The sequence below is a fragment of the Ambystoma mexicanum genome, chromosome 6q (genome assembly GCF_040938575.1).
Source record: "Ambystoma mexicanum isolate Mex_15411 chromosome 6q, UKY_AmexF1_1, whole genome shotgun sequence".
NCBI lineage: Eukaryota > Metazoa > Chordata > Amphibia > Caudata > Ambystomatidae > Ambystoma > Ambystoma mexicanum.
The window spans coordinates 939,111,221-939,355,013 of NC_090937.1; the positions used below are offsets into that span (position 1 = coordinate 939,111,221).

A 243,793-nucleotide genomic window follows, 5' to 3' on the forward strand; every position below is an offset into this window, starting at 1 on the left:
ATGAGCCTGGCGCCTAAGGCGCCAGGACTGAACCCAGATAGCCCCTAGCTGTCGCTGCTGAGGTTTTACTAAATGTCTAGATGCCTGCTCCCGGGGATGATGCGCTTGGTCCGGATGCCTTGGCGTAGGCATCATGACAGGGGGCGAGTGTTAGGGAGAATTCTCTTATAAGGCTAATTTCCCAAACCTATCGAGTCCCCCAGCAGCTTTGCTGGATGTTTGGGGTTTGGTTTTTTTATCCTGCTAAGAGTGAGACTCTTTCCTTCCCACTCTTAGACATGATTTCAGGTATGTCTGTGACTTGGTATGTGCTTATGGGTTATGGGGTCTTTTACTCCTGTAACTAAGACATCTTGCAACAGCGCCTCGATGCCCTTGGGCTGCAGTGCGCTATACAAATACAAATAAATAAAATAAATAAATATGGTCTGGCTATCATCTCCTCAGGTGGGAGGAACTGATTTGTAGTGTTAACACCCAGTGGGCGTACATCTGCTAGGACTCCTATGCACCCTCATGGATTTGGCCTCAGCATAGGAGGTACGTGCAGAGACAAGTGGAGATTATCAAGTTACTTACCAGTATTCAGACATCACTGTCACCTAAGGGTGCAGCGGCATCTGAGCCTTGTGTATACTTAGTTGATTTTGTATCCACGTTGGGGATCTGTGTTGGGACATATGTCATTGTGAAGTATACCGACAAGTCAACATAAAGAGAACCATGGGCCTCTTTAACTGTGTTTAAACATAACTTTATTCGGCTGTAAAAACCATAAAAGCAGTTCATTGTCATACACATGCATACAAACATTATAATAAAAAATACAATACAATACATACTCAGTCAGAAAGTGCGTCAGGGAGAAATAGAAAGGCATTAAAACATTATAGTAGCTGGGGGCTTCAGGGTTGAGTTCATTCTGCAGCCATTAGTTGGGTTCTGCATAGCCAGGCCCTAAAAACATACTTAATAATTAAGTGGGCTGCGTTAAGATCCGCAGATAGTTTGCATAGTTCAACAGCCAATGCAGAGAATTCGACAGCGCTGCTTCTAAACAATGGCAGTAAATAGTTAATGCCTTAGGTCCGTATATACCGGGCAGAAAACGAGGAAATGGGTCAGTGATTCCCTCTGAGCCCCACATAAATTACATCTGTAATCATCAGAACTTGACCATTTTGCAGTGTGTGTTGCTAATTGTACAAAGTTGTTCCGCAATTGGATGAATAATGCCCAGGTATAGCCGGGGCTTATCCAATCAAGGTATGGCTCGAACCCTTCCCCTGGTTTCGAAACCAAGAATAACCAAGAATAAAGTGTCCGGGCGTGCTTAGCTTTTCACATGCAATTTTCATACTATTATTTAACATTGTGCGCCATTTGAGTTTAACCAATGTTTTCCCATCAGATGGCATACTTTCTGGGGCGAGCCAGAGGCCTGTCAAAACCAGCCCTTCGAGTCCACTGCAAACGAATCGCAGCCAAGGCAAGGAACATGAGCCGGGGACATCTAGCAAACCTCTAAGTGCATTTCTATAAGGTTAAAGTTCCAGGGTACTCCATGGTCTGCATCAATACATTAATGGTCTTGTCGCCAGTACCTCAGATATTGGTTTTAAATCACATTCCCAGCAGAGACTAGCCATAGGGGCGCTTTTGGGCTGCTGCAGGAGTGTTCTAAGGAAATTATCATCTGCTCTTTTGAGTGCTGGGGTTTTAATCACTGGCCACAGCTCTGCGCCATACAGTGTAGCTGATAGTCCTTGAGTTTTGTAAAGCTGGATTGCCGGGGAGATTGATCCTCCGCCATGACTATGATAAAAACGTTGAACCCCCCACTGTATTTTTCAAGTGTAGCCACTGCCTTTGTGGCTTGCGCCCCCCCAACCCAGGTCTTCCAAAAACCTTATCCACAAATAGTCACATGTACTCACTTGTTGCAGCACTTTCCCCTTGATTTCTATTGAGAATTTGCACTTTTTTGAGGACCTAGGGGCAAACACCATAACTTTGGTTTTCTCAGTGTTGAGCTCCATAGAGAGTTCCTTACATTTCTCTAAAAAGAGCTTCAAGTTGTGCTTCAGACCCATAGGGGAGATTGATATGATCACGGCATCATCGGCATAGAGTAATGCCGGGAACCTATCAGTGCCTAATTTGGGGACATCATGACAGTCGGCCACAAGTCCCTCAATAATCTCATTTATGTACAGGCAGAACAATAGGGGGGCCAGGACACAACCCTGGCGGGCCCCCCGCTCAACCTTGAACAATTCGGTAATCTCCCCATCCAAGCCGCACCAGACAGCAGCCAAGTTATCACAATATAACACCTGTATGTTATACAGTAGGTGCCCTGGTACCCCCTCGTTCTTTATTATCCACCAAAGCTTGGGTCGTGAAACACAATCAAACGCAGTACGTAAATCAATGAAAATTGAGTATATTTTCTGGTGTTTTGATTGTGACATATTTGGCCAGGATTGCGCTTAACCTAAAGCACTGATCCACAGCCTCTTTAACTGTAGGCTTCTGTTTTCAATTTTATATTGCTAAGAAGCAACCAGGGGTTGAACAGGCATTAGCAAGTAAACATGTTGAGTTGCAGACAACATATTTTGGATTTTGGCATTTCACCCTCATCCACGCAATGGTAGGAGATTGATTAATTACGGTCGGATTAGCCTGAGCCCCTAGGAGGTATGTACTCAGGCCTGACTTATATGTCCTGGGGCTCAGGATCTATCTCATGGCATCATTTGCATGGTGGTGATACTCAGATCCCAAAGATAAAATACTCATAGAAAGAATAATTTCCACCTCACTAGCGGCTGTTCTACTAAGGCTCTGGAACAGCACCAGGTGAGCGTGGCCAGGTTTCCGGTGGGCAAACATATGGAGGAAATCTATGCAGATGAATGCAGGAGTCTTGCGATAGTCATGCAGGTTCAAGGGTGGAACATTACTATATATGTTTGGTCATCAGGATGGTTGTGAACCACAGGTGGGATCCCTCTCCACTGAGTGGATCTATTGAGGGTAATTTACAGGGACCTCTAAGGGTTTTAGGATCAGTCCAATAAAAATGAGAGGATACCCATATACATCTAATTGCTGTGCCTTACTTGGAGAAGCATTGCTGTACTTTCTTTTCCCTAGTAGATTTGGTTCCCATGGAGTTTTATAATCTATACTTAAACGGACTCTGCGTTAATGCAGTTCATGCAACTGTGTCCTCCAAATCTGGGCTGCTTTGGAGACATGGCATTTTATGCTTCAAATGTAGGTTCTACCTCAGGTTCTCGCTCTCTCGCTCTTTCTCTCTCTCTCTCCTAATGGGGAAGGGACTATTGTGTTTCACCCAGGCTCCTACTCATATTCCCATCCAAAGGCTCTCCTGGCAGGATACCATCTAGAATGGTATTGGAAGGGTACCGTTGGCATTCCTGAATCTCAAGGATACGCTCAGGTTTTGTCATGTAGAGCCAACAGTGCACAAGTCCATTCAGGATCCAGTCTGGGCACCAGTTTGCGCTCCAGGCGATTCTGGCTTACGGGGGGAGTCTGCATCCAAGGGGAAGCAATCTGCATGGCATTTCTCCATGACAGATCTTCTCCTTCTCCGGTCTAGTTCTTCTTCTAAATCTCTTCTTGAATATCTGTTCAAGACCCAGGACTTCCTTCCTGATCCGTGTGGTGTCCCATGAACAAGCATGCTGCCTACGTTCTGGGCCATTGCAAAGGCTGGAGGGGGGTTATCTGTACTCCATGCTCGATATATGGCAGAGTAGAGGCACAGAGCACCCCAGCCAAGGTTCTCTATATTGGTATCGTGGTTGAGCAACCAAGGCTTAAGCTCTCAGGAGGTAATACGGGCTGGTTCTTAAGTACAGTGTAGTCCCCAAGCACTCGCAAAGGAATGTCCACACACTACAAGGCATAAAATAAGCAGTGTTGTGGAGCAATTTGCTATGCAATTCTGTAGGTTTGCAAATTAAATTGGCAAATGTGTAGCAAAGTTAGCTATTTAAGTTCTCTTTTCAATGAAAGCACAGCTCACCCTGCATTCCTCTCTTGCCTTCAGAGCTCTCTCCATCCTCTTTTCTCTGTTCACTACAAGTTCAAAGGGGCCAATGGAGAGAGAGCAGCAGTAATCATCTCCTTCACTCACGTGCCAAATGGCCTGTGTGGGAGTGCTACGCACATTTTATTTTCCAAATAATTGCAAACCAGAAATAATCGGGATAATACTGTTACTAAGCTAACTGTATCCTGTCTGCCAAAGACCACTATGTATTATTTATTTATTTTAATTTTTTTTTACAAAAGGCGATCAATTCCTTTTCTAAAAATGCAATAGATTACATAATGCATAATTACAGTATTGCTACTGTAAAACACTGCACTGTCTCCATGCTTTACAGTGAAGTGTATATAAATCTCATTGTCGACTAGATTTAATTTTGTTGGAAAAGATGCATCATATCGACAAGTGAACTCTTGAAAATGTACATGACCATGCGGCCAAATGCTTTGATGGCAAACCTAGACCTGCGGCTTGCTGGTTACATACAGCTTGCAACTGGTGCTCAACTCATGAGCTGATCCCATACTCCTTGACATTCTACCCGCTACCCTGAAAGTGAGATGGCCGCAAACTACAATATTCTGCCTAGTTTGCCCAGTTCTCTGCCTGCTACGCCACCCACTCTAAGTAGTCTTTTACATAATGAATACACAAAGCTAAGTTGATATTTACTTAAAGTAGCGATCAATAGTTCCATCCAGTCTGTACATCTACAGACCTACTGCAAAACTGTACACTGTAGTGGGCCTCCAGAGCACACTTTGCTCTATGATTGTGATTGCATTATATATTTGCTCCTGCAGTAGAGTGAGCTGGTCAAACTGTTGTCAGAGCCTTTTTTTATCATATCTATTTATTTATGTCCATTCATGCAGCTAACCTTTTTACAGACACTCATCCAGGGCTCGCAAAGCAGTTTGCCCACTTGCATAGTAGAGTAAATTTTGAGAAGGGACAGTACTATTTGCACAGGATGTTGGAAACTTTTATCTAAACTTTACTTTATTTGCTGTAAATGTCAAATACAGGTTTCACTGTGCATGACTGGCCTCTGGATGGCAGCAGTGTGCCAAATTAAAGTGGGTTTGTGGTGACATGCAACATTTTACAGAAAGAATTTGCAAGGCCTGACTTATCTCACTAATGTCTTACTTCAGCGGTATACAAACATGCTTTACTGTTGGTAATTTTATATCTTCGGTTCAAGTATCTTCTGGTGGCATTAAAAACATTAGTACAAAATTGCTAATCAAATGGGTTTGTTTGCTAATCAAGAAAAATTTCATTAGCAAACTCTGCTAATCAATTTTTGAAAACTCATTTATGTCTTGCACTATGTTAGTGAAAACACAGTCTTTATATAAATAAGGATCACGTTATATACACAGTCAAAATAACACACTTTCTACTCTGGCAATACTATAATGGCAAATATAAACAGGTCTACTTGGTACCACTCTTAACTATCGATTCCTTAGAATTGCATCAACTGCTAACAGTTCAAAAATGGCATACAAATCAGATTATAAGATGAATCAATGATAGACACAGAAAGGAAGCAAGTTAAACCAAGCAATGGCAGAACAGCCTTCCCACTACCATGAGACGGTTCTGTGCGAGGACCCCCCCGTGCAACCTGTAAATAAAGCGTATTTGACAAGCCCAGTCCAATTATGCTTGATATAGTCTTGAGTCCTTCTAAAAGGTTCTACGATCCCAAAGTACCTGATTTTGTAGAGTTCTTCAGTGAGTTGTCGATGGGCCCTTCTTGAGTGTACTGCCTTTAAGGCAGGAGCAACAGGTTGTCGAGAGTCATTGAAGAAAAGGGTAACACTGTCGTGGCAGCAGCAGCTTCAGTTCTTGCGGAGCTCGTTGACGATCGGTCAAAAACGTCCTGCAAGCTGAGGTGTGCAGTGGACCTTAACGACGAGTGTTTGTTGCCGCAAAGAGTGAATGAAGAACTTTGGCCCAGCAAGGGTGTTGGGCCGTCAGCGTCTCTGTGGTCTTCGGGTGGTGGGAAACCCACCAGCAGATTCTCCTCGGTCGTCTGCGGCCTTGACTTTCTCCGGCAGGACAAAAGCAGTCGACGGTGATGAGCAAGGGAGTCCTTGGATCAAATGTCTTAGGCAAAGGAGCACTGCGGCTTGTGATTCCACGGCGGTCCCCTTCTCGGGTCGGCAGCCTTTCGAGGGTCTGAATTCCAGGGACCTTTGGCAAAGATCATCTGGTGCACAATGGTCCCTCGTAGCTCGGGAAGACGTCTATTAGCCAGGTCCTCTCTTGGATCAGTTCCTTGAAGGCACCACAGCATTCAGATTGGCAAAGGAAAGCAGCAGCAATTCTTCTTCTTCCAGTGGACTTCAAGGTTAAGCATCAGTTTCGACTTCAGCTTCTGAACAATTTCCATCAGTGAGAGGTCCCCAGATATACTGTTTGGTCTCTCCTTCACTCTGCTGGGTCACACTCAGGCAACCAATCATTCAGAAGGACATTCATGCAGGCAGACAGCCAATCAGGCTCACAGTGCATTCAGGCCATTCTCCTCCCTCCAGACGGTCACAACAAGGAATGTGCATTGTGACAAGTACCCAGCCATTCAGCACTCCACACTGCATTCATACCAGTTTCGGGCAGGGCTGTCTCAGTCTTTGTGTCACATACCAGAAACCAGACACCCATAACATGAGGTGCATATTGGTCACACACTCCATTTATACCCAGGTCCCACCCCAAGGGTGTACCCACAACATGACTAGTCACCAGCCAGTCTGGCCTGGACTTCCCCACAATACCATATATGGAACTTCCACCCAACAGCCAGTCAGGGGGAATGGACAGGGTCAGGGCTTCCCAGGACTTTGGGAAAAACAAGGTAACAGGCAATAGAAAGCAGGAGGCCACAGGGGCCATCTTGTCTCCTATCAAGAATCAACTGATTCCAATGGCAGGGTCCGGGTATCCCAAAATGGAGAATACTCGGAGCACCTGTCAAATTTAGCATGGAGCTGCCACCAGCCCATTCCCTGCTCTGTGGGCCACACACAGGTGGCCAAAAACATACACTAGGGGTACAGGGTTGTACCCCCACCCATGGGTGCCATAAGGGTATCCCAAGGGTTTTTACACCAAACCAAAAAGAGGAAGAGCTGCACTGCCAGGAGTCCCACATGGACTCCTGTGCGGAACACAACACAGAACATACACGAAAAAGAACTACAGAACAAGGACAGGGAGGCCCTGTCCTTATAATGCATTGCCAGCATCACAGCCATTTCCTACGTGAGGTAGCTGGCGGGGATGACTACACAGGCTCAAACATGGCTGAGGAATTCCTAATGGCCTGTCCCTTGATTTCTCTAAAGGGTTCTCACGTGATTTTAGTCAAAGGGGTGAAATTACTGGGAGCTGTTTAACTTCGGTTGCATCCTAGTAGAGCATGGTTGGAGTCACACTAGCAGCACCCAGGAACTATTTTATTATCTGGTGCCAACTGCAAACGTATAGGAAGGAGTGACCAGAGCAACAGCACAAGGGAGTAGGAGCAAAGGTGCAAAGGGACACAGTGACAGAGCAAGGGGTGAGGAGGGACTATTCAAGGGAGGAGGAGGGACAGTGCAAGTGAGGGAGGAGGGACTGCACAACAGAGGGGAGGGACAGCACATGGGGGAAAGGGGCAACAGCAACAGTGAAGAGTACATCTTTTGGTCTTATGTAATAACATTTCTGCATTTGGTCGTAGTTGTCCTAGATTCTAGTTTTGATTTGAATGTGGCTCATTTTCAGCCTGTCATAGCGTAAGCAAAATGCATAAAAGCCTTGCATAATGGCTTTTATGCATTTTGCATATGCTACACCCCATTTCCATTCATTTGTATGGTGGAGAGGAGGGATAGAGCACAACTTGTGGCTATACTCCACGCTCCATTCTCTCTCTCATACAAATGATCCAGCATTTGCGCTGGCATGCATTTTCATGCCGGCGCAAATGCTGGAGATCCCTAATCTTCTGTCGGCTTAAGCAGGCAGACCCTATAGGGATCCATTGTAAATGCTGCCTGACATGCTCGCATGACAGACAGCATTTACAATTACAATTAAACACTGTCTGTCATGCATGCATGACAGGCAGCATGGCAGCGATTACTCACTTTGCACGGCGGAGTGCAGAAGTACAGGGCAAAAGCAAGTGTGTACATGTGTACGCCACATTTTGCCCTGCACATTTGTTAACATTCAGACGACCAAAATTTGGCGGCGGGGATCCGCCTCCACATGTCTTCATGTAACGTCTCCACGACGCTAATTTATAGGAATCTGAAAAAGAGCCTGAATGTGATTTCTTACAAGAACAACAATATTTTGTTAGTGGCACTGCACCTCTCCAATGAACTACAATCTGCAGATGTCCTCACAACGTATTTTGTTGTAGAGGTGCAGTACCATTGACAACATACAGAGGGGTCCTCGTAAAAAATCACATTGAGAACGGAGAAGTGCAGTACCACTGACAACATACAGAGGTCATTGTGAGATTTCTTGCGAGGAACTCTGCATGTTGTCAGTAGTACTGTAACACTTCAATAATTCATGGCTTTTATGGAAACAATATCCAGAAAGAAAGCTCAGCCCTCCTCTTTCAAAGTGACACGGACACATGACATATTACAGTACTCCTGATTGGGAGAAAATTAGTTAACAAGTGCCTATTGGATTACAGCAGTATTTAGAACAAGAAATAACATTTAGTGTGTTGGCCGATTATGCCACAGCATTTCCAGTTGTCATGCCAACCATAAAGTCAGCTTTCTAGTACTGGTTTACCATCTCACTTCTCTGTAGCAATGGTGTTGGCGAGAGTTTGGTGGATGTGCCACCAGAATACACCAAAACCAAAAACTGCTATTGAACCGGGGCTCTCCAGAGCTCCCCTCGAACCCCACTAATGATTTCTGCAATAGATAACGTTATGTGAAGCTTGCCATCATGTGGCTAAAATGTGAAGGACGCCTTGGTAGTGCATGTAGCTCACATTAGCTGGGGATGACCATGTTGCCTGTTTTAGCCCACTCACAACCAAAGACTGCCACATGCATTGATGGATAATAGGGGCTGGGCTGCTTTTTTGTTTCTCCTGGCCCAAGCCCATAGTTATCAACTTCTGCTAGCAGCAGACAAGGCAGGGCGCAATAGGACATTTCGGCGCCTCCAGTTCGACGTGGCCCGATTTGGTGCAGAAGTTTCGACGCAGGAGTCGGATTGGCACGGCCTGTTGAATGTGGCAACTTTGTTGCAATTTTAATAAATATTGCACTTTTAACAGTGCACTTTTAATAAAATAAAAAGTAAGTATACAATTAGGGCCGCTGCGAAGCCTGGTCTGCAGTGAAGGCTGACTGAAGAGTTAACCGCAAGGCCATACAGCTTTTATCGATGTTATCTGCACCAGTTACTTATTCGTTTTACGAGCACTCTTCATGACCCACGTTAATATAAGTAACTGGTGCAGCTTAAAATGCTAAGATCTCGATAGTCCAGTGATTGTGGTGGCCTGCCTCTGGTCACTGGGGCAGGCCACACCAGGTGTCGGGACAGTCCGACACGAGTCCCTGAGGGGCTGCGCTCATGCAGCTCACCTACTGCAGGGGTCACCCTGCCTCGTCCGGATCACTGGACTGATGCTTCCGCTGGGGGCTCCCAGCACTCTGCGGCCACGGCCGTGGGGTCATCCAGGCCAGGGCAGCACACACAGGCCACGATCACGTGGTATACCCAGTCTCACACAAAGACACAGACATGAGTTGCCGCTTTATGGGGCTCTGCTGCACTGCCTTGGGCGTGCCAGCAGAGCCCCTTTTTATTTGAGAGACATCATGACGATGTCATGACGCTCTCTCGTAGCAAACACTAGACCCCCACATATAACATCCCTCCTTTATTATAACCAACAAAAATCATGCCCCACTGCAAAACCGCGACCCAATCCTGGGTCTGACTTGGTGCATTCTAGTCCACGCACCCATTGTGATCCTACATCATCACTGCAAACACCAGGTGCATTCCAGTCCAAGCACCACCTACTAACTACTCAAAACCTTGAACTTTCAACACTGCAACCAAACAGGTGTGTTCTAGTCCGCACACCACGGGGCCCGACAGCGAGCTGTCCCAACTCAGAAGATTCCAGGATTGAACTGGCCAGTGGCGCTGCTGCAGGACAAGAAGTACACATTTTCTTCCTCTTCCTACTCTCCCACATCATATTGCGCTCTCCTTTCGTCTTCCGCCACTTGGATCGCAGCCACTCTGGGGGTCCTTCTCCCCTTCGACTTACTCCCCCCTGATAACCCTGCCATGCTGGCTGGAGTCAGGGCTAGGCACACCCGTGCGAAGTGATCCACCTTCCTACACCTCCCACAGATGTGTCCTTTTGCAGGGCAGTCCTGGGGGTGTGGAAGATCCCACCCGCACTGATGGCATATTGTGGCACTGGGGTCTCTCCTTGGCCAGTCTCCCCTCCTCATCAGCTTTCCTCCTTGCCACTTGCCGACAGATGCCACCTCCTCGAGCTTGACCCGCTGCATGGGGGCCTCCAGCTTGAGGTGGTGTCTGGATGAGTCCATGACTGAGGTCCGCACCTCTGCCAGTTCCTGGGCACGGTCAAGGTCTAGTATCCAGTCGAGGGTCAGCGCTGGGTCCCTCAGGACTTGCCTGTGTAGATTCTAAGAGCTGCAGCCATATATGATCTGCTCCCTGATCTCATCCTCCTCGAAATTTCCTAGGTCACAGGACAGTGCAATGCCGTGCAGCTTCCCGTGAAAAGGCTCTCCCCTTCCTCCTGCCTTGCACACCTCATCCTGAACCGTTCATAATCCTTGTTGACCATGGGTCGGAAATTTTCGTTCAGGGCTGCGATGGCTGCGGCATATGTCTGATTTGTGGGCCTTAGTGTCTTGAATAGCCTCTGAAGGGCCAGTCCGGCGGAGTACAGGAGGGTTGGCCGTTTGGCCTTGTCCTTCATTTCCACCGCCTCAAAGTATAATTCCAGGTTTTCCACCCAGGTTGTCCACCGGGGTCCCAGACTGGCAGGCACACCCACCACATCGAGGTAGTCGAGCGAGTTGTCCTCAACATGCCCCCTTGTCGTCCGACATGATGGACCCTGGGCTGGACAAGATGTAACTCTGGCTGTTGGGTCTTAGGGTGCCTGCCCCGTTATGGACGTCTTTGAGGGCGCACAAGTACTCCTTGGTGAGCCGCTACCCCATGGGAAGGCTGGGGTGAGAGTGAGCAAACCTGGAAGGGCTATTGACACTCTGTGCCCACCCAGAACACTGGGCACTCAAACCCTGTAGCACTGTCCAGGGGAGGACCTTCCTCCTCCTTATTGCCACCCAATTGCCAAACTGAGACCATAAAAGAAAGACGAAGCGAACCAACACGCTCTCTTCATTCCTTTCCTGATAGCCTGTTGTTCTTGGGCTTCTTGAGACCCACACTGCCAGAGCCAGCTGCCTCGTAGGAGTCACCACCGTGGCCCGGTTCCGTGGGCCACGCCCCTTTTTCAGCCGTGCTCCGGGTGAGATGCTACTTCCCTTGCGTTGTCCAGCTGCTTTTAAAGTTTCACCCTTTTGCGGGCCCGGGTGCCAGGAAGACTGTCCGCCCCTTCCAGGGATGATTTCTGGTGTCCCCCTCACTCGGGATCCCTGCAGAGGGTTAGTCCCGCCCCTTTCCTTTGTCCAGGGGGCGAGCAGTGATGAGGCCACACCCCCCATTTCAGGCTGTGCTCCGGGCGAGAGGGGATGTCCATGAACGTTTTCTTCCAATATGTTTTTTTTCCACACGTCCAATTTAAGCACAATTTTCACCCTTGTGCGGCCCGGGGCTAGATGGGATGTGCTCAGCCCCCGTTCCGGGCGGATGCCACAGCTGTTCACCGCCGCGAGCCGATCAATTGGGCTCTGCCTCTCTTCTTTGTTGGAGTGGTCTGTGATGCTCTGGCCACGCCCCTTGCAGGCCGGACTTCCCTCGCTGCTCCCCAGCCACCGCAGGCCACAATTGGATTTTATTTACTGCGGCCCCTCGGGACCGGAAGAACAGCCAGCTTCCAGCTTCTACTTAGCGCACCACGGGCACCAGGCGGCCCGCACACAGACTTGTGCAGGGCCCTGAGCCATCCGCGCCTCTGCCACCACGCGGCCGCCTCTTTATCCACACGGCCATCACCGCAGGAAACTGGGCGCAACGGGCCTTTGGCCATAGCTCTCAACCATTTTTCTTGCAAAGGCGGGTGAAATCACCCGATTTTGTTTCTGGCGGGTGAGACGCCCATTGGAATGAATGGGCGTGCAGGAGGCATGGCGGGTGAGTCAGCCCTTTGCAAGGCGGGTGACACCCGCCAAAAGCGGGTGAGTTGAGAGCTATGCCTTTGGCACCCACACACACACCGGTGCACAGGGCCCTACCGTCCTCGTCGCCAAAGTGGTGCCCCGCCTCCAGTCACTGGGGCGGGCCACACCAGGTGTCGAGACCGTCCGACACAAGTCTGTGAGGGGCTGCGGGCACGCAGCTCGCCTACTGCAGGGGTCGCCCTGCCTCATCCAGATCACCAGACTGATGCTTCAGCTGGGGGCTCCCAGCACTCTGCAGCCTCTGCCTTGGGGTCACTCAGGCCGGGGCAGCACACACAGGCCACGATCACGTGGTATACCCAGTCTCACACACAGACACAAGTTGCTGCTTCCTGGGGCTCTGCTAATGCTAAACTGCCTTGGGCGTGCCAGCAGAGCCACTTTTATTGGAGAGGCGTCATGACGATGTCATGACGATCTCTCGTAGCAAACACTAGACCCCCACACATAATAGTGACATATGATATGATTGGTTATTTATAATGCGCTTAATACCCAGAGGTTTCCAAATGCAGACTCGGGGATCGAACCTGTGTTGCTCTGTGTCATCTTGCTTTGGTTAGCTCTTCGATCTCACATACAAGCAGGCCAGGGTTAGAGACAGCATCAATTTTTCCTTTTTTTATTTTATTAAAAATGGTGCTGCTGCACCGAAACATGCTGGCGCCAAAAGATACCAGCGCTGGACCGGTCGCACCTAACAGATCGTGCCAAAATGGGGTGTAGTGAAGCAGGGTCATCAGCACCAGTTTGTCCCCATTCATTTGGCTGGGGCACCTTTTCTTCAGATGTCATGTTCCCCCACCCCCAACATTTTCAGCAAAGTTACTCCACTGGTCATCAGTGGCGTGATAAGAGGCCATTAACATGTGTACAATGAAATACCAACCAGCTGTGACATGCTCTTAGGCCCTATCACACCACTGAGGGCGCACCTATTCAACACTATTCAGCGTGATTATCACTTTAAGAAAAGTTTTACTTGGTAACTTCATTTAATCCATGTTTTTTAGAGGTTCGAATACCTTGTTTTGAAGACGAACAGTGCAGATTGTTCTTAAGACTACTTTTTATACAGTTATGTATAGAAAGTATTAATTCTAAAGATCTCGTGTTGTTCTTCTTTTACTTTAAAAAACCCTGCAGTGTTAACCTTGATAACACGATATTCCAATTTCTCTACAAAAAATGTTTCCACAATTTAACCCACGTCGCTTGTGAGAGCCCCCATCGATGTCTCATCCCACTTAAATCTCTGGCACAACTATTGGCTTTGTCAATGCTTGTTATAATAGAGCAGTATTTGGGTACTAGAAACAACACTGTAATGTTGGACTGTAAGCGGGTAAATTGTATGTCCGCGAAGCCAATCCAGGTGCTTGACTTATTTTATTTCTTGAGTGCTGATGGCCCTGCCCCCTATGGGAGGAGCTGGGATCCAGCAGACCGCCACATTTCAAAACACTAAATGAGAGCCGCCTACAGTTGCAGCTTCAGTGTTGAGCGATCGGTAACCGAGGGCTGGGAAATCCCAGGAGGTACAGTTTCTGTGTCTCCCTCCTCGCTATTCACCCGACCTTCCCAATGCTAACCAACCTGCTCTGTCCCTACAGTATTAACGACCCTCTCTTTGTGTATTTCCAGGGACACAGCCATGGTGGAGGGTCCAGGCTGCACGCTTAACGGGGAGAAGATCCGGACGCGGGTGCAGAAGGGGCAGGCGGTGCGAGACGTCCGGGGAAGCGCGGTCTCTGCTCCTCCGGTAAGCTATCTTTACCCACCCTTGTTTTTTTTTTTTTTTTGCGGAGGGCGCGGGTGGTGGTTGGGCGTTCTTAGTTTGTTTGGCCCCTCCCCACGTTATGAAAAGACAGTCATTGAAAGAGAAGCATGTCCGGGCAACGCGCCTGTATTTCTCCCCCACAGCGTTACACAACTCGTCCGCTTTGTTTACAAGCTGAAATACCAAAACTCTGGGCCATTTTCAGCCATACGTTGCTGAAGTTAGTTTCTTATTTAACACCTTATTCGGCCAGGCGAGTTCTTGTATGTGCTGTGTGCACGAGCGTTCATGGTGTCTTCGTGGGAGTCCCCCAGGTTATATTATTCACTGCAGCAAGTAGCACATTGTGATATTGGGCAAGGCAATATACGTCACTGCTTTTTCCATTGTGCTTAATTTTACAGTGTATGCTTGCAGTGTATTACAAAACCATACAAAATAAATTCATGTTTGAAGAAGAACGGCAAGGAACCAGCATTGTAAGGCGCAGGGATTATTTATTTATTAAAAATGTATTACATTTGTTAAACGCACAGACCCTGGGGTATCACAGCGTTGTTACAGACAGCTTGAATACATGATTGCAGATACATAAAGGGACACTGGTACAAATAGTTACAACAAATACATACATGTATACATTATTTACAGTTATTGGTGTTGGTCTACCCTAAAGAGGCATGTAAGTGAGCCTACGATGGGTAGGTATTTCAGCTTGTGTGTGGTGCAGCCTTCTGATCTTACACAAGAAATTAAAGCAATCCTTGGAAATGCAGGGATTCATTGCGGTTGTGATTGTGGGCAAACAATATTGGCGTTGAGCACTTGTGTTCAATTAGTTGGAAAGAAAAAGCACTGGCCGATGGATGCCACAATTGCATATAGTAATCTTCATTACACCTATTCCCTGTAGCCATTTGGAAAGCTACTCTCGTTTGATGAGGTTATACAGTCAAAACTGGCAAAGCATTTGTACTGCAGAACCAGTCCACTTTGAGGGAGACTGACCCAGAAGGAACACACAATGCCTTCCAAGGTACATAAGCCTGGAAGTGTTTTTGTGCGGGGGAGTGGCATGCAGGTGACAGGTGTCATGGATGACAAGTATGACATGACAGAAAAGACAGTAATGACAGTAACAGTATTGAGGAGCCTGAAACTAGGATGTGAGGTGGAAAAACTTTGGCCACAAGCTTTATTTTAGTACCAGCCACGGTGCAAAAGAAAAACCAACCATAACATCATCATAAAGAGAATAACAATAATATATTTTGGGGACAGAGGGATCAGGTGAGCGGGGGGGGGGCCTACTCCCAATTAGGCCCCGCTCAAGGCTCATCCCCGCCGCCCTTCATATGAATGCTTGTGACATTTTTTGGACCCATCGTGTGAGCTTTGACTTGTTCATAATTTGCTTGTCTTTTGGAGCAGGTTCTGCCTGCTTTCGCTTGTCCTTTCCATGTGAGGTAGGGAGGTGTGTGCTTATGTGCCTTTTCATTGATGTCCAACGTGACCAGGTTTAGCACTTGCACCCTCGCCTGCTCACAGGGGGACTTTCACTGATCTTAATGGCTCTCTATCTGTTTTTCTCTGAAAAAACAACCCCCTTCTGTGATTCCTTGCACTTGATACTCCTCGGGGTGGGATCTTTGAGCCATTTGAGTTTTTTGGTCATGTGTTTTGTAGTTTCCATGGAGGCGTTTTAACCTTTTGGTTGTAGCCTTTGGAGATGAATTTGACATTTTCTACTCACATGATCCACTCGAGTCTTTGAAGCCCCCACGCTCTGTTGTCGGATGGGGTGGGTTCTAGGAGCGTTACTAGGGTCTTCCCAGCTCCTGATCCACATGTGCTATGAGACCCCTTCTGCGCTCTTGATTGGTTATTTTCCAGCGGGGCAGGGGCACGGTTCAAAAGCCTTACTAGGATTTTTCCCTGATCCGCTTCTGTTGTGGGACCCCCTCAGTGCTTGTGTTGTACTATTTCGCCGCTGGGGGTGGGTTCTAAGAGCCTTACCGGGAACTTCCCTAGCCCATGATCCGCTAGTGTTTGGCCCCCCCCTAGTGCGCTTGTCTTTGATAGTAAAATGCAAGGGGGATGGGTTCCAGAGCCTTGCTAGGAACCTATCCTGCTCCTGATCCACTTGGGGTAAGACCCCCCTGTGCATGCGTGGAGGTGGGTTCTTGGGGCTTACTAGTAGATTCTTTTGCTCAGGATCCTCACTCCATTTGTGTTTTGTAAGACCCCTAGAGCGCGACTTTGTATTGATTTTTATCTTGAGTGGGCTCCTGGAGCCTTACTAAGGATCCTTCCGGCTCGTGATCCACTTAAGTTTTGAATGAAGAAACCCCCGAAGGCGATTTTACTTGGTTAATTTCCCTCTAGGGAAGGTTCTTGGAGCCTAGCTGATTTACTCTCTGCTCCCGACCCACTCTTTTCCGGTCCTCTCTGAGGTTTAATTGCTCTGTTATCCTAGGCGGTGGCTTTTGTGCGCCTGGGTCTTACATGACTGTATATTTTTAAAGAGAAATTAACTTAACAACCCCTGGTGTGTTTTAAAGCCCTTCCTGGCGTTGAGTTTTTTGTTTTTAGCGAGGCGTTTTAGCCTCCTCTTGTGTTTGTGTACGTTCTAGGCTGTCTACCTGGCCCCCGCTAGTGTGTTTTTGTTTTTGGTGCAGCTATTTGGAGTGTTGGAGGGAGGTATTTTTTCTTCTTGCAGCCGACCTTGCTGCTGTCGCCGTCAGATCAGGGGCTACCTTGCCCCTGCAAGATAAAGGCATAATTTTGCCTGGGGGCAAGGCTGCCCCTCTTTGAACTTCAAAGGTCCCCGCTCCGCATCCGCCTGGATGGGAAGGGGGACCTTTGATGCGAGGTGACAGAGGGCAGGGACTACCTGTTGTCACCCGCCCCCTTCACCTCGCTTTCCTGTGGTGGCATCCAGCAGTCTGGATCCCCTTTGTCTTGGGGACCCAGCTGCTCGGCCCCACCATGTGCATGCTAAGCAGGTGCTGCCCCACCGGACTTGGCACAAACCTCCCACCTCCCAGCTTATGGCCTCGGGCCTCATATCCGCGATGGCCCGGGTGTATAAACCTGGAAGTGTTTTTGTGTGGGGGAGTGGCATGCAGGGGACAGGTGTCATAGATGACAAGTATGACATGACAGAAAAGACCGTTTTTTTTAATATGCGAAATTTTGAGCGAATACTGAGTGAAGCAAAGGTCACCTGCTAGGGATTAGGGCCGTTACCTGGAAAGCCTGCTCCAGAACGCATGGCATAAATCTATTAGTAACCAGATCATTTTTATGATATTGCTTTTGATGACTAGGCACTCGCGGCTATGCACGCATCCATCAAAAGGAAGATGAGTCGACGCAAGACGAGCTCTCCATGGCAAGCTCTTGTGTACCCCCTCAAATGCAGAATTTACTATGGGACCCGGAGACCTAGCTTTGAGGCACACCCGCTCCATGTTTGGAGTTATTGGTGCCCACAGGACAAAGCTGGCTGTGAGAGTGGCAGTCCCGGTAGAAGGAACAGAGCTGTGCAGGGTCAGAGCCCAGTCAACAATCCAGTGACAGTGTGGTCTCGGGCCCGCACTGGGATGAGGACTCCGCTTTGACCGGCAATCGAGGGGGTTGCCACTGCAGACTGAGAAAGGCAGAGCAAAGTGCTCTTTTCAAAGGAGCTGAGGTGGGTGCGAGGCCCTGTCGGAGATCATCAGAGGAGCGCAAGGGTTGCGGGTACAGCGAGGCAGCAGGAGAAGCAAGCCACATTCTAGGACCGGTACTGTGTCTGGGGAGCAAAGTCTGTGAAGTGAGCCTCAGGCGGCGAAGGCAAGCACCGCAAGTGGAAGCTGCTGGGCTACCTGAGTAAATCTCTGTGGGGTTTTTTTTAAGGAGGGGAGAAAGAGTATATAATAGCGAGATGCTCTCACTGCAACACGGGTGAGTACACCCGTCTAGGAGGAGGCGTGATCCCGAATCCTTGGACTAGGGGAATTGCAGAGTACATCATCCCCCATATTGCCATACCGTGCCTGAGCCCGCCCTATTTCTTACGCTTTCGGAGGGACCCGTCCTTCAAAGGGGCTCAGAGGGGCACAGTGGTTGTCCTTGATCATAGTCCCAGAAGAGTTTGTCCCTGGGATTTGGTGTGCCTTGCGGGGGGGGGGTACTGTTTGGTGATGCCTAGGACCCTGAAGCCAGTAACGTACCCCGTGGTAAAGGGGAGTGCGTGGTGTGGCAGAGAATACTGGCGGTGAGAGACAGTGGTGTATTGCATTCCCCTCTGATGACCTGTAGAGCGTCTTTGCAGAAATACCACTCCAGAAAGCTCCAGACACCCCCCCTCTGATACCAGAAAGTGCCCCAGTGGCGTGCATGACACACGTTCCAGCGTCTACGAAAAAGGACATAGCTGCACTCCTCGCAGAGATCAGGAGCATAAGGGCTGATATTGGACAACAACTAGACAAACTTGATTGCAGGTTTGTTGAAATGGACGACAGGATCCAAGGGTTGGAGTCCATCAGTCGTCACTCGATATGGAAACCTAGATCGATATGTGGCTCTCGGAGAGAAGCTGAAATTACCCTCAAAATTGATGATTTTGAGAACCGAGAGCAGCGAAATTACCTTTTTGTTTTTTGTCTTTCCTGAAAGAGGAGGAGAGAGATATTTAAGAAGGCCGTCATCTTAGTTGTTAAAAACCTTGTTTGGAATGGACTCCACAGATGAACCCATGATTGACAGGGCACATCGAGGGGGAGGGAGCTCCATGGGCCCCAGATCAATCCTGGCCCAATTTCATTATTACCCTGAGACGGCCAAGATCCTCAACGCGGCAATGAGAGGGGGCCTAATTGGATACAGCGACACTCAGATCACTATATTTCAGGACCTCTCTACCTTTACGCCTTCCTGAAGATGGTTGTGTCCTCCTTTCGCTTTGTGGCTTAAAGAAAAGAGAGTGAAATTTGGCTGGAGGTACCTGTTCTCAATTTCATTTTGAATATGGAAGCAACAAGTATAAACTGGTAACGGAAGATGACATACAAATGGTGAAGAAAAGTGAACTATTTGGAATCCAGGAGCAACCTGGTCAAGGTTCTGATGATGTCAACAGGGACACCATGAGGAAAGATAAAAACGGGCGACAGAACATGGGTCCTGAGTTAAAAAACCTCAATACTCTTCCCGCCCCAGTCGCCACAGGGCATAAGTGACTTAGTTGAACTCCTGCGATGCAGGGTGCGGTAATGCTTTAGCACTCCTTGTTTTGCATTTTGTTATCAGTATGGTGGGTCTCAGGTTGGCTCCTACATATTGGGGTGGAGATGTTCATGTGTACGGGCTCTGCGGGATTGGAGTGGTGGGATGGGGGCTCAGAAGAGGTTGCATTTTGAAATGTTGGGTCTGCTGTTTCTGGGACCACTGATGGTCCGGTCTTTTGCAGTAGATTTTGTTTATTGTGTAACTTAGTTTAAAATCAAACTTTACAGACATGTAATTAACAAGAAACACAGAATAGAACATAATTAAAACAGTTAAAGAAATGTCATAATGGGACGAAAGCAGCTTCACTAAATTCAACACATTAATCAGCAATTTATCATTTGGATTAATTAGCAAATTCCTCCACGTCACCCCAAGCTAAAAGCGGGCAAATGATAAAATAACATTTAAAAGTCTCTTCATGTTCAGCACTTAAAACCAAACAATCCATAATTAGTTAGGCATCTTTAACTTAAGCCCAATAAGTCGTTTCGGGACAATCATCTGTTGATAGAGTTTTAAGACAGGAGTCATTGAAAAGCAACCATGTTTTCTATCTAGTGCGCAAAGCTGAGCTGCTGCGGCAATAGAACCTAATCTTAATTTGTTCGCCACCTGTAGCCTTGAACGGTTGCAATTAATAGTAACTCCCAGATATTTGAAGTCTGACACCGTCTGTAGCCCTTCACCATCAATATGCCGTACAAAATTTGCTCTACCTGACAGTCCTTTTTACGGTTGAAGATCAGAGTCTTTGATTTCAGAACACTGTTCTCCAGGTCCAAGTACCTAGTTATGTGCCCGTACAAGAGACTTCTGCAGTCTGGTCAATTAACACAAGGTCCTCTGCGTAAAGAAGAAATTGAATTTTGACATGACCCAGCCTCTGGGATTAATTCCTAGGCCTTCGAATGCAGAGCGAATTCCCAAAATATACAAATTAAAAATGAAAGGTGCAAGGATGCAGCCTTGTCGTAAACCGCGGTCAAGCGAGATAAACTCTGAATAAGCACCTCGCTTATCCAGCCTGACCTTAATCCTCAAATCTTTGTGTAAACATTACAATCAAGGCCTCTGGGCAGCCCCACAGCCTAAGCATGTCCCATAATTTGTTACGATCCACGCAATCAAAAGCTTTGGCTATGTCAAGGAAAACAAGATTAATAGTTAATTGGAAGGCCTGGTCTTTCAAAAGCTGGAGAATCAAACAATTTAGGGCCGTACTCGTACCCTTGCAAAAGCTGGACTGATTACAATCCAACTTATTCGCAAGTGTCGCCCATCACTCCAAAGCGTGCAAAAGGAGTGGCGAAAAGATTTTATACAATGCGTCCAAAAGAGAAATGGGGCGATAATTTCCCGTTTTTTTTTTAAAGTACTTTTTATATATTACAACACATGTTCTGGACTTTACTGATACCACTCCTCTTGCACCCAGGGTCCTCCACCCTCGTTATGATCTATAATTTATCCCTCCCTGTACCTCGCAGTACAAAAGGATGTATTTATTTGAAGAGGTGAAACAGTTGTGCATGCTTAGATCTTTAATGGTCAGTGGTTTATGGCTGGGATTGGGGTCGTTCTTTATCTTAGAATGCAGCAGTGTGGGGGATCAGGTGAGTGGTGTGGGCCATGGCTCTGGGTAGGCTTGGTGGGGGTTAGAGGCCTGCTGGCAACTTAGCTGTGGTGAATGGGTACTGTGAGGAGCTTGCCGTTGTCTCACGGTCTGTCCGGACACGTTCCTCCGAATGTTACCATGTAATTGCAACAGTGAAGGCACAAGAAGAAGCTTTCTGTGAGAACTGGCCATGCAGGCACGTCCTGTATTTACTGCTCTGGACCTGTTCAAGGTTTTCCATTGAGCTAAAAGTTGTACCGCAATGCTATGCAAACTGTGCGCCTGTCATAACTACAAAATGGCGTTCGTGTTCTATCCACTCTATAGGTCTATGCATCTTATTATTTCTGTTCCATGATGGTCATGCCGAGTTTCTTAGCACAGGTCTTCTCTCCCCTCTTATAAACTACACTACCTCATACGGAATTTGCCTTACCTTAATGTGTTTAGCGGGGTGTGATAGACTAATTTGCATCCCAACACTACTCGGGTTTGAAAATAAACCTAGATAAGTCCTGTATAATGCTAATAAGGGATGGTCTATCCACTCTAGAAGCATGGGAAAGAGTATAAAATACCTGGCAGTAAAATTGACTACGGACCGAACAGCGCTAGTTACAGCGAACTACGACCCTTTGACAAAAAAAACTAAGGCAGATCTCAAACGCTGGGAGCTACTAGTACTATCCTGGTATGGTCATAGGACCTCAATAAAGATGAATGTACTCCCCAGTCTTCTTCATTTATTCACTGCACTCTCCAATGACTCTCCCTGAAATGTATTTTAGTGACTTAAACAGCATACTGAGTCCATTTATCCGGCAGATTAAGAACAGAGGGTGAAAAAGCCCCCCTCACGCTTCCAAGAGACCTGAGGGGATTTGGCGTGCCCAATTTCTATTTGTATTTCAAAGCCTCCCAACCGTGGGATATGTTGGAGCACATGAGGGAGGATATGAGGACCCAATGGTATTATCTTGAGGATATAGAAACTCATCCACTGATAGTAAGAGATCTCATTTGGGCCCCATTGAAAGCAGTTCCACGAGGCTTGGGGAGCACTCCACACTAGGTGGCATTTGGGCTTATTGGGAAAATATTAATGAGAATAGGATGTTATCCTTGTGGACCTCTCCGGTGTCATCGTTTTGGGGACCTCATCTGTCCCACCAAGGGTTGAGGTACTCCCAACAATGGTCTGACATGTCTTGAAAGGGTGGACAGCTGTTTTTGGTAGGAACATTTCTGGAATTTGAAGAGATAAAGGAAACCCTGGGCAGGTAGACAATTACCATTTTTGATTAGCTTCGGATCAAGGGGATATTCACAGACCAGAAATCTTATTATTCCGTGTCTACAGACCTGGCCCTGTTTGAGAAGGCACCCGATTCCTCGGTTTCTCAGAAGGGTATTTTGTCAAGAATATACAAAGTCCTTGTGACAACGAGCATGACCGGGAGACAGACATTTAAGAGACTTTGGTTTGACCTTTGCGGAGGGGATATATTGTAATCTATTGAAATCTGTTTAGCTCCATGATGAAACATAGCTATAAAGTGCTATAGGGTTGCCAATGAGACCCCTTGAGGATCTCAAAAATGTATCTGGGTACCTCCCCACACTGCCCGAGAGGATATGGGCAAGTGGGCTCACTATGTGGTTGCGGTGCCCCAAGATAAGCATTTTTTGGGATGAACTTCGGAGATGGATTAGAGAAATCCACAGGGGTACAGCTTAGTTTGGACCCTCTCCCGATGACCCTCCGTATCCCGGCAAGGGAAAGTGAGGAATATAGATTTCCCAGGATGTGGGTGGCAATGATGAGAACTGGGAGACTGGCAATAGCCCAAAATTGGAAGTCTGGAAGGATGCTAATGGAAAAGAGTGGCAGATGAAGTTACCAGACATCATGGTTATGGAAAAGTTGACAGCAGTGGTTAATGACTATTTGGGGTCCTTCCGAGAGAAATGGGAGCCTTTGCTAAACTAATGGGATAAAGATTGTCATGATCCTTCGCTTATAAGTAATTGATAGTTGGCAGCGGAGGAAACCTGAAGTGGGGGCAGCGTATCGATGATGTTTGCTATGGTTTCTTACTGACATCCCTGGGCCTCTGTAAGTTGCTGTCTGTGACAATGCTTGATCCAGAATCATTTGGAAAGTTATGGGGGTGGAGGGAGGGAAACCAATTTCTTGGAGATTTGTATTGCAATGTTGGTGGTTGTGTTTATATAAATGCAAATAAAAAAAACAAAAAAAAAGTAATTGTCTTTCCTATCTAAATGGCAATTTGACAGTTATCTGGAACAGACATCCCAAAGAAGTTAACTGAAATCCAGCGCTTCAATAAGCCCAATGGGGAAACTAGTGTAGACATAGAAAATAAGGAGAATCCAAGGGTAAGATGTGAACCTAATGGGAGCTTTCCTCTGGATTCTCCCACTAAGTGGAACTCGGATGAAGGTAACACCTGATAGCAAAGGCATAGTGCTCAGAGGTAGACACAGACACAAGGATACAAGTTTCGAAAACCTTTATAAAGATGGGGTTTGAAAAATGCTTAACTTGCCCTACTTCTAAATGAGAGTAGTCTTGGCCATTAAAATAAAGAAGAAAGAATAGTCTAAAAGTCTATCAAAATTAAATGATCGGTCTGTGTGAAACCTACTTGCCCTCATGTTCTAATTTAACAATGTGTAGGGTATTGGATAAAATACCAATATCCGGATGGTCATGGAGTTTCTTCTCAACTCCCTTGGCCAAGCTTAAGTCACTCGGGATCTCCAAAAGTTCAGTTTGTTCCAAACCGTTCACAAAAAGGCAGTTCAATAGTTTTCTTATTCTGCATAGTTCATGTGGTTCTTTCAGGCTTCCCTCACCTGATTCAATGCTCTCTAGTATAACACAGTTCTACTTAACAATGTTCCGGGTGGAGCTTTCTGGCTTTCCTCGCCGGAGTTTAGTACTTTCAACTCTTTTGTATTTTACATTGCATCATCTTGATACACGGGTTCCATTTGCGATTTATGTCGAAGACTTTTCCCATGTCTGACCACTCTGACACTGTTGCATTCTGGTTATCGCATTCCTTATACTCTGTTAGTCTTTCCCTAAATGTGCTTTTGCCTACACGTGCCTTCTAGCACCACAACAGGTTCTCTTTCATTGTCTCCTTCCCAAACATACCCCTTGGCACCCACTTTCTTGTCAATTCATTTAATCACTCGGTTCCATTTCATCAGATTCCCATTAGGATCTTGCTTCACTCCATACTCTTCCGTAGCCTTTACCCTCGGGTTTCACTTCAATTAACTTTATTCAACTTGCTTTTAACCTCTGCAATACTTTGTTTAACTCTCGCTGTTTACAGAGAATTTCGACAATGGTATTCCACAGGACCACTCTGTTACTTTGTTTCATCAGAGTTCAAAACAAACGATGCTTTTTTTCAACACGTCTCGCTTCTTACCTATAAGCTTGCTTGCTGTCAGGGTGTCTCCAATCTTGTCTGGCGCAGAGGCAGAACTAACACCTGCCTCCCCGTGAGGTCTTGGCACCTGGACCCGACGGGAAACACAGGTTACCGCAACCCGCCGGGGAAAGAGGGTTAGGATACGTAGAGTGGATGGGTAAGGGGTTGTAGGATCACCGGGGAGAGGATTAGGGTGAAGTTATGGATGGGAAGGGGGGAGATTAGGGAAAGCTGCTCCTCAGCTCCTGCCGCCCCATCCACTGGTTATTCTTATGGTGAGTTCTCTGCCCACTTATGCTATGCTCATTTACTCTGTTGACCAGTAGTTGGGGGGGCCTTTGTTGTGGAGCCTGAAACCACTACAAGAGCTTTTGCTTGGAGCTCTCAACCACGATATGCTGCACCAAAAACAGCATTGGCATGAGCCTTATTTTTTCCCCCACTGCATTTGCTTCATGCAGTTTTAAAGACTTGTGCTAACGTGCAGTATTACACAACATCCTTTGTCATTACATAGCACCTTGTGACATTACAGAGCACATTAGCAAAGACCAGAAATGTACTTAGTTGCAGATCGTAGTCTTGTTCTCCTTTTAACAAGACACAGGATTTTCCCAAGTGTTCCGTAGTGGGGTCTGCTGGAAAATACCAAAAGAACAGTAAGCGTGTGCTGGGTCTGACTATACGTTCTTAAACTATGTTTGTACCCCCAGAACAATGGGCCATCATGACCCGCTAGTGTGCTTGAGTCGGGTTGTCTTCACCCGTGGCACCGCACCCGCGCCTCCTGCCCTGCCCCGCTGGAGGATCAGAATTGTACGATCCAGGTTGCCTCATCCGGAATGTAGCTACCCCTATATATGCACTCTGCATGCGGGTTAATGTTCATTCATGCGTTGCGGACTGCGCCGCCAAAATATGTCTGCCAGATCCGCGACCTCAATCGCTTTGTTAGTCTTTCTCTCCGCACACAATATTAGTCAAGTAGCACTTATCTGCAAGCTGGTGCGGGGCCTGTGATGAGTTCAGGCGGGCGGAGTGCCCCGCGTAGGCTGGCCCTGGGTGGAGCGCTGGGAAACACGTCCGATCTCCTCGGAAGCCGGAATAGCAAGCGGAGAAGCATGGGCGCGGTTCGCGCAGTTCGTTGGGCGCGGCTCGCGTGTGGTTCTTCTTCTCCCGGCAGGCTTGTGAAGCACACGGCCTGCTGGGAAATGTAGTCTCTTAAGGATTCTGAGTCCCTGCATATTTTGCCTGCAACATGGATGGAAAATCCTGCTTATATACTGCATATAAGGTTTAGCCAAGGGGTTCACAGGGTTTTGATGACTCTGGTACACTTGTTTTCTACAAATAGTGCTGCCAACCTGCCCAGCCCTGACACTTGCAACTTGGTAATCATTTGCGTTGTTACAAACCAAGCTCTCTCATCACTTTGAACTCACCGGCTGTACTTTAACAACGTTTCCTTGATGATTCTTTTATCCAAGGTCAGGGTCTCTCCCCTCCTGCCCCTCAAACCTTCCTGGGTGACTTCACTTTCCCTGGGAAACCAGCAATCTCTTGGCACAACCTTTTTGGAGAGATTAACCAGCTTCTCAGCTTCTTTTGACGAACCCTTTTTGCTTCTGGGAGACTCTGCTCCCTCATCACACTTTCTCCTGCTTCAATCTGCAGCCTTGTAGTGTCTCAACATCCCGTTCTCTCAAGCCTGGTTCTCACTAGCCTCTGCTCAGCTGCTTTCCATCTCGCCTGCTCTCCTTCTCGAATTTGCCTTTGCCTTTCTGGCTTTCCGTGCTCTTTGTGAATCTGGGATCCACATTTTGTAGTTGGTTCATTTCTCAATTTTATTCAGGTGGTTGTGATCGTAGCCAAGGGCCTGACTTCACCTATTCTCATTAGAGGGACATTCATAGAAAGAGAAGAGTCCTTTTGAGTGTAGGTGTTACGCCGTAATGTTATTAAGTCGGTCGAAGCATTGAGGGCTCTGGGGAAACCAGGTATCTGGCTGACAGTAGACTGAGGGAATGTCGAGTAGGGAGTTATTTGAAAGGGGGAGGGGTGTACTATGTCTCTCCTCAGGTAATCCCTCCCCAATCCCAACGGACCCTACACCTAGGTGATCCTCGCATGACTAGTCTGCCCCCAGGGTCGGGATCCAAAAGCGATGGCCCTGCACTGGCCACCTGTTTGGAAGATTCCCTGGGAGTGGGAAGGGGGGAAAACCCTTAGGTTCTTCACACCCCCCCCCCACACAGACCCCAAAAACCCTAATGGGCGATCTTTGAATCCACGCATTCTAAAGCCATACAGCCAGTGGGAAGCCCTTCAGTGGGATTTTAAGACCCAGGAGTTAGAATCCTGGGTCTAGAACCTGAGGAAAATATCCAAGATGTGGGCACGTTATGCTTCAAATGAGCTGTACGGCCATGGAAATACCATACTTCTTTATAGGAATGACCAACTCAACTTGCACACAAACCTATTTAGGAAAGCTGAAGAGTTGGACAACCTTCCCAACACAACTGATATGTGAAAGGGGGGGGGGGGAGAAACTCTTATCACCGCTAACCAGCCAACGGAGGGAACCAAGGCCATTCTGCGAATAACACTTCAATAGTACTATGACATGGCCTACCCCAAAAAAAGGGGAAAGGTATAACCTAGTTGGCAGAACTGACTTCTTCCATGCTGGTGCATCCAGGTCCTGCCTCCCCCTGCCCCCAAGGTCCAAAGGTCAACTGGTGTGGAACATTGGGACAATACCCAGAAATAGGGCAACCTACTCTGACCTCCATTTTCACAAACATGGGCATCTTCATCCCATACTATCTTTCATAGTGAAGTGAAAGTCGTACTGTAGGGATCAGTACACAATTTGTATTTAACGGACATTCTATGCCTTGAAACCAAAAATAATCATTGATTGGGTACCCTCCACCATTGCCAGGAGTACCAGGATTCTAGATCCAGTACCCCCTTGTTGGTTTGAGAAAGGCAAAGCCAACCGGTTATTGTAGAACCGAGCGTTGATGGGCATTTGAAATAACTGCCTTGTACCCACGCAATTCATGTTTGACCCTTTGTCTTGGGTCTACTGACTCCTCAACCCCTGTTACCCTACGTTTACCCCTATTCCATGGCAAGTAAGGTATCTCAGTGTGTTCAAGAGACGCCTGCTTATCCAGGGCAAGATCTAAGAAGCTAGATCTGAGGCCTTTCACATTGTAAATCCCTGTGGTGCCAAGATCCTCTGACCAAGGTCTTTTGCCAGCTGCCTCCCCTCTCTGCCATATAGAAAATCATTATTTAGCATTCGTTGCTTTCGCACTGCCCAAAAACTGCCATTCCCAAATAAAGCAGTACTCTTGGGGTTTTGGGCATTGAAAGTGCTCCAAGCTGTCGCTGTAATGTTTTCTTAGGCTAGGGAACTGGTACTCCAAAATGTGCTCCGCCAAACTGAAAACCAATCTGAATAATAAGTGCTTCACCACCAAGTCACATGTTGAAATTGGAAGAGGGGTGTTCAGAGGCAGGCAGGTCATGGGTGACCTCAAGATGATGCATGTTGGTCAGCTACCTATAAAGAACATTCTGAAACCTTTGTTTAAGAAACGCCCACAGAAATTAAAGCCAGCATCACAACCGTCTGGGATGTCTTATCACAAATGACAGATATACAAAAAGATGAATACTGCCCTTGAAAAAAACAATACATGACTCTGAGAAAAGACTTGACAAATTCTAATGAACTGCAGGAATTAAAATTCTGCATGCTTGAGTTGGAACACCTGGGAACTCGGAGACAACAAAGAGGCTGCTGAGAATCACCAAGAGGCAATAATGTGTGCATTGAGGCCAGTAATACTCAACTTTTGTTGAATGGGCTAGGACTTCCTTGGTGGGTATAAGAGCAAATCCCGTTCTAGGTGAGATTACCTCTTCCAGGTGAAGGACCCAAATCTCTTTAGCAGCTCTACCCTGATCACTTGTGTGACGTTGGGCTTTGGAACCTTTTCTTTCTGCAGAAAGGGCCAGGGTAAACGGGGCCTCTAATTGAGCCAGCTTCTTTAGTTTGTCTGAATGCACCACCTTGCTGTAAAGATGGGGGGCCAAGAGCCATTTCTTTTTATACTGGCAGATCGTCTCCCTCTTTGTACTGAGCATATTGCTACTTGCTTGGTATGGTGCAAATATTTCATATAGAACCCTGTAACAAAGGAATAATATTCCTCTAACCTCTTGAGGAGATCTCACAGCTGTCGGGGAGATGCTGTGCCACCTCTGGGATTATATCCTTCAACTGCATTCTCCATTTCTGGTATTTCCTACATCTTTATTTATAATCTATTCATACATTTGAGTTTGTTTTGCTTCAGTTATTGTGGGTGTTGGGGAAATGTCTCTTTTGGTAACTTTCTCTCCATAGTTTCTAACCCCCCCAAACTTTTTGATTTGTTTTTTTTTTAACTTTTTGTAGCCTTCAGCTTCACTTTCCTTACCTTTTTGGCTAAATTGTTATGGGAGAAACTGATCAGTCCTTCAGTCCTTCAGACTATCAGTATCGGGAAACTATGTTCCCCTTTTTATCTTTTTAATTTGTGTAACTTTTTAACCTTGCACACAGCCTCTTAAAATGAAGTGCAATGGGGATAGATCACCCTAACCTTTTACCCTTTTTTTGGTTACTTTTATACGTGCCCAAAGACAAACTTGTCGCAGTAGATATCTTGTTTACTATGTTTGCATTAATTCTAGTGTGCACATTTCCGTTTAGCGCATATGGCTATTAAACGTGGCTAGTGCTCCAAAATGGAGTGGCACGAGATTTTTGTTTGTTCTTTGGCCATATTGTAGTTTGGCCTTCTTCCTGCCTTGCCAGGTCAGGAAATCCCATGTAAGGTCATGCACTTGCCCGGGAAAGCTGCTGCTTTTGCATGCTAGTGCTGTGTTTGTGTGCCCCAGGAAGTGGGTGGAACTGCCTAGTCCCATTCCACATCTGTGGAGCCAAAGAGTCTAGATGTACAGGGCATGAGTGACACCAATAGCGGTCCCTGATTGGACAACTACTGGCTGTTTGAATGGTGCAGATCCTTACCATTGGTGGGCTTGGACATGCTTCCAGGCAGTATTTTGGATAAAGGACTCTTGCAGTAGTTTCTTCAGATAAGCGTTGGATCCAAGAATACCTTGTAGAAGAACAGCTGTTTGAAGATCCGAAGAAGACTCCTAATGTCGCCTGGCATCCCTTCCTGGGCCTGGCCAAGTGAAGCCCCCCAAAGACCCTGAGCAGTGCTTCAGCCCTTGGACTAGTGGGACCAACTAGTCTCCACACCTTCTCTATGATCCAGCAGTCCTGAGCCTTCGGAGGTGTCCTGGAAATCCAACCTCCAGTGACCCCCCCCACCCTCTCAGTTGAGGCATGGGAAGATCAGAGTCTGGATGCTAAGTAAACGCAAAATATTTGTCTCCCCGGTCCTCAGTACGATAACATTGGGAAGCAGTGCCTTTTGTATGCTAACATTCTAATCCACTACCTTTTGGTCATCTAACCTGGGTAGTACCAGCTGAATGATAAGAACTTAAGAACTCAACTTACTTACCTGGTAATCTTGTTCTTTGAACTCACCAACATAATTACAATTATAACTTGCCTACAGAAACTACATTCTGGGAGAAGAATTGTGGCTTCTGTGACGTTTGGGCACAAGGCCCCATTCTTCCTAGTTATTGGACTGCTTCAGTAATGGAAATTTGCATGTGACTTGTGTAAGAAATGCATGGTATCAATAGTAAGACAGACAGAAGTGACCAAAGTTCAGGGGTGTTTATTGAACTTTTAGGAAGGGTGTGATAAATGCCTATCTAGTCCTAAATCTACAGATGGGAGCAAGCTGTGACCATCAAATAATAATGCAGACCTAGTGGAGTCTCTTCAAAATAAAAGGGGGTATACTAAAAAAAAAAAAAAAGATTGCCAATCCTTACCTCTAAATACAAATAGGGTAGGGTAGTGTTAATGAAAAAGAAGTGTTCACAAAAATTATGTGTCGGGATGTTCAGGCTGTTGACCTCCCTTCCCCATGCTTTCTGCACCGGACAAGGCCGGTCACTCGAGCATAGCACACTGTTGCACTTCTTTGGCACGAGGACACTGTTCCATTACCAGCATCAGGGCCTTCTGTACCCGAGTCTCTTAAGTTATCAAGTTGCTTGATTCAGAGGGCCCAAAGTACCAAAACAAACAAAGTTCCTTTCCTCTTACAAGTACTCAAGTCAGGTGATCACTCTTCACCCTGGAACCCCCTCTTGCAGGCTCAGATCCCCTTCTCCAATGTATAGAGAATATCCTTTTTCAGATGACTCGCGGTTCATCCCGGATCCCCCACAGCTGGGCTCAGATCCTTCTCCTACACAAGACGGGCTTGGACCAATTGCAGTTCGTATTAGCTATCAAAGACTTTCAAATTTGAACAGGTTTTAGCTTGACCTGTTGCAGGACCACTTCAATTTCACAGTTCACATTTGCCACCTCTCAGTTGGATACCTAACAGAGACCTTCGAATGAGAACCCACGTGGTGCCAGACTACTTTGTATATAGTATCTATCTTGGCTTCAAAAGTTCAATCACTCCTTGGATGTTCAATTATATTCGTGTTGCTCATCACAGACACTTCACACACTGTTTCTTCAGATTGCTTAATACAAAGTTGCTGCTTGCAATCTTTTCTAACACAGACCGGTCTGCTATCAGTCTCTCTGACTCACCGGCTGTGCTGACTTTACAGGTGCTGCTTTGTTGTACGAGCCAAGAACAGTACCACAGTGGCAATTGCTCCCCGTTGCCCCCGGCTGGATTACAACAGGGTAGAGCCCCGGGTAGCTCCGACACACAATGCACCTTTCTTCAGATTTAATTCCAAGTCTTATGTATCTTATTCTCGAGGGCTCTTGAAAGTAGCGTTTTTTTCTCTGAAAAGGTCGAGGGCACCTGCCTTCTTGCAACCCTCTTTGGTCTTGCCGTCTTTCTCCTCGTATTAAAGTGCCATCTCGGAACTGCTGCTTTCTCGTGTGCTTTCGTGCCTCGCCTTTTATCCATGTGGGAAAGTGTGATGGAAGTCCGGGGTGTGTGTTTGTGTAATGATCAGTAAATTGCCTGACTCTGCCTGACCCTTGTGTTGGGAAATTTCAGGTCTACGGCTCGGGTGTTAGTCTGTTTTCTCTTACAGTGAGCTGTCCGAGAGAAAGTGTTTGTGTCGAGAAAGGGGGCGGGGGCTGAGTCCCTGGATGGGTAAAAGGTGTCACAGGGAAGGGATACTGCGTCTCACCATCCGGCGTCCCACTCCCTGAAGACCCCTCATCCAGGTGATCCTCCCGCACTGGTTCACCCCCAGGAACTGGATCCAAATGTGATGGCTGTGTCCTGGCCACCTGGATGACAGATTCCTTGGGGACAAGCGGGTGAGTCACTGTCTGGTTTCTCACACGGATCGGGGTTGAAAGCCTGAGATGTAAATGTTCGAGTGAGAAAAGACCGAAGATTATTTTTTCCGAAATAACCTTCAGTCTTTTCTCCCCTGAACATTTCTGGCTTGGGCCCCCACTTACCTTACTGCTGACTCGCTTTGTCCCTGCAACGCCTGTTCCCCCTTCACCGTGATGGTGAACCGGCACCGAAGGGACCTTTCCCCTTTTTATTCGGGACCAGCTGTGGCGGATACCCCCGCAATCCCCGCCACCGAATGGGAGATTTGTTTGCACTTTTTGGCCATTCGGTATTTTCGAATGGCCGAAATTCAGCCAAATCTCCAATCTGTCATTTAATCTCGGTCTTTTTGTCCGATTTCCTCTCACGCTTGATTCCAACTTTACTGTATTCATTTACTTACCTCTCATTAAGTAATTTGAATGCATTTTAAGAACATATGGTGAAAGTATATATGTTTATTAGCAAAACGTACCTATACTACACATGGCTACTGTTGTTTCTGCATCCCTTGATTTAGACATCCTTATTCGTTGTTGTTCAAGTCGGTCTGCTCAGTTGTCTTTGCAGCCCTTGACTCAGCCTGCCTTATTCATGGTTGTTCACATCACCCTTCACACTGTGAGGTCTCGCAGCTGCTCATAATAATTTCACTTTATTTGATTTTGGATTCATTTGTCCAATAGATTTTCGCTTTTTGGGAGGCATCTGCAAAGGGAAAAGCATAGAAGTGACACAATATTAAAATGTGTGCAGCGCACTGTGGAACAAATATCTGAAACTGTGCCTTTTAGGGCCTTGATTTCGATATCCCATAGGGACCTTCGAACTTTATTCCTTGGGTCAAGACGCTTAAAATGAGCTTTATTCAGTACTTCTACGACCACATTGATGTTTCTGCAATTTCAGGAAACCGTCATGTGTGAAGGTGCTGAAATATTTATCTGGTGCAGCACATTGCAGTGCAAATAATTTGGAAACTGTGCATCCTGGGGCTTTGAGATGTCTTCCATTGTTGTTCCTAGCATTGAGATGCTTCAAATTAGCTTTATCCGGTCCTTCTACGTTGATTGCATTGAAGTTTTGCCGATTTCAGGCAAGCATGTCATGTGTGAATGGGCTGAAATCTGGGGAAATACGTGGTGTCCAAATGTCATGTAGCCAGTAATATCCCGAGGGTCCTAACGGGTAACTGTGCCAAATTTGGTGTAGATTGGTGGAACGGTGTGGAATTGTATGGGAAACAAACTTAGCAGATTGTCTGCTTGAGATTATTGTTGAGAATTGTGTGAAAATATCACCTGCTAGTTTTATTTTTAAGTCTGTGCAAAGACCCATAATACATATTTGTATTGTTCTATATCTAAATTGTATTATTGCGTGCTTCACTGTGTGGGCTCGTTATTGACCCTTGACCCCACTTGCACACTTCTGAGAAAAGCCTTGACTGCTGTTCATGTTTACTTTGATTGGGGTTTGGCTAACCTCTCAAAGTTCCCTGTTCACTATAACTAGGTTGGCCTCCTAAAATCTGTCCACCAGGCCAGATTCTAGAAATCCATCTTAACCGTGGGCTAGCACAGAACACGGTGAGCGAGCAGTGGGTTTAGGCAAACACACCTGCTCCAGAGTTGGTCCTGTGCCAGCAATCTCTTGATTGCTACCTCACATGGAGGCCATTGGTGGGGGGGGATCTGGAACTTGCCTCTCTGTGGTCCTGTCTGAGGTTCCCTGCGGGCCTGCCACTGTCACCGTAATTGAGAAGAAAGAAACACAAACTGACCCCGCTCTGCATGTCCTCAGCAGGCAGGAGACCAAAGGACTGTGCAGATAACGCGGGCAGAAAAAAGCGTGTGCAGAGAAGCAACAGGAAGTAGGGGATCGGGACAGGTGTATGCGACCCAGATAAGTTGTCCTGCCCTCCAAATAGCTCTCCACCTCCGGACATTAACTGAAATGGGTGTGATGAATGCCCCTTCATTACTTTGGGTATTTCAGGGAAGGTGCCCAAGGGGCCAGGATGGCTCCCTAAGCCCTCCCTAGGTGTTAGGAAGATGCACATCTCCTGACATAGGTCCCGTTAGTGATTTCCTAAAGCTCTCCTGGCTCTCTAAGTGATAGTGCTACAGAGCAGTGCAGGCCTAACTAAAGGAGATGATAGGCAGTAGTTAACGGGTACAGTACATGCTTTTCAGTAATAACAAATGAGAGAATTTCCACACATTATATCATTATGAAACATATTCTTTATATAAGCAAAGGCAAGAGATAAAGCACCCTTTGGAACCATTTCACGCAGGCGAAAAAGCCACCACCAACCTGGCCACATGCCTAATTGAGAATGGATATGATGCTCCTGGGGGGCATAACACACATGCACTTGGATAGGTGCCTTTTGGGGACGGGAAATAATATCATAGGTCATAGTTGAGACCCGTACAATATGGGCAAAGGCCAGGTCATAGGATTGGACCTAGATATGAGTGGCCTGGCGCTGCATCTAACTTACAGATGTGGTTCCACTCAAAGTATTGCACCTACAAAGTTTCCGTCCTTGCTTGACACTTGCTAGAAACCCCTTTGCACCTATAACTGCTCAGACTAGCCGCAGAAAACGCACAGTGGTTACATGCAAGTATCCCCTGCCATTGCGCTTATTAGATTACCTGGTTAATCTTCTTAATACATGGAAGATGTGTAATAGCTATGTCTATTTAATTTACTTGCCTATTGCACTCAAATAATCCCACTAGCCAGGTCCTTCCCACTGGTAGCATTCTACCCCCACTAGAAGACTCTCTCGGATGACCAGCCTATCGCCTTGGCAGACTTGGAGTAACCGGAACACAGTGCCAGAAGAAATCATACAAAGCAACAACGAAAAAAAACTGTCTGAGTTTAAGGTATGTATAAAGGCACCATGTCTGTGGACACCTGCCACAGACACGGCTCCCCATCCATGCACTCTAGGATGCAGCTACGGTTATGTCGAATTTGGTCTAGCTGCTCACATAACTTCTTACACTGAAACCCCAGACGTGCCTCAACACCTCTGCCATTAGTATACAGCGACAACATACGATAAATGTGGTCTACCTGGGCACGCTTTGAGTCTCCTGCACTAATGCTCTGTCTTGCCGCCGACTGCACCCGCCCAGATACCTGACCTCTTGGGTTGCTTACCGGAGGCTAGCCAGCCCTCCTTAGTCCTAGTGTTGTCAAAATGTACTCATGCACTTTAAAGTCTACTCTTATAATGTTTTTCCATACTTGGACTTTGGTCCCGAAGGCGTGCCAACCACAAAACTCATTGAGGCCATAGAAATGGGAAAATGGCGCTATATAAATGATGACTACAATACATACCTTCTCTGGGACACTATGGGGTACTTTTGGGTTACCCCTGCCTTGGGAGCTGTTAAGCAAGATTGTATGCAGTACCCTTTGGGTGCACTACAATAACCCTGACCTCCAACAGTTGGTATAAGGCTGAACTACACAGGTTGGTAGTGTGACTAAGCAGCCAGGCCTATCTCAAGAGGGGTCAATGTGAGCAGTAAGGTTGTGACAGTTTCACCACACAGTTATTCAAATAAACACTTATACACAAGGTTTCTTGATAAAAACTATGATAAATTTATTTCACAGTCAGTTACATAAGCCTTCTTCAGCAAGGGAGCAAAACATGTAAATATACTATAAAGCATACTCTTAGTTTCTCTAAATAAGATGATACCCATTGGGGATGGCACACAGACACTTCCTACACCCTCAGGTGACTTAAATAGCTAAGACACTGTGGACATTGATTTATCACTGGCACATTTAGAGCAATACTGAGGTTCGAGAAAAAGAGAGAACAGAGGAATAAAACAAAAGTTACAAATCATTCATAAACGGGTAAGTACTATTAAAACCCTCCAATGTTCAGTAAATTAACCCTTTCCTGGCGAAAAGATAAAGCACAGAGTCAGAGGTAAGAAGAGTCACTCGGGGAGCCAGGACAGCCAATGTTAATTGCACAATGTATAGGGGAGCTGAATATCTTCTTTGCAGGTAGGTAAAAAGTCTTGCACAATGTTTTTAGAAATCTTTGTAGAAAAGTAGAACACTTGAAGGGCCACAAGATGAGAGGCTTGTGAGGGGTAAAGCTTTGGCAACTCTGCACAGTAACCAAGACAGGTCTGCACTGAGAGCAAGTAAGGCTACACAACGAGAGGTAAGTTCTCATAGACTTTACAGTACCCCTGGTTAGAAGAAATGGTTCCAGCTGGCTTGTGTTCCTGTGCAGCTCTGCAGATCCTTTTGTTCCTGGTCCTCAGTCGTGGGGAAAAGAGGGTGGACTTCTGGGGACTCCTGCTCTGCAATGGGACGGACAGCGGCAGCAATAGGCAAACTTCAATTCGGCGTTCCTTCGTTGTTTCAGCTCCTCGTGTCTGACAGCATATAGCAACACTGCGGCTCTCAGATGCCACTTCAGACTTTCCTTGCTTCTGGGGACCAGCACTCTGTTGAGGTGGCTCAGGCTTGGTCAGTCCTGTATCAGGGAAGTCCGGAGGATCTTCCTAGCGCTCGGGTCTGACTTAAAAGCAACACACACAATCTGCTGTTCCTCCTCCCTGGCTGTTCGGTTCCAGCAGCAGTGGAAATACAACCAGCTTCGAGAGGATGTCCAGTCGGGCTTACTTTGGAGTTGATTGGTCCCACCAACTCAAAGGGAGAAGTCGTCCTTGCAGGGCTTCTCTAGTCAAGGCGAATTTGGAGCTTCAGCACAGCAGCAGGGCTTCACCGGGCAAACCAACGGTCCAGGAGTTGCAGCAGGCATCTCTTCTAAGTTCTTCTTCCGATTCCTTCGTCCAGTGGTCAACTCTGCATTCCAAGCCAAAAAGCCTCACCTTTTATGCAGGTTTCTCCCATTCAATACAGCCTAGCTGTCGATCACATAGCAGGGTGGCTGTCCTTACCGGACAGCCTGCCGGCCTATCACCTTTGGGTGCATACCTGTAACCAAGGGGATTAAGCACAGGGAGTTTCGGGCAACTCCATCACTTCCTTTCCCTGCCAGACATACTGGAGCCAGAGGTGGGCTTCACTCGTGAATCCTGCCAAAGACAAAACAAACAAAGGTACCAAACGTGTTTTGGCGCACAGAGTAAATCTCAAGAAGGACCTTTCCAACAAGAAATGTTGAAAAAAGAAGACCGGGCCTTTTTGACAAAATGGGCATCCATGGGGTGCCTTATGTGGCTGCGAACGCAGCCCGCAGTAAAAACACCCAATGGTAGTAAAAAGTAAACCACTGCCACCAGCCATTAATTGTAGAAAGGGTAGCATAAAAATGTTACATGAGAAACTAGACAAAGGGGATACTAAGTAACTCCTCCAGCATCCTATGGTAAAATAATATATGCTGGGTCTAGAAAGTTGCAAAATGTAAGTAAAGTCAATTTCACTTTACTGCTCTTGGAAACAGTAGTTTCACCAGGAGAAGGTATTTAAACCTTTGGGAAATCTAAGAGACTTCCCTGTGCCACTGCACTGAAGGTGCTGTGTGACACCATGTAAAGATGATGCCTATGGAGTTTGACAGACTCCAAAGTCAAAAGAAACACAGAGAATAAATCACATTAAAATGACATGAGAGACCTAAAGGCCAGCAAAAAGAGCTGGGGCTCTCTAAGGTAGAGGGGGAATTAACATGATAATTCTCCCTAACCAGAGCCATCGGGACTCTTCAGGAAGAGCATATAAAAACAGCCACACTCTCATTTGGATTAAGCCTGGCAAGGAGGAATAATTGAGTCCTAAACCAAGAAACCTGGCAAAAAAGAGAAGACGACCCTTAGAGTTTGACTAAAGATCTTCTAAAAGCGGTATTCTGCCTTAACATTTGGCCCCATTGTGTCTCAGGGGACAGTCACATGAGGCACCTGAGCGGGCCCCCTCCCCAAATCATAAAGCAGGAATCTCTTAATAACTGGACCCAACATTTCTGAAAAGGGGGAAACGGCTCAATGTATAATGAACACTCTGTTATGCACCCAGACGCTTGTAAGAACCCTACTGTTGCTAGGAATCTAGTGCTATGGTCGGCACATCTGCAAGATTCTGTTAGCCAGATGCAACGCTGCTAATTTGTGTGCCACCTACATTTTCGTACATGGGTAAATTTAACTCACCAAACACGTTTCCTGTGCCATGGGAGAACCACAAATTGCGGTTGCGCCATTTCTAAGCATGCCCTGAACATGAGTTTCTGTTGAGACATTTATTGACACTGAGCATACGTGGTCTGAAAGCAAGTGAATGAGATTCTCCCTAAGCAGCACTCTTTAGAAACTGTGCAAAGAAGGTGAATTGCAGTTTGATGGACCGGCCAGATACATTTTTGGTCTGCCCAATAATCATCCAGTTAAACCAATGTGGTGGATAGCCAATTCCATCCCCTAACTAATCTCCAAACAGGTGCAGAACATCACTAAAGATCCAACATGAGGGTAGAGGAGGATTGGGGGGGATCAGTGAGTCTAGGTTTAGATGAAGAAGGTTGGAGAACCGAGTTGCAAGAGTGAGAAGGCTTGAGATTGGTTAGTACAGATAAGACAGAGGAGGTTGGTGGAGAAAGAGGAGGTCCGGCAGAAAGGTATAAAGATCAGGAGATTGTTGGCGAAGAACTAGAGGTTGGTGGGAGTTTTTGAAGGTGGTGTTAGGATAAAGTAAGAAGAGATACCAAAGTGACTGGTACCTTGAGGCCTGTGACGAATCCAGGGAATTCATCCCCTCTCCACAAGGGGGAGCTACTCCCTTTGGGACTAGGGAGGTGAGCCCGCATAACAACCCCTAGTGGACAAGGCAAGTGGGATGACAAGTGGGATCTCACTGTGGGTGATCCTACCCTTAGAGGACAGGATATCCTGAGAGATCACTATCTCTGTTAGCTATATGGTAATTACAAAAGACAACTGTGTGAGTACCCTTTAGAAGTGGCTAGTGTAGTTTCTGACACTTAAGTGCTGCCATCCCTGTATGAAGCGCTGGACAATCCATTGTGCTTATCTTGTTGCATGGTGGAACATAACTGACACGCGAGATCGGCACAGGAGAGAGGAAAGCCTGCAGAGTAGAACACAGGACATGTCCCCTTTTGGAGGCAGAACTGGACAGCAAATGTAGGTGGCCCACAAATTAGCAGCACCATGCACACTGCGTGGAAAGCGGAGGAGCCCCAGAGCCTGTGGAGCACAGCTGCCTCCTACAAGGCCAAGAGACAGGGAGGCTTGGTCCTGCAGAATGACGAAGAATCCAGTCCACACAGTAAGTGGCCAACTTGAACTTGCTGAAACCAACGCAAGTCTCGTCGAGCCCTGATGGGAAGAACCCATGCAGCTGAAGAGACGCAGAAGACCGAAGGGAGACCAGAATCGCGTTCCGCACCGGCCAAGGAGACGGCATCCCCCCCCCCCAAGGAACGTTGCTGCAACAAACTAGGTACTTGATGGTTCGAAGGAACCACGAGCAGGTCGGAGAGGCCCGACCAAACCCCGAGGCATTGTGAGAAACGAGATACACCAAGACGGGGTGAGACACCGGAGATCCCAAGGCGGGATGTGAGAAACAGAAAACCAAGACTGACCACAAGGTGAGGTTGAAGAAGCAAGACCCCCCCAAGGTGGGGTGTGAGAAACAAGACCCCAACATGGGGAGAGAGACGCACAACCCAAGGCGAGGTGAGAAACGCCACATTCCCAACTGAGTTAACAGTGCTCCAGATAAGATTTGAAAGTGGAAGTATTTTACTCTCTATTTATTTTAAACTAGGGAGTAAAATGATTTTTTAGGGCATAAAAATGTAAGTCCAATTCCCAATGGGGGTATTTTGTTTTTAAATGGAACACGGGAATATTTTTGTAATAATTTTCTTTGCACCTAATTAAAAGTACCTGTTTCTTCCTTTGGTACTACTTGCACTACTGTCCAAACAAATCCTTTGAGCTGTGTGGGTGAAAGCAGGGGCACAATGTTCTACATGTCTGTTTCCTTTTTTTGTTGGAGTATTTTTACTCCCTATTTTTATTTTTTGGGAGCATTTGCGTGAAAGTGGCCAATACAGAAGTGTAGGACTGTTAGTAACTAAGGTCTGACTGCAAATGTCAGAGACTATTCTACACGCAGGAGAAGAAGAATAAAGAGACATTTCGGTGGGGGTCAGAAACCACACTTAAAAGACATTTCTTGGTTGACTTTATGTTTGATCCTTTTGTTTGTGGTAGGGACAGAACTCACAGTAGATAAAGCTTTGGACAGAGGACATTCTGACGACCACCCTTTAATATTTTATTTGAAGACTAGGAGGAAACCTCCTTACAGATAGGACTTACTCTCTTTTGTTTAATAAAACACTGTATGAACAAATGACCTTTTGTCTGTCTCCTTAGTGACTTACCAGACCTGCTAGACAAATGGAGCAGGAAGGGACAAGGAGGAACGGTTGTCACAAGGCAGGCATTAGCGGTGGAAGCAGAAACACGCATCTGACCGGTGCCTTAGTAAGGGATCAGAGATGTGGGAGGGGAACCCCTGACTGAAACCTAATAAAGGCAGTGGAGAGTCTGTCGCTCCTCTCCTGCAAGTCTGGGACTATTTCATGAGAGCAACAGAGAGTGATAGAAAGCATGACGGTGAACAAGAACACACATTAAGGAAGAAAAGGGACCAGGAGCTCTGAAAACCTGCAATTAATGGTGACTTGGATACTCTGAGGAGAAGTGTGAGAGACTGGAACCCAGGTGGAGGTTGATCCCGGAGACATAAACGCTCGGAGTTTGAATTTTTTTTTTCTAATTTGTTATTACTTTTGGCCATCCTATATAGATATTGTAAAACAAAAATATCGAATCACATTTCTGCTCTTGACGGACTTCTTGGTCCATTGTCACTGTCTGACGGGTAGAACGTTCACAAACTGCGTTAAATTTCCTATACAATGACAGCAGAAAACATGAATACCCCTTATATGCTCTGCAAGCAGCAAAGAAGTAGGAGCCATCTCAAAAAGAACACCTTTAGGACTAAGAGGGTTGACTGTTGAAAGTCAGAGGTCGAGTGGCAATTCTTGTTTATGCGGTTCCAATTTCTTTGAGGGTTTCATTGGCAATGTAGTCCTGCAATCAAGACTTAAAGGTGCTGCTCCAAGCTTTAATAGGTTAAAGCATGATATAAAGCCTCTGTTTTTGCAATAGACTCGTAAATTATATTCCTACTCTGTTTTGTGATGTGATTACATGCTTACGTACCACAATGCTATGCCTTCATTAATTTTCAATTTCTTTGTTAGAAAGCTCAGCAGCAAAGGCACAGCATTCCGGATTCTCTTCGGCTACTTAATGGATGCATTTACAGTGGTGTGGATACTTTGGGAAAGGAACTTTTTATCTACTTTGGTCTGAAAGCATTACGGTAAGGCATGTACATACTTCTGTCAGTTTCCTTTAACTGGTGCTGCATTTTGGCAAAAATTGTGGTCACTGTTTTGCTTTATGGTTATTTAGTATAGTGGTCCAATTAGTGCAAATCTGTCCACTGAGCTGCAGTGCCACCACTTAAACTTGAATTAGGCTTTCCATGATATGACCTGATTAACTATTGTCAACAGCTTGAATTTCTTCTGGTGCCAGACTAGGCTTATAAAATGTTTTATGGAAATTGTTGAAAAGACATTTATCATTGAAATGGCAGTTTTAATGTCTGTGTACTTTCATGGTCGCAGGTTCAAGACCTGCTATGAGATAAAGCATGGCCACGGGTTAGGTGCACTGGTTCTATGTCCTTTCATCGTCGGGCATTCCAAAGCCTGCACTTTAAACGTGTATGATCAAATTTGTTTCTTTTTTGGGGGGGGGCAACCCCCCCATCATGCACCTATTTTTAACTAAACCTGACACCCCCAACCACTTATCTGCCCTTTCAAAAAAATTCAATGAACTTTTGTACACTGTTCAATTGCAGGCTTTGCAATGCCTGGTGATGAAAGAACATCGTACCAGGTGCGCTATACAAATGACAAAATAAATAAATACATTGTAATTCTTGAAGCTAACGAGACAAGCTAACGAGACAGCTGCCTATCTGCTTTATTTCTACATCTCTAAAACACCTGTATAATTTTGATGTGTTATTGGGTGTACAGTTTCAAGATGGGGTGCTATATTTGGCCCCAGCAATCCTCAAGTCCTTCCTTGCCCTCATTGAATCCCTTTGTTTATTAACCTCTTTCCTGTCCTTTACTTCCACCTTGGATTGAATTCTCAGCACCTCCCTTTCACTTGACATATGCCGTAGCTGAGCCGATAAATTCACCACTCAACACTCTTTTCAACAAGGTCCCTAAGCAACAGGTCTTTCTGCCAAAGTGATCTCTGGGTTCAGTAAGCCATATAATTCTGAGCCAGAGGAAGATTGGGGAGTTGTCGGAGACCTCTCTGCTCTATTTCAAATTCAGACACATACTATATTGACATGATAGAAAGCGCCATGATGCCTTTAGTGAAAGTGCGCTCTATAAATGCGCTGATTGACTGATTGATGGATGAGTCATAATGTCGTAGCCTACTGCACTAGATGTATTGTTCATACGGTAAGTTCGTATTCAAGAGGGCATTGACATAACGGGAATGCCACAGCTCATCCATCTTAATCTCTCCTTTATCTCTCGCCACATGCCTGGCATTCTCTACGATTCTTTGTATTCTCCTCTCTCCTTCTGGAAATACACTTGACCTCACCGGCAGTGACTGCTGATGCTGCATGTTAAGATGGATTTCTGAACTCTGTCCTGGAGGGGCAGAGGTTCAGAAGGCCAGCCTAGATTCTTGGAACAGGGTAACCTCTGGATAAGCCAGACCAATCAGGGTAGCGATCGCGGCGGTCAAGACGGCAATGAGCACACAAAGCAAGGACACTTACTCCAAGCAGGTGTTATATTAAAAATATAGACACATTTATTACAAGGCCTTTGTAACATTGACCGTAGTGAGAAATCACAATAAAACTCAAGTAAACCAACACATCTCGATCAAATACAATATATATACAATTACCAACGAGTCTAACGAGTTAGACGCACGAAATGTGAAGACCACCTAGATGGGGAGGAAAACGGGCAGTGCGAATAATAGTTAGACCCAGTCCGCCTTCAGAGGCACCTAACTAAAAGGAAGACCGAGCCCTACGAAAAGTGGAGCCTTGTGCTCAAAAGTACCTGCACACGCTGGTGCCAACGGGCAAAGGGGAGTCTCTTCGAGGGAATCAGGCAGATTAGTTCGATGAAAATGAACAGAGCTCCGCGACTCAAGCACAGCCTCCACTGTGGGCAGAAGCAGAGCGCGAGTACGGAAAGGCGTGCTGTTTGACAGAGCGGGGGAAAGCTATGGGCTACTGCAGGAGGGCGACCAGTTCCTAGCGATGCTACTCACCAGTCCCCGATGCAGGCAGACCCAGGCTTCTCCGCATCAGTTTCAGTGCTGGCAGGTTCAGATACGAGCAGGGGACGTCTCGGCGTCGTGTAGATTCCGCGGCATCAGAAGTTAGAGTTGAGGATGTCCCAAACGCAGTGAACCCGCACAGTTTGTTACCACAGCAGGGCAACGGAGCGGCCGTGTGTATTTCAGCCCAATGTACATTACTCACTTCAGACCTGGGAATGCCAAGTGTACGAATCGTGTGAGAGTGACGAGGACTCGTAATACAACACAACCTGACGGCGGTTACAGAGCAAGACTCCTGGGTAGGCTGGTCAGTCTGCTGGATGGCCCAGAGACACTTCCGAAGGCTTACGTGCAGGAGATGGTGAAGATGCCGAGAATAGTTGTTCCCACTATTCCAAGGGGTTGAAGTACCAGTACAGGCCTTCTCGTTCGATCAGAGGTAGAAAGGATTTCACCAAGCGACAGCAGTGCAGAGGAGCAGTCCTTCAGCGGGTCACCAGCGATTCCTCGGTTCAGCCCCGTAGTTGCAGGATACTTGGCTCCTGTATTCCTTCGTTCGTGAGAACTCAGGAGATCGACATGGTAGTGATGTTTCCAGCCTCCTCTTATCCATGGTTCCCTTCGTGCCAAAACGGAGGGGACCCAATGGGAGATCTGCTCAAAAAACACTTAAACCATACGTGGACCTATCACGGACCACGGTGGTCCCAGGCATTCACGACACACTAGATTCTCTGGCACCCAGAATGTGTATTGGGACCAGACATCCCAGCCCACATCCTGGAGGCACACACAAGACCTGTAGAAGCCCGCAAAAGCCTGTGTTTCGCGGGAAAGTACATGCCCAAATAAGGAAGGACCCGGGTCGGCTCGACCTGGGGAAGGCGAAGGGGGCAAGACGGTCAGCGGGCAGGACAAAGAGCCTCATGGTCTGGCTATTTTGGGAGCCAGACCACCATTTTGGGCTAAGCGCGAGAAACGCGCTTAAACGCCAAAAGGAGCTCAAAAACACAAAGAAACGATCGCTGCCACCAGTCCCGTCCGGGATTCACTTGCACCATTCATTAACAATCCAAAGAGAGTATCTAGGGCCTGTAGAAGACTAGAGACCCAAGAGAGCAGTAACTTAGCTTACAGTGCCCTCTTGTGCCATGTTGCGCGAAAGCTGCAACATGATAAAAGAACTATTGAAAACGTTTCCTGGTACTGACTGTCTTAAGGGCATGTCAGTTTCCCTGGAAGAATGGAGCAAAAGCCCAGAGGAGTGCGGCAGGAGGCTGCACTTCTCTGGCAAAGTCTAGATCATGGTGAAAACAACAGCAAAAAGTTTAGGGGTTGCCACATGGAAGGAAAATTACCCACAATTAAGAAATCTTTCCTAACACTGCACATTTCCCCCCAACACACCCTTACTAAAATGAATGTCAGGTTGGCAAGGGCGTATGGGGCTCGAGGGGCACACCCACAGTTTCGATTATACATACTCCCTAAGGTAGGGTTTACAGCACACCCTCTTTGGGCGAAACTTTACTTATGCAAATGCCCTCGGATTGCTATTCTTCCGTATCTACCCCTTGCTCTCCACCTGGTATAGGGCCGAGGTTGCCTTTGGGTTTTCCTCGTCCCATTTGGTATTTGTGCGATGCTCTGTTGTCTCACCCTACTTTCACTGATTGGTAGTGGTCATTCTCTTGACTTGGACACTTGCACATCTTATTTATGTTACATACCCACCCATCTGCAGGCCTGATGGCTCCATGCAGCATGACCCTGGTGGAACGTGATGAAACATGTGCTGTACCCTTGATAGAGGGTGATCATTTAACTCTACTCAGGTCTCTGACACGTGGCTCTATTGTGGCCACAGCCTTGTGCTTGTTGTACAGAGGCTTGTTCTTGACTTGCCTCAACTGAATTGTATCTTTAACTGCTTCAACATTTATTGTGAACTGTGATGATTCGCTAAATAGTTTTGCTAAACAGAGGGCAGGTGGCCGATCCCTTTCCTCAGCTGGCTCCCTTCTATGGAACAGCCTCCCCCTGCCTCTGCATCTTGAGCAGGACTTGGAAGCTCCTCGAGACTTTCCTTTTTACCTCCTCCCCTCACCATTTCTCCTCTGCTAATCTCTGTTGTTTGATTGGTATCCAGGGCCCCTATGCATCCTTGGGGCCCTGACCTCCCACACTGAATTGCCACCAGGTCCGTCTATCCTCAGCACTTGCCTCAGCACATCCTCCATCATGGAGACTCGCACTTATCATACTTTGCACTACACCTGTTGCTCACTCACTGGCACCCCAGCCACCTACCCCACTTCCCCCTCCCTCCCTTCTGCACTCGCACGTTCTGAATACTCACAAGGCATAGTATGTTAGTCCTTTTTTCCGCTCCTCAGTATTTAATATTTGTATGTATTTTAATGTCTCGTTTCCATGCTCCCAAAGCCCTGCTGCCCTGTGGTGGCTTTGAAACAGAACTAAGAGCTTAACAAGCTATCAATAAATAAATACATTCTCGGGGTGTCGTCACTTCTCCCCAGGGGGAAGCACTTTCCCGTGAGGCTGGGGAGGTGCGACCGCCACCCGGTGGCCGCCTGGGGGTGGTTTAGTGCAGGTGGTCCTCATTGAGGGGGGGGGGGGGATTCACCCTCTGGGGACTAGGATGATCACCTATTGTACAGCCCATTGACCCACACTACTTCCCAACATTTCCTAGCCCACCCTTCCCTGCCTTACCGAGCCATTTCATAGAGAGTAAGCACATGTAATGTATTTTTGTAGCACATGGGATATTGCCAGAACAAAACCTACTGAGATGAGGAATGCAAAAAAAAGGCATTATCTGCAGTATTTGACGCTGCACCGGGGCAGAGTCCCGGAGATAAAAAAGAAAGAGAAGAGGAACCAAGGAGTGCCTGATCGTGGGGAAGCCAGGAGCCCGCTGAAGCCTGGGAGTTTCAAACTCTGAGTGACGACTGGAAGAAAGGCTATGCAGAGAACGCCAGTGGCAGGCTGCGAGAGTCTGTTGTGGGTCCGACCGGAGCAGCCCCAGCTGCGAGGCTGAAGAGAAGGATTGGTGGCATGATTGAAACAAGGTGAACCTTCAGGTCTCAAAGCTAAGACAAGACTGTATGGAGTGGAGGACCACGAAGGTGCACCAGGACTGTTGAAGCGAACGAGAAGAGCAGAGGAAGCCACAGACAAGGAGACCCATACCAGGAAGGACCAGTGACTTGCCGCATCCCACGAGAATGTAAAGGGATGCACAAGAGACCCAGTAGGGATACGGGGAGGCGAAATGAGACCGTGTGATGTTCCTCTCGCCAGTAGCAGCTATAGGGCTATTGGGGAACAGAACTGTTAGGTGAGAATCGGGGAGTATCTCCCTCATCCCAGTAGCAAAGCTACTGGACACTGGAAGAGTGAACCAAGCAGCCGAGGAGAACTTCCTCATCACAGTGGCAGCAGTTCCTCTGTGGAACTCCTAGCACTTACCCCTTCCCTATCCCTTCTCCCTTTCCCTGCACTTGCATGTTCTGAATGCTCACAAAGGCTCACATAGGCTGCCCCCTTCCTGTTCATCCGTTTTTTCTATTTGCCTTTGTTCCCATGTTGCCTCCCTTTTGCCTTGTGGGCTTTGAAGCACAATTTCTTCATGCGGGAAAGTAAGTGCCTTACAAATGCACAATAAATAAATAAGCCTACTGACCACCAGGCAAGTGTTTGGGCCCCAACAAAAGAGATCTGAGAACCAGATGGGAACATTCTCGGCAAAGTGGCACAGATGAGTTCATTGGCCACCAGAGAAGTGTTTGGGACTTTGATGGTAGCGAGAAAGAGTGGCAAAACCTACATCAAATTGAAAGACATGAAAGGGAACTTTTCAAATACCAAGAGGCATTCTCCTGGAGACGGCACAAAAACCCTTGGGACATAATCAATAGATGCCAGGGGAAGGGTGTCATTCCCCCTGGTCTTATTGTGTACTGTACAGACCAGTACCGGGAGAAGGGAGTCATTATCCTGGTCCAAAACATGGAGTTGTGCAAAGATTGTACAGAACCCGCAAGGCAGGGCAAGGGAGTCATTCCCCCTGGTAACCTTTTTGCAAGAGAACATTCTAAAACACGCCACCCAGGTACCAAGAGGAGTCATTCTCCTGGGAAGGAACTTTCTGTTGAATTATTTCAGTCTTTAGATGTAGGTAGTGACACGAGCCGGTGGACTTTGAGTTCGGCTGACGTTCTGACAGATCCTTTTAGTATTACTTTGAGGCAGGGAAACCCCTCTTAGATGATGGGGATAGTTTGGGCCCTTTTTCCAATAATTGTCTATAACCACAACACCCCTGTGTCAGCTTCCTTCTTCGGCTCCCTTACGTATGGTGTCAAAGTGGGATCTGACTACACTGATATAAATTGAGGAACCTTGAGAAGTATATGATCGGAGCAAGAAGGGATTTACAACCCATAAGATTCCTAGGGATAAAACCCATTTTAAAACAACCTACCACTACAATTCCCTTAAAAAAATAAAACTTTCCTTCCTGCCAGGATGTTCAGATGGTGGAGAGGACCCTGAAAAATCTACCCAAAAGGTCTCCGATATTAAAAGGGGAACTATCACCTGTAGAAGCCCCTACTCTCCGTCCTATGATTCAAGGACCTCAAAGGATCCTCAAAGTCCATCTCGTCCACGGGATAGAATCCTCGGACGAGTCAGAAGAAGACAGTCAACCCAGGTACAGGTAGGCGGCTCTCCCCTCGGTAGGCAGAAAACCTTTAACGAGTCCCTTCCTGCCCCTTTGTCCAACTCATCATATGGGCCTGAAAGGGAAAAAGAAGATGAAGAGAGTTCAGAGGTTTGGGAGGACGTGATTACTTCGGACGACTCCCTAAAGTCAAGGGCATAGAAAAAGGGGAAGACTGACAAGTGAGAAAAGAAACTACCAGATTCTCCAAGCCAAATTCCCATCTACCCAAGATGAATCTGATCGAGGCATTACTAGACCGCCTGGTAACCCATCGGATCCACGCCAACTTAAGATTCCAGGAGGGGCTAGACGAAATAGCATCTAGCTTGCAAAGACCAGTCCTGCCGCATGGGATTCTTCAACCTTATTGGGAGAGTGAAGACCTGGGGACTTTCTTTTTTAATTTGAGAGGCTTGCCCAACAGTTTCACTGGAGTGAAGAGATTAAGACCCGTTCTCTCGATCCCCTACTAAGGGGTGAACGCAGAAGCATCATACCGGACACTTTATCACCTGGGAACTACGTCCTTTGATGAATTAAAACAAGGTGTCCTACACAAAGTATGGCAAAAGCAGAGCTTCTGCTACCATAAATTCCCAGAGATCGGGCTAAACCCTACTGAAACTCCACTGTAATTGGGGGCTAGAATACAGAATACCCCCTTGCAGTGGTTGGGCAAGAAGACCCTGCCAGAAGTAATGGAGGCATTAGCTTTAGAACCGCTAATTAATAGCCTTCCCCCATGCTTGCAAGAGGCAGTTTTACAGCTTAGCAAACCTACTATCAAATAGCGCTTGTTAGGCAAGAATTGATGTAGTAACCCTGCGGGAGACTACACAGCACTTGTCCTTTTGGTATTAGGCCTGTACTACACAAGTTGGTAGTGTGACTGAGCAACGTGGTAAATGTAAGCTGTAGCAATGACATTCGCAAATACAAGTAACACTTGCACTCCAGGTTTTAGTTATACATAGTTTTTAAATAAGCATTCTTTAAAACGGGCAAAATGTGTAACAATCAAATCTACTTCAAAATACTTTTCCAGAATCAACACAAAGCTAGTAGATACTCTTTAGAGATGCTTTTTGCACACTTCCTATACCCTGAGGTGACTTTTACTAGTACATTTTGTAGATTCTGAGGCTTGTAGAAAGGAAAGATTAAGGAAAAAGTTTAAACAGGTTCTCAGCATGTGGGCACTTAAATTTTCCAATGAAGTCTAGACTAAAACCTTTCCCAGCAATAATAGTTTAAAACCAAGTTATCACCTCTGAGGGACGGTAATCAAAGTCAAGTGGACTAGAAGAGTCTACAGGGAGCCAGGACAGCCAAAGTCAATTTGGAGCACAATCTATGGAACTGAGGTGCACAAGGTTAGTGTGCCGAAGAAAAGTCACTTTAGGGTCACAAACTGTGTGTTGGGTAGAGCTGAAATCAACTCTAGCAAAGGAGCTACTGCAAGTCAACTGGGAAGAGCAAAGCTAAAGACACTGAGGTAATTACCCCAAGTCAGAACAGTACCTTTGGTCAGAAGAAGAGTGGTCCAGTTGGCTTCTGCCTAGTTGCAGTGATGCAGACCATGGTTTCCTGGGCCTCGGAGGGAAGACATCTGGAGGACTGTTTATTTTTTTTTTATTTTGTTAATTTTTTTAATTGTATATGGTTACTAGAACCTTTTACAATACAATCCTTTAAAACTACAATTACACACCATAAAAAAGATAGCACATTTGATAAACAACAATTAGCAATAAAAATTACTCTTGACTCAAAAAAAAAGAGAAGGGAAGAAGAAATAAAAATCACATATGATAAAACCCACTAGGCATATAAAACAGAATTATGACGGAGGAGAGCAATCAACCATATGTGCATAAATCAATCCATCCAGTCATGATTTCACATTTGATCAATACATGAACTACAGCTATTGTTAAGGATGTTTCATAACCCGAAATCAACCTGTCCCAAAATTGATCAAGCAAGAAACCCTCCAACCCCATTCCGAACTTAGCAAAAAACATTAATCTGGTGGGCCACGTGCCTTCACATTCACATCTGGAGGACTCCTGTGGCAGCAATTTCGGAGATCAGCAGGAGCTACGGGCTCTTTTCAGGTCAGCAGCACTTTGCAGTTTCAGCGCTCGGATAACAGCACCACCGCAGATCTTGGACACAGGTTGGGCTTCCTGCACTCTTTCAGGACTGCAATCTGGTGTGGGGACTCGAGCTCTGGTCGTCCTGCTCCTGGCGGGTCCTTGGGAGACTCCTGGAGATTCTGGCCGGTTTGCAGATGTTACACTAGACTACGGATTTCTTGACCCCTGGCACTCGGTTCCTGCAGCAGAAAAGTAGTACAGCCAGTCGGGGGGGGGGGGGGGGGGAAGATGGTCCAGTGGAGTTCGTCTCAGAGTTAGTTGGTCCCACTAACCCAAGAGAAGAAGTCGTCCCTTCCAGAGCTTCTCGTCGATCAGAAAAGAGTTTCAGCACAGCAGCAGATCTTCACCTGGCAATTCAAAGGTCCAGGAGGATGCAACAAGCGTCTTTCACAGTTTCTTCATCGGGTGTTCTTCCCAGTGGTCGACTCTGCCTCTAGTCCCAAAACCCTCACCTTCTAAGCAGGTTTCTCCCATTCATGCACAACCTACCTGTCACTCAAACAGCAGGGTGGCTGTCCTGAAAGGACAGCCAGCCAGCCAATCAGGACTGGGTGCATTCAGGCATTCCTAAAGACAAAGGACAGGGGAATTTCAGGAACCTCCCTCACTTCCTGCCTTTCCATACACACTGGAGCCAGAGGCGGGTTTCAGTACTGAAGCCTGCCAAAGGCAAAACGAACGAAGGGCTCAAACCTGGCTTGGTGCGCAGAGTAAAACCCAAGAAAGACCTCACAAACAGAAAATGGCAAAAAAAATGGTCACCCATGGGTGCTATGCTGCAGCTGAGGATTCAGCCTGCGGTAGAAAAGCACAATGGTAGAAACATTTAAACCACTGCCACCAGCCTTTAAAGTAGTGAGGGTAACATAAAAAATGTTACATGAATAGGTAGGATAAGTGGCTACCAAGTAACCTCCCAGAACTCCACATAAGATGGTGTGTGCTGGACCTACAAAGAGAAAAGGTAAGTAAAGTCAATATCACTTTATTATTCTTGGCAACAGTAATTCACACAAGAAAAGGTATTTAAACCTTATGAGAAATCTAAAGGATTTCTCTGTGACACTGCACAGAAGGTGCTGTGTGTCGCCATACAAAAAGTAGATGCCTATGCAATTTGTCAGACTCCAAAAACAAAGGAAATATATCATCCAAATTCGGTCAAAGCACATGAGCGATTAAGAAAAAGGGCTCACTCACTCCAGGGATAAAATTTAAAAGTCATAAAGTCCAGCAAAAGAGCTGGAGGTCTCTAAGGTGGGAGGAATTGAACATGAAAATTCTCCCTAAAGGTGCTATTGAAACCGCCCATTCACAGAGAGCAAAACAACTCGGGCCTTGCATGAAGGTTGGAAGGATGTAAAGATAACCCCCTGAAATCTACCACTAAAAGAAGTTAAAATAAACTGCAAAGAAATGGCTCCAGAAAAATCTAAGTCTTTGGTGAGTATTGAATTAGAAAAAACAGGATGAACAGAACTATATCCCCTTTAAGGAAAGGGAATACCCAAACCAGAAGAGGGAAAATCCTCAACAATAACGTGTTTTTAGTGTGGTGGGACAGGCGGGATATCTAGCTAGACAATGGTCTAACAATCAGAAAGATGATCCCATGGAAATGGGTTTGATGGCTGGAGAAGAGTGGGGAGAACCAGAACCACAAGAAGAGAAAGATGGAGACTCTTTGTAACTGCCTATGTCTCAGCCCCATTCAAAACGGATGAATCAGTCACTGTCCATGGAATACCAGTGCCTGCATTAGTTGACTCAGGGAACAAACGGGCAGCAGTAAGGGCTGTCATTATATACTTTGACAAAATCCTGGTAGGGAAGCCAGTGCAGCTCACCTTGGTCCATGCGGATCAGGAAATCTATTCCCGAACTACAGTCACTATCAACATCAGGGGAAGAGAAACAATTATGAATTCTGTGGCAGTCACAGGACTCCCTGAGGAAACTACTATTGGTACGGGCTTTCCTCTATTTGGTAGTCTGTTAGAATAGGTAAATCTGACACTGTTGAAATATTCCCCTTTTTGATTCTTGGAAGGAGGAAGGATTTAGTCTTGATACCACTGTCTGAACATGGTATAAGAAACCCGGAGATGGTTCTTGTACCATGGGACCAGCAGAGTTATGACCTCTGGACAATTTCAGATGGGGAAGCCAGCAGCATTAGGGGAATGGGTATGTGACGATTCACAGGGTGTTGTCGTTTCTCCCCAGGGGGGAGCATTTTCCTCTAAGGCTGGGGAGGTGCGGCCGCTTCCCGATAGTCCCCATGGGTGTGGTTTAGTGCGGGAGGACCTAATAGGGACATGGACGATCACCTAGGGGTACAGCCGTTGAACCACAAAACACCCCACCCTTCCCTAGCCCCCTCCCTCGATACCGAGCCATTTCATTGAGAGTTAGCCCATGTATGTTTGTAGGACATGGGGATATTGCCAGAACAAAACCTACTGAGATAAAGAGCACAACCACCATGAAGAGTAACCAACTCTTGTATTGCCACGAGGGGGCTCACGGGAGACATGAGGAATGCCAAAAAGACATTATCTGCAGGTGTTGATTTTGCACCGGGGCAGAGCCCTGGAGATAAAAAAGGAAAGGGAAGAGGGAGTAATGAGTGTCTGATCGCGGGAAACCAGGAGCACGCTAGAGCCCAGGAATTTAGAACTGTGAGTGAGGGCTGGAAAAAGCGGTGTCGAGGATGCTAGTGGCAGGCTGTGAGAATCTGTTGTGGGTCTGATGGGAGCAGCCCAAACTGTGAGGCCGATGGGGAAGAAGCGGTGGCGTGATCCAAACAAGTGGATAGTCTGGTCCCAGACCGGGGCCATTGGTAGACCGCGAAGGTGCACCGGGACTGCCGAAGCAGGTGAGAAGAGCAGAGGAAGCCATTGACCAGGAACTCCATACCAGGAAGGACCTGTGACGTGCTGCATCCCTTGAGAAGGTAAAGGGAGGCACAGGAGACGGAGGCACAGGAGACCCTGTAGGGTTACGGGGGAGGCAGAGAGAGGGCACAGTGTGATGTTACTCACCCTAGTGAGGGTTATAGGCTTTTGGGAAATGGAACTGTGTAGAGTGCATCAAGGAGGATCTCCCTCATCCCAGTAGCAAAGAAGTAGCTACTGGACACTAGAAGAGTGAACCGAGCATCTGGGGTGAACTTCCTCATTACACTGGCAACCAAAGCCCACTGACCAACAGAGAAGGGTCTGGGACCCCAAAACAAGAGATCTGAGAACCTAAGGAGAACTGCCTTGGTGGAATGGCAGAGAAGTCCATTGACCAGCAGAGAAGGGTATGGGACTTTGCTGGTACAAAGACAGAGTGGCAAAACAAACATCATGTTGAAAGACATGAAAGAGAACTTTTCAAATACCAGGAGAAGGGAGGCATTCTCCTGGAGATGACACAATAACCCTAGGGACATAATCAAGTGACACCAGGGGAAGGCAGTCATTCACCCTGGTCTTATTGTGAACTGTACAGACCAGTACCAGGAGAATGGAGTCTCCTGGGGAAGGGACTTTCTGTTTAATTAATTTAGTCTTCAGTTGTAGTGTAAGGTGACACTGGATGGTGGACTTTGATTTCAGAATACTTTCTGAATAATCCTTTAATATATGTTTGAGGCAGGTAAACCCCTCTTAGCTGATGGGGTTAGTGAGGGTATTTTTTTTCAATAACGAAAGTCTATAACCACAACCAGGCAACCTTTGTGTCCGCTTCTTTCTTCGACACCCTTACAGAACCCATTATCCTACTTAGCCATGGGGGTTAGGGAAAGCACGTGCTTGTGTTGGGTTTCTTACCCATTAGTAGTTAAAACAGAACCCAGTGGTGGAATGCAGAGTAAACTAATACGCTTCCACTGTTTCCCTCATTGCTTTTTTCCCAGTTACTGCCCATCACGAGTGCCCCTTGTGTGCTCGTCTTAATGAAACGGTTGAACCTCTGAACTATTCTATTAGTTTAAGGATTGCACACCAAACGTGTGTGGTGCTCAATGGTGTTCTGTTGAAAACCCTCAATTTCTCTTGATTTTAATTGGATGCCAATATCTGTTGGGAGACTGGCCAGATACCATTCTGGTCTAAAAACCTCTTCTAAGAATCTAATGACACCTATAGTAAGTATATTATAGCAAATTCCACCTTACCCGCCTTGGAAGCATGTCTACGTAGTCTTCTTTTTAATTTTTATTTTTATTGGTGAAACAGAAATGTCAACCTTTAACATACACACAGTTTATCAGTCCATTCACTCTCTGAAGCTTCATTGCACATTCTCCCAATACAACTATTGATCACCATCCTTTAACAATAAGAAAATCGATTCTACAAATTTGAGGGCATCAAGTGTCCGGCCAATTTTGTCTGCCGTCATTAGTCTTTCCCAGCACTCCTCCTCTGTACTTGAGTTGAGGTGTGCCATATAATTGGCCAGGTACTTTCTACTTCGGAGTGAAAGTTTCGGACAGGTCAATGTCAAGTGTCTAGTTGTCTCTAAGATTTCAGGTTTACCACAGAAGCGACATCTAGCCTCTAGAGCTGTAATCTGTTGTCTGAGAAATTGCACCTCCATGGATGGCAGGATGTTAAACCTACATCGCATCAGTAACTCCCTGTAGCGAATTGAAGGGAACCTTTTCAGGTGCTCAGGGGGTCATTCATTTTTTTTATGTTCCCATACGATGTTATGACAATATTTATTTTGATCCTTCAGAGAATCTGTTTCTTCCCAATCATTCTCTCGAAGCGTTTTCTTTACCTTGTCAGGGTTATTTTGAGCATTTGTATTTGTATTTGTATTTATTTTATTTGTAACGCGCAAACCCACAGGCCCGGGGGCATCAGGGCGCAATTTGAGGTTACAGAAGTGCATAGGTACAGGAGTCACGATGCAAGGCTTTACAGAGAAAAGACATCTCTGCTTTAATGTTATAAATCCAGTGCTCTGGTTGTGAGGTCCTTCACCTCAAGCTCACGTCCTCCCAGAACCATTGCATTAACCTCATCACCATCTATAGGCCCCCATCACTAATATCAAAGTTCAATGACAAACTTTGCCACATTCTTAACAAACTTAAGGGAACTAACACGGGGACGGTCCTTCTAGGAGATCTCAACAGATGGTGAAGAAACCTTAGCGACAAGGACGCTATAAGCCCCGAAAAGAATTTACAAAACATCAGCTACTCTATAGCTAATAAAGACCCTACCATCCATACTGGGAACCAACTTGATTGGATTATTACCAACAATGTAGAACTGACAGTGACAAACACCCTACCTTGTATCTGGACTGATCACTATAAAATCGAAGCCTTGCTGTCATTAAATTTCAAAACCAAATACTTTGAAAACTCTCCCAAATCCATCCATAGTAGGAATTTGAAGAAAATCACTACAGAAACACTAGGAAAAGCTATTACACACATCATGGATAAAACTACTGATGACCCCTGCGATTTCATCACTTCCATATTCGGCACACATTTCCAGGAACCTTTAGACGCGCAGGCTCCACTTAAAAGCAAACAAGTTCGGCCCAATCCCAACCAGCAGAGCTGGTACACGACTGAACTTGCCACACTCAAAACTGAAAAAAGAAAATTGGAGAGAGAATGGCATAAAACCTCTTCCGAGCCCGATAAAGAAAATTGGAAAAAATCTGACCTTTTGTATAGAGCCAAATTAACTGAAGCCAAAAAGAACTACTACAATGACCAAATTACTGGGCCTCTAACTCGACAGGCAAACTGTTTGTTTCAAATATTAAAATCTATTGAAAAACCCCTGAGACTATCATCACCTTTTCAACCTACCCTAGCAGATTGCGAACGGGTCCAAACAGCGTTAGCCAACAAAATGACAAAAGCCACAGATAACATAATTAACTGTAAGTTATTATGTTATCAGAAACACTTCCCTTGGAACTAGGGAGGGGATTCCAGAACTTAGCATTCCCAAATTCCACTTCTCACATGTATCGGTAGATGGATACGCTTTCATCCATGAACTGTATTTCCTGTTCCGAAAACATCCTACCCCCTAAATTCATTCTAAACAACACAGATGTTCGTATGTCGCATGACAAATGCCTCATTCAGGGATCGGAAAGTCCCTGTTTGAATAAAAACAGTCACAGTTAAACCACTGGTAAAATAAAACCTGGTCTAGACCAACAGGACCAAACAAACCTTAGGCCTATCACCAACTGCAATTTTCTGTTGAAAATCCTTGATAAAGTTGCCACAAAACAGCTACAAGAATATGTAGACAAGCGCTGTCTATTGCATCCCCAACAATCAGGTTTCAGACGGGCCCATAGTACCGAATCTGCTCTATTGGACTTACAAACTAAAATGTTAGGCTTCCTTGACAAGGGAAAGGCAGGCCTGCTAGTGCTTTTGGAACTCTCGGCTGCATTTGATTTACTAGATCACGGCAAACTCTGAGGGGCCCTGGACACGGCTGGAAATTGCTCCAAGGAAGCTATCGATTGGGTATCATCCTTAGAGGATAGAAATTCTAAAATTACTTGGGGAGGACATTCCACGAACTCCAGTAGACTGCAGTGTTCCACAGGGAGCTAGTTTCTCTCCCTTGCTTTTTAATCTGTGTATTCGTTGTCTCTGCACCCTTCTTACACATCTAGGGATCTTCTTTACCAATTTTGCAGACACACAGCTCATCAAGGAACTGCGCAGTAACCATACTACTGACGACAACATATTATCAGCAATTTATAAGACAATGGAAACATGGATGAAATCGCACTGATGTGCCTTAATAGCACTAAAACAGAGCTTATGACATTTGTCTCCACAAAAGCCTTAAAAAACCTAGGCCCTGAGTACTCCTCATTCCGCATAAAAGTCTAGTCTATCACAGTGTCTAATAAAGTCAAAACACTCGGCATTTACCTAGGTTCCGAAGCACAAACCGCTTACCTAAAACGGCACTGTCAATATTACCAGAGGCTCCTCTGCCGCATTAGACCTTTTCTTGACACCAAAAACAGTGCCATACTAGCTAGAGCCACCTTGTCACGATTGGACTACTGAAATGCCTTATTTCTAGGTGCCAGTAGCAGCTGCTTAAAGCAATGTCAAATCATCCAGAATAATGCCGTCCGGGCAATTGCGGGAAAGTCCAAACACGAACACATTACAACAGATAGAAAAGACCTCCACTGGCTGGCAGTGACTGAACGTATCATTTTCAAATCACTGACATTGGTTCACCGCTGCCTTAATGGAACGGCTCCAGTATACTTGAAGAAGGAGTTCAACTGGTACGAGTCAGGACGAAGCTTGTGATCCGCTAAACAAGGACTGCTCAAGCCTAGTCACCCCAGAGCAAAATCTACAAGTCTAGGCCGAGCCTTTCCTAGCAAGGCCATCTCCTACTGGAATGAGCTACCTCGGAACCTCAGGCTCGAAAGCAATTTGCTATTGTTTAGGGAACAGCTGAAAACCACGCTATTCAAGTAAGAAATGCCTCATCACTTACTATTCGGCGGCCATGTAAAGCCTAATCCTTCCCTTCTACTGTTCTGTCCTGTGACTCCTCTGTCCTTGTGTCTTTGTCGTGCCCTGATGCCTGTGGGCTTTCGGCACGCTATAAATATATAAATAAATAAAATATAGTACGCTAGCGTGCCTTGGCATTTCTGTTTCCGTGCTTGAAGATTATTATCCCTCTTCTTCACATTTGTGGGTGCCAGGATCTGAAAGGGGATTGAAGGCCTGCCCAGAATGCATTTACGATAGAATGAAATGTTCTTCCATAACACTATGGAGACCAAGGATTGTAGTCTAAGTTTGTGTCTACATGTCTATGCATGCCTATGTGGACCCACCATATCAAAACGTACCCTCTCCCAGGTTGAGACTTGGAACTGTCATGGGTATTAGAGCAAGACCACCATGCGTTTTCATTGCTTTCATACATGGAGTCTCTCGCAATCCTTTCCATGTCGCACCCCAGCCACCAAATAGCTTCACTGATCCACTGCCTAGTTTTTATAATACCTGGATAAACCTTGTGGGCTATGGTGTTGAGGCATTTGTGGAGAATTATTTTATCTTCCTGCATGACTAACTCCCGTTCCTTGTAAAGTCATCTGTGTAACCTTCAGAGTTTTATATCCTAGGTCCACACAACTTCTTATCGCACTCATCCCACTCCAAAGCAAGTTCATTCTACTCTGTGACTCATCTTGCAGGGCCCTTTCCCGTTCTTCCTTCGACTTTCACGTTCTAGTCCTGTAATGGCATGATCCATTTTCTCATCCTGTGGCATTCCTTATTGAGTCCTTTTGCAGTCTGAATCAACCATTGTGGCTTGTGATCTGAGCGAACCTTGAAAATGGGGCCTCATATGAATGAGGAATTTTTCCATTTCCCATAAAATTGCTAGTAACTCCTTCTCTATTGCATTTTTGCCTCTCTCAGGACTCTTGAAGACAATGCAATGACTAGTTCTATTCCTTCTTGTTGCATCAGCACATCACCCAGGTCCTATTTCTAGTATCTGTGGTTAGGAAGGTTTTCCTTCCCATTTAACAGCCCTTCAGTGGGAATGCCTTGGCAATAGCATCCTTGATGTAATTTGAACTCTTCGTCACAACTTGGAAACTATTGGAAATTGACCCCCTTTTTTGTGAGCTTGTGCATGTTTGAGCGGGAGCTAGCAAAGTTGGAAATGGATCTGGAATAATACTCTGTCATTGCAAAAAAAAATGACAATACTTCCTTGTTTTTAGGTTCTGTAGTGTTTCTGATAGTTGTCAACTTTTTATTTGGTCTTGGTCAATTTACAGAAAATGCATATCCAAGAGATTCAAATTCATCTCCTTAAATAGGCCCTTGTCCTTGATGAAATTCATCCACACTTCACTTTAAAATCTCTAGCATGCATTTTGAGCGCTCGTCATACAATTTAACAACCCTTCCACATACAAACATTTTGTGTTGGAAACCTACTACTCAACACTATTCTTGGAAAAAGGGGGTTCATGACCCCTTGAAAAACGCTAGCAGGAGACACTAATACTAAGGACATCCGGATACGTTGGAATAACACTTCTGGGTTATAAAATCTGTTCGGTTTCTCAAAGATGCATGGAGCTTGACTTAGTAGTATGCCGACCTTCTAAATCTAAGGTGGAGAAATACTTAGCATGACCCATTGTGCAGAGAAACTCTGTAAAGTTTGGGAGTGGGTGCCTATCTGGGATGATGCATTTCTTCAAAGCTCTTAAGTCATCTTGAGCTTCGGACGGCTACTAGGGGTAATACACATTGTGATAAATTCACTCTTTTGATGGTTCTTGCTCTTCCATGGAACAAGGTTCATTTTTTACTTCCTTATGCATTGATATTGTTATTGTGCGCACCTTCTGCAGAATGGGTATGGAACCCGCTTTTAACCTTATCTGGCTTGCAAAACCTTTGAGACCACCGATTCCATCTCTGAATAAATGGTTGTGGGGAGTGGATTTCTATTCTTGTTTGCCTACACTTTCACATGACATGACTGATTCTACTGCATTCTCCAATTCTCTAATCTCATGGGAAGCCTCTTCTGGTGTGAACAGTGGTGTACTGCCCGTAAGTGACGCATACACTTTGCCTTCTGTCCTTAAAGGATAACTCTATGTGAAACTATCCTACTAGTTGTGCACCTTCCCCCTTGGCCAACTGGATTGATGCCTTTTCTGTTTAGGGTTCTGTTTGCCCCAAACCTGGCACTGTATATTCTTTTTGGGATTAAGGTGTATTTTGTACCTGAGTTGATTGTCATCTCCCTGGTCTTTGGCCACAATGTTGACTTTCGCCACTGGTTTTTCCATGTCTGCATCATTATCCTCTGCAGCAAATACTGCCTCTTATAGCTCCTCACATAGTTCCTCCACCATGTTTGTTTTGGCCCTTGTCTTGTAAAATTTGTTCATGTCTCATCCTCCTGCACAGGTTGCATGTCATTTTGATGGCCGGACACAAGTCACTTTTCTTGCAGGGGAGTTTTCAGTTTGGCTGGTCACTATTCCCTCAACTCCTGTCGCCTTGCTTGGGTTCTATTGCGCGAACCTCTGTCATCATAGATTTTCCTAATGGAGAGCATTTCCGCTGATTCTCTAATTCTTTTACACACATGGCTGGATGTTCCAAGTCTTTAGCTTCTCTGATCACTTCCTCCAGTGAAGGGTACGTTTATACCCATATGCCATCCCTAACTTTGCCATCCCTGTACATCAGGGGTGCACAACTGATTTTGCCAAAGGGCCAAATGAACGTTACATACTGCCTATAGTGGGCCGAAATGTAAGTGTGGGTGGGGCGGTAGGCTTTTTCAAACCCCAAATTTATTTAACACCTCATATATGTTTTTTAGGTGTACCAGTCTTTATTTGTGTTTCAAACTTCAAATTTGTACTAAACATTTTCCATTTTCATCATTTCCTTCTTTCATAAGGACAATTGGCAATAGACTAAGTAGGCAAATCCTTCAGGAGAAAAACACTGGAAGTTAGGACAGAAGGCAGAGATCAAATTGGCTAGGGGGCAATGTAGATGTTGAAAAGCCAAGAGCGAGAGAATAGAGCCCTGATGGGCACCACAGGTGCCAAGTGAGATATAGGAGAGGAAAGGGCCCAGTTGAACCGGTCCGAGAGGAAGGAGGTCAACCAGCCCAAAGCAAAGGTCAGTGATGCCAAAGGTATCACAGAGCCGATTTATAGGGGTGGCATGATTGACAGCATCAAAGCCAGAGGAAAGGTCAAGAAGGATGAGAACGGAGGGGGGAGTTGGAATCGAGATTTGTGAGCAAGTCTTTGAGTGTTCAGGAGTGAGGTTTCCGTGCCTCTGGCCGCTCTGAAGCCAGACTGGACTGATTCTTCTTGTTTTGGTCATATCTGACCTCCACAGGAAAGCCCTGCATGGACAGAATCCAGGAAGTAATTCTGGAATAACTGACGCTCCCTGCTCGGATTCTGGCACTTTGTAGATATTGCAATGGTTGGTGAGGTGTGTCTATGATGATGTGCTCCCCCTGGTTGAATGGGTGGTATTTTTTTCAATGCCACCACACCGTTGCCTGGAGAGCCTTTTTAACAGTCATCACATTTATGCTCCACAGAGGACAAGGTTTTGCTTGCTTAAGAGATGACTAACCTGATCATACTTTTGGTACAACACCGCTGTTAGGCAGGTATCTGAGAAATGTTTGGAAGGGAATGATCCCACCCCACTAGGCACTATAGGGTGAGGCGAGCCTCGTGGGGAGATCTCTAATAGCCCGTGTGGGGGGGGGGGGGGGTGTCCCAAAGGATACTACACCATATGTGATTTAGACATAGTGCACGCATTTAAGTAGATGCCATTTTGTAGCCATTGTCGAAGTATAGGGCCTGCATGGTCAAGCAGTATTTAATGTGCTAAACACAGGCAGCAAACCTGACGAGGAAATCTGAATAGCTCCAAGTGTTAATTGATGATGGAGGCCCACGCCACTGCTAGCTTCCAATGAAACCCTCCTTTGTTCAAAAGTGTTGCCAATATGTTTGTTCTAAGAAAGAATGTGCCCCACAGGGCCACCAGACTGTGTTGGGTGCATTGGTGTACATGTTATCATAAACGGGCCAAAGTAGGCCTCCTACCCTCTCCACCCAGCAAACTGAGTTATGGCCTCTGCCCTAGTCCCCTGAATTCCATGACACTAGTTGACCCCAGATCACCGACCATAATCAACCATAAAAGATCTAGGAGTATGGTTGTCCCATCTTTATTATACAATGGTGTGATTTCTAATGCGAGGTACAGGGAGGCAAAAATAATAGTTCAAAAGCGAGGGTGGAAGCCTTGGGGGGGGGTGTGTGTGTGTGTGTGTGTGTGTGTGTGTGTGTGTGTCCTAGTGTCCTAGTGTGACCTCGAGACTCCCCCCTGTGCCAGTCTTTGAGCCTGACAGGTGCACTGTATAATGATAGAGTAATTGTTTCTTTGGCCTTGGTTCCCTGGAGATAAGCCCAGCAGACCCCACGTGATGGAAGACTGACAGACTGGGCAGGGTTCAATGGCCTGGCATCCACTATGGAGCAGGCCGCTAAATGTATAGGGCACGCCAACGAGCCGTGCATGTTTTTTCCATATGTAATGTCACATGTGACGCTGGAGCTCTTTTTAAGCCTGTGCTCGTATTCCTTCTGATTAGAATCTTCCTCGGCACCAGAGCTATTTGCTGGTGCACCTATTTTTGTAGAAATAAGTTATCCTTGCAAGAGTTTCTTGGTACTTTTTTACATAGTGGGTTGTATTTGTTTCTGGCATGAGTGTTTAGGGGTGTGCCTTCAGAACCCCGTCTCCAAGGAGGACTCCTTATTCTTGATTGCAAAAGGCTTCTTTTCAGTTGTTTGACTGCCTCAGATGGTTTCATACCCCACTCCCGCATTTAAAAGGTCAAGTGACCTCTGCGTAGTCTTCAATTAACTTTCAATTGTAACTGGTGAGTCCAAGAAGGCTTCTTAATTCTCGCAGAGTAGTAGTGTCATTTAATTTCCATAAGGATTCCACCTTCTTCGCCTGGGGATTAAGTCCCTTAGGGGTGATTTTGTCCCCTAAGAAGTTCACTGGGGTCTTCTACCACTGTGCCTTCTAAAAGGACAGTTTCGCTCCGGCTTTCTGCAACTAGGTCATAGCATAGTGGACTTCTGCTATATGTTCTTCCACAGTTGAGCTCATTATCAGAACATCATCTACATATGTCAGGTTTCCCCTTTCGCCCAAGTCTGGCATGGCCTTATACAGAAGGATGTTGAACTCCTTGCTCGGGTTTATGTATTCAAAGGGGGTTCAGGTCCACGTGTATGGCTACCCCCGAAGGTAAAGTCAAGCTGGTTTGATCTACCCTCACGGGTACTGTCCAGTAGCCATTACTCAAATCAATGGCTGCGTACATCTTGGACCCTTGGATCTGTGCCAGCCCTTGATCGATGTAGGGAAGTGGCCATCTTGACGTGGACCAGTTTGTCAACTCCCTCAGGTCTGCACATATCCTCCATTGGCAGTTTGGTTTGAGTTTCCTCAGTACAGGGTTGTTAACGGTATTGTGGATTGGACAAATTATTCCACGGGCATCAAGTTCTTGATAATCTTTGTGAGTGACTCCATGGACGCAAGAGGTAAACCGGTGTTTCACAAATACTGGAGCCATCTCGGGGTCCGTTGGTATGGTGGTCGAATAGATGTGCGTCTACAGTCCTATGCATTGACTGAAAACATATTCTGGAATTCCTCGAATGCTTGTTTCCGTTTTTGCTCCACGTCTCACAGGCATCAGCCCTATTGATCTGTTCTTTGACCATCTGCTTGAGCCCTGGAAAGACCTGGGGCTTGGCAAATTCAGTGGTATCCTCCAGTTGGGTGATGGTGTTGACCTGGACAGGAGGTTCCAGGCACTCGAGGTAGTAGTTATTGACCCTGAATACTACCTCATCTCTCCTGATGTCACAGGTCACCTCTTCATCCCATAAGGGCAGGAAGAGTACAGCAAGAAATTCCCCGATGCCTGATAAAAATCCTTTCTGGAGGAATACTGTTGCTGATGTCAAAACAGTTGTTTGGGATTGGCCCAATGATCTAATTACCTAAAGCAATAGAATAATGTTGGGCATCAACTGCCATTCCAATAAAGATGTCTGTACCCAAAGTGATACTTTTAGGATTGCTGTTATCCGCCAATATTTGAATGGTGACATGTTCTAGATCTACTAGAAGTGTTGGATTTAAATACATCCTTTGTTGTTGGAGATGGGGAATTCAAATTTATATAGGCATCCTGATGTTTGAGGTTCTGTCCTCACTTAATTTGGAGGGCCGTAGTGAATTGTCGCACCTGTCCTGAGATGGTAACCTCTTCTCGCATTTGAACTTCAACCGCATAAGGCAGAAACTGAACTGACAGGAATACTTTTCAGTGCTGTCAAATCCCATGGGGTTAACCCCCAGTTCTTACCTGGCTATATTATTAATTAGGTACAAATTGATTGTGAATCGGTTGAGAATCTCACTACCCAAGGGACAACTCTCACGCCCCTATGCATTTGTTGCCAATTGACATTTTTAGCATACAACTGCTAGGCAATGCATGTTTGGAATTTGGGGTTTCCAGACCTATTTCCCATTTATCAATCAACTGAATTTTGGGAATGTCTAATCTTTTGGAAGGGTCATGAATAATCCTGCGCTGATTAAGCCTTTTCCATTATTCAGGCATACTCTGGCGAGTACAGGCTCCTCCACCTCATTTATCTGAATGGGGAAAAACAACGGTTTGCCCTTTTTCTGAATGTCCGTCGGACTATGGGCTGGTTCGTCGTCTTTTCTCATGGGGCTATATGTTTGTTCTTACTTTGTACTGGTGTAAAATCTCAGTGTGTTCCCTTCCATTGTGGAATGCCACTTAAAACTGGGAGGAAGGTTGATTTTCAAGAATGGAGAAGGGTTCCCATCACGGGTTGTTGTCCTACAGAGATGACTGTGATGTCTGTGACCTGATTATTCTTGAAATGAAACTCCACATTCTTGGGCGTTGGTCAATTGAATATCAGGTACAAGTTTCATAATTGGTACTCTAAGTTTTATATGCCGGATAGTCTGAGTCCAGAGGACCTTGTTTACACAGTCGATCAGAGGGGATAACCTCCTCAGGAGATCCTTTTCCAGTAAACATGGTGTGCCCTCTGAGTCATAACTATCACTGGATGTTTCAACTGATGTCACCCAATTTTTATTTCCAGATCTGAAGTCCCTTCGACGGGAATGTAATTCTCATTGAAATTTTTGAGTTGTCCGGGAAGAGGTATGAGGGGATTTCTGTGACCCTCCCACTACCTGAGTTTAGTTGGTCAAAAGCCTTTTTGGACAGGAGGGTGGCTTGGAATCCAGTGTCCACCAGAGCTGATAATTCACACTGTCCCTGCACCTTGACCAGGTCATACAATCTGCCTTCTTTCTCCTTCAGGGTGAAAAGATAGTATGGAGTTATTTGCCAGAATCGCAGTAATTTCCTCGATATTGAACTGTGTGATCTTGTGCGATTTTCCATGTCAGAGATCGCGAATCTGTAAGAGAAAGTTTGCATCGGTCAGTTTGCTTCATTGGAGGATCCTCTTTCTCACCAGATTCTTCGCTGTCCCCATTTACCTGACGACAGTTCTCAGAACCTGTTTGTGGGGAGTGTACCTCTTCTGTTTATTCTTGGTTTAGCTCACATTTTTGGGGTTGAAGAGTTTCTTGATCTGGGTCCGTCTCCATACTTGCCCTATCCAACTCGAGGTCTTTCAGGAGGGATTCCCCCCCATTCCTGAAAGAGAAGGTTTGCTTACCTGAATCCTCCAGGGACTCTTCTCTTTCAAAGGGGATTATCTTTAGTTCCTCCACAGACCAGGTTCTTTTTGGCCTCTCCTACTTATCCTTTGCTCTTTGGGTTCTAACTTCCCGGGGGCTGAAGAGTCACTTTCAGGCTTGGAGGTTTCCAGGGGTTCTGTCTGGGTGAGAAAGGGGGCTTCCTCAAAGGCTTGGCATCTACCCTCAACCTGGGCCCCCTCCTGGGGAACCTTTGGCTTGTTGGACGTTTCCTTCCATTTCCCCCCTGCGGCATCAGACCCCCGGAAGCAGGGTTAAGTTGAGGGTTTGACTGAACCCTCCGCATGCGCCCCAGGTCTTCGATCAGTTACTTGACCTGTCACTCCAGCTTTGAGACGTTTTCTGGGTTGTAGTGAGGTCTCAAGGCCTATCTCTGCTGCTTCCAAAAAGGGTAACGGTCCCTTCTCCCGGAGCAGCTCGGGTACTAGAAATTTCCCCAATAATTTTCCATCCTCTTCCTCCCTTCTCCTGGGTTCAGGGATCTATTATCCTGGAACCGGGGAGAAAGAGGATTATTATGGAAGTTCTGATTGGGAGGGTACCTGTGGAAAAAAAATCTGGTTGGGAGGTGGAGTGATATTTTTCTCCAGAGGGAAGTTTGGCAGAACATTTCCTGGGGCAGTATTTACCTGGTTGGGCCCCCTCTCAACCCCCAGTGCCAGGGGAGTGTACACATGCCGCAGAATTGGTTTGGTACTCTTATACCTAGGGCTTACATTGGTGGCCGGGTCAGAGGGATCATTGTTCTGGACCCCTTCCTGACTACCATTTGATTGGGGTGGTGGTCAAGGGGGCGGTCCCTTCTGCCTTCCATTTTGCTTGTAGGCAGGAGGAGTATTTTTAGGCTCCCTCGCTTCTACAGGACCAAAGAAGGGGTAGTTCTCACCCATGCAAGTATTATGGTTCAAACCTTACTAAGTAAAATGACATTTCTACTGCAAGCCAATGGCTATATAATTAAAATATACAATATGAAGTTTAATTTCTTCCATTTCAGTTGTTTGGAGGTCACAGCATCTGTTAGACTCTGGGTCTAATGTTGACTTAAGGATGTAGTAAACACATCATCTCTTTGTTCTTTGAGAGGTAATGGTGCTGAAAAGATCCTTATCCTTCAGCATATGGCTCACCTCTGCCTTCTGACGTCATGAGGCCATGCTGGCATTTGACATTTGTCCTTACAATCTTGAGTTGTTTACAGTTCCGATCTAGAGTTTGTATTTTCATTCTCTGCACCCACCCAGGGCTGGCTCAGCCAGGCCATACATACCTAGTATGCACAAGCCTCAAAGAGATCTTACTTCCAGATAAAGAGACAAATGGACCTGCAATGAGGGAACGTACTTAAGAAATCTGCCCAGCAACTTGGAGGCATGACTCTCTTGTGCTCAGAAGGGATTTACATGTTGCATTTGCAAGAAGAAAATAGCCCTTTCAATTTGTTGCATTCGTTTTTAATGTGAAGCCTTTTATTTATTTTAATAACTTGAATTTTGCTATAATTGTTTAATGCACTTCTGAATCCGTGCATTTCTCTTGCTTTGCACCTCCAGTATCTTTCCTATGGCAGTTGGAACTGACAGTCAGCCTTTCCTTTTGTCATCTACACTGTGCATTTTCCATGTTTTTTTGTGTCACTGTTCAGCAAAACACACGCTGCATTCACTAGGCCCCTTGCTGTGTTAAGATTTAGGCTGACCTGTATCCACCAGTGTATCTTTTTCCATCAGACCAATCTATTTCACAGTAAAGGCCTAACCTGGCCTTTCAGTAATGTCTCCTGGGGCTGTCATTAAACCCCACACACAGCTCTGCTAGTACCACAGATTTGAACATAGTCACTGAGCAGTGCATGTTGAAGCAGGAGCAGGCACATGTGTGTCCGTGGTTTCTGATGTCTTTGTTTGGAGCAAAATTGGCTTGTTTGTCCCTTCTATGCAGGTCTGGGGGGCACATTAACGCCTGGTGGTGCTTGCTTGGCATGAGTGACACATTGCGTTATTAATGCCACTACAGGGATGTAATACACCAGCAGGTTTTCAGAGATGTATCTTTTTTCTCCTATTTTGAATTTTCTCATGATTGTTATGTTATTTGATATTTGTATAAGGTCTACTGCCCTTGTTATGCCTGGAAGTGCTGTGTGGTGACTATGCAATTGCTAGCAGAAATGACTAGTTTTCAAACATCATAAAAACCATGCAAAGCATTGTGTTCAGGTGCAGAGATGACTGCTATGTCAGTGACTGACACCTGGACCAAATTATTTGTGGGACTCTGCTGTATTCTATGGGTTGCAGCAAAATGTTGAATGGGTGTTATAAAATAATCTATCAACTCCCAGGGCAACAGTCTACAGTTGAGGGCTCTGCTATAACTTAAATGCACACTGAAAACCGTGCAGACACATGCAAATTACATGCACAATTCTCAAATATGTCAAAGATGCATTCAACGCATGTACTCTTGTGTGTGTCATCAGGTTATCGCAGTATGCATTTTGTGTATTGGTTACAAACATAATAGCAGTAATACGTAGCCATCTATAGAAAATGGCTATCTATAGAAAATGGCTATCTATAGAAAAACGACATCCTGGGCCACCCCCGCAAGCTGATGAGTGTGAAAAAAGCAGAGGTGTAGCCTAAGAACATGTATAGATTAATGCGTGGGGAAGACTTGCAGAAAGGTAAGGTGAAGAGGAGACTCAATCAACCCGAAGTCAATAATTTCCTAAACTGTGAGCTAGGTAGAATTCCTTACAGCGTTTATGGTACCTGGTCAATATGTTACGGACTGTATGTCCATGTAGGCATTAGTCTTTCTTTAAAACCAACGGGTGATTAACTGAATGTTCTATGACCCTCTCATCTTAAGCCAGCAGATGATTGCTGTAGGCAGTGACTATGTTTAGACACTGAAGAGGTAGGTCTCGCCCCAGTTTGATTTTAAGCCTTTGTTTATCACGCGTTTTTCAAGCATCCTGTTATCGGTGAGTTTGGCGTCCGCTGATGTCATCCAGTGCATACACTTAATCCTCAAGTTGACTCAAAAGAGTGTTACTGATTGGATACATGGTATTGGTGCAGTGTTGTGTGATGACCTTTTTCAATGTCCTCTGTCCCAGGGTTCACTTTGGCATGAATGGGTCAATGCGCATCAACCCAACAGAAGCAAAAGGAAATCGTGGACTTGCATCGGTTTTGGAAATTCAACTCGACAAAGACCTGATTAGTTTCTTTGAATCGACTGTGGATGTCAGGTGAGATGATAATATGTACATATATACCATCTATTTTTCGTCTTGTTTTCAGTGTCACAAAAGGCAAAAGGTCACCAAATACATGCAAAGGTAATCCTAAAACGTTTAGAAATTCTCAAATAACAATCCATCCTTCAAAAACTGCACACAAATTTACAATTTTTTTTTTTTTATTTTTTTAAATAAATGGCAAAGGTGCATGATGGCTTTCACTTGTGATAATGTATTATAATATGGTAGACTAAAAGAACACCACCTTTCACTAGCTTTCATTAGGACGTTCTTGGAGGACCCATGTCTGCTACTTGAAAATCAGGAGCACCATCCAAAATGTTATTATTTGGACCTAAACTGAAGAGGCCGAGAGTGAGGAAACCCAGGAAAAACGTTACCGTACACGTAAATAACCTTTTGGTGTCCCTTCCGTTTAAGGTACGTTTTAAAGTCAATCGGAGGTTCTGCAGTTAAGAGACAGGTAAGTTCCAGTCCTTACTACAGTTGAAAAGATGTTGGGAAACCACCCCAGGGGACACCAGGAAAGACCTCCTTGAAAACATCCAGGGCCAGGTTCGAGACCCCAGAAGCCCCAGGACACAATGCACCCAAGCAGGACTCGGTCCCAATGTAAGTCAATGGGGAATAGCGTCTGCAATGCCACTGCAGAAATCTCATACACCACACCACAGGGTATTCCGAGGGTACGTATGGGAATAACCCACAAACCCAGCCCCCCAGAGGTAGGTATCCACAGCCTTAGTTACAAAAATATGGTTCCATTAATGTGAAACAACCCGTGAAGTAAAACCCTTTTTTACAGGGCAAGATGAAGCTTCCAGTGACTTGAACCTGGAATCAACAATGACCCTAATGGCCTTAAAGAACAATTAGCCTTTTTATGAGTCCGACCCACAATCCAGAAGAGAAGGGAGTGACGAAAGTGGGTCCGGAAGGACCTAATAACCCTACCAAGGTTCTGGCGGCCCGTCAAGCAAAGGAGGCTAGCACCCAGCAGAAATGGTCCCAGCACAGAGAGCGCAGTGGTGACGACCCAGGACCGCCAAGAGGAGCAGATGAGGTGGGATATTCAGGTAGCGTATGCTTCCAGCATCAAGGCAAAAGGCTGTTGTGATAAAATATCCCAGACAACAGTCCTACAATGGATGGCCTGGCCCAAGCAGAGAAGTACACCATGGGGAAAGCCCGGGAAGGATGCCCAGCAGCTACAAATAAGGACAAGAGCTTAGCCTAGGACACAGGAACCTGCCAGTATGTGCAGATTTAGCCCTAAAATTGCAGTAACCGTCGAAATGGCAACATTTCTCCAGCAGATAAGCACACCTGCTTACCTTCTGAAAATCTGACAGAAATTGGGACAGGAACATGGTTCCCCTTATATGTACCACTCGCAGGTGCTGGACTGAGCCAGCACACCCATTCTATTAGGGAATTTAAAACAGAGGTTTTAGCAATCAGTCTAGCCCCAATAACTGCCATAACAGCAGGACTAGGGCGTGTGAGGTGCTGCCCAAAGACGGGGACAGCCCTAGACCAGTTCAAAGCACTAGCGTGCATGGCTGGGCTCCCATTGAGCCCATGTGTGCACAACAGCAATTTTAGGTCTGTATCGAGTTTTCACTGAACAAAGGAATCCAAAGAAATCAAATGGACAAGGGGAAGGACTTAAGAAAATACCGATGCAGTCAATTGGAGTGCTCCCCTGGTGAGTCCAAAAAGAAATGATAGCTGCCACCAGCCAACTCCCCAAAACCAATGTAGGGTATATACATTTGCCCATGGGCAAAAAAGGGGTGCTTAAAAAAAATGGTCTAGGAACATTAAGGGACACTCGGGACCATGTACTTAAGAAGAGTTGCAGTGGCAGGGGGAGTTCAGTAGCATATGACCAGAACAATACATCAGAGATCCAAAAAATAACGAAGGGGGAAAAACAAAATGTGTACGGCACCCTAAAAGGGGGTCAGCAGAATTCACAGCAATGAAATTCTGCCCTAATGCCCTCGACTATTTTCGCTTTGTACTTGAATGTCTGGGGTCAAGCTTTTTAATTTGTTTTTACCTTCCTATTTTTTTCAATCTGCGCACTAACAGATCCCTAAACCTTTTTTTTTTTCATTGTCCAAGTATTATTGTCTCTGAAAGAAAATGTACCTTTCTGCTTTTTCTCTGTGTAACATTTTAGCTCCTATTTTCATTTTTAGAATTATCTCCTTCTGTGTTAGGTTTCCTCTGTCACAACTATAGAACATTTATTCCTAGATATCCCAGCTTGTCTGGTGTCCATTTGAGTGGGGTTTGTGTGAAGGGTCGGTATGTAGCATCTGTAAGGGGGAACATCTCTGATTTTTCATAATTAATTGTGAATCCTGACTGTGCCCAATTCGGGCTACATCTTGTATAATAGAATCTAAATTTCGTTGTGGTTCTCCAACATAAAGCAAGACGTCATCTGCATACAGCAAGAGTATATCCGGGGTCCAAGCTATCTGTATGCCTTTATTCACATGTCTGGCACGGATTAGGCCTGCCATTGGTTCAATTACCATAGCAAAGAGTACCCCTGCCTTGTCCCTCTACCCAATACGAATGGAGCCGACTGTGTTGTGTTAGGACAGAAGCTATGGGTATTTTAAAGTAATTGATGAAGTCCGCATTTTTTGAAGGACCATGAATACGTACGGCTACAACACCATGACAAACGCCTTGTGGGCATCTATCGCTATGGCTACTGCATGAGTCTTGGGGGGGGGGGGGGGAAGGGGTGGGATTGGGGGGGGGGAGGGGTGGGATTGGGGGGGGGATATGCGGGCCATGAAATTGAACAGCCTTCTGAGGTTAAGTGACGTCGCTCTTCCAGCTGTAAAGCCAGCTTGATCTTGATGTATTAATGCAGGCATGAGTGGAAGTAATCTATTTGTCAGTATTTTTGCCTAAAGTTTAGTGTCAACGTTCATTAGTGTCGGGTCTGAAGGGGCTACACTCATCACATGGTTTGTTTTATGCAGGACCGTTATGACCGCTTCTCGGAGAGATTGTGGGAGCTGTCCCTCCACAACTGCCTCTAACCACAGCTTGAGTATATGAGGTGCCAGATTGGCTCCATATTATACACATAATTCAGCTGTGAGGCCGCCTAGGGCTTTGTCTCTGCAGTTCTTTCCTCACCCGGAATACTTTTTCAGTTGTAATGGGGCACTAATTTGATTTCTGGTTTCCGCTGATAGCTCGGATAGAGTAGAATAGTGTCTCAAGCTGCGGCCTGCTTCCCGGGTTTTGTTCCTGGTATAGTTCCTTGTAGAAATTTGTGAATTCCTCATTAATCTCTGTTTCAGAGTACCACAATTTGAGGTTTTTATCTTTAATTGCCACTGTGTCCACACCCTTTATCTAATTTAACAGATGTGGACAGCACCCTGCCCGATCTCTCACCTTCACCGTAGTGCTGAACCATGGACGATTTAGCGAAGTATCTCACTTCCCTGTCTGCTAGTTGCCTGTAGATCTCTAATTGTATCTCTGCTGTATTGCTGTCCGGGGTTTCTGCATATGCAGTCTCTAATCCCTGGAGTTTACTCTCGCTTTTAGCTAGGTCTCTGCGTATATCTTTCCGTACCCCAAATTCGTGCGATATAGCCATTCCCCTGATGTACACCTTGAAGGCTTGCCAGAGCGTAGCCTGCATTGCTGATCCATTGTCATTCAAAGCGAAGTATGTACGTATGTCATTTTCTAGGTCACTGTGTAATACTTTGTCTTGTAGAGCTAGTGACTTGAACCTCCAAGGGTATCGGGAGCGAGCTACATCATCCCATTGTAGGGAGATCTTGATTGGGGGAGTGGTCGGAGTAGGTGCAGGGTAGTATATTGGACCCCACCATCTGTCCCACCAGGCGGTCCGATATGAAGAAAACCTCTATCTTGGACGACAAATCATGTACGGTGGAGTAATATGTATAGCCCCTCTCGGACGGGTGCCATATTCTGTAGCCCAAGAGTATGCATCACGTCTATTATACAATCTGCAGCCTTTTGATAATGGCTTGGGCACTCGTCCTGTGCTGTCTAGGTCTAATTAAGGATTGTGTTCTAACCCCCGTCCCCCGCAATATCACTGGGATTAGTGGGTAGCCCATGATAAGATCAGCCAGTGCCTGATAATAATTTGGGTCGTCCGGTTTGGGCTGTATGAGTGGACCAACAGTGTTTCTCTGGTGCGTATTTTTCAGTAAACAATGACCTAGATAGTGTAAGTGTAGCAGAGTGAAGGCTATTTCTCTATGTACTAGTGTCAATGCCCCTCTAGATTTTGTGGAGTAGCTGGTAAAGAATCTGTTTGGGCCCTGTTCTTGGTGAACATGATATTCGCTTCTTCCTTTGTGTGTGTGTACAACAATAGATGTATCACCAATGTGAATGGATCCATGTACTACTTTTAATATACATGGACATATGATATTGAACTAAGTGATTGACTATTTTCTCTCAAACCTTTTTGATTTCCAAACTTTCCTCCCTTCCTGCCACCTTCACTGCCCTTGCAGATAGGGCTATGTGTACTGCAACCGCCCCCTCCGTAACCCATTTATTTCTGCACTCAACCCCAACTTGTGCTTTAATACTATAACAAACTTCTGCAATCTTGCCTGGGGGCTGCTACCTCTGCATGTGCACCTCCCGGAAAGCAGTGTGTCTTACGCCAGTAAAGTAAGCCTGTATTATATCAAGTTCATGAATCTTGGTACTAGAGTGGATAAATGGTACCAACAACATGAATTTCACCAGATATCCTGTGAGTGGATGGAGTTGACATCTCTGTACCAATTGTCACAGTCTGGTAGACGTAGAGGGTTCTCCCACTTCCTCCAACTTCTCTGTCTGGGGTTTGATGGGTATATGAGCTTCGATGAAAGAGGCTGCCTCCTCCGGTAATGTAAAAAATAGTCTTCCCTCAGTGTTGTATCCGGAGTCTCGCTGGGAAAAGCATAGCATATGGTATAGATCTTTCTCGCAGCATGTGCTTGACACCCATAAAAGTTTTTCGCTCCTGTTGTACTGCTGCGGCGAAGTCTGCTTATAGATGCAGGGACGTGTTGTCGTACTCCAGTGGGCCCTTTTCTCTAGCCAGATGGATAATAGTGTGTCTGTCGCAGTAGTTAAGGAGTTTTTCTATTCATGCTCTGGGGTGGAGGGCCTCCAAGTTGACTCCTTACAGTAGGCGTTCTCTGGGCCGGCTCCACCACGAACATAGGAGAATATTGTTGGTTGCCCAGCAGTTCTTTCAGTAGACTTTTCACACCCGTTTGCATGAGGCCACATCCTAAGTTTTCAGGGAGGCCCAGTATGCAAATGTTTCATCCTCTGTACCTGAATTCCAGGTCGTCACATTTTGCGAGGCTTTCCTTGGGTCTAAAGTTATGGTTACCATCTGCGATTGAGTGTGTACATCATCCTCAGCCATGCTGATGCAGGTTTCAGCTTCCATGAGCCATGTCCTCACGTGTTCCATCTTGCCATTAAGAGTGGCTATATTGGTTGTGATGTCATTGAGTTTTCCTGTGAGGGAGGCAAACCCTGTCTGCATGTTATCCATGATTTGTCTGAGGCAGGGAACCTCTGGTGTCTCCCCCATGTTGGCTTCAGGTCTTTGGGTCTCGGCTGGTATTCCTGCGCGAGCTGGTTGACTTGACATGCATACCTGTTGAGTGTAATCTGTTTCTTCTGGCTGCTCCCTCCCCTAGGGTCCCCCGTCCCCTAGGCATGGCTGCAGTCAGCAATGTCTCAACACACCTTTATTTATTTCAGGGATTAACGCAGTGTTTCTAGCTGAGTTTTCCCTGCTGTGGTTTGTATGCAGCAGTGAGTCCAGGGCACACGGTTATGCTTATGGTGTCGAGCGGGTGAGAGGTGCTTATATTCAGTATGAGAGTTTGAAATTAGCCCTTGTCGGAGGGCTCTGTGTGTCCTGGCCTGTGTTCCTTCGAGAGGTGAACATATGTGCAACAGTCCAGGATGGTCCAGAGTTTGCTGCCGCATTGCTATTCCCAGTGTAGGGGAGGTAGCCGCAGTCACGTTGTCCGTGTTTAATGTTAAGGTTTTCACTGATGGCGCTGCTACAGCACCAGGCGCGCTCGTTGTTAGGGAGGATTCTCACTTTATGGCTAATTTCCCTTACCTATAGAGTCCCCCAGCAGCTTTGCTGGATTTGAAGGGTTTGTTTCTTTTTACCTGCTAAGAGTGAGACTCTTTTTCCCACTCTTAGGCATTTTTGCTATGTGTGTTCTAGGCTATTTTTGTGTTTAATGCCTATGGGATTTTCTCTTCCCCCATAGGAACCATCTTTATTCACTGGTGTTACACAGCACCCTCTGTGCAGTGACACAGCGATGTCGTAGCGACCCCCAAACATAGACTCCATACCCTGGAACTGACTACTGTCTCCCAGGGCATGTAAAGTCCCCATTGACTTTACTAGTCAATTTCTATGAACTAAACCAGTACAACCCATCTTACTATGGAGGTACTGCAAGGGGTTAATAGTTTTTCCCCTATGTTTCTGGCTGGTCGCAGTGGTTACTACCATAAATATTCGACCACGAATATTTCTCTATGGGATTTTCCGATTGTTCGAGGCTACCACTTTTTCTGACAGCCTCTAACATACCTCTGGTGCATTTTAATATTAACTTTGCTCCGGTGGGTTTTATTTGCCAGAACTTTCATGTAACTTCTTTCTCGTGTCTTTCTCTACAATCCTAACCCAGGTCGGGGATCCTTTGTTCCTCCGTTTGGCGGGCTTCTGCCAGAAGCCCTCCTTCCGGCGCCACTGAGTCTGGGGTGGGTCCACTGTGAGAGTAGGACCCCTGGACAGTGTTGCCTCCGCAACCCATGTCGCATTCTATCCTGATAGGTTGGATGGTCTCCCGCCAAGAGGACCACTCCACTGTGTGAGTGACAGCTAAGCTGTATGAATGGGGCTCTTTTTGCATAAAAGCAGGGTCCCGAGGACTGGAAGAGCAAGACGTCGCCACTGGAACTAAGAAGCCGAAGAGGAGAGAAGCCAAAGACCTCTGCAACGACTGAGCCACCGTTGAAGCCCTGCTGCAGCGTCTCACCACTTTTCTCCACACGACGAGAGGAGATCTTCATCCGAAAGAGACTCCTTCCCTTGAGCTGGTGGGGCCAACCAGTTTGCCAATCGCCTTCCCGAACCTGCTGTGGTCGAATCGCCAGTGCCCTGCACTTGGAGACCGGATAGTTAGGCAGCTATCGACCCGGACTGCGATTAAAAGGAGCGTACCTTTTTTAAACTTAGTTTGGCAGCACCACGGCTGGTTTCATCCCTGGGTAGTGCAGTACCTCGAACCTTCCTCCACGACGAGAGCCCCTCTTCCTCTGCTGGACCCCTCCAAGTGCAGGAACTACCAGGAACAACCGCCACTGCAGCAGCCACTTCTTCACTTTAAAGGTACATTGTTCTGCCAGGCCGCCCTTTCTCTGCGGTAGCTCTGAAGGTGTTTTAAATCCTTTACCTACCTGTTGCTGCCCCCCCTTCTCAACATTGTCTGTTCAAAACCTTTGCAACCACCATTTCAAATATTGTTAACCAAAGACTTGACTGCAGCTACGAGAACATTTTGCTCCTGGGCTCACTAACTTTGACACAGGCCTATTGACTCTGGTCCCATTTGTTAGATCTGCCTTCTCGAGATTGATTCTCCATTCGAACTGTGTGGTGCACCCCTTTCTTATAACGACTCTTTCTTCCCACTGCTTAATCATTGTGAAGTGCCATTTTGCTCAGTTTTCATTCTAAGTATTACTTATATTGATGCACTGTCTTGTTGATCTGGTTCACAACTGATGGGGACGTGTTGCTACGGTATATAAGAACCTATTTCTGAACAACTTGTGCTTTCCCTCCCTTGTGAGGAATTGTTAGAGGATCCCTTGTGTGTAGTTTTCACTGTGCCGTTTTGCTCTATTTTCACTCTGGTTCATTTGGCTTATAATTTAAATAGGGAGTGTGTATATTTTTCCTTGACTTACTTTAAATTTCTTGATAATTGTGATACATGTGTTTGATTAGAGGTGTATAAAATAAATATATACTTACTTTTTAACTACAAAGCTTTGGTCAGTGTTTCCTTGTCCCATAGTCTAGTGTGCCTAATGTGTAAACCCTGAATACTGCTCATCTCCCTCTTGAGATAAGTCTGACTGCTCAGCCACAGCTACCGACTAAATCTTGGTGGTACAAACTGATATCAAAGGGAATTTATTGCTCTCACCTGTAGTCCTAATCTTGTGTAGTGCTCCCTAAGGGAACTGCACGGGATTCTGCCTAACACTCATACACCCCAAGAGTGACAGTGGGGGAAGGGAGGAGGAGTGTGTGATTTTAAAACTTGCTGTGAGGTATTCCCGTTACCTTATTGATGTGACGGAGATTTCTCTGTGTCTGCCCGGCTTGGCCTGCAGTTCCCTCACTCCTTTCAGGGCTTGTCGTCGGGTAGCTGCTGCGGAGACTGTTTCCGAAGGCTGTTCAAGAGGGAGACACAGCATCTCCCTTCACGTTCTTACATTCAGCAGCCCGCACCTCGTACAGCCTGCCAGTATGCGTCTGCGATCTTCACAGTGTAATCCCGATCGAGATGTCGTCACATCCCTCCAAATCGTTGCGTGGTCTGGCGTTGGTCTCCTGATAAGGGAGGCTGCCACAGCGATAAGAGCACACGTCAAGGAGACGGCTTTAGCTCCATGGAGTTTTCCCAGATCACGCAGGATGTCTTCACGAGTCTGTGGCTGGTGATTCTTCCTTCTTTGATGTAATTAAACCGGCTCTATAATGTTTGTTTTAGGCACCGCACACGGGAGCTCGGAGATCATCAGCCATCTTGCGGCTGCTCAACAGCGCCCCCTAAATTATATATAACTAGGACTAAAAACTAAGTACAATCTATATGCAGTAATAGAATTCTGACGTCCTTAAAGTGAGACGTAAACAAGTTCATAACAACCTGTTATACTTGAATGTTCTAGATCTTAGTGAGCATTAGATTAGATGGAATTTTAATGTAGAAACCAAGGTAATAACAAAAAAAATGAACTGAATAATACATTTAGATTGCTGCGAGTGATGTTGAATATTTTGCAATGCTTATGAAAATATGAATCCATGTACTTATAATCCAAGAATGATCATGCAGAACAAGGGAGTGAGCAGACCTAATCATGCATTGTTTGGCACAACCAGTGCGGCCTCACACATATGGGACAATGGGGGGGGCACATCCGCGCCCTCCCACCCGATCCACCCCCAACCATTAATTTTCAGGACCCTCCAGGTCTCCTCTCAAAGAAACCTAGAGAAGAACAATTGAAAAAAAATATTTGCATTATGGTGTAAGTGGTTTTACTTTGTTCCATACTAATTCAGATTTAGTATTTGCACCGAATGGAAAACATTTGAATTCGTTGCAAGTGCAGAGGCTGGTGGTGTCCCTAATGCCCTACACAGTACATTACTGCGGGCTTTGGTGCCTTATATATAAAATAACATAACATTACATGGGTGAAGATAGGTGAGTAAAATGCATTTACTGTAAAGCTGTGTGAAAGGCATACGGGTGATGTTGCGTGCTCCAGGAGCCTCTGGAAAATCTGACTTGTATCTACCTGACTAAGTGTCCTGCTGGGCGCTGTGTGCATTATTCACACACAAGGCACCCATTAGAACCCTTATTCAGGCAGATACACCTATTCATATATACATGCACACAAGCAGTCACACCCCCATACGGCGCCTCTCCATCATTCAGTGATTGTGAGAAGCTGTAAGGGGGCAGGACTGTTTCTCTGTATGCTCGTATGAATGGGTAAATCTGTGTGAGTGAAGCGTTTGCGGTGGGTGTCAGGTGAATGCTTGTGAGATCCTATATGGGTGAGCCACTGCTTGTGTGAATGTGCATATGAATGTATGTGTGTGTGGGCTCGAATTTGAAGGGTCATTGGAGTACCCATTTACTATAAAGGTAAGAAAACATGTTCTTGCTGAATGCGTGCACCAGGCAAGAATGTTCTCTTACCTTAATATTGCCCTGCATCAATGCCCACACAAACAAATTCATATACACATGCACTCACATATTCGTACAGCTTTCCTAATCATTCAAACGACAAGCACCAGAACAGGTCACTCACACAGATTCACACAATCTTATATTTGCGTGAATGAAATATTCTCCAGCATTGGATCTTTCATGGATTCACATGCTGTGAATATTCCCCGTCGTCAGGCTGGGAACTTCGGTCATTTTAACTTAGCGTTTTCCCATGGAAAACTTCGACACTTCAGTGCCTGATCAATGTCCTTTTTGGGTGCTTTAGTCACCACCAATAGGATGTAGGGTATAAATAGCGCCCTGCCCCGCGGCTTCCCTTCAGATTTCAACCATCTCCAAAGTGTTGGGATCACCTCATGCTCGTTGTGGTTTTATCACGTGCTCGTACTATTGGAAATCTCTGTTCCGGCCCTGTGCGACTTGCGGACTGAAGGTGTATGAGGGGGAATGGCATATGGATTGCCTCTATTGCCTTTAGCCCCATCACTCGGCCGATTCTTGCGCAATCTGTAAAGGGTTTTCGCAGAAGACGCTTAAGGACCGCAATCAGCAGTTGGTGTGTTGGCTGAATGAAGGTACCTAACCTGCCTCGGAGGTGGGGTCTGTTCGAAGCCTGGCATCGGAGAGGCCTGTTCAAGCAGCGAATCATCGCCGGGTGGCGTCGGCTGAGCCTCTGGCTAAGAAGTCTCGTCCTGCCCCTGGTTCAGAGGTCAGGAAGAGTGGTTGCTCCTCTTTGAGGAAACGCATGTCGAAGGGGGCGTCTTTGTCCAAGCACAGTCGGCTTGACCATGCCTGGGGGTCTGGAGGTAGGCCTGAGAAATCAGCGTCGCAGGTGAAAGCCAAGAAAGACTCATCGTCGAAACACTCCTCTTCAGGGGACCATCACAGGTCGTCCTCTAGCAGGGAGTCCTCCAAGCACCGGTCCAGTGGGGTCAGGCAGGCGGGATCGCCTGGAAAATCTACCCTGCAGGCTGCGGTTCCAACTACGTCCTCGCCGACGGGGGTCCCATCGTCGACGGTTTCTCTGCCAGCTCTGATGCTGTCGTCGACGGTTGTGTCATCGGCTCCGGCAACAACAGGGTTTGATAAAGGCACAATGTTCTCGTCGTCAAGGATGGATATGGACAGCTTGCTACATTAAGAGACTGCTGCTTTTTCGGTATCATCGGAGGTGGAGGACGAACGGGAGCCAGTGTTGGGTCCGTCGGGCTTGTGCTTGCAGTGTGTTGGTCTTTCGATGGGTGTGGGGGCTGGTCCTTCCAGTTATCCGCTGGTGAATCTGCAGGCGATGGTGTCGCTGGTGTCGCTCCAGGTCCTGTCCATGCTGCAATCCTTGTTGGGCCAGCTGGATTCCAGGTCTGAATGTGGGTCCGGTGGGGTCTGTCATCGACACTGCAGGTGGTCCTCCGTGTTAGACGGTTGCGGCTGGGTTGCCGGTACCTCTGCTGGGGAGTGAAGATCGTCCACGTCCCTATCCTGGAGAGGGTGAGCTGCTGGACTCTTGAGTCGGACAGTGTGCCTAGGTAGACCATGTCTTCTGGCTCTTCGTCGCCGTCGAGGGATCCGGCGTGGGATTCGGATGTTGAGGTTGAACAGCCTCGTATTCCGGCACAACCGTCACCTCCCGATGATGTTGGGGCGTTCCACGCCATGATGGTGAAGGCGTATGTGGAATTTGGGTTGGCTCCTGAGTAAGAGCGGAAGGCTGCGTTCTCCGTTCCTATACTGGACCACGTGTGGCAGGAGGGCCTACGCACAATGCTACACCCCTTCTCGGAACCAGCTGTCAAAGGGAGGCTGGAGAAGAAGTTTAAGGCCCCGGCCTCTATGCCGAAGTGATTAGTGTCGCAGCCCATGCCTGCGTTAGTGGTGTTGGTGGCGGCTAGCCAGAAAGCCAGGAGTCAGCACAAATATGTTACCCCTCCGGACAGTGACACCAGGAGACGGGATGCCTTCGATAAAAAGGTGTTGACCGTGGGGGGCGACGACGGTGAAAGCGGCCAATTCGTTGGCGATCATGGCTCGCTATGATCGTGAGATGTGGCATCGGCTAGCGCCTCTGTTGGAACATCTGCCGGAGGAACACCGTAAAGCTGCCATGCTGTTGGTATGCGAAGGGGAGGAGGCGTCCAATCATAGTATTAACATTGCCGTTGACTTGCCGGAGTCTGGTTTTAAACAGATTAACAACAGCGTTGTGCTGCGTCGACAATCCTGGCTTAAGTGCACGGCCAGAGGTGCATTATAAAGTTCTGGACATGCCCTGTGAGGGGGAGCAGTTGTTTGGTGAGAAAATTGATGTGGCCCTCAAGGGTCTGAAGGAGGACTCTGAGACTGCTAAGTCGTTGGGATCTTTGCAGAGTGGGCGCTCTTTTCGCTCCTTTCGTCTGTTCCGTGGGGCATCGGAAAATGCCCGGTTTACTTCCTCCAGAGACGGGGGTTACGGTCGGTCTAGTTACTCCTCCCAGGGGTATAGGAGGTCGGACCAGAAGAGTCGGGACTTTCAGGCCTCCGGGGAAAAGAGGTGCGCAGTCCTCCTCTGCCAAGGGGAGACAGGCTGAGCCACTGCAATGACTGTCTTCAGGGGATTCTGCCGAGGGACAGGGTAGCACTACACATGGACGAGTGGTGCAAGATTACGTCGGGCCGTTGGGTGCTGGACACGGTGCGTCTGGGCCATTTGCTGGAGTTAGTGTTCCCCGGTTCCCATTCCACCAGTGTATACCGTGCAACCTCACCTTAACATCCTGCGGCACGAGGTTGTACTTATGCTACAGAAAGGGGCTATAGAATTGGTTCCGGTGGCTGAGAAAGGCCAAGGGGTTTATACCCGTTACTTTGTGGTGAAGAAACCCAGCAGCAAGTTGCGACCCATTTTGGATCTTCGGGCGTTGAACAAGAGACTGCAATGCCTGAAGTTCAAGATGCTCAGGCTTCAAGAAGTCATTTGCTCTGTACAGCTGGACGAGTTTCTGGCCTCGTTGGATTTACAGGTCGCACATTTCCACATTCCCATGCGTCGACGGCACCGCAAGTTTCTGCGATTTGTTGTAGAAGATCATTACCAGTTTCGGGTGCTCCCGTTCGGTTTACAGTCGTCTCCCACGACGTTTACAAAATGCTTGGCGTTGTGGCTCAGACGGGAGGGGCATCACTTCTACCCATACCTGGACGACTGGCTGGTACGCAGTTCCTCGCCGATGGAGGCGCGCAGGGAGGTCTCTGCGCTACCATGCAGCTGTTGCAACAGCTAGGCTTCGCCGTGATCTTCGACATGTCCTTTCTGTCGCCCTCCAAGGACTTGGTGTTTCTGGGGGCAGAGTTTCAGACTCATCTGGGACTTGTGAAGCCCTCGGACAAGAGGGTTCTGAAGCTCTGGCAAAGGGCAGCAGAGTGGAAGATCGGTACAAGGGTGACTTTCTGGACCTACATGTCACTGCTAGGGGCCATGGCGTCCTGCAGTCCGCTGGTGGCTATTACTCCTTTGCAGTTTTTTGTCTTGGAAGGTGGCTTTTCTGGTGGCTATTACTTCGGCCAGAAGGATGTCTGAGTTGCAAGCTTTAGTTTTGGACCCTCCATGTTTGAGGTTTTTCAAGGACAAGGTGGTGTTGGCTACTAATCCGCACTTTATCCCAAAAGTGGCAACAACATTTCATAAACTCTTCTATTGTGTTGCCCGCGTTCTTTGCTTTAGCCTCCACGCCAGCAGAACGGGCTTTGCATTCGCTGGATGTGGAGAGGGTATTGAAGTTTTATTTGAATCGTTCTCGGGAGTTCAGACTTTCTAAACCGCTGGTTGCGGTTAATGGACCGTCCGTCAAGGGACGGGCATCTCCAAGCAAGGACTTTCTCGTTGGGTGTCATCTGCTATCTCATTCTGCCACACTTAATCTGGGAAGCCTTTTTAGAGGAATCCGAGGGCACACTCAACGAGGTCTACGGCTTCGGCAGCATTATGGTCGGGGATTCCGCTGGTGGACATTTGCCAGGCGGCCTCCTGGGCGGTGCCGCATACCTTTACTCGACATTACTGTCTGGAGCAGCACCATGTTGAGGATGTGCAGGTGGGACGGGCGGTCCTGCAACGCCTGTTTCAATAAAGGTAAGCCCCGCAGCTTCGGGGTATTTGTTTGAACTTGATCACTGCATGGGTTTCTTGTCTCATGTATGTGATTCCGTTTCTGTATTGGTTTGCATTTACACTCCGCCATGCATGATGAGTAATGCTGTGTAATCTATTCACAGCATGTGAATCCATGAAAGATCCACTGCTGGAGAAGGGAGTAGTTTCTTACCTGTAACTCCATTTCTCCAGCGTTGGTATCTTGCATGGATTCACATGCGTCCACCTGCCACCCCTGCATGCAAACCTGGTTTGGGTTGGAGGTTAAAATCTGAAGGGAAGCTGTGGGGGAGGGGCTATTTATACCCTCCGTCCTATTGGTGGTGACTAAAGCACCCAAAAAGGACGTTGATGGGACACTGAAGTGTCGACGTTTTCAATAGGAAAACGCTAAGTTAAAATGACTGAGGTTCCCAGCATGACGATGGGGAATATTCGCAGCATGTGAATCCATTAAAGATGCCAACGCTGGAGAAATGGAGTTACAGGTAAGAACCTACTCCCTTCTGGTGGTTGGCGTTTGAATGATTGAGAGAGGCTGTATGGGTGCGTGTCTGCTTGTGTGCATGTGTATACGAATGTGTGGGCTAGGGCTTGGAGGGGGTATTGGTGCTGGGTAACACCAAGGTAAGAAAACATCTTCTTGCTGACTGCATGCAATGCACACAGTCAGCCAGAACATTGTTTTCTTCCTATGGCATGGCATTTCTTTACTGGATATTCGATAAAGCAAGCTTGATGAGTGCTATTATGTGGCTAGACCAGCATTTTTTCGTGCAGCCAGTAAAGATATGGTTTCTGACTGTGTCATGGCATTTATAACTGGGCATCCATGCTAAAGCAAGCATTGTAAGTGATATTAGACTGGCTTTCATTGTTGAAGCCAATGTGAACTTTTTTTTATATTGGCATTTCATTTTTAATAGCAAGCCGAGTACTTTCTTACAAGGGGATACTGGCATTATACGCAAAGCACACATGTTTACGTTCTTATATGGGAATACCATCATATATTGGTGCTGTGTGCAAGGAAATGTATTGGCATATCCAGTTTGAAAATGTTTTTTATATATGTCATTTATTGTTGGGGGGGCATTATGAAAATGCACTGGGAAATGCTCCCATGCACGTTGGGCGACTTGCATCTATTGGATTTTTCCATGAGTTACCCAACACCAAAACAGTTTCAAGCCGTCTGGCTTGTTACCCAATTTTTCACAAAGTGTGCTGTGCAATGCAACATTTTACCTCATCATTAAAAATAGAAATTTGCGGGGGTAGGGAGGGCCCTCTCCGACTACCCCCACATGAATGCTAGCCCCTCCAAACCATAAATTCTCCAGCCACCACCGGGCACAACATTTTTTGATTTCCGAATGTAATCCCTGCGTCAAATTACCCGAGCCGATGTACTCTAGAACATGCCTTTTTGCTTATTTTAATGAATGAGAAATGTGTCCATATAAGGCTAGTTTACTGATTTCACATTGTTGAAATAGTGGGCTTACAGAAATTATTTGTCAAAATACATTTATTTGTCCAGCATATGAGGGGATGCCATCTATTTTCCTGTGTATATGGAAACTTTGTTTTTGTATTTGATCCCACACCATATCCCAGAAAACTGCAAATGCGGGATACCGTTCCACATAAGATTTTGGAGTGGTGTTGGAGTATTTTACTCCCTCCCCCCCGTTTTTTTTTTTTCTCAAATTTGGAAGCAGAATTATATTTTAGTTAGTACAAATTTAATTCCATTTCCCCATGGCAAGTTAAAATAAAATATATATTTTAACTCCCACCCTGATATCTTCATAAAAAAATACTTGATTGCATATTAAATGCATTTTTAGCTTTTCTTTTTTAAGTTCCTCTTCTTCATATCGGGTATTGCTAATCGTAAAGCTCTTTCCTGTGCGTCTGCTCAGCTGGCAACACTGAGCATGACAAACATTGTGGGTGGACGAAGAGAGCCTACGCGTCAATTCTATTTATTCTTTTGGGGGTATTTGCATCCTTTTAATGGAGAGTATCTTGTCGGATGCAACAGGAAGTCTGGCTTGACATTCCCATAGACTGTGAATCATTTCGGTGCGTGACTGTGGTCCGTTTTTTTTTTTTTTTCCCAACATTTGGTATTTTCTGAAATGTCTGGCTTGTGCATATTGTATGGTGACCAAAGCCAGTTTTGTAGGACATGCATGCCATGAACTGTAGCTGGGCCTCTGAAACCTTTATAATGAGATTTGATTCTTCTTCGCTGTTTATGTGAAAAGCACTCAATACCACTTGCTATTTTAATTTGAGATTTATTACCTCAAATACAATCCGAAAACTATTTTAAAAAAAGGACCAAAATTAAAACCAAGCACCACTTGCTCAAGCGAGAGGTGATTGTAGGACTTATGCACTTTTTTCTTTGCTTTCACCATTGACATTGACAAATTATCTAGCCTAGAAAAGGTCCCATATGCTGTACATTTTTGTGCCTTCTCAAGCAGCCTGCTGGTGTGCTGTAGAAAAAAGGAAGTAACTGCTCGCTTAGGCCTCTAGGAGATGAGGAGTTGTTTTTAGGGATGGTTTTCCACAGCTTCCTGTGAGGGGTGTGACCAGACACATCCTGAGTGAAGAACAGGTGTTCCACCAAGGTTAACCAAAGTCTCTTAACGTAGCAGATCAATTAATGGCCATCAGTACGGCTTCTCTTTTGGATCAAAATTAGTCTCGTACACATAATATACTGTAAAATATATACTTGTATCTATGTTGATCTAAAGTGAACAACCCTGTAAACACTTTAGTATATGCCAACATAGGAGAAATTTAAATGTAAGAAAAATATTGTAAAGAGATAAGGTATTGATTGATCTTCACCCCAGGACATACACTACAGGAGTCTAGCGAAACAAGTGAATACTAGGCCTATATAAGCCCTAGAAAAGAGGGGAGAAAGTTATTATGACAGCATAGGAAACCAGCCAACAGACAGTAAGACAAGCTAGAATTACAGCACCTTTACAAACGCGTAGAGCCGATGGGACTGCTAGTGGTTCCTGTAATACTATTATTTTCTATAGTACAGAGTAACCAGCAATGATGTATATACAAATATGCAGGGTTTGAAACTAAGATCGTGGGAGCTAAAACGATCCTAGTAGGCAGGAGTTAGTACATAGAATGCAGCAAATATTACTTTTACATGAGGTGAACTTTTTGTACATAATATACGCTCCATTATGTTTTAAATGTCTTCTAGAAGTCACTAATGCTTCTTTATAAACATTCCCAAATATAGAAAGTTAATGTCCCATTGTTATGTTTGTATGGTACTAGTTGGCCTCTGGAGCCAAAAGTAGCTCCTGGTAGCTGTTGGTATCAAGCTAACCAGGCCCTCGTGGATTAGGAGCTGGAGTTAAATAGCTCTCAACTCTCAGCAATTTTGAACCATGAGTCTGTGCTAAATCGCGAATGCCTTCTTATTCTAAAACCCTAGGCCATGTGTGAAACCGGGGCCAAATATACTGGTATCTAAACCTGCATTAGAAGAGCACTGGTGTTCAGCTAAATATGCAATACACATTGGGTGACCAAAAAAGTGAAATTTGGACGGAATAATTATTAATAAGATGCAATCAGTCATAGAGTGAACGGAAAAAAGCAATGTTCAATACAAAATGTAGACATCAGTGGGTACATTTACCATGCTGACCTTATAAGCGGTTGTACTACCAGACACCCACTGGTAAATAGTTAATTTTAGAACTGGTATGTGGTTGGATCTGGTATGTGGTTGGATCAACTTTTATGTAATAAAGAGTGAGTGGTAACTACTTGTAACTACTTTTTGTAAAGGACTCCTTTTTGTAAAGGACTCCAACCCAGGTTGATATGATACAAAGCAACTGTGTATCGGGTTGACATGAGAAATAGTGGCTGTGCAGCACACTTTTGCCTTGCAACAGAGAATACGTTTAGGTAAAGAAAAAATGCTGCAAATGTGGAAAGGTCTCATTTAAATTTAAGAACTAGCTTTCAGTTCAGTGGAATAAACTAAATGATGAATAAAGCAGTTTCTGAAGTTAAGATTTCTCAAAGGATGCACCTTAAAGGAACCGGGTCTGCTTTTCCAAGTTGGTCTCCTGATCTAAGCAAAGTTGAACCTACTGCAACAAACTCTTCAAAGGTCTTTTAGCAAAATAAACATTAAGACAACGGCTACACCAGAAATTGGCCCCTTTCCCTGGCATACAGAAAAGGGTGATGGAGCCACTACATAGTTTAGCAAAACCATCTAGGAGAAAATGTAGATCAACACCTTTGTTTCAGGCACAATATGTGAAACCCCAGGACTCTTGCAGCATTGCGTACAAGTCTGGATCCTCCAGGAAGGCACCCCCACTGTGTGAAGCATGTGTTCGCGCACACTGGAGCTGGAACAATCCTTATTGTGATCCTGCGACTTCCAGAACCTTATCCTTTTTCCAGAGGAGCCGAAAACATCCCCTTTAAGTTCAGAAGTACTTCCCTGGGAATTAATGCTTCTTTTAACCTGTTTTTTCAGAAGTGTCCCTCCCAGATATTGACCATCTTCCCTCCCTTTAGCTCTTTTCTAGTAACATTCTAAAAATCTCTGTTGGGCAGGTGCTTTAAGACGGTTTTAAAACTATGCAGAAACTAAAATTCATTATTTTGAAATTCATGAACTGAAAAAATCCAAGTGTATCATGTTGGCATTTGTGCTGTTTTTAAAATTAGTACAGCTAAATATTGAATTCTTTATTCTAGGAATGCAGCTGAATGTGAGCAGAGAGTTAGAGCGATGGAAGACTTGGATGTGTGCTCTGCTAAATTTAGCTTCTTGAGAGCAGAGACTGAAGTGAAGAAGCAAAAAGGACGCATGCTTTGCGACATCCTGTTGGACCAAAGTGTGTTGCCTGGCGTGGGCAATATCATAAAAAATGAAGCCCTTTTTGACAGTGGCCTCAATCCAGCTGTTAAGGTAAAGCATCTATTGGCAATTCAATATAGATTTTCCCAAAAGCATCTACAATTGTTGAAGTGACTTGAAACTTCCTTAAACTCAAGCTAGTGTTTGTAGTCCATTATTTTGCCAACTAATCAGAATTTTATTTCAGGCTGTTCACATGCAGTGTGCTCCTACTTCCCTGCCCCTTTCCTCAATATGGTAGGGATGTCAGCAAGAAAGGATTCCACTAGATCACACTAAATAGTAAATTGTCAATGTCTTGCCATTGTGTTGTGGAGATGGATATTCTTCAATTCCGGTGTAAGGTTCATGATGCGTCATTCATTTTGGATTTATCTAGATTCGCCATACGGAGTGACGTTTCCTGCAAATCTCTCAGCCAATAAGGTCCATTTCACCAAAGGATAAAGTTGTGTTTCAATACAAGACCCATCCAATATGAGAACATTTTGATGGAGTAATGCATTTTTACTTAACCAGTTAAGGCCCCTCGCTTAGTGTGAGATTACAACATAGTTCTAAGGTTAATGAATTACAAACTATTTGAACCAATGGCTTGGAATGGCAATTTCTTGGAAAACTGCTTTTGTTAGTTGGAGTGACTTCAGATAGGATAGTTGGTGAACTATAAGATCTGTACTCTGTACTCTGTAGACCCGTTCACAGTATTGCTGGACAAACCCACATTTGGTCATACAATTCCACATTGACCAAGAAGTTACAAATAATAAAACAAACAAGTGAATATACTATATTTTTCCAAATTCATCAGATTAGGCAGAAAGGTTTCTCCACATTTTGGTCATCAGTGGGCTCCTACTAGTCTAAATGGACCCACCAAGTGAAGCTGATGCCAAAACCAGGTTCAAGGTGCTCATGCTCAGAGTTTAGGCATCAAAAGCTTCAGTTTCTCTCTAGATATTTGCTTGCATTTCAGAATGTTTTAGCAGAAAGGGCTGTCTCCTTCTAAAGGAATTCCTACGCACGAACGAACGCACGCACGCACGAACGCACGCATGCACACACACACACACACACGAACGAACACACACAGAGGACGCGTAGTATTTCTGCACCTGCCCACACAGTTCCCCAAATTTTTCATGAACTCCAATATTGCTGTTTGATCGGAAGAGTAACTTTAATGGGTAAAAGGGGATCTTTGCCTGAATAACTCAGTGCAACAAATATCCATTTTAGAATTAAACTATTTTTATTAATCTAAAAAAAAAGAATTTGACTCACAAGTTCAGAAAATAGAGCGTAAAATACTCCCACATCAAAATATTACCTGGAGCCTTGAACTTACTCCTCCACTCATCTTCCACTGACTCACTCACACCTTCACCTGTATAAAGTTGGATCTAGTCGCCAATTTCCTTGTTTGTTTATTTTGCACTACCCTTTACCATTGCTAAGGAACATATTGAGCTTTATAGAAATGGATCACTTCTGAATATGTTCTATTTCCAGGCTGGACAGCTAACGGATGATCAAATACATCACCTTGTGAAAATGACACGGGACTTCACCCTTCTTTTCTATAAGGTACGCAAGCTTATATGTGTTTATTATTTTTCGTTTCTGAATTCGAAGTTCAAGATAAGTGGTACAAAATATGTAATCGCTTGTTTGCTCATAAGCATTGACATTTGCAGTTTTACATATACATTTACTGTAAATATTCTAGCCTGTAGGCTTTCCTTTTGAATGCTACTTTAGTGTTGTTGAGCATTTACAGTGTTGTCAAGAAGAACATTTAGGAAAGATGGATCACTGGGCTGATCATTGTGTATAAATGATGATGTGTGTCCAGCTGCCATCTGCTGGGTTCTTGTCGGACAATGCTCTAATGTCCTGTATTGTGAGGTAGAGAGGGTTGATAAGAACCTCGTCTGCTACAGCACTGGATCTTGAATATTGAGACCATTTGGGTGTTATGTCGAGCGAATACATGAAAAGTCTTGTCACTACAGTTGGTTGAAAAGGTGCTGTTTTATTGGCATATTGTTGCCAGAATCTTGGTGACATAGAATGTGAAATGACATGAAAGTGATGGCGAGTATGCTCATAGATGAAACACACTGTTCACAATGTACAATTTCGATTATCATAGTGATTGGTGCCCATAGTAGGGGCACAGCGGTCGGTTTCAACGTGTGGTAGGAAGAATGCACCAAGGGGCGATAAGAGAGAAAGAAAAATTGAAAGATATTGTTAGCTGGGGTTGGGCATAAGGGGTAGTTAAGCATGCTATGGTCTGTGGGTTGGATCTTACCAGGAGCGAGTGGCGCTAAGTCTTTAGTCTTGATGGAAGTTACCGAATGTGTTGGATGTTGGATAGCAAACTGGAGGAGAAATGGATTGAAGAATCATATAGCGGGAATAGGGGGAGGAATCTGCATGGTGGTAAGCATGCGAGTATAATGCTGGGCAGGGTTCAGGGATTGTACATGGTTTGGGAATGGCCATGGTGGAGCGTAGGTTCTAAGCGGTTGCCTGTGTGTTAATGCGAGTGGCACTGAGCAACCCGAGTTGGGTTCTCGAGCAGTGTACTCACCTGGGGCTGATCGGGAATAGGGCTGAGCCAGCGGTGTCAGCGTATGTTGGCCGTTGTGGTTTGGGTGGATGCCTGTGTACTAATGTGAATAGCACTGAGCAAGTCGGGTTGCGCTCTCGAGCAGTGTGCTCACAGGGGGCTGGTCAGGGATGGGGCTTGGCCAGCAATGTCATGGGTGGAGCAGCGTATATTAGCCGTGGTGGGTAGGGTGGGTGGTCCCTCGGGAGGCATGAGAGACCAGGGGCTGTATGTGACATGGGCCAAGGGCCACCGAGTTGTGATGGCCATATTTTCCGCATGGGGAGTGTCCTGCCTTGATTGGGGGGGGGGGGGGGGGGGGTGTTTAGCGTGGTTGAAAGGCGTTAGTGCTGTCTGTAAGCCTGGAGTCTTTGGGGCAGCTCATGTTTGGAGCGGGTCACAGCACTGTGTGGTGGGTACCATTGTGTGGTGGCCATGTCTGGGTTACTGCTGGTGGGTTAGAGTGCTGGGGCTAGTTGGCCATGGAGTGTGTCCGGTGGTGTATTGTAGGTATGGCGAGTGTCCTGGCATAATGAGGGCTGGTTGGCATGGTTACAGGGCAGAAATGCATGTGTGGCGGGTAACCATGTGTGGCGGCAGGTCTGGTGGCCTTGTCTGGGCTGCTGCTAGTGGGTGGGGCAGCCACAGGGCTGGATTGGCTTACCTGTCGGGCCTGTGAGGCCTCCTGAAAGGGATGTGTGGTTGCAATGATCTTTCGATTCCGGCCACCATCTTGGATCTGTATACATACGATCTGGATGATGATTGGCCCTGAACGGGAAGAGAGCTGCGCTCTGAAACGTGGTGGGATTGGTGTACCACCAAGGTGGACACAAGTGCAGTGCTGTACAACAGAATGCAAGGAACTTGTGTCGAGTCAATTGGTGGTGGAAACGTAAAAATAAATATATAATAGGTAAAGTGTGTATTGGATTGTCTAAGGTGGAAGTGTATGTGGGCACTGTTATGATCCCTACCCCTGACCCCCACTGGCAAGTCAGCCTGCCAGGAAAGGCCAGGTTTCGGGATTCCATTATGGCACCTTGGGCACCAGGCTCATAATCACTATGGAGAACACCTTAAGGTTGGGACTATTTTACTTAGAACTACTTTCTTGGGGGCTTCAGTCAAAATGGAGGCACTCGCATAGCTCAGTTCCCAAGAACTGAGCTATTCGTATAGTGTTTAGGGTGTGGCTGGCCTGGGACTACTTTACCTGGACTACTTTACCTGAAGACTATTTAAACCACAGCCAAACAGCAGAACACACTTCGCGTTATTCTGCTGTTTGCAGCGTAACTCTCACTGTGTCCAGTCGGGTCTCCATTATTCTTTAAACTGCGTGCCTGCAGAGAGAAAAAGAATATAGTTATTGGACTCTTACCTGTCAGTAGCATCCTGTCTTCAGCCCATTGTCCGCTCCTGATTCTGCTTACCTGGAGACAGTCGATCCAGCGAACTCCATCATCGGGGCCCCGCATGCTTCCCGGAACGCAGCAACCTGAAAAGGGGAGAGAGAAGAACAGCACTAGTGAGCGCATACTCGCGGTTCCACATGAACAACGAAAATCACAAGATTATTACCCGATTAGTCACCTTTTTGTTAGCATCCTTTCCAGAACATCACTGCAACCGGCGAAGAGTACCGTGGCCTACAAAGGAAGGGTAAAGTCACAGGTTAGCATATACAAGGCAAAACAGCGCCACACATCGCGCATTACTTAACGGACAGCATCGCGCACACCGCGCCTTCATTTACCGGCACATGCTCAGCTCCAACCCGCACGAAAACAAGAAAATCTCTTAGCACACCTAAAGAGAAGAAATAAGACATTAATAACAAAAAGAGGAAGAAGGGAAAGAACAGGATAGAATACAAAGACTGTAAAACAGCAAGACCTACCTTAAAGACACTCGAAAGGGCTCGCACCAGTGAAGTAACTTGGTCGCTCACGCCCACACGAGACTACGCATCCCTGCCACAAAGAGCAGGACGGAGAGCACGCCTTCTAAGGAATTAAGGCTCAACTTCCATCGGAGGCACTACCCAGGGATCGGGGAGAGGGTTTGAGGCGCATATCATCCAACCAGGGCTGAGTGGTGTCCCTGTGGATACAAGGTGAGCGTAACAGAACGCAAAGCCTAAATAACATAATCCACCTGGGCATCATGGAGACATCAGAAATTGACCAATTGGCTCAGTTGTTGGTACAGTTACGTGCCAAGGTACGTTCAGTCGGGCAAGAAACCAATGCTCTCAGGAGAGATTTAATTGTTACAAAAGTTTTTACCGATGAAATCGGTAGACAATTACTCCAATCACAGGCAGGACAAACCCCATTGCCTGGAAACATTCCGCCGGCACAAGCACCAACCTCATCAACCAGTCCAGTACAAATAACTCTACCTGGGGCAGTTCCGTTAGCTCCATCTGAACGATTCACGGGGGATCCCAGGAAGTATGCTACGTTCATGAATCAGTGACGTCTTAATTTCCTTTGCAGACCTGGTACATTTCCCAACGACCAGGCGTGGGTTGCTTTTGTTTTGCCATATCTGAGTGGTAGTGCTGCAGATTGGTTGGTACCATTAGTAAGTCGAGATGATCCATTGTTACATGACTTTGGAGGAGTTTCAGATGGAAATGGAGAAACTCTTTGCTCGTCATACCCAAGGACAAGCATTAGACAATGAACTTGTATCACTCCGTCAAGGAAATCAAGACTTGATAACGTATATAGCAACCTTTAATAGATTAGTCGTTGAAGCTCGGTGGCCTGAAAACAAAAGAACCACAGTATTTCATCGAGGTCTACGAGGAGAATTAAAGGACGTCCTAGCTCAGGTGGTTGATCCACCTAAAGACTGTGATGAGTTCATCAATCTGGTTGTGCAACTAGATCACAGATTACAAAACCGAAAGGAGGACCGGACTAGATTAGACACTCGGGCTATGTATGGTCGGTCAAAGCATAATGTATTGCGTGCATCGGAGAACACTGTAGAACCCATGCAAATCGGAGGTGTACGACCCCCTTTAACAAAAGGGAAGGCAACCGCGGGGGCTGCTGGTGCTGGAGGAGGAGCGGCCCGGAGGACGGGGAGAGGGGCCATCTAACGCTGCAGCAGGGACTGGAGCTCGAGCCCCGCTGCAGGGAACGGGCTCCTTGACGGAGCGAGAAGTTCAGACGGCGCTGCTGTGGGAGCGGCAGCCGCGGCGCCAGAGGTGAGACGGGTCCCTGGGAGGTGGAGTGGGACGGGGACCCATGTAGAAGGAGCCCTGTGGAGTGACTGTGCTGCTGGTGGCAGGGCCCTGGAAAGAAGGGAGCCCAGGTGTCGGCATATAGGACGAGGAGGCTGGGAGAGATATTGACTCACCGGTGGTGTGAGTCGGTGAGACAAGGCAGCGACTCCCCCTGGCTGCGGGCTTGGAGCGGGCCCTTGAGGAGATATTGAAGTGTGAGACTGAAGCCCCTAGGGAGGGGCATAGGGGGGGTTGGATCTCTGGTCCCCCTTTGTAGGGGGGGCCTTGGGGATCTCCCTCACGGATCTTGGGTGGGCTATACGCCCAGCCCCAACGAGGACACCTTGAGGCGAGGGGGAAGATGGGGGAGGGGGGTCATGAGGAAGGAAGCTTCTCCCCCCCCCCCCCCCTGGATCGTAGTGTGGAGTGCGGAGAGGGCCTGGGGATTTGCCTTGAAGGAGGAGGATTCCAGCTTGGAGGGTAGTGCCGTAGCCAGACGGCTAGGGTGGAAGTGGCGGAGGTTGGCGACACCAAAGGGGACACTCGGGAGAAGTAGGTGGAAATAGGCTTGAGGCTGCCAGGGGAGACTAGGTTTTCGGAACTAGCTTGGAGGGTCCCTTCTGGGAGTTGGGGACCATGGGGAAAAAACCAGCAACGGATGGAGAAATACACAGAAGCGAAAGAGAGGCAAGAGGGCCCGGACCGGCAGGAGGTCCCCTGGGGGAGGAAAGAAGCCCGGTGACTTTAGACTCCTTAATGGAGGCAATACAGGTCTCCAGAGACACTCTTCAAGAAAGTATTAAGGAGGTTCGAGTGGATGTCTCGCTGGTGAGGGCGGACCTCCGCAAAGTCTGCGAGAGAGTTACAGAGGTGGATCAGATAGTCAGTACGGTGGAGGATGATGTCCAAAGGCTGACAAACCAGGTGGCGGGCCTAATAGGCGCAACTCGTACCTTGGAAGTTAGAGCCAAGGATGCGGAGGGTCGCACCAGGCGTTGCAACATCCGTCTGGTGGGGGTCCCGGAGAGGGAGGAGGGCCCTAGTGCTGAGCTGTTTGTGGAAAACCTAATCCTAAAAGTCTTGGGGATCCTGGGCCTGTCCAATCTTTTCACAGTGGAGAGGGCACATAGAGTTCTGGGGAGGCCTCCACCGCCGGGCGCCCCGACGAGAGTACTGGTAGCCAAGATTATGAACTTTAGAGATCGTGACACCATTCTGCAGGATGCTCGCAGGGTGGGGCAATATGCGATTGGTAATGCAAAATTGAGGATCTTTCCGGACTTTGCCCTTGAGGTACAATGCCAGAGGAGATCCTACGACGCGGTGAGGAGCCGTCTGAGAGAACTCAATTTAAAGTATATGATGTTTTACCCGGCAAAGTTAAAGGTGTTGTCAGGAGGGAAGTCCTGGTTTTTCGCTAGTCCGAAGGTGGTGTGGAACTGGTTGGGCATGGGGCAGCATAAAGAGGATCCCTCTCCGGCTAGCCGGGTGGAGGGTCGGCTTGAGGTAGGGAAAGGGACTAAGTTTGATATGGGGCCGAGGAGGGGGGGGGGCCCTCCCGACAGGTGAGACTCCTGGAAGTGAGGTGGTATCGGGGTGGGAGGGGGAGTTGCAGGTGGGACTGCATGGGGCAGGTGGTGAAGCCCCTGGTTTAACCGACGCCACTAACTTCCAGCCTGGGGGTGAGAGGGAAGAGGGGCGGAATAGTGAAGTGGGTCTACTGTTATGGTGGGAGGAGAGGGATAGGAACATGGGGGAGAGAGGCGGGGTAAAGGGGGCAAGGGAGGTTGGGGGAGGGTTAGGGGTGGGGGGGAGTTGGAGTGTACGGCACCAAGTTGGGGTTCGGGGAGGGGAGTGGGATACAGCCATTGGAGGTGGACCTTGACGCAGCAGCTAGGCATGGGAAGAGGCGGAAGGGGATGAGTCATAGATATGGAAGAGGGGTTGACTGGGGGGCACAGTTCTGGCATGCCGAAAGAATAAAATGGGAGGTTTGAAGATTGGGACGTGGATTGTGCGAGGGCTGAGTTATCAGAAAAGGAGGAAGGTGGGGGATATTTGAAGAGACCGGGGATACAGGTGGCCATGTTGCAGGAGACACACGCGGATGTTGGGGAAGCTTGAGAGGCAGTGGGGGAGGTCAGATACGGGGTACAACATACTCGACCCAAGCGAGGGGGGGTTCTCATCTGGGTGGCAAGGGGGGGTCCCGCTGAAGTTGGAGCGGGGGGTGACCGATGGGGGCAGTGGGGAGGGACGGTCCTGGCACGCGGTACATGGGAGAACAGGTCACTGTGTATGGTCAACTCATATGCTCCCAATGTGGATGATGGAGTATTTCCCTTCGGTGCTGCGGATGATGGTGGGGGCTTACAGAGGGGAAATTATAATATGGGGGGAGACTTTAACTGCCATCTGGATGAGCGATTGGACGGGCATGGTACGAGAGGGGGATCAAAGAAATGTATGGCGGGATTGCTGCGGGAATTGGACTTGGTGGAGCTCTGGAGAGAGAAACATGGAGAGGAGAGGGGTTTCTCCTATTACTCGAGTGCACATGGTTCTTACTCGCGCTTGGACTATTTGATAGCGGGAAGGGAGTACTGTCACTATTTTGGGGAACTGAGTGTTTGGGGCGGGTTCTATTGGACCATTCTCCTCTGATGACGATGTTGGGCAGGCCCAGTGAACACCCACCACGGCGGTTGTGGCAGTTGAGGGGGGAGGCGTTGCGAGATGGGGCGTTTGTGGCAGAGCTCAGAGAGGAGATTGGGCGGTACTTTGAACTGAACAAGGGCACGGTGGACACTAGGGGGGTGTTATGGGAGGCCTTTAAGGCGACCATTAGAGGGAAGTGTTTGGCCATGGTAGTGGGGATGAGAAAACGTCTTAGAGGCGCTACAGCGGACAGAGGCCCGGATATCGAGCTTGGATAGGGAGGCAGCGGGGGGGCAGAGGTGGGGGAAACCCTGGCGTAAGCACTGGAGCTCCATCAGAAAACCTTGATGGAGCTGTCACGCTTTGATGATAGCAGACGAGATGTGAGGCTCCACGGGGAGGGAGATAAGGCGGGCAAACTCTTACATGGCTCATTAGCGGAGAAACCCCGAGCCGCCGGGACACAAGGAAATTAACGTGGCCTTTGTGGCATACTATAAGGGGCTCTATACGAGTGAGAGGGGGTACGTAGAGGTGGAGGATCTCATGGAGATGCTTCAACTGCCGCAGCTGGATGAGGGTAGTCAAGAGGAGTTGGAGGCCTCCATAGGGGAGTAGGATATAAGATGGGCGATACGACCTATGAGGAGGGGTGCAGCGCCGGGCAGTGATGGTCTCCCGGTAGAGTTTTATGCAGAGTTCTCCGATCTGCTCGTCCCGCAGCTCCTGAAGGTTTATGAGGAGGCGTTTCAGGGAGGGTGTCTCCCGGAATCGATGAGAGAAGCAGTGATCATGGTGATCCTGAAGGAGGGGAAAGATCTGAGGGATTGTTAGGCGTATCAGCCCATCTCGCTTTTAAATGTAGATGGGAAAATCCTGGCGGCCATTTGGCGGCGGTTGCGCCGAATTTAGTACACCCTGATCAATGTGGGTTTATAGGGGGCAGGAACACGTCGGGGGAATATTTCCCGCCTGCATCATGTGATGGATCGCGTGAAGTCACAGAAGCGGGACATGGCTATAGCGTCATTTGACGCAATGAAAGCGTTTGACTCCCTGGAATGGAAGTGGTTATTCCGGGTGTTATGGGAGTTTGGATTTGGGGAAAATGTGTGCAGATGGCTATCCCTGTTGTATACAAAACCGCTGGCGATGGTAAGAACAAATAACTGGGTTTCGGAAACGTGGGAGTTGGAGAGGGGGGACTAGGCAAGGGTGTGCGGCCTGCCCAATTTTGTTCGCTTTGGTGCTGGAACCGCTGGCGGCGTACCTGAGGCAGGAGATGGGCGAGGCTGGAATTGAGGTCGATGACCGAAGGCACATTGTACCCCTATATGCGGATGACTTATTATATGTGGGGGACCCTAGGTTATTCCTTCCGGACCTCTTAGAAATCTTGAGAAATTTCAGAGCCATGTCTGGGTTCCGTATAAATCCAGAGAAGTCGGTTTTGTTTTCGTTGGGGGGGGGGGCTACGGGAATGTCCAGAGCAGGAACTACCGGAACTGGGTATAAGATGGGAGATGCAGTCCTTCCGATATCTGGGGGTGCGGGTGTTCCATGATGTAGTGGATATGTTTGTACATAACACTGGGAGGCGCTATCTAAGATAAAAGAGGGTTTTACCACTCTCACTGATGGGTAGGGTGGCATTATGTAAGATGGTAATCCTCCCGCGGCTGCTGTATTTTTTTGCAAATATACTGTATGTGGCAAAAAAGGTGTTCTTTAGGATGCTGGATGTCAAGATTGGGGAACTGCTCTGGGACTCGGGGAGGAGGCGGGTGTCCCTGCAAACCTTGCGGAAACCAAGGGAGAGTGGGGGTCTGGGTCTCCCGGATTATGAAAAGTATTTTGTGGTGGCACAACTGCAATCGGTGCTGGTGTGGGATCATCCGGAGGCGGAACTCCTGGGAGTATTGGTGGGGCCCTTGCAGCGAGAATGTAGGCCAGCGGACCTCTTGTGGTACCCACTAGGCAATGTGGGGACATCAGTGGTTTTTGAAGAGGTAAGAGAAACGTGGAGGAAATATGTGGGTGGTAGGGTGGTTAAGGGCCGCTATGAGAAGAACCTCTCATGGGGGGCGGATCAGAAACTCTGCCAGGCAATTGGGAGGGTAGGGATACGAAAGCTACGGGAGAAGGGATGCGAAAAGGTGAGGGACTTCTTTGAGGGAGGGCAACTCGTTACCTGCAGCGAGTGGTGTGAGAAGTTTGACTTGCCACAGGGAGTTTTTCTGGCATATGGGGCGGTGGTTCGGAGGATGGCAGAGTTATGGAAGGGGATACCTGAGGAGCCGGAATCATGCCTGGTTCTCCGAGTGTTACTCGATCGGGCTGGGGAAGAGGACGTATATCGTGGGTATATAAGGCCCTCGGAGAGAGACCAATAGAAAGAGCTGAAAGTTAAGAAGTGGGAAGCGGACATGGGGCGCCAGATCTCGAGTGAGGAGTGGGAGAGGTTTTGGGACCCGGTTCGGAAATCCTCGAACGCCTGTTTTCAGTTGGTCCAATTTAACATTTTGCATAGGGTGTATATTACCCCAGTGGCACTTAAGGCGATGAGTGGAGAACATTCGGGTGATTGCCCCAGATGTGGGTCGGGGGATGCAGGGTTCTGGCATATGGTCTGGGAATGTGGGGTAATAATAAAATACTGGGATGAGGTGCTTAAGGGAATAAATGAGCTACTGGGAGCCAACCTGGAGAGAAGCCCGGAGACCTGTCTGTGGGGGAACCTACCGGGGGTGGGGGATAGACATAACAAATTACAGAACAGAATAGGTCGTTTCTACTTAGACTGGCGAAACGCCGATTGGTTATTGCGTGGAAGTCCCCCCTGGGTCCAACAACTCGGCTCTGGAGGAAGGATGTCTGAAGATGGGGCTTAGCAGAGTTGGCGATTTTGCAGAATTTGAAGGTGGAGGAGGATGCGGGGGAGGTAACGGTTCACTGGTCCCAATTGTTGAACGACCTTGCAAAAGACAATGATCTGCGCCCTCCGTGAGATGACGTATCGGGAGGAGATGCGATAATAAGTGAGAGGGGGATTTTGGGGGAGTGGTTTGTAGATGGGCTGACTCTAACCTCAATGAACTATCAATATTTGTGCTGGGCTGCTGTGGCTAAAGAAAACCGGAGATTAGTTTTGGGAGTGGGGATGGGTACGGGGTGGGGGGGAGAGTTTGACCGGGGGTAGGGGTTGTGTGGTTGGGTTTGTTTGGACGATCTAGAGATGGGTCTGATTTTTGAGGGTGGGGAGTGGGGGGGTGGTTGCTGAGAGACTGTTGTATTGAACTGTCAATTAAACATGTTTGTAAGAAGGGATGTTAAGGGGGAGGGGAAGTTGGACCGGTTTTTTGCTGATGTGTTTATCAAAAGGCAAATAAAGTGTTTTTTAAAAAAAAACCCTACTGTGCCAGGACAGACACCAAGAATCTATTGCTTTTGATCTCATCAAGGCTCCTCAGTTTCGACTAATATTGGGGATGTCATGGTTAGTAGCTCACAATCCTCAAATAGATTGGCGTGCAAAGAAGCTGGCCTTTTCCGATGACTGTGCTCTTACCTGCTATTACCAAGACAAGGAGAAACCAGACTTATGCACATCTGCGACTCCCAGAAGGGCGGCATTAGTAGTTGCCACGACTAGTACTTTACCAAGTGAATACCAAGATTTTCAGGATGTGTTCCAGAAAGAACAAGCTGATACGCTACCACCGCACAGGCCCTACGACTGTCAGATTGACTTCATACCTGGTGCACAAATTCCTTGTGGCAGAATCTATGCACTCACAGAACCAGAAAACCTCCATTTGAAATCTTATCTAAACCAGTACCTGGCAAATGGGTTTATCCGCCTGTCTAAATCACCGGCAGCCAGTCCCTTATTCTTCGTACAAAAGAAGGAAGGAGATTTGAGGACTTGCATCGACTATCGCGCACTAAACCAGATCACTGTAAAGAATTGTTATCCACTGCCACTCATTCCCGAATTATTAGATCAAGTCAAGGATGTCCAAATTTATACCAAACTAGACCTTAGAGGGGCATATCACCTGGTTCGAGTAAAGAAAGGAGATTAATGGAAAACCGCCTTTAGTACCAAATATGGCTTGTATGACTATCATGTAATGCCTTTTGGACTTTGCAATGCTCACGCTGCATTCCAGTACTTCATGAACAATGTCTTGCGGGAATTCATCAATGGTTGTGTCTTGGTTTGCATTGATGACATCTTACTATATTCTGCCTCAAAACAGGACCATGTCAAGCACGTCTGCTCCATTCTTACCAAGCCCCGCCAACATCAAAAAATGCTCTTTTCATGTAACCGAAGTTGAATTGCTTGGTTTCATCCTCACTCCGAATGGCATCAGAATGGACATGCACATTCTAAATTGCCCGTTACCAACAAAAGGAATCCAGAGTATGCTGGGTTTTTCAAACATTTACCGCCGATTCATCCCAGGCTTCTCTCAAATTGTACATCCAATTACATCATTATTACGAAAAAACAGTAAGAAGTTCAATTGGACCAAAGAAGCAGAGAAAGCTTTCCAAGAGCTTAAGAACAAATTCACTTCTGCTCCAGTTTTACGACACCCTTGCCCAGACCTCCCTCACATCGTAGAAACAGGCACCATGTTAGTTCTCATTGTGGTGATGAGGGTGAGGGGCGATATGGTGGTCTGCCCATTAGTAGAGCATTGGTGAGGCCACTGCCCGTTGGTCTGCCCATTGACAGAACGTGAATGTACGCCTTGAAGGAGACTCCAATCTGCGCCACTCCATCATAAATGAGTCACACCTACTGCCTTCCCAGCTTTCCCAGCACACATGCCTCAACGTGGAGAATACCACCTCACTGCACTATGCTCAACACCGATTTTGGCAATATATTTCTCGCCATACGCATATATGCGCTTCCAATAAGCCATGTACACCTTCTGCTATTGGGCGGACCTACGGCAATCCCCTACACTTAAAAGAACTCTCTGCCATTGGGCAGAACACACACATATATGTGCTACCAATAAGCCATGCATATCTTTCTGCCAATGGGCGGAGTGAGGGGTAATCCCCCACACGGAACGCTCTGCCAATGGGCAGACCACCATATTGCCCCTCTCCCACCCACCCTCATCACCACAATGAGTACTAACATGGTGCTCCATGTTGCGCCCACATACACTTCCACCTTAACAATCCAATGCACACTTTTTTACCTTAATATTTTCTTATTTTTACATTTATGTTTATTTTATAGTTAAAAAAAACATCTTGCTTGGTGCACCCACCATCAGTTAACACCACACAGTTTTCTCGCATTCTATTGTACAGCACTGCACTTGCCCACCTTGGTGTCAAACCAATCCCACCAACTATCAGACCGCAGCTCTTTCCATTCAGGGCCACTCATCCAGATTTTATATATATAATCTCCAAGATGGTGGCCGGGATCGAAAGATCACCGCAACCGCACATCCCTTCTCCCTTCATGACCCGCATCAAACATGAGCTGTCCTCACCACTCCGGGCTGACACACTCAGCATTACCGGCCTGCAACCACACCAACCAGTCCTCATTACGCCAGGACACTCCCCATACTTCCAAGAACCCACCGGACCCACTGCATGGCCAACTCGTCCTGTGCCTGGCCCCAGCGCTCTAACCCACCAGCAGCAACCAAGACACTGCCACCACATCTGCCGCGACACACAGGTACCCGCCACACGGTGCTGTGACCCGCTCCAAAAATGAGCTGCCCCAACCACTCCAGTCTTACACATACAGCACTACTGCCCTGCGACCACGCTAAACATCCCTCAAGCAGCCAGGACACTCCCCATGCATCAAAGATGCCCACCACAACTCGTTGACCCTTGGCCTATGTCACATACAGCCGCCGGTCTCTCATACTTCCCTGAGGGACCACCCATCCGCCCTAACCACCACGGCTAATATACGCTGCTCCACCCATGACATTGCTGGCCAAGCCTCATCCCTGACCAGCCCCCTGTGAGCACACTGCTCAAGAGCCCAACTCTGGTTGTTCAGCGCCACTCGCATTAACACATAGGCAACAGCCTACAGCCTGCACTCCACCATGGCCATTCCCAAACCGTGTACACTGCCTGAACCCTCCCCAGCATTATACTCCCATGCTTACCAGCATGCGGATTCCTCCCACCTATTCTCTCTACATGATTCTTCAATCCTTTTCTCCCCCAGTTTGCTATCCAGCATTCAACACATTTGGTAACTTCCATCAAGACTAAAACTTGGCACCACTTGCTCCTGGTAAGCTCCAACCCACAGACCATAACATGCTTAACGCCCCCTTCTGCACAACCCCATCAATCTCTTTCAATTTGTTTTCTCTTTTCGCCCCTTCGGGCACTCTGCCTACCACATGTTTAAACCAAACGCTGTTCATTTACACAGTGTAGTTCTGGTTACAGCGGACCTCAGGCTGGAGAGTGTACTGTTAAATAATTATGAGATTTGGTGGCGAGTGATCTTTTGGCTCACGTCTGTGGTGGATGACGGACATCCTTTTGAAGGGAGAGCTATGAGGGGCGGTGCTAGGACAGTTTTTCTAAAGTCCAACTGTGGGCTTCATAAAAACTATACATCTGAAACAGTACGTGAACTCCACTCTTAGTATAAGACTGTAACACCTGAGAATGTTGGTTGCATGGATAGAGCAGTCAGGCTTCTCTTGGGAGGGAAAGTGGGCTGTAGCTTGGTAAAAAGAAATTGTAGCATACATGCTCCACTCTTAGTATAAGACTGTACCACCTGAGAATGTTGGTTGCATGGCTAGAGCAGCCAGGCTTCTCTTAGGAAGGAGAGGGGGCTGTAGCTTGGTAAAAAGAAATTGTAGCATATATATGGTCCAAGGAAACGCTGAAGCACTAAAACACTGTGTTGTAAAAATAAAAGGTTTATTTAAATACAAGTAAACCAAGATAAATCTTGGGTAAGTAAGTATTATAACATCATATAAACGCAATCATAAAAACTAACTTGGTACCTATGGTATGCAAACCAAGTGTTAGGCAGAAACCTGTGCAGTTCCCTTAGGGACCACTGCAAAAGATTTAAAACTACAGGTGTTGGCAGTAAACCCACTTGGTAGCAGTCTGTACCACCCAGATGTACCTGGTAACTGTGGCTGAGCAGTCAGACTTCCCTCAAGAAGAGTTAGGCAGTATGCAAAGTATACTCAATAGGCACTCAGATACAATAATACAAGCAAACACTGACCAGAGCTTTGGTATCGAAGTATATAATTATTTATTTAAAAACACACAGTTGAAACACTCCAGCACTCTTATTGTAAAATATTCTAAACACAGTTACTATTATGATATATACACCCCTTTTTCCCTATTTGAAAATCACAGTAAAACACCACTTATTTTCATACAGAGGTGAGCGCTTAACTAGATTGCACTCTAATAAGTTTGTGAAAAAGGGAGGGAAAAAGACAGAATAAGCAGAGGTACACCACTCTACGATTCCAGAACACTGTTAGCAAGGCAGAGAGCAAAAAGTCACTGGTGAGCCAAAGTCCAAAGGCTGGGCCCACTCTTAGAGAGAGCAGAGCACAAATGCGCCCAAGATCACAGTTACACTAGACTAGTCTTGCAGAGGGTTCAGCAAAGCGTTTAGAGAGGCTTAGAAAAGTTTAGCCAAGGTGTCCCAGGCTAACCCAGGTTCGAAAGCCGGGGGCTAAATCTACCCCGTACAGTCGGTAGCAAGGGAAGCCAGGCGGGACACGGTTCCTTAAGTGGGAAGGATCCTCCAGCGGTGGCAGTTGTTCCTGGTAGTGGGTGCAAGTTGCGCCGCCGTCCATGGGAAGAGAAGATCTCGACTTGGAGGAAAGATGAAGGTCGTTGCACTACCAGGGCAGAAACCAGCCGCAGAGTTTTCCGGTTAAAGGTGGTTCCTTGGTTTCGCGGTCGTGGTAAAACATGGTATCCCGGTTGCCGGGATGCTTTATACGGGCAAGGCGGCCACGAGATATGTCGGGAAAGCGAAAAGACGGTGAAAGTGGTTATGCCCACCAGTCAAAGGAAGAAGACTCTCCGGCGGGAGATGATCTCTGTCGTTGGGAAAAGTGGTGAGGCAGTCCAGCAGGGCTCCACCGGTGGTGGTGTCGTGGCAGGTCGGCTCAGCTTCTCCCTCATCAGATTCTTAGGTCCTGTGGTGACTTCTGAAGTTCCAGTCCCCAAAGCCCTGCTTTTATGCAGCGAACCCCCATTCACTCAGCCTAGCTGTCACTCAAACATGCTAAGTGGTGAGCTGGCCGGCTCACCACTTGGGCCAATCAGGACGGAGTGCGACTTGCGTTGCCTAGGCAACTCAGTCCAGGGTGCCTAAATTCCCCTCCACCCCTCCTAAGTACCCCAGACACAGTGGCACCACTTTGGTGGGCTTCTGTGGAGAAGCCCGCCAAAAAGTGGAACAAAGGGCTCGACTTGGGTTGGAGTCACAGAAGAGAACACAAACGCCATTTTAGAATCAAGTTTTGGCAAAAGATACCAACCGGAGAATGAATATTAATTAAATAAACCGGCGGTATGTTCGAGGCTACCGTAAATAATTAAATAAAGATAGTAGCCTAAAACAATGGGAAATCCCATAGGAAAATATTCGCGGTTGAATATAAAGTAGTATCCACTGCCACCAGCCAAAACTCGATCAGGGGGGACGGAGACGTGCCCCCTCGACTAACAGACCCCGGGGCAGTTGAATTGCCCCAGCCAGTACGTCCACAATATGATGGTTTGTACTGGTTCTGTTCAGAATTTAAGACTAGTAAAGTAAATGGTGACTTTACATGCCCTGGGAGACAGTAGTCAGTCCCAGGGTATGGAGTCTATACTGGGGGGTCACTATGACACCCCTGTGTCACTGCACTGAAGGTGCTGTGTAACACATCACAAAAACACATGAAGCCCTATGGAGTAAAATACCCCATAGCCCATTAAACACATCTAGATTCAAAGAAACACACTCAAATCATGCCCAAGAGTGAGGGTAAAAAAGTCTCACTCTTGGCAGGAAAAAAAAATAAACCCCGAAAATCCAGCAAAGCTGCTGGGGGACTCACTAGGTTAGGAAATTCAGCCTAAACAGAGAATTCTCCCTAACACCAAGGTATGACCTTATTTAGAGGAACAAGAAGCAAGTCAAGGTGAGTCAAACTTAAGGTTATACATTCAGGAAAGTAATATACTATTCTTGGGGAATCTGACCAGGTTAGATACACTTTTAGAATACAATCAGTATTTCAAGGGTTGTTGACCCTGTCAGTCATGCAGTGACACTCGGTTAAGAAATCGCATAATAAACCAAGCCTGTTACATTACTTTTTAGAACTCTGTTCAGAGCTAGTAAAACACTCATACTTTCTGGAGGGGCCTCCAGCTACTCGATGAAGTATGAACATTCACTAACTACTTTAGAATGGACTAAGCAAATCAGGGAAAGCAAAACCCTATCACACTTTAAGAAGACACAATGGGCCTCATTACGAGTCCGGCGTTAACCGAGGTGGTAAAACCGCCTGGTTAAAGCTGGACTCGTATTACCATTCCGCCTCCGTGATTCCCGGAATTACCGGGGCATTACAACCCCGGTTTTCCGGGAATCACAGAGGTGGAATGGTGTAAATCCCCATTCCGATTGAGTCCTATGGGACTCGATGGAAATGGGGATCATGGAAACACCGGCAGCATCTCGTAATGCTGCCGGTGTTTCCTCATCAGACCTGGCGGGAACATCACCTCCCGCCTGCAGGGGTCGGACTCAGGCGGTCCGGAAACAACGGTGGCGGCGGGTTTACCGCCACCGTTATTTCCGGACCGCCTGGGTCGTAATGAGGCCCAATGTATTTCAAGGTAAGTAATTGACCCAATGACTATCTTGAAAATGCTCTAAGCTGTTTCAGGGGAGGCACAACCCAGTGTTACAAGTTTACAAGAGCAGCAGCTATTCACGGTGAGTAAGGAACCATATACGTTTAAGAGGGGCTTCAAGCAACTCATAAGACCAGTATTAACTCAAGGACTGTTTTAGAGCTGTATAAAACAAACCAGGGAAAACCAAACCCAATGATACACTTTAAGAAAGACACAATGTATTTCAAGTTGGGAAGACCCTATTGGTGAGATTTTACACTCATTCAGTTAAGAATACTAAAACAGTACCACTACCTTTTACTTTTCAGAAGGGGGGAAACCCCATTCAATGTTAGTAAAGCAACTTATATACTTTTTGGACGGGCAGAATGCAACTTTTGTAACTTCTTCTCCAGCATGGGTTCTGGCATGGATTCACATGCTCATGAATATTCCCCGTCGTCAGGCTGGGAATCCTCGGTAAAGAAAAAACCAGTATCAGTTTCGTTTCTGATCTGTCTTTCGTAGTAGTAACCAATCACTGGTCTCTGCGTCATACTGACCACAGCCAATGACTGCCCTCTACCTAAGCACCGCCTCTGGCAGCCATCTTCAGATTTTTACCGCACGTTCATGTGTTGGGATCCTCGTGCTATTGCTCTCGAGCGTTAGTGCTATTTCTTCACGTTTTTTCTCAAAAACTTCGTTTTTTCGGTCAAAAGAGCCTCAAGCTCCACCGACTCTTCATCCGATCAACGGGGACCCGTGTCGGATTCGTCTGCTCCCTCAAGGGTGAAGATTTCGTTGAGCTACGCTTTTGGAGGACTCCAGAAGCTTCTCAGGCCCGGACATGGCCCAGGAGAAGGGAAGCTCGACACCCGGAAAGCGAGCACCCGGCGAAGCTCCTGGAGAGGCCCCGGTCGAGCTCGAAGGCCCCATCGGAGGGGGAGCGAGGCAGTGTTCCCCCCCCCCCTCAAGGATAAGGCGGTGAGTGCACCTAAGGTGGTGAAGGCCTTAATCCATCCGGCCAAGCCCTCTATCGATACTGTCGCGGCGGCCCTGGCTCAGCCTGCGGAGGCTACACCAGTGGTGGCGACCTCGGGGCTCAGAGTCTCCCTGCCACCTCGGAGGGAGTCCTCTTTTGTGCCCATCGATAGGACCCCCGTGAAATCCCCGGCGGGGAAGAAAAAGGGGGGGCAGGGCGTCGTCGTAGATTCGGCTTCAACTTCGGAGGAAGAGCTGATCGAGGTCTTAAGCCACGGCCTTGGCGTGGAAGAAGACCGGCCCGTCGAGATGGATCCCGACGCAGGTGACGACAACATCGTCGAGGGTGCCGACGGGGCCCCTGATCGCCCATCGGATTCCCCTCTGCCAGCGCCGCAAGACAACTCGGCGGCCATTTTGTTGGCTATACAGTCCTTATGCTCAGAGATAAGGACGAGACTACCGTTGCCGACGGAGGAACCTCTCCCGTCGGGGGATCCTGAACCGGGACCTTCTGGCGTTCCCCCGCCCAAGAAAAGAAGGATTCACCCTCCACCTCCTTTTCAGCCGTCGCGCCCCGTCCAGCCCTCCTCCCCGTCCACCCGAGGGGATGATAGGGGGACTGACACGGCAGCGACGGGTACGGACGACGAGGTATACGATGAGGATCTACCGTCGTCACCTCCCACCAGGGCTTCTCCGCCCGACGAGATTGGATCGTTCCACTCCATGATCTCCAGGGCATCCGAGCTTTTCCAACTCTGCCCTGAGAAGAAGAAAAAGGAAGGATTCCTTTATCAACGGCGCGAGGCCAAGAGGAAGACAGTCCTCGCGGTGCCTCTACTGGACGACATTTGGGATGAGGGCCTCGCCCTCCTCAAGAACCCTTCCACGACGCCAGCTAGAAGAGACCGGTACGAGAAGAAGTACCGGGTCCCGGACGCTGCCCCCCCTGTGCCTCCGGGCGCAGCCTGCCCCGGACTCCGTCGTCTCCGCGGCGGCCAGGAAGAAAGTGGGGGGGGGGAGTGCGGCCTCCACATCGACGTCCCCACCGGACGGCGAGGGAAAGAAATTGGACACTATGGGACGCAGGGTCATCTCGTCTGCAGCGACGACGATTAAAGCGGCCAACGCCTTGGCTATCGTGGCCCGCTACGACAGGGAGCTATGGTACAAACTGGCTCCCCTGCTGGACTTCCTACCGGACGACAAGAGGGCGGATGCCCTGGAGATCCTACAGGAAGGTGAGGTGGCGTCGGACCATGCCATCACTATTGCGACGGACATCGCCGACACTGGGTTTCGCCAGTTGGGCAACGGCGTGTGCCTTAGGTGGCGTGGATGGCTCAAGGCTACAGACTTCCGTCAAGACGTACAGACCAGAGTCCTGGACATGCCGTTCGATGGGAACAACCTGTTTGGGAAAACAGTGGACGATTCCCTTCAGGCCATTAAAGCGGACACTGAGACGGCCCGGGCCCTTGGGGTTCTGCAGCAACGACGGACGCCCTTTCGGAGCAGCGGAGGCAAGGGCGCCTCCAAAGGTTCCGGTGGTGGTTTCTCCACCTACCGTCAAGCGGCCCGCTCGTCGTCTCAGGAGGCCTACAGAGGACGAGGCAAGTCTGGCGGACCCCGCCGTCGTCGCCAAGGCGGCAAAGCCTCGTCGAAACAGGATTGAACCGACCGTGGGGTCGGGCCCCCACTGATGCACCCTGGTGGGAGGCCGGCTGCGAGCTTCGTCAGCGTGTGGGAGTCCATCTCCACCGACCGTTGGGTGCTGGACGCCTTAGCCCGGGGCCACGCGCTCGAGTTTCAAAGAAAGTGCCTGCGCGTCCCCCCCGTGGCCAGGAAAGAGCTTCACGTCCCTCAGCTTCTCCTGGAGGTAAGGGCGATGCTCAGGAAGGGCGCCATCGAACTCGTCCCAAAGAGGCTTCGGGGCTCCGGAGTTTACTCGAGATACTTCCTCGTGAAGAAGAAGACGGGAGGATGGCGCCCCATCCTAGACCTGCGACGTCTGAACAAATTCATCAAGGCGCAGAAGTTCTGGATGGTCACCCTCCAGCACGTCCTGGGTCAGCTGGAGGAAGGAGACTTCCTGTCGTCGTTGGATTTGGAGGATGCCTACTTCCATATTCCCATCCTAAAGGGGCACCGAAAATTCCTCAGGTTTGTGGTCCAAGGGCGTCACTACCAGTTCAAAGCCCTCCCCTTCGGACTACGGTCGGCACCCAGGGTATTCACCAAGTGCCTTGCACCGGTGGCGGCGCAGCTGCGCCGCGAGGGGATCCACGTCTACCCCTACCTGGACGACTGGCTCATCCGAGCCAAGACGAGGGAGCTCGCCGTGGAGCACACAGCAAGGACCGTCCAACTTCTCACGGACCTGGGATTCTCCGTGAACTACGCCAAGTCCCACCTGGTACCCGCGCAAAACGCACTGTTTCTGGGAGCGAAGCTCGACACAGTGTCCCTTCTGGCCTCCCCGTCGGAGGAAAGGACCAGGTCCATCCTGGGCAAGGTACAGCGGATGTTGGCTTCCGACGCGGCCAAGGTGAGGTCCATCAAGTCCCTCCTCGGAATGATGTCTTCTTGCATCTACCTCATTCCCATGTGCAGGCTCCGGATGCGCCCGTTGCAGGAGTTCCTGGACGCGCGCTGGATCCAAACGACGGGCGGCTTCGAGGAGAGGATCACACTCGACGAGAATTTCCGCCGAGCAGTCCGGTGGTGGGGCACCCGCGCGCATCTGACGGCGGGCATGGACTTCCAGACCCCAGACAACCAGGAGACAGTGACCACGGATGCCTCCCTGGAAGGGTGGGGAGCGCACACCGAAAATCTGCACGCGAGAGGCCTTTGGCTCCCGACGGAGAAGTCCCTCCATGTCAACGTCCTGGAGCTCCGTGCAGTGTTCTGGGCCCTCAGGTCCTTCCTTCCGTCCCTCAAAGGCAAGGTGGTGAGGATCTTCACCGACAACACCACCACCATGTTTTACATCAGGAAACAGGGCGGAACCAGGTCCCCAGCACTGTCCAAGGAGGCGCAGGACCTGTGGCATTGGGCCGTCGCCCAAAGGATGTTTCTGGTGCCGTTTCATCTGGCAGGGATAAAAAACACCATCGCCGACTCACTCAGCAGGGAGCTGCGCTCGTGCCACGAGTGGGAACTACGGCAGGATCTAGTGGATCGCCTCTTCCGACGGTGGGGCACACCCCAGATCGACCTGTTCGCGACGGCGACGAACTCCAAGTGCCGGAGGTTCGCCAGCAGGTTTCCCCAGGCGAGGAGCATGGGCGATGCTTTCTCGTTCCCCTGGGAGGGCCTGTTCCTCTACGCATTCCCTCCTTTGCCACTGCTAATCCGGCTCGTCAACCAGCTCAAGAGGTCACGGTGCAGGATGATCCTCGTCGCACCTGCGTGGCCGAGGCAGATATGGTTCCCGGACCTTCTGGACTTGTCAGCGTCCCCACCAATCAAGCTGCCGGTGGACGCGGATCTACTCTCCAGGGAAGGAGGCGCCATCCTCCACCACGACCCGAAATCGCTGAACTTGCAGGCCTGGCTCCTGCAGCGCTAGAGTTTGGAGGATACGACATACCGGCCGACTGCAAAGAGGTTCTTGCAAAGGCCAGGGCGTCCTCGACTCTTAAATGCTACGGACACAAATGGAAGAGGTTCTCTGTCTGGTGCCACGCACAGAAGATTAACCCTCTACGGATTACGGCTCCCCAGGTACTGCCGTACCTGCTGACGCTGGCCAAAGCTGGACTGGCACACGCGTCCATCAAGATTCATCTTGCTGCGATCTCCCGATACACCAGAACCACGGGGCGGACGTCCTTGTGGTCTCATCGTCTGGTGAAAGAGTTCATGAAGGGACTGTTCAGATCGTTCCCGCCGGTGAAGGCTCCGGCCCCGGCGTGAGAGCTCAACGTGGTGCTGACCAAGCTCATGGGACCTCCGTTCGAGCCTCTGCACTCGGCCCTGTTGAAGTTTCTGTCGTGGAAAACAGCGTTTCTTGTGGCATTCACCTCCGCACGACGGGAGGGAGAGATCCAGGCCCTTTCCTGCAAGGCCCCGTACTTGACTTTTCACGACACGAGGGTAGTGCTCAGGACGCACCCCTCCTTCATGCCCAAGGTACCGTCGGACTTCCATCTCAACGAACCCTTGGTGTTGCCTGTGTTCTTCCCATCGCCTTCGTCGCCGGCTGAGAGGACTTTGCACTCGCTGGATGTGGCTAGAGCGCTGAAGTTCTACGTGGACCGCACAAAGTGTTTTCGGAAGACGTCACAACTCTTTGTAAACTTTGGACCTGTCGATCAGGGGAAGGCTCTCTCGAAGGCTTCCATTTCCAGATGGCTCTCCGGCTGTATCATGTACTGTCATCGGTTGGCAAACCGACCGCTGCCTGGCCGTCCGAGAGCCCATTCCACAAGAGCGATCGCAGCTACCACGGCGTTCCTTTCTGGTGTGCCCCTGCTGGACATATGTAGGGCTGCTACGTGGAGGTCGACGCACACCTTCACGAAATTCTACTGCGTCGATCGGGATTCCAGGGAGGAGTCCAGGGTCGGCCAAGCAGTGCTGCGCAACCTGTTCGCCTGAGGTGAACCTGGTGAGGAGGTAAGATGCTTAATGTTGAGTTTGATGTGATGCTTAATGTTGAGCCTTTGCCACCTCCCGTGGTTGTGCATGTGTGTACTGCTTTATTCATGAGCATGTGAATCCATGCCAGACCCCATGCTGGAGAAGGAACAAGTTACTTACCTGTAACTGTTGTTCTCCAGCATGGGTCTGGCATGGATTCACATGCGAACCCTCCCGCCTACCCCTCGGCGGCTCTTCACTTGGTCATACTGCCACTTCACGTGCTTCCAAATCTGAAGATGGCTGCCAGAGGCGGTGCTTAGGTAGAGGGCAGTCATTGGCTGTGGTCAGTATGACGCAGAGACCAGTGATTGGTTACTACTACGAAAGACAGATCAGAAACGAAACTGATACTGTTTTTTTCTTTACCGAGGATTCCCAGCCTGACGACGGGGAATATTCATGAGCATGTGAATCCATGCCAGACCCATGCTGGAGAACAACAGTTACAGGTAAGTAACTTGTTCCTTTCACAGAGATACAGTTACTACACTAACTTCCTTAGCAAGTAAGTATGTTTCCACTTGTTATACCTTTAAGGCAGAATCTTTTTCTTATCCAGTCCTTCCCTAGTCTATTGCATGAGTTCTCTCAGAGGCGGAAGAGGGACCCTATTTGTCTAGGAGCCAGTTGTAGGCAGGTTGAGATATGGTTCAGTTACAGGAAATTGAAAGTTTCATAGGAGACCTCCTTTAACAAGTAAGTATTCATTTCCAACAAAGAAGGCTCCCTATATGTGTTCCAGCATTAGGCCTCAGCAAGTGGTAGGGGCAAACTCCCAACCACACATCACCCCCTCAGCATCCGAGGATGCACATCAGACTTAAGGTAAGTATTACCCAAGCCCACACAGTATCTTAAGAGAAAAGAAGAGCTGTGTGGATGCCTTCAGGATTCAGCAGCACAGGACCCCTTCCCTGGATTCTTGGCCTGGAGATAAAAGAACTGGACACTGGATGGGAACTTGCAGTGGCGGTCATCAGAGGAGGCATCCAGCAAAGGTTTCTTCATGGATTCTTGCAGCTCTGTGGATTTAGTGTTTTTTACAGCAGCCAGATGAAGAAGGAATATCGCTGGTCGGATTCTCTTCATTCTCTTGGCCCAGCACTCTGGTGAGGGGACTTCAGGGATTCGATTTTTGTCTCTGGAGGTCCACCGAAGTTTCAGACGGATCTGGACTTCAGAAGACCATGCACTGCACTTGGGCTCAAGGTCCCACGGTATTGGCGGTTTGAAGCCAGACAAGGTCACAGCACATCGTGGGAGGGCTCAAACTGCTGGTTTTCTTGAGGCTAGTGGATCTCACCATCCTCTGGGTAGGGGTCGTTGCATTCGGAACCCCCAGGTCGATTGGAAGGAAGGGTTGCGTCAGGCTCCGGTTACACAGCAGGCTCACTTCTACAGGCGTCTTTTCTTCATGTTCCACTTTGGTTTCAGCTCCAGTGGCTGACTTGACAGCAGCTTCCAGGTTCGGAGTATTTATCAGGAACTACAGCACAACTTCTGCAATCTATCCCTGAAGTTTACAGAAAGTGGTAGTCTGGCTGTCTAATCGGGACAGCCAACCCCCACTGGGACTTAGTTAATTTCAAGCAAGGTGGAAGACAGAAGGCTGCAGAGTTGTGGACTCCTCCCTCCCTTCTCAGATACTCTGAAGCCTGGGTGGGGAATACAAAGGATTCCCGCTGAAGGCAAATCTTTCCCTGAGGTTGTTCCTGCCTAGAATGGCAGGAGAAGACCTCAGAAACAGCAAGGATACTTAAAATGGCAAAAAAGAAGGAACCCACCATTCTAGCAGAATGGTGGCCCTTCTGTGCATTACCAATGCAGATTTAACAGCCTGCGAATAATGAGACTAAAAAGTCACTACGGTAAAACCACTGCCAACAGCCATTGAAGTAAACTTGCAATTGTAACAGAAATGCCACAGGTAAGTAAGAAAGGGGATACATTGTATTCCTCCAGCACTCCGCATAAGGTGGTGTGTTCTGACTCACTGTATAAAATGTGAAGGGGATGAAAATCCCTCGTTACCCCTTGGAAACAGTAGTACACCCAAGTACAGTACATTAAAGAGAAATTAAACAGGGGAGCCCAAAGAAACATAAAAGGGTCACCCATAAAAATAAAAGACTAGGCGAGAGAGGAAAAAGATTCCCCTTCACCTAGGGACAGGGGAAATTAATCCCCAAGTCCAAGCAAAACGTTCTGGGGTTGACACAGGTCAGGAAGATTTATCACAAATCTGAATATCTTACCTAGGTGGTTATGTTCTCTGAGCCACTCACCTGTTTTTAAAAAGTTACCAATGTCTGTGTCCTTCATGCTCATGGATAATGCCATGGAACCTCCATGGTAAGACTTGACCTCAAGGTGACATTTAAAAAGCATCGGTCAGCCCATACACCTAAGAAAATACCACACACAAACAATTTTGTGTTGGTAATTTGTTCTTCTTTCGTTCACTTGAAGCTTTTGTTTCTTTCAATAAACTTAAACCGTAGGTGCCTTCATTCGACAATCCGTGCCCTACTCAGTGTCACACTTTTAATTCAGAGTTCAGATGGCAATTGTCTGCACTGTCCGCAGTCCAGATTATTGTAACATGGGAAAGTGTGTTTCAAGACAAGTTTGAGAAGTGAGAATTAACCAAAACAAAATAAATTCAGACTTGAGCCAAAGACCACAGTAAACCCTGACACCCAAAGTACCTGGTATGCAAACGTTTTTTAGTATTCGGTTTTACATAATTTGTTGCATGTTTATATTCTTCTGGTTCCTGTACTCTGACATGGGATATGATTTTAAAAAAATCCAGAGTTTATGCAGCCAATAAAGTGACCTGCAGAAATTATCTGTGTAACTTCTTGTCAATGTTCTTGTTTTAGTGCCGCAAAACCGGAGCAGCCCTCTATAAACATTACAAGGTATACAAGCGTCCCAACTGTGGCCAGTGCAGTGCTCAGATCGTCGTCTGTCGCCTAGGAGAGAATAACAGGATGACTTACTATTGCCCTCAGTGTCAAAATGATAAGCCTGAGTGTCTTGATGTTGGGTATGACTTTTCTATTTTTAAACTGTTCATTTCCCAGTTTTTATGTCCTCAGAGTAAACACTAATACAAATGTATTATTTGAATAAAGTGTTTGCCACTGTTAAAATGTAAACGTTTGCAGGATTGACATATTTCTTATTTCTGATGTTTGTTAATCTGCTTAGAATCACATGCTGTGCATATGGTCCGACATCCAGTGGTAACCGCGGAGTATTGCATCTTGTCTTTCGAGAATCGAAGGGGGACGTCGACATGGGCGTGCCTATAACACTATTCCTACGTGACGTGTAGTGTACTGAAGAACCCTCAAGCGTCGAAGTCCCTCAGATTGTTTTTTCTGCCCAGCATACTTGTTCACCTTATGCAGTGCTCATCAAAGACATTGCTTATTGTCCACTCGACCTTTGGTCAAATAGGTATATACAATTATTCAGATCACCCTATCTGTCCCTTATTTCGACGGCTGTTCCAGATCTCCGCCAAAGACCTTCAGAACTTCGACAGATGTTGATCCATTCGGCGCTGCCGACCACGTGGCTGGGCCTTCCGCCGGCCTACACAGTAGGGAGAGTAGGGTCGGGTGGACATTTCTGTACAATCTGAGAATGCATTTCCCTTTCCCTCCTCTTTCCCTTTCGGTGTTCGTCACTCTACCCATCCTCAGCTATGGAGAGGACTCCATTTAGGTTTTGCCCTAATTGTAAGAGCGAATTTCCTTGGAAAGATAAGCACAAAAGGTGTAACCGGTGCTTGCCCCTCGATCACAAGGAAGAAGGATGTGTGTCTTGTAAGCTCCTCCGTCCTAAGACATTAATGGAGCATAGAGTCAAGTGGTGGGCGGCCTACGGTATGTCAAAGGCTGAGTTTTCTCCTGCTGCCGCAGCCACAGAAAGTGGCGACGGCGAGAGTTACGTCAGACCTCTGAACCGGAGGTTGTTGATCTTTCAACCGAACGCTCGCGTTCCGCATAGTCTGTCCCCGGCCCCGCTAGGCACGGCTTAGGCACTGCTATGGGGAAGTCACACCCCGGTGACCAAGACTAACATGTACACAGCACTGAACACACAACTCCAAGTCACTCTTTGGCCAAATTGAAGAAGACTTCAGCGCCAACGGGTACACCGGAAGTTCCGGCTGCATGCACCAACCGTCCGGATCGGCAGCCCTCCCCGCAGCCGCATATGTGCCTAGAGACCGGGCCATCAAAGACAAAGGGCGCTACCCCTAATATACCAGGTTCCGTCGAGGCACATTGCAAGAAGGCGTCCGGCGACGATAGGGTTCCGGTTCTGCCAAAGACGGCACTGCTGAAAAAGGCTGCGACCGAAGACAAGGCCCCGGCTCCACCGAAAAAGACTCCCTCGCAGGCTGAAGCTACGTGCCTCCCGTCTGCGGAGGACGTCGCTGACAGCTTAGCAAGGATCGTTTCCGCCGATTCTCAGAAACGGCAGTCCAGGGATGCTCCGAGGCCTACGGAAAAGGCCAAGGATCCTCCGACGTCCACAGATGGCCTAAGGGGAGTACCGGAACCCACCCATAAGTCGAAAGAGTGGCACAGGGACGTCACTCCTCTGTCGGTCCCTCAGGAGTTCTCTGAGGGCGAAGAATGACTATCTTCGACATTGAGACAAAAATCACGACGGATGAGCGTGTTCAGGACCCTTTTCCACCTCTAGACCATTCTAGGTCTTCGGTTTGGACTAGAGAGAAATTTGAAAACTGCATGGAAAGGCTGGACAGGTTTGTTTACCGTTCAGAACAACCCACACCAAGGAGGCCACGGGATGAGAGCCCTGTGGACCCCAAAGCAACATTCCCAAGGCTTTTTGACCCCTCTTTGGAAGAGGATATATATAACTTCGACCTAACTGAAGAGGACATTCCTGCAGACACTCAGGATGAGGAAATCATCAACCCTGAGGACATGCATGATCACATAGAGGGCTGGGAGGAGAACCCAGATGTGGGTGACCCTCAACCATGGCAGTCTCCAGATCCACAAGATCCTGATGCCCTGTCTCTGGGTTCTCCCCAGTCCACCCCCACTAGACGACAACCATCGCCAGTGGATGATCCATTGACGTTCAACGTAATGTTGCCTAAAGCAGCTGAACACTTTAAAATTGCAACAGATGAAGATGTCCCTGAAGCTGACTTCATGGAGGACATCCTCAAGGAGACGCCGCCAGCCAGCTAGACTATTCCTCTCCTCAATTCAATTAAGGAACATCTGGCTTCCTCCTTATCAACACCTGCTCTCACAAGAGGTGTTAACCCAAGAATAGAAAAACTTTCCTCCTCCCTCGGACCCTCTGTATATCAGAGGTCACTCCACCCCAGATTCTCTGGTGGTGACTACTACAAGAAAGAGGGCAGGGGGTCCCTTTGCCAACCAGCGAGGCACCCCCTGATAAGGAAGGTAAACGACTCTATGCACCCTTGGGGAAAAAGGTCACGGTCGCAGCTGCGTTTTCAACATGTATTGCCAAAAACACAATCTTGTTGGCCAGCTACGCCGATGCTCAGTGGGCCTTACTACAGGAACCTCTACGTACTAGTCTCCTCACCACTGTCGCTGAGGGCAGACGGGTGAACCAAAGCATACTTAAGAACACTTTGGATTCTGCCGAAACGGCTGGTTGATCCCTGGCTCAGGGCACACTCCTGAAGAGACCTGCGTGGCTACGGAATTCTGGATTCAAGCCAGAGACGCAAGCATTTGGGAAGGCGGTCGATGAGGCCCTCAAGACTACAAAAAGGAGCATGACACCCTGAAAACACTGGACCAAATTACACAAAGACCCTCTACAAGACGAGAATCTGGGTCCAAACTGCTTTTTCGTGGCCAATGCTTCCCTCAACAATAATACTCCTCCGGAAACAATTGGAACTCTCCACAGGGAAACAGTGGATACAACACCCCGTATCCCCAAAGGGGTCAGCGTCATGGGAAAGGAAGGGACCAGGTCTCTACCCCTAGAGGCGCTCCGGCCTTCGGTTCAAAATGACCTGAAGATTCGGGTTCCCTCCCATGCCTCCCCAGTCGGGGGCCGGCTAACATCGTTCCTTCAGGCATGGGAGGGGATAACTACAGACCAATGGGTGCTAAAGACTGTGGCCCACGGGTACTGTATAGAGTTCAACCGGTCCCCAACCTTCAGACCTCCATGAGCAAGACAACTGACACCAGACCATCTTTGCATACTTCTTCAGGAAGTCGAGAAACTACAAGAGAAAGGAGCCATAGAAATCGTACCTCTGTCTCAGGTAAAAGAAGGTATTTATTCAGTGTACTTCCTTGTACCCAAAAAGGATCTAACCATGCGCCCTGTTTTTAGATCTGCGCCCAGCAAACAAATTTGTAAAGCCACAAAAGTTCTGCATGGTCACTCTGCAGGAAGTAATTACACTGCTATCACAGGGATTACAAAGCAACACTGGACATGAAAGATGCATACTTTCATATTTCAATGTTGCCAGCGCACATAAAATACATCAGATTTATGATACAAGACAAGCATTATCAGTTCCAGGTACTACCCTTCGTCATAGCATCTGCACCAAGGGTATTTACAAAGGTACTAGTGGTGGCAGCACCACATCTGTGCAGGCAATCCATCCCGGTCTATCCTTCCCTCGACGACTGGCTCATAACGGCGTACTCTTACGAAACATGTCTGTCAAATACCCAAAAGTTGATAGAGAATCCCAGACTGAATAAAAGATCTATCAACAAGAACAAATACAGCCCAGACCCCAGTCAGGTCAAACAGTTCCTAGGGGCTCTAATTCGAACAAAGGACTGCCTCGTCTTCCCTTCCAACGAGAGGGTTCAAAACATGTTTCAAATCCCTCAGTATGTAGCCAGTCGAGAGGTGACGTTGCACAAAGCTAAGCGACTACTAGGAATTGATGGTGTCATGTATCTACTTGGTTCCTCACACGCGCTTGCACATGCGCCCAATGCAAGAGTGGCTCAACAGCCAGTGGTGTCAGGCCAGTGGAGAGGCCCCAGTCGATCTCGAAGGAACCAGCCGAGGGGGAGCAAGGCGGTGACCCTACCCCCAAGGTGAAGGCCGCAAGCACGCACAAGGTGGTGAAGGCCTTGATTCACCTGGCTAAGGCCTCTATCGTGGAAGTCGCTACGACCCTGGTGCAGCCTGTGAAGGCTACCCCAGTGGAGGTGACCTCACCTCGGAGCCCAGAGTTTCCCTGCCACCCCAGAGGGAATCCTCTTTTCAGCCCATCGAGAAGACCCCCGTGAAGACCCCGGTGGGAAAAGGGGGGGGGTGGCCATTAGGGACATGGACACAGCCTCCGAGGAGGAGCTGGTTGAAGTCTTGGAGGGCCTCGACAAGAACGTTGAGGAGGCCCGGTCCCAGGGGAGGAATCCCGACTAGGAGGACGACAAGAGCAAGGGTGGCGCTGACGAGGTTCCAGTGGAGGAACCAATACGCCAGTCGCATCCTGAGCCGCAGGACAACTCGGCGGCCATTTTGATGGTAATCCAATCCTTATGCACTGAGATAAGGACCAGATTGCCTCTACCCCGGACGGACGACCCAGAGCCGGGCCCGTCGGGAAGCCCTCCAAACAAGAGGAGGATTCATCCGGCCCGCCTTTTCAGCCCTCACGGCCCTCTCAGCCTTTGTCCCCGTCCCCAATCGAATTGCCCTGACCAGTACGTCCACAATATGATGGTTTGTACTGGTTCTGTTCACAATTTAAGACTAGTAAAGCCAATGGTGACTTTACATGCCTTGTGAGACAGTAGTCAGTCCCAGCGTATGGAGTCTGTTTGGGGGTCGCTACGACACCCCTGGGTTACTGCACGGAGGGTGCTGTGTAACCCACATACCAAAAACACATGAAGCCCTATGGGGTAAAGGACCCCATAGCCCATAAAAAAACATACAAAGTCAAAGGAACACCTCAAATCATGTCTAAGAGTGGGAGAAAAAGAGTCTCACTCTTAGCAGGAGAAACAATAAACCCCAAAAATCCAGCAAAGCTGCTGGGGGACTCACTAGGTTTGGGAAATTAGCCTTAACAGAGAATTCTCCGTAACGGGTGGCGCAGAATAATGCTGTGCTTAGTCTCGTCATACACACATTTCCACCTTTTAGGAAAAAACTCTACTGGCTTCCCGTCAAACACCACATAACACACAAGATGCTTACCATGACCCACAAATGCCTCAGTCTAAGCAGCCCCATCTATCTGTCATCCCGCATTCGCACCAAACCTAATGTGAGGAACCTTTGCTCTTCCTCTGCTATTATACTCAAACATCCTAAATTCAGGACAGCCAAATTTGGAGTTACTACCCTTGATGCTCAGGGCCCTCTTCTTTGGAACACAATTCCAGCAAAGATACGACAGATCCAAAACTATACCATGTTCAAACGTGCTATAAAGACTCGCCTCTTCAACTTGGAATAATCCTCTGACTCTTCCATCCTTCTGTTTTATGCCGGTTGTGTTTGTCCTTTGTTTTGTTCTGTGTGCGCCCTGAGGCCCACGGGCATGTTGGTGCGTTACAAAAATTTAAATAAATACCAAATCTGAGGATGGCTGCCAGGGGCAGGGCTTAGGGAGAGGGCAGTCATTGGCTGGGGGCAGTATGACCCAGAGACCAGTGATTGGTTACTACTAAGAAAGACAGATCAGAAACGAAACTGATACTGATTTTTCTTTACCGAGGATTCCCAGCCTGACGACGGGGAATATTCATGAGCATGTGAATCCATGCCAGACCCATGCTGGAGAACAACAGTTACAGGTAAGTAACTTGTTCCTTTTTTAGTGGGAGAGAGGGAGAGCACACAAGAACTTTTGCTATGGTGTTGGTAGTTTCAAAACAGTCGCTGTCTGTGGTTTTGCTTCTAGGTGGACTGGATTGGTGGATGTGGAAGGAGTTTGCATCCATGTGGTAGGCCTTGCGTGCCCGAGGCGTAAGAATGCATTGGCTGTGTTGAATTTGTGCGAGTTATTGTAGGAGGTGTGGAGTTCTGCTGTTTGGTGTCAGTATGGGGGTGTTTGTATGTGTGTTTGGGGCGTGGCATAGTTGGTTTGCGTGTAGTGTTAAGAGTATGGAGGGTTTTGGTATGTATTAGTGGCAGAGAATAGTGCAGTCCTCAAGGCATTGGGTTAAGTCGCAGTCGAGCAGGTAGCTTGTTGTAACACAGTGAGCTGTGTTCAGCTATGTTTGGCCTATCTTTGGCGACCGCCTATGTCTTGAGGTCAGATGTTTCTTTATTGTGCGTATTCCCTAGGGGAGGGAGTAACAGAGATTTTCGTTGAGATGTTACGAAAAAGCTGATCCACTATATTTCGAATAATGTTTGGGTTCAAGGAGTATGTCATAGAGACCTCAGGGTTCTCTTTGGTCTATAGATGGAGATTTTTGTTTTGTTACGTGAATTCTGCTGCTTGGCCATGAATTGCTCTGTGAAGAATGCAGAGGGATCTGCAATAGATCCTTGTCTTGACTGTTAGCCTGTGTAGTGATATTGGTGCTGGTGTGATGTATTCTCCCTTGTTGAGTCTTTGGAGTCTTGCTGCTGGATTTGTTGTAGTTTTTTGGTGAGGAAGTCGGGCATGCCAAGGTAGCTGCTGTTGACCTGGTGTAGTCTTGACATGACGTATGAGGTAATGGAGCGTGTTCTGTGTGGAAAAGTGAGAAGGGGCAATATCTGTCTGTTCGATCGCAGGTGGAAGATACCTTTCGATACTACTATGTTAACTTGATGTTCCAATGTTGGCTCATTGTCCATTAGGATTCTGAGTTTTTAACCACTTTGGAGGCTTCTTGGCTGGCTCCCAATCTGTAGGACATGGAACGGGTAGCTGAATACAATAGTAGGTGCCTGAGTGGTATTATCAGAGACACAAATAATCGCCTTCCAAATCAGTGCAGCATGAACCTGCCGTTTCATTTCACTGTCAAAGCATACATTTGAATTAATCTTGTACCGAATTAGGCATTCCATGCATTGGTATAAGCCTTTGTGCATCGATCTATACCTATACCTATGCCCTTTGTCCCCACTATTGCAACTAATGACATTCTTTCAAACGAGGAGCAAATGTCAATGTTCTCATTGTTGTATTTGTATTTCTATTTTTGTATTTAATTACTTGTATTGCGCTCCAGAACCCATAGGTATAAGGGCGCATTGCAGAAGAAGACTTACAGCTTAGTTACACATCAAGCATCTTGTTAACAGGGGGGCGTGGCCTGAGCCCATGGAGTGAGGTCGTCTTAAGACGGAGCTCCCGTTACGATCCGTCCACATATCCGACTTAGAGACATCCTGGCGCACGCTGCAGCGGCCTGAGTGTAGGGTAAGGGGGAAGAAGTAATCCTGCAGCGGCTGGGCGAGATCCCGACCAAAAACGGAGCATTTACAGCGGTGATACGACTGGGCCAAGGAGCAGACCAGCCAGCGATCCTGCGGCAACCGACCACCCCCCCCCTCGTGGGGAGGAAAACAAAAAAACGGAAGCCAACCGCAGGAAAACAGGCTTGGTAGGAAAAGGACCTGGGCGCCACAGCGGGGGAAGGAGCGACCCCCGGAGGCGACAGACCCCGTAGAGAGGCCGACGGACAGCGAAAGAGAGGTAACCGCGCAGCGGACCCCTGACGGTGAACGAGCCACGCGGGCCCGTGGAGAAGACACCGGGCAGCGCACGGCGGACGAAGCGGCAGGACCTCCGGCTCCAGGTCGCTGACTGATCGCCATAAGGGAAAGGCCTCCCGGTGCCGGCCGAAAGGCCACGGAGCGAGGGGAAGGCGGCCCGCTTCCCTGGACACCAACACGCACCAAGCAGGACTGACTAACTGCCGCCATTACATCACCCCCAAGACAAGGCAAAGTCCGGGCCCCCGGCGGACCAACATGGTGCCCACGCAATAAGGTGAAGGGCTACAGTACACGACCCGTAGAAGGTAGAGGAGGAGCCGGGTCGGGGAAATCTAGAGGCAAGTATCAGGACTTGGTACTAGCATCCCGCTTTGGAAACGCCGTCCCCCACCTTTGGCCCAGCTGTCCACGGGATCGAAAGTGGATAGACACACAGGGGCACAATGCCAAACAAGAAAATCGAAGGGAAGGCCAAGCAGAGTACCATGGACACCTACACCAAAACACCAGGGCAAAAAAAGACAACTCCAACAGACATGGAAATGGCTGCACCTCAACCGACAGAAGACGCAAACGAAGGCACAATCATAGGAGCAATAGCTGCCATGAAGGCATCTCTTGAAAACAGAATGGACGCAACAAAAGGGGACCTGAAGGTGTCGCTAGAAAACAAACTGGATGCGGTGATTGTGGATGTCGGCCTCCTTCGTCAGGATACGAGGAACCTGGCGGAGAGGGTGGGGGCGAGGGAGCAACAGGTGCACCAAAACACGGCAGGGGTCGCCACAACACGGACGCAATTAACGGAAGTATTTCAAAGAGTCAAGGCCCTGGAACGGAGAGCGGAGGATGCAGAGGGCAGAGCTAGGAGGAACAACATCCGAGTAATTGGACTTCTGGAAGGCGAAGAAGGTAACGACCCTACGGAGTACATAGAAAACATGCTTCTCCAGGAGGTAGGGGCCGGGGAGTTGTCTCGGGGCTTTGTGGTGGAGAGGGCACACAGAGCGCTGACAAAAAGACCCCAACCGGGTGCCCCTCCGAGACCGATAATTGCCAGGATCATGAACTTCAAAGACAGAGACAAAATACTGGCGTTCTCAAGAGGGGGGGGGGGAAATCGTCAGACACTCCTCTAAGATTACAATGTACCCAGAATATACAGCCTTGGTCCAAAAGCAAAGAGCACTGTTCGGCCCAACGAAAGAACGACTTAGGTGTGCAGGGGTGAGATACATGCTGTCGTTCCCCGCCAAACTTAAGGTGATACACCAAGATAAAACATGCGTCTTCGATTCGGTGGAGGAGGCCCACAGGTGGATGGATGAGCGGGGCATCCCCCAGCTGAGGCAGAGAAACGCCAACAATAATGCAAACAGACCCTGATAAAGCGAAACGAGAGAGAGAAAACGCAGTCACGCGCAATTTTACCAAACAATTGATAAGCAACTAAGCCGGAAGACAAGTATGAGGGAGCAATCAACCTCACTTCAGTCAAGGTTGGCTGAGAAAGGCGACGCCCCCGCACAGTGAGAGCGATCACCAATTTTAGATGCGAGTTTTAAGGTATCACGCCGCTGCAAGTCGGCCCCTTCCAAGGGAGTACGATGAGGGAAGCGGTGGAGCCCTAGCAGGGGAAGGTGGCTGGGCGTTTGTTCATTAGTTTTTGTTTGGGTTAAAGACGTTGAGTGTGGTGAACGGACAGCATACGGCGCAGGCAACAGGAAAACGACTGCAAAGGATGAAGGGGAGATACGAGTAGAAGGTGACCAGAAATATATACAGCAAGTGGCAAAAGATGACAAACATGGCCGCACCAGACGCGGGGGCCCCGCAACAAGAACCGTAGGAGACTCCCACACAGGGAGAGTAGGGGGCAGGACACGGAGACACGGCTGTGGGACGAGGAAGCCAGACCGCAAAAAGAACAATGGGGCTAGATAGCACGTCAATAGTCACCTGGAACGTGCGAGGCCTTAATGCGTATATCAAAAGACTTGGGGTCTATGCATGGCTAAACCAAATGAAGGTCAAGATAGCGATGCTCCAGGAAACACACCTAACTTCACAAAAGCAGGCCAAGGTGAACAAGAAATGGGGAGGACAAACATACAGCGCCACGTATTCGAACTATGCACGGGGAGTACTGATATGGATTGCCCCGGGGGTTCCGTTTCAAATGCTCCGGCAGGAGTCAGACTCTGAGGGAAGGCTGGTGCTGGTACACGGAATGCTGGAACATAAGGAAGTGTGCCTGATCAACACCTATGCCCCGAATTGTGACGCAGCAAACTTCTTTAAAAAGTTGGCGCCCAGGCTGGCCCAGTACAGGGAAGCGACGTTCATCTGGGCCGGCGACTTCAACTGCACCTTAAACCCGTTGCTGGACAGGTCAGACGACAGGCACAGGAAGCCAGCGCCCCCGGCAAAGGAACTGCACAGGACCTTAGAGGGATTACAACTGGTCGACATCTGGAGACAGGTACATGGAGAGGGGAGGGGGTACACACACTACAGTGCACCGCATGGGACATTTACACGGTTAGACTACATATTTACGGTCAGGGAATCATTACATGATTTCACAGAAATCACTATCAAAGCACGCACACTCTCTGATCATGCCCCAGTATTAGCAACATGGGCACACACCCACAGGAAAGCCCCGATACCAACCTGGCGGCTCTGGGCAGAGGCCCTAAGAGAGGGAGAGCTGGAGGAATACCTCCAAGACTCCATAGAGGATTACTTTGAGCAGAACGAGGGTAGCGTGGAAAGTAGTTCTACACTATGGGACGCGTTCAAAGTGGTGATAAGGGGGGCGGCAATAGGCAAGACAGGGGGATTAATGGGGGCAGCTATGAAAGAGCTCAGTGAACTTGAGAAGGTGATAGAAACAGAAGAGCGACGAGCGGGAACGGGAGGGAGTGAGCCCCGAGGGCTAGTGGAATTGAGGTCAGACTGTATGGTACTTTGGGAAAAACTGGGAAGGCTGAATTACGGGAGGTATCTACAACGCCTACATGCGGAAGGGGATAAACCCAGTAGACTTTTAGCGTGGCTTACTAGACAGGAAAACAAAAGGGACCCCATAACAGTTTTAGAAGATCATACAGGGAAAGAGATCAGAAACCAGGAACATATTAACAACCTATTTGCCCAATTCTACGAGCGACTATACGCCCCGAACCCAGAGAAAGATTCAGAGGACATAGTGGATGCACTGGCAGAAATTAGATTACCAAAATTGGCAGAAGAGCAGGCTCAGTCGTTAGACGCACCTATCACGGTAGAGGAAATAGAGGGCGTGATTGTGGAGCTCCCCGCAGGGAAAACCCCGGGTCCGGATGGAATCCCGGGGGAGTTTTATAAAACATTCAAGAGTACCATCTCCCAGAAGCTACTTGATGCGTATCAAGGCACATACGAGAGCAATCGGCTGCCACCCAGCATGTTTGAATCGACGATAGTCCCGATCCTAAAACCGGGGAAGCCGCCCAAGCAATGTGCCTCCTATAGGCCAATCTCCCTTATCAATCAGGACGCTAAAATTCTGACGGCGGTGTTAGCGAACTGCCTGAAACAAGTTGTGCCCACCTTGATCTACTCGGACCAAACGGGTTACGTCCCGGGGAGGAACACGTCGTGGAATCTTCGCAGATTGCACCATGTACTAGAAGAGACAAATCAAAGACAAGGCGAGAGCGCAATAGTGTCCCTGGGCGCTGTCAAAGCCTTTGATTCGGTGCGTTGGGAGTGGCTGGTGAGCGTACTCGCCCACTTCGGCATTGGTAAGGGATTCCTCCGGTGGATCAAACTGCTATACAACGATCCTAGAGCAAGGGTGAAGACGGGGCGATTCATCTCAAGGGAGTGGAGAATACATAGGGGCACCAAGCAGGGATGCCCACTGTCGCCATTATTATACATTCAGGCCCTAGACCTAAGAGCGGAATATAGGGACACCGGGATAAACGTAGACGGGGTGCTCCACCAAATCTCGCTATATGCAGATGACATGCTGTTATTCGTAGAAAATCCAACCGCCAATCTACATGCCTCCTAGAGGCGATCGGAGCATACGCCAGACTATCGGGCATAGCAATTAATAAGGATAAATCCCTGGTACTCCCTCTGGCGGGGCTAAGGCGGATCCCCCCGGGCAGCCTCCCGGACCTGGGCCTGACATGGGCACGGAACTCCTTCAGATACCTCGGAATAGAAATACACCACGACACTGCTGACACTCATAGGAAAAACACACAGGCGGCACTGGAAAAAACACAGAAATCAATGGTCTTCTGGGGAACACTCCCGCTGGGGATGATGGGGAGGGCGGCCCTCCTGAAAATGGTGGTGCTGCCGCGCCTGCTATATTACTTCACAAACATCCCATACGCCATTCCCAGAGCCGCCTTCAACAGATTAAATACGATAACATGGAATTTCCTATGGGGAGGAGGGAGGAACAGAATTGCAATGGAGACTCTCCAGAAAGACTACGAGGACGGTGGCATCAGGCTACCGGATTTCGAAAAATATCATCTAGCAGGACAGCTGCAGTTCGCAGTCAAGTGGCTGGGGGAGGATGAAACAATAGACACAATTGTCTTTCAGCCAGCACTGAAACGATACTATCTGAGGGAGATCTTGTGGCTTAACACACCCCAGCTCAAGACCCTGCCGAACATGCTTAAGATCGCAGTGGGGCTATGGAAAAGGGCATGAAGGACCCGTGCTGGACACAGATCCCTTTGGCGGGCCTTCTAGGGGGGAACACGAACATGCTAGCGATGTACCGAGTGCACTGGGAGGCCAAAGGTGTACCACAAATTGGAGACCTGAGGAGAGGAGAGGTGGGCAGACTTTCAAGAAATAGTAGATGACCACAAGATACACGAAGGCCAATTCATCCTTTACAATTGCATAATACGAAATATCAAAAAAAGATGGCCGGAATGGATAGACCCAGAGGAGGAGGAGATGACAGAGCTAGACGTATGGTATGACATTTCAGAGGGAACCCACACAACCTCCAGGTTATATGAACAATTGCTAAAAACAGTAGACCCGCAAGGATCAAACACGAGGCGACATTGGGAGGAGGAACTCCAGAGGCCATTTAGCGATCAAGAATGGGCCAGGGCGCTAAGATACCCAAAAAAGGTCTCAAGGAATGCACGGTTCAGGCAGGCACAATTATATATCGCACACCGAGCATACCTCACGCCCAAGAGGATGCACAAGATGCGGATGGAAAATCAAAACAGGTGCCCACGCTGCCTGGCTGAGGACGCCGACGTGCTCCACATGTTCTGGACATGCCCAGTGATACAGACTTTCTGGGACAGAATTAGAACCAAGATCGCACAAGGCGGACTCCAACTGCAAGCAGAGCATCTAGAGAGATACCTACTAGGCATCTTCCCAAGAGGAAGCAGACATGAATCGCACCAAGCAAAAATGAAGGACTTAATATGCATATTGGCTAAAAGAAGAATAGCAATGTCATGGAAGTCAAAGGAGGGCCCGAACATAGATACATGGTGGTCAGATCTCCAAAAGTGGGCGCAGACAGAGACTGCGGTGTGGATAAGAGCGGTGAAAAGAGGGGAAGGGGAAACAGTACACAAGTTGGCCGCATGGAACTCCTTGATGCAGGACCTATTCGACATGAGTGAAGAGAGAGACAGTGAGGACCCCATGGGGACGGCAGACTAACTAGTAAGAACGAGGTTACCCGGCACGATCGCCGTGGCGAGACACCTCTGCAAAAAGAACTCTGCGGTAGACCCAACAAAGGTGATGGACATGAAGGGTACGGTCGCCTGAGAACCCCGAAGCCGCGGAAGTACGGCACGCTCCGAGAAACATACTAACGCGCCAGTGATGTTGTGTCATGTCAGATTGTATGTTTTGTTTTTGTTGTCTTGTTGTTGTTCAAAACCAATAAAGAAATTAAAAAAAGAAAGCATCTTGTTAACAATTTTTACACAACATAACAAGGTTAGTATGACATAGTAATGTACAATTACCCCTCATATGCGCAGTAGACAAGATAGTAAACTTATACATGTTAAATACACATTACACAGAATCATATAGTCATCTATTATGAATTAGGTAGTATGCTACTATAACAAAGTGGTTCATATATCGCAATGGTTGGTTAGTTAAGAGGGAATGACAGTCATTATTTGTCAGAGTTTTTGAGCCATGTTATGAAATTGTTCCGGTATTTCAAATAAGTTTGATCCGCGCGCAGAGGCGGAGGTAAAGAATTCCAGAGTGAAGCTGCTTTAACCTGGAAACATTGACCCCCTACTCTGGATAATTTGAATCTCGGTACGGAGAGACTGTTCGAGCAGGATGATCTAGTGTATTTAATGGGGATAGTTTTGATGAATCTGTCAACAAGGTAGCAGGGTGCTGCATTGTTCAGGCATTTGAATGTGAGTGAGGCAACCTTAAGTTGGATTTTTTCATAAATTGATAGCCAGTTGTTTAGTTTGCTAATTTCTGATATATGCTCTCTTCTGGAAATACCAAGAGCTGCGCTCAAGGCATTATTCTAGAGGATCTGGATTCTTTCAATGGTAGCCTTATTGGCGCCAATGTATAGGGCATTACAATAATCCAACTTTGACAGAACAAGCGCTCTTGCAAAAGTAATACAGTTGTTATTAGACAGGAAGGTTTTGCCTGCTCTGATTAGTTTACAGGTATATGCAGTGGCAGATGCCATCGAATTGACCTGTTTGTTGAAGGTAAGGTTAGTGTCCAAGTATACCCCCAAAGTTTTCACCTCGTTGGCAGTCTTGATAAGGTTGTTGTCTATATTGAAAGAAGAGTAGCTGGGTCCAAGTTTCTTAAGAGTGGAAGGGGTACCCAGGATGATAATCTGTCTTGTCATCATTCAGGCATAGTCCATGAGTGGCCATCCATGCCTGGATGATGAGGTACACATTGTTCACCAAGGCCAAATCCTTTTTATAATCACCAGAAAGGGGTAAGAGAATCTGGATATCATCAGCATAGTTCGTGTAGGTGATACCAAGATGGCTCAGATCATCGAAAAGGGGCTTCGTGAAAATGTTTAGTGTGGGAGAGACACATGAGCCCTGGGGAACCCCACCGGTAATGGGGATAGGGTCTGCTGAGGCTGTAAGGGAGAAGTCTCTCGTAGTCCTATTGTTAAGAAAGGATTGGATCCATGTTACAGCTTCGTCAGAGAAGTGAGCAGCTGTGACTAAGTGGCTGCACAAGACCTTATGATCCACAAGGTCAAATGCTGCAGACAGGTCCAATAGGAGGAGTAGGGCTGATTTGCCCATGTCCCTTAACTCATCAATTTGGGCCTTGAGGTCAATTAAGGCAGTTTCAGTTCCATGCAGAGGGCGAAAGCCGGACTGGCGTGCTCCTAGCAAGTGATGAGATTCCAAGTGGGACTGTATTTGTGTATATGCCATTTTGTCTATAATTTTTAAGAGAAATGGCACAGGTGTGATTGGGCAGTAATTAGTAGCTATGGCAGCATCAAACGTCTGTTTTTTGAGTAAGGGTAGTACCCAGGATTCTTTGAGGTTGCTGGGAATGGTGCCCGAGAAGAATGACGCATTGATAAGTTTGATAATAAAGGGAGACGGCTCTCTAGCTGCGTCCTTTATTAGTTGGGCCGGACATTGATCTCCTTTGCAATTCGAAGGTTTGATCGAGAGGATAGTTTTTTCAGTTTCCTTGATGGAAACTTTGGCAAATTTAAATCGCGTGGGGCAAGGAGTGTTAGTGGACGGGGATGGGAGTCGAGGGAGGGAGTTGAGGGAAGGGCTGGTGGTAAGTGAAGCTTTTTTTTTTTAGCTATTTAGCTATTTTGACTTGCAGGGTAGAGACTTTGTTGGCCAGCGCTTGCTGTATGTTGGAGCACCAGGCTTTATCTTTTACACAGTTGTCAGGAGGCGGTGTGGGTGTTTCAAGTTCCTTCAGGATGGTGAAGAGTTCTTTGGAACTTGAATTGGCTTGGGAGATTCTTGTGTTGTAGGTGTCAGGTTTACCCTGTATTTCCTTTTTGTAGAGGGAAGTTATATTACTTAAATTAGTTTTATTTTCATCTGAAGGTAGTAATCTCCATGCTACTTCACATTGCCTTTTTTGTTTGCGTAGTTTTTTTTAGTTGTGGTGTGTACCACGAGTTGAGATGGGCTTTAGGTTTGCCTTGCCTAAATTTGAAGGGGGCAATTACGTCAAGGGAGGAGGACATAATTTTATTATGCTCGTTCACCAGGTCTTCAGGAGCCAAATTATCTGGTAGAGAGTTAAGTTTAGGAATGATAAGGGGGAGTAGGTTATCTGTGGTAATATATTTTTTGTTTCTTGTGGGAATAGACTGAGCCATTTGGATGAAGGCTGGGGTAGGTCTTTCAGTCACTAATGAGAAGGTCACTAAGTAGTGTTCAGTCCAAATTTGGGGGGAGATTGACATCATAGATATATTGCAGTTATAATCTGCCACCCAGTCCAGAATTCTACCTTTATGTGTAGGGTAGAGTACTCTTTGGGTGAAGCCTAATTCTGTCAAGATTTTGGCTGTGCTCGTTGCGTGTGGGTCATTAGGATCGTTAAATCCTAGATTAAAATCCCCTAGAAGGATGACTTGGGAGGAGTTGTGGATTAAGGTAGGCATACGAAACCAATATACTGAATCCTTCAGAGCTTCAGTGTATTCCTGTGACGTTGAAAGTGCTGTAGGTGTTGCAAAACCAGTTACTCGACATGATTACATAGAATTGATTGAACACCTGTCCTCCCCATTTAACAGCCTACAAGAGGTAAGAATTTGTGACAGTACAGATTACTGGAAAGGCCTTCCGCTTTTATTTTGCTGAAGATAGATGAATGGCGCCTGCTATCAGCCGATGAAGCTATGACTCTCAACTCTCTTGCCCTAAGTTAAAGAGCAACCCCTATGGCTAATGGTGAAGACTGAGCAGAGCTGGTCCTGTACCTAGGCACAAGCTCACATTTCACCTTAAGGAGGCACAACTCTAGATTCTATCCACAGCAAAGGAAATAAGCATTAGCAAAGATGTTGCTTTGACTGGCCCTAGCTAGGCCAGATAGTTAACAATAGGCTTTTTGATATATTTATTTTATTGCTTCTAGCGCAAACCTGGCTCAAGAGCAGCTGAGCGTGTTATAGCAGTAGGGGGCCACCATTGGGCTTGACATTTTATACAGTACCGCAGAACCCTTTGGTGGAGGGTGAGAAGGATTATTCATTTGTCAAGTATTAGGAGCCATGTTTTTAGTGTTTTGCAGAACTGGAGTATGATGGGGCAATTTGAGCCCCTGCCATGACTGAGTTCAACATGGTCGGGGCATGGTATGGGAAGGACCGCTTGCAACTCTTTTCTCATTGTGGGCGTATGCCTGACGCTGAAATGGGTTCTTACGAAGATCTACTGTAGTTCTCCAACCACTTAGGGGCTAGATCTGCTTCTCGAGTTATAGCAGTGCTGTTGGCTAGTGTGTAAGAGAATGCAGAAGAATTTAACATGTGTCCGTTTTACCTATACTGCTCTATGTTTAAGAAACATATTTTTAGACAATGTAGATCCTCTGCTTCTTTGCATACTGTGTATGTTTCTAAAAAAAAAAAAGCCTGTTTTTCTTTCTAGGAAATTGCCAACAAGAAATAGTTTAATTGGATGGGCATATGGCAGCGGACCAAGCACTAATGAACACGTAGCAAAAAGCAGTGAAGAAGAGTGGACGTGTGGCATGTGCACTCTGATAAATACGCCCTCAGCCAAACTCTGTGATGCTTGCACAGCTCCACGCCCACAAGGTAAATCTCTTTTCTTTTTTCAAACTCACCACCTGGAGCATTCATTAATTGTTTACACTAGTACATCAAACTAGGCCTAAAAGTTACAGATGGTTTTCTTCTGCACCTCTGCGACTGTTGAATCTCTGCATGGATTCCAACCATCTTAATATCTTTTAACTATAATGTATGGATGCAAAAATCTCAATTTTCCATTCAAAGCAACACCCTCGTTTTCTACAGTGTTCCAATTTAGGTTCCTCTCCCTAGTCCAGGTTTGTGGCCTCGGGTACAAGTTGTAAGGAGCGTTTTCTGTTTCTACCTGCATAAAGGTGGAAGTTACAGCATTGCAACACATTACCTCCTAACCCCTGCCTTGTCAGGCATCCGAAAGAGCGAGAGGCCTCTTTGTTCAATGTATTCATTTTCAGAGGTTATTCTTTTTCTGCTTGATCGTCTCTGTGACAGTCATTCTGCAACCAAATAAACCCAATTAGTCATACCAGCAAGGAAAATTGGATGGTTGTGCGCTTTCGTAACAAGGCAGAAAAATGTTTAGAGAAAGGGCCCACCCCCCCCTCTCCCATTTAACCAATTTTACCACTATGTTATAATGTTGCCTCCTCTCCTTCCGCTGCCCTGGTGAATCTGGGGCCTCCGCCTGTTCATGGGCTTTCCGTGCCCTTTGGCGCCTCTGGACCCAGTCCTACCTTCTTGTCATGTCTGGCCAAAACCAGCCCTTAACTGTTGCCTGGCTTACGCCTGGGTCTTCTGCCATGTTATCCCATGGTCACAAATGCTTCCTGCAGTGGTTGGGTCATTCCTTTCTGCATCATGGTGTCTGGCATAGATTCACATGCTCGTGAATATTCCCTGTCAGGCTGGGAATCCTTGGTAAATAGAAAGCAGTTGTGCTTTAACACTGAACACTGCTTGTCTCCTCTATAATGAATCCCTGTCCTATGGGTCATACTGTCCCTAGCCAATGGCACTCGTCCTCCTAAACTCTAAACTCCACCCCTGGTGGGCATCTTCAGATTTGTATTGCACATTTCAGAGTCCTCTCACATTGCTCCTCGAATAAAATATTTTTAGATAACTCTTTCTTCAATCCTTTCATCGTCAACCGTTGTGGTTGATTACCGACAGCGGTGACCCGTTGTCGACGAAGATAGAGTTCCACGGTTGGATCTTCTCTCCAAATTTTCAGCGGTCTCAGGCTTGGCCCTATATCTCACTTTGACGAGAAATGTGGCCTGAGGATTGGCACCTCAAGTGCCTGTATTGTCTGCATCCGGACCACGATGATGACTGTGAGATCTACCATGGGCGAAGACTGAATGAGATCGATATGGCAGGTTGGTGGCTTGGCTCAAGGATGAGAAGGCCTCTGAGGCAGCCTGCGTGCGCAGCCATGCCTCGCCAGAGACTAGCCGGTCCAATGATTGTGCTCCCTCTGAGAAAGAGGTTGAGGTCCTTTCCAGGGAATCCAAAAGAAGGTGAAGCACAATGCATCTGATCCCATGCAAGTTTCCGCTGCTCTGGGATCTGGTTCGGGGAGGACCTATTCTCCATCGCTGTCTACGGTGAGCCTGCCAGTTGGTGGGGTGTCTTTGGCAAGGAAGTCTCTGGCCCCTTCCAAACACAAGTCCCCTTGCAAGGACAGTTCTTCGAGGGAGAGACAAGCTGGAGACCCATCTACGGCTTCCTAGTCTTTGCCTGCTGCAGCAAAGACCCCGTCGACGACTCGATTGTCTACCAGGACCCCTACATCGTTGATGACTGCTTCGTCTACCAAGTCCTCTGCCTCATCGTGGGCCTCATCGACAACCATGGCTCTGTTGACATCTGCAACCACCACGTCCATGATCCCGCTAATGACGGCAACCATCACTTCGTCAACGAGAGGTCTGCCGATGACTGCTTTTTCTGCAGTCATGACAAGGCCAAGGGTGGCTCTACTTCGAAGACCTCTGTCTGCTGCTGTTCCGACCACGACTTCAGCAGTGACAACACCAACTCTGAAGATTCCCATCATCGCCTCATTCCTGAAGGATTTGGGTAGGTTGAGGGAGTTGCTGCGTCCAACTGACTTCTTTCCGAGAATGGTGTCTCTACAGTACTTGTGGGGTTACAGAGGAAATCCCCTAAAATGTATAGTAGCTCTGAGGATGAGCATCTGCGTGAGAGTTACTACACGGACCATAAAGGGGGGCACGGGACGTCGTTAGACATCCTCATCACGCTTCCCACTTTGGTGTCTGAAATACAACAGACTGCCTGCTGCCCCAGTGCCAAATCCAGCCTACAGCCCTCCTAGAACCCTAACCTGTTCTCCCAAGGTGCGTCCTTCCAGGTCAAAGCGTCAGCCCAGCCCGACCAGGCTGAAGCACCAGTCGCTGCTGTTCCACTGGGACTTGACACCAATGGAAGAGGAGCCACCATGTACTGCCACTGGTATAGACACGGATACCACGACTACTCATACGGATGAGTATGAGGATTATGTCCCTGCTGATGGGGAACCACAAGGGCTTTGCCACCTGATGAGATTGGACATTTGAGTTCATGGAATTAGGCAAACTCTTCAGTCTGGTTCCAGAGGAGAAGAAGAAAGGGGGGGTTTCTCTTTCAGCGACGCAAGTCCTTGAGGAAGACCGTCGTGTTAGTTCTGTTAATGGACATCTGGGAGGAGGTTTTGACCCTGGTGAAGACGCCAAGTACCACTCCCTCCAAGACAGCCAGACTAGAAAAAAAGTACAGGATTCAGGTCTCTGACCCCCCAGGTGCCTAAGGTCGCAGCATTCCCCAAACTCTGGCGGCCGCCGCCAGGAAGCACTCGTCCAACCCATCACCCTCTTCCATAGTGCCCTGGAAGGGAAGGCAAGAAGCTGGATGCAGTGGGCAAACGCATCATTTACACTGCGGCTTCCACCCTCAAGGCAGCCAACCTCTTTGCCATTCTGTCTCGCTACTCCAGGGAGCTCTGGTATAAATGTTGGGAAGGAAGCAAACCCATCCCACTCACCCCCCTAGGCGCTTTAGGGTGAGGTAAGCCCCATTGAAAGTCATAATATTATATGCAAGTTAGACATTTAAACATATTATGCGCATATAAGCAGATGCTATTTTGCAGATATTAAATAGCCATAGTAGAAGCATAGGGCCTGCACGTCCATGCAGTATTTAGTGTGCGAGACACAGGCCGCAAGCCTGAAGTAGAAATCTGAACAGGTGCAATCGCTGATGAGAGAGGCCCACGCTGCTAACTTCCACAGAAACTCTTCTTTGTTCCAAGGTTGGTGCCAATATGTTTGTTCTAAGAAAGAATGTGCCATGTGTGAGAAACGCATGGTGACAACAAGTAAGCCGGACACAGGGGATCACAGTTCAAGGGTGTTTATTAAACAATTAATTATTTATCCGGGTTGGGAAGATGCCTATTCTAAATCTAGGATGCAAGCAAGCGTCAAGCATCAAATGAAAAATAAACGGTCCTAGTGGCGTTGTCAAAAAAAAGGGCCTGTACTAAGAAACCTACTGCCAACCCTCACAACAAATACAAAAAGGGGTGTGGGATAGTTCTTAAGAAAAGAAAGAAGTGTTCTGAAACAATGTGTCAGGATGCGGTTGTCTGGGTCTTCCTTCCCCACATTTTGAACACTGGATAAGATGGGAGCTTGGAGCACACTACAGTCTCTGGCTTCTCTAGCACAAGACGACGGTTCCAATGGCAGCTCTCAGGACACGCTCTTGGGTTTTCCTAGCACAAGATGATTGTTCAACTTTTAACCCTCCAAACTTTCAGTTCTCGCGGCTGTCGATGGCCAAGTCTCGTTTCACTTGAAAGTCTCTTGCCTTCGAGGACCGGACATGTTCAAACCACAAAAAAAGTTCCTTTAACAAATGAATAGGTTGTTCCCAATGTTCACTGGGTGATGGGACCCCCCTCTTCTGGGCACTGACCTTTTTAATTGTTTCTCACAGTTTCACATAGGATGACGACTTCACCCCTGGCTCCCCCTCTTCTGGACATGGAACCTTCTCAATTGCTTATCACAATGTTCTACAGTTCCCTTAACCAAACAACTTTGGATGATAGCTTCACCCCTGGATCTCCCTCGGTCGAGCTCAGACCCCTCTTCTCTAAATACCATATATGGCTCTGGGGCTGCCTCCTGTCAGACTGATGCCTTCCCAAATGCTGTGTGTTGTAGGAACATCCTAGGGGTGGGACCTGTGTGAATGGAGTATGAAGTGAACTCACATTCTGTGCTATGGATGTCTGCTTTCTGTGTGTGACGCAATGCCTGAGATAGCCGGGTGCTTACTGATGAACTAGATGACAAATTCAATGAATCTGGGTACAGTAGTGGGGATCCTGATTAATGGCAGCGGTGTATGTAAAACCTGTGGCTGATTCTCCTGGACTGTCACATAGTCCACTATAGGGTCTGTGGTTGGAACCAGAGACTGCAAGCCAAACAAATTTGTTGATACATTTATATTACATGCTGGTTCTGTGTCAAGGCTAGCTGCCAGCCTATTTTTCAACGGTGCCATAGCCAGGTATTGAAAAGCGACCTTTTGCTTTCCCAAGCGGGGGATAGTAATATCCGACACCCCTCTCCCTTGTATCTGGGCTACCGTCAAGATCCGGAGGAGGGGCGCCAAGGTAATCGGGTCCTGGGCAGCTTGTGCATCACCCCTCCCGCAAATGATCTGTTAGCTAGATTTCACAATTACCACTGAATCCCCAATACTTCCCCGGGTCGATGCCCCAAGTCCATCTGTGGTATTTCGGCCACTCTATCCGAGTCCGGAATCTCTTTGAAGTCTATTAATAACTATTGATTTGGGGTGTGATTGGACTGTAAATGGGCCCCATGGTCTTCCGTTAATTCAGTTCCAGGAAATTGTCATTTTAACTGCCACCCCTCCTTCTGTCTTGTTCCAATAACCCCATATGTTTGAGGTGACATATGGGGTGGTGAGCACGCTGGTGAGCACTAGCCAGCCTAGAGCGGGGTGAAAGCTGCTTCCTCAAACTCTGTTTCAAAATGGAAGGTTCCTTAGTTCAAATGTCTTCCCCCTTGATGTGGTTGTGCATGTTTTGGCTTGATTGACTTTAATGTGTAGGCATAAAACATTTAACCAATTATACACAATGGGCCTTACTTAAATACAGATTCCAACAAAACAGTGAAGTGTAACAAAAAATCAAATAAATACATACAACACAGTAACTAAATCAAATTTTAAGTGATTTACTTTCAAATGTCAACAAAAACCGGCCGTACGCTGTTCCCGTGTTTTCCGTGAAAATCACTAAAATAATTAATAAATCAAACCATCACTCCGACCTGAAGCTCCAAACCTTCAAGCAGCCAAACTGCACTCCAGGGTGCGCGGGATGATCTTTTTAAAGATTTCGGCGGCAGAGGGCATGACCACAGAGTATTTGGGTGCAGTATAAAATGTGTAATCCATCACAATGATGTTTCTGAAAATAAATATTTCAATAAATAAATAGGTCCTCCAAGCAGTCCACGTACACAGAGATTGAAGGTCTTGATGCCCATCCGCCGTACCTCTCCATGTGTGATGGTATTCAAAGCAGCGTTCAGCAGCTTAAAGGCACTCGTGGTAGCACTCCGGGAAGCACGCCGGTAGTTCTTTTTAAAGATTTTGGAGGGAGGGGGCGTGGACAAAGAGTATTTGGGTGCTGTATACGATGTACAATCCACCACAATAATGTTTCTCTGTGTGTGTGACAGGCTGCTGAACGCTGCTTTAAATACTAACAGCACTCGAGGTTGCACTCCGGGGTGCAACTTAATATTAAACAAGGACATCATATGTTTGTCATGTTATTCAGATAATGTTCGTGTCTCATTTACATAATTTTTTTTTTTTTGCTTTCTAAACAAATTGTGAATGCCATTAATTCTAGAATTGCTTTAAAAATGCTGTTTGTTGCTCATGGTTGTAAAGTGTCATACTTCCATCACAGGTTGGGTAGCATTTGCTCAAATTCAATGTTGTAAGACTGCAGAAAACATTCTGGGACTGTGTCAAAAGGCTCTTTGAAAGACTTGAATAAAATAAACCCAGTTCCTTTTTCCATCCATGGTGCAACATGTGCATTTTATTTAATGTTTATTACCAATATTCTTTTGGAGCAAGTAGTTGCTAATGCTCTCCCCACATTTGTTTTCTAGTAACCAACTTTGATAACAAGGAAAACTCTCAAGACTTTAATAGCAGCTTGATCAAGTACCCATGCAATAGTTTTGGGAAACTTCAACCAGAAATTAAACTGAACAGAAGAACAGCATTTGGATCCACCACTTTGGTCATGACTGATTTTAACAGTACACCTAAGCGTCCATCTCCCTGCGAATCTCCCGTTGGTTCCCAAAGAAGCAACGATTTCAATGAACCACATATGACATCCAGTTTATGGGGAAATAGTGAAAAGACTCCTCAAACCCACTCCTGGGTGGGAAATGCTTCGACTCCTCTGGGTAAATGGAATGACTTTAGTCCACCATTTAAGAAACTAAAAATGGATCATACATCTCCACGTCTTCAAAGCACTGGCGCCAGCAGATCACCAAGCACTGGCACCAGCAGGTCACCAAAAAGGTATGCCTCTTGCCAATGTTATCTAACCTAACTGTTTGGTAAATTATCAACTAATTTGACTTGGTGAAGGGAAAGTTTGTAGAGTACTTTTAAGTTTTCCTTTTGTGCTTAGAACTGTTTTGTTAAATTCAGTCCTTTTCTTTGAGACTCCTTGGAAGTCCTGTCAAAGCAGGGCACTGAATGAAAGATTCTTTAGCTAACTAAAATCATAAAACAAATCCAGGCCTGATGCAAATATGCAACTGATCGCTCCATCCTCCTTAATGCAGCCCTGTTCCTCAGTCCCTTTTATTTTCTGCAGCCTACACTTATGCCTTTTAAGGGCGTGTGTGGTCTTTGGTGCCAGTGATGTAGGCCTCACTCCCTCAGATTTTGTCTCAAACTCCCCCGATGCCTTGACTGTTTGCAATGTCACTCGTTCCAGTTGGTTTTACTTAACTGAGCAGCAATACCCCCGTCAGAAGTGATCAGGGCACAACCACCCTGGTGGCCACATTGCATTTTCTGTCAGGCATTTTCTGTTTTGGTCCTTTTGACAATAAGCTTTTGAAGTTATCACTAGATTTTGCCCTTATGTTTATCATGGAATCTAGGCTCTTGTTTCATACAAACCAAAAAAGTCATCAGGTGTGAACCCAATTATTCTTACAAGCCATGTGACTGTGAGAGGTGTAACTTTACAAGAGTTCCCCTTAACAGCTGGGGAAGAGCTCTCTGGGCCATACACGATCAGGTTATAACAACTGAGGGTCTAACTACTGAGGGCTAAGTTAGCCTGAGGCTCATTTGCTTGGTAAACATAAAAAGCTATTCCCCGAGGCGAGTGGCAGGTCCAGCAGTGAGGAACGTTCCGAGGCTCCCCCAATTGGAACTAAATGTAGACCGTTCCAAATATTTTCATTGGTTCCTTGCAAAGAATATCCAAATTGCCTGCATTACCTGGCAAGCTATGAGTTTGCACAAAGGACTACTAAGGAATATGACCATGCCAATGCGCTGATCTTGTCAAAATGTGCGAGAGAGGCCTGCCCCAAAGCAATCCAGTGGCAGACCTAGCACTAAGTTCAAATGCAACATAAATGGCCCCAGGCTCAGCCTCCTTGCTCTCCAAAGTGCAAGTATGGAGACCCTTCCCCTCATCCTTGCCTTTAAGTGCAAATGCCTATCGGTGTTTTCTAACGGTTGCAGATACTGCTAAGTCGAAAGATGTGAGCTGGTAAGATAGCACCAGCTTGCTTGACATAACGCAAAGACCAGAACAGCGACGCAGAGACCTGATTGCAGCAGAAGCCTGGCAAGAGAGAAACACAAACTGCAGCTGCGCACTGCTACAACACGGAAACCTACCGAGCGGGCTGGCAGAGTCTGCCAGCCAGTCCGCACCTGAAAGCTGCAAAACCCTAGAGAACTAAAGACTATTCCCCAAATTTACATAGATGGTCCCAAGTAACGGACTGCGAAACACAAAATGTAGACATTGAATTTCCTACACCACTATGGCCATCCCGTAACAGGCCTGCACAGAGAAAGTGGGCGGGGAAGCCCCCTTTTGAAGATGTCCCCGTGCACATAGACATCCTGGGAGTGGAAGATTGAATCGGCTAGGGAAAGGTGTCCAAAACGTACAGATGGATGACAATTTAAGCAGGGGACTGGAAACAAAAGTGTGGTTTAGTGGGGTGAAGTCAGAGGTAGAGGAGGACCAAGAGACCAGCAGGAGGGCAAAGGAGTGGAGGCTTTTGAAGGCGACTGTTGTAGAAAGAGAGTCATTCGTTTAGGAGTGAAAGTGGTTCTGCAGATTGATTGTGTGTTTTTTGTTGTTGTGGTGAAATAGTGGATGTTGGCATCAAGAGTGGATGTGAAGAGTATGACACCGAGTGAAAGAAGGGTGTTTTGAGTATCAGTGCAAGGAGAAGAGATTAGCAGTGGGCGGGAAAGAGGAGGAGTAAGAGGAGAAGTGCAGTGGTGTGGGAGGAGAAGTAACATCAAAGGGTGGAGACGAGAAGGAGTGAAACATAAGAGGGATAGCAGATTTGAGGGTGGTGTAGGTAGAAGGAGCAGAAGGAAGGTAATATGCATGGGTGTGAGTGAACCTACCCTATTCTAGCTACCCTAGGAGCAGGGTCGAGTTGGGCATAGGTGACCATCCGGTGAGTGAAAGTGACCCACCCAGCCCAGCCACCACCAGTATTGATTGGTTGTTTGGTCTGTGACCAAAAGCAGGAAGCACTGTTTTGATTAACCCACTGTTATCCAGGACTGCCAATTAACTGACAGAGGTAGGGCAGCCTGCGGCTAAGGGCCGCAAGGTAAGGGCAGCTCCCCTCTAAGCAGCTCCACTCTGTGTTTGCCCATGTTAGCCAAGGCTGATGCAGACAATCTACAGCGACTGATCGGGTAAGTGTGGTCTGGGTGAGGAGTACAGCCAGTAAAACCACACCACTCTTATTACGTAATCCCATATACCCACACTGCTCTTATTACCTAATCACATATACCTATATCCTCCTAGCCTAATTACATAACTTGTAATCATTGTGCTTCCAATCAAATGTTTTGTTAGTTGTTTTTATCACTAAGGTGCAACATTTAAATCTGGGTGTGCTCCACTGCTGTACCAAAGCTGAAAATATGTGGTTTTCAACTTCTGTGCCCAAGTCAAATCTGTGTTTTTACATTGTTGCCAAAGTTAATCTAGACCCTTTCCTTCACTCTAACAAAGTTACATCTAGGTGTTCTATTGCTGTGCTAACCCAAATCTGAGTGTTTCTATTGCTGCGCCGTAGTTAAATCTAGGCGTTTTCCTAGCGCTCTACTAAAGTTAAATCTAAGTGTTCTATTGCTGTGCCGAATTCAGATCTGCGTGTTTTCCTTTGCTGTGATCAGCGTTAATCGAGGACTTTTCCCTTCGCTCTACCATAGTTAAATGTAGGTGTTTCTATTGCAGTGCCAAAACTAAATCTAGGTGGCTTTCAACTGCTTTGTCCTTGTGGAGTATTTCCATTGCTGTGCCAAATTTGAATTTGGGTGTGCTTCGTTGCTCCACTAAAAATGACTTTAGTTAATTTTCCATTGCTGTGCTAAAGTTGTACCGGAGTGTCTTTCCATTGATGTGCCAATGTTGTTTCTAGGTGATTTTAGCTTTCAACCTTCACCCTGCCATGCTGGCCCTGTATGTACCACACCCATCCCTACTCCTCCCCCATTCCCTGCCCCAAATGTCTCCACTCTCATCATCCCTTCCCCGACCTCCACCATGCAGACATTTTACTATTCAAAAGGCAACTCTGGCAGACCACTCTCCAGAACCCCTTCAGTACTAACCAGCCCCATCTCACACAACTGACCCTGCCTGTCCAACTCCCCACACCCCACAATCTCACAGAAATAACGAAGTTCGTTGGCGCGCAACCTCCTTGCCCAAACTCAATTTTTACACCCCATCATACATCTCGCACTATAGACCACCTACCCCGCTTAACCCACCCCACACTCGTGGCAAAGATGCACAGCCCCTCGGCTACTTGCTCACCTCCCTCCACCACCCTCTCGGACACCTAACTCACACCTCCCTTCCCTCAGCGCAGCATGAGCCGCCATGGCCAACACAGCCCCGTCAGCAAACCCTACTACCCTCTCACAAACTCCTCGCCCCTAGAGCGCCCCACAAATCGCACAGGCCGCTGCCAACACATTACTCTCCTTGTCCCCTCCAGGGCACCCCCTGCTCCGCCCCTACTCTCCCAAGCCTTCCCACTCCCAACCCTGTACCAGCCCTTTTCACCTCCCCTCCAAAAAACCCAGCTCAGAACAATATCCCTCTAAACCTCTCTTCTGAACTTCCCACCATGCACTCGGACATCCCTGCCCTCCATCCCCCCACCACGGGCAGACCGCTACCACTCCCAAACCTGAACATACACCAGAATTCTCTCTCCATATCCTGTGTAATCATTGATCGGGAGAATTCTCAGAAGTGTGTTCAATCCCTTTTACCTTGGTGACCCCTAGCACTTTTTGCTGGAGTTTAGGACTTCAATTTCTAACCCGGAGAGAGCAAGACCTTTTTCCCACTCTCATGTTTTTTTCTGTGATTTGGACTATGTGTTTCTTTTCACTTTGGAGTCTGACAAATTCCATAGGCATCATCTTTACATTGTGACACACACCTTCAGTGCAGTGACACAGGGAAGTCTTAGATTTCCCAAAAGTTGAAATACCTTCTCTTGGTGAAACTTCTGTTTCCAAGAGCAGTGAAGTGAAATTGACTTTACTTATATTTTGTAACTTTCTAGACCCAGCACACACTATCTTAAAATAGGGTGCTGGAGGGGTTACTTAGTAGCCCCTTTGTCTAGTTTCCCATGTAACATTTTTATGTTGCCCTTTCTACAATTAATGGCTGGTGGCAGTGGTTTACGTTTTCCTACCATTGTTTGTTTTTGCCGCGGGCTACAATTGCAGTTGCAGTAAGACACCCATGGGTGCCCATTTTGTCAAAATGGCCCTGGTCTTCTTTTTTCACCATTTCCTGTTGGAACGGTCCTTCTTGAGATTTACTCTGCGTGCCAAACCAGGTTTGGTCCCTTTGTTTGGTTTGTCTTTGACAGGATTCACTGGTGAAGCCCTCCTCTGGCTCCAGCTTGTCTGGCAGGGACAGGAAGTGAGGGAGGTGCTCGAAAATCCCTGTGCTTAATCCCCTTGGTTACAGGAATGCACCCAAAGGTGATTGGCTGGCTGGCTGGCTGGCTGTCCTGCAGGACAGCCACCCTGCTGTGTGTGACAGCTAGGCTGCAAATGAAGGTGAGAAACCTGCATAAAAGGCGAGGCTTTTTGCTTGGAAGGCAGAGTCGACCACTGGGCGAAGGAATCCGAAGAAGAAATTGGAAGAGACGTTTGCTGCAACTCCTGGACCATTGGTTTGCCGTGGAAGCCCTGCTGCATTGCTGAAGCTCAGAATTCGCCTCAACTAGAGAAGCCCTGCAACGGATGACTTCTCTCCTTGGGTTGGTGGTACCAATCAACCCCAAAGTGAACTCATCTGCACATCCTCTCGGAGCTGGCTGTACTTCCATTGCTGCTGCAGGCAACGATTGCTAGTGAGAGGAACACCAGATTGAGTGCATTGCCTTTAAGTCGGGCCCGAGCTCCAGGAAGATCCTCCGGACTAACATGAAGCAGGACTGAGCAAGCCTGAGCCACCTCAACAGAGTGCTGGACCCCAGATGCAAGAAAAGTCCATTAAGGTATCCGAGAACTGCAGTGGTGCTGTTTGCGAGAGCCGCAAGGAGCTGAAACCGCAAAGTGCCGCTGATCTGAAGTTTGCCCATTGCTGCCGCCAACCTTCCATTCGTAGTGCAGGAAACCCCAGTTGTCCCCCCTCTTGTCCCCACAACATTGGTCCAGGAACACAGCATCTGCAGACCTACACAGGAACAGAAGGCAGCTGGAACCAGTTTTCTTCAAACCAAAGGTACTGTAAAACTAAGGGTACTTAACTCTTGTTGTATAGCCTTGCTAGCTCTCAGTTAAAACTTGCTTGCAGCTTTGCCCCTCACAAGCCTTCCAGCTTGTGGCCCTACAGTGATTTCATTTTCTGCAAAGATTTCTAAAACCTTGTGCAAGACTTTTTACCTACCTGCAAGAAATGCATCAGCTCACCTAGACTTTTGCCCAGCTAACATTGACTGTCCTGGCTCCCTGAAAGACTCTTCTTACCTCTGACTTTGTGCTTTGCCTCTCCCCCAGGAAAGGGTTAATTTACTTTGCACTGGGGGGTTGAGAAGTACTTACCTACTTAATAATATGTATTAACCATTGTATTCTCCTTCCAAAAGCCTTTGCCTTCGACATCCCACTCAGTATTGCTCTAAATTTGCCAGTGATATATCGATGTCCAGTGTCCTAGTTATTTAAGTCACCTTATGGTGTAGGAAGTGTATGTGTGCCATCCCCAATGGGTATCAACTGATTTAGTGAAACTGAGAGTATGTATTTATTGAAGTATATTTTGTATTATGATTGCTCTGTTCTAAAGACTGCTTATTCAACTGACTGTTAAATAATTGTTTAATCAAGAACACTTGTGTGTGTGTGTTTATTTGAATAACTGTCATTGTGAAACTCTGTGTTACAACCTTATAGCTCACATTGACCCCTCTTGAGATAAGCCTGGCTGCTCAGTCACTCTACCAACTTGTGTAGTACATGCTTATACCAAAGGTTGGGTTAACTGTTGCCAAGAGGACAAGGCTGGTGCAGTCTCCCACAAGGTACTGCATGCAATCTTGCCCAACAATCAACACCAGATCGTCACCAAAAACAAACAAAATATCTTTGACCTCAGAGCCACTGAAAATACAGACATCCTATTCATCACTGAAATCTGGTTCACGGAGGACTTCAACCCCATTGCACACGAGTCATTCCCTCCCGGCTACTCCATGCTCGTACATAACAGGCCCAGCATAGCGGGTGGGTCTAGCCATCCTCCACAAACACCTTTCAGTAATATCCACGAGAATCTACCTTGCAGCACTAAATGCAAATCTATCCTCGCGCAGTTCCACCTCAGCCCTTGCCTCACCCGCAGATTCCTTCTCCTATATAGGCCTCCCGGCTATGACCGAATCTCGGTGACTCCCTCTCAAACATACTGATCAGCACCCAGTGTTCACTTTGCTAAGCGATTTCAACATCTGGTTTGATATTCCAGCCAACCGCATGACCTGCTCCCTCATGACAATCTGAAAGCTCTCGGCCTAACAAAAATGATTTCCTAACCAACCCACATTGCAGGACACACCCTTGACGCACTATTTTGCACATCTGGTCTAGTCCCCACTCCCGCCTCAACCCCTCATTTGGACTGATGTCCACACTATACCTTTCTGACTTCAACACCACTTGCCCATCCTACAACTTCCAGCAAACATCTCCTTAACCACCCCAGCCACCCTCCCTCTTTGAAATAAAATCATCATCATCATCATCAACAACCCAGACCTGGCCAATTCCCTACTTTACACACTACCCAATATCTCTCGCAAGGAAGGACAACCCTTCATCGACCGCCTCGACCAATGGCTCTCCAAAGCTATGAGCCCACTCACACCAACCCATCTCCCCTCCCTCCCTATGATCAAGCCCACGCCAAAAGTGGTACACCCCTTCCCTCAAAGCTCTCAAAACCCTCAAGCATCATCTAGACTAAACTTGGAGGACCAACCCTACATCATAAACCAAAACGGCCTTGGCAAGACTGAACAGGGCATACCTTTACGAAATCAAGAAAGCCAAAAAAACTATGGAAACAGAATCTCCAACTCCAACATTCCATGCAATGAACTCCACAAAATCCTTGGGGAATTAAATTCCCCTAGCTGTTTACCCCTGCCCCTCAAATCCCCCCCAACTCGGGCGGCGCTGTTGCGCGGCATTGAAAATGGCCGCAGCCTGAAAGCACTCTGCTGGAGGCCCTAAATCCTTCTTCCACCGGAGCTGCATGCCGTGTCGTGGAAGCCTGGACTTCGTTTCTATCTGTGGCGGAACACTTGGGGAGCGACTGGATGCTGCCCTGGGGGCCGTGAGCGGCGGATTGTGGAGTTTTCCCCCTGGGCTTTTAGCGGCCTTAGCTGCGCGGAGCTGGTGGGCCCTTCCACCCACGCCTTGTGGAGTCCTGTGTGCCGGCCATCCTTAGTGGGCGGTCTTGGTGAGTGTCGGGGGGGGGGGGGGGGGGTCTCGACTCCCGTAGAGGTGAGTGCACCAGCCTTTTTTTTTGAGTGTGTGGAGCAGCGCTACGTGGACCTCCTCTTGGTGACAAGGGATTGTGGACCCCTCTGCCCATTTGGTTGTACCCTCCAGAGGACTGTGGTGGAGGGTGGGGGCATTCGAGCCCTGAGGCAGGGGGCATTTGTGTGCGGATCAGTGCTCAGTGGAGGACTTGGAGAGGTGCCCTCCCCTGGAAGTGCAGTGAGGTATACCCCTCTTCCTCTTCTTGGACAGTTTTTTTTCCCCATTTGGTTGTACCCTCCTAAGGACTGTGCTGGAGGGTGGGGGCATTTGAGATCTGAGGCAAGGAGCATTTGTGTAAGGAACAGTGACACTGTGGAGGACTTGGAGAAGTACCCTTCCCTGGAAGTGTGGTGAGGTGCCCCCTTTTGCTTCTCGGGCAGCCTTTCATGCACCTTGGAGCAGCTTTGAGTTGGACCCCTGAAGGGTCGGCCTGTGGTTTGGTCGTAGGGGACCCCCTCCCCCACCTTCCCCCATTTAAAATAGAGGCGGGGTGGGGCGCTGCTGGTGTTTGTCCTTGTGGTTGCAGGGGGGGGCCTAGATTATTTGCCTCATCTTGTACCCATACGTCATCCTAACCCTGTGAAATCTGAAATGAAAGACTTTCTTTATCCTTTGTTGGGGGTCGGACTGACCTGAGCGCGGTTGCCTTCTGTGGTTCCCGGTATCCCCCTGGAATGGGTAACCCAAAGAAGCAATCTAAGATGGAGCAATTTGCGAAGGCGGATAGAGCGACGGCCTGCCAGGGAGAGGAGTCCGGGGTCGCTCATATTGACATATCTGCTCTAAATCAGACCCTACTAGCCCTCAAGGGGAGTCCCGATAGTTTGGGAGTGAGGATCGATGCGCTCACCTGTAAGGTAGATGTATCGGCAATACAAATTGAGAAGCTGTGTAAACGAATGGCGGAGGCGGGGTAGGGGATTGGGAATGGGGAGGACAAGATCTCTGCTCTTCAAATAGAGGTGTCATCATTACAACAGGCAGTGAAGAGAGTAACGGCAAAGAATGATGATTTGGAAGGGAGATCAAGGAGGAACAATATAAGGATTACTGGGGTGGCTGAGTCCACTCATATTGATAACATGGAACTCTTTGTTGAAAAGTTGCTGAAGGAGGTTTTGGACGATCCGCAAGTTTCGGATATGTTTATGGTCGAAAGGGCCCATCGTTAATTGGTGGTTAGACCACCCCCGGGTGCCCCGGAAAGAGCTATCATAGCCCGAATCTTCAATTATATGGATCGTGATACCCTGTTGCGAGTGGCGAGGGAAAAGAAGAACTTGCAATGGGGCTCATCAGCTATACGCTTATTTCCTGATTTTAGTCAGCAGGTGCAGGATCAGAGGAAAACATTTCTAAGCGTCAAGGTCATGTTGCGGAAGAAGGGGATTCGCTATGCAATGATGTATCCTGCGAAACTCAGGGTGGTCCATGATGGTAGGGTGTCCTTCTTCACGAGCCCTGAATTGGCCGAGAGGTTTGCATCGAGCATTCCGTACTCTGGGCCCCCTGCCCCGATGTCCCCATGACCGGACTGGACTGGTGTGGTCATGGGACTGTTTACTGGTGCACGATGGGGCCCGTGTGAGCGCCATGTTAGATGTTGGCTAGTGATGGGACTGTACCGAATAATTCTATGTATCTGGTGGGTGATCGAACTGCGATGTGTAACCATGGTATGGAGTCTCCAAGCTTTATGAGCTGCAGATGTCGCCAGCTTCCCCCCAAGCCCAGTGGCTACTTAGCTTGGAGTTGTGACCTGTTGGTGGGGTTCGGGGTGGTGGGTGGGATGAGGGGGCCAGTAGATTGGGGTTTCTGGTGTGGGTGGAGGGAGGGGTCTGAGGTTAGGTTTGTTATTGGGTTGGTATAGTTTTGGTGGTGTTGGGGGAGGGTTCCAGGTTACTGTGTGCACAGACGGAGTGCTGCGTAAGATTATGCTTGTTGGAATTACTTACCTTGTACATGGCTTAGCCCTGACTTTGCACTTATTAGGATTCTCTCTTAATCTTGGGTGTGGTCATCCCGATATAATTATGCCCATGGGATGGGAGGATGAGCTCTTATTGGCGGAGACAATGTCTTGGGTTCGCCCGGACAGACTGGGCCCCTCTGTGGCGGCGCTCCGGTTGAAATTTTGGCGACTACAGCTCCTCCATCATGTACTTGCAGAGCGGTGCCATGAGTTCTCCTACGGGGCCAGGCTCTTCTGTCCCTTTAGACATAACTTTGCTCACATGGAATATTCGGGGACTTGCTAACGCAAAAAAGGTGCAACTCATATCTAATTATGCAAGGAATCATCAGGTTAATGTATTATGTTTACAGGAGACGCACCTGGGTAGAGGCTCTAGGCTCCCTGCCCTTTCTGGCTGGGGAATACATAGGTATGGATCCTCTTATTCCACACGTTCCTGAGGTGTTGCAACTTATATCCATCGCTCCTTAGAATTTAAACTTCACAAGCAGGTGGCGGACGAGGAGGGACGCTTTCTATTGGTGGCCAGGGAGATTGCGACTCAATCTGTTCTGTTTTTTAACATCTATGGCCCTAATTATGATTTTCCTGAATTCTTTCAAACATGCTCGGGGCAGCTGCGACTGTTCCCGGGTTATAAGATTGTGTGGGTGGGGGATTTCAATGTAGCCCTTTCTTCTACGTGGGATAGATCGGCATCGTCACAACGTCCAGTTCCTCATGCAGTGCAAAAATGGCAATCCATTATAGTCGATTACCCCTTGTTTGATGTGCAGCGGCGATGTCATCCTGATGCCAAGGAATTTACGTTCCACTCTAGTGTACACGGAAGTTTGTCTAGAATAGACTGTGTTTATGTCCCTGGGTTTGACCCGTGGGGTGGTCAGGGCAGATATTCTTTCACGTACTCTTTCGGACCATTCCCCAGTTCTGGTGGAATTTAAGGGACCCCCATCTTATCCTAGACCGCTTCGTTGGAGGTTCCGCGCCCGACCGTTAGAAGACTTGGTGTTTCGGGAGGCGCTTCGCCAGGCCATCAGAGTTCTCTCAGTTTAATGCAGAGTCGGTTCCCAGTTCAGGGGTGGTTTGGGAAACTTTTAAGGTGTTCCTGCGAGGCTGGTGCATGGGGTACTTAAGAGCATTCGCAGGGCAATTGTGCGTAAGGAAAGGGAAATGAGAAATCTTGAACTCCTTCAGGGGAATGCAGATTCTCCAGATCTGCAAACTACTCTTGCTGTGAGGAGGCGGGAGGTCCGGGCTCTGATGGATGATGAGGAGCAGTTCTTGGGTGACCCAGTGGCTGCAGCGAGATATGGGGAAGGAGATAGTCCGAGTAGGACCCTTGCCTGGGCTATTAGACAGGAGAACCACTTAGAGCCTATCTTGGAGGTGGAATCTCAGAGCGGTGCGCTCGTCAGGGATGTGCTGGGGATAAACAAGGTAGTTCGCCATTATGAACGGTTGTACACTGCCACTGGTTCGGCTGGGGATGATATTACCAACTTTCTTGATAGGGTTGCCTTGGGTTGGCTTGAACCGGAGGTGGGTGGGCTGCTTAATGAACCCCCCACGACAGAGGAACTCCGCAGGGTGATTATGTCACTTCCGAATGGGAATGCCCCAGGATTGGACGGCATATCGGCGGAATTATACAAGGCATACCCTGACTTACTTATTCCCCACCTCGGTAAAATGTTTGAGGAAGCGGCGTCCTCCGGGGTACTCTCGGAGTCCACGCGTACCGCACTGGTTACGGTATTACTCAAGCCCAACAAGGACCCTAAATCTTGCTCCTCTTATCGCCCCCTTTCATTGATAAATACTGATAACAAAATCATTGCTAAATTGCTTGCAGACCGGCTTCTCCCGCATATGCCAGTACTAATCCTTCCCGACCATGCGGGTTTCATTCCGGGGCGGTCCACTCAGAATAATTTGCGCAGATTATTTACTATGATGCATAATGTGAATCCAAAGGTCCCGATTGCAGTGGTAGCCTTGGATGCGGAAAAGGCGTTTGATTCTGTGGAATGGCCTTTCCTGTTTGAGGTCTTACGCCGCTTGGGTATTGGCTCTACGTATCTTGCCTGGATACGCCTTTTATATACAGCTCCGCGATCGAGGGTGTATACGAATGGGGTCCAGTCTACTCTATCTTTCTTACTCGGGGCACTAGGCAGGGCTGTCCCTTTTCCCCTCTTATTTGCCCTGGCTATTGAGCCGGTGGCCTGTGTATTGAGAGAATTCCACTCACATTGTGGTGTGATAATTCGGTCTTTTGCATCTATCATTTCACTCTATGCAGATGATACTCTTTTATACATAAAATATCCTCGAGTGAACCTGCAACCCGTGATGGGGAGATAGTTGCATTTGGCGCTTTGTCTGGGCTGCAGATAAACTGGGCCAAGTCTGAGGTGCTTCCACTTACACCGGGAGTAGCCCCGCAGGATGTGGGTGAGGCCTTTGCTTGGTGCCCACAGGGAATCCGGTATTTGGGTGTTAGGGTGTCCACTACCCCCGCTCTTTTGTATCAGGAAAACGATGTTTTGGCTTTGCAGCAATTGTAACATCGGGTGGATTCTTGGATCCGGCTTCCTATCTCTCAGGCGGCCCGTATCTCTCTCGTATGTTTTCAAAAACGTTCCGGTATGGCCCCCCGGTATCATTCTGGACTCGTATAGAATCTGTTGACTAGGCTAATCTGGGCGGGGAAGCGTTCCCGCATTTCCTTGCGCATAATGTACAGTTCATATGCCCAGGGGGGTTTTGAGGTTCCCAACATGTTTCTTTACTTTCTGTTGGCACAGATTCAGTATTCGGTTCGGTGGTGGTCCCCGACGAATGATATGCCGCTCTCGCAGCTCTATTGCTCTAACAGAAGACCTTAGGGGCTACCTCTGGGCTGTTCGGAAGCGCCATATGAAGTCAGAAGTTCAGCCTTTGGAGGTCACGCTCAGGGCCTGGGACAGTCTGGCGAGGTGGGCAGGGAATGGCCCGTGGTATTCACCCAGGATGGCCATATATAGGGTCCGTGGGATCCCCCTTACATTTGAACGCATTTTCATTCAACATTTGCAGAGTCTGCACATTCATACCCTAGGTGATGTGGCACCCCAGGGGAAATTTATAACCTGGGAAACTCTCAAGGCAAGGGGCGACTGTACTCCACTCACCCAATTGTTATATTTCCGCCTCCACGAGGTATTGAAGTCGAAATGGCCTGAGTTTCCTGAGGCCCCAGTAACCTCCCCGATTTTAGAGCATATTGTAGCTACGCCCTCCTCTAGGAAAGTGATCTCTTCCCTGTATTGTCTGACACAGGGGCTTGGGGTTTCTCCTTCTGCCTACAGGGCTAAATGGGAGGTTAGTATGGCTCGCTCTTTATCTGAGGATCGATGCAGGGGCATTCTTGCTCAGACTAAATTGATTGCCAGTAATAACAGATTTCGCCTGATACATTTAAAATGTTTGCACCAACTGTACTACTCCCCTCTGTCTTTACATAAACTGTTCCCCCTCCGGTCACCAGAGTGCAGGAGATGCCATAAATCCCCTGCTGATTTTTACCACGTAGCATGGTCTTCTTCCCATTTTCAGACTTGCGGTGGCTGAGGTGATGGAGCAGGTGTTGGAGACCTTGGTCCCTTTCACTCCAGAAACGTGGGTGCTATCGTGGGTAGAATTGCTTGTAAGCAACGATAGAAAGCTGTTTGGGATGGCTTCGGCGGTCGCCAAGTCCCTGGTGGCACGTGCATAGGGGTCATCTCAGGCACCTTCAATACACCAATGGAAAAATTGAATGTCGATGTATGAGCGTAGAGACAGGGGCCTAGGAGGCACATAAAATCTGGGGGGGACAGGGGACATCTTGGGGACTTTGTTTTATTTATTTATTGTGTTTTAGTCAGAGGTCGAAGTGGGCGGGAGCGGTCGGGAGCGGTGCTCCCATACTTTTTATTTTTAAGTTTCATCGTTCCTATACTTTTATTTTAAAATGAAACCGTTTTGGAATGGTTTAGTTTTAAAATAAAAGTGTAGGAAGAAGTTGAATCTTGCACTTCAGTGCACTGCACTGCACATGCCCATAAATAGCAGGTGTTTGTTTCGGGTTTGGATTGTGTGTGGAAGGGGGGCCAGGGATGGGGTTTGTGGGGAGTGGGGCTGGCCAGCAGAGAACATAGCTCCACTACTTCCTTTCGCACCCTTCGACCACTGGTTTTAGTCAAAGAACTCGACTTTTCACAAAATTAGAATTAAAATAGCAGTATGTATTAAAATACAAATATCACTGTATAAAACAAGAGAAAAGAAGAAAAGAAAACAAGAAAATTAAAGGATGCAGCAGCAAAGAACATGTCTTTGTATGTTGCATTTCTGGATTTTTCACCCGACTATGAGCTCATGATAAGAGAGGAAATAACAATTACTTCCAGTGGGCCACAGCTAGGATGCCAGCTCGTTAAGAGGCAGATCACCTGTAAGTGGACTCCTGCCAACTAAAGGAGTTGCAGCCTTTTCTACCAACTGCAAGTTGCTACTTTTTTTGTGTGGGGCAAGGAGACGTGCGTGTCTCTTGGAATGGAAGGATGGGGGTTTCAAAGAAAGAGGAAATCTTGTTTGTACCTCTGAGTAAGCCCTGTTATGGGAATAGAGGGACCAGGTGTGTGATGTTGCTGCTTTGTCCTCTGTGGGTGGGGGGGGGTTACAGCAAACGAGGATGAGCGATCGCAAGCCCACCCCCCTTATAAGCACTCCCCAGGTCCGCGGCCAGATGTGTCGGACCTGGGGGATGCCTAGTAGGTGGGGTATATGTGGACCGCACGATGAGTCTGGTCCCTCTTATTCCATCTCATGCTGGCTTCAGAGCCTAGCCTTTCTTTGCCTTTATTCTGAATGCAGAGCTGGACTCTGTTCCTTTCTTGTTTAACATTTGCTGGAAAGCCTGATCTATTTGATTCTCTCATATGTTACTAGGACGGCATGGTCCGCTGCCCTGTTACATTATTCAAAGAGCCCCTCTGGCCTTTCTTTGCCTCTCCCTTGTCTCACTGCTTGCTTGCTTAATACATACCTCCTTGTTTGAACACTCAACATATTTTTCCTAGCACAGCAATGGCAGCTGCAGTTTGTCTTAACTTCTATTTGTTCCGTGTCTTGAATTGGCCTCTTATTTCCGCTTTTCTGTCTGCTGCAGGGGAAAGGCATTTGCCAGTCACTGCCATGATGGTTCTACCTGGCCATAAGAGGGCAACAGCTAGCCAATATTGGAAGAACATGGGCATATTATGCCAGAGGCTGGCAACTGCCTTCATAATGCCTACACAAGAGTCACAACTCTTGCCTTTGTTTCTAACAGTATTTCAGTGGATGAAGAAATGCGAGAACACACATATTGCTTATAAATGAAGGGGATGATGTCACACTTGGGTAAGACACTTTGATCACGCCAGGAGCTAATTTCCAGCTGCAATTAAGCAATTACCTTTTAGACTTCTGGCTTTAAATAACGTTTGTATCACGAGCACGAGGGGTACCCTACTCGTGGGCATGGATTATTGGAGGGCATTCTTGCCCTGGTTTGGAGCCTGGCCCGTACAGCCATGATGGGGGTAGGGGCCTATTACTTTTGGTTGTACGTACCCTTTGAGGGTGGGCAGACATTGCCTCCTGCTTTAGCCCACTAACAGCTCTGGTTTGCAACGTTATCACACATACCTGTCAGGTGGCATGTAACTCAATGCTACTAATGTTATCAGCCTCAGAATTCTGGAATCCTTTGCCACATCAACTAGGGTACAGGCTTGCCACCTGAGACTTACCCATGTCTGAGTCAGCATCTGTCGCCCTGTGGGGAAGACGCACACAGAAAGAGCAGGGCACAGTGCCCTTGTGGGTTTTTCACACTTCCTCAGGGTGGGCACAATTCACTCCACAGAGAAAGTGGCACATGCTGGGCAACATCTCCCACTTTGACAATGTCACCCAAAGAGTGAAATTGGCCATTTGAAATACCCCTTTCGACTTATTATTGCACAATTCACACTGATGGGTTTAAGCAACTGCTTAACGCGAGATGGCAATTAAGGGCATTTGCCAACGCACTCAAGAAGCACAGGACACCCTCTTACCGCGACATGCCATGCTCACTCATTCTGATCACAAATTGCCATTTATCTGGGGTCATGTTAAATGTATTTATTTATGTATTACATGTGTAGCATCACGCAAAACCCCCAAGCATCAAGGCGCAAAGAAAACTGCATGCAGTGGACCACTTCCATTGGCTCACATTTTTACTTTTCCGCCACATAATGGAAGATTTTAGCGTAAAAGGCAGGTGAAATCACATTGCTTTTCCACTTTGGAAGAGTGTAAATACCTTGCGCAATTAGCGATTGCTAGCGGAATTGACGATGGCTTACTCTGGACTCTGCCCGCTTTTACCAGGTTTCATTTCCAAGCGGATCCCAGAGGAATCCCTTTCCTTATTTCCAGCATGAAAAGCCATGCTGGCAGTAAGGCCGCATTTGTCTGGTGGAGCGGGAAATACAGGGGGTTCTGGTGTGTCCACTCGGCTCCCGAACTCCACTCAGAAAATGCACGAAAACCTGGTCAATTAGAAAAAGCAAAAGTAAGTGTTTTCCACCACTTTATCTGAACCAATTGACCTGGAAAATGCTGTGTTGCATTGGAAGCTGAATGCATTCACTCTGCCTATTATCCCACCGGAAGATTAAACCAGGTGCTGAGCACAGGTGTTATATATTCCTGAGCACAATCTGCATTTGGAGCATTAACTAACAGAGCCACCTTACAAATGATATCTCATCTGGGGCTTTACCATCTTAACCCCTTAACGGCCATGGGTATTTCCCCCCAGTGCTAAGGCCTTTTTTGGGGTTTTCGGTATGTCGCCTTTGAATCCCTTGTAACTTCTTTGTTACATGAGATATGTCGGCCCCTTTTTTCCCATATGGAGGCGGTCGTAACGCCACCCAGGAATCCTAGTTTGCTGTAGGGGGATGAGAGAAAATAACCAAAAAGGAGAACATTTGGTTTTTTTTCAGAAAATGCCAATAAAATGTTGTACAAAGAAGCCTGTGATGTTTTCCTTGTAAGAGCTAGGAACAAATTTGCTTGCTATGCTGGATTCGCCATTTTCCAGGCTTTCAAGAACAGATTTAGTGGAAACCAAAATAACATATTTTGATATGCTAATCAGCCGTTTTGTGAGAGGTAGGCGATTTTGGTGTTTTTTGTCCAATAAGACATGCGTGGACGGAATGGAAGAAAAGGGTAGGAATGCTGATTGGGAAGCCAGAAAGGCATATATTTCTGAAAAGTAGACAATATTCCAAGTTCAGCAAGGGGTGATTTGCGCAGGTCAGGCAACAACTATGTAGGGAAAGATTCCATAGTTTGGGGGGAAATCGTGAAAATGACAGAAAGAAAAACACAATTTCCGCACATTTCACTCTGGTCACCCACCGAAACACGCAGCCAACAACACATGACCTACCTTCCCGCATTCCCACAGGTTTCCCGACGAAAACGGTAAGCACATGTGTGGGTGCGCCTACCTGGGTGCAAAGAGAAAAGCCTAAAACACTGGTAACGCCAAGTCTTTTCGCATAGCAGATTTTCAGGAATTTTGCTCACGTGGACAACCTACAGATTTGGGCCTACGGTGTCGAAGCCACGTAGGAAAACGGGGAACCCCATGCATTTCCGAAAAGAAGACGCCCGTGGGAATCCACAGAGGTCTGACTTGCACAAATTGCCCCATAATTTATGACCCACAATCCCTGCCAAATTCTGAAAAAAAAATCCCCCCCAACTCACAAGCGCTCTGTGATGAACTTTCCAACCACTTTCACAACATTGCGCTTGAAAGACATTGCACCATTGTTAGGCAAAGTTTGTATGCAGTACCCTCTGGGAACACTACAAACAACTCTGACTGCAGGTATAGGAAACCAACCTTTGGTATAAGCTTGTACTACATAGTTTTGGTAGCATGTAGAGCAGCCAGGCTTATCTTAAGAGGGGTCAATGTGAGATATAGGTGAGTTGTGCAGAGATTCACAGTGACAAGTGAACAAATGAACACTTAAACTCAAAGTTTCTTGAATAAACAATTATTAATTTATCTATCAGTCAGTTAGAATAATCCTTCTTCAGAAGGGGGCAATATAATAGTAACGCACAAATACACTTAAATACTGTACACTTAGTTTCTAAATCAGTAAAGACCCTTTTGGGATGGCCCACACACACAACCTACACCCTCAAGTGACTTCAATAGCTAGGGTTCTGGAGACATTAATATCTTACTGTTTGCATTTAGAATACTGTTATAAATTGGTAAAAGGAAAAGGTTATTAGAACAACAAGAGACCACAAATATTCTTAAGCAGGCAAATACTTTTGGAGTCATTCAGCATAACATGCTAGGCCAAAGTCTTATATAGGATGAAGCACTTCTTCATGTTGATGCATTTAAATCGCATTGGATGAAAGCGCTATATAAATAACAAGTTATTATCTATTTGAGAGAAAGATGGTAATAATGAAAGCAATTTAAATGGTACCTGTCTGCAAGATGCTAGTAGAAGGAGCATGGGAATACACTAGGTTGTAAGATCTTTTCCATGTGTTTCTATGGCTTCTAATGCTTTGTGTTGACTTTAATGCTTTACTATGCAATTTTATGATTTGCTATAATATCAGAGGGATACACGCATCACATCATTTCTTACTCGCCAAGCGTCGAATATCCCTAGCTAGTGGTGAGTGACAATTTTGCGCCATAGCTATATGTTATTTCATGTTTGTCTTCCCATTGATGCCTCTGACTGATCCCGGTACTAAGACACTGGAATTATACATTCCAATATGCGTACCAACTAAGGCACCTCAGTTGTCAATTGAACCCCCACCCCCTCTCCCCTAACAGATGTGAAACTTCAGAGCACTACAAAGCTACAATCAATTTACATAACACACTCTGGGCCAATGCATCATAGCACCACATGGAAATAAGGCACCCCTTTGGTACAAATGACTGTGCTCTTGACACAGAACACCTAGAAACTGACCCGCACCGGAGCTCATGGTACGTCTGGTCTGCACGCATCCAACACAACAGCATTTTCCCCTCTAATATGACAGCCCACCATCTCTTTCAGGTCTGCCACAGTGCCTGGAGACCATGGTTGTGGAGCCTGGTGTAAATCCAAGTAGTGTAGCATGTATATTGTGACGAAATTGGTGAACATAGACTATGAAGTAATATGCACTTATTTAATTATGTTTTGTGTGAGGAACCTGAAGATCACCTAACAATTTGTTTCGCACTGAACATGTGCACATTTTTGTGCAGTCAATTTGTCGGAGAAAAGTGTTTTTCCCCTATCCTGTTAATAGCAGACTGCTACTGTCTATTGTGGATAATCTCTTTTCTTACCTTAATTGTAACTTTTCATCTTAACAGTGAGCCTCCGGTTAATGTTGCAGGGGGTATTCCTTCAAATGCTGGTAGCCCACTGTGTAGTAAACACAACCGTACCACAGTTCTTCGAGTTGTGAGGAAGGACGGGGATAACAAGGGGAGACAATTTTATACTTGTTCCTTACCCAAGGAAACACAATGTGAATTTTTTGAAGTAAGTATATGATTCTTAAATGATTTTCAAGCCATGACATTATATCCATTTTCTTACCTTGGGTTACATGTTTAATCCTGTTAAAATGTTTTTAAAACAATGTGACTAGTACTACATTTGTTTTTTAGCACAATGTATTTTGGGGTGTAACGAAGGTACTGCAGCATTCCATTGCCATTTTTTTGCTAGTCTTTCCCAGACATATAGCCTCGATCTTTGCTGCTCTGTGAACCATTCACAACTAATCATTACTCGGTTGTGGCTCTATAGATGTTGGGCATGCATATTGGACTGTGTGTGCATCCACAAAGAGGTTTGTGTTAAGGGAAAATACCTCCTGGGGAGTCTGGTACAAGGAGTAACAGCAATGTGACATGACATAACATATGAATATCACTCAGGAAAGAAAGAAAATGTGGATCATCCCAACATACACTTGGCATGGCAGTCACTATGTTTAGATCAGGCAAAACAAATCGTATCCCTCTCATGGAACTTTCAAGTTGGAATCACTAAAACTGTGGGCATAATTCAAATGTAAGGATGCAATGCTGCCAGAGTTTTGTCTGATGTATAATGGTACTCTGACTTGCACATCACTTACTCGTGATAGTTTTCTCTCGCACTGCTTTGGCATTTCCACATTGGCTAGCATTTTATCCATTCTAGTTTGGTGTGTGTGTGTGTGTGTGTGTGTGTGTTTGTATGTGCGTGCCTTGTTGGGATTGTGGCATGGGTTATGGGGGGCATGAGCGTGCCTGAGTTTGTATGAATGGGTTAGACGTGCAGGTTTTCTTTTGCGAGTGTGTGTGTGTGTGTGTGTGTGTATATGTGTGAATGCTGCTCCTGTAGGTGTTCTTCTGTGTGAGTGCAGTGGGTTGAATGCCTCTTTCTGCACTATGGATTGCGCTAACCATGCACGTAGTGGCTAACCCTTAGTCTGTTATTTGTGTTCCTACTTCCGAAGGAGCCCTCAGCCATTGCTCAATTCATGCAATGCAAAGAGTTAACAATGTCAGCTAAACCCATAAACAACGTGCGCCCGCAAGGCAGCATCCAAAGGTGGCAGCATTATACACTTCAGCTGGATGCACTTCAGTCCTGTGGAGACTGTTTTTCTGAGCTCAAGACCTCCGTGGATGATGGCTGGTGTGTGATCTCAAGGCCACAAAAAGCTTGTAGGAGCTCTCATTAAAGCATCTTCACATTGGGCTGGGGGACCTTAACATGAGAGCTGGCGTTGCTTCTGGCTGCATCTTCTGGGAATTGGCTGGTCAGATTTGCTTTGTTGAGGTCTTCAAAAGCCTCATAATTACATGTGCTTTTATGCAGGATTTCAAAACTACACATTTTCCATTTGCTTAATCGAGGTCTCCCTCACACTGGAACATTTTGATATGATATGGTATTTATAACGCGCCTATACACACGTGTTTCAAGGCGCGAGTGTTTTGACTTTTATAAACTGCGCTGAAGTCAGTACACAGATATCATCCCTGGGGATTCAGGGTAGGGGGAGGGCAGCTCTGGGCAATGGGAAAGCTGACCAAAGAACACGGAAGGGCGGTAAAGTGTTTGATTTTTAGAGTTGTCATTCCCATAATCTATAAAGGACACCGCTAACTAATGCTGTAACTCTCCCTGTTTACTCTTTTACGGAGCGCACAGACCCTTATTAGGACATTCACTGTTTATAAAGGTGCGCAAACAGGAGGAAAACCTATCTGGGGAAGGTAGAACAAAAAGGGATGTTGTGAGATAATAAACAGTGTCTGGATTGCGCAAGCAGTACTATGGGCCTCATTACAAGTTTAGCGGTGCTGGGCAAGTGCTGGTAATTCCGTGACTGGCACTTTTACTGCACCGCAAATGTTTGCCGGTGGGGGTCACTGATTTACCTCCAGCCAAAAGCTGGAGGCAAGTCAGGCTCCCACCTACAAAAAACTGCTGGTAATTCCGGCAATCCCCTCCCAGTCCTATAGGATGGGGATTTACTGCCCTTTCCGCCACCTGTAATATCCTGCAAACTCAGGGACATAAGACGGTGGAAACGGTAGGTCAGTTTGTCGGTACCCCGCTGGAATTGCCGGCGGGATACCGGAAAACCTTGGAGGCACTATGTATCCCTTTCTCTAGACGGACCAGTGGTGCAGAGTCCAAAAGTACAAGCCCTGTTTTAGAAAGCAAGGTTCCTGAGGGTCCCGTTTGGATAGTTTTTAACAGTCGGTTGCAGTCTCAGGGAGTTAGTGTCTCTGTGCTCTTCATTCGTTGTGGTGGGGTCTGCTTCTTCCCCATTATCCTACCTCTTGCACGCCTTCTTCCTCTGTCCGCCTCCTCCTACTTCTCAAATTCCCCCTTCTCTCCCAGCAACACCAGATTTCTAGAATGCTAGTGGACCCTGACTGCCTGCAGTACTGCGTGTCCTGCCAATGTGCTTTGGAAATGTTAAGTGAAACTATTCACCTTCCTCCACAAAGAGCAATGGGGTAATTGGATCCACTCAAGGTCGTCCGGTGCGGATCGCGGCAGAGGCGCGGCTGCTTGTTCGAAAGGACAAAAAGAAACCCTGCAAGAGGTCAAGATCACACAGTGGGGGTTCACGGCGTCACTCATATTTGTTTTTAACGAAAAGGAGCCACCACTCCAAGGTGGGCCATGAGGAAGAGGCTCCACGCGTACCTTTTCCCGTCAAATCCTCTACTCCAGAGAACTGGGAGGCTGTCCCTTTGACGATGCTAGACATCTTTGCCAAGGCCCCGATGCCAATGGACACTGCATTGGTGCCATCGACTCTAGTCCTGGCGGATCCCACCACATTTGGACAAGCCACTAGGGATTCCGCACTGAAAGACGTGAAAAGATCCCGACGAAGGGACTCGCCATTCCGTCTTCGGACGTTGGCCCCCTCATCTATGATGCCAGACCAGTGGCACCAATGACGCCGGAGTCCTGAAAGAGTTTGTTACACTCCCGAAAAGAGCATGTATGTTCCAGTTAGAGGACATTTATGATGAGCAAGGGATCCTGTTCCTTTCAGACTTAAACAATTCCACCCCAGGCAAGTGAGACTTGCAGAGGAGTTTTATGTGGAACAGTGACTTGGTGGACCTAGCAGCCAGCTTTCAGGTGGCAAGTGGCCTGAACGCCTCACTATAGGTCGACAATATCCCTGCTGCCACCCCTGGCAAGCCAGAGGAAGCTTTCTAGCACCTGATTGTGAAGGTGGTCTGACTGTCGACCTCCTCGCGGCCTAAGGTGCAGTATGACCTTACGACATCTTGGACGAGGGTCCTAAGAAGGAGACTTTGCTGCCTTTCAATAAGGCAGTGGAGGGGCCTCTAATGAAACTGTGGGCCAAAACGGTGCCAGTACTCGGTGGACCATGACCTTGCCAAGGAACACAGGCCGGCCCCTTCGGACCCCTTATTTCTCTCTGCTGTGAGGGGTCAGAAATGAAAGCCGGACAAAGTTTTCATGTTTTTGGTCAACAACATTTATTAAATAATAATGGGTTGGGAAAATGCGCCTCTGATCCTATTCTAAAGAGGAACTTCCCTACCTAAACCCAAAAAGGATCTGTCAGGATGTCAATAAATTAAAAGCGGTCCTTTTGGCCAAAACATCCTATCCTAACCCTCACACTACAAACCAAACAATAAAATGCGCAAGGAAATGTCTTCAACTTGATATTGACAAAATAATGTTTACAATTGTACACAATTGAAAGTAAGAATAGCTCCAACAAAACAATGTTCTCCAAGGTGGAAGCCCTTTGATCCAGAGTGTGAACCCTTCACCTGGATTCTTAAGCAGGATGGCAATATATTTTACTAACCGTTCCTTTGTGTGTCTTCTTGATTTTTGATTCGCAAGGTTCCTGTTTATGCAACAAGTTCTGTACCAGTCCTTTTTTGTAACCCAAATTTCTCCTTTGTAGAAAAGTCTTTCTTGAGTATTTCTGAAGGCTTTGCAAACTGCCTGGTGTACTCCCCTGCCAGGACTCTTTATGCAATGCCAACTGCCTGGTGTACTCTCCTGCAGAACTTCACTTGTGGTTTTCACTTGCCTGGTATACTCCCCTGCCAAGACTTCTTATGATATTCAATTGCCTGGTTTCCTTCCCTTGCCATGACTTCTCATACGTTTCAATGGCCTGGTGCCTTTTCCTTGCCAGGACTTTTCAGTTTCTCTGAATCTCACACTGTATATATTGCTCTTGGCTTGGTATATATGTTTGCGGTAAGGTTTGTTCAAGCTTTTCCACACACTTCATCTCATGCATTTATAGCTCATTGGGGATTGTACTTTGTCTTTTCTGCATTTAAGCAGTCTTCTTGAAGTAATTTTAACAATGGTATTGCATTAAAATTGTCATTGGCGTGCTCGCCGGAACACCCTGGGGTCCCCACTGCCTTTAGGGTGGACTCACCAGTTCTATACAGCATCTCCAGTCCGCTTAACCCGCTTTCCACATTGGATTGTGCAGACGTCTTTCTGGCTGCCTTTGCTGCTCCACGGTCAAATGCCTGTTTCTCTTCAGGTCCCAGCATGGAGAGCGATGCCTCTTCGAGCTTCTGAGCGCTGTGAGAAACCTGAAGGTGTCTCACCCGCCAGTCCTTGGGGATCTGTCATCCAGTTGGCCAGGACATGGCCATCGTTATTGGATCCAGTTCCTGGAGGTGGACCAGTGCAGGAGGACCACATGGATGGGGCGGTCCTCAGGGAGTGAAAGTGGGACACGTAGGGGTGAGACATGGTATCTCCCTTCCTTATGACACCTTTTCCCCATCCAGCCCAGTTGGATATTTAGAAACTCTACCCCACCCACCCTTTTCCAAAATGAACACATCTCACTGTGAGCGACAACGGACTACAACAAGAGCCGTTTACATGACATGTCCTAACACAAGGGTTAGGCAGAGTCAGGCTACTGCCGACAACTACACACACACCTGACTGCCCTTTTCCCTTCCCCATTGTCTTGGGAGGATAGCTCAGGGGCAACATGGTCTCCTTGGAAACAAGACGACACGGAGCAATACAGATTCAATCCCTGTGTCCCTGCTTAGAAACCTCTGGGTATTTATCTTCTCATATCCATAGGGATAAAAGGCGGAGAACGAGAGCACACTCTGAGCAAGGCCAAACGGACGATGAAGCAGGACGGCAGTTCAAACAGAGGAGAAATTCGGCGAGACCTGAAAGGACGTCAAGGAGGGAGTTGCCCTTGCCCTTTTCAACCCAGACCCGCAAAGCCTCCGACAAAGCAAACATCAGACCGGGAATCGCAGCTGGCGAATGGTGTGATGGATGTCAGCTGAACATAGAACCCTCCCGCACTGATAGCCAGGGTGAGGAAACCTGGTTGCCATTGTGGTACCGTCCTTGACTCCAGCGGCAAAAGAAACGCCAACAAGTTCAGCACAGCCGATGAGTCTGAAGAACCTGATAGTGGACCGGACTGTTATGCTCAAGGTTGCAGTGGCAACATCAACAAACTTGGTACCAGAGAGAGAGTGGTCCTGCGCCACGTGGGCACTCATTCGAAGGTCTCTAGCTGGTACCCATCTACTGAACAAAGAGAATGTGGAATTACAAAAGTATTGGTACTACAAGTACCAAGAGGCCATAGGGAAGGCTGGCATAAGAGGTGAAGGTGGTCATAATGGGTCAAGCCAAACCCATTGCACAATCGAAAGTCCTTGACACGTTGCAGAGGTTTTGACAATTGTGGAATTGTGAACCCGACTGAGGGAATTGTGAAACCAGCGTTTGTACCTGGCTGAGGGGGAACGCTGTGCGAACTGTGATTTTGTGAAGCCTGCACTTGCCGTAGTCTAACAAGAGTGACCCAGTGAGCTGTGATCGCCCTTAGGAAGTCTCTGTTTAAAATTGGCAAGTGTTTTGGAAGGTCTGCACCTGGATGAGGGGGACCTAACTAAAACTAGATGGTTGTCCAAAAAGACATTTAGACTTTTGAATATTACAAACAATGAGATTGTGATTGAAAGGCGGTAGTGTACCCGAATGAGCGACGTCAAGAGAAAAGCTAAGGCAAGTGAATCCAACAATCTGAAGAAGCTAAGTGAACTACATTGTGACAACCGGTATGAACTAGACTGAGGGTTGTCCACAGTGAATGGCTGGTCTGTGTCCGACTGATGGAGGCTGATGACAGAGAGGGATCGGAGCCTGGCTGAGGGGATCCAAGGGTGAAGGGTAATCCACTGATGTGAAGATTAGCAGAAGGAACTTTTGTTTTGTTGTTTTGGCATATCAGGCCCTGGGCACAAAAGAGCTTGATATAGAGAAAAGGTACTTTAACCTTGTGTCAGAGAAGTCTAAGAGTGTGCTGTGCTCAGGAGACTCGCCTTGTCCCATGCTGAAAACGTGGGGGTTAGGGAGACCCCAGGCATAACTTCCTGACTTATAATTCTGTGAAACACTTTGTTCTTTTCTTGTGAACATTATCCCACACTATTTTTGTAGCATAGCGGTAAGGATTGGCAAGAGGCCCTTTTTATTTGACTAGACTCCACTAGGACTGTATTATTTGATGGTCGTAGCTTGCTCCCATCTTAGATTTAGGTTTAGATTAGGCATTTATCTCACCCATTTCATAAACAGTTTAATAAACATCCTTGAACCGTGATCACTTGTCTGTCTTAATTGATACCATGCCTTTCTTACAGCAACCAGGACCCCTCTTGCGGCTCCCAGCATCTCCACAGCACTTCCATCTCTTGCACAGCGTTTCTCCTATCTGGGCGGCCTTCTCTGCGACGCACACTGGTATGTGATTCTCATGTTCGTGAGCCTCTGCATAGGGGCCGACGCCTTCTTCTGCACTACCACACTCAGTAGTGCAGTTTCCATCTTTAAATGGCCCACGCACAGGTGATTTGGAAAAACAACCAGACTGCATATTGTGCTTCGAGCTTGTGTTACCTGGTTCAAACTCCTTCATCCTCCTCGTCTCAGTATTTGGGTGATTCGGGGCGTTGAAGTCCATGGGTGTTATTGGACACATGGTGTTTAAATAGATTCTAAGTGATCCGACCGCAGCTGATTTTGCCACGGCCGAAATGTTCGCATGAGAAAGGTGCAAACTCCCAAAAGTTTGCACCTTTCACATACAAACACACTTACATATTACAGGGGCTGCAGGGGTTTCCCTTGCAACCCCCGCTCACTATACTGTAACATTAAGGTGTTGGGTGTTGGGGTCCTCCTCATGGGAAAGTGGAGATACTGTGTCTCATCCAATGAAGTCATGACAACTACCCGGGAGATGTCTCCTCTCATCTGATCCTCTCTCATAAAGCCGCCCCCAGGGTCGGGATCAGGTAGCAGCTGCCGTCCCCTGGCCAACGGGAGGAGGTCACTGCCAGAGAATCAGTGATGACTACATTGGATTCATCACACTGCCCAAGCTTCCCAGAGAGTTTGGTGATATAGGCCACTACAGTGAGCCTCGAAACCACCTCATTTTCATTGTTGTCCATGTATAGGGAGAGAAAAAGGTTGGCTGCATGGGGCAGGAAGTTTTTCGGCTCTTCGAGTCTGGGGTCTCTGGTGTGTCCATGTCTCTTGTGCCTTGGCCAAGGTTTCCTCTGGCCTGTGGTCAGCTGGTGGCTGAGCACATCCCAGAAGTAGAGCTGCAGGGTGGCTTCAAGACCCTTATTAAAGACAGCAAGGAAGCCTCCTGACAGATTTTGCAGTCTGACCTGGAAGGATTGCAAGGATGATGGCCACCAGCACCATTTTGCAGCATTTTTAGTGGCTGAGGACGTCGGGGTTTGCTACTGACATCCAGGAAAAATTCCTGGACATGCCCTTTAGCATGAACTTGTTGGGCACCAAGGCTGGAGAGTCCCTCCAGACGTTTGAAGCCTCTGAGGTGACCGACAAGTCACTAGGGCTAGCTGTGCAGCAACAGTGGCCAGCAAGCCCGGCAGGCTGGGGTTTTCACCACTTATGCCCAGAAGTGTAGAGGTCGGAATTCCTAAGGGCAGGCAAGGACAACATTTTCCCTATAGGGGTATGGCCGCAGTGCAGTTAGAAGAGACGCTTCCACTTCATTGGTGCCCTCTGCAACCCCTGGTGCAAATCTTATGTGAAGTGAACTTCCACCATTTATCCCTTGTGGGGCAGGATATACCTGTTTGGCAAAGAATGGAACAATTCCACTGCAGAAACCTGGGCCTTACACGTCATTCATCTGGGATACTGCCTTCATTTTGCCCTCGCCCTCCAGACAACTCCCCTTGCCTCCAGAACCTCTCCTGCTGGAGGTGATCTGACCGCTTCTGGTAAAAGGGGCCATTGAGCTGATACCCTGCTCGGAACGAGGAAGAGGTTGGTACTCAACCTATTTTTGGGTGCCAAAGAAGGGCAGAGGTCTTGAGACCCACCTTGGATCTGCAGCTCGTGAACGTGTGCTTGTGCAAGGACAAGTTCAAGATGGTCACTCTGGCCTAGATCCAGCAGGTCCTGGATGTGAACGACTGGTTAGTCTCCCAGGATCTCCAGGATGCCTAATTCCATGTGTCCATCCACAAGAAGCTCAGGAAGTACCTGAAATGTTCATTCCAGTTCAAACGCCTCCCTTTTAGACTCTCTTCTGCACTCAGGGTTTTCACCAAGCTGCTAGCTTTAGTGGTGGCTTGCCTCAAGAGGTAATGCATTCATGCCTTTCCCTACCTGGACAACTGCCTTGTCCATGCCCGCTCACCAGATCTAGCATTAGCTCACCTTTACTGGACATACATTCAAGTCGTCTCAGGTTTCGCCCTCCCATTTATCGGTGTGCTCTTGGACACTCACTTGGGTCAGGGTTTCCCACCCTAGGACAGAGTGACCAAGCTCTTCAAGATGGTCCAGGTTTTCCAACCTTAGACCACAGTTTCCAGCCTCAGCATTTCTGTGCTTGCTGGGTCTTATGGCATCATTAATCTTTGTGGTACCAGATGCCCGACTGCACATGAGGTCCCTACAGTGGTTCCTGAGCATGCAGTGGTCTCAGTTTAAGGAATGGAATTCAGACCACCTTCTGGTCTCGCAGAGAGGGTGTCCAGAGACATAGAGTGGTGGTCGGTGTACTACAACCTCGTAAAGGGGCCACTTTTCCATCAGGGCTGCAGCAATCATCTCCCAGACCTTATGGTGAGTAGACTGCAGTCCCCATCGTAGTGCCGGGAGCATATTAATCTGCATGAGCTGATGGCGATCGGTCTGGCACTGGTTGCTTTCCTCCCTTCTGTGACGGTAAAGACGTTACTGGTCCTGATGAACAATATTGTAGCCATTCACTACCTCAACAAGATGGGTGGCGTGGGCTCCTTGCCGCTGTGTAGAGAAGCAATGTGATTGTGGTTCTGGAGAACAGGGTGTCTGACTGTGAAGAATATAAGTATTGGGTTCGACGTTATACCTGTCTGCTTATGACCACTCTGTTATGATTAAATTGACAGCAGGCAGCGTTCACCCTTCCACAAAGCCCACCCAAAAAAGGACCTTGAAATGGTATTAGTGAACAATTAGGTTGGATAAAGGGACTCACGCACTGCCTCCCTATATTTTCACAAGTAATCTCATGGTTGGATTGAATTGAGGTACTCCAAATAGCTGATCTCAAAATTTCTATTTATTATTGATATAGTCAGCCGACACGTGTTTCGACCCAGAGGTCATTCTCAAAGCTGCATAATAGATTTAATATACAATTCAATATGAGCAAATGAAAATATGGTATATCAACAGTAAAAAGTTGTCATGACAATCATATTTGTATCAAACGATTACAAAATCGAATAAACAGAACATTGTCATAGTTTCTCGGACTGTGGCCCATCTGGCTGGCAAGGAAAACACTCTGCGGACACACTGAGCAGGCAGTCATTGGCCTCCCATGAGTGGGAGCTCTGCCAGGAACATATGGAGGAGGATTTCTCCCTCTGGGGTACTCCTCAGGTGGATCTCTTCGCTTTGTGAGAAATCAGAAGGTATCTCACCCGCTAGTCCCCGGGGACTTGTCCTCCAGGTGGCCAGGACACAAGCAATGCTTTTGGATCCATTTCTTGGGGGTGGACCAGTGCAGGAGGATCACCTGGGTGAAGGGTCCTCAGGGAGTGGAACACCGGATTGTGAGACGTGATATCCCTCTCTTCCCTGTAACACCTTTATCCCATCCTACCAGATGGGATATTTAGAATCTCAACCCCATCCCCTCTCTTCCTGCATGAACACGTTTATGGGAGAAAACGGTCTCGCACCCAAGCCCTGTACATGCCATGTCCCAATAATATGGTCAGGCAATTATTGACAATCACTCACACCTGATTTCCATTACACTTCCCCACACAGATAAAAGGTGGAGCACGAAAGCACACTGATCGAGGCAAAACACACAAAGGTACAGCAGTTTCGAGCTGGCAGTTGAACGAGGGGAGAAAGATGGCCTGGCACGAGAGGTTTGTGAAAGGGGCAACACCCTTGACCTATTTGCCAGAAAACATAAGACCGGAAAACAAAGCTAAAGAATCCTGCATTGTGTGTCGGAGATATCGTGGGTCCTCACGCGTAACTGACCAAGGCGGGGAGGAGCAGCAGACGCAGTGGTGTCGCCCTTGGCTCCAAGAACAAATAAGCAACAGAGAACACAGCCGGTGAGTTGGGGAGATCAATGCCAGAAGATCTGTGTTGAAGTCAAGGTTGCAAGCGGCAACATAGTAAATTGAGCGCTGGAAGGAACAGTGTTGAACGCGTGTGAAAGACGAGAGTGAAGCTAAATTGCTGGTGAATATTTGAACATTATTAGAAGAAAAGATACAATACTGTTGGAGTGGTCCGGCACTGTGAATGTGCTCAGTCGAAGGTCTCTGTACGGTATCCTGACAACAGGAAACGAAAGCATAAGATCGGTGTAAATTGTGTGAAGTCCATCGAAGTGGTCCTGCGACGGTTTAAGCAAAACCCATTGCACATTCTAAAGTCTTTGATTCTGGTATGAAAAGAGGATCTGAGCCTGAACGAGGGAGCCCAAATTGTGAACGTTGTAGAAAAGGGGTCTCAGCGGGGGCACCCGTGGTTCGAGCACGAAGGAGGGAGACCAGTCTTGAACTTATGAAAGTGAAACCCTGGCAAAGGAAAGGAACTTTTGTGTTTTGTTTGCTGCATCAGGCCCTCTACGATAAGACACTATCATTGTGAGAGAGACTTTGGCGCAAGACTCTGTAAGGGAGGCATGGCATCAACAGTAAGACTGACATAAATGACCACAGTTCAAGGGTGTTTATTGAACTTCAACAAGGGTATGATGAACGCTTATCTAATCCCAAATCTACAGATGGGAGCAAGTGACGATCATCAGATAACGCAGTCTTAGTGGTGTCTTGACAAAATAAAGGGCCTATACTAAGAAACCTATTGCCAATCCTTACCTCTAAATACAAATAGTGTGGGGTAGTGTTTATGAAAAAGAAAGAAGTCTTCACAAAAATGATATATCAGGATGTTCAGGCCGTTGGCCTCTCTTCCCCACGTTTTCAGCACAGGACAAGGTGGTTCACTCGAGCATAGCACAATCTCTGGCATCTTAGGCACAAGGATATGGTTCAATCACTAGCATCAGGGCCTTCTGTGCCCAAGTCTCTTTACTTATCAAAGTCTCTTGATTCAGAGGGTCTGATGTACCAAAACAAACAAAGTTCTTTTCCTCTCACAAGTAGTCACTTCTGGTGATTCACTTTTCATCCTGGATCCCCCTCTTCTGGGCTCAGGTCCCCTTTTTACAATGTTCACTCGGGTGACTCACGGTTCACCCTAGATCCCCCTCAGTCGGCTCAGATCCCCTATTTACAATTAGTCTCCCTCTGCCGGGTGCAAACCAATTTCAATTAGTATCAACTACCAAAGACTTTATAATGTGCACAGGGTTTAGCTTGACCCGTTCCAGGACTACTTTGATGTCACAATTCCTTTTACATTTGCCACCTCTGTTGGATACCTAAAAGAGACCTTCGAATTAGCACACATGTGGTGCCAGATGACTCTGTTTACGGTATATGGTTTGGCTTCAAAAGTTCAGTCGCTCATCTGCTCGTCACATAAGCGTCACACACTGTTCTCTTCAGATTTCTCTCTACAATGTTGCCGCTTGTAAACTTGGCTCTAACACAGACTGGTCCGGTATCAGTCTCCCTGACTCACCTGCTGTGCTGACTTTACTGGTGCTACTTTGTTGTAGGAGCCAAGGACAGTTATCGACGCGGGAGAGCTTCTGGTACCTCTGACACACGGTGCAGGTTTCTTCAGCTTTAATTCCAGGTCTTATGTTTCTTATTCTTGAAGACTCTTGAAACGAAGTCTTCCTCCGAAAAGGTCACTTCCCTCCTTACAACCCTCTCCGGTCTTGCTGTCTTTCTCCTCGTATTAAACTGCCATCTTGGAACTGCTGCTTCCTAGTGGGTTTTGCCTTGCTCAGAGTGTGCTTTTGTGCTCTGCCTTTTTATCTGTGTGGGGGGGAAGTGTGATGGAAGTCAGGTGTGTGTAATAAACGGTAATTGCCTGACCATTGTATTGGGACATGTCAGGTATACAGCTCTGGTGTTAGTCCGTTTTCTCTCACAGTGGGCTGTCTGTGAGAAAGTGTTGTGTTGGGAAAGGGGGAAGGGGTTGAGTTCCTTGGTATCCTACTTGGTAGGATGGGGAAAAGGTGTTACAGGGAAGGGGATACCGCGTCTCGCCGTTCGGTGTCCCACTTCCACTCCCCAAAGATCCCTCATCCAGTGATCCTCCACACAGGTCCATCCCCAAGAACTAGATCTGAAAGCCACCCGGATGACAGATCCCCAGGGACTAGCGGGTGAGACACCTTCAGGTTTCTCAGAACCCTGATGCCTATGTGTGAACTGTTAACTCGTGGCCAAGAAGCTAGAGTGTGTGCAAAGCCTTCACGTGCCTCTTTGCCCCGTGCTGAAAACGTGGGGAAGGGAAGCTAACTTCACCCCTATGACCCTTCACCAGTCATATTCAACAAAACAACTAAACCGTTCCTTTTCTCAATTAACTTTGGGTGACAACTTTTTACCACTGGATCTCTCTCAGCCGGGCTCAGACCCAATTGACTACGGGCACAATTTATGTCCTTTTAAACAGATCTCAGGCTTTGCCGCTAATTGTCGGCTTCCCTCTGCCGGTTTCGTTCGCGCCAACCTTTGCCAAATAGGTCACTATGGGACTTTAGACTTCGCCCCTTCTCGTTAGCATCCCTCCGCCAGTTCACACTAGACAATTTTACAAAAAGCGCAGTTCATTACTAATTTCCCCATGCAGTATTAGTTTCCCTTCTTTACAATCTGTCTGTCAAAGACTTTCGACGGTACAGAGGATTTGACAAGGACACTGCATGACCACTTTGACCTCTCTTCGCCTCTTCCCAAGGCCATCTGGTTATGGTAGTCTCTCCCTTTGGGTAATTGCCCAGAGTTTTCTGCTTGAGCAACCACCTGGTGCCCGACGCCTCTGATGCAGGCTTTCCCCTCACTTTCTCAAAAGTTCCTTTAAACTTTCCAAGTTCAAATTATCGGTTTACCACTTTTCGTTGAACACAGCCCGGTTTCTTATTGACTCCCCGGCTCTGACTGCTTGGCTTTCTCCTCCTTCGAGACAAGGTTAGTACCACAGAGACGTCTCTCCCTGGCTTGTCTATCAGCAGAGGAGTGGGGGGGGTATCGTACACAATCGACTTCTGCTGCAACACACTCTGGCCTTTGTTTGCGGTCTTATGCTTCCGTCAGCTGAGGTTTCACGGGCCTTGATAGAAAAGGGCAAGGTTACTTCTCCCCTTGTCACCCTCTTGGTATTCGCTGTCTTTCACCTCCTCTTGAACTGCCGTGCTGAGTTAGCTCCACCTTTAATCCACACACTGTGGGTAATAATAAGCAGCGCTCAGATACCTGAGGGTTTGTAGCACTATATAAATGCTAAATTATTATTTTATTATTAATTTATTATTATTATTATTATCCCTGTAGAGAAGGGAAAGGGCCGTCCGGTGTGTGTGATTCTGGTCAATTGCCTGACTTGTCAGGTAAACGGCTCGGGCGTTAGTCCCTTGTCTTTCGTGTTGTGCGAGGGGGTGCAGTGTTTTGGAATATCCTACGTGGTAGGATGGGGAAAAGGAGTTGAAAGAAGGGGGTACTGTGTCTAGTCTGTCGGTGTCCCACTCCCCAAGGGCCCACCCCCCATCCAGGTGATCTGGTCCACCCACAGGAGCTGAATCCAATAGCAATGGCCGTCTCACACTCTGCTCTCCAAACTCCCACACTACTCTGCCAAACGTGACCTCTTGGATAAGGAACTGGACCCTCTCAGTCGGCCGTTGTTGCCCTGAGGAATATTGAACATACTGGATTTGCTGACAGCTCTGCCCCCCTGCTTATATGGCCCGGTGGCATGATGAGATATCGGGCCAAGTGCCATATTTGTCTCTGTAGACCGCCACACTTCAGACTTTTCCAGTTTGTGGGTTGCAACACTCCGGAACAGGCTTATTCAGGCACAGGGCTTGCAAGGGTTGTTGAATAAGGGAATTCTTAAATCTCCTTTCCATCCAAGGTCCATCTACCCATAACAGTTGCTCACCCATCTTCCAGCTTTTGCAGAGACTCTTAAAGGGACCATGCTGTTTGGCCCTTGTGACATGTTCCTGCCAAGCTCATACATAGAGGTGGGATGGTCCAGGGGAACCTCCCCACACCTTGCTGTGGCCCTACATCATGTAGCCAGTGGTTGTACTTGAGCACCTTGGTTATCCCAGCCCTCCAAACAGGAACTGTCACTTTGTCACCAAAGTCAATCAAGGTTATGGGTGCCGTGTAGGTCATGCCCCTTTTACTTTGCCACATACACTTGCTTTGTCATACACTCAATTTGAACGTATTTATTTTGACATGCCTTTTATGTTGTCTGCATCTTCATATTGTGAAGATGGTAATAGATGTGGTTGTGGATAGCGTAAGGTTGGGGTCTACTAATAGCATGGGGGGAAAATATATGGTAGAAAGGGGGGATACAAGGGCCCCCCCCCACTGCAATGACAAAGAAAATGTCTGGCTAAGTGAATGTAGACAAAGTAAGTGATGGTGAAGTGAATGCTGGCAAAGTAAGGACATACATCCCTTTGTGCACTTTTAACTTAGATGGTTCTGAAAGAATACCCTTTTCAGTTTGAGAAACTCCCAGAACCAGCAGATGTTAATACCATCACCCATCCTGACAAGAATACAGTCTGTTTGAACCATAAATCATTTGTCACGTGTTCGTTGGTCGACACAGCAGGGGTCACCTTTCCAAGCAATTGGGAGTCTCTCCAGGATCTCTTACATAATTAGATTGGTTCCTGGCTAACTGATCTTTGAGGGCTTCTCAAAGCAGGCTGTTCTGGGTGGTAAGATCCTCCACAACAGGCAGGAATGATTAATGGCAAACCAACACGTCTCTTCACTGTTCGTGGAAGGGTAGAGATTGAAACCTATACCCAACACTCTTAAGCTGTCCCTTTCTCATGCAAAGGATGTGTGGAATAACAAATCTCAAAGTTTTCTTATTGATGCACATTTCCCCCAAAGATGTGATGAAATATGTGGTATCCAGGTTGATATTTAATGCAGAGTTACAGGATTGGTGGGTGACACACTTTTTTTTTTTTAGGGGACCCGTTGAGGGGAAACGGGAGAGTCTGAGGGAAAGGGTAAGTGGCCTGTTAAGTGATCCCTGGAACCTTCTGCTCTTTCCAAAGCCAACAGGCTGTCGGAGATCCTCTTGCGCATCCCCACTTTATGACAAAGACCTGCTACACTGCTTTTAATTGAACCCCCACTTGGTTCTGGGAATCAAGGTATAGTGTCTGCCCAGACCAGGGGTCTGGAGTCGAGGCATTACCAGCCAGGACTTTCCAAGGCCCCATCAGGCAGCAGGAGAAGCACTCTCTGCAGAACTGCAGTACCCAGCAGGGAGCCACATTTTCACTTTAAGAGCAACCTATGGCCATACACCTCATAGTCTAGGTAAACCAGACCCCATAGAGGGATGGAGGAAAATACAATGCAAACATTCCTTGATGCACAGGCAGTATCCCACCTTCACTGACTAGTAACAGCACAGTGGAAAACCTACCCATTCAGCAGCACCGCTTGCTCATGCAAAAACTTTTTTCACTTGAAATCACATGGGAAAGCAGACTCTATGCATTTTCAGCTTTTCCAAGCTGATTCCTTTGTACCTGCATAGAAGGAAACAAACCTGGAAGAGAGGAACCAGCTTCTCCTCAAAAGAATTCTCCAAGCGCCTGGCAAGGTTACAAGATGTGGCACAGCCCTTTTAATTCCTCTTGCCCCCTCATACGTTGTGAAATGCAAAGTCTCACTTCAATGAGATCATTGTAGGGAACCACCTGGCAACCCTATTTATTCCGGTAATAGACACCTGTCCCAGGCAGTATAATCATGGATCTGTTCTCTCAGTCTTGGTGATGGGAGGCAGAAGTGAAAACATGCTTTGCAGTGAGAACAACGTCCAATGAAGGTGCCAAAAGGGCCTCCACATACAATAATGTCCAGTCCATCATAGTTGTCCTATGGTTAGAAAGGCACCCTTTGCCTCAGAGTCGGAGTGCTGGGAGAGGGACCATGGGATAAATACAGCCACAGGAAGGGAGTCGTGCCCAAGATGCGAGTCAGACCCAGGGAGAAAAACAAACCCTGGGAGAGAGAAACGGGGGTGAGCCAGAGCATCGGAAAAAACCCAAGGAGCTTGTCTGGGTGTATAGCCAACCTCCTTGGCAGGGCCAAAGACCATTGATTATAGATACATGATAGGTTATTTACAACATGCTTAATACCCAACTTTAAAGGCTGTCTTCTCCCACCATTCACCGAGCATGGTGTGGGATGGTCTGCCTGCAATTTGCGTGATTCAATATCAGTACTCGCCTTATGAAGGCTGATGGCTGCTACTCTGTCCAGGAGAACGTTCTTGCATCTGATTAGTCTACTGTAGAATCCTATATATTCAAATTCAGAGGTATTCCTTCGCAGTAATCCTATACTGGGAGGCTCACAATAAGATTTTCGAGTTTTAATATTATTTTGGTTCTTATGCTGTTACCAGCACATGTCAGTGGATGTCTATGCCTTTGCCTGTCATTACATTTCAAAAGGACTGAGATAGAAGTGTGACCTCACGCAGAGCTGCACACAACTATTGTGAAAATAACCATGAGATAGATGGGTGTACAACTTCCATTTAAAGGAAGGTCTAACGAGAACATCTCTTGTACAGAAAGACGTAACACATTTTCCAGAAGGCCAGTGCACACTCGCATGCCTCAACTCCTCAAATGCCAGTCCTCCTCCCCTCCATCCCTTCGACTAGTCACACCCTTTTTGCATAGCTTGCAATGAATGCTTTTTGGTTTAGTCCAATCTAGATCTTTCTCTGGCATCCTCCTGGGCTCTTCATGTCTGTGAAACTCACATTTTAGAGATTGTGATCTTACCAGCTTGTATATACTGAAGCTGACCCACACTACTGTGTGTCCTTTGCTTGTGCCCCATCGCTTCTGGCCAGAAGAACTCTTTCAAACCCTTTCCTTTTGGACTTTCAACCACGGACGCTGGTGTGTGCGACAAGCCCTTATCACTGTTGGGTAAGAATCCATATAATTTGCACAGGCTCCCTGAAAAGAGATGTTCTTTTTTTGGATAAAGCATCCTGACAAAAGGCAATGCACTCTAGGCCAAGTGTCCTACGGTAGTGACATCTCACTACCGAAAAGGTCAAATTGTTCCTTCTGTATGTTTACCAGTTTCAAGACTGATCTGCCTAATGCATGTTCTCACTTGGAGGGCTATCTGGGACAGCTCAGACTTTCTGGCCTGAGTTGCCTTAGGTCCCCAATTTCCAAGAGGCAACCCAACCTAAACAGCTGGTTGTCCTTCCTAAAAAACGTATTTAAGTGTTCATAAAAACGTTGAGGAGGACAGGCAGAAAGAAAAGAACAGCAGTTGGGTGAGGTCATTTGATCTTCGCTCTCTCAATGCACTGTCCAGCTGCCCATTCTATTTCACTTAGCAAGTTGGTAAGGTTCAGCCATACTTGGCTAAGAAAATAAACCTACCCAATTTCTCTGGATCAAGTACTTTGCCGATTTACAAAAAAGGTAGCAGGCGCCCCTATCTCGAAAGAACACAGCATGATGACCTGTTTAGTGGTTTGTAACCACTTTGAGAGTTCGCAGCCATCTGCTTTTTGCTCACTGTACTTTTCATAGATGGGAAATATCCATTTGCATATCAGTCTTTGTCCCACCCACATGGGCAGTCCAGCACCGAAATGCTATGGCAATTCCCTTCTGAACAAGAGTTCCAACAAGAGGCAAGTTCTCTTAGACTTTACAGTACCTTTTGGTTCGAAAAAATTGTTCCACCTGGCTTCTGTTCCTGTACAGCTCTGCAGATCCTGTTGTTCCTGGGCCTCAGTCATGGGGACAAGAGGTAGGACGTCTGGGGACTCCTGCACTGCAATGGGAAGGTCAGTGGCAGCAATGGGCAAGCTTCAATTCAGTAGCACTTCAGCATTTCAGCTCCTCGCATCTGACAGCAAATAGCAACACTGCGGTTCTCGGATACCACTTCAGAATTTCCTCGCATCTGGGGTTCAGCACTCTGTTGAGGTGGCTCAGGCTTGGCCAGTCCTGCTTCAGGGAAGTCTTCCTGGTGCTCGGGTCCAACTTAAAAGTGATCTACTCGATTTGTTGTTCCTCTCCCTGGCACTTCAGTTCCAGCAGCAGTGGAAGTACAGCCAACTCCGAGAGGATGACCAAACGAGTTCACTTTGGAGTTGATTGGTCCCACCAACTCAAGGGGACAAATCGTCCTTGCAGGGCTTCTCCAATCGAAACTAATTCGAAGCTTCAGCACAGCAGCAGGGCTTCACCAGGCAAACCACAGGATCATCTTTGGATTTCTTCGTCCTGTGGTAGACTCTGCCTTCCAAGCCAAAAGCCTCGCCTTTTATGCAGGTTTCTCAGCCTAGCTGTCAATCACACAGCAGTGTGGCTGTCCTTGCCGGGCAGCCAGCTGGCCAATCACCTTTGGGTGCATTCCTGTAACCAAGGAGATTAAGCACAGGGAGTTTCGGGCACTTCCTGCCCCTGCCAAACATACTGGAGCCAGAAGTGGGCTTCACTCATGAATCCTGCCAAAGGAAAAATGAACAAAGGGGCCAAACTTGATTTGACGCACAAAGTAATCTAAAGGAGGACCTTTCCAGCAAGAAATGGCAAAAAAAGACTGGGCCATTTTGACTAAATGGGTACCCATGGGTGCCTTACTGCAGATGCGAATGCAGCCGCAGTAAAAACACAGAATGGTAGTAAAAAGTAAACCACTGCCACCAGCCATTAATTGTAGAAAGGGTAACATAAAAATGTTACATGAGAAATTAGACAAAGGGGATAAGTAATCCCTCCAGAACCCCATGGTAAGATGGTGTTTGCTGGGTCTAGAAAGTTACAAAATGTAAGTATAGTCAATTTCACTCCACTGCTCTTGGAAACGGTAGTTTCCCCAAGAGAAGGTATTTAAACCTTGGGGAACTCAGAGAGACTTCCCTGTGCACTGCACTGAAGGTGCTGTGACACAATGCAAATATGATGCCTATGGAGTTTGTCAGACTCAAAAGTCAAAAGAAACACATAGTATAAATCACAGAAAAATACATGAGAGAATGGGGGGAAAAGGTCTTGGGTTAGAAATTAAAAGTCCAGCAAAAGAGCTGGGGGTCTCTAAGGTAGAGATGAATAGACACAGTTCTGAGAATTCTCCCTAATAGTGCCTAACGCAATCAACATGACTGTGTGTATGCAAGGCGCTAGGGGCCTAGGGGAAAGCATGGTATTTTTGACTGGACAGGTATTTTTGACTGGACATTCATTATAGATGTCCTGTAATAAAATACCATCCCTGTCCCCTGGGCTCCACAGCCCCTCACCCCGCTCACCAAAATCAGCTCCACAGACCAACAGAAATGCACACACATTCACACAACAATCACTTTATCATTCACACGAGCACCCATCATACAATAACTCATAACACAACAACATACATGCATCCATACATATAAGAATATAAACTTACCTTCTGCCCCGGTCCTGAAGTGTCCTCCCCAGCGCTCTAGCTCCTGCATCATGAACAGAAATCGGGAAGCAAAAGCTGCCTGCACATGCGCGCAGGGGCCTGCAAGTGGGTGTTGGAACGCCCCGCTCCAGGCTGCTCTGTCTTTATGTGCAAGGAGGCACATGAGCTCCCCCTCGCACATACCGACAACCAGTTCGCCAGCCAGCATTTCCAATGAGCTATGCAAGGCTTGCGAAGTAAAACGCCCCCAGCCGTGCATGGCTCACTGAGCATGTGCAGCTGTGGAACTGAACTGTCAAAGGGAAACGGTCATCCCAGGAGCACTCCCTCAGCAGGAAAAAGCAGCTGAGGGAGTGCTCAGGTTTTCACTGGGCTGGCTCCTCGGCTCCTCCATAATGGGTGAGGGGGCCACTGGGTCAACGCCCCCTCGCCCATTATGGATGAGCCGCCAGGCTCTGTTTGACCTATAGGGCAATGCAAAATGCTAGTGTGGGACAGTTTGTTACTTCACTATGCAACTAGTGGTTTTGACCATTGTTGCTGAATAAATATTCCTTAAATATCACAATTTGCTTTCTTTTAAACAAATAAAAACTTGGGTAGTATTCAAACAGTCTGTCACTAAAGGGATGAATTGCCATTTGCAACTGTGGGCCACTTTTTAATTGGTGCCCGAGACAGTTTTATGCTCCAGTCCGACCCTGTGAGTCGACCCTGCCCATTTCCTCCGTAACTAAAAAAAACATTTTAAACTGGGGACTTGCTCCCATCCCAGGAATGCACAGTTTGAAAGACCTCTGGTCTAGGGTGTTTCTTAGCAATGCATTAACAGTTTGTTTCCCTTCTGATAAGACTTTCAGTATTTCTGTTTTTAGGGGCTCGTGGACATTACCAGTAAGTTCATCTACATGGTCCCATAGTGATATATTAAAACTAGCCATTAAGGCTGTATGGTTGGCAATGCGCTTTTAACATGCTGCAGAGGTTGCCACCTTTTTAACTAGGGCGTTTTGCTTTCCTTGTCAAGAGCGGTCTCTGGTGTAGCCAATGGGGTTATCTGCCATTTTGCCTGTTGTGGTTATGACTAAGGAATCCAGTTTCAAGTGTTTCTTGATAAGGAGAGGGTCAGTAGGGGCTGATTTGAACCTTTTTTTCAACTCATGGTTAACTGGTTTTGTTAACGCTGGAGTTGTTAGGGAGGGGTCTCGTCCCTTTACAGATTTAAGTAATTCGTGTGTATCCATTTTTAAGTAATTGGCAGCATTGCCTGACAGTTCATTATGTAGCATGTTGTCATCCATAGGCGAAGAAGAAATGGGGTCATCAATGTCTGGTGAGGGCGCAGGAAAGTCTTCCAGGTCTGCATGTGTTTTCCGCAAAGTCTTCTTCCGTGTGTGTGTGTGTGTGTGTGTGTGTGTGTGTGTGTGTGTGTGTATATATATATATATAGACCCATAGTGATATATTAAAACTAGCCATTAAGGCTGTATGGTTGGCAATGCGCTTTTAACATGCTGCAGAGGTTGCCACCTTTTTAACTAGGGCGTTTTGCTTTCCTTGTCAAGAGCGGTCTCTGGTGTAGCCAATGGGGTTATCTGCCATTTTGCCTGTTGTGGTTATGACTAAGGAATCCAGTTTCAAGTGTTTCTTGATAAGGAGAGGGTCAGTAGGGGCTGATTTGAACCTTTTTTTCAACTCATGGTTAACTGGTTTTGTTAACGCTGGAGTTGTTAGGGAGGGGTCTCGTCCCTTTACAGATTTAAGTAATTCGTGTGTATCCATTTTTAAGTAATTGGCAGCATTGCCTGACAGTTCATTATGTAGCATGTTGTCATCCATAGGCGAAGAAGAAATGGGGTCATCAATGTCTGGTGAGGGCGCAGGAAAGTCTTCCAGGTCTGCATGTGTTTTCCGCAAAGTCTTCTTCCGTGTGTGTGTGTGTGTGTGTGTGTGTGTGTGTGTGTGTGTGTGTGTATATATATATATATATATATATATATATATATATATATGCTGTGCATAGGTCGACATCGAGTGGAAGCTGCGGAGTATTAGTTTGTTTTTCGAAACTCGAAAATGGGCGTCGACACAGGGCGTGCCAGTAATACTATCCCTAGTGTGACATCCACATCCACTGTACCCATGATCCCTCACGCATCTAGGACCCTCAGGTTGTGTTTTTTCTGACATGAGGTAGCATGAGGAGTAGCGTGAGTACAGATAATCCAAGCAGATAAATAAGACTACAAGCATCCATGCGCCTTCTCTCAGAGGGGAGGAAGGGTGGGTCGGATGTGAATCTAAGCGGATAAAAGCATCAGAAATACGATTAGGTGAGTAATGTATCCCTTCTGAGGCTTGTGGAATCTGCTTAAATCACATGCTGTGCATAGGCCGACATCTAGTGGAAGCTGCGGAGTATTAGTTTTTCGAAACTCGAAAATGGGTGTCGACACAGGGCGTGCCAGTAATTCTATCCCTAGTGTGACGACCACTGTACCCATGATCCCTCACGCGTCTAGGACCCTCAGATTGGTTTTTTCCCCCCATACTGGTCGAAGCATCCCGCGGAGTTCCCTGGCCTTAGCCATAATTCTTAAGAAAAATCTTACCTCCATTTCTCCACCCCAACGTCTAGACACCGACTTCGACACTCGACACCAGAGCCAGAGAGAAAAATCACCCGTCGACAGCTGCATGACGGACTTGGGCCTCGGAAGGCCTCTGGCCTCGGCCCGGGCCTTGGAAGGCCTCTGGCCTCGGCCCTACAAGTAAGGAGAGTGGGGGGTGGCACACATCTCTACTATATATATATATATATATATATATATATATATATATATATATATATATATATATATATATATATATATATAATATATTAATATTACTATATAATAGCATATATATGCTCTTTTCCTTATATATATTCCTACACACACTAGCCCGCTGCCACAAGGTGCATATGGAGGGTACCCCTTTCCAATTTTGCCCCAAGTGCAACCGCAAGTATCCTTGGGTTGACAGACACGCCACGTGCAACCTCTGCTTGCCGAGGGACCACCCCGAGGCGAACTGCAGAGCGTGTAGTAGGTTTAAACCGAAAACACTAAAGGACCGTTCGATCAAGCGTTGGGCCCACCATGCCAGGTGTCAAGAGGCAATAGCAGTGGAGGGCGCCTTCAGCGTGGCGTTGAGACAGCCAAGCGCAAGTCCCCGACCTCAGAAGGTCGTCCGGCAGGGCGGCTATGGGGAAAACCCCCGGCGACACAAGCGCTCTCGACAGCACTTCCACCAAACACACGAAGTCCCACCGAGACTCGACGCGCACGTCGAGTTCTCAGAAAGAGGCACACAGAGAATGGTCCACCAAATCGGTGTCCTCTGGGCGTTCTCGATCTAGATCGCCGCATGACTCCAGGCAGCCATCCACTGTTGCCAAAAGCGCCTCGCTCCCTAAGGTAACGGAGGTTCGATCGTCGGAAGACGAAGCCAACCTCTATCCCCAGGCCACACTCCAGGAGTCGGCATCAGCATTCCGCGTAACGGCGGTTCCCAAGTCCCAACCTCCACACTCGAGAGATAGGGACACTACCCCCGAACCTCGACGCCAGACGTCGAAAAGCTCAGAAGGGACGAAAAAACAGGGAAAACACTCTTCCACCCACGGGGAGGGGGGAAAACAACAAAAGAAGCATTCTCTACCTTCTTCCACACCCCAGAAGCAGTCAGACAGGTCAGTCTTCTGTCATTTTAAAGACCCCTGCACAAACCCATAGGTCCAGTCAGGATAGAACAGGGAATCTCTCCCAGGAAAGAGTCATTCCCAGCTCGAAGGAATGGTCTAGTGACGACATTGATGTCTTCATTGGCAGACTTCTATGCCAAGAATCCTGAGCACTTCCTCTCATATACCTCTGACGGGGCATCACCCTCAGGCTCTAAGGATCCGATACCCCCAAGTAAGAAGTCCCTGGTTGAAACACCAACACGGTCTTCGGACCCTTTCTGTATACAGCCCTACTCGCAATATAATGAGGAGCCACCTTTTATTGAGGATCCAGATTTGGACATGTTGGAAGACCAAACTGGGACGGGCTACTATGGGGATGACTAGGACCAAGAGGAGGACGAGGACGACCCAGGAACTTACAGGGTAGACTCCCCAGTAGACAAAGAACCCCCGGTTACTAACTCCCCTGTCGATAACCAACCTCTCCTGAATGAAGTTCTGTCCAGGGCGGCAGAACACTTCCACATTGACACCCAGGGAGCACAGGAAGAGAGGGACTTTGCCGAGGAATTAGTGGGAGAAAGGAGACCTGTTGCCCAGGCCATCCCTATCCTCAAATCTATACAAAGGAGAATAGACCCTTCCCTTGTAAATCCTAACCTCACCAGGGCGGTAAACCCAAGGATCGCGAAACTATTCAGGGCAGCCCAATCAGACCCACTGTACATAAGGGGGCATCTGAAACCGGACTCCCTGGTAGTGACAAACACCCGAAAGAGGGCAGGAATGCCCCTATCATCTTCTGAAGCTCCTCCTGACAACGAAAGCAAACGAAAGCAAAAAGATGTATGGTTTGGGTAGGAGAGTAGCCTCCACTTCTGCCTACCAGGCAAGGATTGCCAACTCCACCACCCTACTGGCGAGTTACAACTGCCACCAGTGGGAAGAAGTCACGGCACTCATCGACTCTGCCCCAGAACCCTTAAAAAGCCAGTTGGCAAGGGTTGCGTCGCAGGGAAGACCTGTGTCCGGTTGCATCTTAAAAGCAACCTTTGATGCCGTGGACAACGCCGGCAGATTGATAGCAGAGAGAACTGTTATCAAAAGACATTCCTGGTTAAAGCAATCTGGGTTCAAACCCGAGACCCAAGCATCTTTAATAGACAAACCGGTGGAGCCTGATCTACTGTTTGGCAAGGCGGTAGAGGACGCGCTAAAAAATGCCAAGGATGAGTACGAGACTCTTAAATCCCTAGGCCAATTAATCAACAAACCCCCGAATCAAAGGGGGAATGGCAACTTTCGTCACCCACGCGGCCAAAATTCCCAGAGAGGCTCCAATTATTCCCAGGGGCAGGGTACACCATGGAACAACAACCAGCAGTCTACCCAGAGAGGTCGTGGTAGGGGTAGAGGCAGTGGCACACCTCCCCCAAAACAGTGACGTTCCATTCAGGGTCCCTTCACACACATCCCCAGTAGGAGGACGCATTTCCAACTTCACCCAAGCTTGGGAAGGGATCACATCAGACAAATGAGTGCTGTCCGCAGGATACTGCATAGAACTGTTAGAGCGTCCCCAAAACCACCCTCATCGACAAAAAGTACACTCATTAGACCACCATAAGATCCTCCTCGAAGAAATCGCCAATCTTCTAGTAAAGGATGCGATAGAACTCGTCCCAGGATACCGGAAAAAACAAGGGTATTTATTTAAATTACTTCCTTGTGCCAAAAAAAGATTTGACAATGCGCCCAGTATTGGACTTACGGCCTGCAAACAAGTATGTCAAGCCCCAAAAATTTTGCATGACTACTCTCCAAGAGTTAATCCCCCTCCTAAAAAAGGGGGATTACATGGCAACATTGGACATGAAAGATGCCTATTTTCATATTTCCATGTTCCCAGCGCACAGAGGATTGCGCTTCAAGGTGGACAGTCAGCACTACCAGTTCAAGGTACTGCCCTTCGGGATAGCCTCGGCTCCAAGGGTATTCACCAAGGTACTGGCGGTGGCGGCGGCACACCTACGCAGGGAGGCAATCCCAGTGTACCCGTACCTGGACGACTGGCTCATCACGGGGGAGACCCCAGTAATTTGCAGAACAAACATTCAAAGAACGATCGACCTCTTCGAATTAGGTTTCTCCATAAACGAGAAAAAGTCAAGTCTGGTGCCAAGCACATCCAAACAGTTCCTAGGAGCTGTCCTAAACACACAAGAGGGGTTGGCCTTTCCATCAGAGGAAAGAATTCGGAATATACTGCTGCAAATTCCGCAATAACAGGCCGGTCACCAGATAACGGTACACAAAGCTATGTGTTTGCTGGGCATGATGGCATCATGTATTTACCTGGTCCCCCAGGCGCGCCTGCGCATGCGTCTCATGCAGGAATGGTTGGCAAAACAGTGGTATCAGGCAAGTGGTCAGTGGGATGATCTAGTGGTCGTTTCGCCAACACTTCACTGGTGGACAAGAGAAAATGTGTCCAAGGGGAAACCCTTTTACGATCCCGAGATACAGGCTGTAGTCATGACGGACACATGCCTGTCAGGGTGGGGAGCACACCATCTTCACCATACAGCTCAGGGTCTCTGGTCTCACTCAGTAGCCAAGAATCATATCAATCTGTTAGATCTTCTGGCAGTATTCAGAGCGCTTCAAGCGTTCGAGCCCTACCTGTTAAATCTGTCAGTGTAGATCCAGACAGACAGCACAACAGCCATGTTTTACCTGAACAAACAAGGAGGGACCCGTTCATCAAATCTGTCTAAGCTTGCCCAGACAATTTGGAAATGGGCACTCAGACGGAACATATTCCTGTCATCTCAACATGTTCCAGAGGATCTCAATTCTCTGGCGGACGCTTTGAGCAGAGACCCCCTCCCAGAGGAACACGAATGGTGTCTACACAGAGAAATCGTAGTAGATCTCTTCTCTCAGTGGGGTTTCCCCACTATAGACCTATTCGCCACAAGCGAAAACAGACAATGCCCAGGATTCGCATCCAGGTTCCCCGAACCAGACTCCCAGGGGAACGCCCTGTGGATGAACTGGTCAGGGATGTTTGCGTATGCTTTTCCACCAACACCTCTCATCAGGAAGGTGGTCAACAAGATGAACAGAGAATCAATGACGCTCGTCCTAGTTGCTCCCATGTGGGCGAGACAACCGTGGTTCCTGCACTTGCGCAGACTAGCGGTATGCGAACCCATCGAACTCCCGGGCTGGCAAAATTTACTGTCCCAGCACCAAGGTCAAAAGGTGCATCCTCAACCCAACTCGATGAACCTGGCAGCATGGCTCCTGAGGTCATAGAGTTTGGACATCTCAATTTAACGCAGAGATGTATGGACATCCTAGGGGAATCTAGGAAGCCAAACACGAGGTACTGCTACTTTGATTTGTTATCTGGTGCCAGAATAAGCAAATCAACCCAGTTGATTGCACTCCTTCCACAATTGTCACATACATGCTCCACCTGCTGGACGCAGGGTTGGTTTTTAATTCACTGAAGGTACACCTGGCAGCTCTGTCAGCATACACCACCTCCCATAACAAGGTGTCGTGGTGGAAGGTACCAGTATTTAAAGCCTTCATGGAAGGAGTAAAGAGACTTCACCCTCCAATTTCAAACCCACCATCAGGATGGGACCTTAATGTGGTGCTATCTAAACTGATGCCCCCCCCCCCCCCCCTTCGAGCCCATGCATAAAAGCAGTCTCAAACACCTGACTTATAAAACGGCCTTCTTGGTAGCAATTACATCTATAAGAAGGGTCAGTGAAATTCAGGCTCTGTCAGTGCAGGATCCTTTCTTTACGGTTCATAAAGATAAACTGGTTTTACGTACACACTCTAGGTTCTCGCCTAAATTTATTTCTAAATTCCACGTGAACCAGTCCATCGAGCTTCCGGCTTTCTTCCAAGACCCACAAAGCTCGCCTGACATGAAACTACACACCCTAGATGTGCGTAGGGCGGTCCTATACTATGTAGACCAGACCAGACCGCTAAGGAAAACAGACCACCTGTTTGTCTCCGTAGCTACAGGCAAAGAGGGAGATCTCTAAAGGTGCCATCTCTAAGTGGATTGTTAACTGTATCCAGCTGTGTTACTCCCTGTCTGAAAAAACATTGCCTTTTGCGCCAAGACCCACTCTACAGGAGGCATTGGGGCCACTCTGGCTTTCATTGCAAATGTACCCCTTGACACCATTTGCAAAGCAGCTACTTGGAGCTATATTCACACCTTTACTCAGCACTACTGCATTGACACCCTTTCCAAGACAGATACTCAAGTGGAACAAGACATTTATTTGCTCATGACGCTTCTCACATCCCACCTACTTCTTCTAACACTGCTCGCTAATCTATGCACAGCATGTGATCTAAGCAGATTCCACAAGCCTCAGAAGGGATACATTACTCACCGTAATCGTATTTCTGATGCTTGTATCTGCTTAGATTCATATGCGACCCACCCTTCCTCCCCTCTGAGAGAAGGCGCATGTATGCTTGTAGTCTTATCTATCTGCTTGGATTATCTGTACTCGCGCTACTCCTCATGCTACCTCATGTCAGAAAAAACACAACCTAAGGGCCCTAGACGCGTGAGGGATCATGGGTACAGTGGACGTCACACTAGGGATAGTATTACTGGCGTTTCGAAAAACAAACTGTAATACTCTGCAGCTTCCACTAGATGTCGGCCTATGCACAGCATGTGAATCTAAGCAGATACAAGCATCAGAAATACGATTACGGTGAGTAATGTATCCCATATATATCTGCTGACTCCTCAAAGGGATACACTGAAAATGATGCTGTCCTATGAGGACTGAAAAGGAGTCTCACTGCAGCATTCTGGGTGACCTGAAGGCGATGAATCTGGCCGGTTGGAATGCCCAGTAATCGAGCATTGCAGTAGTCCAGTCTGGCATTAACCAAGGACCCTAGGACTGCAGAACGAACTGATACTGCAAAAAGAGGCAGGACCGGTTTTAACAGTTTCAATTGATAGTAAATAGATTTGACAACGTCACTGTCATGTGAGTTGCAGTTTAGAGTTGCCTGCCAAATGCAACCAAGGTTTTTAGCCTTGGTAGAGAAATTAGTTGGCACGTCGAGTAGTGCTAGACATGGCACCTCGGAGTGAGTCGATGTATTTTTGTTGGAGCAACTACAATAGCCTCCGTTTTAGTGGGATTAAGTTGGAGCTTGTTTTTGAGCATCCAAATCTTTATTTTTAGGGCGCAGGCTAGCACTTGGCCAATGGTTTCGGTGGGATTCTTAAGTCAAACGTACATTTGTGTGTCGTCGGCATAAGAGTGATGGTTAAGGTTAAAATCTGCAAAAATATTCAGCAGCTTCCCTATTTAAACATTAAACAATATGGGGAAAGAGAGGAACCCTGTGGTACACCACAGGGCACTGGTAGGGGATCGGAGCAATGGGTACCCATTTTAACTAATTGAATCCTATTAAATAGAAAGGACAAGAACCACCTACGGGATCCCTGATACCTGGGCCACTTGATTCAGTCTAGAAGTAAGAATATCAGTCGACTGTGTCGAATGCCGTAGAAACGTCAAGCATGCCCAAATCTCCCTTATCAGTGGCCCTGATGATATCGCCCCACAAGGCCACCAAGGTGGTTTCAATTCCATGACTGGGCCTAAAACCAGATCGAAAAACATCAAAGATTTAATTGTCTACAGGTACTATTTTTCCAGCTATCTTGGACGGCCACACAACGCCAGCAACAGGTCGATAATTAGATAAAACCTTGTGTCTAGTGTGGATTTTTTGAGGAGAGGGGTCAGATATATTTTATTTTAGGACTGGGGACACGCAGCCTTGAGTCAGTGAAGCATTTACAAAGTTGGTGATGAAATCCTTCAACGAGGATTAATATTTGGCCAAGCATGCTGGAATTGAGTCGTCGTCATGTTTAGTAGGGTTAGATATTGTGAATCAGGCTCTCGCTTTGTTCACTGCTGACCATAATAAATGAGAACTTAAAAGACGTTGATAGAGAAGGGGGCACCTTGTCAGTGTTAGAGGAAATATATTGTGGATTTGTGAGATGTGTGTCAAAATTCTGTCCAATAAGATTAACATTTGCCATAAAGAAATTATTAAAATCATTCACCAGTTTGGGCGACGGGACCATACTGAGTGAGGTACATGCAGGAAAAGTTAAGCTTTTTATTGTGCTAAAAAGTTTATTTTGGTATTTTTTTTTTAATTCTTTTTTATTTTTTTTAGAACGATAAGGTTTGGCAGAAATTGGGATTTGGCTGATAAAATGCCTGTTTTATAGGTAATTAAAGCTAGCTTGGCAACCTGAAGGTCTTTATGGTCTCTAGATTTACGCCAGGTCTTCTTTCATGCAGTAGTCTTTCTTTAGGCTTTCTTTAGAGCATCAGAATACCAGGCATTATTTTTATGCTTTAATTTTTGTATGGCTTTCTGCGGTCCATCTTGGTTGCACACTTTATGTCAAATTAACATGTTAGTCAGATAAGAATCGTTGCAATCAAGGTCGGTGGTAGAAAAGGGATATTTAAAATAATTGTAGGTCTGTGATGGCATTAAAATAAAATCTTTCTTACTACGTGGAAAGATAGTTATCACAGGTTGTGCTTTATGGAGATTTACATGGTCTGTTGAAATGGAAAAACTAACAGCAAAATGGTCAGACCATGTGACTGGTTTTATCTCCTGTGGGGATGAAGAAGTCCCTCCTATGTATGACTAAATCCAAACATTCAGTACAATAGAGGTGGGTCCTAGTGGAAATATATAATTTCTAGTTTTATTAAGTATCTGAGGGAATCAATGAGACACTATGAGCTGGTTATCAAAGAACAGACAGTGTTTTATTTCACTCATGTATAATTTGCTTTATACATTGTGGCATTATTTAGAAAGACAAACATATGCATCAATTCATTTACATCTGTTTGTTTGGAAAGTTTCATTCGGATATTTTATCAAGTCCTCATTATGTGAAGAACAAGAGAATGTCCCAACCTTTCCCAGTGTTTAGAGAAGGGAGTTTGGGTAGTTGTGCAGAAAAGGTGTTTTAGGTGCAGTAAATAATGGCAGCCTAAAAAAGGTGATTATGGCCTAAAGAGCCATAGGTAAAGGGCCAGGGTTGACACTAACAATATGGAGACCAACTTGAGGTAGATAAACTTCAACAGAGTGCTTTTTGGCGAAGTAGATGGATCACCTTCCTCTGGGCCAAAATTGTGCCCTGGTGTAGTTTTAGGAAAAGGAAAGGAATATTAAAATTAGTTAAAAAGACCAGATCATTTAGGGTAAAAAAAGAACCAGTTCAAAAGAGGCGAAAATGGCTAGGGTGCTGCAATTCACCCGCCGTCAATGGATGCAAATATAGTAATAAGTGGCGCTCCCATCAGTGTTGTCACAAGCAGTTTAGATACCAGGATTTTGACGTTCTTTCATAAATCTAGGAGAGTATCTTATTTGCAAGTTCAGTAAATCTTAGTCAGTGAATGCGAATTGCTCGAGGTCTCGGTCTTCTGTGGAGTGGGGAGCTGAAAAGGCTTAGTTTGTGCTTAGTTTAGCCAAATTAGCCTATTGTGATGTTGCAGAGTTTAGCAGGGTACAAAATTAGAATGGAAGAGGTTGGAGGATCAAAAGCATTCCTTTCCTGATGTGAGCTACTGTTAATCCGAAAAGTGGCCAAGATTATAGTGGCAGATGTTGAACGTAGCGAAGCTCATGAGAATGAAGAAGATCGGACAACTTGGTGCAGTCAGGCTTTTGTGAATCGCACCATATAATATCACAGATGATTAGTACATTGGCAAGATGAAGACATCAGAGCCCAAATAAAGCTAATTTGTCCAAAACGGAGCCTGTAGTGGAAGGTGGCCGATAGCAAAGTACAAGATGAAGGGAGTTAATGGGAGAAAAAGAAAGGGTGCAGGCATACATTTGAGGAGTCCTCCCAGGACAAAGGACGAAAATTCAGCAGTGTTAAAGTTGACTTGGAGATGATGACTGAAGCCTGTAGCTGTAGCATCGAATGCTGATCTCCGAAGTCGCTATATACCGCATACTACGATGATCTTGGAGTCGTCATGATCCATCGAGAGATATCAGTAAGTCGGTTAGAATAAAATATTTTTTAATTTATCTCGAATGTATGCTCGATCACAAACAAAGTTATCGGTTTTGGGCACTCTGAAGAGTGAGACTGTGATACTGGAAATGCTTTGGAGGGACAGGGCCTCCTCGTCCTTGTCCAACTACTTCCCTGTATGTTTTTCTGGCTTGTTTTCTACCACAGCAGTCCAGTCTGGGCCTCTTGTAGTGCAGCTCTTTATTTTTCATTGAACAATATTCATGGGCTACCCCTATGGCACCCATGGGTAGGGGTACACCTTGGCACCTAGTGTGTGTTTTCGGGCACCTGTCTGTTGCCCTTGGTGGCAGCTGCATGCTGACTTTGCAGTGGCTCTGGGTCTCCCCCATTTTGGGACACCCAGGCCCTGCCATAGGAATCAATGGATTCCTGAACCAAGGCAAGAGGTCGACTGAAAGCCTCATGGCTTCCTGCCTTTCCCTTCCTGTTTCTCAGTCCTGAAAAGCTTTGGCTCTGATCCATTTGCCCTGATTGGATGTTGGGTGGAAGGACCATATATGGCTCTGGGGATGTCTCTGCTAGACCAGTAGGAGCCTTCCCAGTGACTTCATTTGTTTGGTTACACCATAGGGGTGGGACCTGAATGAATGGAAAGAGGAGTCAAACCACATTCTGTGTTGTGGGTGTCTGGTTTTGGTTGTCACAATGCCTGTGGTCCTGTCTGAGCCAGTTCTGTCTGAAACGGAATGAATGCATTGTGTGCTGTTTTTAGTGTTTGCTTTTGGGTGAATGCCTGTGAGCCTGATTGGATGCTGCATTAGGAATGTCGTCTGACTGATCCTAGCTCGGACTGAGTGTGTGGGTTGTGAGACCCCTCACCCATGTGTCAGAACCTTGACGTTTTCCTGGAGGCATATCCTGAATTCAGCTCGAGAAAGAGGTCTGCTTCTGCAACTCTTCATGAAATCCAAAGGCTGCTCTGCTGATTCAAGGACTGATTAAGGGAGGAGGGGGAGAGGAAACCTCTTCCTGTATGCACGAGGGGACAATGTGCAACTGCTGTTCTTCACATGAAGTGGCCGTCCTTCAGAGGTATCTTTTGTGGCTCCAGAAGAAGTGACCGGACGTCTTGTGCCCAAGAAGTCCACCAGCATCGTCCAGGGTCTGGAGGATGCCTGTGACCGTTGGAAAGCCAGATGGTTGTGTATCGTCCAGGAGAGGGGTGTACCCTGTTATAGTGCTGCTCAACGCCCAGAGCTTGCCAAGCTTCAACCAACTGAAGAAATCTTTAAGTGGCACTGCAACCTCGACATCTGTCCACTTTTTCCCAGCTGAGAAACTCCAGTGCCCAGCCTGCAGAGGAAGAGCCTGCCAGTGGGTTTCCCACCATTCTGAACCAAAGAATGAGTCCCGAGGGTCCATAGTTATTGGAGGTCTGCAGGGCAGTCCAGTGCTCAAGTCTACCTCGCTAGAGGCCTTCCTGTCATCCATGCTGTGGCTGCAGCACTAAAGAATCGAACAGCGGCAAACCGTGAACCGACTAAACAAGACACCTACCTCTGCCACTGCACCCAACACCACTGAAAACCAAAGGACGCATCCTCACCGCCCAAGCCTTGTAAAGGTCCACAGTGAGTTTCAGCTTCGCGGGGACATCCACAGCCAGTTTAGCAGCACGACCAAGTAGACCACTGCGACAGACCTTTACTGCTGCCTTGATGACCATGCCCTGCCCTACAGCAATGACCCAGTGACTTCTTGCAGAGGGGGTGCATCCTTGTGGGGCATAGAGTAAAGCTGAGGCACACCACCACTTTGCCTTCCAAGGTACTGTGACAAGGAAGAGGGGCTTCCGACCTGCAGGGGTTACACAAGGGTCCCGGATTCATCCTGGGTCTGGCTCTCCTGTTGCTTCCTAGGTATTTCGGTGTGGTGGAACCTTTAAAGAGAAAAACAGACAATTACTGAACATTTAGGGACTGCGCATTGATATAAAAGCAAAGTATAACTTACCTTTTCTTGCAGGTTGCCTGGGAGGATCTTCACACAGAATTGCATTTTACCTTGAAAGGTATTCTGCCTGTGTTCTAAAGTAATTTGCCTGCATTTCTACACTTGTGATTTAAATTTAAGACATTGCTTAGTAATTTTAGTGCATTTGATGACATACGCCAATTGGTGCATTATTACTGAAGCTAAGAAGACCTGTGGTACCACATAGTAATTTACATATTGTGTTCACTGTTGAAGTAGAGTTTCCGGAGTACAAAGTGAGTCATATTTATGTGTATACATTCATCTAAACCTAATCTATTTAATAAAAGAACTGTGTTGGCACACACCATAGTGTGTGGACATTCCAATGCGGGCAGCTTGGGGATTCACTGTACCTAAGAACCAGCCTGCATCCTCTCCCTTGAGGCTCAGTCTTGGTTGCTCGTTCATTGCTACCCTTTGAGAGCCACTGCTGGAGTGCCTCTGTGCCTCTACCCCAACCATATAGTGGGTAGTGGCACAGACACCCCCCTCCATTCTTTATAGCAACCAACCCAATGGCAGAAAAGAACTGAGGACCTCAATGTGTGAGGGATTCTGATTACAGGTAAGTGCCACAATAGGGATAGTATTACAGGAATGCCCAGTCAACGTCCCTTAAAGTGAACCACTTCTTTGTGCTGTCACATATGGGGTTGGGAGTGCTATATCGAGCCTGCAGCCAATGCAGAATGTCTGGGTTAAAAAAAGAATATATATCATATATGCACTGAAAAAATGTTGTTAAAGGGATGTTATGGTGACAAGTAAAACCGACAAACCTCAGAGATTCGCCAGCTATGGTAACCTGAGCAACTATAACTCGCGCCACCACCGTGCACTGCTAAGTCGAACACCGAGGACCTCAAAGATGACATCACAAATGTCATTGATGACATCACTGAGGACATCACATATTTAATTGATGAAAAGTCCCTACATGGGGTTGTGTTTATAATGTTGGTAAAAAGATGTCAGGGGTGATCGGGGGACCTATCATGAACTACTTAATCTATTAAAGAATGTCTTCATCTAAACAAAACATTATATTGGAGTGTTGTCATGAATGTGCTCAAAATGAGCTCCACCTACTTCAATGACATTAGTGGGCTCCGTAGCCAAACGTACAAAGTCTTCACCAACGTGAAGTTACGGACAACAAGGAAACGTCAACAACAAACGCAAAATCTTGGTCTTTTTTTACTGAAATTATTTCATTTTGAATAAAACAGCAGTAGCGGGGACCGTAAAAAATAATTTTCATTTTGACACAGCTATGAAAACATCCACTTAAGTCCACGAAATGTTTTACTTTTTCTGACCCAGTTCATAGTTACCGAACGTCGCAGCGTTTACATTTTTACTGAAACTCACAACTGTAATCTTCTATTGCCAAATACAAATCCAATCATCGATCGATCCATGCAAGTCTTTGCGTTCTCCAACAAAAATTATTTTCCATAAGCGTCGAGTAATCTGTGCACATGCCGCTCAATTACGCAGGACAAAGTACTTCTTTCCAATTGAAATAAATGCAATACTTTCACATCTGCACTTTTCTAGAACCTATATGCGACCATGTTGCTTCTTGTGACTGCAACGGCAAAAGGACAAATTGTTGTCTGGCGATCATCTCACACAATGTTGACGGCACATCCATTGTTGATAATTATTGCCCAAACACTGTTGAAGAACTGAACGCATGACACGCACACAGCGTATATAACTATAAGTGGACAGATCCATTCTACATACTAGTTGGGGATTTAAACTGCACCTGCGTGAGATCCATTCTACATACTAGTTGGGGATTTAAACTGCACCTGCGTGAATAAGGACAATCAGACAGAGCACGATGTAACAACAGCTACAGCGAAGGAAAAAAGAGGAACAAGGTGGAATAGTATGTTGCAATCGAGAGACTGTGTCATGCTAAACGGAAAGGTGAAAGGTGACCTGCCAGCCAAGCCAACCTGGAAGGGGGCACAATCAGCAGAGATTCTGGATTAAATTTGCATCTCGAGTAATCTGTCAGAGAACATCCAGACTTTGGAAGTAATAACAACGACAGAAAGTGACCATAACCTGATGAAACTGACATGCAAAAACATCAGCAACAATAAGATCAGTAGCTACAACCAGGACTTGGTCACAGTCCAACGAGGAACGAAATTAAGGATTAGATCAGATAAAATCAAAGAATTAAATTACAAATTAAAGGACATGATCCTGCTGCTCGAAATTGAACAAGAATCACAAAGGATCGACTACACACCACTCTTTAGAGCCTTTGTCATAGAAGGAAAAATTGGAAGTAACCACCTAACTACAAATCACCAACACTTGTATGACAGCCGGATACGAGAAAGGAAAAAAGAACTAAGGAGAAACAGGCGACTAAAAAAGATCAAATTCAGTAACCCTAGTAAGGAGATAAACAAGTTAAAACAGAGGTACCACAACTGGCTTCATTTACACAAGACCATGCTAAACCAGGATATAGAAAGAATGCTAGAAAAAATAAGAACTAAAAACACTGCAGAAATATGGACAATTATCAACGACGTAGAGAATCCCCAGGAGATGAGCCAAATGAACCCAATAAGTGCAACCACATGGTGTGAACACTACACACAGCTACAAGGGGAAAGTTATGCATTACCCAAGAGAAAACCATTGGCAAATAAAGAAGAGGCAACAATAGATATTAGTACTGAGGCAATTGAAAACATCCTAAGGAAACTAAGACTCAAGAGCCCCCGGCCCCGATGGGCTGACGAATGTAACACCAAAAAGCAACATAAGTGAGTGGGCAAAGTTTTTACATTACCTGTTCAAATATATACTACACACGGAAAAAAATTCCAGACTCCTGGAGGAAAGCTGTAGTGGTGCCGATTTTTAAAAAGGGTCTTAGAACATCAGCAGACAACTATAGACCGATCACACTCCTGGACGTCGTTGGGAAGGTCTTTGCATCTACACTGCTGAAAGCTTTGGCTACCTGGGTACAGCAAAGTGGACGACATGATCCCTGGCAGTCTGGCTTCGTGAGGGGGAGAGGCACTGCACTCAACATCTTCTTGATTAACTTGATGAAAGCAAGAACAATAAGGAACAAAAATCAAGAAACCTACATAGCCTTCGTCGACTTGTCAAAAGCTTTTGACACAATAAAAAGAGCTAAGTTGTGGGAGAAACTGGAGAACTGGAAATGTCCGCAGATACTGGTGGAGAACATTAAAGATCTGTACATTGATACAAGTATTAGTGTCAGGCTGGATAAAGCAGGAACGTTGACAGACCAAATCTCGATGAGAACGGGCCTAAAACAAGGGTGCCCATTGGCGCCAAAACTCTACAACTTGTACACATCAGACATCGAGGAATCCTTTGAGCTCACTCGTTGCTTTCCACCTAAGATTGCAGGGGTTCCAATAGGGAGACTGCTATACCCAGACGACATTGTCCTGATGGACCAGACCCAAATTGGCCTGCAACGACAGCTGACAGCACTGCAACTGTACGTGGACGCAAACGACCTGGTAATAAACCCAGAAAAATCTAGCATCCTAAAGCTACGTCCAGGAGGTAGACAAAATGGATCTAAAAAATCTGGCTGGTCACTGAAAAACAAAAAAATCTTGGAAGTGGAGGCCTTCACATATTTGGGAGCTTGCATTAACAACACGAAAAGCGATGCGCCAAGAATCGAGGGGCTAAAACGGAAAGTAAAGAACTTAGCTTCTCAAGGGAAAATCCTGCTCAAAAGATACTGCAGATTTACCTTAATACCACTGGTAACCTTCTACAGGATGAAAGTCGTGCCCATATTGATATATGGTGCCAAATCAACAACGCCTGTACCAACCCAAACATGGTCAATTTTGGAGGGCCACTTCTGGCGGAAAGTATTACAACTTCTCAAATCGGTACCAATACAGCAGATAAGGAGAGAGTTGGCATTAACCTCACTTAAAACTATAGTGGTATGGAAAATGTTAAGCTTCTATCGAAAATGCTTAGAGGAAAACACAACTGGAGGTTTCAGCGTGCTGAACAAAGGCTTAAAAGAACAATCTGATGCAATTTTAACAGAGTGGCAAAAGGCGTGTCTAGCGATCCTAGTGAATATAAACGAATCAGAGGACGACCTATGGATCAACCCAGATAAAACTAAGAAAAAACTATACATGTCGGACTGGATAGAAACTCAGGAAAACAACTGCAAATACAAAGGCTATGAAGACTTCTGGGCACAACCACGAAAACTGAACCAGATACTGAGTTACCTGACCTTATTCCCGAACTGGTATTTTCGAGACCTTTTTCTGAGATTCAGATTGAATATTTTACCAACGGGAGAAATACTGCAAAGGAGAAAAATGATGGATAGAGACGTAAGATGTAGAATGTGCAAGACTAAAGGAGAGAAAGAAACTTTGAAACATCTTATACTATACTGTGTTGGATTAAGGGAAGCCCGTGAACAGTGCTTGGGGGAAGCTCTGAGAAGCTTTGTGACAAGGAGCGCGGAAGAGTGGTGGAGGATTCTCGTTGAAGGAGAAACCATGAAGACCAACATAGCACTCATAAGACTGGTGATTTTAATACTTAAGAAACTGGATGGCCTTAAAAGTGCGACGAGGTTTGGAAAACAGTAACAGGCCCAGGGACAATAAACCAAGACTTATGAGCCATATAATGCATATCAGACAGTAGATAAACCACGGAAAATTGGTCATGATAATAGGTTAAAGGTTTTAAATATGAAAACGGTATAATCTGTGTAAATAACAATAATATATATGTATTTAACTGTGAAATGGAGGACAAAAAACATAGTTCAGTAACGACTTTGCAATTCGATATACAAGTACATTCATATTTTGGCTATAATTTAAAGTTTCTTGTAAGATGTACTAAGTCTACTCTTTGCAGCAAATTCAGCATTCATGCATCACAGCGTTCATCATATGGCAGACAGTTACTTTGCACACTTCAATAGCTTTTATGTAAAATGTTGCTTACGTCGTGTTTTGCGAATCCATTTTTCCAATGTTGTACACAACGAGCCACTTTACAACAGTTTTCTAAAATGCAAACTTTACTTTCCAATATCTGCTTTTAATACAGTGTATCTTATAATTTCTTTGCGGACTGTCGAACATTTACTCCCACAAATTCTTACTACACTGTTTTGAAGGCTACATAATGCCACCCTTCATGTACTTAACTCGACCACCAAGGTCGCCTCCACAGTACCATACTCTGCACACTTTCAGCTTCTAGATAAAAGTTAGAGGAGAACTATAACACGGACCGGCGCTGCAAAATAAGGCCACAATATGTAGCTAGAAGACGTGGGAACATAAGCGGGGCTTCGGGGGTCCATAGGACTAATACAGCGTCGCTGAAGCTGTACAAATTAGGACAGCACAATAAGTACACAACACAGACAGTGCTCGTTGTCCCCCCCCTTTCCCACCTAAGTTTCCGTAATTCTTCTCTTCCCCTCCTCTTTAGCCACAATACAAAATGAGGACCACCAGGGGAAGCAAAAGGCAAGTAGGCTTTCACACCATGGTGCCAAAAGTGCCCAGGTGTCACTCTGCAGAGCAACAAAGGAAGGGAAGCAAGTGCGGCATAGGAGGACGGGGGTAACACATGCATATGTAACATTTTTGGCACCAGTCAGACTGCAAAGGCAGCCACTCTACCACCAAACCAATGGCCTAAGGCCATACAAAGTGAATAAAAGGAGCCCTGCCAGCAACAGGCTCCAATTCAGACATCACTCCGAACGGAGCGCATAGGGCCACCCACCCAACATGGGCACAAAAAACAATGACAGTACAACAAACGTTGTCACACATTCGTGAGAGAACAAAGTGGCACGGGCCAAGGGTTACACCCATTGCCCTCTTGCTCCACAAGAACTTTTTCATGTTTTTAATGCAAAATGTTATCAATAAAATGTTATTATCCTATATGTAATTGTGTAGTCAAATCTGCAGCCTTTTATTGCCAAAACTACCTACAATGTGTCAGTAGTCGTTGGACAAACAACCCAAACACGCTTTGGAGTAGGGGCCAAGAACACAAAAGTCTCATTTACACATTACACAATAGTCACAGTGCATAACATACCTTTCTGGTGCAATTGGTGTACCACACCTTCAGCATCTCCATCCACCATTTCCCCCAACCCCTCCGTTCCAGTACACCATCACAGCTACCAACTGTCATTTATACTAGCGGGTGTTGGAGTTAGCCAAGTGTAAGGCAACTGCCATACACCAATGCATGTGTTATTGCGCACCACTATGTAACAATACGCTTATATGGTTGAATGTGTAGCGCTCCTACAAAAGTGTCTCGACTGTTTACCTGCAACGATTTGTATTGTTTTTTGATTTTTTTTTTCCCAATGACTCAATTTTGTAATACCTCATATTACAAACACTTTATACTCCCACTACATTCCGAACAATTACTTTACAGATATTGCTACTATGATCGCTCTAGTCTTACTCCTACTACATTACCTATACATTACAATACACATACTATTACTGTAGTCATCTGCCCAGTGCACATATTCATCCAGCCTCAATTAACTGCATACCAAGTACATATACTACACAGTGAACTAATGAAACTCGCCTCCACCCCTCTGCAATCCAAATAATACCTACGGCATGTTCGCAGACATAGGAGAAAAAAAACACACCTGTTTTTGGACTTTTTATGGCCATATCCCATCCCATTCTCATCACCCCTCAACTCTCCAGATATTACTTCATTATTTTGACAAGTGCAATCTTGTTTCTTAATATGTTTGTACTGCAATGTTCACGGACAATCCAACATGGCGGGTGTTCCCAAAAATCTGACACACGGTTTTCACCATCCAGTCAGCGGGCACGTCCGATGTCAGTGAACCTCACGTCGGCCCCTAGACCAATCGGGGGCCCGTCCGCATGCCAAAGCAGGAAGTCAGTTCGCTGGCTGAACCCAGATATCGCAATTATTTTGCACCTAGCTTTTAGTTGTTTAAAAAAAAAATACTGGATGGATTTACAAAAGCACGCTCTCGGGACCAACCCGCTCCTCCTCTCGCAAATTTGGAAATAAATGTGTCCAGTGGTTTGGCCTGTAGACATGAGCAAATTGTTTTTGCCATTGCGTTTATGGGGAAAAACACATTTTGGGACCCCCACCCTATAACTTTTCACCCCCTGCACGAAATCTCAACAAACTTTGCAGGATCAATCTGACAGTGCCATATACAAGTTTTGTGCAGATTCGTCCAGGGCGGTGCGAAGTTATAAGCCGCCCAAGAAGTGCTCTTCCTATGGGTTGAGCAACTTAACAATAACTAGAGGGCTGCTACCGCAGGCCCTGTAATATTTCTGAAGCTTGTGGATCTGCTTGGATCCAAAACTCAAACTGACATCGACAGGGCGTTAGTAAGACTATCCCTTGTGTGACGTGTATTGTACCCATGGTCGTTCATGTATCGAGGTCCCTCAGATTGTTTTTTTTCGGCCATAGAAGTCGGTCGCAAATGCAAAATTCTCTTCCAGGCTGATGCCTTTCAGTAGTTGAAAGTTTACTTGTAGACTCTTTCCTTAGTTTGATTTTCCGCACAGCCAACAGACTGCTCGACAGCTTTCGACAAACCACCTCATCGGCGACGACTGACTGACTGATCGACGACCCGACGCGGCCTACACGGACCTCTTTGGGCTTCAGCCCATTACAGTAGGGAGAGGCAGCAGGGGAGGTTCTTCTGACCTCTTTAGAGAATGCATATTCTGTCACTCCTTCCCCTTTTTCTCACCAATCTGCCCTTGTAAAAAATAATGGTCAAAATTCCCTTAAAATTTTGCCCTACCTGCCACCGAAAATTCCTGTGCAAGGATGCGCACCAAGTGTGCAATTACTGTCTCTCTCGAGGGCTTAACCCCGAAAAAGTTTGCAAATCCTGTAAACTTTTTTGACCTAAAACATTGAAGGATCGGCGGTCCAAACGCTGGGCCGTTCACGCCATGCAGGCTGAGGCCTCCATCAACGTGACATAAGACTCCAGCGATGTCGGTATAAGGGTCATGAGTGATGCTGACGGCGAGCAAGGGTCGTTGGAACCCCATGTGCGGGCTGCCGACTCCAAGAAGCAGGCCAGCGGCTCTGTGATGGAGAAGACACCTTGTGGCCAGAGCACACACAAGCACAAAGATGCTAAAAACATACCCCACGGATGACTTTCGATGGTACCCTCGAGCATCGAAGCCCATGCATTGTCCACGGAGAAAGCCTCATGTTCTTCACTGTGCTCTGGGCCATCGTGTATTCTTTCTCCTCATGACCGGCCTTCGAAACCAAAAAACGAAGGTCGGTTCAGACACCGCAAACAAAAAGGCCCTCCTTTCGCGCACTGAAGAACAGGCATTGAAGGCAAAAGGTCTCCCCCAAGAAAATGCTGGAGTTAATCAAGAAGCACGTCAGTGCTGCCCTGCTTAAAGCGAGGTCGCCTCGAATAGCACACCGGCTGCAATCCCCCCACCCCCGTAGACTCTCTCAGGGGCTATGTACCACAAAGATCAAACTCCCTCCCAGGCCACCCCTATCATGTCAGGTTTCCCACCTTCATATGACTATACACCTGAACAGTTTAATAAAATCTTGAGGATGTCAAGTTTTGTGGACTTTATGTACAAACACCCAGACCAACTATCATCCCTTAAAGATGCCTCACAGCCAGGGGCCTCAACACAGCAGCCCCCTGCCAAAAAGTCTTGTCTTGAACCACAGCCTAGCACCGCTGCTCTATGCACCCCAGACGCAACCTACTAAGACCCCTTTCAAGACTTGTACTATGACGACCCCTCGGGGTCTCAAGGGGACCTTTTATAGTCAAGACCAAGACCAATTTTATGACGACAATGATGACATTTACATAATCCAGTCGGCAGACCACCAGGACCAGCTGGTAGGAGATTTGCCAGTTGATAACCAACTACAGTACAATGAACTGCTACTAAAGACTGCACAACATAACATCGGCACTCAAGAAGCACAGGCCGACAAAGACTTTGTGGAAGACATTCTGGGGGACAAAAGGTCTGCCACCCATTTTATTCTGCTCCTGCAGTCTGTACAAAGACACATTCAGCCATCCCTATTGTCGTGTAGTCTCACAAGGGCGGTCAAGGCCAGAATAGAAAAAACTATTCAGACCGGTGCCCACTGACCTCCTGTATATTAGGGGTCATCTTAAACCATATTAGTTAGTGGTCACCACCACCAGAAAGAGGGCATGCACTCCCCTGGCATTGGTAGAAGCCCAGCCAGAAGGGGAAAGCAAAAAGATATATACTTTCGGGAGAAATGTAGCCTCCTCTGCAGCATACCAGACCAGAATTGCCAACAACACCACGCTTCTGGCTAGTTACGGCTGCAACGAATGGGATGACCTGAAATGCCAAATCAAAGCCATCCCATAACCCCTAAAGGCTCAATTGTTAAAGACTATTACAGAAGGCAAGCAGATATCAAACTGCATCCTGAAAAATAACCTTGATGCCGCAGATAATGCAGGAGGCATCTGAGCAGAGGGTACGCTCATCAAATGCCACACCTGGATCAGACAATCGGGGTTTCAGTTAGAAACGCTGGCAACTCTCCTAAACATGCCAGTGGAGCCTAATGTATTATTCGGGAAGGCCGTTGAAGACGCCCTTAAGAGTGCTAAGGACGAACACGCCACTCTCAAATCCCTTGGCCAATTGACCAAACAAGCCCAATGTTCAACGTGGCTCCTCAAACTCTAGAAGGTTTCGGGGTCAGGGTGCTCAACATTTCTCGGGCTAGATTCAGGGCAGACAGTCCTTGTCTTGGTGCCAATTGCAAGGTCAACAAAGAGGAAATAAAAGGGGCAGAGGAAGAGGCAGAACCTCACCTGGGAGAGGCTGTACCCCTCCTAAACAATGACGCACCACTTCAGGTCCCCTCAAATGCCACTCCAGTGCGTGGCTGAATTTCACACTTCGCCCACGCATGGGAGGGGATAACTTCGGACAAGTGGGTGTTGTCCACTGTGGCAGGTGGGTATTGTTCTGAGTTTTTACAAAAACCACCCTACCACCCGCCAAGAAACAGGAAAATGTCAACAGAAGAAAAACGCATACTGTTGGAAGAAGTAAAGGCACTGCTGGAGAAGGACACCATAGAGATTGTCCCAGCAAACCAGGTAAACAAAGGTATTTATTCAATGTACTTTCTTTTGCCAAAGAAAGACCTTTCCATGCGCCCAGTATATTAGATCTGCGAACAAATATGTAAAACCCCAAAAGTTTTGCATGACCACACTCCAAGAGGTAATCCCACTCCTAAAATGGGGGGACTACATGGCAACATTGGATATGAAAGATGCATACTTTAATATTTCAATGCTTCCTACGCACAGGAAATATCTGCGTTTCAAGATAGCACTACCAGTTCAAAGTACTCCCCTTCGGCATCGCCCCAGCACCAAGAGGTTTCACAAAGGTACTCGCGGTAGTGGCAGCACACCTGCGCAGAAGGTCCATCCCAGTATATCCTTAGCTGGACTACTGGCCAATCACAGAGGAATCTCCTCAGATTTTCAAACAAAAGATAATAGACCTTCTTTTCAATCTGGGCTTCTCCATCATTGAAAAGAAATCACATCCAGTCCCCAGCCAAATAAAACAATTTCTATGGGCTATTCTAAAGACAAAGGAGGAGCTGGCTTTCCCCTCAAACGAAAGACTACAAAACATTGTGGTATATAATTACCCACTCAGCAGTACTCCCACCCCACCCCCCCACATCACCAATCTGCACCTCAGCAGAACCAGCAAAATGGCTGTGCTGGCTCCTGTGAGCACCATTGCACCCAAACTGCGTTTTACATCAACAAAAGGATGGCTGCACTGTTTTGCCAAGCGCCATTCGGCAAGATGGAAGGGGGAGAAACCTGAGAAAGGCTACTAGCGTGCATTCTTGTTTGTCTTAATGAAATGGAGTGAAAAAGCAGCGCTGTTTTGCTGCAAGCCCAAAATTCCTATTGAAAAGGGGAATATTTCACCTTTAAAATGATGCTGCTCTGATGCTATTTTTCCCTGTTTTCATCAAACTGTTTTTATTCAAAAAGACCCTGTCATGCCCAGCCATATTCACATTGTGCTCCATCAGAAAAGAGCCTTATTCCTGAATGACAGGCTGTGCCAGCCAAACCTGAGAAAATCAACCAAAGCGTTCCTTCAGCTACATGGGAAATGCTTACATTTTGCTACAAAATCTCAAAAATCACAGCTTGAAAAGAAAATCTAGCTTTCTGTGCCCCTGCCAATTTCAGGAGATCTTTACCTTGTAAAGACTGTTGTATAAAATAAGCTGGCTACAGCTACAGAACAATATTGGGAAGTAAATGGAAGAGAAATCCCAGCAACATTTACCATGTGTCAAAATGGGTTTGTGCAAACCAGAAAAACATGCCTGTTTTTACCATGTAGAACAAAAACTTGTGCCTAGCAATGTAAAAGGGTTTGTTGCTGGGGAAACATATAGGGGATGCTTTGTCCAACAGGTTTGTTTTGATTCAGGACAAAATAAAAGAAAACTAAAACTGTTAAACAGTCTGCGCTAGATTTTGCAAGCTCCCAAAACAGGTTATTCCTGTTGGCAGAGCTAAGGCTTCCACCCCCCCCCCCCCCCCCACAAAGGGAACCACCATAAACTTCCAGGATGCCTAGCTGATAATTGCTAGGTTGGAAAACTTTGACTGACCCGAGACAAAGAAACTTCACATACTCGTCAGACTTGGGTCTGGGCTGAGCCATCTTACAATGGAACTTCTAGGACATGGATGTGTGAAGTGAAAAATCACACTTCCTCGTGACTTTTACCAGAGGCTTTTAAGGAAATCTCTGTGACAACCCTGGATTGAGGGGGTAGCCTTGGAAAGGCATGCCCATATATGAGGAACAGACTGAACTGTTGCCTACAAAGACAATTTATTAATAAAAATGTTAGACTTTTATCTCTACTGCAGGACTTTGCAAAAATGTGAAAAGTTAAGTTTAAATGTGATTTTTATGGGCTTTCAATTAACACGTCATAGACTTCACTGACACATGGGGAATAGAAATGGCAGAGAATTGGGTATTATAAGAAAAGTATCCATGATGCCATTGCAAATTTTAAAACTTACATGCCTAATGATAATCCACACCCATGTATAAAGTCATTGAATTTTAAGTAATATAATTTTCACTGAAAAGCACTAAAAACTGCTAGAAGGGCGAAACAAGGTCCCACAACCGTGAGTATTGGACTGCTGCCCTCTACATACAATATGTAATCTGCCCATGTGATTCGTTAATGCCACAAATGTATAAATGTGTAAATTAGGTTATGACAAATTTTTGGCAAAAAGGAATGTGTGATGGCTTTTTACCTCCATAAGATGCAACCTCATAAACTGGGACTCTTCCTCGAGGAGGCAAACAACATTGATTGTCTATATCCGCTTCTTAGCGGTAGGCCTAGCTCAGTTCGGCCCACCAGTAAGAGGGGTTGACAGAGCTCCGGGGACACACTCTCTCCTGAATTACCTGCGGCTGCGTTCCTGATCTGCTGCATTCATCTAGCTGATTCCAGATACCACTACAAGGCCAAAGCATTGCTGACCCTCCTCCAACAAGGCCAAAGCATTGCTGATCCTGTCCCAGCAAGGCCATTGATCCAGAAACCCCCCACTAAAATCCAATTTTAAAAAAAAAAAAAAAAAAAAGGAAAAGCTGTGATACCTTTTGCATCCTGAAATCAGACCAGCTTGCTGCCCACTAACTGCATGCCCGCTGCAACCCTGCCATCCAGCTGTCCTTGCCATCCGGTGACCAGAATTGCCCAGCTGTTTGCTGTAAGGCGCACCTGCCGTGCAGTGACCAGACCCAGTTGGCTGTTCCAAAATTCCAAACCTAAGCATGGAAAGTGAGTATCTCCCCATCACAGAGAAACACATATTTCCCCCATCTTTACCCTTTTGTCTGTATTATGCTCTGCAAGCAATCCTATTTATACCCTGGCAATTTGTTAAAACCGTTTGAATTCTCTGTGCACCCTGTCCTTGATTTCTAAGTGCTAGCGCCATCTCTCTTTTCATTTCTGTCTGGTGTAAATCATAAGCCCTTAGTTATATTTTGAGTAATCAGACTAATTTCCAGTTAAAGTTGAGCACTGGGGTGATAAGGTTGACCTTGCGAATCAACCTTGGAGCTTACTGTGTTCCTCTTTAACAGTATAGTCTAGATAATTTAGTTTAAGTAACATTTGCCTTTCTTTCAAAACCCAAGTTTTCATTTTAACTGCTCTATTTTTCCTAAAACTGAACCCCACTCCACCCCGAAAATCTAATTCAAATCCTCAGCCACCACCATTCTTTCACTTTGATATTGTCCCTGTGATATACATCTGTCCCCCAGACCAAAAAAGGCATTGCAATTTTCAGTATTTCACCCGTTTTTATAAAAAACACTTGGGTCATTTTAAACGGGAATTGAAAAGAAATGCAATGTCCCACGTGTCATTCGACTGCAGCATGTTTTAAACTTTCCACTCGTTTTGAATTGTATGCTCTTCGTGATCCATTGCCTTGTGATTGCTATTATTCCATATTTACTTCAAAGTTTTAACCACACATTAATATTTGTCATTTCCAAGTGTCATTTCCGCATAAAATAAAGAGAAAGGCATCTCCATTGAGCGCTATATCCTAGGCTGAGACCAAGGTGTGTGTCGCCTGATTGGAATCCTGAACATGCTATTGCAAGTACCTCACTAGAAGGCTTTCAAAGAAGGAAAGGTTAGGGTTAAATCAGAACACACTGATGGGTTATAAGAACAGTTAGATTCTCCCAAAGTGATGCAGGCAGTCAATTATCCCAGCATTAAAGTGTTCAACAATTCAAAACTGCAAGGGAATAATCACTGCCAAACCCAATAGGTTCAGAAGGAGGTCTTTAGGGAGCCAGGACAGCCAAAGTCAATGGACAAAGTCAAAGTTCTGATTCTCCTCTTCTTAACATTTTTTTCTTAAATAGTCGGTGTTCAAAAGAGAAATCACAGCAACTCAAGAGTCGCCTTTTGAAAGCACAAGCTGTTAGGCCCATGCAGGTAAGTTGTGGTCAACTTAGTGTAGGGTTAAATCGCACACTCCCAAAGATAGGAAGCATCCCAAATGGTATAAGGATAAAATACCCCAAGCCCCACGCTACCTTGAAAATGAAGAATGTGTTCCAGCTGGTTGCCTACGCGATGCAATGCAGTAGACCCTTGTTCCTGGTCCTTGGTCGTAGTGACGAAAGGGAGGATGTCTGGCGGACTCCTGGATGCACTTGGTTCCTGGTCACCTGATTTGGTAACATGTTAACACTACAGCTACCAGAATCCCTAGAGACTAAAAGAGCTGCTAATTGGAATCACCTGAATATCAGCACAGCCATCCCCCTTTTTTTTTCGCACTCTGCAGAGGGACTCCGCAGCAATGGATTGCTGTAGATTCAGCTGCTCTTTGTGGTTTTAGCGCCTTTTTCTCAGCGCCAAAGAAGAACAAAAAGCTCTGGTTAGGATTTCCTTGATCCCCCCCAGTCCTGGGTTCTGGTAAGGGGGACTCTGGATGCAGATTTCTTGCTTCTGTAGAGTCCTCTGGATGCCCACACCGAATTCAGACTTCGAAAGATCATGCACTCACAAGTGGTCGAGGTAGCCTGGGTATTGGGCTTGTAGCAGCAATTTCTGGGATTGCGCCAAAATAGTTTGTCTCAAGGCTAGTTGGTCCCACCAGACTAAGGGAGGAAGTCGTCCTTTACGGGTCTTGCCTGTCGATTCGAAAACAGGGTCAGCACAGCTGCAGGGCTTCCCCAGGCACTTGGAGTTCCAAGAGGGTGCTGCTGGCATCTTCTCTTGTCTTCTGCTTCGGATGTTGTCCTCCAGTGGTCGACTCTGCTCTTAGTCCGAAAAAACCTCACTTTTTATGCATGTTCGTATTCATTCACAGCCCTAGGCTGTCATTCGCACAGCAGGGTGGCTCTCCTCCAGGACATCCAGTTGGCCAATTGGAACTAGTTTCACTAACGCATACCTAGAGACAAAGGACAGGGCAGTTTTGGGACCCTCCTTCACTTCCTGCCTTTTCAGACATGCTGGAACCTGGGCGGTCTTTAGGGCTGAAGCCTGCCAAAGGCAAACTACACAAAGGACTTAAACCTGATGCAAACAGAGTAAATTCCAGAAGAATCAAACTCTCAAGAAATGGCAAAAAAAGTTTTTGGGAAAATGGTCACCCTTGAGAGCAGCACTGCAGCTGAGGTATCAGCCTGCAGATACCTGTCTCTAGGTAGTAAAAAAGAAACCACTGCCACCAGCCATTCAAGTGAGTTAGTGTAACAAAATGTTACATGAGGAATGGGTTAAAGGAATTAATATGTAACCCCCACCCCACAGCACTCCACATAGGGCGGCGTGTGCTGGACCCATAAAGTAAAGGAAAGTAAGCCTGGGGTTATCTTACTGTTCTTGGGAACAGTAGTTCACCTAAGAAAATGTAGTTAAACATTAAGAGAAGTCCAAGGGATACTGCACAAAAGATGCTGTGTGTAACAATGCAAAAGCAGATGCCTATGGAGTTTACCATAAAATCGTAAGGAACACAGAAAATCATAGTCCGAAAAAACACATGAGCGAGTGAGAAAAAGGTCCCACTCAATCAGGAGTAAAATTTAAAAAGCCCTGTGTCCAATAAAAGATCGATGGTCTCTAAGAAAAAAGGGAATTGGCACAGAAACAACGATTCTAACACAAACCGCATATGCGACCCCTTTACAAATGAAAAGCACTCTTTATGGAACAGTAGAAGGTGAACCCAGCACAGGAAGAATATTATCCCACAGAGAGGCAGTGGCTAGGTAGACTTCAAGCTTTAGCATTATTGATGTATCACCCATGGCAAAATTGTAATGGCAAGGCTGCTACTGACTGAGGAAAAGTAGGTGATATATTTTGCTCGCCTGTTTACAAGAGGGTAGTAGTGAAACAAAGTAATTCACATTACAGGCTCAAGCCTAAAGGGCTGGTGGGACTGGGCCCTAGGCATTAACATCTCAGTGTTACTTGATATGATATGGCATGATGGGGAGCAGGTGCAAGTGGATCTAGGTCACCTGGCCTAAGCCCCGCCCACCTGGTGCCTTCCTGCTTGCCGCTCTTTTTCCCTACTTAAGGAGCCCTCCAGCCTCTTTTTCCTTTGCAGATGGGGAGCAGGTGCAAGTGGATCTAGGTCACCTTGCCTATGCCCCGCTCACCTGGTGCCTGCCTGCGGCTCTTTTCACCACTTAGCAAGCCCCGCCCACCTGGTGCCTTCCTGCTTGCCGCTCTTTTTCCCTACTTAAGGAGCTCTCCCGCCTCTTTTCCTGATGGGGAGCAGGGGCAAGTGGATCTAGGTCACCTGGCCTAAGCACCACCCACCTTCTTAGCCCAGCCTCTTCCTTCCTGCTCTTAACTATTAGATCAAGGGCATCTCTCGCCCGGGCGTCCTAAGCGAAGGGCAGACGAAGAAAAGGGCAATTCCTGTTAAGACCAGGAGGACCCAGGGCCGACCCCCTGCTCAGACAGCAGGTATGCATGCACCAACATGTTACTCCCTCTGTCCCCACAGGCCATCCCCACCCCCTCTGGTCCCCCAGTGACGATCCCTTGTGCCCCCACCATTCTTGCACACAGGTGTTGCCTGTTTTTCTTGATTCTTCCACCCTGCCCCTCGCTCTCCTCCCCTCAAGCCTACTTCTGCAGGAGCCTTTCCTGATACATTCTGGTTTCACCATCACTGTCTTGTGGCCAATGCTGGATTTTACTTTTATGGACTTCATTGATTCACTGTGCGTCACCCTTTCTCAACTCTCATGCTGGACTTCCTTTGCATCTTGTACTGATGGTGGCCCTGAATCATGCTGTTCCCATCTTCATCTTGTATCCTGGCTTGCAACATTGTGTTACTACTGATTTCTGCAATTGTATTCTGCAAATGTATTCACTCTCTCCTCTTGGTTCTCCACTCTTTTGACTGCAAACTCTCTGTTCTCTGCTCCTTTCCCTTCTCCCTTTTCCGAACTCCTCCCCTTACTTTCTATGCACTCATCAGAATTGTCCCTGGACCTAGTATGATGGCAACCTCGTCTGTCTCCTCCCCCTCCCCTTACTGTTTTTTTTTACTCCCTACCCCCCCCCCCCCCCCCCCCCACTCCAGCACCATCTGAAATGTCGTCAGGCCTAGTATGATAGTCGCTTGTTTTGTTTCTCCCCTACCTTTCTGCACCCCTATCCCTCACTTTTTTGTTTTTCTCCGGCTCTATCAGAAATGGCGTCAGGCCTAGTACGGTAGTCGCCTGTCTGTTTCAATTTCCTTCCCACTCTTCCCCCTCCCTCCCTTCCTTATCTATGTCTTAGCTCTTGCACTATCTGAAATGTTGTCAGGCCGAGTAAGATAGTTATTTTCACATCCTTACTGTTAATGGCCTGTAAGAATGTCATTGTATTTTCCCTTGTTCCCTCCCTTGCCTTGAAGCGCTTTGAAACACTTTGTGTATAGGTGCTATATAAATAAACTATCATATCATAACGTGCCTATACACAAGTGTTTCAATGCGTGACCAGGCAAGGGAGGGGGAACAGAGGGAAGACGGAGACAGCGATCTTACTAGGCCAGGTGACATTGAGATCTCGCAATTGCAGGGTAGGGGGAAAGGGGAGAAGTGCAGGGGTAAAAGGGGAGGGGGCAGTGCAGTAAATAAGATAACCGTAAAACATAAATAAAATAAATAAGACAATAAATAAAAAGTGCGGCCAGCTGGTGGCAAGTGCGGCCAGCTGGGGACAAGTGCTAGAGTAAGGGCAGACATCAGGTGGCAAGTGCTGGTAGGGAGCTGTAGGGATACAGAAAGTCACCAAGTGCAGGGTTGCTAGGGGGGCAGTGCAGGTGTGCAACTGGCAGAGAGGGGACCTGGGCCCGAGATCAGAGGGTAGCCAGGTAAACCAGTGCAATTTCAGCCAGAAGAGATCAGCAATAGAGCAGAGGAGAGAAACCAAAATCAAAGCAGAAGGTCTTGAGGTGCCTTTGGAAACGCAGATGGTTCTCCTCAAGTTTCAGAGAGGCAGGGAGGCTGTTCCAGAGGGATGCCCCAGCAGAGGAAAGAGATCTACCACCAACTCGTTGCTTTGGAGAAGCAAAGAGCTTGAGAAGGAAGATATTTAGGAAGAGAGAGTTGAAGGTTTTGAGGCCCCAGGCCCCAGAAGGCCTTGTGGACAATCCAGAGGGTTTTGTACTTAATCCTCGCAGCCACTAGGAGCCAGTGCCGAGACTTCTGTCCTGGAGAGATACGATCCCTGGGCTTGAGGCCAAGGACAAGTCTCACAGTCCTGTTCTGGATGAGTTGCAGAGGGCAGAGAGTAGAGGCAGGCAGATTTAGAAAGAGGCTGTTGCAATAGTCTAGCCTAGAGAGAACCAGAGCTCTGGAGACAGAGATATATGATATGATAGGTTATTTATAATGCGCTTAATACCCAGAGGTTTCTAAGCGCGGACCCAGGGATTGTACCTGTGGTGCTCCGTATTGTCTTGTTTCCCAGGAGAGCACGTTGCCTACTGAGCTATCCTCCCGAATCTGTGAGCTTCTGGGGGAAGGAGAGGAAATGAAGAATGCCTCTGAGGAGGTGCAGCTGGACGTCAGAAATGTGAGGAGAGAAGGAGAGTGTGGAGTCGAAAAGATGACCCCGAGGTTTTTAGCCTCAGGGGTGGGAGCAGGAAGAGCACCAAGGGAGGCCGGCCAAAGAGCGACCGGAAAGGAGGGAATGACTGAATGGGCTGGGATTGAGTCAATCACATAGCCTGGTCACCATTGAATGGATAATATTGCTTGTATGGAGTGAGATGCTAGATGCATATCTCGATTGCTTTAAACAGGTTGGTAGTCAGTCACATCACACACTTACCCTGAGGCAAGGGTCAATCATAGCATAGTTTGTCTATAGAGCAGGAGCATGCAACATTTGGTTCTCTAGATGGTTTGGACTACAGATCCCCCTCACCCCCCCCCCCCCCCCCAGTCCTAGCCAGCATAGTCAATGGGGAGGGATCTTGGGAGCAGGGGCGTAGGAGACACATAAAATCTGGGGGGGGGGGGGGCAGGGGAGACCTTAGAGACTTTGTTTTTTAAATGTATTTATTTTGTTTTGTCAATCGGGCACAACAAGAGTGCTGCTGAACCATATAGGATTGTAGCTTATACATACTTGAAATGATGCCCTTCAGGAGTTTCATCAACATATCAGAAGTCTTGAAGAAGGTAATTTGTTAGTGTGCAGGGTTTAATTTGCATTATGTTACTATATATGTCCTAAAGGAGTACTTTAATCTAATGTGTAAAGTGAATATTGGAGAGGTGGTTCAAGACAGTCACCCAATGACGTGAGAGGTCTCTATGTAACTATACTTGAGTATCTGAATATGTATCTGCAAATGTCCAGTGCTTATTTATTTATTTGAATTTATAAAGCGCCCAGCGGCCCGGAGGCATTGTGGCGCTGTTACAGAGTGTTTGCTTCTTACAGAGTATGCATGCATGTTATGACAGACATTCCATAAGTGGTGAATACAAATTAGTACAGGTAGTTTATTTGACATTATGCATGTTCATGGACAGGTTTAGATGACAGTGTTGGATAGATGTTCCGTGTTAGCAAAGGAACGGAGTCAGGGACTATGCTGTGTTGATGAGTGGTCTAGTTGAATAGTTTTGTTTTTAGAGCCTTTCTGAACACTGTAAGGGAGTTTTTGTTTCTTAAGCTGAGTGGGAGAGCATTCCAAGCTTTAGGGGCTAGTACTTCAAAGCTTGTGCCGCCCGCTTTAGCTCTGTTGAATGCTCGGACTGAGAATAGGTGGCAGTATTGCTCACGTTTTGGTCTGTTAGTTGGAGCATGGTGTATTCTGTCTGGGAGTTAGGCTGGGGCGGTCTGGCTAAGGCATTTGTGTGTTATTGTGAGGGCTTTGAATGTTATGCGTTCCTTGATTGGGAGCCAGTGGGCATCCTTTCTTACCTGGGAGATGTGCTCTCTCCTGGGGATGCTGAGGGCTGCTCTTAGAGCATTATTTTGTACAGTTTGTAGTCTGTTAATGTTGTTGCTGGAGGTGCCTAGGAGTAGAATGTTGCAGTAATCATATGGCATATGGCATTTAGGGTGTAACCTAAACGTCATCACCGCTCCAACATGTACAGGGCACATGAAGGCTGTACCAGGAGCCTCTTCAACAGCAAGTCACTGCCATTTTAGATTTTGAAACAGAACTCTGCTTCTCTAGGTAATTCAAGATTCTTACACTGCCTAACGGTGTAAATCAAACAGTTTAGTGGTTTGTGGAGAACCCAAACTTGCCCGGCCTCCGGTAGCTGCAGTCTACCACACCTACAATTAGACACTAATACACCACTTCACAGATACGAGGGGAAAGGCTCTACACTCCAGACAACACATGTCCTGTAGGATCACCCATTTCAATATGACCAGAAAGGAACAGTTCTGCCCCCTCCTCCCCAAAAGTTATCACGTCCTATATGCTGAGAAGGAAACCAACAAGTGGAAAATATTCCCCAAAACACTCCTGCAAGTTGACAACATATGACCACTGGACCAGCTCTTTCTCTCTAGACTCGGCCTCTTGTGTCCAGGTCCCAGAGGCGTGTCCTTGTCTGTCAGAGGCCGCTAGCGAACTGTACTTTACTCGCCAGGCAAATGAGAATATTAAGCTAATCAGGGCAGACCCTTAAGCTGGGCACACAAGTGTTGCAAGACCTCTTCCAGTGCAAGGACAAAACAAAATGAAAAACGGGTGACTTAACACAGAAGCGCTAATTCTGAGGGGAGAAAATGTGAGGAAAAACATGCTCCCGCTGAACATTTATTGTCTTTGCTTCCTTCTCTGCTTATTGCCAACTGGGTGAGGTCTGGCAGCCCCGAAATGAGCCATCTGGAATGCCGAAAGAGGAGGCCAACCCTTGCTCCTGACTATCCAGCTTTAATAGACTGGAATACCCATTCCCTCGCCAGACACACGTATAATTACAGAAATGCACTATACACCATTTATTTCCCTATCTAAACTAAATATGCCTCCCGCAATACCTTAGGCACGCAGCAGCAAGAGCACCGAGCGGAACTAGAGACAGCTCGGAAACAGGAGACTAGGGATCAGGATCGTGGACGGAGGGCAGCAGCGTGGACACCCGTCAGAGCTAAAGAAAGGGAACAGAACCGCGGAAAGAGAGCAGAGGCAGAGCCACAGTAAGCGGAGTACAGAGGGCAGAGCCACAGTGAGCGGAGGGCAGAGCGCAGGGGCGCAGTGTGCCAGGGGTTTGGGGTGACGGCAGTGAGCAGGGTAACAGAGGGCAGAAGCCCAGTGAGCGGGGGAAAGAGAGCAGATCGAGGCACAGTGGGTGGAGGATCAATAGCAGAATCGCAGAGAGCGCAGGACCGAGAGGGGAGAAACAGTGAGGAGGACTAAGAGTGGAGGCACAGTGAGCGGGGCACAAGAAGGGCTATGTTTCTGTAAAGTGGGTGAAAAATATAAAATACACTATTCAATGTTGGGGATCAGAGTGGAAGGCTATCGGACAGTAACTGCTTTTAAAAAAAAAATAACGTTGTTGGTAACTGCTATTATGGTGCAGCTACTTGGGCAGCAAAAACAATTAACTGGCAGTTCCTAGCATGCTGACTTTTGATATTGTGAACATAAGCCCCCCCCCCCCCTCCCACAGCGCACCCAATATAATCAAGGGACAATGTAAAAGCTGGGCGCGTAGTCCTTCCTGGTGGGTTTAGGATCACGAGATTTCAGCAACAGTCACTGAACCTGCTGAGTTATCTTTCTATTTTAGTGCCTCAGAACTCATCGTTCAAATTTCACATAATGCATCGTCCGATGTGGCCCCCTCAGTCGGCAGTATCGGCATGAACACTACATTGCCATGAATAAAGCTGGACATGGTTTGTGCTCCAGCAACATCAAAGGTGCATAGTTTTGTTAACATATTAACAGGCTAAACTGAAGTTCCAACTGTCGCCCCATTGCCAAACGAAGAGGGCAGCAGTTAGGTGTCCTTTTTGCCATCTAAAATGCCGACCTTAATCCGGGCTAAAGGGACATGATTGAATGTACAGAGAAATGCTGGCAAGCCAAGCACGTTAATTAGCAGCCATAGATCGGTGATAGAAATGTTAGACGCAGAGCTCCGCACAATTTTACATGATCCAATCTGCAACAAAATATGCGGGTAAAGCTCCCAGCCAGAATTTCATGTATGTGAAAGTCTGAGGGACCACGATAAACAGGGTTGTTGTGTGCTATCAGAGTGAGGAACAATAGGCCCTTCTTTATTCAGATTGCGGATTGGGATAAGAGTGAGTGAAAGTGCTTCTGTACAATTTATGTACACTTACTCAGCACACTGCCTTGAGCATATCTGTGATGAAACAGGTTACAGTCCTCACCGAAGTCCAGGCTTACCCTGCTTCTGTTAAGGTGTCTGTCTAATTCCCTAATGACTGCCTCTGACTCGTGAACGTACCTCCTCAGATTGTTACATTCCTGTCAGTCACTGGAGCATGTGTCGCTGCCTGAACACTGCAGAGACACAATTCAAAACCAAATTCTTGGGTGGGATAAATGCCATTATACCCCCTTTGCCACCTAAAATTGTGGGGGGGGAATTTGTCCTCCCAATCCTCCCTCCTCCTCCCCCCCTTCCCCCCCATATGCTACGCACATGCTTGGGAGCCATAGTCCAAAAGTCCAAAACCTCTGGAGAGCCGAGCATCTCCTATAGAGAACAGTAAGTCTGGGCAAGTCGTATTCATGCCAGGGTCATCTCTGAAAGGGAGGTAGTGCTAGGTCAGAGTCTATCGGATATCAAGGTCACCTTTTAAAATGCAGCACCAGTTCTAGAAAAATACATTTCTAGGACACCTTCTTGGGCAATGCCATCAGGGAGGACACTTGGGGCACCAGACTGGTCCCCAAACAGCAAATGTGGCCCTACTGCAAGCTAGTAAGAGGTGCCAATCGTGTACTGGTCCTGCTGAAAGATGAGAGGTATACAGCACACCCAGACACATGCAGCATGAAAGCTTATTGTCTCTGCCCCAGTCCTCTTTCCACTTCCGAACAAAAGTCACCTGCCCTAGATCATCATCTGTGGCAACATTTATTGAACATTTAGAAAGGGAGGAATGTTGTATTTCAGGAGTCCTGTCAACTTCTAGAGCTGTCATTCTCCTGTGCAAGCTGGCAAGACCAACTTCATAATCTCTGCTCCAATCCTGCATTTTTACCACTTTGTCATTTCATCTGTTTCATAAACGAAATGACCTTCGATCACATTTCTTTCATTTGCAGATTTAATTTCACTCTTTACACAGTGTACATTGGTTCCATGTTATGTCGGCTGGGAAAAGGTTGCCTTTATAACTGGATACTTGTACATTTCTGGCTATAGTTAACACAGGGAAGCAAACTGCTCTCCTGAGAGCAGTGTGAGCAACCGGAAGGTGTCTCACCTGCTAGTCTCCAAGGTTCTGTCATCCAGGTGGCCAGGACATGCCCATCACTTTTGGATCCAGTTCCTGGGGGTGGACCAGTGCGGGAGGATCACCTGGGTTAGGGGTCCTCAGGGAGTGGAATTGGGACACCGACAAGTGAGACACGGTATCCCCCTTCTTATAACACCTTTTCCCCATCCTAACCCGTAGGATACCTAACCCCCCCCCCCCCTTTTCCGACACACACACTTGCACCCATCTCAAAAGTTGATGGATAAACCAAATCTTTTTACCTGACATGTCCCAATGCCAGGGTCAGGCTAAGTCAGGCAATTGACCAGAATCTCACACACACACACACCTGGTGGCTCTTTCCTTTCCCCACAGGGATAAAAGGGAGAGCACGAGCAAGGCAGCATGCACGACGAGAGAGCTAACTCAGCATGGCAGTTCAAGAGGAGGAGAAAGGTGGCGCAAACTGAGAGGGTGACAAAGGGAGAAACGACCTTGCCTTTGGGGTCTTGTGGGAGTGGGACACCGGATGGTGAGACGTGGTATCCCCTTCCCTGTAACACCTTTTCCACAGGCTAGCAGGTAGAATACCTAGGAATTCAACCCCGCCTCACCCCTTTTCTGACACACTTTCCCACTGACAGTTACTGTAAGCAACAACAGACTAACACCTGAGCCTATACCTGACATGTCCCAACACCATGCACAGGCAAGGTCAGGCAATTAGGGATTATTATACACACCTGACTTCCATCACACTTCCCCACACGGACAAAATGCGGAGCAAAAAACCACACTGGAAGCGAGGCAAAGCACATGAGGAAACGGCAGTTCCAAGATGGCAGTTTAATACAAGTAGAAAGAAGGCAAGACCAGAAAGTCGCAAGGAGGGAAGTACCCGTCACCTGTAAAGACAGTTTCTTTCGTGAGCCACAGGAGCTAAGGCTGATCAAACCTGCACAGTGTGTTGGAGATACCCTGGACTCTCCCGGGTTGATAAACAAGGCAGGGAGGAACAATTGCCGCTGTGGTACTTTTATTGGCTCCTACAACAAAGCAGCATCCGAAAGACAGCACAACCGGTAAGTCGGAGCCACTGATACCAGATCAGCTCGTGTTTTGAACCAGGGTTGCAAGCAGCAACTTTGTATAAAGAGAACAGTGTGTGAGGTGTTGGCGATGAGCGATGTGCGTATAATTGGAACCAAAGAAGTAATTGAGCTTTGTGATTGAACTTTGAGAGGTGCCACGTGGGCGCTCATTTGAAGGTCTCTGTTAGGTATCCAACCGATGCTGAGTGTGAGAAAAAGGAATACTGAGATTGAAGTGGTCATGCAACAGGTTTTGCTAAATCCTGTGCACATTCGAAAGTCTCTGATAGTTTAAAGTACAACACAATTGGTCCGAGCCCGGCTGCAGGGGGCCTAATTGGGTGAACATGAAATATGATAAGGCATTTATAACACGCCTATACACAAGTGTTTCAAGGCGCGAAAGTTTGAAAGTGATCTGAGCCCGGAAGAGGGGGATTCAACGTTGAACCTTTTGTTTTGAAGAGGTGGAAAAGGAAAATTGTGTTTTCGTGTGGTTTTTGTATACCAGGCCCTCTGAGTGAAGACACTTGCAAGAAGTAAAGAAGCTTGGACAAAGAAGGTCTTGAACTGTGAGAATTGAACTGTATCCTCGTGCTGCAGAAGCCACAGTGAACCTCCTGGTCCCGTGCTGAAAACGTGGGGAAGTGAGGCTAACAGCCAGAACATGCTAACTTATCATTTTGTGAACACTTCTTTCTTTTTCGTCAACATCACCCCACCTTATTTTGTAAATTAGTTGTAAGGATTGGCAATAGGTTTTTTAGTATAGGCCCTTTTTTAATTTGACCAGACTCTCTTAGGACTGCATTATTATTTTTTGATATTCATAGCTTGCTCCCGCCTGTAGATTTAGGTTTAAATAGGCGTTTATCTCAGCTTTGTGAAAGTTCAATAAACACCCATGACCTGTGGTCACTTGTCTGTCTTACTGTTGATGCCTTCCTTACAGCAGCCATTGGTTACACACCCAGACAGCAGCCAGAAGCATGAAGGGAGTGGTGGATAGCCAATGCAGTACTCAGATCCTACTAACTTTCTCAGTAGGCCCAGTTGAAGGTACTCCATTTACTTGGTCGTGAACCACACCTTTCCACCAACCACAAACTCATCCAAATTTGGGATAACTGCCAAAACATTAGCTGTGAACTCTCCAGAACCTGCAGCTGAGGCCGTCCATGGTATAGCTTACTCAGCCTTCAATGACAAAACCACATTTTTAGAGAGATTTGGAGGGTTCAGAAATGGAAGGAACAGGCCAGCACACACTATCCATTCCTCCTTCTCATACCCCACTCAGCTAAATTTTTTACATTTTAACATGAATGGAGAGGGAGGGTTTTGACCCACTTAAAAGTCAGGAAATAATTCCCCCAAACCCTGGAACATCGTGGTTGTGGGCCATTGGTTCAGGCTTTTCACATTCAGTCTCTCCGAAAGGATCCAGGAATAGGGTTGTTGTCAATGTGCAAGAGAAACGGAGCTCTGGCACCAATCTGGACCTATGTCTATTCAACCTTTCCAGGCCCATTGAGGCATTTAAGATATTTACCCTGGGACATATTCTCTCTACCTTGCTCCATATAGCCCTCAAAGCCACTTTATTCTTTATATGTCCATATGCTTCTTTCACGCCAAAGTTCTGATATCCATATTCCTTGGCGAGGAGTAAGGAAGGAAGTTAACATCCGATATATTCTCAAGTGGTAGTCATGCAGATGTAGGTAGATGTTTTCTGTATCATCTGTGTTCTTCTTAGAGTGTGATAGATTAATTAAGAACCGTTTTTTGGGGGAAGGAGCTCCCAAAGTTGTGAAAGAATGGCCCTGATAGCGCAAGATTTTATTTTTTTTTGCAAATGAAATGATGCATTTAATTCTGTTGCTGAAAGGGGGGTTTGCTAATCAGAATGCCTTTTCGTAAAAGCTCCCTGTCAACATTAAAGTGCAACCATGTACTTTGCTGGGATACAGACACCCCTAGCACCTGCCATGCAGTGGCACAAGACGGGTTCAAAGCTCACATGTGCATTCCTGATAGCTGCTTGAACACAAAGTGACCACAGACATATGTGGATTTGTAATCGTCTGCAACTTTTGATTAAAAACATAACTGTGTGCCTTAGTCAGTTTGGGGGCACTTTAATTTTTAAATTATAAGCCATGCCTGGCAGTTGCATGGTGGCTATTAAAGTCACAGAACTTTACAGCCACAGCAATTTTCTATCCTACAAGTGTCGGCTCTGAAAAGAGCTTATGCCAAGGCTGATTTGTATTAGCCAGCTATCCTGGCTTTAGATCTCCTACGGACCTGGCGTTTCAAACGCAGCACTGACAACATAGTCATACCAGGGTGCTGACTAACCGAGTCCTTTTTGAAGTCGCCAGACATGGGAAGGGGCAAGGATAGAGTTGCCAGAAAAAGGAGCGGGGTTTCTCCATTTTAGTGTAACCCCCTTCCCAAATGGGGCTCCTTCAGGTACGGGTTTATAGGCAGGTCTAGGTGGGGCTCGAATCGGAGAAAAGAAAAACGGAGACACTATGAGTAGTTTGTCGTTTTTACAAAAGCGTAGGTTTTAATTAGCTTGTGACTGCTTTGCTTGACTTGAACTTACCTCACTGTACAAAGTTCCCCATCATGGGGCACTCGTGGAACACTGTGACTAGGAACAATGGGTTCCCCTGCCAACGAAAGTGGAAGTGCCTTAGAAGTAGGCCAAGCCAGGAGTTAATACAGTTGAAATTGACAGTTGAAAGAGAGAATGAAAAGAAGAAGAGAGGAGGAAAGACTGAGAAGGAACCAAGAAGACAAGTGTGTACTTCCTGGGGGAGCAGTGGCCCCCTAGGGCTTTGGGGATCCAGTTAGCCTGGCTTCATATGCCAACTGCAGCCCAGCAGAGGTCAAAGGTCTGAGCTGCATGAGGCCCGGGCGAATTAACACCCCAGCCTAGGGCCATGATAGTGGGGTGAATCCAGGCGAGCAGCATGGCCTGGGATGCAACAGCCTGCCCGAGGGCTAGTCTGGCTGGGCCAGGAAGAAAGCAAATTGGTGTCCCGAACAGCGCGCTGCATCAGGAGAGTACAGTCTGCCTGGGGCCGGACTGGGAGGACTGTAGACTATTCATGGATTGTACACAGAGATCCACCTGCCCTGGGCCCAGAAGGGGCGGGTGCTGTAGATTGTTTTCACCCAGTGACAATGGCAGCGCGAGTGGGGCCTCCTGCATGTCCAAGGGCCTGTGAAGTCTGCTCCCTCTCACTCCCCGGGGCCTGAATGGGATGGTGGCACAGTGCAGGAATTACCTGGAGCTCTGGCCGGGCCTCAATGGAGAAGCGCAGCAGTTCTTCATAGGCTCCGTCCTGTTTGGTGGGACCTGGATGGAGTCCAACAAGGACAGCTCCTACTGAAGAAATAAATGCACCACCGTGGTAAAAAGTTATTAAAGGCACCGCCACAGATGAAAGTTTGGGCTTAATTAACCCTGAACAACAGCACACTATCACAGAGGGAAGAGGAGCTGCAGTTGGATCCCACGGTTGACACTGTTAACAGCAGCACCGGAAATATAAAGCAATTAGGATAGTCCAGCATGTGATGCACTATATATTGAGTTAAACTATAATATGCAACTATTTTAGTGCTTTAGTTACCTCAAAGCGCTAAACCAGGAAGGTGTTACCCAGCATGTGGATTGTACTAAATGAATGATTCAACATGTTTTTTTCCCTAAGGGTCTCTACTGATTCTCATGCAATTGCTTTTCAGAAGACGCTCCTATTTAAGCACTGTGAAGCCATTCCCTGAATTTCTGTAGGAAGCCACAGACCAGGAGCCCTCAATATAATTTCCTGCATTCTTTTCCTTATATGGGGTCTCATGCTAAGATTACTTTTTTGGTTTTCTAGAAGGGCTCTGAACCCCAAAAGTCCAAAGGGGATTTGATAAAACAAGCCTGCTTTAAGGTTCCAATCTCTGTCCTTGTGACAAGTGGTCCTTGTCTTCGTTCATCATACCCACAGTGCTTTGTGCTAAGGGATGTGGAGGAGACATGAAGGAGAGGTGAACAAGTTGGTGGAATCCTTCCCCTCAACTGTGATGAGCTCCCTCTGACTAAACTAACTCCGCCCCCTTCTCAGACACATAGCATCAAAGATTTTCTGTTGCTGGGCTGTCCTGCTGGAGAGAGGTGTTACCTGAGCTCTCAGAGGAACAGGTGGCTTGTATAATTATGTGAATTACAGCCACCATGCCCCAAACTCAGGTATGGCTTACGTTTAAAGATTAAACTGCCATCATGTTGGTAGTTCATAATTATATAATTCTGGATGCAGAATCTGCGCTGCAGTAACTTGACTCTCACAGTAACTGTCAAAAGGGCACCTGTGATATTTGAGCCTGCTCTGTGCCACTGGAGAACAGGTGCTGCAGATCAGAAAACCGATGTTAGCAGACCACCCTTTCTGGGAGTAAATTACCTGCATAATTTTATTAATTAATGAAAATCAAAAAAGCCACGGCTTCTACATACTTGTCAAATGGCATTTCCTCACACCATGGTCTCCCAATGTACGCTTAGAAACCTAGGTGCAGAAAGGTTGGGGCTTACAGGCACAGTCCTCAACTGATTCGCCTGCTGCTTCTCGGACAGATAGCGAGCAGTCCAGCTGTGCATCTTTAGATCTGACCATCACACAAATCACCTGCAGAGTCCCACGGGGATCAATACTCTTCCCAGTGATCTTCATTCTCAATATGGTACCACTCTGTTCACTTCTCAGCGACCCAAATATCTCACTTCACTCATATACCAGTGACATTAAGATATACCTCAAAGTGAATTGTACTCAAGACTATTCATGCATCAGGAAAGGCCTCCTCTCCATACAAGCTTGGATGACCTGAAACTCTATCCCACTAAAACTCAATTTGTCCTTCTAAGACATCCATCTAAACAGGAGGCCATTCAAGGATGGCTGAATGTAGTGCACCTTGATGTCTTCACATCTCAGTTTCCAGAAATGTGCCAAATCACGCTGTTCCTTATTGAAAGTAATATCTCATTTTTTCAACATTTCAACAAAGAAGCCCAAACCGCCTGGTCTCAGCCAGTACTCCTCCAGATGACAAAACCTTTCTCCCACCTGAGGATTTCAGAACAACTGTTTAGGCCCTGATAGCCTTGCACCTCGAAGGAGGGGACACTCTCCTCGGCATCCCATCCACACACCTGCCCCCCCCCCCTTAGGCCCTTCAACACACTGTTGTTGCATGTCTAATAATGGGAGCTGAGAAATTTGACCCAATCACCCTAATCCTTAGACAATATGTGACTACTCATCCCACCCACGATACTTATTAAAACTGCCTGCATCACATAAGACAACTACAAGCCAAACATCAGCCTTTCTAGCCACACACCTTGCAGGCTGAGGTGGGATGCACTCCCCTAGGAGCCAGACCATTACAAGAGAAGAGATTAAAATTGGCACGCAAAGAGAAAACCAGAAATCGTGCCTCCTTTTTCTACGCCCCATGCACTGCATCACGTAACCACCCCTTTATTGGACCTCTGTTAACCCCAAATTACTTATACAGAACTCTGTGGCTTCTTTGCTAGATTTGTGCTATATAAACAAAAATACAAATATTGCAAGTGAACCTCCAACCCCTGAACCTAGAGACTATGTGGAGTAGGTGCAATTAGAATGGTTTCAAATGGTGAAATTCATAAAAGTATTAAAATCTAAACCTATCTATTCACTGTGGTAATGTTACCTAGTATCTTGGTCTACTCTACTCCACTTTTGACAGCTAGGCCCAATTGATCGACTGTTGTCAAGAGGTAAACAAGAGGGGAGAAGGAGCCCGCTTTGCCTATTGGGACTCTATTGGGACAACCTTTGTGACTCTATCGCCACCCTCCAACTAAACCATCCCAACCTCACCCTTCTTGGAGACTTCAACATATGGCTCGACATCCCCACCAACCCTATGACACACTCCCTGGTTGACGGTTTAGATGCAATTAATCTCCAACCCCACATAAACGGCCTGACTCACTATAAAGGACACACTCTTGATGCCATCTTTAGCTCCAACACCCTGATTCATTTAAAGCCCCCCACCCCTTTCATCTGGTCCGATCACTTCATTCTCTCTTTCGCCATCCGCTCACCCGACCCCCTTCCCGTACTCGTATCTGAACCTCTGAATCTACGCAAATGCTGGAAAAAACAAATCATCACCCCGGATCTAGCCGAGGCGCTCCTCCAGTCTCCACCACCTACCTGCCGTCTCAACAACCAACTAACCCCTGAGGCCTTTGATTCATGGCTCAATGCATCTCTGGTGCGGCTCACACCCCTCCCCCCCCGTGCAAACCATCAACCCGCCGTGGCCTTTTCCCCAGATGGTTCACTCCTGAGTTGAAGACCACTAAACGACAATACAAATACCTAGAACGCAAATGGCAGAAAGAGAAAACCCATGAGAGCAGGACCACCTTGGCCCGACACCTGTATCGGTACAAGGCCGAAATCCGGAAAGCAAAAAAAGCCCACTATAACACCCGAATCCTAAACTGCAAAAACCCAAGCAAAGAACTCCACAGAATCATCTCCGAATTCACCAACCCGGCTTGTAACACAACCGTCCCGACCCCATCACAATCACTGTGCGACCAACTCTCCCTCCACTATTACACCACGGCTATCGAAAGGACAAAAACTCTAACCACCAAACTGGCTCTCTTACAGCCACCAGGTAATCCTCCGCCCATACCGGCCAGCCCATCAGCTGCGACCTCTACGCAACCAACGTTTCAATCCTTTAGTCCAATATCACCAGAACAATTTCTCAAACTTCTATCTGCCCGCAAACCATCTGGATCACCACTGGACCCTTGCCCAGCCACAACCCTTAAAGACATTTTTGCTTCCACCTGCGCAGGAGAACACGCAAGATGCATTATAAATGTTTCCCTTTCTTCCGGCATCTTTCCCGACGCATTCAAAATGGTGCACGTCAAACCTCTAATTAAAAAAACCTTCGCTCGACCCTCTCGAGCCCAAAAACTACCGCCCCATCTCAAACACCAGGTTCCTTGCCAAACTCATTGACCGAACCGCCTACTCTCAACTAAATGCCTTTGTCGAAGCCAACAATCTCCTAGACCCCGCCCAATCAGGTTTCAGAACACGTCGCAGAACTGAAACCACCCTAACCTCGATCTGGGATGACCTTAAAATGACAGCAGACTCTGCGGGATGCGCCGCACTAATCCTTCTCGACCTATCGGCCGCCTTTGACACGATCAATCACTCAATCCTCCTAGACCGCCTCCACTCCCTAGGAATTTGTGGAACTGCTCTAAAATGGATAACTTCATTCCTCAAAGACAGGCACCAAATAACCACACTCTCCAGCTTTACCTCCCAAGCCCGACCAGTCGACACGGGAGTCCCATAAGGAGCATGTCTATCCGCCCTCCTGTTCAATCTCTACCTGATCACCCTCCCACCAATAATTCGTTCACACAACATCCTGTGTTACAACTACGCCGACGACACTCAACTAATTCTAAAACTCCTGAACTCGAAACCCAACTCCGGACCTGACCTGGCATTCTGCCTCCTTTAACATAGAACTCTGGATGACCCAAAGCCACCTCTTGTTAAACCCCTCCAAAACGGAAATCATGGTTTGCGGCAACTCCGATCATCTTCCGCACCCACTACCCTGGCCACCCGCCATGGGCAACTCACCGACAACCTCCAACTCAGTGAAAAATCTTGGATGCACCCTGGACTCTGACCTAACACTCTCGCGTCAAGTCAACAATGTCTCAAAGTCCTGCCACTACCACCTTAAAACCCTTCGGCGCATCTTTCCATATCTCTCATTTCCCAACAGACTCTCCGCGGTCCAATCAATCGTTATATCAAGACTGGACTACGCGAACCCCCTATACCTCGGAATCCATGCCTACCAACTGAATAAACTCCAAAGGGCACAAAACGCGGCGGCCAAAATGCTACTTGCGCTCGGTCCAAGAGACCACGTCTCCCCAGCCCTTAAGACAATGCACTGGCTTCCTGTAGCCCGTAGGGTGGCTTTCAAAACCTTATGCTTCTCCCATCGAGCACTGCATAAAACTGGACCTCAATATCTTCAAGACAAGCTAATACCTTATCATCCCACTCGCACCCTAAGATCAAGCTCAGCCGGCCTCCTAGTAATTCCTAAGACAAACTCAGTCAGGTTAGGCAGATCATCATTCTCAGCCCTGGCCCCAACCCTGTGGAACTCGCTCCCACCCCACATCCGCCTAACTGAGGATTTAGCGTCCTTCCGCAAACTACTGAAAACCTGGCTCTTCCCCTAAAACCAACCGGTTTTCCAGACTAACGGCATCACAATGACACCGACCCAACAAACTACCTGATGCGAGAATTGACAGCTAATAAACTTGAATGTAAACTAGAAAGACAAACGGAACTAAACGAGTAATGTAGATCAAAACAGTGAAGTGGATAATATGAATAAATCATTGGGAAAGTAAGGAGATCTAAACTGATGAAATGGACATAATGAATGAGGAGGGAACGTAGTGAATGACATGGATGAAATAGGTAGAACGGATGAAGCGTATAGAACAGATGAATGCACTAAGTGGAAGAGTGCATGAATGGAAGAACAGACCACTTGAAAGATCAAATGAGTATGGAGATTGGATGAGTGTATAGAATAGATGAACATACTACAGCCATTGAGCGTGTAGAGTGGTTAGGTGTGTAGAGCGGACGAGCGTGTAGAGTTGATGAGTATGTAAATACAGAGAAGCGAATAGAACGCATGAGGGCGTAGAACTGATGACTATACTGAACGGACGAACGTATAGACCGGATGAACGTTTCGACCAGATGAACGTGCAAGAGCAAACAAGCGTGTAGAGAGGATGAGCGTGGAGAGCGGATGAGTGTGGGCAGTGGATGAGCGGATGAGTGGGGGGAACGGATGAATATGGAGAGCGGATGACTGTGTGGAGCGACTGAGTATGGAGAGTGGGTGAGTGTAGAGAGCGGCTGAGTGCGGAGAGCAGCTGAATGTGTGGAACGGACGAGTACGTAGAGTGGACGAGTACGTGGAGCAGACGAGTTTGTGGTGCGGATGAGTGTGGAGCAGATGAGTGTGTGGAGCGGATAAATACGTAGAGCGGACGAGTGTGTGGAGCGGTCGAGTGTGTGGAGCGGACGAGTGTGTGGAGCGGATAAATACGTAGAACGGATGAGTAGTATGTCAAGCGGACCAGTAGTATGTTGAGCCAACAAGTGTGTGGACCGGATGAGTTTGTGGATTAGATGAGTGTGTGGATTGGATTGGATGAGTGTGCAGATTGGACGAGTGTGCCGTTTGGACGAATGTGTGGAGCAGACGAGTGTATGTGGAGCGGATGAGGGTGTGGAGCGGATGAGTATGTGGAGCGGATGAATGCATGGAAGGATGAGTGTATGGAGCGGATGGGTATTTAGAGCAGAGGAGTGTGTTGAATGGTTGAGTACGTAGAGCGGATGTGTAGTACGTAGAGCGGATGTGTAGTATGTTGAGCAGATGAGTATGTGGACCGGATAGAGCGGATGAGTATACAGAGCGGATGAGTGCGTAGGCAGACAGGAGTACATGCGCAGGGAAGACAGGAGCGCATGCGTATGGAATACATGAGTGCATGCGTAGGACTCACTGGAGAATGAGGGATAGACTAGAGCACGCAAGTTGGACTAGAGTGCGTGAGTGTGTCGAGTAGACAGGAGTGTGTAGTGCAATCTTGAACGCCTGAAATGAATAAAATGCATAGAACGGACCTGATCACATAGAATTGCATGACGCACATAATATGCTTTGGAATGCAGGGAACATTTGAAAGAGCATATATCATACCACTCCCCACGCTTACTCTCTTCTTTACACCACCACTCAACTAGAACACAGTGATAGTATGACACCATTCGGTATAACTGTTCTCATATCAACATCTCCCGCTCACTCCCTAAGTAAACACTGCTGGCTTCACACCCCCAGCAAGGCGTTCTCCTCAGGCCTAACACAGCCACACTCGGTCTGGATAAATCCTGCCAGAGCGAACACATACTCCTGATCTCTCAACCACCACACCTACCGCTAAGAAGCAGCTACCACACGAATTCCACATCGGCTGCACACATACCTGGTGCGCACACGCACCTTTGGACTCTCTCTACTGACCTGAACTTCGGTTCCCAAGGGCGTTCAACCTACCAGCGCCTTCAGACCATACCAATGGCGCTATATAAATGCAAAATAACATAACACATCAAAGGTGTCTCTTGTCCCTGCAAGTAGCTGCACTGAAAAGTGATGCTGTCTCGATTTTGTGCTCAGCTGGAAACATTCACGCAGTTGCCCGTATCTTTGACCCTCGCATTGGACCTACATAAAGAAGCTTCCCTCGCTCCTGAAGTGAAAAATGTACTTGTGGTCCAAGATTGATCATATCACATTTTCCTATAGCACACCATGCCAGATTCCTACCACATTCATGTGCTGTAATAATTGACTTGTAGACAGGTGCAGGATACAAGCCCATTATAGAGCCTTAGAGCTCATGGAATGGAATACGGGATAACTGGCCTTCATCAACTCTTGGCCCATGGTTTGGTCTTGGGTAATAAATTGGGGGCAGGCCATTAACCTTTAATAATGCCCTCTTCCATTGTAAGGCTTCGTTGGCGTTTCATTCTATGTGATTATACCTTTTGAAGTTTAGTCCTCTGGCTTTTAAATTGTGTGCAGAGAAAAGAAGAAAAAATGTCAAGTATGTGTATTTGAACACATGATACAGCTGTTGATTTACAAGCCATAGGGTAGGAATATAATCAGGAAGGAGAGCTGCTAGTTGATGATTGATTCCCACAGCCTTTGCAATACCCTACCACGTTTTAACTGTAAAATCCAACATTGTGTTCTTATTCCTGGACTAGTCGCATGCTTTTGAAGATTGACTATGCACCCTATTTTCCTTGGCTTAATTGGATGACAATTGTGGATAAAACAGGTCACTCCGTTGTTGTGCTGGAGGTAGCTCTTTTTCTGTACTGGCTCCCTCTTTGTGGAACGCTCTCCCTTTTCACATTAGAAGCATTGACGTTCTGTCCATCTTTCGGAAGCAGTGGAAAATGTTTGTTTTAAAGGGCTCTTGTTCCTCTCTCCTCTCCGGTGATGTTTTTCCCGCTAGCGCCTTGATGCCTCCAGGTCTTTGTTGCGCTTTATAAATTCTAATACATTACATTATCAAAATCGATCTTAATGTTGTTTTGAAAACCCCAAAGTATGTCTATTAAAAAAATCCATCATGTTTTGAAAGAAGAACTCTGTTTTTATTTAATATTTGTATTTGATCTTGCATTTTCTGTTTACACGATCTACTGTGCTCTTTAGTTGTTGCCTCCATAACACATAGCTCATATGTTTCTGTTAATCTTTGTTGGCACTGTGGTTGGTCAGGTTGCTCACAGATGTTTCAATGTATCTTCTTTTAAGATGTCTACCCCGTCAGTTCTCCCTCTTCTACAATACAAAGGTACACGGGTTCATGTGAAATGTTTATACTGTGCTGGTCTGCCAATCGTTTCTGTACGCTATCACTGCTTGCATGGAATCTAGTTGGCAGTTGGCCACGTGTGCGCTTGCAGTGATTGAACCGTAAAGAACCACGTTATTATGATTAAGTGAGATGTAATTTCAAAAAACGAATAACCTTTTTTTCTTCCACAGTGGGCAGATCTACACTTTCCCTTCTGCAATCATGGGAAACGATGCATCATGAGGACTGTCTTTAAAATTGGCCCCAATAATGGAAAGAACTTTTATGTGTGCCCTTTTGGAAAGGATAAGCAGTGCAAGTTTTTTCAATGGGCAGACAGTGGCCCTGGAGTGAAAATTGTGCCAGGATGCTAAACCTTCAATGTAAACATCCATTCATGTTCTAAATCTATTTTGTGGAAGATTGAAAATTCTTAAAATCTTTGTTTAAAATTATGTTTTTTAACCTACAGGTTTTCTCTAAAGTAAGACTATACATTGAGCACTTTCCCATTTAATCCTTCAATTTTTCTGTCTAAAATATGTAGATTGCAAAAAAAAAGTTTTTGTACGTACAGCTTGATAAGTGTAAATATATTTGTTTTATGTGTATTTTATATTTTCTAAAAACTTAGGCTTAACAACAAAATAGTTTATCGGATAAAGTATTATAAATGTAAAATAGCTGTGTAATGATCTTTTCTGTTGTTTTAGAGGGTATATTGCTATAGTGAAATAGACATATTTGATATGAAACCAGAAAATGTCCTTGTGATGAAAGGCCATCTGTGAGGGTCTGAAAGCCCCTGCTTTTTTATTTTGTATCAATAAAATGATGCATGTTTATCTATTTTTGAAAGGGAGGTCTGCTAATTTGACCCCACTTTCATAATGATCCATGCCAAAATTGTAATGCACACATTTGCTTCTGCTGTGGCCATTTCCTGACCTCTCCAGCAACTGCCCTGCAGTCACAGCAGGGCAGGTTTAAAGGTCACATGTGCATTCCTAACAGCTTCTGGAAAGCAATGTTCCATCAGGCAGAGGTGGCTTTCTCCACGTGTGATTCAAAACATAATAATTGTGTGCCATGGCCAGCCTTCTGGCACGTTAAACTGTAAATATAAGCCTTGTCTGGTTATGACATGGTGGCTGCTAGAAACACACAAATGTACAGCTATTGCATTTGTGTAGGAGCGATGGGCCATCAAGCCCCTCGCGCCCGCTACTTCCCAGTACAAGACTCGGACCAAGTGCCTCCAGTCGTGGGTTCGCCCCTTGCCCTTATGCGATGTTAACCTTGGTTGACTTTCGTGTAATGGGACCACTGAGCAGGACACAGGTCATCCATTTTTGTACCCCCTTTCGACTCCATCTTGGTTACTAGGCCTCACTGCGATAGTACAAAAATGCTTCACTTCCCTTTACACGCATAGCCAGGCCAGGCGCGCAGGGAACAGGGCCCCCACCCCCGTAACACATCACTCTTCCTCTGAGATCACTGTCCTGCATGTGAACCAGCATGAGCTAAGCACATAGCTCGTCCATCTCCACAAATGTGTCGTTGCCCCTCCCTGTGCCAGCGAAAACTTACTGCCATTGTGACCCTGTGTCCCTGCAAGATATTCCCTTCATGTGCCAGACCACTGACCATGCCATGATGCCCACCCAGCAGATCCCCAACTAACATTAGACCCCTGCTGCAATATATTGTTGCCTACCATTAACAAATGCCACATACCAGAGATTCTGATGTGCACGGACCCTAACTTCAACCAATGTATTATAACGGTCAAGACCCTTAACCTAAGACTTGTATAATCTTATGTTATTGATTGTATAGATATATGTGTGACTTTTATAGAGACATGATAAACTACTGAAGGTCTTTCGAACAATCATTATTTAGTGCATGCATTTTTTGAGAATATATTATGTTAGCTTAGGTAGTGACCATCCTACCTCCCAGCGACCTGACCTTCACCCATGCGGAGCACAGATGACTGACGTCAATCCTCCTGCCAACCAAGCGACCAACCCGGAAGAAGAGATGCCACCCCACCTGAGACATCGAGTGAACTGACCAATCTGGGACCAACGTAGTATCCTATGTTAGTTGCGTCAGTTACCCTATAAAACAAAATGTAATAATAATAATTCTTTAATGTGATACAGATTGAAAGTAAATTCAAACTTTACACATAATACAAATTACATACATTAATATTAACTCATTAAAAGAAACAAATCAGCAGTTGTCATATACAGAAGAGAATATGTGGTAAAGCAAACATTTTTCTTTAAGATATTTTCAACCTAAAAGAGAACAAAATGTTCAAACAGAAACAATTATGTGTAGCTTGTAATCTTTGCCTACACATCAGCACAATCTTAGCCATATACATAGACAATAGATATCTCGATTAAAAACACCCGGCCTTGGAGTGATAATAAACGTACAGAAGGTATAAAACCCCTGCCTGATCAGGGTAACACAAGCAATCTTTGACCCATCAAGATAAGATGTTTCAGATCAAGGAGCCCAGGGTTTTTTCAATCAGCTGCCACACATTATACAATGCAATAAACAAATGCATGTTGCAGGTGTTAGTGCAGTAAAGCCAGAATGGGGTTTCACAAATGGTTAGTGGATCGTGTACAAATTCCCCAAGATATTTAAGGATTGAACACCCCAGAGCTGAACACTCAGTCAACAAGTGCTTGGCTGTCTCCAAACATTCAGGAGATTTGCACAAGCGACAAATTCGCTCACTGGCAGGGATCTTTTCCCTGGCTCCTATATTATACAGGGTGGGTAATTGCTCCAGATGGAACAAAATAATGAAACGTCTGAGCCTTTTGGTGGGGCAAAGATACAGATATGCTTGTGGTTGCATAAAATTATAGAGTCTATATTTTACAAAATGGAAGGTCTTTAGGCGGCTCAGGTGTGAGAAATTCTCTAACCAGTCCCATAGGGCCACCTTTTTGCCGAGTGCTGTCAGAACATCCTTAGAGACAGTCGCCCCTCTGTGCGTCCAACCTATATCCATAAGAAATTTGGTCATGTCTTTCAGGAAGGGAGAAGTGGTGTGTTTTTTACTCACTTCTCCAGCATGGGGTCTGGCATGGATTCACATGCTCATGAATATTCCCCGTCGTCAGGCTGGGAATCCTCGGTAAACTAAAATCAGTATCAGTTCCGTTTCTGATCTGTCTTTCGTAGTAGTAACCAATCACTGATCTCTGCGTCATACTGACCACAGCCAATTACTGACCTCTACCTAAGCCCCGCCTCTGGCAGCCATCTTCAGATTTTTACCGCACGTTCAAATGTTGGGAGTCCTCGTGCTTAGCTCTCGAGCTTTTACTGCATTTTCGCGCTTTTTCAGGTGAATTTTCACATTTTTTCAGTTAATCGAGCCTCAAGCTCCACCGTTTCTACTCCCGTTAACGGCTACCCGTTACAGGAATTTCCTACGCCCCTCAAAGGTGAAGATTTCGTCGAATCAACTTCTTGGAGGATTCCAGAAGATTCGCGGCCTACTTCGAGATGGCCCAGGACGCGAGTTTGTCACCCGGAACAAACTGTTTCGCAGCTGCCCTGGATGCGGGCTGCAGAATGTGTTTAAGGAAGACGAACATTCGCAATGCCTCTACTGTCTTCATGGGGACAAGACTCATGTAGAGAAGGACTGCCAGTTCTGCAAGAACTTGTCGGAGCGGACCATGAGGGACCGTCGATCCCGTCTCGCCAGCTGGTTAGAGAAGGGTTCAACGGGTGAGAAGAAGAAGAAAGGGTCCGAGCGGGCTTCTAAGTCCTGTGCGGGCGCCCCGGCGACGGGGGCCCAACACCAGGCCAAGCGCCGCGAGTCCGCTGGCTTCGGGAGCGCCGAAAGGTCGGCCTCTTCGGTCGCCAGGCAGGGCGCGCCTTCCCCGGCACCGTCAACCACGAGCCAGCGCTCCGGTTCGGGGAAGAGGAAGTCTGAGACCCCGGGTAAGCTTCGGGAGAAGCCCCATCCGATCTCGGAAGAGGGGGAGCGAGGCGTCGCCCCTCCCCCTAAGGAGAAGGCCCGGGACGCACCTAAGGTGGTGAAGGCCCCTACCCAGCAGGCAAAGGCCTCTATCGAGGCGATCGCGGCAACTCTGGCCAAGCCGGCAGAGACCCCGCCAGCGGAGACTGCCTCCGGGACTAGAGTTTCCCTGCCGCCAAGGAGGGAATCCTCTTTTCAGCCCATCGTCATGGCCACCATGATGGAAGAAGCAAGGGGGGGCACGGTAGCCTCCTCGAGCTCGGAGTCAGCCTCGGAGGAGGAACTGACCGAGGCTGTGAGGAATTTCGAAGTCCAATTCGAGTAGGTTCAATCCCGTAAGGAAGATCCTCGGGAGATAACCGAGTAAGACAACGATGGCGAGGAAGAGCAGCCTTCCCTTCCGGCGCAGCTGGAACCTAGGCCTCAGGATAGCTCGGTGGCCATTTTGTCTGCGATCCAGTCCTTATGCTCTGAGATAAGGACGAGATTACCACGGCCCAGGCCGGAGGACCCGCAACCTGGCCCGTCGGGAAGTCCTCAGAACAAACAACGGAGGATCCAACCCTCTCCTCCACTCGCCCCCGTAAGGCCTACAGTTCCCTCCTCATCCTCCCACGAGTCGGGAGATGACGGTGCGATGGGCTCGACGACGGGTTCTGAGGGCGACGACGACGGAACGGGTCTCCCGTCGCACGGGCCTCGCCGCCCGACGAGATTGGCTCATTCCACGCCATGATCGCCAGGGCGTCCGAATTGTTCCAGCTCTGCCCGGAGGAGCAGAAAAAGGAAGGTTTCCTCTATCAGTGCCGGGAGGCCAAGAGGAAGACTGTCATCGCGGTGCCTCTAATCGATGACATCTGGGAAGAGGGCCTGTCGGTTCTCAAGAACCCCTCCACGGCACCAGCCAAACGGGACCGGTACGAGAAGAAGTACCGGGTCCCCGAAACCGCTCCCCTGTGCCTCAGGGCCCAGCCAACGCCAGACTCGGTCGTCTCGGCGGCGGCGAAGAAGAATGCGGCGGGGTCAGGAGCCTCGACGTCGAATTCCTCACCGGACGGCGAGGGAAAGAAGTTGGACGGCATGGGGCAGCGGGTCATTTCGTCGGCAGCGACGACGATCAAAGCGGCCAACGCCCTGGCGATCGTGGCCTGTTACGACAGGGAGCTCTGGTTTAAACTGGCCCCCATATTGGACTTCCTACCGGACGACAAGAGGTCCGAGGCCCTGGGAATACTTCAAGAAGGCGAGGTGGCGTCGGACCACGCCACAATGGTGGCAACCGATATTGCCGATACCGGGTTCCGCCAGCTGGGCAACAGTGTTTGCCTACGACGACGGGGTTGGCTCCGGACGACCGACTTCCGTCAGGACGTCCAGACCAGGGTGTTGGACATGCCGTTCGACGGCAGCAACTTGTTCGGGAAGGTGGTGGACGAATCCCTCCAAGCCATAAAGACGGACACGGAGACGGCCCGCGCCCTAGGAGCCCTTCAGCAACGACGGCCCTTTTGGAGCTCCGGAAGGCAGACAGGGTGCCTCCAAGGGATACAGCGGTGGCTCGTCGTCCTACCGCCAGGCGGCACGCTCCTCGTCTCAGGAGGCCTACAGGGGTCGTGGCAAGCAGGGAGCGCCTCGCCGCCGTCGGCAAGGTGGCCACGGCGGCAAGGCCACCACCTCCAAGCAGGACTGAACCGGCCGTGGTCTCGGGCCCCCACCGAAGCACCCTGGTGGGAGGCCGGCTGACGAAGTTCGTCGGCATGTGGAAGTCCATCTCCACCGACCGTTGGGTGCTGGATACCCTGGCAAGAGGACACTCTATCGAATTCCTGAAGAAGTGCCCTCACGTTCCACCTGTGGCCAGGAAGGAAAGTCACGTCCCGCAACTGCTGTTGGAAGTATGGGCGATGCTCAGGAAAGGCGCCATCGAGCTTGTCCCGAAAAGGCTCCGGGGTGTACTCAAGGTACTTCCTCGTCAGGAAGAAGACAGGCGGCTGGCGCCCCATCCTGGACCTTCGTCGTTTGAACAAATACATCAGGTCACAAAAGTTCAGGATGGTCACCCTCCAGCACGTAGTGGGACAGCTGGAGGAAGGCGACTTTCTATCGTCGTTGGACCTGGAGGATGCATACTTCCACGTTCCCATCCTCAAAAGTCACCGAAAGTTCCTCAGGTTCGTCGTCCAGGGACGCCACTACCAATTCAGAGCACTGCCATTCGGATTGAAGTCGGCCCCCAGGGTCTTTACCAAGTGCCTAGCACCTGTGGCGGCGCGGCTGCGCCTGCAGGGGATTCACATCCACCCCTACCTGGACGACTGGCTCATCCGCTCAAGGACGAGGGAACTCGCCGTCGAACACACTGCGAGGACCGTCCAGCTTCTCACAGACCTGGGATTCGCCATAAATTACCCAAAGTCCCACCTGGTGCCGTCGCAGGTGGCCCTGTTTCTGGGAGCGAAGCTCGATACAGTGAGGCGCCTGGCGGCACCGTCGGAAGAACGGACGAAGACCATTCTAGGCAAGGTGCAGCGCCTGCTAGCCACGGACGTGGCCAGGGTGAGGTCCATCAAGTCCCTCCTGGGGATGATGTCCTCTTGCATCTACCTGGTGCGCCTCTGCAGACTACGGATGCGCCCTCTTCAAGAATTTCTCAACGCCCGTTGGATGCAGGCGACGGGCACCTTCGAAGACAGGGTCCCCCTCAACGAGGTGTTCCGGCGGGTGATTCAGTGGTGGGGCGTTCGAGCGCACCTCACGGCGGGCAAGGACTTTCAGACGCTGGCGTACCAGGAGACGGTGATGACGGATGCCTCCCTGGAAGGTTGGGGCGCCCACACCGGAGATCTCCACGCAAGAGGCCTCTGGCTCCCGGAGGAGAGGCTCCTGCACATCAACGTCCTGGAACTCCGAGCCGTGTTCTGGGTTCAAATCGTTCCTCCCATCGCTCAAGGGCAAGGTGGTGCGGATCTTCAACACCACAACAATGTTTTACATACGGAAGCAGGGAGGCACCAGATCCCCAGCCCTATCCAAGGAGGCACAGGATCTGTGGCACTGGGCGGTCGCCCAGGGGATGTTCCTGGTTCCCTTCCACCTGGCAGGAGAAAGAAACACCATCGCCGACTCGCTCAGTAGGGAGCTGCGCGCGTGTCACGAGTGGGAACTGCGCCAGGATCAGGTGGATCAACTCTTCCGACGATGGGGCAAACCCCAAATCGACCTGTTCGCAACAGCGACGAACTCGAAGTGCAAGAGGTTCGCCAGCAGGTTTCCCCAGCCGAGAAGCATGGGCGATGCGTTCTCGTTCCCCTGGGACGGCCTATACCTGTATGCGTTCCCTCCGTTGCTGCTTCGACTCATCAACCAGCTCAAGAGGTCCCGGTGCAGGATGATCCTCGTCGCACCGGCGTAGCCGAGGCAGATCTGCTTCCCGGACCTTCTGGACTTGTCAACGTCCCCTCCCATCAAGCTGTCGGCGGACGCGGACCTTCTCTCCAGAGTAGGAGGCGCCATCTTCCACCACGACCCGGTGTCTCTGAAACTGCAGGCTTGGCTCCTGCAGCACTAGAGTTTGGAGGCTACGATATACTGGCCAATTGCAGAGAGGTTCTTGCAAAGGCCAGGGCGTCCTCGACTCTCAAATGCTACGGTCATAAGTGGAAGAGGTTCTCTATCTGGTGCCGAGCACAGAAGATCAACCCCCTACGGATTACGGCCCCTCAAGTGCTGCCGTACCTGCTATCGCTGGCAAAGGCTGGGCTAGCCCATGCCTCCATTAGATTCATCTGGCGGCGATCTCCAGATATACCAGAACCACAGGACGGACGTCCCTGTGGTCCCATCGACTGGTAAAAGAGTTTATGAAAGGACTGTTCTGGTCGTTCCCGCCGGTGAAGGCCCCAGCCCCAGCGTGGGAACTTAACGTGGTGCTGACCAGGCTCATGGGGCCCCCATTCGAGCCGATGCACTCCGCACCGATGAAGTTTGTGTCGTGGAAGACTGCATTCCTGGTGGCCATTACCTCCGCACGATGAGTGGGAGAGATCCAGGCCCTATCCTGCAAAGCACCGTACTTGACTTTCCATGCCTCGAGGGTGGTGCTTAGGACGCACCCCTCCTTTATGCCCAAGGTGCTGTCGGACTTCCATCTTAACGAGCCCCTGGTGTTACCTGTTTTCTTCCCGTCTCATTCGTCGCTGGCCGAGAGGACTTTGCACTCGCTGGATGTGGCTAGAGCGCTGAAGTTCTACGTGGACCGCACAAAGAGTTTTCGGAGGACATCACAGCTATTTGTGAACTTTGGACCTGTGAATCAAGGGAAGGCTCTCTCGAAGTCTTCTATTTCCAGATGGCTCTCCGGCTGCATCATGCACTGCCACCGGTTGGCTAACCGACTGCTGCCAGGCCGTCCGAGAGCCCATTCGACCAGAGCGATCGCTGCTACTACGGCGTTCTTATCTGGTGTGCCCCTGCTGGACATCTGCAGGGCTGCTACGTGGAGGTCGATGCACACCTTCACGAGATTCTACTGCGTCAATCGGGATTCCAGGGAGGAGGCCAGGGTCGGCCAAGCAGTGCTGCGCAACCTGTTCGCTTAAGGTGAGCCTGGTGAGGAGGTAAGAGATGCTTAATGTTGAGTTTTTTGTATTGCTTAATGTTGAGCCTTTTGCCACCCCCCGGGGTTGTGCATGTGTGTACTGCTATTTATTCTTATATTCATGAGCATGTGAATCCATGCCAGACCCCATGCTGGAGAAGGAACAAGTTACTTACCTGTAACTGTTGTTCTCCAGCATGGGTCTGGCATGGATTCACATGCGAACCCTCCCGCCTACCCCTCTGCGGCTCTTCACTTGGTCATACTGCCACCACGTGCTACCAAATCTGAAGATGGCTGCCAGAGGCGGGGCTTAGGTAGAGGGCAGTCATTGGCTGTGGTCAGTATGACGCAGAGATCAGTGATTGGTTACTACTACGAAAGACAGATCAGAAACGAAACTGATACTTATTTTAATTTACCGAGGATTCCCAGCCTGACGACGGGGAATATTCATGAGCATGTGAATCCATGCCAGACCCATGCTGGAGAACAACAGTTAATGGTAAGTAACTTGTTCCTTCTTGATGGATCACAGCCAATAACGGATTGGAAGGGCTGCTCTTCATTTTAAGATAGAATCCTGCCCTCCTTTTAAGTACCAATGCTTTAAGTGAGGGGAGGCCCAATTCAAGCCTAATCAGGGCCACTGGGACACTTGGAGGTAATCCCAGCATCCGGCGCTAGAATTTACCTTCATCACTTGCAGCCAGGCAAGATCGAAAGAGAGAAGAGACTCAAGGCCGTAGGTAATCATAGGTGCAAAGACTTGAATGTATAGGTGTCTAGTCCCACACAAGGTAAAGCCGCCCTGCTTGTTTGTGAACGAAGATATTAATGGTATCACTTGCGTCGCCCTGGTTATACGTCCTTGCCGGCACATAAGGTAGTTGCCCTCGGCTCAATTTCTACTCCAAGATACCGATAAAATGGAGCGTAAAGTATAAGATTATTATGTACCTGCAGGTTGACTCGGGATGGTCTTTTCCTAGTAAATCTAAGTACCTTTGTCTTAGCTAGGTTTATAGTCAAGCCATTGTTCTTAGCGTAATCCCATAAGGTGACCGCAGAGCGCCTAAGTCCAGCTATGGTATTGTCAAATACAACCAGGTCGTCAGCATATGCTAGAACAGTGCACGGTGCCTCGCCAATCTTTGGAGGGCAATTGTTAGCCTCGACAAGTGCTGCAGGGATGTCATTTACATAAAGACTGTAGATGAGGGGTGCAGTTACACATCCCTGCTTTACCCCCCTATTCTGAATCACCTGTCTAGTCAAAGTGCCTTCCTGATTTAATCTGAGGCATGCAGAGTTATTATGATGCAGCTGTCTTTTATAGTATAGAAGACCAGGCGTGCAGCCCATTGTGTCCAGCTTAATCCATAGTGTTGTTCTAGGGATAGAATCAAAGGCAGTCTTGAAGTCAATATATAGGGCATAAAGCGGGGGCTGCCCCTTGCTAAGTGCCCGTGTGCGAAGCATATCCATCACCCATAGATTGTGGGAAGTGGAAAAATCTCACCGAAAACCACATTGGAATCTGCTAAGTATGTTAGTTTGTTCCACCCACTTCTGCAGCAGTAATGCACTAAGCAGTAATGCGGCAAAAAGTTTGCCAGTGATGTCAAGCATAGAGAGTAGTTGTTAGGATCTATACGGCTACCTTTTTTAAACACAGGGACGAGAATAGCCGTTTGCCAGGAGCGGGGAATAGTCCCCTGAGCTAAGATCTTTTTGAAAAGAATAGCGAAGAGGTGTGCCCAGAATGCAGTATAGTTCTTAATAACTGCATTAGCCAGCCCGTTTGGGCCGGGGGCTCTAGAGGTCTTAAGGGTGACTATTTTGTTATGAATGGCCTCCACTGAGACGTCAAACGGCGGGGGGAAGGAACCTTCACTTGAGATATACTAGGAGCCTCCGCCTCTCCAGAGTTACGGCCCATTAGAAATGTTATCCATACTTCTTCACCGATAGGGTTGGCTAATGGTCCATTTACCTTCCCTCTATTCTCATTTAGGAGTGTCCATATGCTACGAGAGTTTCTAGAGCAGATGGTTTGTACGAGCTTTTGATATCTGTTGTTCCTCTCTGACATTTTTATGCTATTAATACAGGCTCTATATCTGTTTTTAGCTTTTCTAACTTTCTCATCGTAGGCGGCTCCCACTAAGTTCATGTTCTTAAAGCCCCGAATCTCAGATCTATGCCCTCTCTTGGCCTCTCGAATTCCCTTGTTATAGGGGAGGTTTCTGCCCCCAAGCGTTAACGTATGCCTCGTATTTGTAGTGGCATGTAGGCCAGAAAATCCCTGAAATCCAGTCTTCTATGTCATTTACAGTCATGTGATCGAAGTGAGGAAGACCCCATAAAGCGGCGGGTTTAAGGGCTTCAGTGGCCGCTCTTATGTTCTTCTCCGACCAGACTATTCTAGTGCCAGAGCAGTTGGTTTGAATACTGCCAATATTAGAATGAGAGGTGGAAGGGGAATGTAATGATAACTTGGGTAGAGCGCTCTCAGATATCTCTTGAATATTATTCACCAGAGATAAAGCCTTTTCTTGAACTCTCGCAGCCTGCTCTCTTTGCCTTATTCCCCGTCAGGGGTGTGTTTTATTCTTTTGCACGTCAAAGACGGGGAGGGCACAAACACATTTAAGAGCTCATTTTAGTGTAAGATTGGTGAGCAGTACTCTACTCAAGGGCTGGTGTGTAGCTCCACAACCACCACGTGGGTCCCATGCCGCTGCTCATTAGATTCCCATGAGGAAGGTGACCTCTTCCTTCAGGGCCCAGGAACTCTGCCTAAAAGATCCTCTAGGAAAGCGTGCTTCATAGGTGGTCCTGACAGAACAAACCCACTGTCAAACCAGGGTGGTGATTACTGCAGTCCTTTTGAAGTAGGCAGACATGCTGGATGTGGGTGTGGGGGTTCGGATGGGTTGGATTTTGAGTTGCCAGAGGAGAGATTTAGTCAAGGTTCAGCCATCCTGGATTTTGCCATGACTCCCTCCATTTCCTGACCCCTCCCCACTTCCTGAAGACAAGACACTCGGGGTTTTTTCATAGGAAAGCAAAGGACACTTGCTGCAGCAGCCTGGAATGCACCCCTCATAACCGGCTTGCTTTGGGACAATTGACTGTCCCATTTCTCTTTTATAAGCCGAGAAAATACTGCCCTTAGTTGATTCATCAATGGACAAAACAAGGATTCACCTGGAACTCTGTTGAAGATAGTCTATTCCAAAGTCCTCTCCCATAGAGGTGAAGACAGACGGCTCCAAGGAAGAGGAAAGCGTTTCTCCCTACCCACCTCACCAGCACATTTGGGGTAACAAACATCCTCTGGATAATGAAATGTGCATTGTTGCAGCTAAACTTCACGCTGCCACAACTGGTGCAAGAGAGCTCCACCAACTCCCATGAGGGCAGCGACATCAGAGTGGACAGCCAGAAAAGGCTCAGGGCCCCATACATTAACCTCAAGTCAAGAAGCATGGCAAATGCAAGGCCCCGCATTTTATAGAGATACAAAACTACTACAGGTACTGGTAGACTACACAATGCCCGTGGATGAACGACTCCTTGCTGCATAGATGCATATAGTGGCAGCGAAAAGAGGGGAATGTGGATGACCCTGGTGCATGCTGTCAATGCCGTGTTTACTGTGCAACACAAGAAAGAAAGCCTACATAAGAGGTGGAATTACCTCAAGCATGACATGCCGAAGAAAATCTCAAAGGCCCAGAAATCCAAAGACCGCGCTTTGTAGGGGTGCCCTGGCACTACTGCTTGGACCACCTAGGAGTAGAAGGTTCTCCCACTAACTGAACTTAAAGAGGAAGTTATCTCATGAATTGTACTGGCCCAATCAATTGGGCATGTATATCTGAGCATACATCAATCGATCCGGAAAATAAATCCAATGCATCTTACCTTCAGTTTTCTCACATTTACACATGTGAAACTCATGGATCGGAAACCACTATCTTGTGCTAATCGTATCCGTTGACCCATCGCCCTAACTTCAAGTGACCTCACAGCAGTAAATCAAATCACCCGCCCCTTAAGTTGACAGTGAAATGTCAAAAACTATTCTCATGACGTTTGTACACAGCGTAGCCATACGTACCTTATCACTTAAGTCATCACGTTACCTAACGCAAATCAAGGAAGATCAACACACAGACCATAAAAGTTCACTTTCTTTTCACAAAAAGAAAAAAACAACATATACTTTTAAGAAAATACTAATAGTTGGGAATGTAACTAGCTGTTATATTTTTAACATGAAGCTCAAAATAAAAGAATTATACCCACAGAAACATTAGATTTGTCCAGGTAAGTGATTGCCAGAAAACGTTGGCATTCTTCACATTTTTGCCTAAACTGTCAACTTCCATCAAATCTTGCCAATTGCCTTCATCGATCTATTAATCCATGTATTTGCATTGTGAAGTCATGTGTGGTTACATCTAATGCACTTATGTTCCATCTCTGATGTTTGATTGAGGCACATGATGTTCCGTTTGTGAGAACTAAGTAAACCGTTCACTTTGAAATGCAACACTTAGAGATCCGTATGTATTCATACCATAAAGGCTGGCATTTTGCTCCGTATCACTGCCAGCGAAAAAGAACAATCTGGTCCCTGACGATCGTCCCAGAATATGAATATTACAGTTCGTTATTGATGGTTATTGTCCAGTTTTGGTTAAAAAAACACATCCACGGGATGATTGTTTCAATGACAAATGCACATCCCAACAACGAAGGCAAACATATATTTCGGTACCTATTTTCAAAAATTATATACACAGTACTGTGAGGGTGTAGGAGTAAGACTTGGACACATGGAAGGTACATTGATTGGCAAAGACTTTTATTAATAACATAAACGGGGTAATTGGAGAAAATCCTAACTAGCCCTACTCAAAGAGGGGTTTCCCAGCCTCAACAAAACTGGACATTCGGACACAAACCCTTCGATTAGCTAAAGTACATTTTGCCATCCTGTGTCCAAATCCTATCCTTACCCTCACAAGCTAAACTCAACATAAGGTGAAATGGGAAGTCTCTTTGTCTGCCGACCTACAGCCTGGCCTTGTAGTTGAAAACAAAAGTTCCAAAAAGGTGTATAAAAGTAAGCAAAAGTTCCACAAGACTCAAGGAGTTGATTCTTTTTGCTCTCAGTCTTTCCACTTTCCAAGATTGTCTCTATATCTTCAGTGGTCAGGGTGAGTCTTTACCTTTTACTTAATAAGCCTGGTTTACAGACCCTGCAACAAGGAAGAATGTCCCGGACCCCTTTTACAAGTCTTCTTGAGGGTCCCAGTCCCCTTGGTGAGCAGACCCAACTTCCAAATACGATGATGAAGGCTAGCCTGGTTTTCGCTTTGAAGCTGTGCTGAGAGCCCTGACCCTTTTCTCACTACCCCCCTCCTTGGTCCACTCTCCTGCCAAGTAGGGTTCTCAACTTTCTCGTTCACTTGGTTTTCTCTCTCTAATTTCACTTCCGCCCACAGCCCTGGTTTACTCTCCTGCCAAGGTCTCAGAGTGTC

General features: G+C 47.2%; 1 protein-coding gene across 2 annotated transcripts; it reads left to right on the plus strand.

Moving 5' to 3' along the window:
* Positions 1-13,929: 13,929 nt before the first annotated feature.
* On the plus strand, positions 13,930-230,463 carry NEIL3 (nei like DNA glycosylase 3). 2 transcript variants are annotated; one of them, XM_069631450.1, is made up of 12 exons: positions 13,930-14,036; positions 14,143-14,260; positions 41,465-41,586; positions 69,092-69,226; positions 88,274-88,487; positions 89,949-90,023; positions 115,393-115,559; positions 132,880-133,049; positions 139,250-139,676; positions 158,942-159,113; positions 165,806-165,905; positions 229,797-230,006. In XM_069631450.1, exons 2-12 carry the CDS (start codon positions 14,153-14,155, stop codon positions 229,859-229,861), a joined length of 1,755 nt encoding a protein of 584 aa, XP_069487551.1. In that variant the 5' UTR covers positions 13,930-14,036; positions 14,143-14,152; the 3' UTR covers positions 229,862-230,006. The 2 variants fall into 2 exon arrangements, with proteins under 2 accessions (XP_069487551.1, XP_069487550.1); XM_069631449.1 differs by lacking the exon at positions 165,806-165,905 and having other exon boundaries at positions 229,797-230,463.
* The last annotated feature ends 13,330 nt before the right edge of the window (positions 230,464-243,793 follow it).

Coding starts and splice junctions, on each gene's coding strand:
- NEIL3 (XM_069631449.1), top strand. CDS start 14,153: ATGGTGGAGGGTCCAGGCTGCACGCTTAACGGGGAGAAGATCCGGACG. Junction 90,024..115,392: donor TCACCCTTCTTTTCTATAAG/GTACGCAAGCTT, acceptor TTCTTGTTTTAG/TGCCGCAAAACCGGAGCAGC. Junction 139,677..158,941: donor ACCAGCAGGTCACCAAAAAG/GTATGCCTCTTG, acceptor TCATCTTAACAG/TGAGCCTCCGGTTAATGTTG.